The sequence below is a fragment of the Chelmon rostratus genome, chromosome 17, assembly GCF_017976325.1.
Source record: "Chelmon rostratus isolate fCheRos1 chromosome 17, fCheRos1.pri, whole genome shotgun sequence".
Classification (NCBI taxonomy): domain Eukaryota; kingdom Metazoa; phylum Chordata; class Actinopteri; order Chaetodontiformes; family Chaetodontidae; genus Chelmon; species Chelmon rostratus.
Window position 1 is genome coordinate 17,450,804 of NC_055674.1, and position 279,207 is coordinate 17,730,010.

Consider the following 279,207-nt stretch of genomic DNA (forward strand, 5'->3'; position numbering starts at 1 on the left):
CTCCAACTGGTGCATCGACTGTCACTTGACAGTTGTTCATTAACGTATGGAGGACAGGTAGACCGGCCCACACCAAGGTGGGAGATTATTGATCTCAGGCTCTCACTAGAGGAACAACTGGCGAGAAGCCTGCGTTTCTTGTCTTCAGTCCACATTGCTTTTGTAATTACTAAAAGTGGTTGAGTGTAAAGTTTGTTTCTTCTCTCAGCTGGATGCTGGACATTGAATCTGAGACTTCTGTTTTTGGACTGTTGTCAGTGGAGAGGATCTGTTCAGGTGGATGCACGTAAAAACTCGCCGTCAGCTGCCTGTTAGATATCTGAACAGATTTGTATAATGTTTTGACATGTAGAAGCTGTGAAAAAGACACGCAATCTCAAGGATCAAGATGTACAGCTTGCACGGTTTACTTTACCTGGGAGCGCTGGTAATGGCGGTGGTTGCCAACAAGATGCTGGACGACTGTTTGTCAGCGAACCACGAATACACCATGAATGTCGTGCTGCTGGAGGACAACACTTATGAGTGGAGTCGGCCGTTTGTGCAGGCGGCCGTGGAACAAGCCATTGAAGAGGACAGACTGGAGAACATTAACCACGGTATGGACTGGTAGTCCTTAAATAAGGCTTTACAGATTATAATTCTTTATAATCTACAATTATATGTTTCTCCACAGCAACAGTTTAAAAATGGCAAAAAAGATGATACTAACTTAAAGTAACAGCAAAAACTGACAAAGGAGAACTGAAGAATCAGCTCCATATGGCTGGACATCAGCATAGGCAGTTCAAATTGCTGGAAGTCAATAGCATTAAAACAGAGAACTACAAAGTCAACATGCTTGGTATGAATGTGTGAACTAGTTGCTGCATGCTGTTGAGCAAGAGTTAAGATTTCATTTGAAAGTCAAGACTGATTGACCATTGAAATTTCTCCATTGTGAGATCAATAAAGTCTAATCTAGTCTAAATATTTCAGGACAAGGGCTGACATGATATCTGATTCTGGTACCAGTACCTTTTTTGGTCCAAAACTGAGAAATGTAACTAATTTTTCTACAAAATCCTTTTTTCATATAACTAAAGAAACCAAAAGTCTTACATGTTAAATGTCAAATGTCCTAACACAAGCAGCCGTGGAAGAAGTCACACTCAGCTAAATGAAATGGTCTAAAACCGGAAACATTTTCATTTTAATCAGGAACTTAGGAAGTCTTAAGGCTCTGACCAGACTTTCAAAGCCAGCAGGAGTACTTAACAGTTTTTGATGCTCAGTATTATGGACACATGGTGTTTGGCACCCAAAGGTAAGGTTTGGTTTGAGACTCAGCCCTACAGGAGCAACCTGTCTGCTTGAAATTAGCTTTATATACAATTAATCAGCAACAGCAATTAACATAATGCGACTGAATATTGTTTTGTTTTAATGCAATGAGTAAATAATGTTTACTGACAACTTATTTCATGTGATTTCCGGCAAAAAAAGCAATATTGGGATGCTCTATCCACTCATAGTGAATACAGCATTATTGACCCTTTGTATGGTTATGTTTAGGCACTTAGTTAATGTCCGGGAAAGATCATGGTCAGTTTTAACACACAAAACATCAGCAGCCATCACAATCTTCCCCTGACCTCAACCAGAGTGTCTTTATTGCCTAAACCTGACCACAGCCTGGACATAAATCCTGGATTCTGGTGTCACAGTTCTGCACTTTGTACACTATTCACCCACCCCGGCCTCCACCGTGCCACTCCAGCGTGTGTTTCATTCAGTCACACAGATGTTGAACATAATCCTGGCAGCGATTATGTTTGTCAGCACAACGTAATTCTGAATGCAAATTAGTCGTATATAAGGGTAATTTCTAGCAGCCTGGGTTGGGTTATTTATGCTGTGTAGTGGCTGCTCTTGTCTCAGATGAAGCAAAGAAGCATGTTCGATACACTTAAACGAATCTAATGTCTAACTGATTCTGATCCAACTGCAACATGCAACATGTAAATAGGACAGGTTGTAGTGCTGTATGTACAGTATGTTTTATCACCTCTATAACCCCTCTTATCTTGAGGTCTTGGGGGTCCGGACCTACAGGTGGGAACTGCTGGCATGAAAGGCTTTAAATAATTTTTGCTGTTGCTGTAAATGTACATGTGGGAGAAATCAAAGGCCACATTCAAACAAGTGGGCAATAAATCAGTCTAATCTCATTTTAACAGCCCATGCAAGAAGATTAATGAGTTCATTTTTAATATTAACAACTCTTATCTTCTTTCCGTGACCCAAGATTTAAACTTCACATTGACGGCCAACTTCAACGGGTTCAACACCACCTTGTACAACCGACAGGGCTGTGGGAGCAGCACCTGTGAGGGAGTGGCAATCCTCAAGAAGCTGCATGTGAGTGTGGGCAAAAGCTCAGATGTCTAAAGTGTATGAAGTGTTTCTTTCAGTGCATGAGTTGAGGTCAAATTGATAAAGGGCGCTGTGGTAAAACGTTTTAGGGGAGGAAACACCAAGAGGGTTAAAGATGTCTCTAACACCACTTACGTATCTAAACTTTCTCACATGAGAGCGAGAAACCAAAACCTGAATTTCCTTTTCTGTGTTTGTCTCTTATCTTTGAGATACAAGGGACTGAACTCTTCTGTGTTCACACCGGATGCTGTGGCTCCGTGTACAGTAACAACAAGTTCCCTTTTTGTAGTTTGATCGTTTATTATCCCTAGATTATCCCTCAGCTGGCACAGTCATATGTCTATTGCTCCAGGACAGGATGGCTGTCATGACCCGCTTACATGTAAAATTACAAATGAGGCATTTAGTGAAACTATTTCCAGGACAGTTACAAAGGCTCATAAGAAGGGAAATGTCGAATGTCTAAAACACCAACAGCAAAGGTTGTTTTTTATTTTTTTTGTCAGCACCTCACTGTCAATGATCAGTCACTTCTCTGCAGACTCACCACTTTGCACCAGCAATCTCACCATTGCAGGGGTTGCCATTGTAGTTGTGACACTTGTGCAGACGGGGAAAATAAGGAAGCACCCAAATGCAGACTACAAAGTCAGAGTAGGTGCAGTTCAAAGTATTTATTATCAAAAAGGCAATAACAAAAGGCTTACAGGAATGGTGACACAGGCAAAGTGCAAATCCAAAGAAAAGCTGAAACAGGCAAAGAAATCCAAAAACAAGAAAGGTCCAAGGAAAAACCAAAGCAATAATCCAGAAACACTGGGCAATATCCGGCAATACTTGGAAATGGAGGGAAACATTGGAAAATGCCAGGATATGCTGGGAAACACCAGGAAACATGTGTCACAGAATGAGGGAAAACACTGTCTTTAAATACACCGTGGAGGGAGGACAAATTAGGGGCAAGTGAAACAAATCAACAATAACTAAGGTGGGAAAACACAGGAAGTAAACCACAAGATGACACATGAGGAAAACTTTCAAAATAAAACAGGAAATAACAACACTAACATCCAAAACATGGCAGCAGTGGTCGATGCCAGTCGCTAATATTCTTGTCTTGCCTTGATAGGACAAAGTCCTATATTGCTCATCCTTTCTCCACCACAGCTGCAGGTTCAAGTTTAAAAGGGACTGATGAGGGAAATGTAGGAAATCACGAAACCAAATAGAACTAGCTGAGAGGTTAAGGGAAAGGTTAACTGCATCAGTCAATCATGAAATACTGCAGTATAATACTAGATACTAGAGTATAATACTATAAAAACACGTTTTTCCTCTGTTTCCTGTGTAAGTATGGTCTATCTGAGCATTGACAGTGACGCTGCTGTGGTATCTTTCTGCAGAACATTGGTGAAGTTGGGTGCGTCATGCTGGGGCCTTCCTGCACTTTCGCCACCTTCCAGTTAGTGGAGTGAGTATGACTCTGTTTTTATTTAATCATATACCATTAAACAAAGGACTGATTTTTCACTTTTCACCCGCTCAGTGAAGAAATTGGCCTGAGCCTGAGCATTCCTGTCATCTCTGCCGGGAGCTTCGGCCTCTCCTGTGACTACAAGCCCAAACTGACCCGAATTCTGCCCCCGGCGCGCAAGGTCTCAGACTTGCTCATCCACTTCATAAAGGAAAGCTTGCCATTTAAATATCCTTGGAAGCAGGTCTACGTCTACAAGAAGTCCAGCAACGCAACCGAGGACTGCTTCTGGTGAGGCTGCAGTTCACCCGAGTGACCTCTGTGTTGCCTCATTCAGCGCTGCTGTGTGTGCCACTTCTTTTGTTTTACCTCCTTTGTTTTGCCACAGGTACATCAATGCTTTAGAAGCAGCTTCTGCCAACTTTGCCACAAGCATTAACAGAGAGATGCTGCGCACGGAGGATGAGCTGACCAATGCTCTGAAGGCTAATAACAGATACAGCAACAGTGGGTATTTTGTTTGAGTTGCATCTCAGGGCACTAAGCATTTGTTTCTGGGCTGTCATTCGCCTGACAAGGTCTATGTTGACCTGAAAAATCAAATTTAATCTTACCTGATATCTACACAAGAGCTAAACCAACGAATCAGAACAGTCACGTGCATGGAGCGAACATGCAAAAGATGGAGAAAGATGAACTTATCCCAAAATTTCTCCAAACACCTGCAAAAATGAGCACACTAACACCAAAAACTAAAACTGAAGTGGTAAACATGTGTGTTAAATGTGCAGTACAGCTCAAACATGTCCCTTCCTATCGGAATGAATCTGATGCATTCATTTCAGTTTTCATCATGTGTGGGAAACCGGAAGACATTGCTTCAATCAAGAGTAAGGTGGGCCAGATTCATGAGGACATCTTGTTCATTCTGCTCGATATTTACAAGTAAGCCTGCGCACGGTTGTAATATTCTGACCATTAAGCCTTTTCAAGCGTAAAGCAAGAATCCAGGGATGTGACCTCTTGAATGTGTTCAAGAAAGGTAATGACACCCTTTACCTTCCTCCAGCCCTGACTATTATGTCAACACAACATCCAGTTATGATATGGAGGACGTCCTGGTGATCACTCTGCCACAGAGGAACTACACCTATGGATCAAACTCCACATACAACGAGACGGTGGGCGGCAACGTAAACACCCAAACAATAGAACAGCTCTCGCTTAACTGCTTGACTCGTTTTTTCTGACTTTCTGTCGAATGTGCAGATAAACGACTACGTGGCTGGGTATCATGACGGGGCTCTGCTGTTCGGCAAAGTGCTCAGAGAGAGGATGCTCAAGCAGCGGAGCAAGGGATACTATGATGTGCCTCTGAGTGACACCCCCTTCGGAAACGTCTCCTTTTACGGTGTGTATGATCAGGCAGCATTGCAGTGCAAAACAGACTTAATAAACACTATCCCAACCCATACGTCATCAGGTGTTACAGGTGAGGCAGGGGTGAGGGTGTAGTGATGGATCAGGCAGCCAGAACAAAGGACATTTTATACTTTAGCACAGTGATGTTACAGTTCATGTTTGTGTGCTGACAAAGCCACAGGTCACAGCCACAACATTTACAGATGGTGTGCTCAGATGTACACTGAGCTTTGCTGGTCTGTGTTGGTGAAAACTGATTACTACTGATCATTCTCAAAGCATAATACGCGATAATGTTTATCTCCTCCAAGGAAGAACTGGTCCCAGTCCAGTTCAGCATGATGCGAAAGTCACATCACAGTGAACATTCAGTCGCCTTTGTTTTATGGTGGGTTTGATTGTTGCCTGGTAATGCGGTCGTGCAATACTGTAAAATTTTTATGGTGCTCGTGGTCAGATTAGTCCCTGAACCGATTCGATCAGCAACTTCATAACTCACTAATTGTTTAAGTTATCTTTCAAGCAAAAATGCCAAAAATTTCAATGAAATGTGAGGATTTGCTGCTTTTTCTTTGTCTTACACAACCAAAAACTGAGCATCTTTGGGGTTTGGACTGTTTGTCAGGCATAAAAACAAGCTATTTTAACAACTAGTTGAAGCCCAGAGCAAAGACGTTATGTTTGCAGCTTTTCTGACAAAGAACATTTTGAAGCCCATCAATTTTAAATGCAGTTGCATTGCAATTATTCCGTTCCCAGGTAACTGAAAGCGCTCTCTTTGTTGTGTGTGTGCTTTCTTCAAGCAGGTATGGGAGGACACTATGTGCTCGATAAGTACGGGGACAGAGATGTTAACTTCTCCATCATTTACACATCAGTTGTCACCGGCAAGGTGAGACGGCCGTCTGTTCCGCGGTCAGCCGGGTCAACGTGCACACTTCTTCTTACGCTTTGCCTCTCTGTCTCTCTCCAGTACGAAACCCTGGTGGTGTTCGACACGTCACGGAATCAAACCATTAAGATAAACAGCAACCCCGCCCTGCCCTGGTATAATGGCCAGCTGCCTTCTGCTGTGCCAAAAAACTTAAATGGTAATACACACAAGCACACAGATGGTGTAGAGGTAGGGATGTGGTGCTCCACTGTAGCCTGGATGCTGTTAACACCATGCAGGACAGTTCCTCTCTAGTCTAAATATAGTGTCAATTCATGTCCTCTATTCCAAGGAGGGCTTTTAAAGGCTTTTTTATCAATGCAGCTGTGTGTGTGTGTGCCTGTGTGTGTGTTTCCAGGCCTAAACATCCAGAACGTGGTCATGATCGTTCTGAGCGTCAGCGTCATCGTGGTGACAGCCATCGCTCTCATCTTCTACAGGTAAACAGGTTGACAGCTGCGTCACATGGGCTGTGTTTGGCACGGGTGAAGCTGATTTTGAGATGAGGCAGCACCCGACCAACGGTTGATGAGTGCCAAATTGTCAAAAATTAATTGAAGCTCAGGGAAAAGGCGACAAGAATCAGCTCTTCCTGCGTGTTCACATGTGCTCAGCGTGTCGTATAAAGCTGTAACGTAATTGGACGCACTCTGAAAGCAAGAGTCAAATATCCCTTGTGCTCATTATGTATTTGCTGTGTGTGTGTGTGTGAATCATGTTAGGCAGAACAGGAAAGAGCGTCTTCTGCATAAGAAGTGGTCTCATATTGACCAACATCTGATTGGTCCTCTGGACGAGAAGGCGGTCTCTCTGAAGGTAAGTGGCGTCACGGATCACCTGCGTCCTTCATGTTATATCAGGGGCCAGCAGCCCTTTCATTAACAAGTGTCATTTTACCTGTATGTTTGACACGCGTGATTCATTTTCAGTCGGTGCATTAATAGTTGCATCAGTCTTTAATCCATCCATCAAACCAGACCTGTGTACTCCTTCATGCAGTCTCCGCCTGTGAATGATTTCCCACGTGATAGCTGCCCTCTGTGGCTTGATTTCTGGAGGAACACAAGTGGTTTGCGAGTGTTATTATGAGATCGCACGAGATCCACCACAGTGATTGATTGATTCATCTTGTTAGGTTAGGGGGCTGACAGAGACGCAGCTACATGCAAAAAGACTATATGAGATAAGCTGAGCATGATACGATAGATGTGACTGCTTTCAGTCCGATGACATAAAAACATGGAATAAGAATCAGTCTAGTGTTATAAGTGTCTGTGTGTGCGTGTGTGTGTGTCTAACAGATTGACGACGACAAGAGGAAGGACAGCACATACTTCAGTCACCGAGGCCGCTACGATAAGAAGGTATACCGACATTCCACCTCCCAAAAATCAATATTTAGTCATGAAGAGAGCAGAAAGGAAGAGACGATCACGTCTGACTGTGTCTTGTCTCTCCAGCCTGTGATCTTGAAAGAGCTGAAGCATGTGGACGGAGACTTCAGCGAGGACCAGAGGATTGAGCTCAACACTGTAAGACTCCTCTGTGTTGTGCCTCAGAGCTGATTTAACCTCTTTCTGTCTCAAGTGGACAGTGTCTAGCCTGCTGTGCTACATTCAAATCACCCCGCCTGTCCCGTGTTTGTAGTGCTTTCCTGTTTCTTGCCTGAGGAAGCAGAACGTGGAGCTGCCTCCACCTTTCTCTCCTCCTCGAGCTCCACACTCAGTTTTCTTTCATGTTAAATTTGACCTTTCCCCACATCACTTTCAGTTTAGAGTTATTTCTGTTATTTTTGGCTTTGTGAGCACATGAAGAAATGCTTCCTCCTGCCTATGCATTAGATTTTGTGCGCTGCATCATCTTCAAAACATCCATGTCTGGTGTTATTATAATTTGTTATTTTTGATGCAAGACAAGTGTATCATCCAAACCTTTTTAACCCCCCCGTCCCTCTCCACCCTCCCTTCAACCTCTTCATCGCCTCCTTCATGTTCCAGCTGCTGAGTATCGACTACTACAACCTGACCAAGTTCTACGGCACGGTGAAGTTTGAGTACGGAGTGTTCGGGGTGTTCGAGCTCTGTCAGAGGGGCTCGCTCAGGGTAAGAGCAGACCACCACTTTGTCTTCAGGTCCTGCTGCGGCCATGTTTCCTCGTCTATCAGCACATTTTATCACACTGGATCACGCGTTTCTAGCAGACTTTGGAAGATAAATGCACAACTCTGTCAGGGAGGTTACAGGCAGGTTTTTGTTTGTCAGCACAGTAGATCTGAAGAACACACTGACAGATTTCAGTTAATGAGAAAGTCAGACAGTCGGTTAAATAATAAATGATTTTCTGTGCAAATCCACAAATTTTCACAACTGACAACAAACACGTTTTTTTAAAAAGTTGTTTGTTTCCACTTTAACACAGTGAGTTCTCTCTTTCTTATTTTCTTTGCTATATTTTATTATTTAACCACTGCACTGACTTGAATTAGCTACCAGGAACATGCATCCCAAGACTCTTTTTTTTTTTTTAAATCATTATGCAGATCTGCATGCAGGAAACAAACAAACAAAGAAAATAAATCAAATTCCCTTTTTTTCTTACAAAAAAAAACTAATTTAGAGAACTTTGTAGCCTTAGCAGAGGTATAAGAGCTTTATGAATGATTTCTCGTCATCATACATTTTATGTCATTTTGTAGCCTGGATGATTAAAATGCATCTATTGAATCCTTGCTTTTAATCACAGTAATTGTTATTTTTGCCATACTTTTATTATTTTGTTCAATTTCTACCTTTTTCTCTGTAAACTACACTGTAAAAGGTGCTGCACTACATTCAACTTCAAAATTAAATGACAAAAATTAAATGGTGATGGCTGATAGAAGAAAGTTAAACGTCACGTGCACACACTCCTGGTGGTCGAATGTTGGTCTCACTTCATGACTACAGAACACACAAACATGTTGTTTACGACAGCTCAGTGGCCTCCTTTCTCCGCCGCACACAATGACTTTACTGTTCATTTGATAAGTCGTTCGTGGACACACAGTTTAAAGAGCACTAATAGTGTGTGCATAAATGCACGTAATCACACACACACACACACACACACACACACACACGCACACAAACACACACACACACACACTCAACAAATCCATTAACCAGGTGCAGCAAGTAAGCAGAGTAATAAAAGTGATAAAACAGGAACTTCTTTATCTGATTTTTTCCAGTACATTCTGAATGACAGGATCTCGTACCCAGACGAAACCTTCATGGACATGGAGTTTAAGATATCAGTCATGTATGACATAGCAAAGGTATTGTTTTGTTTTTGTCAGCATGTCACTTCATGCACTTTATTGTTTGTTTCACATAATTTCCTGGATTTGTTTTCATTCAGTGAGATTTATTTAAATTCACCAGTATTTTCCTCATGGTTAAGGCTGGTTCATTGTGTTCTATACATTTTAATATGATAATGAGTTGTCCAAGAGTATTTTCCTCACAGCTCACAACTGTCCCCCTGCTTTATACACAGGGCATGTCGTACCTCCACTCCAGTAACATCGAGGTCCATGGTCGCCTGAAGTCCACCAACTGCGTGGTTGACAACCGCATGGTGGTCAAGATCACTGACTTTGGCTGCCACACCATCCTGAGGCCCGGCCGAGGTGAGACTGAGTTTTTCAGCTGGTTATTGATCTGAGCATGGAGAATACCAGCGACTCAGCTTCTGCTCTCCTCTCCCCTCAGACGTGTGGACGGCGCCGGAGCATCTTCGCAAAGACGGGGTGTCTCAGAAAGGCGATGTCTACAGCTACGCCATCATTGCTCACGAGATCATGATGAGGCGGGCCCCTTTCTATACAAAGCTATGCTCTAATAATATAGGTAATTAAACAGCGGTAAATAACAAAACAAGCTAAACTCTTTACTGAGGAGGGGCTTTTTGTGTGAATAATGCATTCCTTTAGAAACATCTGAGCGATTACTTTGGATGTTTGAGGGCAAAAATCTGTGTCAGCACAAGACAATTTACAGTAACATGATGTTGATACAGAGCACTGCTGACCACACAGCGCCCACACACTCAGTGATCATCCTCAGCTCCAGGTCTGGCTGACCTTCATTATCTTATTGTCTTCCAATCCCTCAGAGAAGATCCACAGAGTGCAGTTTCCCATCAGGATGAACTACTTCAGACCTGACCTCCACTTTGACTGCACATCAGAGAAGGAGGTCGAGGTAAGAGAGACACCAAACGCCAAAAAGTTTATGAAGCTGCTTCGACTTATGAGGGATAAATAAAGAAAGCCATACTCCCTATCTTTCTCTCTCTCTCTCTCCCTGTGTGTGTGTGTGTGTGTGTGTGTATGCAGCTGCACATGCTGATAAAAAACTGCTGGGATGAAGACCCAGAACGGAGGCCAGATTTTAAGAAAATAGAGTTAACTCTGGGTAAGATCTTCAGGTACGTCAATAACACACATTCATTCATTTAGACTTTTAATCCTTTTATTTATACACTACATGGCCAAACATGCACAAAGAACGCAAGGGGGCACTGCAGTCAAACAGGAAAGAGCCTTCTCCTTCCTGTGAGCACAAAGTTACAAGCACACTGTCATCTAAAATACATAAATAAATGTATTTAATTCCATCAATTGGAAAGTCAACAGTGAAAAACACAGGTGTCCACATACTTTTGGCCACGTGGTGTATAATCCTGTTCATTGCTATGAGATTATTCCTGCTGCACTATTCTCTGACATGTTGATTAATTCATTAAATGGCAGAAATATGTTGATAGTAATGCTGTGTATGTTTGCTTTGACACAGTAACCTGCACAACCAAGCCAGTGAGACGTACATGGACAACCTGATCCGCCGCCTGCAGATGTACTCCAAGACTCTGGAGAACCTGGTGGAGGAGCGAACCTCTTTGTACAAAGCTGAGAGGGACAGAGCTGATCGCCTCAACTTTATGCTCCTGCCTGAGTAGGTTTACGCAATACACAATACAATATATCACAGAGGGGACATATTTCAAAGCTGCGCTCATCATTTCTGTCTTATAAAGCATCAGGTGGCTGAGCGCGATGTGAAAAGGGTCGCTCACACTGACAAGCGAAGAGAATTATCACCCGACCCTGCAGCATTTTAGTCTGTTTGGGTATTGTTTTTGCTTTATGGCCATGCTTTCCTCAGCACAATTATCCAGTTAACATAGTGGAGCATCAATCAGCTCAATAACCAGATAAGGAGAGTGAATTTTCTTCAATTTATCAGGTCGCTTGAAACACATGAGGGCTGGTGCTGCTCCATATATGCTGGATGTGTAAAGAGGCAACTGTTTGCTAAAATGTTTGTCATAAAAAAAACAGGTGAAAATATCCTAACTTGTATTTATTTATGTATTTCTGCTTTTTCTGTTTATTTTCTCTATTGTCTCTTATCACATTTTACAAATACTTGAAAGAAGTTTTTAAGCAAAATCATACAGCATGCCTTTATGTATTCTATGATTAAAAAACATTGACTTCCATTAATTTCCTTGGTCTTTCCCACAATGTAGAGGCATTGGGTGCCTGACCTACAGCTCAAGGCCTGTCTTCACTGTTCATTCCATATTCCCATAGAACAATCTTCACAGCCGGTGGCTAACACCAGTATTCTCCACTCTCCCTGCGTCTCCTCAGGCCAGTGGTGCGTTCGCTGAAGGAGACGGGCGGAGTGGAACCAGAGCTGTTTGAGGAGGTGACCATCTATTTCAGCGACATTGTGGGATTCACCACCCTCTGCCACTACAGCACCCCCATGGAGGTGGTGGACATGCTCAACAACATCTACAAGAACTTTGACAGCATCCTTGACCACCATGATGTCTACAAGGTACTTCAGTGTGCAGGTCTGAGTTCAGGCTTGAGTCCTTTATAATCTGCTGTTCAAGCAGTCAAAGTGGTGGAAGCTAAGCTCTCAGGCAGGATGTTACTGCTGTTTTTCTGGGTTTATGTCTTGCTGTGTTGAAGACCTATATTGTGAGCTAGATCTTAGATTCGGTTTTAACAGGAAGTGTTGATCTAAAACTGGGAAGCAGAGACTGGTATACATGGTCCATTGTTTTATTAATGCATCCACTGTCTCTCAGGTGGAGACAATCGGAGATGCGTACATGGTTGCATCAGGTTTGCCCAAACGCAATGGCGACAGGCACGCAGTGGACATCGCCCACATGGCCCTAAACATGCTGGCTTTTGTGGGGACGTTTGAGTTGCTGCACCTGCCCGGCATCCCTCTGTGGATCCGCATTGGCGTGCATTCAGGTAACAGGAACTCATAATATCTGATTTAATGCAATAATGATGATTAATGCAATTAATGCAATCCTTGTTCTCGCATGTAAACAAAATGCAGCATAAGTATATTGTGATGTAACAGTAACGCATTATTTTTCGTGACATGTAAATGCTAACATATTTCAAAAGAAGCATCCATATGAGTGTCAAGGGAACATAATATGTATCCATGGAAGTAGCACATTTACTTATAAATAAACTGAAATAAGGTAGATTATTTAAATATAAATGAGAACAGACAGACATGGAGCAATACAGCACTTTGAGCTACATTTCTTGCATGACAGATAAAGTTTATCCAAGTGAAGGGAGTGTGTCAAAAGTAACAGCTATGTATATGAAAGTAATAAAAAAAACTGTAAGAGGCAATAACACCATTATTATAAAGGTTTTGTGCAGAACACGAGAAACAGATAATGAAATGTGCGAGAAGTGAGGAGGTAAAGAAGTGAAGTCGCCACCGAGAGATACACGGAGGAGTGAAATTCTGTCACATTTGGAACAGAAAAAAACAGGCATGAATGCTTGTGTGTGTGCGTTTGTGTGCAGGACCGTGTGCAGCAGGAGTGGTGGGGAACAAGATGCCTCGCTACTGTCTTTTCGGAGACACAGTCAACACTGCGTCACGCATGGAGTCCACGGGCCTGCGTAAGAGACGACACACACACACACACACACTCTTGAACACAGTCGCAGTGTTGATGGTGAGGTGCAGCTTCTGAACTTGTGCCGTGTTTCCCTCTCATGATTCTGTCTCATGTCGTCTTTCCAGCTCTGAGGATTCACGTCAGCCAGTCCACCATCAACATCCTGCAGAGGACGGACTGCGAGTTTGAGTACGAACAAAGAGGAGAGACCTACCTGAAGGTTAGCTGGGTTTGCTTTGGCTTTTTATGTGCTCTATTATTCAGGTATTTACAATGGATGCAAGCTGTCCAGATAGAGGTTACTGCAATCATTTCCTGTGTGTGTGTGTGTGTGTGTGTGTGTGTGTGTGTGTGTGCAGGGTAAAGGCAAAGAGATGACATACTGGTTAACAGGAGTGACTGGGGGAAAATACAACCTGCCAACGCCACCAACAGCGTGAGTAAAACTCTTCTCCAATGTGACCACTGACACTTTCTGATAAGCTGGACTCTCATTTCCCTCCAGCCTGCCACTGATGTAAACACAATGCGTCAGAATCCGATACAATCCTCGTGTCACTGTCTCAGGGAGAACTTCCAGCGGCTCCAGCAGGACCTGGCCGAGATGATCGTGTCCAGTCAGGAGAAGCGTGGACACAGGAGGGGGAGCTCCATAAAGACCCTGTGCACCAAAGTCCATCGGAGGGAGACCAACAGCAGCCTGCAGGGGGACAGCCAGCCAGAGTACTTCCACCTGGCTGTCACAGACAACCCCGACACCTCCCTGTGATCACATGGGACCTTTCCGTACGATATCGGCCCAGAAGTGGACGCTGTAGAAGTGCGTCATGGCGTGCGTCTGTCTGAATCAGCACTGCTAAGTTTCTGTGGACAGCTGTGCTCAGTCGGGGGGTTGGAGTGACAGCTGAGCAGCAGTGGAACAAGCATGCATGTTAAAAATGAGACTGGGGGTCTCAGTTCTCTTCTTGCTCTAATTTTCCGTTAAAAGAAAAGGCATCACTCAAGATGCCTGCTGAGTTTTGTTGTGGTGGGACTGATGCCTTTTCACACATTTTTTAGAGAACATCATTGTAGTTGTGTTGCTGTCTGTCACTGATACTGAATACTGCCACCTGGGGGCGCCAAAGTGAGACATTTTGCAATGCCACAAATAGTGGCTAGAAATTGTACCTGGAAATGGTTTCAGTGGATCTTCTTTTACAACATTTAAAAACAAATAGCATGACACATGCCTTTTTTCAGTTTGTATCACACGTGGCAACATTTGCTCCTGTGCTGTGTACAATAACTCGCTCATCAACACCAGCCTTACATGGAGTTTAGTGTGAGGGTCCTCCTTTCAGATCTATGTAGCGACCACATGGTCATTTCTCTCCGAAAAGAATCCAAATAATGAGGCATGAAATTTTCCGTTTATGTTCACATGTTGCCTGCAGGAAACCCATTGATTGAAATGTTGACAAAATCATCTACCATGTAAATAGCCTTTTCCACCGCAAAGACAGACTATATACTGATCTGGAAATATTTCTTTTACAGCACAACAATGCTACCTTTTTTGGAACATCACGCATATTTCTGTAGAGATTTTAGTTTTGTGTTTTATTAAATGATGTTTGAAATATGGAATAAGGCTCAGAGCAGTTCTTCGTTTTGCCTTCCAAAAACGCATTGCAGTGAAGTACACTAAAATATACACAGTCTTACAGGCCATTATTGGACACCAATTTACATCATTACACTTGTCTTTTTCCAGGCAGTGCGGCGAAATGAAGCAGCTGTAGAAAATTCAGTTATTTATAAAACATACAAACATGATAGAAAAGAAACATATCCAAAACTTGGATTACAAAGTGGGGGAAAACCCAACACGCCACACACACATGCGCGCACACACATATGCACACACACACATGCACGCACACACAAGACTACATAGTTTTAGTAGTAACTAAAGCTGTGCCACCCAGCTCTGTGGCAGGAAGTGGGATCCTGTGTTCCCTCATTGTGCTGCATGCGGGCATGCTGCCCCCCTCCATCCCAGCGTGCTTCATGGGGTCCCCATAAGCGGTGAAGCCCTCCTCCCACTGTGAGCCGTTTTGGTCCCCCAGGTGCAGGTGAGAACAGGGTGAAGGGGCCCCTGCCGCTCTCTGCAACACGTCTGCATGACTGTTTGTCAGCGAAGGCAGCGAGTGGGTCGCAGCAGGCGGCTCTGTTTTCTGAAGAGGTTCCTGTTGCGGCTCTGCGTCCTCTGCAACACAAACAGCTGTAACATGAGTTCATCTGAATATTTAAATGTACCTGAATATTCAAATTGAAATAAACATAGTGTGTGATAGGAAGGATCTTAAGACTGAACAGAAGCGCTGCTCCTTTTGTTGCCTCAGGGCAACAACCTGCAGTAGAAGGTTTTTATTGTATTCATACATCTATAGAACACTATTTCCTGTCATATATTGAAATATATAAATGTGCATATGTCATATGTTGTTTATATGTCCGTGCATATAGTTTCAGTGTGTTTCTAGGTGGAATGCCATATTGTTTTTACATATACAACGCAGAATCCAAAAAAGTGCAATCATTTGCAAATGCATTGTGTTTACTGACATCAGCTTTCCACAGCGTTCCTGAGCCCATGCAGTAACATCCTCTATACAATCATGTGTCTCACAAAGTGTTGGACCTCGCCCCGTCTGACTGATCTTTTAAACATGACAAGACAAGCGTCAGGCAGCAGCAGCGTGTTTCACAACAGCTAAGCGAGCAAAGCTGAATACCTTCGGCCTGCTGATCTAGTGTGTCACATTCCTGATTGGCCCGTGGATAAAGGTCTATTGACGGACAATTCAATCAGCGAGGACAACAGCGTGCTGTTGATGAAGTGAGTCTAGCTTCTCCTCAGTCCTGAGGGCTTTTTGTTTTTATTCAACGAGTGTCAAGACAGCAGGAGCCGCACTCCAGAAGAATAAAATGATCATGTTGGCATGTTTAGCGTATAAAGCATTTAAAGGAGTTGCTTTATATAAAGGCAGGCTGGTCACTGACTCTCAGGGTTTTATTAAATTCAAGAGTTTTCATCAGCATGTTTCACAAAGTAAGAACCCACAGACACCAGCAGGCTTGATCGATGCGAGATGTAACTCCTGTCCGCCAGGCTGCACCTCTTTCACGAAGCTGTTAGTGCCTCGCTGCTTGCCTTTTTTGTCAGTTTATGTGTTTTCAAGGTCAGGTGAGGGCCTAATTTGTCCTGCCCAACCAACGGATGTGTGCTGACACCAGAATAGCTGGTAAGAGAGCGGGGCTGACCCATGGGACGCCTGAGAAGAAGAGAACAGAAACTGTGGAGTTTCTACTGTGATGAACGTCACACTTCATCACCTGCCTGCCTGCAACCCCACTTCCTCCACACTGCTCTCACATGCCCCCTCTGCATGGCGGGTCCCCTGCTTATAGTAGGAGATATGGCCGACCACTGGATGAGCAAGAACTACGTGCTGTCCTGAGGTTGAATACGGCAGAGAAGGGAGATTATATCCAACACATGGAGGATCCATTATTATGTCTCAAATGATTATCTCTGGGGCTTAAATGATGTATTTTGTCACCTGGCACATGCTAGTGTCTGATATGACCTTCTGCAGTACACATGACTGTAATATGACTATATTCTATTTCAGCAGCTGTTTCTATAAGGAGAGTTAAACCACTTTCAGTGTTTAAATGTTGATACTGACAGAATGAAGTGTTTTTTACTGTACATGGCACTCAAACTCTCTCTCAAAGACAAACTCTTTCCAGGATGCTGAGGATGCTGGGATATGTCAGCCTTTATGTGAAGATGTGATTCATACACAATAAAACTGAACATATTCAAATAATCTCATATGTATCATCCGGTGTCGGTTGTCCTCACCTGAGGTGCTGCTGGGGCTGCTCTGCCGTCTGTATATGACAAACCAGAGAGCCAGAGTCAAGACGGACCCCAGCGTGGCCAGCACCACAAAGATCCACAGAGCCGGACTGAGCGCCATCGCTGTGCTGGCCTGGGCAGTGCGGGCCGTGGATCTCAGCCGGACCACATCAGCCAGGGGTGGCTCTGAGGGGAACAGACAACACAGAAACAGTTTGTGAGCACATTATTAGTACTGATTGGTTCTCAAAGGAGCAGGGCTGCAGTCAGGACCATGTCAGTCACATCTGAGTCAATTAGCGATTGTTAAATAATACCTAAAAGTCATTAAAGAGGTGTTAATGTGGGTTCTCAGGGCCGCCCCCTTCAGCAGACAACTAAAAAAATTTAGTTTTTTTTGACTAATCAGTGCACAGATTATAAAGATTTCCTCCAGACATGTTTCAAGATGTATATGAGACTAATAATATGTTTCTGGTATTGGATTTTGTACTCCTCCTCCCTCATTTAAAACACCAGACTCTACGAATATCTAACTATTTTTCATTTTCAAAGTTTAACTGTTTGACACAAGTTGTCTCCTACTCCACTGTAAAGTCCATCCTCAGTGTTTGAGCACTGGACGCTTCAGGTTTCCACATCTCACTTGTGGAAGTTGAATACTGGACCGGGACTGGCTTCCAAACTAATTGTGATGTCACAAATCGTGCTGGTAGGCCCGCCTCTGTAACACTGGATTTTAAGTGAGCACAGAGAAACTTTCCACTTTCAGCAGATGAATGCGAAAACAGGCTTCTAGTGTCAAACTCTGCACGTACATCAGTCTGCACGGTGAAGCACGAACATTCGACTGAAGCAACAAGAATAAAAAACACACTTTTCACTAGAGAGGGATGTTAAAGTCCATTAGTAGCTGTACACAGGTGGGATCACCTGAGTGCTTTGCATTACAGAGGGGGAAGTGAATACAGGCGAGTCAGATGGAACGCATCTCCGAGGTTTTTAGAGAGAAGCATTTCAATCAACATTATAGTGTCAGAAAGAGACGTCAGGTCAGAGCAAGTCCGAAGCAAGACTAATTCGAAGAGGTTTGAGGTGAAAGCCGAGCAATCCTGTTCAGGGGCAGATCAAAAAAAGAAAAAAGAAGCAGTCACTGAAACTCACCTGTTGGTGGAGCAGCTTCAGGTCTGGTTTCCGTACTGTTGGAGACGCAGACGTTCAGGAGGATGTCCCACTGCATGCCAGCAGGACAGTCCCTCTTGGCCATGGCTGAAGCAGGGCGAGCAATGCGGAGACCTGCTGCTGCGTTACCCTCCCCTACACTTGCGTTTGTGACACAAACAGAGAACTGCGAGACGCAGAGGAGGGATGTGACGGGAGGATTTATGAAATGAATGCAGAGTGCCTAACAGACGTTTCAGTTCCTCCATTTCATAGGAAAGGGTGAATCACTACATGTGTCCCCAGGGGCAGAGAGAGAGCGAGAGAGAGAGAGAGCTTACTGTCTTTCTGTTTCAATAACAAAGAGGTGTTAACCTTCAAGTTCCTCAGTCGGGGTTGAATATTGTTTGAGTGGTCATTCATGGTCATTTTCCTGTTTCTCCACATGGTTAACTGATAGATCCCCATCATGTCTGTGGATCAGATTTCACTCCAGCTCCATCTTTCATTCACTAATGAGACCACAGGCATCTAATGCATCACGCCTCCCTCCTTCATGTAATGAAAGTTTAAAGTGGTGCTTTAATATTAATACTAATATTGCACAACAAGCACGGTAACACAGATCAAAGATCAGCTGGCACCATCTATACCATGAGTCACCAAGACAAGAATGAACTCAGGACGGCAATGGTACAACTGTTAAAACTTTAATAAACAGATAACACATGAGAAGGCGGCGTGATGCAGAAAAGCAGCGCTACGCATCACATTACATAAGAAACGGAGGCTTATACACAAATACAAACCTGAGAGATTCTTACTCTGCACAGTTTGAGGAATAGATGCACAGCAGAGCACAGCACCAGAGATCAACAGCCCTGAGTGCGACATGGCACTGATTCATTTACCACTGAGACGGTAGTGTTTACATATATGAAGACATTAAAGCATTTAAATACAGGATTAAAGACGGCTGATTTAGTGCATTGATTCTGCATTTTATAAAATCAGAGTGTTCCAGGCACAAATGGCTGCGGGTACAAAAAAACAAAAAACAAAAACACGTCCAATTTCTACTGTATTCCAATCCAACATACCCTGAGACGTATAGGTGTTAAAATGCAGATTTAAAATCTGATTGGCAGTTTGACAATGTGCGTTTTATCAGGTGGAAGAAAAGACTTTAAGAAGAAAGCATGTCGGTGGGACGCGACTGCAAACTTTCAGCAGCAGTGAAGATAAAACTCATCCTGATTGTACCTTTGACTCTCATCATTCATGAAGCTTCGGTCTGAAGGCGTCTCCCTCCGTCTCACTCACGCAAACACACGAACGCCTCACGGCTCGAAGAGAAGGGGCTTCATCTTGACGAAGGTGAAGTTGTAGAACTGCGGCAGACCCTGGTGGCTGACGCTGCTGAATTTATCCCAAACGAACGGCGGGAGTCCGTCCTGTGTCGTCGGCCCGTTCACCGCCTCCGCACGGAAGTCCCCAGCCATGAGGAAATCTGTCACCTGGACGAAGAACAACACAGGACCCGCAGGAACTCTGAGCTCAGCCAAAAAGCATTTGATTTTACAAAACCCAAGTGACCTCTGGTACTGCCGTGAGAGATCAGCGTGGTGGTACCTTGGTGTCATAGCAACCTGATGGTGACGCCCTCTCCGCCCTCAGGTCGCCACGGCAGCAGATGGACTTGCAGGGGTCATCCTTGGAGTATGGATCCGTCTTGTAGTCTGAAAACAAGCAAACAGAGTAGGTCAATCAGCCAATAAATATGTCGCTGTTCTCATCATTGGGACATTAAATGCAGATCAGATGCCACTTTCATCATGGGGGGAAAAAAAAACTATAAATCTTATGTGAAAAAATAAGAAATTCAGATTCCAGAGGATTCGGAGAACCAGCTGAATGTGGGTCATATTCTGTAAACTAATAAAATGAGACAGAGCCACATACCATTGGACCTCATGATGTGCTTCAATGAGTCCAGGTCCTTGACTGCAGCCTGGTCACGGCGGAAGATCTTGGCTCTGGGACAGAGATCATAGGAGAAGTCCTCCCCGTACTCCTCCCACATTTGCCCGTAACCACTCAGCATGTAGATCTTCTGGTGGAAGGGAACGTTGTAGGACGGCCAGTAACCTGGAGCCAGCGAGGAAAATGAACTCTCCAAGCGTCCAAATGAAAGAAATACCGCAGAAGACAGAAGAAAAGGATCTGTTGTTACCTCTGCGCAGAGCCTGTGTCTGATCGGAGTACTCCACCAGCCCGGGGATCTGCTCCACCACAGTCAGAGCGCCGTTTTCGACGCTGTGGCCCAGCTTCACCTTGCTCCTGTCCAACACCATGTACTGGTTGTTGTATGTACCTGTAAGAGTTGAGGGTGGGTGAAGAAGAGCGGTGCAAAAGCAACAAAGCCTGTAAAAGGATGTGAGTTCACCATTTTGTGCGCTGAAAAGCTTCTTCGCCGTCACTCTGCTGCTTACAACGGAGCTTTTGTCTATTTTCCAGAATTGTTTGGTGATTTAAACATGATTACAGTAAAAGGATAAAAATCAACACAGCAGCGCCTTTTTTTGTTCCAGGTATGCTAGTAGCTGCTAATGTGGCCTCGAGCTGCACGAGGCTGCAGAGGTGTCGCGAGCTCACCAGCCCAACCGGCGACGACTCAAGTGACATCACTTGAGGCAAGTAATGAGACGTCATGGAGCTCACCATGCAACTTTTTGAGCATATGCTGCAGTACTCCCCAAGAGCCATAAACACACTTTGATCTGCAAAATCAGTTGAATTCCCCTTTAAGTATCAGGTCAATGCAACTTTATTTATATATCTATTTTGTATTTTTTTAAATAAATGTATTCTAATGGCTTCCTGGTAAGGTAAGGTAACATGAATGCATGAACGATCTAATACACTGGTATGCTCTGGAGAAAGCTTGGCAGTACAGACCCATTTAGTACTTCAACATTCAGATTTATTGATTTTCTTTAAATAAAATGGTCTTTAGTGAACAATTATTGGCCCTTTGGTTTATGTTGCACCTGTATGTCTCTTAATGTTTCTGCTGTCTTATAAAGTAATTTGTGACTGTGCTCAGTGCCATACAAATACATAATCGCTCACCAGAGTTGTACTTGGAGAAGGTTTTGGCCCACTCCTCTCCTGTATGTGCCAAACTGTGAGCCAGCCTGACCCTCTGCCACGCCAGCAGGCTGCTGGGGGTCATGCTGTCAAAAAGAGAGGAGTTGAAGACGTTGTTGGTGGTCTGGGTCATCATCAGACCACTGCCCAAGAGGTAGAAGTCGTCCAGAGACACCAGGAAACCTGGGGAGAAAGGCAAGCTGACGCTCAAAGTCTTCACAAATGCAGAGCATCATGTGGAAGATGTGTCCAGGAAAGACGACGTTCAACTGGAAACACTGGAGTAATTTCAGATTTCTCCTCGTTACCTCTGAGGAATTCCGGGCTACATACGTACCAGGGTAGCTGCTGAAGGACAGTTTCCCGGTGGCCGTGTGGGGCTCGGCGACACGGAAATCCCAATGCTTGTAGATCCGCATTGTGGCGGCGTACGTGTACCAGCTGGAGTGGGCAAACAGCAGGTTCTCAAAGCCAGGCAGCATCTGAGGGGGAGGACAGAAAACAAAGGCAGCTCGTCATCTTTAAGCTCTTTCGCTCTATCTCAATTACAGGGATGTGTGAATAAAATGGTAAAAAACTATGTCGGTTTTTCTCACAGATCTGAAACAAACATAAAGGTAAACATGTTCCTGCTGTCAGTGGGGCTAAATATATTCTTACGTTGGATAACAGAGCGATCCGCTGACAGCGCGTCTCATGCTGAGGCCTATTTCTTACTGCACGCACCAACACAAGTGTGTGTGGGAGCTCTTTGTTTATGTAGCAAATGAAATTACATACACCGCTGCATCTCTGGGAACACTAAGGCCTTTTTCCTGGTGTGGGTGTTAAAAATGGTCACAGGGGAGGAATGCCCACATCTACTGACTAAATTCTTCACTGATGCAAACAGAGAGCTTTAAAACGAGGATGGGAAGCTCTGCATCCTTTAAAGGCAGGACGAAGAGTAGTGTTTTCTCCTTTTTTGAACGTGTATCAGGCTTTACACCAGGACTGGAACATGTTGTGACCCCTGACCTTGATGAGTGCAGAGCAGTGCCCCATCCCTGGAAGCTTGAAGTCTCTGAGCCGAGGGCTGGAGTCGGGGACCAAGGCTGGGATCAGATCCAGCAGGTCTCCCACTGCATTCAGGAACTGGACGTCAAACAGGGACAGCGGCTAAGGGAAGGACACCAGATAAACAGCTGTTGGTCAGTTGTAGTAGTGTTGCTTCCACTTCTCTCTCATAAAGCACTGAAATTTGGACATTTAATAGCACATCTGCACTATGCAAGCTGCAGGTTTAATTTTATATCGCAACAATAATCTTATATCAACTTTAACCTGGTGCTAAAAGCAAAAAAACAATTATATATAGAGTAGATCCAATTTACAGCGGGTAAACTGGTAATATTTGCAGTTTTATTGATGATAACATATTAAACTATGTATCTGCTTTTGACCTTCAAGGCATACAAAATGCAAACAATCCAGTGGCCCTTTAAATTTCAGACCAACAATATGTGATATATGATCACAAGTTCGGTTTACATCAGCTGTTCCTCATTTTAAATAAGAACTTGGCAGAGCCGTATTTAAAGCAGTGCACCAGTCAGAGGAGCGAACATTAATGGTCTTTAAGTATACATATAGACTGATTTTCATCAGTTTTGGTTGTTTCTTCTCTATTATTTCCATTGATTTATACGTTTTATGCATGTTTTTTCATTGTTTGAGGTCATTTTTCCTCTACTGTAGTATTTTGCTGTGTACACATGGCTTCTCTGCATGCAACAGACAGTAGATGCTCTCATTAGGCTGTATGAACAGGAGCGAAAATGCTGGGCCATCATACCTTTTTCCCTTTTTTCTTGGCCCAGTCTGCGACTCCTGCTTGCAGCCCGTCCATCTGGGCCACGATGAAGCCTGTGTGTTTCCACAGAGGATCAGAGCTCTTGTTCAGTTTCACCTGCTCTCTGGTCCACGAGTCCTGCTTCCTGCAAGTGCAAGAGTGAATTTTCTGATCACTGTTGCCATCATTTTAAGAATTTCAGCTCATGACCAAGAGCTCTGGAGACACGTAGCCTCACAGATAATAAACAGATGTAAACTGAGGAATCATGCATGGAAAGAAATATGGTCCCTATGGACCAGTCAAAACCTTTCTAGAGTTCTCAATCTGAAATTCTAACTTCAACAGTTATAATGTCTATGTTCTGCTTTAACTGATGATTTTTACAGTCTAGTCAGGAGTGAACTGCATTAAGCTGAATGCCATTACAGAGAACGAGCTGAACTGAACAACTCTGACAGAGGATATGAAAGATGATGACGTGAAGTGAGACTCGGATTGTGCACTGCATGCGACTGTGGTGCTGCCGCTGTGGTTTTTCATTCTGAAAAGGAGAAGAGAGCCGACTCACGCCATGAAACTCTGAACGGGGCCAAGGATCTTTGGGTCGTGGATCAGCTGCGGAAACATGTTGGTGTAGTGGTCCATCATCTGCCTGCGGAGGGAGAGCACGTACGAATACTAAATAAATGGAATTCAAATAAGAAAAACTTTTTAGTGCATCATGAGGGAGGCTGGTGTTACAGATTGCTCAGGTGTTACAGAAGGTGTCAAAGTGTCTCCTTGAGCTTCTCATCCCACTGATCAGACTCTGCGAAGCATTGCTGAGCTCACTGATCAGCGTAATGACTAATCAATCACCACTTTGATTAGTGGTATATGTTTGAATCAGATGTTTGTGTGGCTTGAACAGACCTCTTTGTGGAACGGTAAGGATGCCTATAGGAATGGCGAGCGTGGCGGCACATTCGTGACACTTACTGGGCAGTGAGGAAGCCTTCGAGGTAGCCGGCCAGGAAGAAAGTGATCTCATCAGTTTCAGGGGTTTGTCCGTACCCGGCACGGATCTCTAGGACGCTCCACCCGGTACTGGACAGGGTGTCGTTCAGGTACCCGTATGCATCTCCGTTCGTCTCCAGCACCCCCTCCTTCAGCAGGACGGTCTTGTGTTGGGGGTCCCAGTACAATGTGGCTGCTGTCATCTCTGAGAAGATACCATTGCAGTAAGAGGACATGAACGTAACAAAATGGCTATACAAGACCTGCTGCACAGCCAACAGTTAAGTAGGTGGATGGCTGTTAAAGACAATAAAGTTAGGGCTATGTCCTATGTTTTTCATATTGATATTTGCATATACTGATTAAATGACAGTATATTGGTGCATCTATACAATGCATTGCATTTTTAATGTTTTTTTTTTCGCGTGAGTGACAGATGACATCTACCTAGGGGTCACAAGACTATATCCCATTTACTAAAAACTGTATTTCTTATCTTTTATTCATGCAAACGTTTCTATAAACGCTTATGTTACTATGACTTGACGAATTTAAGATAAGACTGAAAGTTAAAACCAAATGGTTTTAGAAGTAGGAGCCCTCACGAGTTTATGTTTAGGTAAACTTAACACGCTCGACTCAAACTGTCCTCTCCCACACACCTTAAATCACAGCAGCTGACGCAGAGTGTGAGTAAAAAGCATACAGAACAGCATGCACGTTTACAGCCAAACACTATTTGTTTAAATACTGAGAAGTAAATCCATTAGATCATTATACAACCACTCGTGATTCACATGAAGTCGACCTACTTACTATCAGCAGAGGCGAAGGTCGTAGCCACAACAAACAAGAGAAAGACATACATATTCTTCACTGAATGCATGACTGTGGAAATGCAGTTTAAAGCTAATGTGAAGAGCAGAAAAGAGACACGGATCAGACGGCGGTGGCTGTGGCGAAGAAGAAATCAGTTGTCATGTGGCGGAGGGAAAGTCCGGGGAAATCTAAGTGTCAAAGGAACGGATTGGCTTCTTCCTGATTGGCTGCGGACCGAAGGAAAGGGGAACAACACGAAGTACAATCACCCGATGGAGGGAACAGTGCCGAATTTAGCGTATGATTGTAGCAGCTTATCTTTGTTTATTTTTTCGTAACAATAGGGAACAAAAATCTTTCACCCCAGATGGGACTCGAACCCACAATCCCTGGCTTAGGAGGCCAGTGCCTTATCCATTAGGCCACTGGGGCTGCGCAACATCCCTACGTCATCACGTAGAATTTTATAGCTGAATAGTTATTCTCTCACATCACGTTATTCTAGTTTCTAAATGTTGCTTATTGTGGTTGCACAATTGCATGTTACCGATGGACCGATATGTCCTTCTAGTATAGACCAAACACTTCATTTCCATTTTGTGGTAATTTTTTAATATCATAGTCAATATAATAATCATTGAAATAATCATTTTAGCCAGTACACTGAAGGTGTCTATGAACTGAAGAAAAAACAACATACAGTAAGTCCTTCTGGTTCATTACATTCCAGTTCTGCAGAAAAACAAAATACACGAAAAAATGTTTTTCAGTCTATTCACTGACTGCTGGACAGCGTGGTCTGATGTGATGCTGCCCCCAAGTGAATGTTCCTACAGTAAATCATGTCATCCCCTAAGACAATAAATATATTTTCTATAATATAGTATCAATCTGGCTCAATAAAACTTATATATTTATATACATATATATTTAGACAAAAAGAATAAATAAAGTAGGAATGACAATACAACCAGAGTTTTTACAAGCTTTCCCTTTGTACATACCTATTAACATGCATTTTTCTAACTGTTTCCACACAGTGGTAAAGCTCTGTGAGGCTGTGTGTGTCCATTAGCTTCCTCATCCTCCACACAAACACTGCCAGACTGCTGGGGTGAAAAAACATGCTGCTGAGGGGAAGCGAGCAATGCAGGCCACTGTGACAAGAAAATAACACCTTTTAACCTGAAGCACACATGCGCAGGTGAAACAGATTAAATCGATCTTAAAAAACAGAACAAGATTTTGTGTATCAAATGCGAGCCCTCCCTCGTGGGACAACTAACTAAGAAAAAGAAAAAGAAACAAGGAATGAAAGGAGTGTAATAGCTACATGAGGGTGTCTGTCATCATCTTCAACAACACTAGAGCTGCAATGATGAGTTGATCAATAGGTTCGGAAGAAAATTAATAGTCATTTTGATAACTGATTTGCTGGTTCAAGCTTCTTAAATGTAAAGATTTGCTGCTTTCCTTTGTCATTTATGATAGAAAACAAAGAGTCTTTGGGTTTTGGCCTGTTTTTGGTCAGCTGATCACTTTGGGGTCTGGGAAATTGATGATTAATGAGCATTTTTCGATTAATCGTGAACATAATCAGTAGATTAATTGATAAGGAAAATGATCGTCAACTGCAGGCCAAAAAAACACCTTCACGCAGTCCACATTTATCCATCAAATAACATTTTAAGTAGCTAAATAAATGCCTGTCCAAAACATGACAAGTTCGTAGCACAGAAAAAAGTACATATCAACTCAATCAGAATACACACACTGACACACAGCCATTAAACTTCATTAAGAGCTAAGAAGGCACACCATGTATGCATATAATCCCCACTCTGCCACATTAAAACCCATCCACAACATTCAGATCAAAATAAAGGTGACTTCTGTTAGTTGTGTCTCTCTCCACCATTAAGCAATGACCTTAATTGTGGAGGAGAGAAACATCAAAGCTGGCAGTCAACATTTTTTTACAGTAAAATAATAACAAAGCTGCTGATTTTAGAGAATCCCGGCAAGGAAACGCCACCGAAACACCAACATACAGCATCAATTTTCAGTAGTTTTTCCACTTTTGTGACATTAGTGTCATCCACACACGCACACACTCTCATTCGTCATCGATCAGTTTCTCAGCGCCGTTCTCTGCTTGTATGCCTGCGCTGCTTCCTCCTTCCTCTCCTCCTCTTCCCTCCTCCTCGTCCTCCTCATCTCCAGCATAGGAGGAGAGCGACTGGCTGCTGTAGTTGATCATGGTGCGGGAGAGGTCCACTTCGATGGGGAAGACGTCGGCCTCCTTCAGGACGGCGTAGCACTCGTCATAGTAATGCGACATGCCCGAGACGAAGCGCTGCAGCTGGAACACGATGTCCTGGACTGCAGGTGAACAAGACAAGAGGGAAAATAATTGATTTTTGCATGACTTTATTTCTGCTCCATATCTTTACACTGTTTGTTTGCGCACTTTTGCTCACTCAATCCTGAGAATGCACGATTCAATTCTAAGCATTATGGCCTCTCAAGTCATGTATTAATATGAAATATCACACGAGGATTATCTTGGCCAAACCTGGGTTAGCATATTATTACGATAATCACTGATACAAAGTGAAAATCACACTGTTAAAATATACTTTGCATGAAAAAAAAAACATCGAAGCATGTCTTTAGTTTTGAAACATTTCTCATTAAAACAGTGGACACTCGGTTGATCTCTCTTCTGTGTCTCAAGTGTGGCATTTTTACTGTCCCAGCCCTTCATCTCTCGCATCCTGATTTAACCACCAGATGACGATGTGAGCCTGATTTCAACCTGATTTCCTCTGCATTTAGACCTGTGAGCTACAGTCTACTTGGACACAGAGAAACTGATCAGATATACGCAAAGGCAGCATATCACCAGTGCCAGTTTACACAGAGTGAGCACATGGGGAAGAAAACAGCTGAAAAAGAAAGAAGAAGAACAGACCATGTTTCTGATCGAGCAGCTCTATCTTCTCCAGAACGTCCTTCCTCATTTTGGCGAAGCGGGCTCGAGCCTCCTGCCGGCAGCGCAGCACCAGGCGGTACTCATAGTTACCGGTGCTGACACGATACAGGGGCTCGCCCATGGCCTGCAGGAGGATGCGTATTATTCACTGCTTCACATCATACCAGTACAAGAAGAATGCGACACTGTTTGCAACCTGTAAATGTTGTTTTTTCCTTATAATAGAGTTCAAGTGACAACTCACAATACTGCTGTACTCTTCATCATCCATTTCCTTCACCTTCAGGCAGTACGACTGAAAGACACAAGGAATTCATGTTGCTTTCCTGCTGACCCAAAGTGAACATATTGCAACAGGCTAACAGGCTAACAGGTGATGGCACTGTGCAGTACATAGCACTAAAAAACAAGCACAGCGTGCTGCCTCCTCACCAGATACTCAAACTTTACATCCAGGTACTTGCGGATGGTGAGCTTCGTGTCTGGAATGGCTTTGTGAAGGTAGGTGTTCAGATCGTGGAGCATCTGCACAACGAAGATATGATGTTTGACATGAAGTCAGACACAGCGGCCGTGTCATGAGGTCCACACATGACAGACACACAACATAAACAAGTGTGTGTTCTGTACTTCCATTAATGATGTTTGATTAAATATAACTAAACCAAAAAAGCAAAGTCTTTCAAGTCGACTATGGTAACAATTAAAAACTATTTTTCTGTACTCACAGGTTTGATGGTCTTCAGCAGCTGAATGCCATATTTCTCAATGTTGCGGTGAGCATCAGCAAACTTCACAAAAGCCTCGCTGGCGGCAGCTTGGGGCTCTCGTACCCCGATGACAGAAAACACATCCCCAAACGCTGAAAGGGCACATTTTCCGACACCAGTGAGTTATATCAGACACTGACGCTGAGATCAGTTGAGATCTATGATGACTATCTAGTTCAGCAAACAAATTAGTAAGCCTTTAATCTAAGATCTGATTTTGATGAAAGGAGCTCACCTCTGTGAGTTTGAGAGAGCTCAAAGAAAGCTCGCAGCAGCCTCTTTGTGTGCTCCATCAGTCCTACAAGCAAACAGAGGAGTGATGAGACACTGAAGAGAGCAAACAAGGGAGCATTCACATGGCCTCACTAATCAAAACATCAGATCGCCAGTCACCTCATTTCAGTGATTACCGCTTCACCAAACACAGCTGGTGGTGATTGTCAGTTATCAAACTAAACTCCAACGCTTTCGTGTAAGTTTACTGAAGGCTGCTTTTGTAAATGGACCATCATTTACCTTTGTAGAGCTCTGCCGTTTTCTCCAGCTCTTCCAGTCTTTTGACGAGTCCATCTGCAAAGTGAAATGAATCCACATGAGCAGAGCTCCATATCTACCTTAAAATCAACTCAGATAATCATAATAATAATCTCACCGTTGCAGAGAATAGCTCTGCTGAGTCCGAGAGCATCTGCTGTGCCGGAGCTCATATTCTCTACCAGCCGATGTTTGACTTTTTTCAGCACTGAAACACACAGGACATGTGTTTAAATGGACACCGCAGACAACTGGCCTAACATTATAATACATATAGAGTAACATATAGAGAGAGAGTTTATCTCACATATAGAGTGAGATAAACAAACAATGAATCAGGACTAATAGTGAGTGTGTGTCGAGCGGAGGATATACCTATATCCAGAGACTTCCCCTGTTTCGGGTCTGCCTGCAGTTTGTTGTAGTGGATTGTTGCTTCTCCCTGAGAAAACACGAAGAGACACAAACACACAACAAAAAAATCATGTATATACTTAAAAGAAGACAAATTCTAGAAAGGCACTCTGCCTTTCATTTATTTAACTGTATAAAACTCTAAAATTAACAACTAAATTACAAAGCATTATCCTAGTCCATGTGGTAGAATTAATAGTGTGTTAACTTTTCCCGCTTCATGCATGCAGTATTTGCAGAGAATGAACAAGTCAATGTAATCCCTTAAATCCCACGGAGAACCCTGTCTTTCATCCATCATACAGGAAGTCATGGAATTTTTGGTGTGAACAATGGACGCCAAAAACAACACGGCCACTCTTCATCGGTGACGTTATGCCACATGCGACGGGCTATTGTCCTGACCTGTTTAGCAGAGCTGAGCAAGCCAGCAAAGTCCCTCTTCTCCACAGTCTGGTGGCGGGTTCGCATGCATAACTATTAAACTGTTGGACTATTCACTGATCAACCTGCAGCCACAGCCGGACACTAATATGTGAGTACGTGTTATTTCCTTTTGCATGTTTCTATCCACGTCCATATGTGGTTCATTTCTTTTAAATTCTTTACAGACAGTGGGAGTGTAGTTTAGTTTATGTAATTTTCAACTGTCAGACCGATAGGACACCAACAAGAGAGGGACAGATTTGAGGACAAAACAAACCCACCAGCCACAAAGCAAAACAACCTTCATTTGGCAGGTGGCTGGGTTTAATATTCTATCTTAGTCATTAACTGCTTAAATCACTGACAGAGAAGACTGCACAGCAGTGGTTCAAATCCAGACTGTGTATCCACAGAATGTAGAGGAGGTAAATAATTAGCCATTTGAACCTGGTGTTGTTCACGACTGTGAATTAATTCCTGGCATTTGTGTACCTGGACAGCTTGAATCATCTTGGCCACTTCCACTTTAGTCTTCCCCTTGACTGGTTTCCCATTCACGCCTGTGATTTCATCGCCTGCTGCCAGTGTCCCATCCAGAGCGGCTGGGGTGTTATCAAAGACCTGAGAGACAACAGAAACCACATTAAAAAGGTACCCCTCTGACTTGATCAAATGCTGCACCGCTACTGTATCACGTTGATGCTTAACAAAGGCATTAAATATATGTTCTGCTCTTACATTACGTACTTGGTGGAAATGTTCTGTGACAGATTCATAAACAGAGTTTGTACTAACCTGGACAATGTAGAGACAAGGACAGTACTGTGCCCCACCACCAATGCTGATCCCAATAAGGTTATTAGTGTCTTTCTTCAGACACACAGTACCAGGTACTGTTGGTATCCCCCTGTCGAGCAGAAACAAGATACACTGAGATTTTTGCCATTTGTTGATCCTGATTTTGGACAGCTTTAAGAAGTATAGCATTATAATACAAAGTCCTTGTTTTACTACAAAACAGATAACTGAATGGTGCAGATCATAAAAAGAAAAACTGTAACTCACAGTTTGTCCTCCTCCAATTCATAGTCCATGTCTGCGAACATCGCAGGACGGTGTCACTCCTGTCCCTGGAAAACCTGCGAGCGATCATAACAAAATATCATATCATGAAGACGGAAATATCAAGAGTTTTCAGGATATTTCAGCAGCCCTTGAGGTCTGATGAAATAAAAAGTGATTTAGAGTGAGCTAAGTCTTTCATTTGAGAAATGCTGTATCTATCAGTGTGAATGGTGATCAAAATAAAGCAGGACAAAACTGAGGAGGCTTGCAGCTCCGCTCGCCTCATCCCAGTCATTTCAGAGCTCTGCAGGCAGCCAGAGGACGCTAGCTGCTGCAGCAAACAGCTGGTAACTTGCGGTGCATGCTAACTACCCGATGTCGGTCAGTTAAATACGTTTATGTGTGACAGTTAAACTAAATACATCCACCTGTGAGGCAAAAACAACTAATGTTAATTGTTTTGTAGTGACGGAAGCCAACAGCAAGAAAATTGCTTGCTAATTCTTGCTTATTAGCTAGCTGCTAACTTAGCTACTGTAGGCTAATTGGCAGGTGGAATAGGAAATTTCGCTTGATAAGAACCGTTAATACGCCGTAAACGATTTACCTTTATTAGAATATTCACCAGTTTCTCATAGAAATGTCCCTCGATGTGCATAAAAAGCAAAATATCTTTTAAAACCGCTTCGTTTGGTAGATATTGTCTTTATTTCTGGATCCAGTGACAGCAGTTCTGTTTACATTATTTTGTCATTTCCGGTAACATAGCGGAAGTTGTTAGACTAGTATCATCATGTTTGTTTTCTAGCGGGCACAGATAGAAACACCTCAGCGTGATAACTTCAGCCATTTATACCGACAAAATGTATTGATGCCCACTTCGTTATCAACCAACACAAAGCTTGCCTTCTTAAGAAGTTGCCAACGTACTTATAATCAAGTGTTTTTACTGCCCCCGGTGCTCAAAGTGAGTCATGCCGTCAATGCTAGCAAACTATAGGACTATTGATACTAGCGTAGTAAGTAACTTAAGCATTGGTAACGAGACTACTGAAAAACAACTCACGTCTGGCATCAGCTGCCTCTCGCCATTGACGCTGACTTGATGGATTTAATGTGATGCAGTTCTAGACTGTAACCACTGGAGGGCAGCCGAGCCGACTTGGCTTTTCCGCACTGTAACAGCTGATACCTTATAGCTGAATGAAATAATGAAAACAAGTAAGAGTTACACCAGATTGTACGCTAACCTGTATGAGAGCATGATGCCTGAATGGCAGAAGCTGGCGTATTGGGGACACTGTTGGAGAAGATTAATTAAAGTTATAGCTATTGGCAATTTTTATTTGATATTTTTCCCCTTTGCCATAACAGTAGGTTGTACAAAAACGCTATAGGAGGTTCCTCCTTGAGTTTCCTGTCAGATGGTCACTGAAAATGACATGGAGCTGTGGTGGTCAGGGCAGCATAAAGAGGCGAGAGAGTGGCATCAGCAGACAGCTTAAAATAACTAGTATCAACACTAATCATGTATATATTGTATTTTAAAGGTCAAACATGTCTATCTTCTTCAACTCATTATTCACGTGCTTTTGCTCCAGTGTCATCAATAATGACTTGCAGACCCTCCTCAATGTACCCAATCTAAAAATATTTAACTAGCTCCTGGCAGAGTAGGTTGTTTAAATACTTCACTGCGCCGCAGTCACAGCCATCATCAAGGAGGTAATTAATCTTATATGGCAAACTGAGTTGAACAGCAGTGATTAAACAGTGCAGGGCCTCTGCACTGAGTAGGCTGGCTGATTAACATGATGATAAAGGAGCCACATGGTAACTGTTTAAAGTCCTGTCGCTGAACTTTTTGTGCTTTACACCATAAATCAGGAGAAACACCACAGTCTGGTTGTCTTCCAGGACAGGGGGCTGTGCCTGTGTGCCGAGACCACCATCCTACACCTTCCATTTGCTGCAGGACTGTCCAGTCAAAATGAGCATGGTGAGTTAAACTGCTTTGCTTCTTTGCTGCACAGGAATAGATCGTGGATTTGCAATTTGCTGAATAAAAATACCTGGCAGATATAAATATCTGATGGCTCACAAGCCTGCTGCCATCATGGCGGACAGTAACCTTAATTTTCTCATGAAATTCTTTGAAACCCTGAACTGCACAACTGCGTTTCTCAGCAACTTGAGCTGAAGAATGTGAGTCTGAGGGCTGGAGATCAGCTGAAAGTAAAGGGGACAGTTCTGCATGATGCTGACAGGTAAGAGAACCAAACACATTGTATTTATTTCAGATTAGCCTCTGAACTGAATAGAATAATAAAGTGCTATCTGTGCAGATGTACTCTGGTGAATTGAAAAACAAATAAAATTGACTTATATATACTATATAAATAGCCTGGTGGTTATATGTGTTCTAAGCTCTGCAAACATCTCGTTATTAAGACTACTGTGCTGTAACTGTATGATCTCTGATCCACTCAGGTTCCAGATCGACCTCGGCTCCGATGCGGACGACCTGGCACTGCACTTTAACCCTCGCTTCCATGACGACGCTGACGGAGCTGTTCTCGTTTGCAACTCAAAGAGCGCTGGTTGTTGGGGAGATGAGAAGCGGGACATACACAACCCCCTGCAGAGGGGCACAGATGTCAAGGTGAGAGAGCTTCACTTAAGGAAGTCAAGATGTGTGTATTTTGTGGAAGGAAAAAAAAATCTGGAAGGTTTAGCTAGGATTTTTTTTTTTTTTTTTTGGATGGATCTAAAAGATTTTCTCCTAAAAATGAAAATATTTGATCTTTTCTGTCCTAGATTGTGTTGAAGCTGACTGGAGACATGTTTGAAGTGGAGCTTCCGGATGGACAGGAAGTCCAGTTTCCCAACCGTGACAGCATGGATGTCATCAGCTACATCAAGATCGCAGGGGACTTCAAACTGACCTCCCTCAAGATCTGCTAAGAGACGCAGCTGCTGTAACACGCACATGCTGTGTTTGGTTAAAGCCGAGACTTGGTCAGTTATTGTGAGAAATATTAAGCATGAAGAGATGTAGATCTTCAGTACTTTGGAAATGTATCTTTATTGAAAAATGTCCCGTTGTCCACAAGGATATAAAATGTTTCAATCTAAATGATCCGGTTTTGTTGTCTTTGATTGGTTGTTGTTGAAGAAATACTTCCCAGCATCAGTGACACTGACTCTATTGAGATTGCTCCTGTAAGCTGGCACTGCACTGCATCAAATGTATCTCTACCATCTGTAATCAGATTACTGCTGCCGTCATTTGATGTTTTTGCTGAGGTCTGAAAACAGTAGCAGCAGGTGTAAGTGGGAGCGAGGACTGGCACATTGCAGGAGTGGCATGAGAAGCCAGTGTTTGAACCAAAATTCAATGACAAGCCTGGCAAGTGTAAATCCACTGTGGTTCTGGTTTATTTTAAAGAAGAAGTGAAGATACAGAAGGCACAGCAAGATTCTGCACAAAAACAACAAAACTGATTGTTTGAAATGAGATAAACACCCGAACACTTCAAATACCTCAGAAACATGTGTTTCAGTCATCTTTGACATGCTCTTTAATATGTTCAATAGTGTAGAGACTTACAACATACAGACAGGCGACACATACATGACTTTCAGAGGGGAGAGCGTGCGAGGAGCGCCTCCACTGCAGATACTCAGCACCGCCTGTCCAGAGACCACCATGTGATGACAGTGGAGTAAAACCCAGAACAAGAGGTAGCTTCCAGCAGCAACCCCTGACCGCATCTCCACCTTTAAAAGCTCCTCTGACCTCAGCAAATTGGTGTTGCTTTGGAAAACAGTGACCCTAATGTAACGAAAACTTCAGCGTTAGTGTCACTTTCACAAGTTTCATAGGATTTATCCACAAGTGCTGCTTTGCATTATTTTGCAGTGGTCTGCACAACCTAAAAAAAGAATATTCAAAGCCAGTGTTTGGTTTGTCCCTTCTGGGCTACTGTAGAAACATGGCGGACTCTGTGGAGTCCCTCTGAAGATATAAAGAGCTCCTTCTAAGGTAACGAAAACACAACAGTTCTTATTTTTATTATATTCCATTTCTTATATTCACCGAAATCTTACAGGCTGGGCCTTTCAGTGTTAGTTTGAATAAAGCAGATTTTACTTGCCTGTAGTTCAGATTCATTGACTGTGTACATTTACACAGTACATTTGTTGCCCAGGATCATGATGACTTCATTTAAAAGACTAGAGATCCACGTTACAGGCACGTGACCTGCATCGCCATCCATCAGCTCCATCGGGTGTCCTGACACCATCAGTTCCGCAGCCAGCTCTGGGTATCTGGACCAGTCGGTCTGCCGCCACTTTGGCTGTTTCTGCAGAGATGCATGAGCTTCATAGATCTTATATTTGAGATCAGACCCCCTCCCACCTGCTCTGAACTAACCTGATATGACTGGAATGAAGAGCCGAGAATATCTTCGTGCACATTACTTCTGAATCAGAGATGATAAAAGTGAAAGTGAAAGAGCTTTAGAGGTCACATTATGGACGCACATATTGCTGTGCTGACGCTGAACACCGAACACCTGTTGCTTGTGCAGAAACAGCTGCTGTATTTGTTATTACTTACAAGATACTAAGTATCTAGGAGATCCACTTATATTTAACACATATAAAAATAGGTGCAGATGAGGACAGATGCATTGATGCAGTCTCAAGCTTTCAGTTTTGATTTCCAGCCTCAAGCTTTTGGTTTTAATTTAAACTGCTCCTGATGATAGTTTTGAATCCAAACCAAAAGCTTTAGACGACAACAAGCACAAGCACCGAGTGGTGTTGTTAGACTGATCATTCTGGGCTTTTAAGCCTCGCCCAGAATATTTTATATGTTCAAAAACTGACATTTGATGTTTGTATGTAGAATTCCTTTGGGTTTATCAAACATGTGCATGGAGATCATGTGCATCTCTAAATTGGGTGAAGTGCAGTGAGCATTTTACATATATGGCCCAGAGGCTGTAACTTCATTGAATCTCCAGATAGGCAACAGGTAATTGGCAGCAGGATTGGTCAGGATCCAGTAGGCTGAGTGTGCAGTTTATTTTTGTGCAAACTGTGATGGACCCCCTCCTGATGCAGGCTACATTTTTCTCTATGAGCTCTGTTCAACTGACACATTAAAGCCGTCACTGATAGTAAAACCTGCAATACGAAGCAGTGCTAACAATAAGAAGAACTCTGAGATCTATAAGATTTTAACGATGTATTTGTGTTTCCAACAATGAACCCAGAAAGCAAAGAAAAAACAAAAGTAGAAATTTCATGAAATGACACGTATAGTGTAAATCAGGCCTTTATTATACCAGGCGTATAATTTTAGAAAAAAAAAAATACTGATAAAAGCTTGATAAACAATTCTACATATTAGAGGTGCAGCCGTCACTTAGCCATCAGAGGAATATCAGCTGTCATTGTACAACTATCTTAGTTTTGATAACACCATCATTCCCGATCACAGTTAATTTACTTACAATGTCGAGAGGTTTTATTACAGTTGTTATACAACAGCGTTCCTCAAGTGTCGGGTTCAGCTCGACCTCAGACTTTTTAACCTGAACATCTTTATTTACTAAAATACATTTTGCTGTTGAGTGTTGGTGATGTTGTGAGTGATTATGTTCTGTGTGAAAAAAAAATAGAAAAATCAAAGTCCATTCAAAAGTAATTGTTCTCCAGGATGTTCAGTCAACTGTTACGGGTATAATTAATGCAGGTGGGACATACTGACATACACATGACTCAGTAAAGTCGTTATTAATAGTTCGTCTTGACATGAATCCATTGGGTGGTGTCCCACTCATTCTGTGACTTATGTCTTTAGAATACTTTAAATAATCTGTATGAAACCAGGGCAGGGGAAGGATCAAGATCCGCATCACTGTCCATCCTGTAGAGGCTGACAGACCAGGATCAACGTTCAGCCTCTCTGACTTGAAATGAATGCAGAACTCAGCTCATTTTAAGCTTTCTATGATTTTGCTGGATCAATGAAGTTTCTGCTCTCTTTCATGGAGTTTCAACATCTAGACTTTGATCTCTTCCTCCTCTTCAGAAAAGGCATTTGGTGCTTTGCGGCTGTGGGAAAGAGCAGGAGAGGTGGTGTCGTTGAGCATCCTCCTTCCCTTTGTGAAGGACCCTCCACCGTAATGGCGAGCCAGCACGTCAGCTGCCCTCTGGAACCTCTCTGCCTCCATTGCAGGCTCCGCTCTCTGAGGGGACCCAGCGCACACATCTGGCGTCCTCAGGGACCTTCTCTCCCCTTCTTGCACTGTGCAGTTAGAGCTACAAGAGCGCCCCCTGCTGTTCACCTTCCTGCTGAGTGACCCACTACCTGCCGAAGAGTTGGGTGAAGTCACCGCCGGGCTCTGCACAGGCGTCTCTGTCAGAGAGCTGTCGTCTTCTTCTTCCTTTTCCTCGCCTTCCACTTCCTCACATGCTGTCTGGCTGTGATTGGACATCTGAAGGCAGGTGGGGTTGTCAATCAAGCTCAGTACCTCAGTCATCAGGGAGGGGCCAAGGTCTACAGTGAACGAAGTGAGGGAGTCTGAGCGTGTCAGTGTGATGCCACCGCTGTCCGGTAGAGACCCCTTTCGGTCTCCATCTTGAAACTGTCTGTCAAGGCGAGAGAGGCGGGGCAGAGTGACAAATCCAGACTGCAGACCTGCAAACACACAGAAAACACACCAGAGTTTTTACTACATTTTCAGCTTGAAATCACCTTGGAAAGTGCAAACCTCTGACAACACTGACCAGGAAATCCAACCTAAAACAGAATTGTCCCATTTTTAGTGACTTTTTCTTTTCTTTTTTTCTTTTTTGTACAAGCACAATCACATTTAACTAAGCTGGCAATCAGATAATGAAAGACTGTAAAGGCTCACAGGTTTTAGCAGATAATATGGGTCTGAAGAATGATTAGTTACAGTGCTGTAATTCTAGCACCACAGGGTGGCAGTATGTAACAACCCAGTGATCCACTGCTGAAACTTCCCTGCAGGGACAAACTTGAGTTTTCTGTCTCCTGCACGGCCTTAATGCTACAAGCTGTCAGACAGAAATCAGGAGGACATGTAAGATTGGTATGATGCCACTGAAAGGAGAGTGCAACAGAGATATGAACGGAGGCCACAAGTCGAAACATGCTGCACTGATAATTATACCACAAGTGTTGCTGACGTTTTTACCCCCTCACACTTTTTCTGGTGTCTGTGTAGAGTACCTCCGAAACTGGTGAAGCTGCGCCAGAAGTCCAGTAAAGAGTGAGTGATGTTCAGCTGATGATGGTTTGTTAATTTGTGAAGAATAAAAAAGAAGTTTACTTTCAAATGAGCTGTGTTTTTTTCTTTCTATAATTAAAACCCAGTTGGTATCTACAGCACACCCAGTTTTGGAAAAGTAGCGTTGGTTTGTCACTGTTGGTGGACCCAATTTGTAACAAACCCGTATAAAGAACTACTGAGACAATATGAAACCATGGATGGAAATGATGACATGAGTGACTATGTGGGAAACCCACTCATGACAAATCCCATCGTGCTTCACTTCACTGAATCTCTATGCCAGCTCCACGTCACTCCGTTTGGCCAAATTCCTGACGGATCGGGTAAGGAATCTGGAGACGGAAAGGGGGTTTCCAGTGCGCGCTCCGCACGCTGCTGCCTGATAAGCTCTGATTGGTTAGCAGGTATACTGAATGGTGTATTTATGCCGTGCATTCATGCAGTGACACATGCAGGCACAGATGACAGGAAATGCCCACTAAGTATCTTCCTTTCTCCCAAACCAGCTGTGTGTTTGTGTTTCGAGACCTAAGTGTGTGCAGGTGTTGCCTAGGCGACACCAGATGACTCAGAAGAAGCCCGCTTGTTTGCTGGTCGTCTTGGAGGAATGCGGGAACGATGTTGAAAGGGAGAGGGCCACCTCACTGTCTCTGTTTGTGTGTTCACTGACATTTAGAGTGCTGTTTGCGCCAAGCGTCAGCTCAGCAGCCCTTCATGCTGTTTGGGCTGCTGGAGAGCGAACAGAGAAAACTGTAATGATATAGTACACCACCGGTTTGGGCTTTCCTCCCTAATTCATGATGACTAATGCAGTGCTGCTCTGCCACTCGTCCTCAGCCCATAACTAGGTCATTGATCACTCTGTCTGGGTTGCAGGACCTTTTAGGAGCTTCTTCCTTATCATTTGGCGTATTGCAAAACATACATGCATGTTACATCAGACACAAAACTCTGAGTGATGTTCTGAGCCTCAAACTAATGAACATGATCTTACCAAATCTCAACTGTTTTTCTTAGTATTTATGTGAATGATTTCATATTAACACCCAAAAACTGGTTGTTTGAATTGTTTTGCTGAAGTTTGCATGTTTTCCTAAATGCAGTCTCTGTTGATTTTTATCAATAAAGTAAAAACTGTACATACTCTATATAAAGCCCATCCCTGACTGGGAGTGATTATCTCACCATATATATACATCTCACCGTATGTGCAGAGGGAGTCGTCTGTTGAGCTGATGGAGCTGGGGAACAGCACCCTCTGTAGGCACCCGTTGGGGGAGTCCATGTTCAGCTGGGGCAGGGAGATGGCGTTCTTGATGATGGGCGAGACATCTGGCGGTGGTGACGACAGGTCACGAGAGCCCCCTCGCGGCCGTGGCACAGAGTTTTTCCGAACGTGCCGAAAGGTGCGTGTGAAGAACCCTGTTGTCTTGGAGCTGTTTGCCGAGTCTGGGCTCCCTGGCTCCCTGGCGCCCCCGTAGTTGCTAAGGAAGGAAGTGTCACCGAACACGTCCCCGCCACGGCCAACGTGCATAGTGTGCCTGAAGTCGCCCAGCGGCGGGCTGATCATGTCCACGGAGAGCTCGCTCTTGAAACGACGTTTCCCCTGAGAGCCAGAAACAAGGCCCTTGATCCCTGGCAGCTTTCCCAGACTCATGGTGACAGGAAAGTTGTCTGATTTCCCTTTAATTCGAAAGCGAGGGCCTGAGCTCCGATAACATGTCAGTCAAGTTTAAATTCCAGTTTAGGGTCCACTGTAAAACCAGAGAGAAAACAGAATTAAAATGCCGGGACAGTGAGGACAGATAACACAAATCTGTGGTTGTTCAGTCGGCAGAGAATGTGTGTATAATCCATTCTCCACACGGCCGGAGCCAACTATTCATCCACTGTCTGCCCACAGTTTCCCCTTGGATCTGCACTGAAAGATGCCAGTATGGATGCAAAGTCAGTCAAGTCCCTAGTCTATGTCTCGCTCTGTTCTGTCCCCCTCTCATGCACAGCTAGTACTGCACGTCTGTCCAAAATGACCAAAACACTCTGCTCAATCTCCTGCACAACGGCGGCTTTCAGTCACGGCTAAATAACAGAGAAGACGAATTACGAGGTCATACTTCATTTCCTCCGGTTGCCGCAGCTTATGTGGTCGGAGATTTGGGGGCCGGCTGGGTCCTGATTCAGATCTGGTTCAGAGAATGACAGTTCAGAAACACAAAAGTCCAGCCGCAACTGCAAATACGTTCAGACGTGATTCCAGGCAAAAAAACCCCAAAAACTGCTGGTTTGTGAGGCAAAAGTGTTCACTTAACTTCATATCTTTTTAGACGTGCAGAGCCTTGTTGTCAATCTCAACTTCAGTTTTGCTTGCAACGCTAAGAGGATCACCCCACCAGGAAGCCTAAAAGCGACGTATTTCTCATTTGCCTTTTCCCCCACGCCTTGTAAAAGAAGCTCTAAAGTAGCAGATTTAAAGCCAGAGTGAGACTGGACGGTGTATGGCACACTCCATGACATTTAAAAATAAGTCTGTTTAGGAAACGTAATAGGATTGAGTCACTTTATAGGCACATTTCCACCGGACTGCGGCACCCCTTCTCTCTGTTTAGCCTACAAGGATTAGTACCTGAGTTTATGTCTGGGGTGTTGCTCAGTTCTCTGTGGTTTTTAACCCTACTTTAGCCTCCCACCCACACTGCATGCACTGTCCTCAAGCAGTGATGATCATCCATTCATTTACTGATTAGTGATCATGAGCTACATTTCTCCTGCCTTCTCCTTTTATCTTCAGAAACCTTCAGTAAATTTATGCTACCCTGCGCTTTTAAAGGCAAACGACTGAATGTCAAAGCAGCATTGTCCGACGGTGTCTCCACTCTGTTGCTTACTGGCAGTGAGTCCTTTTTGCCTGCGTGTCTCATCCGATAAGCTGTTCTGCACTCGTCTTCCTCAAACTCCAAGCAGAGAGAGCTGGGGGGGGGGGGGGGGGGTGTCCACTGCCATGCACCGTCTCCAACTAAAGAGGTTTATCCATGTGAGGCACCACACCGTCCATGGGACATCCTGTCACCAGGCCTGTTGCCCCGCTTCTTTGTCCTCCGTCCCCTGGTCCCTCTGCACACAAGACGCCAGACCTCTGAGATGTTAACAGAGCAAAGGGAGAAGGAGGGCAATGCTTTCTTGAAAAGAGCAATAAAGGAAGGTGCCGTAATCCAGCGAGTATTTCGTCTGCATCATCCTGGAAGAAAGATAAGGCTCCTCCAGGATTGTCCATGCACTGGATTAGCTGCTAATCCCCCCTGTCTTCCCTCCCTCTCTGACTCCCTCACTTGCTCTCTGCCTTCTTCAATCCACTTAGTCCTCCGATGGTTTCCGGGTAGGGGGGCTTCTGCGTTTTCATTCAGTTCGCCTGAGGCCAGCTAAGAGAGCAGACAGGGAGAAAAAGGGGGGAGAAGTGAGTTACACACCAGGCCGAAGACTAAAGCAGGAGCAGTCAGGCGCACATAAACGCGTCAGGCAACTAAAAGTATGGACTGACTGATGCTGGGAGGGTTTTAGTCTCTGTGTTGTTGAGGAGTCAGCAGGTTCTCAGGAATCTGCTCTGGTCCAGGACTTGACAAATAAAACCTGAGTACACTTCCAAGAGACTTTCTGACTCATATGATTAACATTCATTTCACTTTCCATTATTCTCTCCTGAGTCAACAGCACTTTGCTGTAATTTAGCACGATTAGTCGATCTGCAGTAAATCACCAACTCATGTCATAATCAATTGATCATTTCAGTTATTCATCAAGCTCAAATACCAAACATGCTTCTGGCCTCTCCAGTGTGAGGATTTGCTGCTTTTCTCTAGTTTTCATCATCACCTGAAACGCCTTGAGAAACTGTGCTTGACATTTTTGGCATTTTATAGATTGGTACTGGAACTGGTAAAATAACTAAGTAATGTATCAATCAATTAATTAATTAATGTGATATTTATGTTAGAGGGAGTCCATTTAACTGACTGAGAAATGAGGAACAATTTAATGAGATGTCAGACATAAACAAGAGCTCCTGTCTGCATGTTCAACCACACTGAGCTGCAGAGATGCGAGGATTACCAAGCAGATTTAAACGCAACATTGATGCCATAAATCGTCTTCTCCAGAGATAAACGTTTGTCCTACAACTTCCTGTGTATCTGTTCTTCCTGGATACACTCTGACACCTTCTTCCTGTCTGCTGAAGGAACGGCTCGAGGGCAAGGGGAATACTGATAAGCTCCAAACACGTGACCTCGCCGAACCGCACCCACTGCTGGATTAATGTCACAGGAGTCACCGGCTGGGGCCGCTGCCAGGCCAATCTCTACCTGGGATGTAGCTGCTCGGGCAAGGTGATGGTGCCTCCCTCCCTAAATCTTTAACTAATCCCAGTTTTTTAGCAGGACAAATGTTCGGCGGTGCCGTTCACACACAGCGAGAGAGCAAGATTTGATGAAAGCATGGGTGAGACAGAAGGAGTAATCAATTTAGGAGAGTGTCCGTGCAGAGGAGGAGGGGGGGTAGGATGGATTTTAGCTGTTGCCTGACCATTTCTGATCCCACAGATCAGAAACATTTAGCTTAAGGAAGTGATTAGGGCCTGTGGGGCACGAGAAGGTGAGAGGCAGATAAACATTAGCATCTGTCTGTCATTTCGGTGCTGCGTTTCAGTCATCCGATGCCAAATTTAACATGTCCTCTCCTGCTTTAACAGCTGCCAATTTCTCTTACTTAACACCGGCCTTTTATATGGTTTTCCTCTTCCCACATTGCTTTGTGAGCAGCAAACGCAGCTCAACTCTCTCTTCATGTACAATAAAGTGTGAGACCGCAGAAATTTACTTTGGGAACTATGTTTAGGAAAATTACCTCATTAGAAACACACAGAGAGACGTTTAGATCCACCAAGCATGCATTTATCCGTAAATTGTACCTGCGGATATCCATAAACAAGCTTGTTTTGCGTGAGCTGCCTGACTGATTGCAGAGACAGACGGGGGGACAGCGTGCAATGGGGAGAGCAGACCGGATGCCATCTATTATGGCCATCAAATAAAGGATCTGAGGACGCTGATGGGAAACACATTTTTACCTCCTGTCTTTACGTGTTTTTTTCTTTGCCCCCCAGACTTCTATTTTAGCCCTTTCTTCCATAAATCTTGCCGTTTTTTATCTGTGTTTTTCCCTCTCTGACAAACACACACGCTGCCAAACATGCTTCCCTTTTCCGCCACTCTGCCTGCTGCGATCAGATTTACAGTGCTAGTCAAACATCTGGTACCACAGAGCCGCAAATTGCAGAAAAGTGCTCTGATGACATGTGATGGACCGTTCAATCACAGCGGCTCAGAAAGAGATCCGTCTGTGCGCTCATGCAGCACAAAGACTTGCACACACACGCACACACAGGGCTGTGTCGCAGTGGGTCAGCTCTGAGGCCGCTTCCTCCGCTGGACCGGAGGGCCGTGGTCCTTTTACAGAGCAGCACCAGCAAACTGCGGTTGAGGTCAGAACACCCTGAAAATTACGTAGAACTCCAAAATACAACATGCACTCAGTTTACTGGGCTCCACTGCTGCTACGTGGCAAAACACTCCAAGGCCTGCCAGGTCCTTATGGTGAGGGTGTCTGGATGTGTCTCTGAATGTGAGGATTTATGAGTGTGATGATATCTTACTGGGATGTATGACATCTGAGTGCGATTACACGGGTGCATGACGTTGTCTGATGGTATCAGACTCTGAACACAGATATATGTGACTTGTAAACCAACTTCCTGTTCACTCCTTCTCACATTTCCCTTGATGCAGCACAGAGTCAATAAAATAACTCATAAGAGGAGATCAGAATTCACTCAACATTAGATCTCCGCGGCTATAGTTCAATGACCTCTTTTGCAGCGAAAAAAGACTATAAAGAAAGCACGACAAAACAACAGGAGGCTAAGCAACCAAATCGATCTTTATGGCCAGGTTAAAGTCCCGCCATCACTCACTGCTTTCAAGAATTCTTTTTTTTATGTGTAGGACAACAGTACACAGGGGAAATGAGGCCAAGCAAACACATCTCATTCCATTTCAATAGTCATGCCGAACAAAGAGCTCAAGGAAACGTTGCCTCTCCAAACTTCCACGTAGCAAACATAAACAGAAAGGCACAATTAAAGCGGCCGTTTGAAGGAACTCGCGGTCTCTCAATCAAAAGTCTTGTTTGAAAAGCCTGTGCGATGCGTGGCAGGGTAAACTCAGCGACCGCGGCCTCCAGTGCTCACTCTATCAACCTAGATTGTCATGACTTTTCATTTGGTTCTTTTTCAAATCATAATGTCATGATCTTCACCTCTTGAAAACCTCATTTTTTAAGCTGCCTTCATGGAGCAGCATTGTAATCACTGAGAACATCTCCACATTTGAAATCACCACTAAACCCATTATTGTGCACGTATGTGGTTCAGTGTTTTCCTTGATGTTCTTCAGGCTAGACGCTCTGCAGCAGTGTCCCACGCTGACCTGCCCTGCTGCAGAGCGTCCTTTTGAAGATCACTTCAGAAGGCCAGATGTTTGGATGGTTGAAGGACCGTCTCTGTAACCATGACGCCACCTCCCTGACAGGCTGCCAACCCGCTGGTCTGAGATCTGGCACGACTCTAGAACAGTTGTTCTGTGGTTCCACTGGAAAAGCAGAGTGACCAATTGATTTTGATTGCCAATGCTGTCTGTTCATGAAGATCCAGGCTGATTTTTGAGACTCTTCCTCTTATCTTCCTCTTCCTCTTCTGTATTTTTACTGAATAATAATGCAGTCTTTTGACTGATGCAGTCTGGACCCACATTATCTGGCCTCTTTGCAGCTCTGATAGTTGGCTCAAACTTGTGTTATTTAAAGCTGAAGTTTTCTCACACCTAAATAACACTGATTAGAACTGTGATCAAGTCCTTCCATGAGTTAAACGCCAAACAGAAACATGAAGTAAACATTTCACCCTTTTTTGGGTGCAGACTATGTATCGGCAGATTAATAAAACTATAAAGACACAGTGTGTGACAATAACGCATCTGTCAGACGCACGTGCGCATATAGATGAGAGGTGAAGCGTAACTTTGCGCGTGTGGCTGCTCTTTTCTTTTACGCACAGAGACACACTCACGTAATGTTACAGGACTAAAGTTTGACTGTGTATTAACTTGCTCAATGCTGTTGATTTAATGTGACCATTAACTTCACTATTCCCACGTTACGCAACAAACGTCAAACAGCCCGCTTTTCAGAATAATCTTACCTTGGAATAACGTCAGAGCGCAGTCCCTTCGCAAAGACACAACTTCGCCAGCTCTTGTGTGTGTCATCCTCTGCGGTCTGCGCCGTGTGTTTCCGCTTGGACGTGAACTTTGAGTCGGTGCAGCGCAGCGGTGCAGCGCCTCTGTGCTGCTGCTGACAAGTGGACTGCAAGGAGATGGAGAGGGAGAGGAGAGGGAGGAGGAGCAGGAGGAGAAGGAGCCGGAGGTGGGTGGACTCCAGAAGCGGCAATGATGATTAATATTTGATGGACTGAAGCCCTAACCCTAATCCAGTAATTTCACAGAAATTAACCGGCTGCTTAGAAATTAATATCACATGACGGGAGTGGAAAGACAGGAGAGGCTGAATTGACCGAGGGATGAGATAAAAGAGAAAAGGGAGCAGGGTGGCCACAGGAGAGGAGGCTGAGGACCCTGTGGAAAAGGGAGGTGAGCCAAGAGAAAGAGATGAGAGGGAAGGTGGGATAGGCCTTGAGAACAGACATGAGAAATGGGGGGGTCAGCTTCTCTGTGAATCTGTGAGGGCGAGCAGCTCCTGTTGACAACAGCTGAAAAGCATCAGAAGCTGTGTGATGAGCAGCGAATGCGAGGGCGAGGAAGAGAAAACCAGACGACAGTGAGGGAGATAAAAAAGGGAGAGAGGGCAGCGACGGGAAATCCGACAGCATAAACTGTCACGTCGAAAATGTTGTTCTCTTGTGTGAAATTGTGTTTTAAACATTATTATACATTTCAGTCATGGTAGGAGTGTGAGGTATAACACAGGGGCAGAGAGCCAACATGGATAAAAGAGGACAAACAGGCCAAAACATGAAGCGCATGGAAGGAGAAGAGAGAAGGAGCTGGAGAGGAAGGAGCTCTGGTCAAACAGGATGAGAAGTCTCTGAGACAGAAAGAGTTTTTCTTCACGGGAAATGACTTTCTCACAAAGCAGAGAGGCCGCCAGAAGCTTTAACTCCTTTCTCACTGCCGTCACCAAATAGATTCGTCCAGTGAAAACACATTTAAAGAAGTCAGGTATGAATCAGTGTAAAGCTGAGTCCGGTTCGCCCAGAGCATCACTCTTCGCGGTGGGTGTCCGTCGCTCTGGATGTGTTCTTTGGGTTTTGTGAAACTGGCTCCTGCTCTGGAAGACGGGTCCAGGTTAGACTCCCATTCTTATAAAACCCAGATGTGCATTTAGAGAACATTGTTCAGGAAGTGGGACTGTTCATTTGATGTGACGGGGGGGGGGGGGGGGGGTTCGGGGTTATGAGGTTGATATATGGAGGGCTGGGTTAAGGGGTACATGAAAGAAGACGACCCCTGTGTCTTTGTTTGGATTGCGCTGCTGTTTCCGTGGATTCTGAGCAGCCAGGAAGCCGAGTCCTGGCCCAGAGACAATAGAGCATTGTAACGTCAGTCCTCAGTGCTTTCTAGGCTGCAATGAAAAAAAAGGCCTGAAAACACAGACACACACTGAAGCACTTAGTTCTGACAGTCACTGAACAGTGACTTCACCTTTTTTTTAGAAACTTGGTCTAAATTTAGGAGTCAGAGTCAGACAGAGCGTGGCATATCAACGGCCCTGCAGTGGTTTTCACTTGTTGACTAGATCTCAGTGAAGACATCACCAAAGTCTATCTACTGAGTATGAAATGCTCACCCTCTGTATCATAGCAAAGCATCCACAGAAACATCTCAAATCTCAATTCCTGCAGCATCATCTCAGCTTTTCATGCTGATTTCCAAAATGTTCACTAAATGTAATATAATTTATAATAATAAAGGCATCTGGGGAACTTATATAATAACATATTATGTGCATGATAATGGATTTATTGGGTGGGCTCACATTGACATGTTTGATATAATTGCAATGGAACACCACATGGTTAACTTGAATATGTCACGGCCTTGAAAATAATACCATTGTTATATAACAAGCTGAAAATGGAAAAATCCCACTCTCAAAATATGGAACATGTCCCAAAACACTCATATGTTTAAATACACTCAATTTATTGCAATGCACTATTATACTATTATTGGTGATTTTCTGTACTTTCTGAATACTTTTTCCAACAGTTTGGTTTTTTTGCCAATATTATAATTAAAATGTAAGTTTTGTTGTTATTAATATTGTCAAAACCAGACTTTACTTTACCAAACACATCTTAAAGTCAGACAGCTGCTCTTTTGTGGGGGGGCATCCCACTACATCACAGGGATCCTGCTACTTAGGCCTCATTACATGACTTACCAGAAAGGATTTTGGAATCAAGCTGCACGGTGGCTCGGTGGTTAGCAGCGTCGCCTCACAGCTAGCGAACCCCGGATCTTTCTGTGTGGAGTTTGCATGTTCTCCCTGTGCAGCGTGGGTTTTCACCGGGTTCTCCGGCTTCCTCCCACAGCAAAAACATGCTGAGGTTAATTGATGACTCTAAATTGTCCATAGGTGTGAATGAGTGGTGTGCATGGTTGTCTGTCTCTATGTGTAGCCCTGTGGTAGGCTGGCGACCTGCCCAAGGTGTCCCCTGCCTTCACCCGAGATGGGATAGGCTCCAGCCCCCCCATGACCCTGCAAAGGATTCAGCGGTGTATAGATAATGGATGGATTTTGGAGTCCTTTCTTTATTTTGATCTATTACCGTCAATAGTAACAGGTTCTGCCATTAGATCTATAATAAATAGTAAATTGCAATAATCTGAGAAGAAGATATCAGTCCTTGTCTAATTATGAAGAATTTTGTGTTGTGACTGCAGCTGTGACAGACTTTGCTTTAAGGGTCACAAGCCAAAAAAAACGTGGAGGACCGTTATGCTGAGGCTCAGTTGTGTACTGTGATGAAGTCGTCTACTCGTGTCGTTCAGGGACATGGCAGCATCTCACACAGCGATCGTGTTTGACCGCAGAGAGCAGCTAAGAGCCAGGAGGATCCTCAGCAAGGGTTAATCCCTCGTCCCTGCATGTCTGCCAGGCGGGGAGACGGACGATGATGTCTGGGAGAGCTGGTGAGCATTGAAACCAGCCATTGTGCTTCCAGACATGCTGCATTAACGGTTAGGGCATGCACACAGATGGAAGCAGAGACCAAAAGTTGTCGAGGGATATATTAGGAGACTAAACGGCTTCCTGTGATCTTAATGAATAACTTGAAATTCCTGCAACACAAAATGCTATTGTTAATATCTGTGTCTGTTGGACGACCCTGAAAATGTTCCATTTGTGAGATTACAGGCAAACATTGTTGTTGAGAGCTTGAAATAGAACTCAAGCGTCTTACCACACTGCCACTCTCGCACTTTATTGTTATCGTTCCCCAGAGGAATGTTCTCTTCCCGGTGTTTGTGTTGTTGATGTCAGTTCAAGAGGGAATCCACAAAGTCGGGGAAAGAGGGTGAGGCGACGCCTGGACGTCATCTCCACGTTGGTCTGTTCAGACATCATACAAATGGGCAAAAAGAAGCAGGGACATTACATTCACTTTCAATACAATATAATACAGCACATGGGCTGAAATGCAAGCTTAAATATACACACATAAATACTCAGAAGCCAGAAGTGTCGTGACTGCTCTATTACTATAACCCTGTTCCTGCTCTGAGGCAGCTTTTAGCATGTGGTTAGCAATAGCTGCATTTTTAAAACTGTTTGTGTATCTGGAAATTGATGTGCAGTGGTTGGTAAAAGTTGTCTATGTCTGCAGTTCAAATGTGTGGTGGAGCTCAAATTTAGACAGCCACGCAACACCCTGTAATTCAACCGTTAGCTCAAACCTCACGGCTCTGGAAGGAGAGTGACAGGAAGGGGAGCAGGCCGGGCCGTCCGTTTTCACTGGCACCACCGAGTCATGCGCGTGTGCACGCCTGGCTGCCAGTATGTCGGAAAAGACGCGGCACACAGCATAAGGAGCTGCTCAGCGGGCTGTTTGTTCGTCATTCTCTGGGTGTTGTGAGGAACAGGGGTGCTTACGGGCAACTGTGGAACCCAAACTGAGCCTACTGCCGTAGGTTCTCCTACACGCTTGGAAGGGGAGGGTGAGGCGAAGGGTATTCAGTTGGTTGCTATCTGCAACCTCATCACTAGATGCCACTAAATCCTACTCACTGGTCCTTTGATTATAATATGGCGGGTTACAATAAAGCTATTACAATACAAGCACTTTGTGAAGGCAGCTGACAGTCTTCCAGACATCCCAGTCTCCATAAACATATGCACCAATGCATCCTCGTGCTTGTTGTGCAGGCAAATTTGACCAAACTGACAAAGACATTCCCACACAATGTCGTTTCAGGCAGTTTTAAGTCTTTTTTTTTTTTCATTTCAGTAAACTAAGACAAAGATTTCATATAGATTGATTTAAAAACTTAAACATGTAAACTGATGTTCAGTTGCTCCTTGGTTGGGACCAGATTGTGACTGACTTGTCTCAGCCCTCAAAGTTTGTCCGGATGAGGTCCCGTGAGGTCTGATTTGTCGGCCACATTGTCTCCATATGAGGTTTTTGTCTGTGAAAACAAAAACTTTTCCTCCGCACAGCGGGTCATGAGCTCGATCAGATTTTTCAAGTTCATTCACTGGTAAATAAATGCTCATAAAAATGGCCTCCGGGTTAGATTTTCTCACATTTTTTTGGCCCACTTGTTGTTTTTCCGAGCTTCTTGTTTGCTTCGATAAGAATTCCTTCCTTCGCTTTGACCCTCTGGTGTTATTGATGTTGATTCCATGTCAAACAGGAAATTGCATAGTATTACTCTGGGATGTTTACAGGATCTCATTAAGCTACACTGGTGCTGCCATATAGGACATAGTTGCAGAGCTGAGAATGAGAGGACATATTAACTGCATAGACCCGTAGAGATATATCAGTGGAGTGGAGACAAGAAACATGTATGTTTCATGGTGTCACATTTAAAATCTCAATTTTGTCATGAGGCATCAAAGGTATCTTAAGTACCACCATCCTGATCAATAGTGAAAGCTACTGTCACAGCATCCTGCCTACAAAGGAAGCATAAGTCACATGTCAAGATTTAAATCTGTCTCAGTTACTCATGCCTCCATCCCTCTCTTTCTCTGCCTCTGTTTTCCAAAAAAAGCCAGAAAAGACACATTCTTCACGGACACAAAGGGGCGATTCTGTGCAGCCACCAGGCTTGAGTCATAGATGGAGCCATGGGGGGTCAGCTGCTGGGTGAAGAGCCGGGCCTGTTGTGTTCCGGGCAGGATCAGAGTGGGACACACATAGAAGTGAAAGCCACAGACGCTGGAGCTGTTTGAGCGTTGTTGAGTAGCTACACATGAAGCTCTGTTTACATCAATTCAGATGTCTGATTTAATCCTGAACCAAAAATCTTTGCATGTGGGGAAACCTGCAGTACTTTTCTCCAGCACTCTGTCGGCGTGTTAGCACACACATAGTGACGGCTGTCAGCCCACCCAGCTCCCATGGCTTTGAAGGCAGCTGCTGGACCCAAACCGTCCTCCGCTTCAACACAAATTATTCGGCTGCATCTCCGTGGTCATGGTGGTCAAGTGGGTTGACTATCTTCTCTCCTTTTTGTCTTGTCTTTTCAAAAAGACGCTGAAACAACTCATGCTCAACTACAATGTGCGGTGCACTTGAGGAATTCTGCACAGTCTATTTCTGTGTGACTGAACTGCCACGATATCACACATTCCAGCATGAGCAGACTGTGGGGTCCAGTGCTGCTGTCAATGGCCCCTCTGTGCCGCCGTCACCTCAGAAACAACAGGAATGCTCATCCGCCGCGGCCCTCCCTCCTCAGACCGAGGCCTGCGCAGGCCGCTGGAGGACAGATCAGCCTTCTGGTGGAAAGGGGCAGAGGCTGCCGAACAGCGAGGCAAAGGCAAGGAGAAAAAACGAATGGAAGAAAGAGCAGAGAGAATAAAAGGGTGGGCAAGAGGGAGTGACGCAAGAATGACAGATTGAGAGGAGGTGTGACTGTGTGAGTCATAACCAGAGAGAGGCAAACAATGACGATATGACACCAGATAAAAACATATGGAGGAAATAGAGTTATTTATATGACCTACTTCTCTCAGCTCCTAGCCTTTATTTCTCTAATCGTGCATACCTGTACTGATGCAGATTCTATCCCACCTACCTTTACTGTAAAGCACACTTAAGATCAATTACCAGATGGTAACACAAACCACACTGCTCAACATAGTGTGATGCAAAGTCTTTATTTATTTCTGCACAAGCAATTACTTTATTCAGAGGACGTTTATAGAGAGAGCACCCTCAGCTAACGTCGCTTCCTGTAGTGTGTACGAGTGCATGACACGCAGTAACATCCCACATTATCTCTAAGCAACAGCGCTGAGACCCCAAGCAGGAGGCCTGTTTGTTCAGGGGAGGCCCAGAGACGCAGGGCAGCCTGACATTTCCTGTCCACATGCCAAGAAAAAGACACATTCTTCTGCCAGGGACCCCATATTTCCTGTCTGCCTTCACACTGTAACTGAAGGACACATCCCACCTCACGCCGTCCACCCGATCCCGTCCCACGCTCAAGAGTTCCCCAGATGCCTTTATGTATAATCTCTTTGGTTTTGTCATACACGTCTAAAATGTATGTACAAACTCACATTTTCTTCCCATTTAATGCTAAGAAGTCTTTCTCCTGCTGTTGCCATCAGAATAATTTGCATACACTTTTAGGCCACTTGCCTCTACTTGTTTTGACCTTTCCATCACTTCCTGGTTTTATTTCCGAGCAAAACCTGTTATTAAACACAGACGAGTTGTCTGATGGTACCCTGCATACACATTAGGAGTTTAATACTCCATTCGTTCATTTCGCTGCAGTCGATCCGTGGGTGGTGCCCGAGGCGGCGCAGCCGTCGGATCAAACAAACAAACAGACAAACGAAGAGTGAGGATGAAACTCCAGATCAGCCCGGCTCGTCCTGCTTGTGCCGGTGACTAACCTGCAGTCTGCCGGGGCACAACGTCCTGACACATAAAGCTGTCGCTCCTGCGTTTTTACAAGGTGAGGAGCTATTTGTGCTCCTCGTGGCAGCGAGGCACCTGGGAAGTGACTCACAAAGTTAATGAGTCATATTCTTTGACAAATTTCCGTGACAAGCCTTGATGACAAAGCTTCTAATTAACTGAAACAGTCGTGTAGGATCTGGAGGGTCTCCTTAATTTCTCCTCACCTCTGAGAATATACAGTAACATTAACAGTTACTGCTATAGTGTTGGGACAGCTGTGTGAGAGCACAATCACTGGTTGAAAGCGCCATCTAGCGCTTAAGGGCTCAGCTGTGCGGACATTACACAGGGGTCTCTCCAGATCAGCAGAGACGGGGTTGTCGGAGGACATCCGCTGTGATGAGCTGGTAGATAAGACTTTTTTTTTTGTCTTCATTCCCCTCCGCTGCCGATTGGCTGGTTGTGGCTGACCGAGGGTGGAGGATCAGAGGGGCCAAAGGTGTGCGCTCCAGTCAGGTGGCGCCCACACACTGATCTGTCAGCGCGCAGTTTCGCTCCGGACTGGAGCTGAAGGGGATGTAGAGCGGCTGGTCGCCACATCTTCAGAGCGGATTCAAGCAAGTACAAGACATGAGTGGTAAGTCAGCGAGACTCGAGTACTACAAGACATGAGTAAAGCTGCTCCTTTACAGGCAGCGAGGCTGTGCCGTGCCCTGTTAGTGGTTTGTTATCACTGATAAAGTTCTCAGGTTCCGCTTTGTGTCATCGCAGTGAAGTAGACTACTGTCTCTGAAGTATCAAAACAGCAGTTTTAATTCTCATATTTTACACAATAATCCACTTCAGTATATACAGTCTTCGGACATGTGTAGATCTGTACTGCTGAGTCCACTGATGTGCGTGTTTTCTAGATGTGGAGCATTCACTGGCAGTCTGTGAAATGTGATGCTTTGGCTGAATGAAGCTTTAGTGGATCAAGTTGCATTCAGGTTTTCGTTTTTTTTTTTTTATCAGTAATCAGTTGATTTCACACTTTTTCCAGAACAAAACCATGAACCATGAATTGAAGCTCCTGGTAATTACTAACAGTATTTTTTTGTGTGTGTGTGTGTGTAGTCAGATCAAATGCAAAAGCTCGTCTCATATTTATAACTTTCATTCTGTGGAGTTAGACACTTTCCAAACTTCGACACAAAAAATCTCAACAAGATCTGATCGTAAGAAAAAGAACAGAAAGAAGAAAGCAAACGAATGAAATCCCTGTACATCTTGTCGGAATATGTTATCAGCATGTTATCTTTTATAATAATTCTTTAAGCAATCTTCATTTTGCAGTAAAGATTTTTGACAGTTTTCACTGGAGCTTAATTCTAATCGGGCGCTGTCAATCATTTTCAAAGAAAAGGTGATAGTAGCTTCAGGATAGTATTCTAACTTCTTTTTTTATTACCTTGTGTGTACAGAGGAGGAGTTAAGTGGTAATCACATGAGAACAATGTCTCAAGACTGTTTATTGGTAATGAGAGAGATTCCAGGGCCTGCCTCGACCTGCCTGTTAGCACAGATAGCTCCGATCAGCTGCAGAGAGCAGCTCTCCTCATGAGCAGATGACAAAGTCCCTTCACACGTTACCAGAGCCGAGAATGAGAGTCTTTCTTAGGCTGATCAGCGTGAGAGATGAGAAAGAAAGTGGTGGCCTGGAACTCTCTGTGATTATAACGGACTCACTACATTTGTTAAAGCAACAGAAATTAGAGGTGGGGGTTTTGCCTGTTCATCCACACAGCTTTGAGGGGCCTGTGTTGTTATAGTGTGCCATGTTCACTGGATTTGGGACACCAAACTAAAAGCTTCCCTCTCTTGCAATTAACCATTCTGTTATTATGACTACTGCATGTAGACAACCCAGAAAACAGCTTAGAGTTAGTGCAAGTATGTATTTAGCTGGTTTTAAGCAAACTCCTGTACTCACTTTCTCTCTCCTCCGCGGTGTGGAGTGAATGGGGCTGAGAAAGCTTTTGTCCGCAGTCCCCTGGTGTGTTTTTAGGTGTGCGGTGTGAGTCATGCCAGTGTTTTCATTCCAGCGCTCTGAGACACTGACCCACAAAGTGTCCTCCCCACTGCAGTTTATGGCCCTCGTAACAGCAGCCCCACGGCTCGACAGGCACTAAACAGTGTATAAAACCGCTGCTGCTGTTAACTCACTCACTAGCTCTCACTGTGTATGAAATATAAGTTCACTGATGCAAACATTTGTCATCTTACGTAAGATTTAGCAGCATATCTGCTGTCTGTGAATGCAAATGGCTTCAGGGTAAATGTTCATGTGTCAGACTTTGCCAGATATCGTAGGGAGTAAATCCCCCTCAGTGTTCCCCAGAAGATTTCCAGTAATCTCATCAGTCATCCCATAACTATGCCAGCAGATAAATCCACTAATCCTTTTAATGCATCCTCAAGAATGACTTCTATTCAGTCAGCGTTGTGGGCCAACAAGATTTTTAATTAAGGCTGAAATTAAAGGGATTTTAAAAGTTCACAAAGGCATTTCATGTGTTTGCTTCTGCTGCCTTGTCCCCTTATCAGACTGTGATTGTTCAGAAATCATAGTTGTAGCACACTGTGAGAGTTGCACACAGACACAGATAAGCGCAGTCAGACAAAAACAAACTGTGGAATTCTCCATGGGGAAAATTATTTTGTCTAGGGCTGGACGTTAGATATATCTGTCAATCTGGCACTCAGCTTTGAAGCGTGACAAAGTTCCTGGGGTCAAGATTAAAAAAAAAAACAACACACTCTCGAACTTTCTGTCTTCTCGTCTCTGTTTGAGGACTCAAACCTGAGCTGCCTGTAACTCTTCGGCCTCTTGCAGGTGTCACCGTTTGGGCGGAGGAGGGGGGCATATCCCAGGAGGAGGTGCGATCTTCTCCCTCGTGGTCAGAGGAGCGCTGTGAGGAGCTTTGGGATCGCGTGGAGGGCGTGCGGCACAAGCTCACCCGCATCCTCAACCCGGCCAAACTCACCCCGTATCTGCGCCAGTGCAAGGTCATCGACGAGCAGGATGAAGACGAGGTGCTCAACTCCACTCAGTACCCGCTGCGCATCAGCAAGGCCGGTGAGACCTGGAGCATCCCACATGCAAACATCTATGCATCGCCATAGTGACATCAGCCATCCAGCTAATCTCAGCACCTCCACAGGTTCAATCATGTTTAGGTGACATAAAAGACCAAATATTGCTTCAGATCATGAAGCAGCTAATGAAAATGATTAAGAGATTAATATTTAAAACTTGCTCATGATAGATAATCCACCACAGATGAGGCAAAGATATTATGTGGCATGAGATGAAAGGGACAGGATGGTTATTGTATTGTGGCGTTCTTACCGATATGGCTGCAGGTGCAGCGGCTCTGGAACACGTGAATCGCACTAGAAATCATAGAAAAAAAAGACATTCCTCATAACTTCAGAACATGACTGAGAATTATTACCTCTTCCTCTGTATCAAAGCAATCCAGTGATAGCTGTCTCTATCCGTGGGTGGGTCGCAATCAGGAGCTGCTAATAGCAAACAGCATGGGTTAAAATACAGGGAGACGACATGCAAGTATGAGTAGTGTGGATCTTTTGTAAAAACCCCCAAAGAAGAAAAAGATTATGTGTGAATGACTGCGCAGCAGGTTGTCAGAGACGAACAGGTGGGCAAAGACAAATGCTGCAGTGAGAGAAACAGGCAGGAACTAAGCAGAGAGTAAGATGAAAGACGGCGCTGAAAGTAAAGGGGAGTGTGAGGCAGACACACAGAGAAGATGAAGGGGCGATGTTGCAAGGATGAAGACAAACACCTGAGCACCCAGGTCGTATCGTAGTTGCTTCATTGCCAGGGAGTTAGCTCATCCCACAGGCAGTCATTCATCATGGTCAGGGTGGAAATTACTGCAGGGGTAAATGACACTCACATCAAAGAGGAAGCAGTTCTACTGCTGGGCTAAACTGCCGGGGGTAGTGATTAATTCTTTTGTTTTTCCCTTTCGTCGAACAGGCCGTCTGCTGGACATTCTGCGCGGTCAGGGCCAGCGAGGTCTTCAAGCCTTCATGGAATCGCTGGAGTTCTACCACCCAGAGCAGTACACGCAGCTGACTGGAGAGCAGCCCACGCAGCGGTGCTCCCTCATACTTGGTAAGCTGGGATTTTGCATGTCGAGGATTGCAGAAGTGCGGGCTCGCCACATGTCACACAGCTCAGTCACACCTTTCAGATCCTTAATCAACCAAAATCCTTACACGACTTATTCCAAGCCCTTCTACAAACTGGTGACCCGCTGTAAGGACAGTCACACTGCTTTTGATATGCTCTTGAGCAAATAACCCCAATTTCTTTAGAGCTTTAGATTTTTCTTGTTCATATATGCAAAGAGAAGACAGAGGGAAAAGAGAGGGAAATATCTTACTTTGATATATCTTAATTTTCATGGACAATGAAAAGACGCTTTAATTCATCGGAAATAGACACAGTATTGAAATATTCCAGTGAATGCATGTAATGATTAGAAAGGCTAACCAGAACTGTGATTGGCTGGAGGTGATGTGAAAAGGTTCTTTAGTGGCGTGTAGGAAACAAGAGTTAAAGCATTTGATCTTTTGAAAGAAGTTTATGTCTGAATGTTCGATGGCCGACAAACAGACCCAAGATGCAAGCACTCACAAGTGTTCAGTGTATCTAGTAGATAAGTACTCTCTGCAGAGCTCAGCACACAATTCTTTATAATGATGCTGCAGAGTACATGAAGGAATGAAAGGCATGATAAAGAAGCCGAATATAATGAAAGGCTTCGGACATTTGACACTAATGGTCTCTAAAACCAAGATCAGAGAGGCAGTATGGGAACTTGAGAGGAAAGCTAGTAACAAATGCTGGTTCCCTTTCCTTTCACAAAGTATTCACCAGTATATGCAGTGCATGCACGTTTACTCTATACTTGAACCAAAAGCCCCCATGATCCGTAACCTCCACCTTTCTTTACTCCCCAGATGAGGAGGGTCCGGAGGGTTTGACCCAGTTTCTGCTCCTGGAGGTGCGTAAGCTGAGGGAGCAGCTGCGAAACAGCCGCGTGTGCGAGCGCCGCCTGTCTCAGCGCTGCCGCATGGCGGAGGAGGAGCGCAGCCGCGCTGAACGCAAAGCTCAGGAGTTACGTCATGACAGGGTGCAGCTGGAGAGGTACCAGTACACATACTGATATTAGAGGGAAACCCAGTTACTTTGGGTTTTTATAGAAGGATCACCAGCTGCTTTTTGACATTTTACATCTTCAGTCATTCACTTTATTTGGGCAAAGCTCTCCGACAATTAAGAGTTTCCATTTGAGATTGGAAACCTGCTGTGTGAATCACCTGATTCATGATAATAATTTTGTCTTGAAGCCTCAGTGAGTGAATTAAAGCGACAGTGAATCCGTGACCGCGTAACTTTTTAATGCAGGTCACAGAAAACATACTGTTTACCTTGTGTTGCACAAAAATGAGTCAATGAGGAAAAAATGATCTGTGATGTCAAGGCTGCGACAGGACTGGGAGTCGGCCAGCCGAGAGCTGGGTAAGATGAAGGACAGGCACCTGGAGCAGGCTGTGAAGTACTCCAGGGCCCTGGAGGAACAAGGCAAGGCCTCCACCCGCGAGAGAGAGCTACTGAGGCAGGTAGGTCGCATGGGAACAGCGTAGGAAAAAACAGAAACTCTTACCATGTAAATTCCACCACTTTTTACCTTTGGAGGGTTAAAGTGAAGTATGTTTTTTCTTCTCGTCTTTCACTGAGAGAATGAGTCATTCCCTTCTACCACCGCATTCCTCAGCTCACTCTGACTGGAAAAGCAGCTGTATCCAGGCTGCAGAAATGGTCAAATTGCTAATAATAGTGATCTTCCTGTCACAAGCCCCCCAGCTTTTTCCCCTGTTGCCAGCTTTAAGCTTCTGTTTTAGGTGCTCCACGGGGGCCACACATTTCTATTTAACACAAGGGTCTGTTTGCAAGAAAAAACATGAATGTTTTTCTGTGACAGATTGATAAGGCAGCAAATAACACTGCCCCAGGCAGCGCAGGTGAAACTGCGTTAGCTGGCACGCAGCTGCAACGTAAGAACTGAAGTGAGCAGTTCCAACCAGCTATGAAGATGTTATCAGCCTCACTTCTATTTAGTCGGGGCACTGTCACGACCTGTCGACCATACCTCTGTGGTGCAAACCGCTTGGCTATGAATACCTGAAAATATCTGTGGTTAATTCTTCCCTGAAAGATGGTGATGTCATCAAACCAATGCATTATTTCTACTGTGGTCTTGTAACCTTATGTGCAGTGTGCCTGCTAATATAGGTATGTAGGAGAAGTTGAAGTTGTTGATGTTGTTGAAGACTTGAAGTTGTGCATAATGAACACTGAAGTTTACTTTTTATTTACCCGAGCTACTTCCTACTGGAGGGCACCACGTATCCTCCATAACAGACCTGCACTGGCAAGTTCTCAGTAGTTATAGTGCAAAAGGCTTGTGTGTCTTTTATTTTACAAATTTTTATTTGTGTCATTAATATTGATAAACAGCCTGCTAGTGTGGTTAAGCGTGAGACATGCCTGGTGTAGAAAAGTAAAAGGCTGCATGTCTTCATGGCTGCTTTGCTTCTTCTCCATACAGATAGAGGAGCTAAGGTCCAGGCTGACAGAAGCAGAGAAACACGATGCTCCAGGGACTCATACGCCAGCAAAAAGAAACAGTTTGCTCTCTAATGGAGTAAACGGCTCTCCACCTGCTTTACCAGAAGAGCCGCTGCAGCCTCCTGAGGTTCAGAAAGCTGAGAATAAAGGAACTCATATGAGGGACTCAGTTCCTGCCAATGGAGTCATAGTATGTTTTTAAATCTACTATCTTAATCACCTGAAAGCTCCTCTATAACTGTCTCTTTTTGAGTCTGAATCAACTGCAGTGCTTTTTCCTTATGGTCCTCAAGCCAAATATTTTGTAGCCTTTTTCTGGTGATGTCTCTAAAGGTGCAGTGTTTAATGTCCTAAAAATGTCCTCTCTGTTGTTTACCTGAGGCTCTGATGGATATCCTGCAGCAGGACCGCAGGGAGTCTGCAGAGCAGAGGCAGGAGCTCTGTGATATCATTACCAGACTACAGGGGGAGCTACAGAGCGCTGAGGAGCACAGGGACAAGGTGAACACTTGTCACAAATGATTTTTAAGGTTAGATTATCAGTTGTTGAAAAGTTTGATTGGCTGTCAAAGGAAGAGGTTGTCATAGTAAACGATGTTTGCAGCTGGAGTCGCAGAGCGAGCAGCTGCAGCTGAAGGTGAGAACTCTCCAGCTGGACTGGGACACTGAGCAGAAGAGGAGCTTGTCCTATTTCAACCAGATCATGGAGCTGGAAAAGGAGAGAGACCAGGTGAGTATGAGTGGAGTGTCAACGTGGACTCATGGCCCACGTTGTCTTGCAGTTGAGCCTGCAGGTGTGTAGCCTGGTGCAGATTCAGTTTCCCCACATAGTAGCATCCCTGACTATTCTGAACAGTTTTTGCACCGTGCAAACTTCTTATTTCATCTTTTCACCAGGCTCTGCACAGTCGAGACAGCCTGCAGCTGGAGTACACCGACTGTCTGCTGGATAAGAACCGCCTGCGTAAACGCATTGCGGAGCTGCAGGCCAACCTGGAGCAGCAGCAGAGGGATCTGGAGAGAGAGAGGGAGAGGAGTCGGGATCAGGTGAAGCAGAGCAGCCCCTGCCTGCACTGTGTGAGTTAACGCTCCAGCACTGTGAGTTATGAGCGCAGCCTTATCCTGCTGCAACCTCAGAACATTTTACACACAGACCGTTCCCTGTGTCTGCCCCCCAGTCCCACCTGTCCCTGTGCAGCGAGGACCAGTGCTACGGCCCCTGCTGTTCCCTCGGCCTGGACTTGAGACCCCGTCTGCTGCTGCGAAAGGTCGGAGCTGGTATTCAACTATTATATAATAACAGTAGAATCACCTTCGCCGTAGCCATGAATTACATCAGAACCAATTGAAGGAATGTGGTGCTGTTGTCAATCAGAGGACTTGTAGCTACTGTTTATGTAGTGTAACCTCTTCTTTGTGTAAAGGATCATTTCCACGGCTCTCAACTGTTCTGGAGACTGCAACAACATGTTTTCTCCCATTGTTATTGCACTATGTGAGGAATGGAGCTTTTGGACTGCAGAGTGCATTTCTTCAGCTGCACTAAGACCTTGTTATTGTCTATAGTATGAGACACTGTAGTAGATACTTACACAACTCTCAGCGTGTTAGCACCTGCACAACACCTCTCACTAGCTATGAGTTCACATCATGTTTACTTGTTTGTCTGTGCCACAGGCGCCCTCTAGAGGCCAAGCCAATGAAAACTCAGAGGCAGACAGACAGACAGAGGGTAAGTTGTGTGCCCTGACGCCTGGATGGCAATTCTCAAGTTTTGTGCAGGAAAGCGCCTGATTTATTTTATATAGATGCTTGATTTATAAAAAAAAATCTTTTTGCTTTTTCACAGATTCTTGTTGCAATTCTGAGGAGAATCTCCTTTTGTCAGTGAGTATCACGGCTCTGCTCACGATCCAGCAAAAAAGAGAGAAAGAATGAACGAGTGAGAATCGCCATGTTTTTACTTACCTCTCTACCCTCAGACAGAAGACAATGAAAAGGAAATAAATCGGCTCTCCACGTTCCCCTTTCCTCCATGTATGAACTCCATCAACCGGCGGTTCAACACAGAGTGAGTTCATCAGCTCCATGCACCTCCAGCCCTGCCGATACATACTTTCAGCCTGTTCTAACTGACTCCCTTTGATTAACATTCATTTTTTTTGTGCTCTGAGAAGGTTTGACTTGGAGTCCTGGGGCAGTGATGAGAATGATAACATCACAGGTAAATGTGATTCTGTCATGTTTTGCATGAACCACCTTCAGGTGCTTACTACCTTCCATTAGTTATCAGTCATGCAGAAGAAAATGAATGAAGCAATTGTGTGTGATTCTATAATTGTTTTAATTTGGTATCAAAGTCTAGCTCTGGGTTGGCTTTCTTTGCGTGCAGTAGCACATTGTCAGCTTACATTATGAGGCTCTGTGATGTCCTCAGGTGAGCAGAGTGAAACGTCTTTGTGGGATTCCTGTAACTCCCTGCACTCTCATCTCTTCCCCCCTGACCTGGTCAACCTGCCTGCAGTCTCCTCACACCAACCCAACCCCAGCGCTCCCAGGTACAACCTCATGATTTTTGCCACCTGTCACTCGTTTTTGCCTCATGTGCATGCCCCACCATCCTCATCTGCTGCTGCCCATCTTTGCCGTCTCTCAGGATACCCCCCAGCTCTCCATCTTCAAGCCCCCCCGTCTCACCGAAGCACAGAAGATCCAGTCTAGCTGATGACATTGTGATAGTTGGAGGAAATCGAACGGGGATCTTTGTCAGCCATGTGAGAGCCGGTTCCTCAGCTGAACAATGTGGGCTGAAGGAGGGCAGTGAGCTGCTGGAGGTGTGTGTGTCTGTATGGTGAATTAATCATATGTGTGAGAGTTGTTTGTGTGTATATGCGAAGACATGCTTCAATTAGAGAATGTGTGCTACAGGTAATGCTTATGTATGCATTTTTTAACAAATGCACATTGCAGTTAATGTAAGAGAGAGGGAAAAGAAGAGAAGAATGCAAGGCTGGTGTAACATGCTGTTTTCTCTTCATGCTGTCCAGCTGGAGCGGGTTCTGTTTGGTGGGGGCAGTGTGCTGCTGAGCCAGTGCACTGCTGAGGTAGCCCACTTTTCTCTGCAGTGGTGGACCGAGCCTTCAACGCTCAAACACCAGAGCAACCCAGAGGGTGAGTCCGTATTCTCAGAGATCTGACAGAAATGTCCATTCATATCTCAGAAAGACAGAGGGACTAAGCCGCCTCTTCTTCTGTTTCCTGTCCTCAGGGTACTCCAAGCTGTGCTCCCAGCTCTCTGCACCTAATTTTATGGGTGCTGACTCCTTCTATGTGCGCGTCAATCTCAACATGGAGCCTCTCGGTGACCCGCCGTCTCTGGGTGTGTCCTGTGACGACATCATACACGTCACAGACACAAAGTACAATGGAAAGTACCACTGGCGCTGTTCGCTGGTGGACCCGCACACAGCCAAGCCCCTGCAGGCAGGAACCATGCCCAACTACAACAGGCACGACAATTAAATCTTCATTTAATGCTATATTATTTGATTTCAATTTAGGCCAACGAGAATGTTTTTTTATACTCGTTCTGCAAGACAGATGTTAGCCTAGTTTGAATTACAGTATGAAGTATGTTAAAAGTGAGCCCAAGCATTTTAATTATGTAGAATTAGAGTGTCCATAACCTGGATTGTACCATTTTCAATCTCAGGGCACAACAGTTGTTGCTTGTAAGGCTACGTAAGATGGCCCTGGAGCAAAAGGACTTCAAGAAGAAGGTGGTAAGACTGCTCATATTGAAATGATGTGAACATCAAGCTCAATTTCAGTCACTGTGCTGAACCAAACTATCAAAGACCTGCTAACCACAGTTGACACAACTATTAGATGTGTATTTTTCTCAATTGTCCTGTAGTTCTTGAAGAAAGCATCTGGACGCGTGCGACTGGTCAAGGCAGTGGACCCCGGCTGCCGTGGGATCGGTTCCACACAGCAGGTCCTTTACACACTCAGCAAACGTAAGCCACAGTGTTCCCCGAATGCAACACCAAATCTGCATGATGAATCTGTTTTCTGTGTGCGTATGTGTGCACTTTGCTTTGATGCGCATGTACCCTCATGCGTGCCTGTCCCCTCAGGTCACGAGGAGCACTTGATCCCGTACAGCGTAGTGCAGCCGGTGCACGTTCACACCAAGCGGCCGGTCATCTTCTCCCCCTCTCTTCTCTCTCGTGGTCTCATAGAGAGGCTCCTGCAACCAGCAGAGTCTGGTTTGAAGTTCAACACCTGCCCACCAGGTATGTGCACAGCAAACACACTCAATCACCCCTGATGCCCCAAACAAAGGTGAACAAAAAGGTGGTTCCTTATTTGACCCTCAAATGATACACCCCCGTCTCCTCTTCCCTCTGTTTCCTGTTTGCAGAGCCTATCCAGGCTTCAGAGAGACGAGACAAGAGAGTGTTCTTATTGGACTCCTGCAGTCCAGAGCAGGCTCTGGGCATACGGCTGCAGTCAATACAGGATATCATCAGCCAGGTATTGAAAAAAAACACACAACTGTTGACTGTGTTTCCCAAAAAGATAATCTTATTGTTTTTCTCCTGTCAAACAAACACATGGCCACACCTTCTTTTTCCTGTTTATTTTATGGAAGAAGAACACGTTTGTGGTAATAAGAATGAATGTAGGTTGTCACACATTATCCAAATCTCACTCCCGGTCTCTGTCTCAGGACAAGCACTGCCTGCTGGAGCTGGGGCTGCACAGTGTTGAGGGCTTATTAAGACAGGAGATTTACCCCATCGTCATCCATATCCGCCCTAAAAACAAGAAGCACAAGAAGCTGAGGTGTGTGCACATCCATTTGCTTTGCATGAACAGTAAATTCAGGGCTATAGTGGTACACTTCAGATCATAGCCCTAAGCTGGTACTTCAGTCAGGCTTGTCCAGGTTCACAGGTTTTGAAAGAAACCAACATGTTTCCCTCTAACTTGCTACATGTGACCCTCCAACACTTGAAACAGGAAGTTTTTTCCACGGTGTGGAGAGGACAGCATAATGGAGGAGGTATGCCAGGCCGAAGAGCTGCAGCTGGAGACACTGCCCCTGCTCTACTACACCCTGGAGCCCAGCGCCTGGAGCTGCACTGATGAGCTGCTGGCAGCCATATGCAATGCCATCCACAGCCAGCAGAGGGCGGTAGCATGGGTGGAACTGGATAGGCTTCAGTAGAGGAGAGAAACTGTGTAGAAAGTGTATGTTTACTTCATTTTCCTGTCTTTGAATAAAGAATTTGGCAGCTGCCAGCAGGCACCAAACAACAGCCAGGTTTCTATAAAGGATTATCAATTGTTAGATCATCAGTTTTTTCTTCAGATTCAGCCTATGTATGTACAGATGAACAGGAATATTATAATTCTCACCTATATAGCCATGCTGGACTGGCAATAACAGGAGAGTAGTGGGAAAAAAATTCAAACTAAAACAGATTTGACCCAGCAAAGACGATACATGTCAGCACAGACATTACTTCACTTACAGTTTTATTATATAACTGATCACACAAGGTACCCATTTTTAGGACATTTGTGTCACCAGGCATTCAGTCATGAAGTGAGTGGAAAGTTAAGCTGTGAGGACATAGTTGAGCTGTGAGGGTATAGCTGAAGGGGATGTTGTAAGCAGGGATGTAGTGGAGAGTACAAATCTGCATTTTGTATTTACAATAAAGACAGTGTCCTTCTTTTTGGGCTGACATAATCTTGAAGATGTAAACTAATTATACAGGTCACACTTAGTATCAAACTGGTGTAACTGCAGTCATATCCACACAGAATTGTTTAAATTCATGACTAGTTTTTAGCTGGGCTGTGTATGACTGAAAGTCAGCAAGGGCTGCATTTGTACAATATACTGCAACAGAGGCTGTAGATCACTGTGACCAAATGATTTTGTTTTTGAACTGCCAAATCTTTGTTTTTCGTTTTGTAACCAGTTTAAGAAATAAATTAATCATAAAAACACGATTGTGTCACACTTGTGTGCTCAAATAAACTGAAATATAACAACAGCAGACATTTAGACATCAGTACAGTAGCTAGATTGATTGAGGAAACTACTAACAATCTGAAGAAGTAATGGAAAAAAAAACAACTAATTTTACATTTACTTGATAAACACATGCACTCAACTCTAGACTATGTAAATACTTTAAAACATACCATACATATATTCCTGTCAAAAGCGACAAAAATGCTGTGTTTCTCTGGCTACCACAGGAAGAAGAAGATTGATCATCCCGATCAATCAAACTTTGTAATAAATTAATAAAATATATGTTGTAAAACTCTTTAAAAAGCTATTTTTTTGGAACATCAAGAAACTGTCTGTTGGCTACCTGTCACTAAAGTTGCAAAAACATCACAGCATTCCTCAAAAATCGAAATTAGTAGAGTGTGCACAATTATTCAGCACCATTAATATAAACGAAAACATGTGAAAATGCTAATTGTGTTCAAGATGTAGCTTTAAAATTGCAGCTTAGAAATGTAACCGATTTACAATAAGGGCTCTTAAAACCCTGCGCAGGTAATCTCACTTTAATCACAGATTTTTGACCCATTTGTTTACTTATTTATACCCCGCGTGTATGACGTCATGTTTCCAGTGATAAGACGCCCTCTGGTGGACGGTGGCGGTATGCGCCCTGCTCCTCCTCCCCTCTCTGATCAACAACCAGCTTGGTGATATCATATGCTGGCTAAACCTCTACACAGAAGCAAAATGGCCGATCGTAAACTAAACGATCATACAGCGTCTGACAGTCATCAAGGGGTTATGCATGTTTTGTTTACAGCTTGAGAACTACAGTCGCTCAAAAAGGATACTCGCCTTTCCTCAGTTTTTCTACGATTAACATTTCGCCTCTCGGTGATGTCATTTCTTATTCAATTTAGCCTTGGAAGCCTCGAAGAACTAGCTCGCTAGGCTAGCTACCTTGCTAGCCTGCTAGCGGTAGGTCTGCAAGAATTTTTGCACCGAAGCACTTTATGTCCTGTGTGATTCCCGAGGTGAGTATTCAACATTAAGGTTATACTCAATGGTAGCTTTCATTATGTATGTGCTGATAGATAACAGTAGTTATGTCCGCCTTTACGCAGCCAGCAATTTTGTGGTTTCAGTTTTAAAACATACGCGTTGCAATGCTGAAGAAACGTCACTGAAGTTCGTCGTTTAATTTGGCCCTGTCGCCCGTTAGTACCGATCACCCAGCTTGCTAGCTGCCAGTTCACTGACTTGTTCGTAACATTAGTGTTTTTGAGCCAACTGCAAAGTTACGAATTTCAATAGTATATAGTGTAAACGAAATGCGCCGTGTTTAAAAATAAGGCGCACGTCGTCGGCTAACATTACGTGCCTGTTGTTTGCAGTCAACTGCGCAGAGGTTAGATTGGTCGCGCGGAGCGTCAGAGGCACCTTGCTCTGGGACTGCCGACCGTCGCGAGCCCCCGGCTCCTCAGGTCACCGCACAGTGCTCACCAGCCGCTTTAAACTCGACTAGCGTTAGCTAGTTGGTCACCCGAGTGAAGCTCTTCTGGTGGTCCCTCGTAGCTGCACAGCTATCCTTTACTGGCCTGTTATTTACATGAAATCCAGCTTGTTTCCCCCTAATGCAACTGTAAACATCTGCCTTTGAGGGGTTCTCATTTATTACATCAACTGATTATTAAAGATAATGTCCGTTGGTGCAGTTATATAGGGTACAGCGAAGGGTTGAAACCATAAGTTGTCCAGTTAGCTTACATTAGCGCTGTGTTACATGGTGCTAATTATGTGCAGCTTAGCTAACAGAAACACTGGGCCGAGTCGTATTTACAGCTCCTTGGTATTTGAGATCCCTTTACTCTTCCGCATACATTTCTCAGCCCCCTGAAGTATATTTTGCCTTCCGCAAGAACAGGCTCATGTGACTTGGTTTTACGTTTTGTAGTCTGCATATCTCATAGGTTTAACGTTACTTTGGGCAGGGTGGGAGGCAGGTGAGAGGTCAGTGAGAGCCTTCATGACACTAAACAGATTAACTCACATTAAAGCTAGTATTCCGTGGCTCGTGCTGCTATTAATGTCTGTACTGCAATGCAAAACAATCTGACATGTTTTAGAGTTTGAAGTCGTTTGTTTGTTTGACTGCTGCCTGTTTTGTCATTTGGTTGGAATTGCAATCGTTTGCTGGTTAATGAATTATGCAGTGAGAAGCTAGGCTACCATGGGCTGTTGTCAAGCTGTCTGTCCATGGTTAACGTTACAGTCCTTACAACACTGACTGTATAGGAGAGTACTTGGCAGTAATCTGATGAGATACATATTAATTTTGGGTCATAGGGTATATCTGTGTATAAAAAGGGCATTCTTGTGTGAGCCTTAAATTACTTTCAGTGTGGTTTGAGGTGTAACATTAATAATTGAATGTGTACATTTCTCTCCACAGACAGGAGAATCAGGAAAGGGAGCAGTAGTTCATGGAAGACAAGAAAAAGAAGAAAGAAGATAAAAAGAAAAGGGAAACCTCTCAGAAGGTAAACAGCATCACCAAAAATCCACTTTGCAGAGAACATGTGTGATATTCCCACTTCCATATCATTACCACTTATGGCCAGGATTGTTTTCGTTGAATTGGAGCTGATGCATCTCAAAAACTTAACCAAGGTTTTACATCTTAGAGCTTTTGCCGTGTTTGGATATTGCAAAATGAATATCCAACGTCATATTCAAATTTTTAATATGTTTCTCAATTGCAATAGCAATACTAAAGCCTGGTAAGATTACTTTTTTAGGTCCACATCCATGTATGTAGATACTGATGTCAAAACAAAATATTTTCTTTCTTTCTTTTCTATTAAGTTGCCACCAGCAATTTCTCTTCAGCTGTGTATCTGACTCACTTATTCTTTCAATTTTAGGTGCCAGAACAGAAAATCAAAGGTATGGGGTTTTTTTTTACTTTTGTTTGTGTCATCATCACACTTTTCTTCCTTTGTCACTTACTATTCCATATGATAATGTCAGTGGTATGATGTCTATGTCTCACTGTAAGTAAGTTTTAATCATCAGTAGCCTGTTCTTATAATAACTTTAATATATTGTGATGACAGAAGAAATTATTGCATAGGGTTATGCACATGTATATTCAAACTCTAGACACTTTATAAACTTTACTAACATTTCTTAAACGCTTAGCTAAAGAGAAGGTTAACCTGCCTGCAGCTGAGTAACACATCCACGCTATCTTTCCTGTTTTTGTTGTACTTCTACCAGCGATTCACACCCTTCATTTTTTTGTTTATTTCAGTGCCAGAATCAGCAAAGCCCTCCTGTTCCCAGCCGCTCACCACCCCAGGCTCAGTGTCCCCCAGCCCTGGCCCTGTTGCCCCCTCATCCCCCAGTCCTGGTGCAGCTGGGGTTTCTGCGCAAGTTCCTCCTGGTGGCGGGAACAATGCAAAGCAGCGAACTGCTGTGGCCAACGGACAGCCCTCCTCCTCCCCCTCTGGAAGCCAGACCTCCCAGCAGCAGCGATACATGTCCAGAGAGGTTCCACCAAGATTTCGCTGCCAGCAGGACCATAAAGTGCTTCTGAAGAGGGGCCAGCCACCGCTATCCTCCATGCTGCTGGGAGGAGGAGGGGAAGGGGCTGCAGGAGGGGTTGGTGGAGGCAGTGGCTGGGTAGCCACCCCATCTCTCTCCTCACAGGGAGCAGATAACCCCAATGCAAACACAGCTGGAGGCACAGGTGGGTTGATGTCTCTGAACAAAAACGATAAACTAATTTGATATGTAGTCCACTGAGTACCACATGGCACCAAAAGTAGTGATCTTCTTTCTTAAAGTAGCTCTTCAGGGATGCTACTATCCATTTTGCAATTTATCCATTAGCCATTAAAATGATTTTACAACAGCATACAACCCATCAGTTGACAGTATGATATATAAATATCACTATAATTGTAGTTGTACATGACAGCAATGATATGTGTTCACTGTAGTGATGAGTAATGTCTACTAGTGGGGCCACCAGTTGTATAAGTCATTAGTATTGCTAATGCTTAAATTGTCAGTTAAGTGAATGGTCTCAATTTTGTCCATGTAGATTCCAACCTTGGTTCATCCTCCGCTTCACCCACCAACTCCTCATCCTCATTATGTGTCGCTGCTCTGTCGTCGTCGTCGTCGTCGTCTTCTACTACTACTACTTCAACTTATGCAAATTCCACATGGGGGGCAGGCTCTGGCAGCCCGTCCTCTTCTCAGGGCTGCGGGAAGGTGATTGTGGATGGGACTGACCTGGGGGACTGGCCTAGCATCCTAGGCGGGGCCAAATTGAGTTCTAATGGGGCTGGAGGAGGGATGCAGGAGCAAGACTGCCCCAGTAACAACAACAACAGTAGTGCCTCATGGAGTGAGAGAAACATCCAGCAGAAGGGAGGAGCGGTAGGAGGAGGAGCAGGGAACATGGACAATCCTTCCTCACCTCGTTCTTCTCCTCTTTCCTCCTCTTCCTCGCTTAATGAATGTGTTCAGTCAAGTGGTGGTGTGTGGGGCTCTTCCACCTCCTCTCAGGTGGAGGCAGGGCTAGGATCAGCAGCATTTTACAATTCCAAAGTCTCCCATCTTCTTCCTGGGCCTCAGGAGAGCCCTGTGGGTGGCAGCAGTAGTGTCCCTGGTGCCAATTTCAACCCTAATGTGAACCCCTCTGCCTGGCCTGCCCTCGTGCAGGGTGGGACATCATCTTCGACAAGCGATGTCCTTCCACTACATTCGTCCATTACTTCAGCTTCTTCGTTCTCTGCCAGCACCACCCTCGTCACCACTCACTCTCTTTCATCTGTGAATCAAACTGGTCTCCATCAGCAGCACACTGAGACAGCTGTGGGAGCCAGGAGTGGAGAACAGCAGCAGCACTTAGGAAGTTTAGGGTCGGAGTTGGGTTCAGGAGGGGGAGCACGAGGAGAAGGACCAAATCAAGAAGATGGTGATGAGAGGGACTGTGGGGTTGCTAGTGTTGAAGGAGAAGGGAGTGGTAATCTTTCTGGCTCTTCCTCGTCTTCCTCTGCGGCCTCATCTTCTTGGAGATCCATGCCTCCTGTGGCCTCTGACCTCAGTGCAGGTGCCTCACAGGCAGATGGATGGGGTGGAGGTGGGACTGTAGCTCAGGGGCAGGAAGGGAATGTGTGGGGCTTTGGTAGCCAGGGTGACAAGGCAGGGTGGGGCCGGGGAAATGATGGTGGCTCAAATACCCCAGTGGTATCTCAGGGAGCGTGGGAAGGAGGCAGTTCAGAAGCAGAGTGGGGTGGCACAGTGGGAGGTGCAAGTTCGAGTAACTTAGCAATAGGAGGTGGAAGAGGAGGAGATGGGAGCAGCAACAGCAGCAGTAGTGGAGGCAGTGTAGGTATTGGTGGCAGTGTTTTACAGGACTCTGCCTCACCAAAGTTTTCAACTATGACAAAAGCTTGGGACAATCAGAAAGGGATGGAAAGTGGGGACAGTGCAGTTGGGGAGTGGGGCGGCCAGGGTGGAGGCACTGGAGGTGGAGAACCCTCATCCTCTAGCGGAGGAGGGTCCATTGCTGGAAGTGGTGGAGGAGGCAGTGATAGCGGACAAACGCAGGAGGGAGCCTCGTCTGCAAGCCACAATTCCCTCAAGACCTCCAATGCTGAAGTGGCCTTACTCAGCATGCTCAATCGATCAGACCTGGACCCCAGGGTTCTGTCTAACACAGGCTGGGGACAGACCCAGATACGACAGAATGTGGCCTGGGACCTGGACACCACAAGAGGAGTAGGAAATAGAAATGAAAGAAGCACTTCATCTTCCGCTGCATTCTCATCAGCAACCATGAACACTACCACTAGTCGCAGTCCTGGGTACCTGTCTAACACCAGTTCAATAAATAATGATCTATCTGCTGGCAGTCACACAACCGGCCTGAACTCCGGCACTGCTACAGCGAGGGATGGCTGGGATGGTGGTGCTACACAGTCCACCAGTGTTGCCCACATGCCTGGTGGTACTATAAGGAAGCCAGGAACACCAGAAGAGGATATGGAGGGCAACCAGGGGAAGGCAGCTGGAGGCTGGGGGGATCGCCCACCTGAAAAGCAGGTCAAAGGATGGGGCACTGAAGAACAGCAGTGGGGGGATCGCAGAGGTAGAGGAGGGAACTGGAGAGACTTTGGAGAACAGGGTAGCGCGTGGGCAGATGGTTCAGAGGATAAACAAGGCAGGGCAGGAGGATGGAAGGGGACCGGAAGAGGGGAGGCAGGTGGTTGGGGAGGACAGTGTGGAGGGGGAGGAGACTGGGGACAGAGAGACTCCTTACCAGGAGGTGGGAGTGGCGATGGGCGAAGCAGAGGTGGAAGCAACTCTGATGACGGATCTTCCTGGCTTAATTTGGACGAAGGGGGATCCCAGCGAGGAGGATGGGGGGCAGACGTGGGTGGTGGCAAGTCCCACCAGGACTGGGGGACTGCTAAGCCCCTCACAGCAGCAGCACAGATACCAAACAGCCAAGTGGCACCAATGAAAACCCCAAATCAACAGCAACACCAATCACAGGGCCAGCAGTCACAGGGAGGTCCCATGCAAGGAGGGTGGAACAGCCGGTCCAATGTTGGAGGTGGAGGTCCACCATCCAAGAATCAGAACCAAAGTTTAGGCTGGACCTCTGGCCCGATTCCCCAAATCTCTGGGGTTGGGGGTGACTCCCTGGAGCCCAGTGGCTGGGAAGAACCTTCCCCTCAGTCCATCAGTCGCAAAATGGAAATCGATGATGGCACTTCAGCCTGGGGAGACCCAACCTGCTACAAGAGCAAGAATGTGAATTTGTGGGACAAAAACAGTGCTACGTCCGACCAAAGCCCCGGTCAGCAGGCCCCACTACCCATGCAGCAACAACCACCTAGAAGGCAGCAGGGGATACAGCACAGCAGGGACACAAACCCTGCCAACGCTGCAGTTGGTAAGAATAAGGTGTACCATTTATTAAAAAAAAAAATATATATATATATATATATATATATATATGCAATCCACAACCAGAGTAGATTAAGCATTAGCATTTGAAGTGTTCTTAAAGTATTGCAAAATGTTTTTACATACCAGTAGTTTCTATATGTAGTTTCTATATTGCAATCAAGGATTTTTTGATGTCCTTGATTCTAAATATCAGGGAGAGCTGCACCTGAGAACCACCATATTTACTGATGTCATCCTCACTAACACAACTCACTGACCCTTGCAATCAGAGTTATACGTTTAACTTCTCTTTGGCATGGTCTAAGGTTAGTGTTTAATTTTTTCTCCAGGTCCAGGAATGTGGGGAGGAGGAGGTGCACAATCTGTGGATAATGGTACTGCTGCTTGGGGCCAGACGTCAGATGCAGCGACAGGTTGGGGTGATCCAGATGAACCCAGCAAAGCTTCTGGCTGGGGGAACCCTTCACCCAACCCTGGTAAATCTGGTAAGAATAGAAAAATGTTTGTAATTCAAAATATTACAATATTTGAGTTCTGAGTTGTTGATGATTATTCTCAAATCAAACAACATCACACATCTTTCAATTTGAAAGGGTTTCAGCATTTTCAAACAGAGGAATTCTCTGCCAGCATTATCATAACCATCTGCTTTGATTTTTCTGCAGGCACCAAGTCAATGGAAAGCTGGGGTGGGAAGGGAGAGGGCTCGGTTGCAGCCTCCCGTCACCCCAGCTGGGATGAGGAAGATGATGGTGGTGGAGGGGTCTGGAACAGCACTGGCTCCCAGGGAAGCAGCTCTTCCTTCAACTCTGGAGGCTGGGGTCAGACTCATGGAGGAAAGAGAGGCAACATCAAGGTAGGAAAAATTTGGTTCTAGGACACACAAACAATTTACATGGCCTCTCTTGGTTCATTGTATTAAGTCAAAACAATTTTCATTCTGTTTTGTAACTTCCCCAATATTGACACTTATCTGCACTTTTTGTATTCCCTTTTTTGACCGAGAATAATGTTTGAATTTCTTTCCTAAAGAGTGGGGGAGGGGACAGCTGGATGAACCCAGTATCCCGCCAGTTTTCAAACATGGGACTTCTGGTAAGATGTCAATTCCTTAGAATATAATCGTGAATTTCTAGCTACTGAAAAAAGCAGTCGTCATTTGTTTTATGTAACATTTTACTTTAATATCTTAAGTGTTTTTTCCGAAAGATATTTATTCAAAGCTTGTGTTACCCATATTGATAATGGTATTATGATGGATGGTTATCTGTTACTGTCCCATGAACAAGTGTTAGGTCACTAATTTACTTTATTGTTTCGTAGGGTGATGACCCAAGTGTTGACAAAAAGATGGAAGGAGACAAGAGAGGAATAACTGACTATAATGGAGAGATGCGGAGAGGAGGAAGAGGAGGTGGTTACCGCATGTCTAGTTCCAAAGACATGGGTCCTGTTGACATGGGGCCCTATGGTGAAAAGGTATGAGTCTGTTTATAGTGCTAACTAGTATTAAATCACTTCATATACCTTCCTTTTTCAAAACACGTATCCTTTTGTATTATTTTAACTTCTACATACCAATAAATGCCACAGGGTTATTTCATTCAAGTTTGAGTTGTGCTTAATTGAGGACTGTGTGAAGTTACTTTGAGAAAACTTCACCGCAAATATATTCCTATTGTTGTATGCTTTCTATTGTACTCCAGATGGGTGGCCATGGAGTGTTTGTTGGCAGTGGTGGAGGGATGCCTCCACCTCGAGGGATGCACCAGCCTGGCATGCATCCAATGAACCCCTCCCAAGGGTTACGTGCTCAAGTGCCTCATCAGTTCCTGTCTGCTCAGGTCTGTTGTTTTCTGTCGTTGCCGTTGAGTCCTGCCAACATTCATTTCACACAAACAAAAGTGTTGTTTGTGTGCCTTTCAGTACTGACAGAATATTGCTCATAATACTGACGCTGCATGTCATAAGGAGTTGGGGGTAAAGTGATGTGCAGTAAACCCATAGTAATATGTTATTCCTGTTAGTACACACAAACAAATAGTTGATTGCCTTGTGGTCTGGAAGTAAATAGTAGCAGTGGCTGTGGCTTTTAGGTAGCCTTTAGGAGGTGATTAACACAAGTGTAAACATGAAGTAATCAACCTATTTTTTTTAATTTCCTGTTCACTGTATATTAACTGTTTATTTAATGGTTTTCTTCTTCTATATTGTTTAATTGTTGTCTAATTCATCTGGCCTTAGACAGTAATGCAGCACCACACACGTTGCATCTTGAAGCCTCTTCACTTTGCGAGATTCCATTTTATAAGAAGCGGCTGCTCAAAATAGCATTCTTCCCAGTCAGTAGTTTCCATCTTGCGCACCTGTCACTAAGACTAGATGGTGTGCAAGGACTTTTTTAAAACTGAATTTCAATTTGTTCAGTCATTAATAAATTTGGAATGAGTGGAGCTCGATGAGCACGCTGTTCCTGTTGTCTCATATTAAAGTGTCTGTATCAACAGCCATACATAAAGAAATTCCTGTGACATGCAGGTGCCGGGTCCTATGCTGAAGCAGATGCCCTCTCCTGGTGGCAGTGTGGGTGGAGTGGTTGGAGGAGTAGGAGGTGTCGGTGGCGTTGGAAGTGTCGGAGGGGTCGGTGGTGTCGGTGGTGTTGGTGGAGGAGTGTTCCCTCCACAGATTTCCCCACAGCAGCTAGCAATGCTCAGCAACATTTACCCCCACATGCAGCAGTTCCATCTGGTACATGACTAACTGTTAGAATGATTGACGGAGTGATTCATCACATTGAAATAATTACTTCATTGTTGTCTGTCTGTCTGCCTTTGTGTAACCCTGTATTGGAATATCTTGAAATACGTGGTGAATTGTAATAAACCCATCCCTAATAACATACTCGCAGTGTCTGTATGTGAGCACTAGCCTATGTATTCTTTGCTTACCTCCATGTCTGACCATTTCTTTCCCTAACCCACAGGCTTGTCAGCTCCTGCTACAGCAGCAGCAGCAACAGCAGCAACAGCTTCTGCAGAACCAGAGGAAGTTCCCTCAGCCTCAGCCTCTCAGGCAGCAGCCAGACCCACAGCAGGTGAGTATGGTCATGTTCTGTACCATACCATGGTATGGTACAGAACAATGTCATCAGGGCTACAGCCATTACTATTGTGTTTCTTCTCTCTGCTGTAAAAACACTGTCTCGATCACACTACAGACAGTACTAAATGAGAAGTGGTCAGAACTGTTGTTTTTTTACTTGGATTAATAAATTGAGAATTAGTTCAGAATGACACACAGAGATATGAAGACCTTACATAGTCTATGATCCAATTATTAATTAAATCACTCCACTAATGTGACTGCTGTGTACCCCTCAATCATGTAAACTAGAGCCTGTAAAATGCTAAATGTTGGTAAATAAGGTGTTAATGTTTCTGACCACTCATTGTACTTAGCAGTTATTCTGATACATTTGTTTTCTTGAATCTTGACCCTCTCAGCTGGCTAGGATTATGGCTATTCTGCAGCAGCAGAGACAACATCAGCAGACTGGAGTTGGAGGAGCAGCAGCAGGAGGAGGGAGCTCCAAACTTTCCCCCTCTCACCTGGGAGGAGGCCTATCCAAACAGGCCATGGTAGACCCCCTTTCACACCCTGGAATGGGGGGGCCCTTATCAGACCTTCATGCCAAATCACAAGGGATGTACTCTGGTGAGTCCAACAGGTAGAAGGTTTTTGGGTTAGATGTGATGCAGTCATGAGTGGGTAACTATAAATAAAACTATTCTGAAGTTAGAAGTTTGATGTTTACTTTTAGCAGTGTTTGTTAGGCTGCCAAAATAGCACTGTAGAATGCTATCTTAGGCTACATAGAGTCAGCAAATCAACAGAGACATTTAGGATCAAGTGTGCACTATGGTAATAGCACACGACCCTGTCCATCTGCAATAATAGAGTCTCAGCATCCTGCCGCTAATCTCTCTGTTTGTTCAGGTGAACCATCCAGTTACTGAATACCTATCTAATTTGTGTTAACGCAGACACATTACCGTTGTAGTCATTGTTGCTATAACAACGGCCCTCCATTTTAAACAGCCTCTAGCCTTTGGTACTTAGTACAATCCCAGTGATACTGAACACAAACTCTGGGGAAAAAATACAGTTGCCAGTTCAGCTAAAGGCTACATTGAACTGAATGTTAGTAAAATGTCCATGCCCATGAGTGTTTCTGTTTTTCTGCTTGTCAGGGCTTGCCCCTGGTGGAAACCTGTCAGGACTGGAGCTCAGTCCCATGATGGGAGGGATGAAGGACACAGGAGGACAGCAGTCCCGCTTCAAATGGATGATGGAGGGACACTCCCCAGCTCCATCTCCCCCTGAAACAGCCCTTCACAAGAATGGTAGGATAACAGGTGGTTTGTAACCTGATTTTTGCAAAGGTAAAATTTACACTTTGGGAAAGCTTGGCTCCCCGGCTGTTGTCAGTCTGGTCTTTACTGCGTTGGTAATTACTGTCTTTCACAGTGTATCTGAATAAACCACTGCGAATCAAAGGGATTTGAGACTTACTCATGTCAGTCTGTTTGACCTTATTTCTCTTCTGTGTGCAATTCCCAAGGCCCTTTACCCAGTGCTATAAAAGTGAGAGGAGGATCCCCTTACTCCCAGTATGAAATGCTCGGTGGTGATAGTCTGGGGATTCCCCCTCAAGGCTCTGCAGACAACTGGCACCGGACCCCTGGGAGTAAAATGGGGAATAAACCTGCTACATCCAGCTGGCCTCCAGGTGAGTGTGTCTTTCTCTGCTACATCTTACCAAAGCCTGTCTCTAATTAGGATTAAAGACGGAGTACACAGGGGAGGACAGTCGACAGGTGTCAACCTGTCCAGTGTGTGTGCACACACACTGACTCAATACTTCTGTATCTCAGAAGCTGTGGTGCTGTTTTCATTCATGTACCTTACCCAAAGCAAAGAAAACAAAATACTTACTTTCATTTGTTTCCTATTTTATAGCCATCCATAATGTACAAATGTTATGTTAAAGATTATAGGAGTCTTAGTCAAATTGTCCCTTAATAAATGACAACAACAAACACAGCCACAACCACAGAATTTGGTTACATTCTTTTGGTGTTTGATTTTACAAATATCGATGATATAGCATATGTTTTCGATCAGTAAGATTTCTGTTTTTAATGACAGAGTTCCAGCCTGGTGTGCCCTGGAAGGGAATCCAGAGTAGTGGAGACCCAGAGTCTGACCCCTACATGACCCCTGGTAGTGTTCTTGGCTCCCCAGGACCCCCGAGCCTCAACGACTCTGACCACCAGTTACTGCGAGACAACATAGGTATCTGAATGTGTTAATGTTTTGATAAGTATAGTTTCCAATAGCACTGACTTTTAAATGTTACTTACAAATCTTAAAAATCATGAGATTTGTGGTCATAGTTACTTACTTAGTGGCATTACTCACTTTTTCTCAGCAAGAGCATGAAGCTGAAAGTCTGAATAAAAGCATTTTATTAGCAAATATTAACCTCTATGGATTAGATATTACTATCTAAAGTAATGTTAAGCTTAAGGCTGTTAATAAGGTGAATACAGCTCTTTCCCATAAGGATTAGGGCTGAGCAATAAACCTATTCACTATTAACTGTTTTCACTGTAAAGTGATGGAAATATTATATGGTGAATAATGATACGCATTTCTGTTGTCTGAATTATTACTCCAGTAACACTTAGATTAGTCACTTAGATTTCAGTCAGACAACTTGCACTGCCAACAGAAAAACTGCGTTTCCAGTTTGGCTTCTCCAATATGATGAGCTAATATAATTCAATTAAAATTCCACACATGCAAAAAGTAAGGCATGCAGTGGATGCTAGTGCAACCAGTTTTTATGTTGTTTTTTTTTTTAGCAACATGTTCCAGTGGCATTTATTGACAGAAATTCAAAGAGCAAAGGTTTGACAAACTGTATTCCTCACAGGCTCTATGTGCTGTCCTGCTGCAGTACAGTTGCCTTGTCTTGTTTACAACAGGATGTGTGGCTTTCAGATAACCTTTTAATGTTTTGCAGGGCCAAACCCCACCCTTAACACCTCGCTGCCTTCACCTGGTGCCTGGCCCTACAGTGCCTCAGACAGTCCCCTCAGCAATGCGCACAGCACAGGTAAATGTTTTGATTTCTTTGATTTTCATATATTCTTCATTTTATTTTTGCATTTTGACCTCTAAATATCTTTTATCTTATTAGCTAAGTTGTTACTTGGCTTTTCAGTTGTGTTTTCACTCTACTTTACTGGTAGATGCCAAAGGAGCTGGCTATACTGCGTCCCAACTCCTATTTCTGTGGTCTGTTTGCCAAAGCTCAGTTTCCCCCTCTTTCTCCCACCTCCCCATTTCCTCTTCAGGAAAGTACTCGGAGTACAAGCCCAGTTGGCCCCCAGAGCCCATCGGACAAAACAAGTTGTGGAAGACCAATCGCAACAGCTCACAACTGCCACGCCCCCCGCCTGGCTTAACCAATCAGAAGCAGGCCTCGCCCTCCCCATGGGGGAGTGGAGGCCCGCGTTTGGCCCGGAGCTGGGGAGGGGGCGGGATTAATCAAGAGTCAAGATTTGGGCCAGGTATTCTTTACAGGGAAAACATTTAAATAATTACTGAACTACTTGTAACTCATGACAGCTGTATACTGTGGAGAAGATCTTGACAATGATATGATGACTCTGGTCTTACAACGTTATCATAAAACCTAGCATTAAAGTTGTCTCATATTTGCCATCAACTATGACATCTCCTGCTAATAAATTTTTCCTCCTCTTCTCCTCTGTTTTGCTCTTCTCTTTTTCTTTTTTCTTTATAGGCTCAGCTTGGAGTGATGGCGTTGCCTCTAGAGGCAGCTGCTGGTTGCTGCTGAGCAACCTGACCCCTCAGGTAAGGACTGAGAAAAAGAGGGAGGGGGAGATTGAGAGTAGTGGAAACTCTGAGAAGTAAATTACAAAGTAACTGTACAATTTTCATGCAGTTTTTAGCAAAAGTGACAACTTAAAAATTAACCATCTCAATAGCAGTAATCCTGTTGTCTGTACACTGAGATAGTGCAGAAGGTTGTGGAAAAGATCAGAAGAATGTTGTGCAAGCAATGTTGAATTCAAATTTTCTTACAACCCTTCATCACGGCAGAATTATGGCTGTTCAGTAAAACAGATGCCCAAACAGATTGGTCAGGGTTTGGATTTAAAAGCATTAAATCTCTGTGCTCATTCATCTATATTCCCCTTCAGTCTGTCTTATGCAAATTAGACTGAATGATGCATGACCCAGCTGTAATTGGATTGTGAAGTTGGATGAGCCATTTAATCAATTAGGGTTTGCACAAATGACACTTGCATGACACTGCTCTGGGAGAAGCATGGAATTTAAAATGTTGAATTATAAGACTAGACAAAGTTTTTGTTTTAGTAATACAGAATTTTTTTTTAAAACAATAATGCACTTGGTTGTACAGCTTGTATGTCTTACTGTAAGTGACAGAATTACAGAACAATAAATCCACAGTGTACAGTCTCACTACATTACTTATTAATATGCACATGGTTCTTCTTACACATAACCATTGTTGCATAACTTCATAGATTTCTTGACCTTTCTCTGGCCTTATAATTGATGGCTCAGGATTGCAGACAATTACCGTACCACTGTCACCTCACACACACAAACAATCTTTTATACTTTACCTTTATACTTCTTTCCCTGTAGATTGATGGCTCCACGCTGAGGACTATCTGCATGCAGCATGGCCCCCTGCTGACCTTCCACCTCGGCCTGACGCAGGGCAGTGCTCTGATTCGCTACAGCAGCCGGCAGGAAGCAGCCAAGGCCCAGGGAGCACTGCACATGTAGGTTAACCTGTAACCTCACTAATGCTCATACTTTATGCTTAACACTGAACATGCCCCTGTTGATCTAAAGAGCCTTGTCTTGTAACTCCCTCTCAGGTGTGTTCTGGGCAACACCACAATCCTGGCGGAGTTTGTGAGTGAGGAAGAAGTCGCTCGCTATTTTGCACATTCCCAGGCCGGAGGGGCAGAGGGGGCCAGCTCAGGTGGGGCAGCAGCTGGTGGGACGCAGGGTTCATCTGGAACGGGCACAGCTGTGGCCAGCAGTGGCGGTAGCTCCCCGGGCAATGAACGGGCACCAGCGGGCACAACTTCAGGTGGAAATGGAAATGGTGGTGGAGGAGGGGAAAGTGGAGCAGCGGTTGTAGGTAGCGTGAGGTCCTCTGGCTCTGCCTGGCAGAGTCTCGATGGTACAGGCAGTTCTTCAGAAACCTCTTCAGCCCAAGGACCTGGGCTGGGAATATTTTCCCAATGGAGCACCAATGGGGCAGGGGAAGGCGGAGGTGTTGGCGGAGTAGAGTCTGGGAGGTCTGGCCTCTGGGGTGGCATGACTGCGGGGTACCCCAGCAGCAGCCTGTGGGGGGCACCACAAATGGAGGAAAGGCACCAAATGGACAGCCCTGCTGCATTGTTGCCTGGCGATCTGCTGGGTGGAGGAGCTGATTCTATCTGATGAGCCCCCTCTATTTGTATGTGTAGGTTTGGACACACTGATACAACATACACTGGGATACATATGTACTTACTATAGCACACACACACACACACATACACACAAACACATTTACATTGTATGCATATTAATGTAATACACATATATACACCTGCATACATATACATGGTATGCATATTAATGTGCACACACAAAGCAGAAATGTGAGACATGCTTACACACATTCTCGTGGCCAGACTTAAGCTATTATATAAACAAATGCAGGGACTGTTAGATGTGTATACAGCCTTTTTCCACAGATGAAGATTTCAACTGCTTAGACTTGAAACCTGAAAAAGAATGAAAAGTCAGTTGGTCTGAAAGACTTGACTGGATTGCAATGTGCTTAGTAAATAGGGGACTTTTCAACAGATTTACATACACATGCACTCACCAAATACAGACAAGCCTTCAGACAGATGGGCACTGTAAACAGCATTACCTTCATCGTATAAGAGAACTTAAAACTACTACATGATGTGAGGTTAAAGTGCAGTTTGTATTCATGTCCCCATAAAAACGGAGACCGAATACACATGCAAACAGCTCTGATTGAAAACAGAACTGTATCTACTGTGTATGTTAAGTTAGTTTTTTCTGTTTGTTTGTATGTATGGTTTTAATTTTTTGAACAGTGAAAATATTGAAAAATGTCATTGTTCTGTTTTCAAAATGCTGACCTCCTACTGTTGTATCTCACGCACTCTTTCTCTGTTATTCTCTCTTGAACATGTTTGTTACTGTTGCAGTGATAAATGTTAAATTGCTGGCAGTTTGAGGCTATGTTGCATTTCTCCATGTGTCAATACTGTGTGCAGTATCATACACACTATACGGACATGAGTATGAGTGAGACTGAGACCAAGTAAATTAAACCACCACAGTTGTGTGTGTGTGTGTGTGTGAGAGAGAGAGAGAGAGAATGTGAAGATTGTGTGTGTGTGTGTGTGTGCGTGCGCATGTTACTGCCTGTCATAATGTGGGCAAGGCTGCTTACTATACAGAAGGTCTATACAAAAATGAGTGCATTTGGTATACTGCTGACTGTGTGTTAAATATCGGCACTAATGCTTTTTTTTCTCATTTGAAGTTTTTTTCTTTCTGTTTTTTTTTTTAAGCAGACTTGTCTTTTTTATTGTCCGACCTGCAATAATAAAAAAAGAACATTTTAATGACACAAAGAGCTGAAGGCATATGCGTTGAGAAAATGGACATGCCAAATCTTATCAAACTGTGTGGAGCGGGAGGGAGGGGTGGGACGGGTTGTTTACAGATGCAGAGTAAGAGTTGCCGTACGTTTTTAATGTTCTGTTGTTGTGCATTCGTTTTAAATTAAGACAGGCTTTAACACTCCTGTTCAGTGTTTTCGTTATGAGATTTTACAAAGGAAAAATTTATTTAAACAAATGAGAACAAGATTAATAAAGATGAAAGTATTGGCTTCTAATCGTGTCCTTGTCATTTTTGTCATTTTGTATTTGTGATGGTCTCTGGATGTTGGTTAAAAGTTTTTTGTGTTGAGTATCTTGTATGTTAAACCAGTCCAAGTCTTAAACTGTCCTGTATGCTGTAATGCATATGTGATCAGTAAGCACTGCATCGTATGGTGACAGTGAAAAATCCAGCTTTGTGCATGCTACAGTGATGAGTACCACAAAGAAATTACATAAAGGGAAAGGCCTATGAGCTGTTCATAGACAGAGCCACGGAAAAACAAGCCAGGGTGTCCATCTGTCACCCTCTCATTACCATCCACAAACCAATCCTATTTAACACCCACGTCATCCTACTGTAAGCCACTGCTTACTGTATGAAATTATTTACCCTCTCTGATGCAGTTATGGATTTTCATTGTGCTAAGTGTTGCCCACAAGAACATTATCATAGACTACAGTTTTCCCTGTAGATTTAAGGCCGGATTTACAGGATATCCTAACATTTTGTGACAGGGCCATTTTCAAATGTGTGCTGATAATCAGGCTGAGCCCAGTGTACATAACTGCAATTTGTAGGATAGCAGAAACTCACAGACGTGACTTGCCTCAAATTTCATGTGTATTTATATACAGGGACTGAGATTTAATGCTTGCCAGGGTATCATATGGGAGATGCATGGTACTGTACCAACTGATAGAGAAATGTAATTGAAATCACATTATTAATATAATAACATAATTATTGTTGTTGTTTACTGATATTATAATATGATTTATGTGTTGATTAACACAACCAATACGACCGGATTCACTTTGCGAACAGTACTGTGACTCAAAATGAGTAATAAAGAAACGGGATAATTAATGAATGGTCAAATTGAGCAGTTTGCTGTGACGTTTTCCTTTAATGACTGTGCCCTGACATCGAGGGAATGACATCATCGACGCTGTGAACGGGCGCGTTGTTAAGTAACGAGAGGGGGAGACAGACTCGAGTGGAGAACGGCCGCTCGTGCTGCTGGAGATTCTTAGGGACTATCAACAGGGAGTGCAACCGACGACGGATCTAAGAGCTGGGGGAATGAGAGCCGCCAGAATCCGCTCCCATCCGTCTCTGCCCAGGCTCCTGTCCGACTGACAACCATCGGATCAGAACCTCCACTGACCCAGCTCTCGGACGAACCCAATATCAGGTGAGTGGTGGGTCGCGGAACCGGAGAAACCAAGGGGGAAAAGGAGCCTGATTCGGCCGAATCAGAGTCTAGTATTCACGGCTTACAAGAGAGGGGGAGGGGGCGAGTAGTAGGGATGGCTATCTACACAGGCTAGTCCAGCACATAAATGGGTGCGGTTGTAAGTATGATCCAAAATGCGACGAAGTGCGATATAAAGCTAAATTTCCAGCTCCTTTTAATTTCGACAATAACCGTGTTGCAGTACGTATTACGGTTCCGTTAACGTATTTCTACTAACGTTAGCTTACTCTTAGCAGCTAACAGTTAAACGTAAATGCCATCGGATGATATTTTACTCAAAGCGTCAATCGTTAATGATAGAAACGGGTGTTTAAAAACACCATGGCCGTTGGTGGGTGTTTTGAAATGAAATATTAGTTAGTTATAGCAAAGGTTTTTGCCCTTGTATCGTAAATCACAACTGACTTGCTTCTAATCAAATACCAACAAGGACAGTGCACCGTATCTTGACATAGGCAATTACCGTTAAAAAATAAACTCCTTAGCTGTAAATATATTAGATTTTGCAAGTTGGAGTTATATTAACGCTCGCATTTAGTGTTGAGTGTGTAACACAGGATCTGACTGTGGAGTGACAGCTGTCTGAGTCCGAGAGGCGTAGCTTAGCTGTGTTTTTCATGTGACTGAAATCTCTGGCTCTGGGACTCTGACACTTGTTTCCTCTCGTAAACAGGACTAGTTTGTCTCTGTATAGTAGGACGCGTCCTACACGAATGGATCTCACTGACTTCATATAAAGAAATACACAGATATTTTATGATTTGGACTCAGGTGATTCCCATGGTGCGTAGGTGGTTGAACCACAGTCTGCCACCTCCTCAGGACATCCTGCAACCACAACTGCCACTAAGACTCCCCCTAAGCGACATATGCACTGTGGAATCTGAACCAATCCACTGTCCTGTAGACCAGTACTACCAGTTCATGGTGCTTTTTCAGGTCCTGTGTGATTGGTTAATTCCTCTTGCTGCGCATCACATGGGCCATCTTTAAGACATCAAATAATGCGTTCTTCACTTTGTGGCTATGTTTTCACTCTACACATCTTTGCAATGCCAAGTTCTCCCTTGCTAAGCACTTAAGAATGAACATATGAGCGCATACACAAATGAAAGCTATATAGAAACTATGCAATTTCCCAACTAATCAGTGGCACTTACTGTGTAGCCTTGTGATTACTGTTGCTCCCTAAATCGGGGCAGGCTGTCCTCTCATCAGCTGGAGTTGGCAAGAAGGTCTAGGAGCGCTACATATCATACAGTATGTTGGTCAGTTGACACTTTGACTTGAAAATGAGGACTGTGCGATGCAAGTAGTTAGAAGTATGAATCCTTTAACAAGGCTCAGATCGTCCAAGATGATAGTATGCAAGCCATCATCATTGTAAAAGTGGGTTTGGAACAGAGCTGGTGTCAGCAGCTCTCTTTTTAATCCAAGTCCTTACAATCAAGCAATGCAACTTCTGGGATAATTTATGTTGTGATAAAGGAGTCTCTGGATGGAAGCAGACTGAATGCAGAGGACTAGTCCTGCAGAATTGATGACTGTTCTGCTTGAGTTGTCATGCCCACAAAACTGAGGTTATCTGATAATGCTTTGTTTTGCTATTTGTTTGAGTTGTCGCACTATTTAATATTTTCTGTAGGGGGTGTGGATAGAGGCAGGAATCAGTAAATATGCTGTGCTGTATTTCATCTATTAGCAATTTATGTATTTCTTTTCCTCCCTTCTCTGCTTTTGCTGATCTCACTTCAGCCACCTCCCCCTCCCAGTCCTAACCATGTATCTCTGGAGGCCAGACAGCTGTTTGCTGATCAGCTAAACATGTGGTCACTTCAGTGTCCACGTGTTTGGGTGTTGAACCTACAATTCAACAAGGGAATATAATGTTCCCTTGTTGAATTGTCAATGTCACATGACAGGAAGTGTTATGCAGCAGGGCTGCATTTGGGACGAGAGCACGCTGTTGGTGTTAAGAGCTTAGTCTTTTTTATGTTGTGTTCCCAAATTGGTGGCGAGGAAGCAAACAGCTTTGATAAATGATGGTCTGTGCTGATATGTCCTCTGCAGCACTTTCTGAAGTTCATTGCACAGAATTGTCTGAGAGCCTTGACACAGATAAAGCCAGCCAGCGCTCCGTGGCTGCTCATGCCTTCCTTCCCTTGGCAGTGTTAGTACAGAACAGTGGAGAGCTTAGTCTTGCTTTTGCAGTGGCTGCACAACGTTGCGTGGCAGAGAGAGCACTAAATAAATGATGATTCTGCTCCAGCATCACGTGCAGTTTAGCTCAAAAGATGCACTTCATTTCACTTCATGTGTGCCGAGACTTAGTACTCGTGCAGCAGTTGATTCTAGTTGTGGCAACTTGCATTTCAGTGAAGCCCTCATTCTGCTGTGTTTCTTTTCTCCTCCCTTCCCTGCTTTTGCTGATCTCACTTCAACCACCTCCCCCTCCCAATCCTAATCGTGTATCTCTGGAGGCCAGACAGCTGTTTGCTGATCAACTAGCCCTGCTCAGGCAACATTCTCACTCCAACACATGGTCACTTCAATGTGCCTGGGACTGACAGATCATAATGTGAACAGCTGACTGACTCGAGAGTACCCTCCCTCATTCTACCACTCAGGAAGTCAAGGAAATAGTCCTGTCATATTCAGTTGAGTTGTGCAGTCATTCATCCTATAATGTTCCAGAGATAGTGGTGAGAGAAGAGAGGGTCAGCACAGATGAGCTAGTATGGAGTCATGTGTCCTTTGCTTTCTTGTAATCATCTCTGTTTGTCTGTTGGTGGCAGTGACGACTTGCAACCATGGAGTTGAGAGTGGGGAACAAATACCGGCTCGGGCGAAAGATAGGGAGTGGTTCATTTGGCGACATTTACCTTGGTAAGTAAATGCACGTATTTTTTTTTTTAACGTCTTGCATAAGTTTCCATGTGTCTCCTCTGTTAAGGTTCTTTCCACATTGGTTTCTAGACAGTCTCCCTTTTCATACTGTACCATTAATTTCACCCCTTATCTGGGCACAGAGTCTGATTTTCCTTCATATTTTTTCGTCATTGGCCTAGTATGGGTGCAGTTGTTATGGCTCTTACAGCCATTTTGTATTTTTGTGTATCTCCTCAGGTGCAAACATTGCCACTGGGGAGGAGGTAGCCATCAAGCTGGAATGTGTGAAGACCAAACACCCACAGTTGCACATTGAAAGCAAGTTCTACAAGATGATGCAAGGAGGAGGTAAGGAGTGAATGTCGCTTTGACAAGCTTTACAAGATTTTTCTTGCATTCATCACCAATTTTTTTGTTCCTGGCAATTTATAGATGTGAATACGCCAATAAGACACTGGAAGAATGTACAGTGAATTCTTTTCACAATAAAAGTTTTACTGAATGAAAGTCATCTTTTCAAATGGCTGTGATCTGGATCCATCTTAGTTGAACTTACATTGATAAGTAAAGGCATTTTAAAGAAACCGATTATCTTGTGTAAGATTTGCTAGGTTAAAAAATGATTTGTATTTGATGCAAAATTTGTTATATGGCAAATAGTATGAATTTATATATGTTACATTTTTAACAGGTTGAACAAATGTTGTGGTGACTGTGTATGTGTGTATTGTAGTGGGTATTCCATCAATAAAGTGGTGTGGTGCAGAGGGAGACTACAACGTGATGGTAATGGAGCTGCTCGGTCCCAGTCTGGAGGACCTTTTCAACTTTTGCTCCCGGAAGTTCAGCCTAAAGACTGTCCTGCTTTTGGCAGACCAGATGGTATGACACAAAACCTTATCTTAAAAGCAGAATGAGTAGAATTTGTCAGTTGCTGTTCGTAAACACACAATCCAAATTTGGCCCCTCCTACCTGGCTCATAAGGAGAGAGCAGCGGTGCTTGAGTGAGCTTATAAATGAATGAAGAGGGGGAGCGACGCTTGGAAGAACAAAGCCAGGAATCAAAGAAATTGCGTTTTCTGATTTCTGTTTCTGTTTAACAGCTGTTATGGTGTAAAGCACAAAGAAACACGCCTGCACCTCCGCACACACCTCCCTGATTTTGTGTGAGTGCAGCCAAAGCATCCCCACTACCCAAAGGTTGATGCCCAGGAACATACTGAACACAACAAAATAAGAAAATGCAGGCAGACGGCATGGTTCCTGCAGATACGAACACCACCACACACTTTTTAAGAAAAACCCCACTCATCCTGCCCTTAAGGCAGGGGAGTTAGAATTTAGATGGTTTCACTGTCCCACTGTTTGTTAAGGTCCTACTATGTAAAACGGTTCCGTTTGCAAGTAGATTACAGAGACCGACTAGATCATGTGCATGACCTACTTGACTTTTATGTGTTGGTGCACGCTCTATGTATAAACAATGCACATGATTCCCCTGGGGTTTATTTTGTTTTGTTTTTAAGATTCTAGATGTTTTAGTGTCCTACTCTTGTATATCTAGTGTACTTTGTAGTTCGGGCCTCTTCTTAGACTGTGCTGGCCTAGATATTTCATTTAATACATAGCTCTCTCAAGCACTACTCATCTCACCTTTTGTTTGAACTGCAGCCAAGTTGCTGTGTCAGTCCTCTATGTGGATGTTTGACTCTCCGCTTATAGCCAGGGGTCGTCACCTTCCGTTGTCCTGTCTCATATATCCTGTTGTCCTTGCCTGTCCTTCTTTTGGCCTTAGCTTGTGCAGGGTATGGATGCATTGAGCACACCTACTACTGTTCAGTGGCAGAAATGTTATTCGAAAACAACACAATGTTACACATGTAGAATGAGGTGTTGATGAACTCATGTCACCGTGACACTTCCTAATGTATCCTGTCTGTGTAGTTAAGTAGTTTATGTTTTGTTCTACAGAACCTGACAATTTTGTTACTGTTTGTCTTCTGCATCTTCTTTAGATTAGTCGCATTGAGTACATCCACTCCAAGAATTTCATCCATCGGGATGTCAAGCCTGACAACTTCCTAATGGGGCTTGGCAAGAAGGGTAATCTGGTGTACATCATTGACTTTGGCCTGGCCAAAAAGTACCGTGATGCCCGCACACACCAGCACATCCCTTACAGGGAGAACAAGAACCTGACTGGCACAGCGCGCTACGCATCCATCAACACACATCTTGGAATTGGTAAGGCACACTTGGAGCATATACACAAACTTGATTTTCATACCAGATTAGTTACTTGCTATTCACAACATTGAATTAGATCCTCATAAAACAATACTGCTGTTGGTTCTTGGCCTCTTGGCCCTGTTATTCACACGCATGTTATCAGGCAATTCTGTTGCAGTCTCACATGACAATGATTTCTAGTTATTACTGCCAAGGCAAAGGTGTTAAAGTGCCAAAGCGTGGATAACCCTGACCACAGCAGACTGAACTTTAGCAAGATGCAATATGTTCAGTCTAGTCCAGGGCTTGTTTTATGAACAGGTCCATCTTGCCTCTTTTTATCCAGTGAAACTGAGTTGAACAAACAATGCCGCTTCACTACCTTAGTGTCTCACTTCATGATGTTGATAAATAGCATTACATCGTATTGATGTTAGCATGACCATGACGCTGTGGTCGTCGTTAAAAAAAAATTCTGCTCGAATTCACCCATGATCTACTTTGATAGCAGCTTCTGAACACCATGATGAATGTGTTTTATCAGAAATGTCTTTTGATGATATCCCCCTCTACGTGACATTCATCCCTAGCCTGTAAGTGTAGTGCACTGTTGAGTCACATCCCTTCTCACCTTGTTTTAGTGCCTGTGTCAAAACTTAATAATTCAAAACCTAATAATGCCCTGGTGCTTAACTTTCTTCAGCCAGGAAGCAATTAGTTCCTCATTGTCACCCCCATCCCATCCCCTCCCTACTGTTTTCGTTTTGGACTTGGCTCCTCTCTGCATCGTCTTCTTGTTTATACACACCCTATCAGATCATACAAGGGATATGAAGGCAGAGGACTCATGAGAGCGAGAGAGAGAGAAAAAGAAGGAAATGCCATCTGGGATGGCAAACAGCCCTGTTGTGGTGTCGTCATTTCAGTGCAATGCTCTCTAAGACATTCTGCAGAGCATTTTTGTATGACTAACCGTTTTAACACATTCCACATCTCATTGCGGTGTACTAGATGAACAGTTGCAGCCCAAACAAGTTATTTATCTGTGGTTTGATAATGACTTTTTGTTTAACAAACATTTAAGTGAGAATGATAGGGTGTCTTACCTTTTTTTAATAGTATTTGTGCCTAAAATCATTTGCTGAAGCATTTTTTGGAGTTGTAGTTTTAACTGTAAAAAGTATGCATTGAATGTGGAATTTAATTAACCAGTACTGGCAGTAAGTAACAGTAGGGGGATGCACATACGTTGCTTCCACTTTAAAAAGCACATATATACACAGGGCTCAGAAGTAGTGTCATTTGCTTTGAATAGACAAAGAACCACACTTTCAAGTGTTGCTTGATGAACGGGCTACACAAGTTTCTTGGTCAGAAGTGCCACATTAACATCTTATTTTGTCGGGTTGTCAAGTCGGAGGAAACCAGTCTAGGGGTTTGAAACTGCCCACACATCAATGGAAAAAAACAAAACACTCATGTTACCATTATTTTCCACACATAGCTGTGAGTAACCCACAGATCCTGAGCCTTTTACTTCCATCTTTGAGCTTTACAACTATAGTCTTGTCGAGTAAAATAGGTATTTGTCCAAGTTGTGATGTATTCCCATTCAGACATTCATTTATCCGACCTCTTTTTAAACCTGAAGTATCATTGCCCGCATTTATAAGTTAAAACTGACTAAATACACATAAAAATAATTAACTAGAAAACAAACAGTAACAGAACACAGTTAAAAACAATTAACATTCAAGAGCGGAATAGTTTGTAATCATGGTTTTAAATGGACTTATAAGTACAACTGCGTTAAGTTTTAATGTGTGATGTAAAATGCAGCTGTGATGCAGCACAAAAACTAGAAGCAGTTTTCTCAAATTCTGTGTGTTTGCACACAGGACTTTCATTAGCCAATCGTTTGAACGGGTCAAATAATGACTATAGGACCATTTTAATAAGAAAGTGATGAATGATGGTAAGTTGCCATTGACGAATAGAAACCGATGCCTGTCACGTCTTACTATTAGTAAGACTGTCTGAAGGGATGTCCTTTTTAATTTTGTGACTGCATGAGCGAACTTTTATTGGCCCATTAGTGACTGTTAATTGTTTAATTTACAGGTCACTATGAGCTGTGACTGGCCACAGGCGACTGAAGTTGTTTATTATTTCGAAACTGTTAAAGGGGCCTGGGCGAATTACCCTTTTTCATAGCACGACTGCAGACATCCCACAGTTTTCTCACTCTTGCATGCACTCTCACTATTTTCTGTCCACAGAGCAGTCCAGACGTGATGACCTGGAGTCTCTTGGCTATGTCCTCATGTACTTCAACCTGGGCTCCCTTCCCTGGCAGGGCCTCAAGGCCGCTACCAAGAGACAGAAATATGAACGAATCAGTGAGAAGAAAATGTCCACACCCATTGAGGTTCTTTGCAAAGGATACCCTTGTAAGTAACATGTCTTTGGTGTCTCTCTGTATTTGGCAGCAATTTACCTGCAGCTGTGAAATTATCTGCAGCTGCAGAATGGGGTTTTTCTCAGTATGGAATTGAACACAAACAATGCAAATGTTATTGAGGTATCTCCTCATTACTGTCTCCCTTTTTAATTCTCCTACAGCTGAGTTCTCCACATACCTGAATTTCTGCCGTTCTCTCCGTTTTGATGACAAGCCAGACTACTCTTACCTGCGACAGCTCTTCAGGAATCTTTTCCACCGTCAGGGTTTCTCCTATGATTATGTCTTTGATTGGAACATGCTCAAATTTGTAAGTTTAAAAGCATAAAGTCTTTCCAACTGTATTATTGATGTTTGTTTTGGTGCCTAGCTGCCACTTAGATCTCATATCACAGTGCTCAAAAATATCACTTTTGAACAGCTTACAATATATAACAGCTCATTTAGAGCTACTGTTAATGGAAAGGCTGTAATGTGGCTGATCTCAACTATCAGGGTGCCAGCCGGACAGCCGAGGATGGGGATCGGGAGAGGAGGACAGGAGAAGAGAGGGATGAGCGGATTGGAGGAGCCCCCAGGGGGTCTGCATCACGGGGCCTCCCCCCAGGTCCAAACCCTGGAGCTGCCAACAGAGTGAGGAATGGGCCAGAGCAGGCCATCTCTAACCCTGCCTCACGGGTCCAGCAGTCTGGTGAGTGTACTGTTAAATTGCTTAAGTCTCAAACCCCTGTTTGTCTTTTAATAACAGAATCATCCTATGCTGACACTGCAAATGTTTTTCTTGATAATCCGCATCAAATCTAGTTCTCAATTTTATATATAATTTCAGGTAACACGTCACCTCGTGCAATTTCTCGTGCAGAGAGGGAAAGGAAGGTGAGCATGCGGCTCCACCGTGGGGCTCCTGCCAACGTGTCGTCCTCGGACCTCACAGCCCGTCATGACCAATCCAGAATTTCCACATCACAGGTGAGTGTATAGGACATGACTCTGGTTCTGTGTGTGGGTGTGTGTCTATGTGTGTCTGTGTGTTTGTCCCCCTCTGAGTCTTAATTCTATTTCTTTTGCAGGTCAGCGTGCCATTTGAGCACATGGGGAAATAGAATTCTTCGTATGCACATGGAATTGACAGGTGAGATCTAATTTTTTTTCCTACATGCCGAATGCAGAAATACACCCCTCACCAATGCATTGCCCTCTCTAACGACCATCACTCTATTTGTTGTTGCAGGGCTGCAAAGTAAATTAATCGCTCCGGATTATTTCCCTTTTATTTTTACCTTGTCTTATAAAAAGATGATTGCCAATGGACACATGGATCTTTGGAAAAGGACAGTAAATCTGTAATGGATCCAGGGAAGCACATGACAGTATCCAACGTGCACTCTTTCATGAACTTGCTGAACTGTGGACCACCACCACAATAGAAAAAGCAAACGAATAACAGTCCTGTACCATTGTTACTCCCATGATTGCTCATACCTGCTCTACTCCTCAAAACATTCCCTCAGTACCTTCTGTCTGGCAAATGTGAAGAACTGTTGGCATCAAAGAAGAAAAAAGGTATCAGGGACACACGCATGTTTCTCGTCAAAGGTCAACTTTGTGACTGATATAGGCTTCGTAAAGATTTATCTTTTTCAGTTTTAACACCACAAAAACAACTTTTGAGTGAATGTCGCCTCTTTTATCTTTCATAAAGACATAAATTGGAGCTTGCTATGAGTTTCCTTGCTTTGCTTTTTTGAGAGAAATAACAGCTGAAAGATGAAGAAGTGGGGAGATGTAGGTGAGAGGATAGTGGGGAAAAAAGAAAGGTAACTTTGAAAAGGATAAGTAAGTGATGTTTTAGCTGTTGTAGAGTAAAGTTTCTGGTGAAGTAGCAATTGGTGCTTGCTTGCCCACCCTTCATTCATGTCGTGATAATTTACTCTCCCTCAAAACTCGGCCACCAAAACCTCCATCAGCCCTTATTTTGCCTGTTTTTGACTTGCGTGTTTTCTTTGGTTTTAATGGGAGGGGGTAAGGTGAAGAATGAGCATAGATATTGCAAAGACACACTCCCAAGTCTTGAGGGAAAGCTCCTCAGGAAATTCTCAGTGTATTCGACCAGAGACAATAGCTGCCCGTTTTGGCTAACAAATAGTGGCTGCAATTTTTATGATAGTTCTTAATGTTACCTTTTTTATTCTTTTGTTATTGGCGGTCATAGGGCAGTGGGCAAGCTCTGTTAGGGATGACTCTTCAGGGGGTGGGGACATCCATTTTTTTTTTTTTTTAATGTTTACTTCACTGTAAATATTTTTTTTATTTTGATGTAAAGCCAAAATGTGGTTATTTGTTTTAAGGTGTAAAGTAGAAAAATGCATACTAATGACATAAATTGGGGCTGGGTTCAGAATTTTAGGTATTTAAAGAACTAAATTGTGGGGTTGGCTACTGTTACTCTGCCAGCTGGGTCATCCAACATTATGTGTGTATGAGTGGGTGCGTGTGTGAGAGCATGAGATGCAGTGACTCCCTACTAAGAATACAACATTCATTTTGTATGCTGATTGCTTTTATCTCTATTCTCTATTTATGTTAAAACTATTTTTTATTTGTCTGAAGTAACTTTCTGTTCTTTTGTGTTATTTCTGTTTTATTTCATCTTCCTTTTAACTTATTAGAAGTAGCTTGTTTGTTCAGGGTCTTTTGGTTGTCCCTTTGTTCTTCTGTTCTTATCCCTTAAACTTTGTCCTCCTCATGTCATATATAGGGCTTTCGATGTTCCTTCTGCAGAAATTATACACTAATAGTTTGATGTCACCTTTTGGATTTTAACCTCCAGCAATTTTGATGATGTCATTCAAAAGAAAACAAATGATGCAATTGCAGGGATGTGTAAATAGCAGTGCACTGTGTGTGTAATTACGTTTGTACAAGCCACCATGACCCAGTGGTATTGTAACTGTTGGGTTGGAAATGGTATAAAATAGGTTGAGGTGATGGGGATTTCACTTTATGTATTGTGTACTGATATCTTGTACAGTTCTTTAACACACTTTATTTACAACAGTATTTGTGTATATTTTATGAAGTAATAAAATGAATAACGTTGCTCACAACCTTTCTTGCTCATCTTTCTTTTACTGCTGCGTGTAGACGTTTTCAGCTGGTCTGTTTGAATTTAATTGAGTTTTTTTTGGGCACAACAGTGCTGTGCAGCCTCTCCTTTACAAAGTTACATCATGTTCAATGGCAAGGACCTGGAGACGTGAAGAGCGTGGGTGCGCATGCGCCGAGAGCGGAGTTTCTGCTGGCAGCTGCTGTTAGTACGGTGAATTGCCGATGATGATGTGGATGAAATAACGGTGTCCAGTTCATTAGCTTTGGATAGGAAATGGCAAGATAAAAACAGTCGTTTTTCGCAGACATAATTTTGGAAGTGAGTGTGTCGCTTTTTAAAGTCGTGTTATATTTCTCTGCTTTGTTTTGACTTTCGGAAGAGAAGCAACAGCAAGCTAGCGGCAGGCTAGGAAGGCTGGCTAACGTTAGCTAGCAGCGCTCGGCGCAGTAAACGCTCAGCTGCCGACACTTGCCTTTATTAAAAAAGAGGAAATTTTCCGTTTTTCAGACAATGATGCTGCGATAAGATAACCCGGCTGGCTGTCGTCTGAATGTTAACGCTTGGCCAGTTAACTTTTTGTACTCCAAAAGGTTTGCAGCCGACTTGAGACGATGAGCTAAATTGATGCTTTGATTCAGACCAGCGCAGATCAAACAACTGCAGAGAAGGTAAGTAAAGCAGCAGGATGGAGTCATGAGCACAGAACAGCAGCTACCGTGTTCTCACCATAGTGTGTTTTTCCTTAACTCTCAGACGGGCTCAGTACATATATATGGGAAATATTGCCTGGATTTTAATCAAATAGTCACTATTTCTTTAAAATGCCTCACGGCTATATGCACACTGCTCTGAAGGCTGAAACCTGCTTCCTCGTTCTTTGTGGGGATTGTTTTAGTTGTGGTCACTGCAAAGTGGCCCTATCGGTCTTCGTGGCTCTGAGTGAACACAGACTCAATGACCGGATGCTTTACAGTGTGTTTCAGGCAGCTCCCCCAGCCTCAGGACTTATGATGGCCTGTCACAAAGACTGCTGATTCGATCGAGGTCAAAGTACAATGCATGTTTTGAAACCTAACCACGGGTGCAGTCAGCAGGATTGATGAGTTGCCTCTCTCCCTTGTCTGTGGTCCACTGGGAAGCATCGAGCTTTGTTGTTGTAAGTGCAAGCGAGTGCTTGTATGTACTGAACACAGAACTCACCCTATATTCCCCTATATTCATTTTTCTGACATGATATTTAGATATTATTATTGATTTTTAATATGTCAACCTGTTTTGACTGATTTACATGCATCCAATCGTGGTTGACAAATAAATGATTAGAATTAGTTTTCAGACTAGTAGGCTTATTGTTGACAATATGGCAAACAACAGATGCCATGATTAACTGGATAGACCTTCCCCGGATATCAGCGTATAGTACATAACATCTGTTTGGACGAAAAACACTCAAAAGTAAGTTTTAGATAAGCTACTTGAAGTTAATCACATTTAAATGCTTTGTTATTACGCAAGTCAAACTGGAACTGTGCTTTATCAGAAATTGTTGCACGAGAAGTTGACTAAGTAATTGCTTTGTAACAAATAAGATAAAAATACACCAATTTGAAAATGTCTGCCTGAAGAAACACAGTAAATTCATATTCTGGTTATGTCTGTCTGGTATTTCTTCTTCTGTGTGTGTGGTACACTGATGTGTTCGTAGTTACTGCATTGCCACAAGCTGATTGAGGCTTTGGCAAGCAGCATGAGTCATCCATGAACACATTGAGCACCAGCCTATATTTAGATGGTGCGCAGGGGGGTTTGAAAGTCATTGTGAAATTAGTTTTCACTGTGAATGATTAGATTACCGCCTTCCTGGAATCCACACCAAGACACTGACGTAGTTGGAGAGATGACAGTACTTGGAGATGTGCAATGATTTGATCATGAGGGTGGTGGCACATGGAGCATCTTTATGGATGCTTTGGATGTTGCTGGCTCTGGTTTTGGAACCTCTTGTTTTCATTCGTCCAAGTCGGTGGTTTATGTGATACAAACCACTTCTCTTATTTTCACTCTCTGTACATTACTGTTGAATTTTGTGTTATGGGGATTTTCCAATGGATGTGATGGTTGATTCCCAGTCTGCTGACATAGTACAAATGCTGTGTAAACATTGGGGTTGATATAAACCAAACAGACAATTCAGCCTGTTTTTGAACTGTGCCATGCTTGTTTTTTTTGTCAATAAATTGAGAATTTGAGAAAAACACAAATATGATACTTAAAGCCACTTAACAATGGAAGAAAGTATATCCAACTCAGTATCGCCCATCTTTTCCAGCTACAACTCCGGTGATATAATGGCTACCCTTTCATTGCATCATATACCCTCCTATGATTTGTGAAGTGGAATAGAAACTGTTAGCAACATCTTTATCCATTTTAAAGAGCATGCTTTTGGATGAGATTAAACTGTAATTTTACTTATTTCAGTTTTTTGTCTTATTGCAGCATCAGCAACGTACGTGAGGCCTCCCCCCTCAGTCTGTTCATCTTGAACTTAGGTGTTAATTTGTGGAAAGGTGTGCCGTTATTACTCTGAAGGTATATGTTTGTGCTTAACGCTGTTTCGAGGTACAATACACCTCGTTTTGCACTCAGCAAGGCGGAGAGAAAAAGAAGGGGAGAATCTGGGTCAGCAGCCCTCAGCTCATTGCTGTCACACTGATTCGCTGTGTTTGATAGATCCAGCGCCCCCTCCTCAGTGTGTTGGCGTGTGTAGTTTTTATACTCCTTGTCCTCTCCTCACCCACATACCTTATCAATCCCTCCGTTTTGATCTCGCTTCATCTATCAACCCAATCTCTTTTGCACTGTAGATCTGTGCAATGTCCTACTTTGCTCTGTAACACTCTCTGTGTTCTCGTTTTAACATCAGCAGATGTTGGCTTGAGATTTAGGTTTCAGACTGTGCAGGCCTTTTAACGATGCACAAGCACAGTGTTTCATTCAGGCTTTATAACCTGGAACATGAAGTTGTGCAGCTGAGTGTTGTTCACCATACTTTTTTCAAATGTATGGGCTATTGCCAAGGGAGCATCTTCATTGATTAAGTTTCCTCTACACTCTTTTTTCATGCAGATGAGTCAGCACTGGCAGCGAGACATAACACTGTCAGAAAGGTTGGGGAATGACTCTCCTGTCGGTTTTGCCCCTGGGCCCCCAGCCACTGTGGCCCCACGAGGATCCAACTCCTCCTGGATACCAGAAGCCCCACTGGTCACAGTTGAGGAGCCAATTTTCCTCATGACCTCCACTGCCCAAACTATATCGGGTTTTTTTGTGTGGACAGCTCTTCTGATTACATGCCACCAGGTAAGGAGAGCCTGACGTTTGGATGTTGCAGATGACTCCAAGATTTCATTTTCTGTCTACACAACTAGTTATTTTGTCCAGCAACAGCTATGTGTAGTGTCAAAGTGTCAGTGAGTAAAGTACTATATATCATCTATGAGGATGTTAGAATGATGCATTCATGAGTTTATAAGATCAAAAGTTCAAGAGTTTGAAAATTTTTGCAGGAGTCATGTGCAGTCTGACACTGTCTTACTGAAATGAGTGAGGAGGTTATGTTTCATTTACACTACACTATTATCAGTGTGAATGAGGCCTATCTGCTAACTCATTGTATGTCACTCTGGATAAGTGCAGCAACTTGAAACAAAGTGTAAATAAGTGGTTGCATCTGTTTTCATTGCCTTTGCCCACAGCCTTTGGATAAAGGGCTAAGATGGAGTGATGGAATAAAACCTAAAACTTGCTCATGATCTTCCAAATGTACGCACTGTGCTCCCCTTTTTTCTGAAATACTCACGTGCCATTGAGCACAACCAGCTCCTTTTCAGCAAAAGCAAAACAGTAGACACATTCACATGCAGGAACATTTTTCCAAGACCCTCTGTTATTCTAAGGCTCTGTATGTGCATGTTCACACACCGAACACCTGCGTGCACTTAACCACACAACCTGTTGCACACCGGGTAAACACACGAGCACTTCCACCAGGGTATTTATGTTTCAAACACATTTAGGGTTGTGTGGATGTAGTGAAATACAAAACCTGGATTGGCTGTGCTGTCTTTATGGTTTACCTCCAGAGTAAGCAAGACCTGTTACCTAAGATCTGCCCAAGTCATCCTTCTAAAATAGCTGCAAGCATTAAGCATTAAGCACAATAAAAGAGAGACATAGAAAGATCAAAAAGTCAATTAAAAGGGATACATTAGATAAAATCAGCTATATATATATACAGTATATGTACATTATATGCAAGAGTATTAGAATTCTGTTGCCACGAGAGCACTACTCAACTCACTTTTGGTCCAGGTAATTTTCTGGATTTCGTTTTCCACTGCAGATAGTACCCCATTAGTGTAGGTGGGATTGATTTCTAGCTGTGTACCTCAAGGCACAGGTTAATGATTTGTCCTCCATTGTTTGCTGCTGCTCTTCAAATACAGGCTTAAAGAAGAGCCCTCTGTCACTCTGGCAACAGGTGCTCCTGGCTTGACTATGGTATCAAAGAGCAGTGGATGGGTTTGAGAGTGTCTGTATGTGTATGTGTGTGTGTATGTGTGTGTGTGTGTGTGCATGCAGAGGGGAGGAGGAGGGTCACCTAGCAACAAGCCCGGTGAGTGGAATGCACTGTCTCGCTTGGCATGTTGTCACCCACGGTTTGTCATTTTACCGAAGGTGTGTGTCTGTTTACAGGCCAGGAAATGTGATAGGTGGGACATTGTGTAAGCGGAAAGGAGACAGATGGAGCAGACAGAGGTGCTGGTGACAAAGGCCCACCCTGTTCTTCTCGCTGTCTGCTGCTCTCAATAGGAGTGACAAAAGCCCAGTATCAGTTACCCAAAACAACCCCATGTGTCAGTGCATGCACACAACACACACCTTTCAAACACACAGTACTTCAATATACAACTTGGGCAGATGTATACTGGCTGGACAGACAGACATGATAAGAACACACATGCAGGTTTCATGAGGCAGCAAGTAGGCAGCCAACCTATTTACCCACCGCATTCTGAGCTGTAGTTTCACAAGCAGGAGACCTCAGATCTCATTTTTCCTCATCCACATATCCATTTTCTAGGGGTTAGAGGAACAGGTGAGTTGGAGTCATCACATTAACAAGCCCTCTCTCTCTCTCTCTTTTTTTTTTTTTTTTTAGATCTACATGCACCTACGTTACTACAGTTCTCCAAATGAACAGAGGCACATAGTTAGGATCCTCTTCATAGTCCCCATCTATGCCTTCGACTCCTGGCTCAGCCTTCTTTTCTTCACCAATGAGGAGTATTATGTGTACTTTGACACAGTCCGCGACTGCTATGAAGGTGAGTGGATGAAGGAACACAGTGGAGTCTAGTGGTACACTAACATTTCTGCATTTGGCGTGCAAGCAGCAGGCCAATATTCACCACAGTGGTGGGAGTGACTGTTTTGTGTTTCGATGTGTCTTTTGACTCCCAGTAGAAATAAGGGTGTGAGAATTTATGTCTTGTGATCCCTCAGTGGCAGATGGCCTTTGCCGCGTCTTCATTTACAAAGGTTGCCATCTTTGTTCTCATGTCTCTGTGGCCTCTTTGGATTGCAGGGAAGGGGAAAGATGTTTCCTAGCAACTGTATGAAAATGAGCAAATTCTTGTGAAGACTTTTAAGAGGCTTCTCACTTACGAGCAGAAAAATCATATGCTTGTTCTTTATCGTACAAGCCAGTAATGCATCTACTGCATATAATTTTAATGCTGAATTTTAGAATAGAACAAACAAGCCTGTATGTTAATGAGAATTTCCTTATTGTATTTCATCATCACGTGCCTGAACATGCTTGTATTGCTGAAACTTAGTTTGATCGACATAATGCAAAGATAACAAATATTAGTTGGTTCTGTGGTGGTTGGCAAACAAGCTTAGAGGTGCATTACTGCCACCAACTGTTGCTGTAAAGTCACATGAGAACGTGGTAAGCAGTCCTGCTGCCCAAATCATGTTCCCTAGCAAGACAGCTGCATTGACAATATCACATGAAAATCCAGTCCTGATGAGCTACATAATCTGCCCTGAATATACAGTGTAGCAGAGACACTGGGAGAATAACTCCTGCTGTGGAAATGTTATTACCAAATCTCAACTGTGGGACACATTTCTACTGTTGCAATACTGTCATATTGCCCAACCCAACCTTTGATTCAGAACTTGTGATGGTCATTTATTACTAAAAAAAATGGTGCACATGTTGTTATGCAAAAAAGCTAGCACTGTGCTGACTGGTCTGGCAGGGGTTGTCAGTGTGCTACGATCACAGGCTTGCTTTTAACTCACGTTGAAAAGGTAAAGAGAGGTGGGGCTGTAGGGAGCAAGTATCTGTGGACTACCCTTAAATTAGCCTGAGAACACCTGCTGCTCACTCAGGGACACCAATTGCTGGGATCAGTATGTACTGCAGTCAGGTTTATTTAAATTACATGCCACTTCTCAGCAAAATGCCCAATTAATTGGTGTTCTCAGAATAGCCAATACATTATTGACAAGCACACAGGATACAATGTAACTGTCCTGTGTGCTTTTTTTGGGACTCCCTGTTTGACCTGATCTGCACCATCATGACAGATGTGTCAGTGAATTACAGCACAGCAGTGGTCTGAAGACATGAACCTAAGGTATATTTTCCAGTCAGACACCTCAACAGGTGACTTTGCTTATTAGCTGTGTGGAAGTTTGTTTTCTGTTGCCTAACTGTAACCATAGCGTGGGTGGGTAGTTCATTTGAAGCCATCCATATACAAAAACAAACCCCCCCAAAAAAACAAAATGTAAAAACAACCAGTGAAGCTGGTCACACTGATTAGGTTGATTACATATCAGATCCGACCAGTGGATAGAAGAGAGAAGGATTAGAGACACACCTGGTGTAGCCTTGCATTTAGGCCCATGATGCTGTGGAAGAATACTGCTAATAAAGATCAAAATAGCGCTCTAACATGTGATGTTTTGTTTTAGTTATCTAACACATTACATGAGTGACTATCATAGCCCAAAGGTGTGTTTCATTTGTGTAAGATCTGCTATTTCTCCAAACCAGTGATTCTCAAACTTTGAATGAAAGAAGCTGCCTGTACCTCACAACTTTCATCAGTCATTAACAGTGAGAGCGAAGCAACTCATAACAAGGGATCCAAGATGAATTTCAGTGAAATGAAAGCCAGCGTGATAGGATCTGTGTGAGCATTTGTGTGGCAGAGTGACATGACCATGAGCTTTCCTCACTGTTTGCTTTCTTCAGCATTTCCACAGGTGTCCTGTTATCACACTGATCCACCTCTGCTCCCAGCACTAGAGAACTGTACCATACAATTATGCTTAGGCTCACACACAACATTACCCAGTCAATGCTAAGCCTGCTGATGAGGATGACTCACCTTTCCTCCTTCAAATGGCAAGCTCAGCAGTTCTGACACAAGATCAGCAGGACATAACTGTAATTATGACAGTTTCGCCAAGCGTTGACAACACTGTATCACTGCTGCAGTAGCTGCCATCCATCAGTATGTTTTTGGAGGCTGTTAGAAATAACTAAATCCACTCAGTAACATTGACATGATATGTTTTGTCAGATCCTAAGTATAAATGCAGGTAGGTTGGGGCTTTCTGCCCAGTTACCTCTGACCCATTCTGAATTGGCTTCAGATTTTCACCTGCTGACAGTTGCTATTGAGCCCAGATTGGTTTATCCCTGATATGATGTGTTATTTTTCTGTATCTGGACTTTCATGACAAATTAACCAGTTTTTTTATCTACTGCATCAAGCACTTACTCCAGTTACAAAATGTAAATTGTTGATGACTGTTTAATGGAGTGTGGCAGTGATTACACTGACACTAATTGTCACCCTGACAACCCAGTGAAGTTTTGTTTGACTTTTGTGTGACATTCTGCAGCCTTTGTCATCTACAACTTCCTGAGTCTGTGTTATGAGTATCTGGGTGGAGAGAGCGCCATCATGGCTGAGATCAGAGGGAAACCTATCGAGTAAGTCTTGTTTGCTCTTATCTTTCTTCTGTCCTTTTTTTCCCCCCGTTCTCTTTATTTCCGGTATAAACAGTTACTGAAGTCATTTCATGTTAAAATAGCTGCCATACTTACAGCAGTTTGACCTGTATGAACCTGCACTTCACTTTAGGTCAAGCTGTGTGTATGGGACCTGTTGTCTGTGGGGAAAGACGTACTCCATTGGCTTCCTCAGGTTTTGCAAACAGGTACCTTAATGTGTGTTTAATCATGTATATTACAAATTTGATATGTTATCTGTTATTTATTTCCATACAACATGAAAGTCTACTTGCAGAGAATCTAAGCTTGTTTGAATTACTGTCCCAGCACAGTAACTGTCATGTCTTTTTAATGTGCTTGTCATTGAAAATTGCTCGTTGTCGGAAGCTTCATACTGAGTTTAGACATTTAGATAAATGGAATGGAAGTGAAACAAACTGGTGGAGCGTTGCTGCTTTAATTGACCTGTATTTTTCCTGACATAATTTTTCCAACCATTGCTTACTTCCCCTCCTCTCACTCTCTCTCTTTCACCCTTTCCTCCTCAGGCAACTCTCCAGTTCTGTGTGGTGAAACCCCTGATGGCAGTGATCACTGTCATTCTTCAGGCCTTTGGCAAATACAGAGACGGAGACTTTAAGTACGTTTCCACAACAACAGCTCGCCCACTGTCATTCACAGCACGGACATCTCTCTGAGAACTGATTTCTTGTGTTCTGACTTGCTGTGTTGTGTCACACCTCTGCAGACCTAGACTGACTTCAGCCAAAGCTCTTTTCAGAACATAATGACTGAGAAGCATTGGCTGAACATACCGTCTGAATGCTCATGTCACAACCATTGTCAAGAGATAGAAATTCAAGTCTCTAGTTATCTCTGCTGTGCAGTTCTTAGGTCATTGCTATAAAATCCTTAATGAGGGTTGGTATAAATAAACATCAAGCGGACTGCTCTACAGTCCAAATCTCCATCTTTTAATGAACTTAAAACCTAATGTGCATATTTGCATACAAGGAAGCTCTGCAGCTTGCAAACATGAACTTCAAACTGATTATACATCAGCTTCTCCTCTTCAATGTTTTTAATTTAAATGGTTCCACTTTCTTTTTTCCTCACTTAGGTATCTTCTGTGTGTGTTGTAACTAAAGCACATTCTTATTTCTATGCCTCTCTCCTCCAGTGTGGCTAGTGGCTACTTGTATGTGACCATTATCTACAACATCTCCGTCAGTCTGTCGCTCTACGCTCTCTTCCTCTTCTACTTTGCCACACGTGAACTGCTTGTCCCGTACAACCCCGTGCTCAAGTTCTTCATGGTCAAATCCGTCATCTTTCTCTCCTTCTGGCAAGGTATGAGGCCGCCGTAATCTGTAGGTGTGTTTTTATACGAATATAGTGTACTTTTGAAGTGAATTCCCAATAGGTTGGCAAAGGAAAATGGAAACTCGTAATTGTTTCCATCTCATTGTGGAACTTGTGGAACTGTTCTAGTGTTTGCAACAGTATTGCATGTTGTAATTAAAAGACAGCTTTGTTCTATTTATGAACTCATTAGTTTCCTCTGGATGGTGTTTTGCTGCTGCCATTTTAGTCCTCTTATTTTTTGGGTTTTGCTGTGAAGTGGTGTGAATTCTGCGATGCTGCATTGCACTGCCAGAAATAAAATAGTTGAAAGCAGGTCCTGTAAACCTCATCACTTACTGAGTTCAAGTTCACATCAGCTTCCATCACCCTTTGTGGATCACGTTTGTTGACATGCCAACCTTTTCACTTTTTTCCACAAACAGGTGTTCAGTTTCTGGGTCCGCAGTCAGTATGCAGATAAAACTCGCTTTGTGCCTGTTTTCTATTTCTGATTTCTGCTTTCTCACTCTGCCTCTCTTTGTACAATTCAGGAATGCTGCTGGCCATTCTGGAGAAGTGCGGAGCCATCCCTCAGATCAGCTCGGCTGACTTCTCTGTGGGCGAGGGAACTGTTGCTGCTGGTTACCAAAACTTCATCATCTGCATTGAGATGTTCTTTGCTGCTGTTGCTTTGCGCCATGCCTTTACTTATAAGGTTTACATGGACAAAAGACTGGACTCGTATGGTAAGAGAAGTGTGTGTTTCTGTGTGTGTGTGTGTGTGTGTGTATATGTGTGTGCATGTGTTTGCAGGCATTAAGAGGCTGGTGTAATTCTGCTGGGTTTGATGATGATGATCCTGCATGTTGTAGTGTGTATTATCACCTGTCTGTTCTGACAGTCTTGAAGTGGGCCTTGATACAGACTGATTTCTGCAGTCGTACAGAGCTGATCTGACCTCTTTGTGTCCCAGCCTTTTTATTATACTGATTTCTATCTTTGACACTCTCTTTCTCTTCTCTTCTGCTTTGTTTTTCTGTTACTACTACTTCTTCTTCTTCTCCTCTTGACTATGCTGCACTGAAAGGCTCATTTCCTATCTATGGACAGTACGGTAGGTCTGCTGTTAGCTATATTTTGTTTTACGTTTCAACAGTTCTTCATTGCAGTGCTTTTTGTTTGCATTTTTGTATTTGGGTGTGGTTAAATGTCCATTATTTAAACATTGTGTTCAGTTCAGTATGAATATACATTTAAAATCATGAGTCTACATGTTGTCTAGTTCATTTTACGGTCAGTGAACATTTTGTCTTTTAATTTCTTCTGGCACAGTTTTGTTTCGTCTGTGGTCCTACCGAGGCTTAGTGGTGTCCTTTGGCTTTCTCTCTCCCAGCAGAAGACAGATTTATTTATTCCACCCTGCTGACTGAATTTTGCAAAATTCAGTTTTCTTTGCAAAATTTCAAGGACTTATTTGGAAAATGAACCTGACAGTTGGATGGAAAGATTTTGTATTTTTCTCACTCTGTCACTTTCATGTCTCCCTTCCATCCATCCTGCTCTGTGTCCCTTTAATAATATTACAACCTTCCTATCCCACTTCTAGGTCGCTGTGCCCCAATGAAGAGCATCTCCAGCAGCCTGAAGGAGACGATGAATCCAGGGGACATGGTCCAGGATGCCATCCATAACTTCTCCCCAGCTTATCAGCAGTACACTCAGCAGTCCACACTGGAGCGAAGTGGCGGGCCACCCCTCTCCCGCAGTCACAGTAACGTCAGCACCCGTGGGGACAACGAAAAGACCCTGCTGCTCAGCTCTGACGATGAGTTCTGAGACTAACTCACTTTACTCCTGAAGCCCATATTGAGTTTTTTTTTAGCCATGTGAGACAAATCAGATCTTTTGTTGCTACCTTAACATGGAAGATCAGATTCTGTTTTTTTCTTTTTTTCAAGCCAGACGTGGTTGACAGACTAGGAAGGGATTGAGTGTTTTTTACAAGGAACCAGAAGGAAACAAGGGAGCATGACGAGGATGGAAAAGTTGTTACAAATATAGTTGGGGAGAAGATAAATCGAGATGTTAAGACATTTGGTTTACTAAATGGTCAGGTTGTCATTTGTGTTGATGTCATAGAGGCCATTACTGACAGAAAGACCACATCTATATTCATCCACTGAATATGGATTGGTACAAATAACCGTGCCTGCATATAGCATCCTTATGCTGCACTTTAAACACCATAGCAAAAAAGATAAGACAGATATGAGATATATGCTAGAGCACACAAGTGCCATCTTCACCTGAAACACACAGCCTCCTTCATCTTTTAGTTTTCATATTGATTCTCAATCCATACTCCTTCTCACTGCTCTGCCAACTCTGCCTCGTATCGAAACATTGCCAAATAGAAGGAGCAGTACCTTGAGCTCCAGTTGAGAGACACTGTCTTAAGATTTAGAATTGATTTATAGCCAAGCAAAACTAAAGAGCCATTGAATTGCCAGGCTTCATTTTAATATATAAGAATTTAATCACAGATATTTTTTTTTTATGTAAATGTTGTATGACCTTGAAGGTATAACTTGTTTAAAGAGTAGTTTGTTTGAAAATTGTTGTTCCTGAAATGTTCTAAATATTCTGTGTTTTCATTTTGTCGTGGGTCCATATGAACAAGTGACTCAAAAGATTAATGGTTACACTCCAGCTGTTGGCCTGCCTTGGGCTCCACGCACAACATTGTTTGTGCAGTGCTGAGGGAACAGCTGTAGGAGAGATTTTAGTGTGTGCAGAGAGACTGACGGAAGGACAACACCCACACAGATTACAGATTACTGAAGAAGCAACACTTCCCTGCAGAGCCAGCCCAGCTGTGATGTGCTGCTGTGGATTGTAATCCCATAATTAAGGGCATTACATGTAGCACAGAACAGGCCTGCCTCTGCTGGTATTATTTTTAATGGCCTCACTAATATAGCAGGGTGGTAAGGATGTTTGTCATTATAGACAGATAAGGCCGTCCAAAGATGTGTCAGTGCAAACGAGACTTTAAATCTGATGAATCACATCTGGAAAAGGAATATATGGGCATTAAAAGCTGGTTATGCAAGATGAGAGAACGTGCAGTCAGTAAATATCATCAATGTCATCCTCTGCGTCTTATGACCCCCCGATAACAGAAGCTGTGTTTGAGTTAACTGTTAATACGTTGTCAACTGATTGCTAGTATGCGTTTTAGCAGAGGTCGGTATAGAAGTTGCTTGTGGTCGTGAGCGTAAATGTTTGATGGTGGAGCACAGCAGTGTAAAGGCTCAGTGGATCCTTTTGACAGGTGACATTAGGCCCAGTGCTGCCTCTGAATGTGTGATCACTGTTCTCCTGTTATGTTGCTTGCAGAGTCCAAACAGATTTTAAACATTGACTCAAGCCTATTGACTGCAGGTTCATGAACAGTGCGGTCCTTGTGAGTAATGAATGTATTCAGGATGAAGGAAACAGCCAAATTGATGTGCATCCTCAAAAGAGCACAATCAGCTTCCTAATGAGAAAATTGTATTCAGTTAGCAGAATAATGAACGTGTTTGTTGAATTGATGAAGAGTTGGAGCTATGAGTGCTAACACGTATCCCTGCCAACCACATTCTACACACGCACCACTTTTGCATCCGTGATTTACTGAACCTGTAGCGCTTCAGTTAAAGGCAGCGATCAGTGAAATTGTTCCATTAATGTAACATTAACTTAGTGATATTGAAAAAGTGAAATTCACTGCCTAATACTCTGCCCCATTGTGACAGCATATCAAACTGAAGCATCTTGGTTCAAAACACTATCAAATGTTTTTTTTTTTTAATGGAAAGCTGAATATATTTAACGAGGAAATATACCAGAGAGGAAAGAATGTTGTAAATAGAGTTAAACTAGGCACTGCGAAACATTCATCATGATGATCACTGTAATGGCATTGCTTGGTATAGTGCTTTAGTTTGATATTTTAATTTTCATATATTCTCCAGTTTTATTTCTGTTGTATACTTTTTAATTTGTATATTGGTAATATTATCTCATGTTTTGATGCTATATTGGTTTTTATTGGTGTTGACAAGGAAATAAAAGACAAATTCAGATGAGACAAATTCTGCAGGTTTCTTGTTCAAGTCAGCTTGCAGACGCTATCACAACATGTCAAATGTTTAGACTTGTATCATGAGTCTACTTTTATGTGTATTTCATAAAAAGCTATATAAATAGCTAGGAGTGTCTCGAGAAATAGAAACCTGTCGCCAGCTGTGGTGGAAAGTAACTTAACTGCATTTACTCAAGTACTACACCTATATTTACAGTTCCAGCAAGCAGTTTCTTTGGAAACTTATTATTTGTCGGTATGATATGATGCACATTAAAATGTCAAACTAGCCAACAGTGTATTGAATAGGAAAGATGAGCTCAACCTCCACCAGCTACAACATTAAAATGCTGCTCATACATTAGTAGATCCATTATTGTAATAATCTAATGATATATAATGGACCATTTACCTGCAGTGTACTTTTTGAACTCTAAGTACATTTTACTTGTAATGGAGTATTTTTACAATGTAATATTGACACAATCAACTGAACTCCTCCACACAATCCAATAGAAGGCTGCAGTATTAACCTTTGTCAAAGCCATTTCACATTTTTATTGTGAGTGTGTTGGGGGTGTTAACTGAAGATTAGAAGTTCCTCTCATTGTCAGTGATAAAGACAGAATTTATTTTAGGTGAATATTCGTAGTTTTTTTTTTTAAATCTCGAAGTAGCAAATACAATTTAGAATATGTTAGAAAGTCTGTAAAGCTGTTTTTTTAACAAGTGGTCCAGCTACAATCTCGTGTAGCCATCCGTTCTCGTACTCAGATATAATGTCAAGATTTAATTTAGTGAACGTTAATAGTTTTTATTGTTAAAAGGAATTGGAAAGGTCTGTGGGGAAATACCAGAGACGCTCCTTTTCGTCCCAGTGGAAGGGGCGTGTACCTATGTTTGATTGACAGCAGCTGGGTGGCTGCCTAAGTATCTACTAGACTGTTTGGAAACAAAGTAAACGAACTTTTTCTGTAACGTTAGCTTAAATACTGCAGGCGGACTGCGTGTTGTTCGTGGTATTGAAGATTAAGGACCACAATACTGGTTTAAAATTACATTTGCGTGTATGTTTATTAGCTCAGCTAATTAGCTGAGTAGCAAACGGTGTTATAATCCCTGGTGAGAGCTCGCTTAGTCGCTCGTTCAACATGCGAAGGTGTAGGACAAGACTTGAACAGCTGATAATGAGGAGACATTAGCAGGAAAGTTAATGTAGGTTGTTGTTGTTGTTGAAAGTCTGTGGCTTCTGTTGTAATGTTTGTTACTGCTTATGCAATATTTAGTTATGTTGTACTCCAGTACAAACTGGGAGGTGCCATCACGAAACCAAAAAAATGTAAAATATGAATTGAGAGGAGAGATTGAGGTTGTCAATCATACTGTGGGCGGGGCTTCCCAAACTGCAGCCAGTCACAGCAGCTTCCGCTCGCCGGTGATCTCTATGCTAACAAAAACATAGCATTATAGCTTGCTGCTCCATGTTACTGTGTCCATTGAACTTAAGTTTAAATTCCTCATACAAAATTTGATATATGACTTTTCAACAAGCTTACAAGAAAGTCACAGTTTCTTAATGCAGTCAGCGTTTCCAGTTAACGTTAACATTTGGCTGAAATAGAGTGTGCGTCGGATATAACGGCTAGCTAGCTAAGGTGGTTTCCAAGCAAGGCCTGAGACGTTATCGATAAGCGAAAGCCAGGTAAGCCGTCGGAGTGGAGGCTTCACTGGTCTAAAGACAGCATTAAATTAACCGCTTTAACCCTCATAGAGGAGCGTGTGTGCTCAAAATGAGAGGCTCGTATGGAGACAGGGATCGAGACCGTGGCCGTGACAGAGGGTAAGTAGCAACGTCAACAGTCAGTTATCATGCGAGCTGATGTTTGTGTAGATGTCATTGTAATAGACGTTGATGCATAATACATATACAATAATAACATGTCAGCTCAGAAAACTGCGGTATACCAGGCTACACAATGTGTCTCTCGTCATTTTGTAGCAGCCCTCGTTTCGGGTCCAGCAGAGGCGGCCCACCGCCGGGTAGAAAGTTTGGGAACCCCGGGGACCGTTTACGAAAAAAGAGATGGGACCTGGATGAGCTTCCCAAATTTGAGAAGAACTTTTATAATGAACATCTGGAAGTGCAGCGAATGAGCCAGGTACTCCTTAAGTATCGCAGTTTGATCGTGTTCCTGTCGGTGTACTAAAAAGTACTGTGCTTAGGTATTTACTCTGTATTACTCTGACACGCTGTTGTCTTTCTTTGCTTTCAGTATGAGGTTGAGGAGTATCGCAGGAAGAAAGAAATCACTGTTCGAGGTTCAGGATGCCCTAAGCCCATCATCAACTTCCATCAGGCGCAGTATCCCCGTAAGCAAAACTACAGCAACTACAGCTACTAAACTACATCTGTTGTTGCAGAAATAACCTAAATATTTGTTTCTGCCCCTCCATCTAGAATATGTAATGGATGTACTGATGCAGCAGAACTTCAAGGAGCCCACAGCCATTCAGGCACAAGGTTTCCCTTTGGCCCTCAGCGGAAGAGACATGGTGGGCATCGCTCAGACTGGCTCTGGGAAGACCTTATCGGTGAGACACACATCTTCCTCTACCCCTGTATCTGCAAAGATGAATACATAACATACTGGTGTATTACTGTTACACAGCAGCATAATCCACTCACCTTTCACTCCTTTGTCTTTCTTCAGTATCTCCTGCCTGCCATTGTGCACATCAATCATCAGCCCTACTTGGAGCGTGGAGATGGACCCATTGTACGTGAAGAGAAAAAGGAATACACTAATCACTGAGTAGTCTGCTTTAGGATATTAGAGTGTACAAGAATGATATTAAAAGCCACCTTAACCCAACACGAAGTGTCTAATACACTAAACGGTGGTGTGCTATGGCATTGTATGTGTGCTCCGCAGTGCTTGGTTCTGGCCCCCACAAGAGAGCTGGCGCAGCAGGTCCAGCAGGTGGCTTACGACTATGGAAAGTCATCCCGCATCAAGAGCACTTGCGTGTATGGGGGTGCTCCCAAGGGACCTCAGATCCGAGATCTGGAGAGAGGTGAAGGCTATTTACTGTTTAGACTAACGCTGTTTTGTGTCACATTATTAACTAATTGTTGTTTTTCTTTAATTGTCCAAGTCATCTTAACAATTGTTTGGCATCGATCCACATTGGATTAGTCTAATTGATCTTATGTGAGTTGACTCAATTATGTAACGCATTGAAACATGCTCTTTTTGTCTCCTAGGTGTTGAGATCTGCATTGCTACTCCAGGTCGTCTCATTGACTTCCTTGAGGCTGGAAAGACCAACCTGCGACGCTGCACATACTTAGTTTTGGATGAAGCAGACCGCATGCTGGACATGGGTTTTGAACCACAGATTCGCAAGATTGTGGATCAGATCAGAGTAAAGCTAATACATTTATATTTGTTTTTGGAGAAGGTACATTTTAATAGAATATTAGTGTCAGAAATTCCTGCTTTGATAGCTCATTTTTAGTATCTGTTATTGCTAGCTTTGGTTTATTTGGTGTCTCCTTGGCCAGCCCGACAGACAGACTCTGATGTGGAGTGCCACCTGGCCAAAAGAGGTTCGACAGCTGGCAGAGGACTTTCTGAAAGACTATGTCCAAATCAACGTTGGAGCGCTGGAACTCAGCGCCAATCACAACATCCTTCAGATTGTTGATGTCTGTATGGAGAGTGAGAAGGACCACAAGTAAGAGGCTTGTCAAATAGCAGCCCTTTCTTTTCCTGCATTGGTTGATCTGTCAACTCTTTCTGTTAATTTTTTTGTATTCTTTTCTTTCCTCAGGTTGATCCAGCTGATGGAGGAGATTATGGCTGAGAAAGAGAACAAGACCATCATTTTCGTGGAGACCAAGAAACGATGTGACGATCTCACACGCAGGATGAGACGTGATGGGTGAGTGCACGCAGCTGGTGTGAAGGCAAGATTAGCTTATCCCAGCAAGAGTGGTGGATCATTTAAAAAAGTCAAAAGTAGTGGTATTTACTGGTTGAATAGATATGTCATATTTATGTGACAGGTTGCTTGCCTCTCTTTTAGGTGGCCAGCGATGTGTATTCATGGCGACAAGAGCCAGCCAGAGCGAGACTGGGTGTTATCAGGTACAAACACACTCGACGTCTGAACGCCAGTGTCGCCTTTTCTTCTATGTTGTCTCTGAGGAGGTGGAGTCCAGCTCCTCATCGTCCATTCTTTGTCTCGCGTTGCAGAGTTCCGCAGCGGGAAAGCTCCCATCCTCATTGCAACTGACGTGGCCTCGCGTGGTTTGGGTATGTCCTGTGTGCTCAAGCGCAAAGCAAATCATTTCCTCAGTATAACCACACACACACACAAGATGTTTGACCGTTTGATATGTAGAATAACAACACTCTTCACTGCATGTTTATTTATAGTAGATTTCTGATCAAAAGTCAACCGCAAACACATACAGATTTGTTTTTCTTTCAAAAAGTGTGTCATGCTTCTCAGATAAAATATGTATCTAAGAAGTATATCATATTTGAAACGGGGTTTCCTGTGAAGATTTAAGCCACTTTGCTCTATTTAATAACATACAAAAACACTGAACATAGGAATGATGTTGAATAAAGTTGTGAAGATGTAAGGGGTGAGGCTAGTTGAGCAGCCCCTTACAGGATGGCAATCAACCTTTAACCTAATTCTATGTTCATTTGTTTTCTTTTCATTTTGTTTTTGTTTGTTGTTTCCAAGTCTCTCCTCCGACAACTAGAAGCACACAGGCCCTCGGGAGCCTGCAGCCGGACCTAGGCATGACAAATCGAAAGCTGACTTGGGGAGAGAGACGGCCTGATTAATCAGTCCCACACAGCCATCTCCACTGAAAACCTAGAACAGAGCCCACAAACAAAACTCTCCCCCCTTCCAGGACACTGGCTGCCTGGGCGACGGGGTGGGGAGACGAGCGCGGGGTGCTGCTGGGCTTCCAAATTTGATCGTAGGGTCGGGGGCGGCTGTCAGGTTAGAGGGCGAAGAGGGGGGTATGGAGGAGGGTGGGCTCCCCTCGGCCATGCCATCATCACAGTGACGCACCACACCATTTGCTGATTAAATTAACTCAGAGACTCAGTGACTTTTTAACAAAGTGTTCAATATCTGTGTATTTATTCTTATGGTATATGGATTAAGAAAACCTTCCAGCACAGTCCTTGAGGAGATACATTTCCCGTCCCAGTAACAAACTTTTGGAGGGAATTTTTTTTCTTCCTTTACCTCAATTGGTCCTGCAGATAATACACTTTGATAGATGATACTGAAGTTTTGTGAAGCTGAGATACAGTGGTGCGTTACAAGAAGAAAGACAAAGAGACAACTGCCAGGAAGTGAGGGTGGAAAGCAGCCAAAGCCGGGCATGGACGGCTATGCTGGAGGCTCCCCTCTGAACTGCCCCCTGATGCCAGCCCCTGACACCCCCCACCACTGGCTGTGCCGGCCGGCCTCTCCCTCTGCGGACGTCATGTCTGGTCCTGGCTGGCAGGAGTCCTGGCCTGGAGGAGCCACCTCTCTATAATCGATTTCCCTCCCTTTCTGTCCTCTCTCTCACTCAGTTTCTCTGCCTCTGTCACGCGTCACATCTCTTTTTCCTGCTCTGACTTTTTCCTCACTCTTTTGCTCATTTCTTAAATGCTTTCTTCTTATTCTCATTCATCTCTTTTCTCTCTCTCCCCCTTTAACCGCCTGTCTTGGTCTCCTATTACGTTCTTGTTGTTTTCTTTAAACCATTTCTGACCCCTGTCCTCTTTGTCCCTTTGCCCCCAACCCCCAAATCTACTGTGTGTCTTGCTTTCAACGTCCCTTTGTTTTTAACACTTTGACCCCAGTCCAGTCTGTAAGTAACTCACCAGCTCTTGATGACTTGCTAGATCTCTCCATATGGACTAGCATAAACTGTCGGGAGTCATATTCCCTGGCAGAGGCCCTTCCCAGACCCCTCATACAAAAAACATCCACACGTCTTCTCCTTAGTGTCTGTTTCTTGTTACTGAACTTGAAAAGCTGGGCTCGTTGACATCACTGCCATTGGAAGTGACTTGGGAGGCATTTGGAACAACCACACCAATCAAAGACCATCAAAGCCCTTAAGAAAATCTGCCACCTCCACTGCTCTACATCATGATAGGAAGTTACTTGTCACTGCCACCAGCTAAGGTAAGAGGTGGCAGCGTAACATGTTTTTACAAGGTCTTAAGATCTTTAAAGTTGACATTAAAGAATCCAGTGAAGGCCTCTCCACCCACCACTTTGGGCTAGAACCAGCGTAAACCCAGCAGTAACGTCTCCAGGTCGAAAAAGGCTGGATGGCGTGAAGAGGCACAGATAAGACTAGAGTAGGACCGCATCCCAGCATAGTCCAGCTGGAGCTCTGGCCCAGGCACTTTCCAGCTTTGGGAGTGTTGTGGAGGAGTGGCGAGGTGGGAGATGGGACTGCTTTTGTCCTGTGCACTCTCCTCCTACCCCTGCAGACCTCCCAGGACTGTTGGTAGGACCAGGTACTGGATGGGTAGGGGGACAGAGAGGTAACTTTGTAAGGCATCACTAAATCTCTGATACAGGGTAAGTACTGTACCTCAACCCCCCCCCCCCCCCCCTTTCTCCATTTTCTCCTCCACCAGCCTTCATAATTTTGCTTCCAAAACAACTTGTTTTTCCTCTAATCAGCAGTGTTTTCTGAGCCCTTTGTCAACTGTAATGAGAAACAGACCTCTGATTTGTTTTGAACAGATTTTTATTCTCAAAGAAATGAGCTTGATCTTGTTTGATTCTTATATTTGAACCATTATCAGCCATTTCTACTGCTGAATCTGTCTTTATACCTCCATGCTGGCGACAGCCTTCGTCGGAGGCAGAATGTTTTCGGGTTGTCCGTCTGTCCATCCCATTCTCATGACCGGGATGTCTCAGGAACGCTTTGAGGGAATTTCTTTCAATTTGACACAAACGTTCACTTGAAATCAAGGCTGAACTGATTAGATTTGGTGGTGACAGGTCAGTGTTGCAGAACACATTTAGGCCATAACTAAAAAAAATCATATGCTATGTCCAATATTATATCCAAAAGGTCAAAGGTCAGCTTCACTGTGACATCATAATGTTCTGCAAAAACGCTAAACGCGTTCAGTGACGCTAATGTTGTGTGTCCACCTTGAACGTATTATAGTTTGTAGCTTCTTTGCAGCAGCATCCATATTTGAAGCATTGTAGTTCACCGCAGGCTGATTGGTTCTGCTGATATTGAGCTTCAGGTGATTGTTGTAGCACCATGTGATGAAGCTCTCGATCAGTCCTCTGGACTCTGGAAAAAATTGTCTCTAAGTGGAAGTTATTCACTGGAATCATACGTCACTATAGTGATAACTTTCACTTTGCCAATTAATACACTTTAGACCTTTCACTAGATCCTTTAAAAGTCTTCAGTACATATTTTATTAGAGTCTGGACAGGCATGAATGTAAACTACAGCTTTACTGGTAGGTGGTTTTTCCTAAAAGAAATTATTTGATTCTTATGCTTAAACCATCAACAATCCCTTTTTCCTGCTCAATCTATCTTTTACACAAGGATCACCTGCTAGGTTTAATTTACCTCTTAATTTCCCTTAATATTGTCTAAATTATCCAGCAAACCACTAACTTTTTTCATCACTTATTGCAGTTCTGTAGCTTCAGCTGCACCTAACTTATTTGCATGTGTGCAATAACTTCATTACTATAGCAGATTTTGAGCCGTGTTTTGTAATTAGCATGGTAAGTAAATTCATTTTGTAATTGTGTCCAAATAGCTGATAAGTTAACAGGTAAGTGATGCATTCAGAGGATTGTGGGTATCTTGCAGGTATTGTCTGTCTGAATGTTTTCAGTTCCAGAAGCACAAAACTTAAAATTCATGAATGGAGTAGACTGATTCATTTCTCTCCTGGTGTTAGTTTTGTTCTGACTTCTGTTTTTGTCTTTTCCGTCCCTGTAACTGATCCCACCACACCGTCCCGTCTCAACCCCGCTACTGCTGCATATGTCAAGATGTGGAGGATGTCAAGTTTGTCATCAATTATGACTATCCCAACTCATCGGAGGACTACATCCATCGCATCGGCCGCACGGCCCGCAGCACCAACAAGGGCACTGCCTACACATTCTTCACTCCGGGGAACCTCCGCCAGGCTCGTGAGCTGATCCGGGTGCTGGAGGAGGCCCGGCAGGCCATCAACCCCAAACTACTGCAGCTGGTTGACACTGGACGTGGAGGAGGCGGAGGAGGTGAGGGACACTTCCTGCTGGATTGTATTGTGGTTAAATAATATAAGAGGAATCAGCTTTGACTTGGTTAAAAGATTATCTGTTTTAGGAAATTCTAGTATTTGTCTGTCCTAATGTCCCAAGTATGAGAATATTGTAACAGCCTAACCAATCATGAAATACACTTGATTATGTTTGAGGCATAAACAAATAGTTGCTACTTTGATAGCAATGTGCCCTCCTATTCTCCACCTTTCTCCTTTTATTTCCAGGTGGCCGTCCCCGTTTCCGTGGCAGCTCCAATTCTAACAATCCCAACCTGATGTACCAGGATGAGTGTGACAGGCGAATGCGTTCTGTGGGTGGGGGCGGCAGTACCAAGGACAGCCGCGGCAGCAGCAGCTATAGCCGCGGAGGAAGCAACCGGGACGGGGAGCGCTCCTCCTCGTCGTCCTCCTCTTACAGAGATCGCAGCAGCAGGGACGGAGGACGCAACTACGGCTCCAGCTCCAACTCATACGACCAGTACCAGAACAACAACAACAGCAGCAGCAGCAGCGGTCAGTACAGCAGCTCCAGGGCCAGCTCTGGCTCAGGGGGCGGTGGAGCAGGGCAGGCCCCACCTACTTCATCGGGCCCCCAGCCTCTAATGGCCCAGCAGTTCAACCCTCCTCAGCCTATGATGGGCCTGATGGGGCACTCACCGTTTCAGTTTGCTGCTCCATCAGGCAGAAAGTAACAGGGTCTGTGCATCAGTCACACAAAGCACATCTCACACTGCATCCATTCTCAAAGTGAGTGAGAAATCTTGATTTTTGCAAGGGTTTAGTCCCTGGTAGTCGACCACTGGGACAATAGCGTATGCCAGCTGTGAGCTTGTTTGGGTTGCGGCACATCTGTGCAGTGCTTGTAGAATTTCTTCAACATCAAGGCATTTCGACTGGTTCCCAGCTCATTGAAGTGGTCAGCTCTTTGTTTTTGACATTTTCTTTAAAGTCAAATTGATCAGCATTAACTTTAGTTTGACAGAAACTTGTCCAGAAAAGAATCATTTTGTACAAACGTGTTTTTGTATTGTGATCCTCTGAGCTGCCACGGAGGGTCTATAGAGTATCTGCTTTTCCTTTTAGGTGTGTCAAAGGTAGGTGCTGAAGTTAATTCTTGTATATATGTTTCTGTTTTAGGTTCAGTATCTTTGTGTTTGAAACTTTGTAAGCCACAAAATAAATTTGAATTGATTAAAATTAGTGTTAAAAGTCTTTCTGTAAAGCTTTTTTTTTTTTCTTTAGAACATTTTCTCTGAAAATTCATCTTGATTTCTTTACATGGATGCTGATTTAGGCCTTATAGAGGCAACTCTTCAGGGGTTTTGTGTAGCCATGCTAGCAATTAAAGTCATGCATGAACTTTTCTTTCACGTTTGAGTTTGTTACAAATCTGAGATCCATCGTAGATCACCGTATTTAATCAGCAGTGATGATTTAAGTTTTCCTAGCAAATAGTATGTCCCTTTTTACAGTTTGTTTAATAAAGCTCTTCAGTGTATCACTGTGAACTGTCTCAATCATTGATAGTGACCTTGTGGAGTTTTCATGTGCTGGGAGTAGAAATTCACTTATCTATAACACAAATGAACATGTCTTCAGGTCACCAAGAAAAAAAAAAAAACTTTATTACCCATTAGGAATATTTTACCAGTGTTATGCTCCTGCACATTGCACAAGTCAAATGTACATGACAGAACTGCCATCGTCAGTATTTACAAAGCAGTTGTATCAGAGATTAGTGCAGTGGAATGTGATTGAGAGCCTGTGGGGAGGAGGAAGTGCTCAGCATGGCTAACATGCATTGCAGGCTGCAGAAACAAGTTGAACATGTTCGAGACAGACACTGTGCTCAGAGCACCTGGGTGCAGCTCCGTTTGCATGTGCTCAAGTTTTTGATATTCAGTTTTACCCAATAAATGCTGAAATATTTAAAACGAGATAAAGGAAAGTGAAAATGTAACTTATATTCTACTGAAAATACCTTGAATATATTAAGAATTTCAGGTTATAATGAAGCTGATCAGTGTCTCAGACAAACTGCAGACCCAACATGACTTGTGTGCAACAGATGAGAAAAACAAATCCATCAAAACACTAGAAGTTAAATGTTAGAACTGCAAAATAGGCACATATGGCAGTACACAACTCTGATATTACAGTAAATGTTCTTTACACAAGATGGGGGGAAAAACATTCTCTGCAAATCAAAATATGGACTCAGTCTTTGCAAAAGAAATTCTGCAATATTCACTCATCACAAACTAGACACCACAAAAAGTTGATTAAGTACAGCTTTGTTTTGCAAACTAAGATGAACTGCATCTATGTAATGCTTATGTTCTTTCTCTATTGGTGTGCTGGATTTTGCAAGCATTGTGTCCCATGTTGGCCGAGCATGCAGGCGTGAAGGTAAACGCAACTGATAATGGATTCAAACTGACTTTGTGCCCTATGTGGGTTGGAGGAAACGCAAAATGAAAAATCAAGCATACCAAATGAGCAAATATGTACACATTTGATGATACTTTTCTTCCTTTGTAGCTTTGTCTGTTAAAAACAGGTGACAAGACTGCAACAACTTTGGGGAAGCAGTTGCAGGTTTGTTTGAAAGCAGCCACATACAGCAGACTAGACCTAAACACACATGACTTGTTTTTAGCAAAGCATACGCACATTACACTGACTGAGCATGAGCGTAATCCAAAGAAAACAATCAATACCGATCAAAGAAAGTACAAGGTGAATGCAAAAGGAAAACAGGCTTATGCAGAGTGTCGAGTTGGTTTAGGAGGGAAGCCGAGTCTGAAAGCAGAGAGTCTGTCGTGTTGTGGTTGTTTTTAAATGCTATAGGTTCCCCCATGTCTCCGGAGGAGGGAACTGTTCTAGACCGCCGCTCTCACTGTGCTCCTGCTCTCCCATGGTGAAGGTTAATGTGTACTGCAGCTGTACTTTCTCCTGAGGAACACACACACAGGATGGGAGAGGTGGAATGACAGACAGTTAAACATCCAGAGAGCCTTGGGTGAATGGACAGCCTCTGTACTAATCTCATTTAACACTTTTCTAACATGCACCTCAGTGTCAAATCTAACTGAAGCTTGAAATAATGTCGCAGCCTGCGAAGGAAGGCAGTAAAGTGACAAAGTCTGCAGCATAGTATGTTCTTCCAGGGATTATTTCCTTTCCATTTCTTGCTGTGAACGCCAGATGAGTGTCACGTAATACTGCTATTAAGGCACTTATGTAGCAGTGAATGTCAAATAACATGCAAGTAAGACTTAGTGGTTACAGTCCTGCTTGAGCAGTTTGAGTCAAGTGGAGGTTTAGACGCAAAAGGCGAATGATTTCGCTTATTGTCTAGTCAGTTCAAAATCTCAGTTTACCTTGTTTGGGTTAGCCAGCAGCAGGATCTGTGTGACAGCAGCGGGAGGAAGGATGGGGTTGAAAGCTGGGAGCTCTGTTCCTGACGGGGGCTGCAGCTTCACTGCCATAGACTACAGTTAAAAAAGGAGAACAAACGACAATCTCTCTTTACTGAGTCAGTAAATCGGTTGCAGTGATGTCTATGCAGGATGAGCCTTGCTCGTATGTACAGCTCTTATTGAGACTGATCTAATGGGAGACGACGGCCTTGAACTTTCTCACTGCTGACCTTCGGAGCCGTGGTCTGGAAGTTGATGTTGGTGACGGGGACGGGAGCGGACGACAGCATGGAGATGATCACCACCAGCACATCAGGGCGAGACGGAGGCGAGTCGCGGGCAAAGTGAAAGAGAACCCGCAGACTGTGTCCATCAAACACAGTCACAGGTAACAGACTACCTGGAGAGGGAAAGGACAGAAAGATGGAGAGTGAGGGCAAATCATCAATCTGTGCTTCCAGGTGGGCAGACGCATAAAGCCATCGTCTTCTCTTACTGGGCTTAATGGATTCTAGCGGTACAAAAACATCAGTCAGGTCGACTTCTGTAGGAGGAGTCTCGGCGTGAGTTGGGGACATGTCTAGCAATGTCGCTCCAAGGCCGGGCTGAGAGTTTAGAGGTGCAGGAGGCTCAGCGGAGAAGGCTGGGATGGGGTTTGGGGCAACGTTGGACCCCGACTTGCTCTGAAGATCTCTCAGCGTTGGTTTGCACTGCTGCTTGTCCCTAAAAGCAGAAAAATGAACAAACAAGCATGTCACACTAAAACTTAGAAAAATATGAGGGCTATCTTGAGACAGTGCTGTGAACAGTATTATTTAAATACCATTTGACCTGCAGGCCCTCTGGAGGCAGGGACTGCTGCAGCAGCGTCTTTCCCAGCAGGTCCAGCTCGTCCAGAGCTGAGTTCCCGGGGGTGGAGCCAGACGAGAGGGCCTGAGAGTGGGAGGGTGGGTCCGGACTCAGGAGGAGGCTGGGTGCTGCTGGGATGTCTGCGTCTATGCTGTCAGAGGACTGGAAGTAGACAGTGAGAGAGTGTGAGAAATACAGTGGTACAGATGTCTCACTGAAAGTACTGGAGCAGTATTAGGAGTAATGATGTCCATTAACATCAATTTCAAAAAGACGCTGTGTGTATGTCACAGGACCGTCACAGTAGAAATACATGAATCCACCCTCCGCTCACCTGGAAGGAGTCCCAGGCCGTGGAGTCCTCAGGCTGTGAGGGAGGGTTGGAGGTGTGTGTTCCTTCACTTAAACCTACGGGATGCACAGAGTGTTCAGAGTGTTTTCGCAAGTTTTCTTTCCCTGCATTTTAAACGTGGGCTGCCCTTCAGCTCCTGGATAACCCTGCACAATCCCAAAGAATATCCACCCTTACCGAGTGACATGAGCTCGTCGTCGAGGAGACTGATGCCCATCTCTTGCGAGGGGGCGTTGAGGCTGTCTGTCGGGGTGGGAAACTCTGGGAAGGACGGAGGCGACTGGGGTGACGTGTCCAATCCAGACAGATCTAATAGCGCCGTCCCTCCTCCTGAGAGAAATGGACCAGTTCATTTCAAACTGACAAAAACAAAAACCAGCAACTCCGGAATGGAGAAATGTTTCTGCAACCAACCACGTTCCTAAAACCAAACACTCTGTCATTTCTGTGCTCATTGCCTCATTGCCTCACCCACCTGTCGGTTTCTGTGTGTTCACTGTGTTGTTGCCGTTTACTATCTCCCCCTTCACCTGCTGTTTGTACAGGTTGATGACGTGAGTCAGGCTGTCGTTGGCCTGCAGGATCTCCGCTGTGGAAAGACATGAGAAAATGCTCCTTATTGATTTCACTGTTGATCAGTCAGAACTGATGTCTCTCCTGCTGGGCAGCAGGGTGGACTGGAGCTTAGAAAGTTTAGAAATTGGTGGATCAGAGAACAAAAGACTGTGTCAGAAGGCATCTTTGCAGCTGAAGTGAAGGCACAAAGCTGAAAAGTATTTGAAATTTGGTGTGATGACCAGAACAAAGTAAACTTTCTCCAATAAGACAGCTTTGATTATCAAGTCTAGTTGATCATCTGTATTTATGTCCAAGTATTATACTTTTTCAGTGTAGCAAATGGCTCCAGAAAAGTGAAACAATTCTTCTTGAATAGTGGGTCTTTTGCTCTTCCTGATGAGGATTAACAGAGATTAAAAACATTTCTGCAGCAAATAAACAAGGAGAGATCAGTCCCTTTTTAATCGATATGTGATATTTAGTGGCAGATGAATAAAACTAGCTCTCACCCAGAGCCTCATCGTTGTCCTCTGTATCACTTGCCAGTCTGAACAGTGTAGGTCTCATTTTCTCACAGCGCTGGTAGAGGTCCTGACCACACAAAACACAGCATAAATACCTGACACCCACTTACTGTCTGGTTTACCACTATTTTTAAGCTGTGTATGCACTGAACACTCATTCTTCTGATTAAAAGTTCCTCTCTTCCAGCTCACCTGTATGAGTTCAGCGTTGCTCTGATTGCTGGCGGTGCTGTCGTAGTCCTGCAGAAGCTGAGTCAGCAGAGTGACGCTCTCCTTCACCTCCTGAATGGCGTTCACCCGCTTAGACACTTTCTCTGCTCGCTTCTGATCCTACAACGAAGCACAGGCAAAACGACAGGGTGTGACCACAAACACGTGCACATGCATGAAATGATCATGCAGGAAGCAAGCGGCAGGAGCACAACAACACAGCCAAATGCAAGGATGCGTAACAGCAAGGTCAGCGAGAGGCCATTGGAGAAGTCTGGGTTTCAGAGCAAAGAGCAGCTCTGGTAAACCCTGAAATCAGGACAAATTTACTATGAATTCCAGCTGAATCACTCTGCCAGTGACACACAAAACCCCCCAGGCAACCAAGCCATTTCCTCGTTCAGTTAATGTTCCTGTCGTGAGGGCAGCACTCTTGTATTTTCCTCCTCTTCTTAAAATCACACACACAAGACTATGGTGCTGTTAATGTATAACAGAAAAGTGTGATTTAGGGAAAGAGAAGGAAAGAGGTTTACCTCTTGGACCATTTCCTTGATGAGTTTGTTGGCAGCTTTAAGGTCTTCAGGGTGCGAGCTGTTCAACAGGCGAGACAACATCTGCCAAAGTGGACCGAGTTCACAAAGGAGACAATGAGTGAACAGGGTTCATAAAGAGAGACAAGCACAATCATGCTGCATGCACAACTGGCTCAGGTCACATTTATTCTCATGTTGGAAAGCATCTTTTCAAATAACTGATTCTTTTAACAGACAAGTCCTTACTTTTGACTTCTCCTCATCCTCAAAAATGGCATTCTTGGGTCTGGGTGGAGGAAGGTTCAGCAGTTTGTCAGGTGGCAGCTCTGGGTCTTGTTTAATAATACCTGATTTACAAACACAGAGTGTGAACAAGAACAGGAGTTAAATGCATCCGATCACTACTTATCACTGTAGTTAGGTGTTCAGCCCTTACTACAGTTGGGCAGTATGACACATGTCTGACAGGGATGAATGTGTCTGGACCCGATTCTACGGACAGTGTTCGGAGGTAATATGAGAAAACGGCTTTAGCATCTTTGCTATATATTTGGGGTGCTCAGCGTGATGCAGCAGTTCAGCTGCCTCACAAGGTCACATGATTTGGGTATCAGGACTGCTTACGATAGACTCATGTGACCTGAGCGCAACAGTTGGTGATAATACACCTGTGTTGCATCTCTGTTGTTCTCATTTGAAACCTTAAAGCCTCCAGTTTGAAAGAAAGTTGTTTTACTGTCTTTTGTTTATAACTCAAGTGGTGTCTCCTGTGAGGCACCTGTTTTTGTTTGAATGGAAGTTCCAAATAGAAGTACAGGAAAGGGATATATATCGTTAATGTGATATAAAATTACCTACACCGTGAAAGAAGACTTTGGCCAGATCACCCACCCCTAGCCCTTACTACTTTTAATCTCAAACATGGATTTGGACTGCAACCTTTAGTACCTTCTGAGTACTTCATAAATTATTATGTCCTTAATGTGATGGTGGATTAGCCTCTTACCTTGTTTCTTCAGCATCTGATAGGCATCTGAGATCTTGGCCTCATCAGGCAACCCCAAAGTCCAGCTATAGATCAACTCCAAAACCTTCTTTTTTACTGGCTCTGGTGACCGTGAGCCCAGATACTGAGTAGGGGGGAGATTGAGCACAATAACCAGGTTATTTACACACAACAGACATGTTACAAAAACAAGCCTGCCTGAAAAACAAATGTGTACAGAGAGAGACACTCTGAAAGTTTCACCTTTGGAGAAACTACTTTGATGAGTTCATTGAGAAAACGGAACTTTCCCACTTCACTGTGAAACCTTTTCCCGCAGTTTTTCATACACGTCTCCAGAACCTAGAAAAGAAATACAACACCAAAAACAAACAGCATCTGAAAACAGCGACACCATGCTGTAAAAGGTAAACCACATGTTCAGACAAACAGTCACGGTTGATGTAGGCTTGAGTACTGTTCCTATTCCTCAGTGTCAGTTACCCACAGAATTGTCTATGGGTTTTTGGAAGCCCATAGACAATTCTGGATGAAATTGACAATGTAAGTTTACAGCAGTAAACGAAAATAGTAACGAATATATCCTGTACAATTAGTGGGGTAAAAAAAAAAAAGTCTTGAGATCAGTACTGAGGCAGCTAACAACAGATCCTGGTTCAGATGTGGACTCACCAGCAGGGCCTGCATGGCCTCCCACTCCTGTGGAGACTGGATCTTGTGGGCCAGGAGCCTGGTGGCCAGCTGAGGTCTGGAAAACAAAGTCAAAACAATCCTGAACCGTCCAGAGCGCTGCAGCAGTCGAGGGCAAGTGGGCAAATGCAAGCGTGGTAAAGTGTGCTGCAAGTACTTATTTATCATTTCCTCTATTACTGTAATCATATTGTGTGATTTTTTAAAAACGTTCTGAGCATTTTCATGTTAAATGAGCACTAGTGTCAGTTACTAAAACAAATTAACCCAATAATGACATCTAAAATAACTGGCAATGGTCAGGTCTGCCAGGTCTGTATAATTTGAATTCCATTTGAATTCACAGGTGATTTCATTCATTTTTCAGATCGACCGGGAAAACAGCCCCTCTTTGTTAGAAAAGGTGACCACCACCACAGCTGGGGTCTATGGGACTTCTAAACTTGGATCTGCATCAACCCAACCATAATTAAGGTATGAAGCACAAAACACAGTCTTCTCACCCCTCCAAATCATTGTTGAGCTGGTCACAGAAGGCGTGGATGCTGCTCCAGTCCGTGTCTCTGTTGAGTGGGTTTGTGGCTCTGTCTGAAATGTTAGCAAAGGGGATGTCAAACTACAGTGGTGACAGATGGGACTTCAACTTCACTGTATTATATCCATACTGCTGTTCTGTTATTAACATTTCTAAAAGATTACTAATCTTTCTGAAGTGATGTAATGTTTTCATTTGTGTAACTAACAGGGAACACATGGTCGATAGTTGTGTCTACATTCGGCTACCACTTTATTAGGTATACCAATCTGAAACCAATGCAGTCTTTTTGTATCAATGAGGGAAACACAACGACACAACCACCTCCATGAACAATCCAACAGAACCAAACGCTACAGCCTCCGAAATAACCACAAAGTACAAAAGTGTTTAAAAATGAATGAGGCAGCAGGATTCATACCCAAAATATCTTTGAAAATGTTGAAGTTTTTAACATAAACAACTTTGGCTAAACACTCCAGAAAGCCCAAAGGCCACCCAGGTGCCTCCATGATTAAAATTCATGAAGTCCCAGCCACCGAGCAGAGAAATACACAGGGCAGGCGCTAACTGAGTGGCACGTTAGCTAGCTTGCTGTCGGCAGTCGCACTGTGTCACTGTCTCGTCTAGAACTTTCTCACGGGGCCACAGCATTGCCAACATCATAATCCAAACTCTAGGACTAAAAATGGTGGGAGGGGGTGGGGGGCCGTGATCCTGTCGCCCACCGACGTTTCCTAGTCGAGCTATCGTACCGCACAGCTAACGCTGTGTTGTGTGTTGACAGCTGGCAAGCACAGCAGCCCCGGAGCTAGGTTAGCATCCTAGATGCGACGGCAGGGTCTGAAAGTCCCCTCTGCTCGGACACGCTCTGCTGTGGTGAGCTGTCATCTCATCGACAACAGCTCACTGACAATAATCTGTGAGTGCCCGGGTCTCCGAGCGGCACTGGCTCGGTACAATAAGTTTGAAATACTCACTGATACGAGACTCCAAACTCTCCGCATCGGGCGGCGCAGCCATCACTGCGAGATTTATGTGCTGTGTGGGTCTCGCGAGGGACGCACACGGACACGTAGAGGCAGGACAGACTCAGAACTAGAGTGGATAGAAAGTACAAATTCTGAACATAATGAATTTTAAAGATTTTTGTAGAATAACATCACTTATATTTTATAGTATGCAAACTCTATCTTATTTTTTTGTCTCAAATGTTTTAAATATGTATATATTATTTACTATTTAAAAAGTCTCACTGGTGTACAATAAATTATACTGATAATAATAAAACATTGGTATCTTACTAACTAATGTCTTCAGCGCCGTTTCTGATTAATCCCATTTATTTTGCGAGTTTAATATACCAAGTCAACATCAGTGACCATGAAAACATCACTATATATTTTTATCCACAAATTAGAGATTATAAAGTGTAAACGTGAATAGGAATAACCATTCTAGCACACCAATTTCTATCATCAGAGAGCTGCATCAAGCGGGAAAACAGAACTTTACCGGAAATTTTAATCCTTCCAAATTAAAGCAGACCGCCTAATTATTGTGGCCACCAACATATATCTCTGAAGAAAAATAGAAACAAAGCACTCTGTCACAGTTTATGACTTTTTATCACTAAAGGGTTGCATTGTCGCTCTTCTATTATTCTTTGTTGCATGACTCAAAAGGTTTAAGCTGCTATAGTTTATTTAACTTGTTTGACCGGAAGTGCTTCCTTTACTGACAACTAACCAAAACCTTCCTGAAATATAAATTGGACGTGGCGTCCAGTTGTTATGAAGTTCATATTGTAGCCTCAGACTGAGTATGCTCATATGGAAAATAGTGGTTTTTTTTTTTTTTTTTTTTTTACAACAGGACATCTGTTAATTGATCACAAATGGCAAAAACTGTAATGAAGGATTGAGTAGAGCTAAATCATTATTTTAATCAAGCTTTGATGCTTTAACAAGTTTTGCTAAAAAAAAAAACAACATTCATTATGTTTGACTGTGATGCAGTGCAGAGAAAAGGTCTGCCAAGTCTACATCCGAGAAATAAACTTGTAACCAGAAACCTTTCCTAATTATAGAGGAGCACTGGCTCTGTGTCTCCCTCCAGCGGCAGCTATTGTGCATTTCACTGAATGTGGAGCACAATAAGGTGGACAACGGCAAGTAACGGGATTTGATTTTAATTTACACCCCTTCCATCAAATCGACCATGAGTCGTCGGGACACTGCAGACGTTTGGACGAGAGTTCAGTTTATTCAGAAGCTCGTCGGTGGTTTGTGGTGAAGGGTGGTGCTGTGCAGCCGTGAGTGAGGGAAACCGTCTGAGAGTTCAGTTGTGGCTGGAAACACTGAAGCAATGTTATGTCGCTTTGCATGCGCGGACACATTCGTTTTTACTTGACAAAGCATCATAACAGGGGAAAAAAACTTCCTTCCTGCTGCTCCAACTCTATGCACAAGTTTGGCCGCATGTTTTCTGCGAAAAAAAAGAAAAAAGAAAGGTAGCAACGGTTGCATCGTTTCCTGTTTCCTCTGCAGTGCCAAACCTGGCCAGCTTTATTTGATCTCCTCGGAGTCATAAAGTGCCATGTTCGCCGGCCCACATGTCAAATCTCACACAAGAAATGCGAGAAATGGCATCACCGACGGCTTTGCGGGAGTGGTGCCGCGTCACGTGCGCTTATTACCCCAATGTGGAAATAAAGAACATGTCAACCTCATTCAGAGACGGACTTGCTTTCTGTGCCATCATCCACAAGCACCGGCCGGACCTGATGTGAGTATGCCAGTAGTTTCTTAGAGATGTGCTGGCTGTGCAAAGTCATGCTCAGCCAGATGGACAAGGACAGTGAGCTGCATCATTTATAAACTGGCTATGGACTAATGTGCAGGTGCATGAATAGGCCATTTAGGACATTATTAACGCACTGTTCTGTCTGTTCCTGGGGTCCAGTGCTCAGATTTAATTGTTTTCTTGACTGGGGCCTCTCCAGACTGACTAACGTGCTGTGTAATCTGGAGCAGAGCAGGACCTGCACACTGTGTCTAGGACTAATCTGCTCTCCTTTGCTTAATCTCTCTCTGCTTCTCTGCTTAACCTTTTCTTGTCCAGTTTAATGGGATTAGTCTGTTTGTTTTTACCTCTCACACATCAAAACTGCATTTTGTTGTGCGATGCTTTATGTGTGCGGAGTGTCTGGTTAACCACCATTCACTTACTGGCAACAGTTTTCTTTTTGTGATTTTCCTCTGTTTATTGTCACCTAATCAATCTCTCCATTTTCCTCCCCTCGCTCCAGAGATTTCAGATCACTCTTCAAAGACAATGCTTATCAAAATAACGAACTGGTGAGTCACTTCCTCCTGTGCTTTCACCCAAGCCACAATGCAAGCATGTCTCTGTCAGCGCTGTGGTTGGCATTTGTTTACCATCACTAACACAAGAGACTGTGAAAAGAACACAACTCTCTTTTCTTCCTTTGCTCATTGTCTGTTTATCCTTTCTGTAGGCCTTTGCGATTGCAGAGACGAAGCTGGGCATCCCTGCGCTGCTGGACCCAAACGACATGGTTTCCAGCAAGGCGCCGGATTGTTTGAGCGTCATCACCTACGTTTCCCAGTATTACTACTTCTTCAACAGGAAGTCTTATGGTTTGTTCAGCAGACTCTTTAGAAGATGCTTTTTTGTAGTACCTTGCAGGAAATCAGCAAGCAGAGGCTTATTGTCTTGTTCAAAGGCACTTTATCAAGGTACATGATTATTAAAGGCAACTGACAGATTATTAGGATTATATCTGCGTTGTTTCACACCCCTCGAGGAATTAGCTTTAAGTGGCGCCTCTGTTTTTTCACCTGCGTTATTAGCAGTATTTTGGGTGCACTGCTATTGTTTACTCTTCACATCATGTGAAGGAAATCTTCAGACAGCCCACAGCCCTCCTCTACTCAAAGCAAAGCATCTCATTCTCATCTTAAAGTTCTCGCCTGTGCTGCATTTGCATGTCTTCTCTTGACTTTGCAGCAGGTCTTGCCAGTTTGAGGTCATCACGTGTCGCTGTCTTAAACAACCCCGCAAAGACTAAAACTCCTGATGGTCTGAAACGCCATAAGGTAACTGCATGCAGTCGACGCACATGCACTCCCAAGGTGAACACGGCGGTTTTCTCGTGCTCTGCGCTGCTGGGTTAACAGGCTCAGTCGCCGGTTCCTCTTCTCTTTTCAGAGCTCGGCCGATCTCGAAACCAGCAGAGAAGATCGTGTCTCTAACACACGGCCACGAACGGTGTGTTATCTGTGTTTTAAGCCTGTCCACCTCATACAGAGACGTTTGATTGGCGGAAAGGTCTACCATCGCAGCTGTTTCAGGTAAAAGCCTTCTTCAGGAGGTAACAGCAGCTGATTTTTTTTGTCTCTATTAGCGTCCAGATCCAGATTTTTAACCAGACTGCGGTTTGATCTGGTTGAGACGGACTGCTGTTCGCGCATAAGAATGTGTTTCAAATGTGTTTCAAGTGACCGCTCTGATTGTATTTGACGTCCATGCTCACATATGATTACGTGATTCGAGCGGCAGGAGTCTGTGTCTGAGCTTGGCCAAAGAGAAGAGAATGTTAATATGTGTTAAGGATGTTTCTACAGCGACACTTTTCATGTTCGTCTTTCAGGTGCACAGTGTGCCACAGCACACTTTTACCAGGGTCTTACACACAGGGAAGAGATGCCTGCTCCTTGATCTGCACTCACCACACAACAGACAGTAAAAGTCCAGACCTCAATCAGCAAACTGGATCTGCTGAGAATCGGCCCAAATGTAAGTTTCAAGCAGGTTATTTTTCTCTAGCTGGATTGGCTATCACCAGCGTCCCTCATTACACTAAGAAAACAGAGCCACAGGACAGACTGGTTTGTAAAACAGCAGAGACGGAGAGTAAGGAACAGCAGGAGAGGAACAGAGAGGTGAGAGCCGGAGAAAACAGAGACTGCATTGCTCCTCATCTCCCCTCGCCCAGCGTTAAAGACAGGACTGCAGAAGGAGCTGGAAGAGTTGGACCTGCAGCCTCTCTGGCAGACAGCAAGATACAGCAGGAAGCAACAAAGACTCAAGAGCCGTCCGAACTCGCTTCAGCTTGTGCACGGGTGACAGAAGGAAGTGGTCGCCCGGTTCCAGCGCCCAGGCGAACCTTAGTCCCTGTTCCTGCACCCAGGACCAAAACTTCCCAGACAATGAACAACTCCCCTGCAGCAGGTAAATGGACGTTATATCTCACTGTTACTCATTTATATCTCTGTACTTTCATGACTGATTGGGGAAAAAAAGTGTTCTACTCTCTCTTTCTCTGCACAGGCAGTCCATCCAACCAAAATAAATGTTCACTGGGTTCACCTCACATGTAAGTGTGCAGAACGAGCCGGTTCTCTGCTTACCTTTGGCACATACCTCCAGCTCTCGCCTGTATTTCTCTTGCATATGTCGCTTCAAACATCTTTCTTTTACTCATTTTACCTCTGCGTCTCACAGCTACACTTAAATGAAATATGACAGTTGATCTTGATAAAATGTGAAAAGATGTTAGCAAAATGGTGACATCATACGTCCGACACATAAGCTGTGCAGCAACACCCGACATGCAATACACTATAATAGAGGATCATAACACATTGCTACTAAAGCACCATACATGCCCTAGCCATGCAAAGCTAACCGGCCAGCGATGCGAAGGACGTGGGATGAGTTAGCAGCATGTTTTATAGATTAAAAGCAATGGGTTAGATTAAAAGCAATGGGTTTTACAGATAAAAAGTGTTCATGTCTGACTTTTCAAAAGAAATGCTTTGAGAGTTTGTGTGAAGGAGTGGCAGGTGACAGCTGGTAGGGTGTTTCATGATCGATAAGCTCAAACAGAAAAGCATGATTGGCTGAAGGAGCAGGACACAGTCCCATTATGATAATAAATAAATAGTGACTGAAGTTCTCCCTCTCTTGTGCAATCATCTCCCAAAGCATGTCTTGTCTTTCTGCCCCATAGCACCAACCCAACCAGTGGTAGCCCTAAAGTGAAAACAAACCACCCATGGCTGACCATCATCCATCCTGGACCCTGGACACAACTGCCTCCCGCTCCAGCTCCAGTACCCACTCCTCGATCCAAAGCTCTCTCTAAGCTGCAGAAGTCGCGCTACAGACCCAAAGAGCCTGCTCCCAATCCATTTGGAGAACATCTGGATGAGGACACTAAACCTGAGCCTGCAGACCAAACTCAGGCCTCCGAGGAAGCTCTCTGCTCAGGGAACAGCGACAATCTGAGCGGAGTTACTAACCCAGTGGTTGCTTCAAGTGAACCAGCTGGAGATGATAGTCAAACTGGTATATCAGATCCGCATGAAACTGGAAACGCGGGAGGTTCACTGTCGGATATGACTGCAGCAGGACCACATGCCACCTCAGGTGAAGCACAGAGTCACGCTTTACCCAGGAGCCTCTCTGTGCCAGCCATCACATCCACCCACTGTCTGTCGCCTGTTGACACGACAGAGACAAGCCAATGTGATCAGGTCACATTGTGTCAAAGTAAGGTACGAATAAAGATAATAGTCAACTTTTGATAATGAAATCTAATATGATGTTTTCCTCTGCAGTCACAGACTCATAACCACAATACCTGACTTCTCTGAAGAGGATGTTTTTATGGGATGGTAATGCTATGTAAACATACCACATCAGGCTAGGCAGGTTTGCCATTAGTGTCTGCTATTATTCTAACTAACTTAAGGTGTAAGGTGCCTTACAATTTTCTTGCCATTTTTAGATGGCCTGCAAAGAGAACCCTTTTGACCGAAAAGCTGCGATGCCCAAATCAAAGACTTTTCAGGCCCTTCCATCTCAACGGGGCCCTGCCCCCGGACACGGCTTCCCGCTCATCAAGAGGAAGGTATGACTGGATTTCTCACTCAAAAGGCGATTAAAAACAAAGAAATTAACTCACTGATGTTTATAGTTCTAAATGCATATTCACACATTTGCCTAAAAAGCAAAAATCTTAATGACTTTTAGGTTTGCCTCCATGTTATCATCTTGATAGAAGGATTAGATGCATTATTAAGTTGAGTTTTAAACACAGTAATCATTTGCAATTCCAGGCACAACTTCATACATGCATGTTGCTTGGCAGGTGCAGACAGACCAGAATGTTTCTGCAGAAAACCTGCAGGTGGAGTTGAGAGAACTGGATAAACATCTGGAGGCTCTGGAGCAAAGAGGAGTCGAGCTGGAGAGGAATCTGAGAGACTGCAAGAATGGTTCACCAAATCCTTCCTGCTGGTTATAGATAGAATGACTCACAGGCACACAATCACTGTTTCTGTGATCGCAGGGTGCACGAATATAGATGTTTATCTTTTTTATTATTTCAGATACAGAGGAGGAACAAATGCTGATGGAGTGGTTTTCTCTCATCCAAGAGAGGCACGATCTGGTACGCAGAGATACAGAGCTGGTTTATCTGTAAGTAGATCAGACCGGGACAGTGATTTTGCTTTGGTAATGATTTGTATGTGCCATCATTTTTCATTTCCACTGTAGTTTACTCTGCATCCGAAACGTTTTTTGAGTGGGAGGTTTCTAAAATTTTACAGACATGCTTGGTTGTGTCTCTCCTCAGGACAAAGCAGCAGAAGTTAGAGGAGAGTCAGGCAGATGTGGAGTACGAGCTCAGATGTCTCCTTAATAAACCAGGTCAGCATGTTACTGTGTGCATCACTTTTTTCACATGTCTGACAATAATAACAATTTCTAGTTTCACCCCTAATTATACCACGTTTCTGATGTGTGTATAAAGCTTTACAATTAAAATCACACACAGGTTTGAGTTTTTGCACAAGAGAATAGCAAATAAGAAATCCAAACTTCGCTGGGTGCAGTTTCCTGACTGTGGTGACGCAGTGCAAAGCAGCAATTTGCGGTGCTTCGTTTTGTTAATTGTGGCACGACGTTGTCTTCACATTCAGAGAGCGACTGGAGTCAGGAGGATCGAAGTCAAGAGCGGAAGCTGATGGACGAGCTGGTCGCCATCATCGAGCAGAGGAACCAGATCGTCAGCAGCTTGGATCAGGACAGGCAGAGGTGCACAGGAACATGAAACAAGACGCGGTGCTTTCACATTCATTGTTCTTTTTGTTTTTGAAACATATTAATGCAGCTGTGTTTTACTGATTAGGGAAAGAGAAGAAGATACTCTTATTGAAGTCATGATGAAGAACACAGGTGAGAAAATGACTTTTTAGTTGCCGGCCCTTTTTCACACATTTGTGTCTTCTCCTGTCGATGTCTCACTCTCCTCTCTGCTTATGAAGAAGGCAGCGCAAATTTAGCTTCGGAGCCTCTGGCACACTTGAATGCTCTGTAAAACACTCACTTGAAAATGGTGACCCATGTTTTACTGCACATAACTGTGATATCTCTCCTCAGAATTCCAGAAGGAAGGACTAAAAGAGCTAAAGAAGTCAAAAGGAAAGTTCAAGGCCACCAAAGTGTTTAAGATGCTGCACCATAAAGCTGAGAGCACCAAAAACTCAGTGGACAAAAAGAGCTGAACTGCAACTGCAGAAACTCTCATAGACAGCAAACTCATTTATATTTTCAGGTGATAAAGATGATGAAAGTGTTGTGGAAAAGTGAAAGAAGATCATAACATGGAATCGTTTATTACTGAAGAGCAGCTCAATGGCAAAGACAAAATGAATCATTTTGTCAATGCAATTGATTCAGTGTTGTTAATACTTTTTCTCTGTGTTTCAGTACCTGCTTTATCTTCTGTATGTAATCAGTATTTATGTCTTAATTTTATTGCGCACTTGTATTAGTTAAGATATCAAATAAATATTTATTTGGCAAAGTTTTATGTCTTGTCTATGGAGAAGAATTGTATGCTTTATGATTAACTGTTTTTGAAATGCTAGTTAAATGATATGCATCATCTGCTGTTCAACATAAACTAAAAGTGTTAAATACATCAGCTACTGTGAAAAAATTATGGCTGTGTTGTTAAAAAATATTTTAAAGTTATGGAGAAATTACCTACACACACCTGATGATTAAAAAAAAAGAATCAGCACATGAAACAAACTATTTTGCTCAACTTAAATGAAGGAGAGTAAGATTCTTGCATTCATTCACTCAACATTAAACTAACAAGTGAAAGTTGGGCTGTACCACTGTCTTTTTATTTTACTACGTTGGACCAAAGAATGGTGGTTTTAATTTTCTATACAACTTGTCCATTACAAGCGGAACGAAAAACAAACGGTTTTCATCAGCACCCGGAATATTTCCCAACGCACCAAGCCACCGGAAGTGGGAAGTTTTGGACGTTCATGTGGGCTCGTATTGACAACAAAAAGTGTTTCTGAAAATTCACAAAACAAAGGACACATATACGAGCTTCAAAATAAAATATGTCCGACAACGAAGATAAGTAAGTACATACAGCTTTTAACATGTTACATTAAGTGACGTTATTTACTTTAACGTTGTCACAACGTGGGCTAACGTTAACGTTACAGCTAACTCGTTAGCTAACGTTTAGCCAGTTAGCCAGCAGAACTGTCCATTACACGTTTTGTTTGGTTATGTGATAACTGTATTTCAAATTTGAAGCTTCGACGACGGAGATTTTGATGATGCCGAGGAGGATGAGGGATTAGATGACCTGGAAAACGCTGAAGATGTAAGTTAACCGTATAAGTATTTGATAATTGGCTTTTCTAATTGGATGAAACATACATTTAGCTTGTGTGTAACTTATAAAGTCATCTTTATTAGTCTTATTTGTTTCCTTCGCCGCCGCTGCTCTGTGATCATGTAATTTGGTCCATGTTTGAGGAGTACAAACCTGTTTTTATTTTTTTTTTCTTGCTATCAGGAGGACCAGGAGAACGTGCAGATCCTGCCCGCAGGAGAGGGGCAGCAGGCAAACCAGAAGAGGATCACAACACCATACATGACGAAATACGAGAGGGCCAGGGTGCTTGGGACACGAGCTCTCCAGATTGCGTGAGTGTTTTCATATGTGTTGACCTACAAACTGTGTCCTGGGTTCATATCTGGCCTCTGACCTGTGACTCTTGTGTACACACTCTTGCCTGCTGTATTCACTCAGTGATGGCCATGTATCATGGAGGTGGAAGCGCTGCATTTGAGGACAGACACTCATTCCTCTGCTTGTATTTTGACCTACTAATCTTTGGAAATTTTAACAGCAGTCTGAATACACCTGAGTGAAATGATTTATTAATGCCTCATCCTGTTTGGTCATCATATTCATTCACTATTATGATTTGGCAAAGCCGTGTTATGTGGGTTGTCACAGTAGCTCACCTTGTCTGCTGTCTGCTGACTTGTCTCTAACAGGATGTGTGCTCCAGTCATGGTGGAGCTGGAGGGAGAAACAGACCCCTTGCAAATAGCGATGAAAGAACTTAAGTAAGTGATAATTGTGCGGCTTGAATGATCTGTAATGCTTTGCAAAATCATATCATGATTGCATCTTTAGTTTCTTTTTGTCATTATTTTAAGAGTAGGTCAATATTCTGTGATGTAGAGCTTCTCTGTACTTCCCAGTGTCTTACCTTGCATTTTGTTTATTTCCTGCGACAGGAGCAGAAAGATCCCCATCATCATCCGCAGGTACCTTCCTGATGGGAGTTATGAGGACTGGGGCTGTGATGAGCTCATCATAACCGATTAAACAGATTATCCAGTCTGTACTGACAAAATAATATGTGCTGGTTCACCCCCACCATCGCCTCAGGTCAGTCAGCTACACAAACCCAGAAGAGTCCTGTTTCGGATGCAGTTAAAACCAACCTTTTAATGCCTCAATTTGATCCACGAACATCCATCACGTCAGGTGACTCTGTGTGAGCTGGTGAAACATGAATGCATGAAATATAATGAACAGACGCTAGAAAACTCATCAAAATCAACAGAGTGTGTTGGTGGTTACATTCTCAGTCTCACTATGTCGTTGCGTTATCCACGAACATCCATCACGTCAGGTGATTCTGTGTGAGTCGGTGAAACATGAATACATGAAATATAATGATTAGATGCTAGAAAACTCATTAAAATCAACAGACTGTATTTGTGGTTACATTCTCAGTCTCACTATGTTCTTGCGTTAAAGAATCTAAAGTACTTTTTATTTTTAAAGCTGCATTAAAGCTTAGAGCCACAAGGGGGAAACATAACTTAAGTCAAACATTTTCTTTGTTTTACAAAATAATCCTGTATTGTAATGATTCCATGCTTGTTTTTGAAGGAGAGAGGTGATTTGTGTGAAAGAACTGTTTTATTGTTATTAATAAACTCTTTTGTATAAAAGACCACGATTCATTCATAACAATCATAATAAATGTGAAGCATTAGAGATGTAATGAATTTGAAAAGTTGTACTACGGGTCGATGTCCCTGTCACCACAATTTAACTGTAATTATATAATTATGCAATCAGACACCTACACCTGGGTCAGTGGGAAGTCTAGGTAAACTGAAGGAACTGCAAGAATGTTATTTAGATTCCCTGAACCTACAGTGTCATACTGCTAAATCATATTTCAGGCCTAGAAGTAAGTAGGCAGTTCTTCCATAGCAGACTTTCTACAACATGATGCAACAAACTGGTAAATACCAATTAGGTAAAGCTCACAATGTTGAGTATTGACTGTAAGAGAATTTGTTACAGCTTTAGTTTTAGGAGTACTGACTAAATAACTTGGCTCATGCAGATTTCAAAAGTTATTAGAATTAATAGCTTGCCACATGAAATAACTTCACAACTGATGATTGGGCATTTCAACTATAGACAGCTGAAACTGACAGATACAAATGCAGCTACACAACTAACTCCTTGTCATGTAGAATATCAGGTAGTAGTTTGTGCTTTTATTGTTGAGATTTCGCCCACATCCGTCACATCAAACACTGGATAATGATATCAGAAGCAAAGGGAGGACGTCCTAAAATCAATCCGCACTGCCTCAGAAGTGGTTACTTGTCGTTTCCCACCCTGTCTTCTCCCCTGACTTAAAGTTCAGGAGCTGTCATAAAGAGATAAAACAGGTTTACCCCTGCAGCTGATGCAGAGGTGTCATAACTGTCATGATGCTCTCTGTGCCCCCACCTCTTCCCCCCATGCTAACACATAGGCACAAAGCAGCCAAACAGTCAGTGTATTGTTTAGTGAAAATGGGTTGTTGCCTGGGCAGAAAGAGGGTCAGTGCGTGCTGGAAGATCGAGGGGCCTGAAAGTTTGTGAGAATGAGAGGATTGCCAGTTTTGTTGTGGATGAAGCTGTATGATGATACTCCAGCCTCTGGTAGATGGAGAGGTGGATTATATCTGTTCACTGTGTGTGTATATGCATCATATGTATATGATAAAGACACCCCACTTGATAAAACTGCGGCTGGTTAATGAAACAGCAAAGATACAAACTAATGAAGAAGCATATTTTCCCCTGTCCCCCGTCATCAGGGAGAAGCCAGTTTGTACTGGAATCCATATCTGTGTGTTGCCACAGTCATGTTATTCATTTCTGAAAAACTGCTTTCATCTGTGAGTCTTTTGACTGGAGGAGACAGCGCCTCAGGGCGACGCTGCACCCCTTTCACGGGGCGATGGTGCAGCCCATGTGACACTCAGCAGCACCAACCACAGCGAGGCCACCGTCAGGTCGTCCTCAATCCATCTGAGGATACGACCGATATCTTATGACTTCTTCTTCTGCTCATTACTTTATGCCTCATTATGTTTAGCTTGTTGTGTTGTGACCATTCGTCATTAACCCTTTGATCACGCGGCACCTGGACTAAAAAGTTTGTCATTCATTTGTTGATTGGATTATTGGATCAGAGGACAATGACTTATGTTGATTAAGATGGTGTCATGCTTTAACTCTTCAGATCTTCTTTGTTATTTTACAGACCCTCTCTCTAACAAGTCATGCTATTCTGCTTTACATGAGATCAGAACCATCTAATTGCATCTTTGATAAATACACACACACACACACACACACACACACACACACACACACACACACACACACACACACACAATCTCCTTCAGCAGAATTCATGTTTTGTGCTTTTGCATCCAAACTTTTGTCCCAGTTCCACAGACGTTTCATAATTATTTGGTCTCTCATTGAGGTGAATCAGAATCTATACTGCTTAACAGGATGAGATCAGCTGAGTGTTCTGCAATACTAGAGTTCGATTTTTATCAGACCTTGTATCAGTATGTCTGGGAGAAACAAACATAACCCTTTCACCCAACATACAATGCTCTTGCTCTACTCTTGCTCTGCACCTTTGGGTGGCAGGGTGAGTTGATGGCTTCATCGACTGGCAGCTGCACATGCCACTCCTACCTGTTCCTGGGTCTGCTTCTGCTTTGACAGTTTGGTGCTCAGAATCAGCTTAAACTGATAAATAAACCTACCTAGGTCTTCTCTCTGGTTAACTCTCTTTATGGTTGGAATGTTTCAATCCCATTACAGCTGCAACCTGAAATTTATTTATTTATTTATTTTTTCAGTGGATGGGGTGAGTGTGGGGGATGAGAGGAGGAGGGTGGGTAGCGGGGTGGCAGGTTCTATGTGCAGAGGGAGTATGAGAGTCCCTTTGTATCCCAGTGAAGCTACAGGCCAGGCAGTTATGGGTAAGGCTCCCTCATTGCCCTGTTTCCCTCCTCCCTGAGCTCCCTTTCAATGGCCCTCTTTGTCTTTCCAAAGTATCACACAGCCGATTAAAGAGAGGGAATTAGGAGTCCGGCTTAACCCGCAACACACAGAGAAACACACACACACGCACACGATAACAAACTTGAAATATACATAGAGGCATGCATAACCAATCGTACCCCCATCTGGGGCTGGATTTGTTCAAGCTGAAGAAAACTTTCAGTTGCAGTAATCAGCCATAAAGTACAGTACATGAATGTGGATCTGACGACACGTCTGCTACTGTTGTAACACATCCCCACAGTCTCACACACTGGCTGCGCCTGCAGTGCCCCATCGCTCATGTTCAGCTTACCTCTGCTAATGGTCGGTCGTAGATTGCTGCAGCCAGCTAAAGTGAATTATCCATTAGCTGAATGGGTTATGCTGGGAATGTGTGCAGTGATCGAGTCACTGGATGCCATGACGATGTGCTTTTGTTTTCAGGATGTCCGATTTTTTATTTTTATTTATTTTTTGCTTTTGTTTCTATTCTGCAGTTATTCTTCAGACTGAGATGTTTATGGATAGATGATTGTTTATTATTTGCATTATTTGATCCACTGCAAAATTGTTTCAAGAGGCGGACTTGTATTAAAGCAGAAATAATAGGGCTTTATTTTAAGTGAGAGTAAAAGATCATTAGTCATCATCACATGTTTAGGCTTTCAGCCTTGCTGTTAGGAGCTGTGTTGCTGTGTTGTGCTGGCAACAGTTATACAAGAATGGAAAATGTGAAATATGGCAGGAACAGTCAAAAGTTTTCTTCGTAATGGAGAGAAACCAATAACAGCGCACACAAACAAAGCAAATATAAATAAAAAATGGCAAATTCAAAGCAACATTACAGATATCTCACACATAGCAACAAGGACATAAAATAAAATCTGATGCTTATGCTGGAGGTAAATGGTTAAATAAAAATGGGCTTTAAGCTTCGATGGACCGAGAATCAAAACAAGCAGTACTGCATGCATATGGTTTGGACCTGTGTCCAGTCATGATAAAGAATATTTAAATGATATACATGAAAACAAAGCAAATAAATGTTTTTCACTTACCCAGTGGGAGAGTAACATAGTTAAAATACAGTTGTGTTGAGGAAATGAGGGACAGGAATGACAAACAGTTAACCATAAAGAGCAAAGAGATGAGGAAAAAGATAAGACAGATGAACAAAAAGTCAAAAACTCTGGAAAGAAACACGATTTAACATAAAATACAGGTCGTTGCTTCTGTCTCATGTCTGACTAGCAGTTAGGACAAGGTACATTTTAGACTTAACGTTAGGCTGTGTTCAAACTTTCCTTGCTCAATCTCTGGCAGCTGTTTCTCAGCATTGACATCTTCAACACTGAAAATATCCCAGAACTTCTCTTAAAAGCTACACAACTACAATCAAAAGATTCACATTGAATACTGTTCTATGTACACATTTCAATGACACATTAAGGAAAAGAAAAGGCAGTGGTGCAGACTTTCAGTGGAGATAATAATGGCAAAAAAAGCAAAGGACAGTATTAATAAAGTGAATTGTTTAAACATTGAAAAAGCTTCTATCATGGATTCTGTGACAAATTGCGACCACGGTCAATGAAAATCAACTGTCCAAAGTACAAATATGTCTTTTATCATGAATGTTCTTTCTGAATACATCAAATATGACTGAAAATCAACACACTCATCAGTGCCATTTTGAAAAAGGCAAAAGAAGCTTTTGAGACCAATACATTTTTAAGTAACTTTCAATAAGTCACATTGGAAAAGTGTCGACAGCTAAGAGACAGCTAATTAGTGACAAAACGTAAGGTAGTTCTGGGTGTCACATTGGGAGAAACATCTGTACAATCTGTTTCTTCTTTACAAGTTTTGGTCTCAAAACTTTGGTCATTTCACAAATATCTCAAATCTGTACGCATCAATATACACGTGTACATTTGTCATTTCAAGTACATTGTATAAACTATCCTGATAACAGCCAGTCAACACCACAACTGTTTCCTCATCATGGGTTTGTGGCGTTTGTCTTCCACACATGCTCAGTGTGTGTACAAAAGGCATTTTAAGTGAACACAGTGTAATAATTTGAATTAATTAGGCACAAATGCGCCTCAGAAGCCAACAGAATGTTATCAGTATTTGTCGTATTGATTTTCAAAAGCAATACAAAACTGACATCTGTGTGATAAAAGGTCAGTCTTGCCTGAGGAGTGAATGTGCCACAGCCAAGTCGTTTGGCACTCCATACTTCTGGTACAAAAAACACGTTTCATATAGAATGTATTTGGCTACCTCTCAGTCACACCCTTCTCAATATAGATAATGGTCTTGCTAATTCCAAATGTGTACCACGGTCCCTGCTACTCCTGACCCCTTGTGGCTTGTGGGAGAGGGGTGTAGGCTGCAGTGTGCCTCCTCTGATACACATGGAGTCACCAAACTGACAGGGACATGATCCTTTACCACTTATGAACACTGCTTTGCGGCTGTAAACGTAACCTGGTACTCTGCGGCGGTGGTGGGTGGGTGTTTTTCCTCTGTGCTACCAAAGTAATACATTCTCTCACTACTACACTGTGTGCTCCGAATAATCAACCGTGCCTCAAAAGCACCACGCTCCAAGCTCATCCTTGAGCTGTGACAGCATTTCTGCCTCTGGGCGAGAGCAGAACGGGGTGTCTCCCCTCCTGCCTCCCCAGCCGACTCCCCCAGTGCCTGCCCACTCCCCCCGGCCCAGACCACCTTCACCATCGCAACCACCAACAGTGCTGTTGTTGCTGCTGCTCCTTGGGTCTGACATGGGGGCTGAACCTGCACCAGTGCCCTCTGTTCTCGTTGTCTGTCATGGCCGCGACAGTGTTGTGTAGACGGGCTGTTCCCAGTGCGTGGGGCTGTGAGACTGCGGCACGTTCGCTGGGTCAGTGATGGCAGTGTACAGGGGCCTCTGGGAGGGCCCCATGTAAGAGAAGGCGGAGTACAACCCAGAGGCCTGGCTGGAGTGGGTGTAGTATGACCCTGAGGCCTGGTGGTCAGCGTACTCAGCAAACTGAGCCCTGGAGGCCAGTGAGGGGAAGGCAGAACCGTAGTGAGGAAGGCTGAGGGGCGTGTAGGTGACATGGGAACCGGCTGAGGTTGCCTCTGTGAAGTGACCCCCGGCACCTCCAGCCTCGCTCTTGATCTGGGCCTTGGAGGGATCCGAGCCCAGAGGGGAGCCATGATGTTGCTGCGGCTGCTGCTGCTGCTTGGAGAGCCAGGCTGCTGAGTGTCCACTGGCCGCTGCCAGAGCTGAGGAGATGCCGTAAGTGTATGGAGAGGCTGGAGAGGATGTTGCAGCTGCTACTGCCCCAGCACTCTGCCCGACCCCCGGGTGCCCATTGGGGGGAAGGTACTGGTCAAACTCATTGACATCAAAAGGTTCCATGTTGACCATCACCTCATGGCTCATCTCACCAATGTCCACATTACCAAAGTCAATGTGAGGTTTCCCAGATCCTGGAGCACCTGAGCTTCCCTCTGCTCCCATTGTACCACGGGAGCCCCCATTCCCAGCACCCTCCCGTTTCCCATCCCCTGCCTTACCAGACTGAGGCTCGGTCTTGGGAGTGGTGGGAGGTGTGGGAGGACTGTGACTCTGACCTGTGGAGACACAAGAAAAGATATAGTTACTGTAGTCTTCTTGGCAGATTGAGGCAATTATCTCTGTGTGCCACACTGTCCAGTTGTGTCCAGACTGATCTAACAGGGTCTGTGACGGTGGGGTAGTCGAAGGGAGCAGGCAGCCCACCTGCAGCATGAGGGTGATGCCCCTCTGCCAGAGGGGACTGAGCTGCCCCACTGTGGACCACTTCCAGGTGGAGGCCCTTGTAGTGGGATTGGCTGTGGCTGACCTCACCCTCCGAATGGACGTCTGCCTCACTTCCTGACCCGGAACCAGGCTTTCCGTTCTTGCGACGTCGCGGCTGATATTTGTAGTCGGGATAGTCCTTCTTGTGCTGCTTCCTCAGCCTCTCTGCCTCCTCGATAAAGGGTCGCTTGTCACTCTCATTTAGAAGCCTTGGACAAAAAGAAAAGATGTTGGTCGATATGTTTGTTTACCGAATGAGGAACAGAAGAAAATGTGAATAATAAAAAAAATGCACATTAAGATGATTTAATAAGGCTTAATTATCTGGAGGAAGTCAAGAATCTGGATTAATGTGCATAAAAGAATATCAGCACACAGTATATGGGTCACAGATATGCTTGCCAACAAACTCAACAAGTTTGTTCCATTTTCAGTGCATATATGCTTCATTCACTACATCTGCACAGCTGCATCTAATGTCATGCCTGTGAGGGGCTTTTGACTGCTGGACAGTAATGAAATAATACAGGCCAAAGATGCATCCTGTCTGCAAACACGAAACTGAGCTCCTTGTTACTACCGCTAGCAGGAATGGCATGAGAAACCCCTGACCTTCCTCAGCCTCTGTGCTCATCGTGTTTCTGGGCCAATTAACCAATCATGCCTGTGCCAAGGTCAAGTCTTCATCCAATTAATGTTCAGTCCCCACAAGGTAAATTAATTTAACCTTTCTGACCTTCTTGTCAACAAATAGTGAGTGTTCTGTGTGAGAAAATAGAAACTGGAGGGGCGGTCTGACAAAACTTTAAACTTAAGGAGCTGCAGAAGTTCTGTGATCAAGAGGCAGCGATGTTGACAACTGGCTATCTGACAGAGCAGGTTTTTAGGAGGCTAACCGCAAAAATTCACTTTACTGTGGCTGACCCGGAATTATTAGCAATCCCAAACCACAATTTACATACTGAGCACAAGCGAATGTACTGAGTAAGAGAAGCAGGGCAATGTAAAATATTAAATTAGAATTAAAATGACACGGAAAGTCTTGCATTACTTTTAGGTTTGTAGGTTGAAGGTTTGAATTTGAGCTGGCAGGTTGTGAAAATGCCCTCTGATTCCTTCAGGAATGGCTGCATGGCCAGAAATTAAAGAGTGTGTGAAATTAGTCTGGGTTCAGGAACATGTGACTGCGGCACACTCCCAGTAACTACACACAATTGCTTCTCAATGGGCGAGCTGTGCCTACAAGTGGACAGTGAGACAATGTGGCACAGTTCTGGGACAGCCATGTCAGGCATCACATTTGTCACAGTACACATTTACAGCAACTATATGTTTTGCAGAAGGCATAGTACCACACATCAGCTTATGTGAGGGAACGTTATCACAATTATGTCCTTGTTCATGAGGAAATAAATACTAACCTAAACAAAATGGTCTGAAAAAAGTTACATAGTTATTAAAACTATAAAGACTCAAGATAAAACGAAACAAGCAGAGGTGTCTGGAAGCGCACAGTAATTTACACTGTGCTTGAACATTTTGACATGTAATATCAATCTACAAGTGCACAAAATCCTACACCACCCTTATTTCTTAATGTCAGCATCTGCACTCGAAGTTTGCCTGAAGTAAAATCCGTGGAAGAGTGATGATTCGGAAAACAAAGGACAATGAAGAAGAAATTGTGGGGAATTTGAGCACATGATGCAAAAACATCAGCTGATTGGGTTAGAGTGATACTGTTTTGCAAGCCAGACCATAGAAAACTAAGTTAGATTTTTTAAAAAGGTTTTTGGAAACTGCTACCCAGTTTCCTTTATTCTTGAAATGTTCAGATCCATCCTAATCTGGAACCTTTTCCCCTGACCTCAACCCTAAAAATAAACTCTGGCCCTTCTCTTTTGCCGTGATGTTTGTGCAAATGTGTTTCTTGAAAGCTGAGCTTTTATTCAGTATGCTGCTTTGTTAAAATAAAGTCAAAGGGCAGTAGGTGGTTTTTCTGAATTTTTTGGTGTCTCCATGGCTGCCCCCTAAGTGCTCTGCAATTAGTCTGCACCCCTGCCTACACCCTTCGCAGCTGTAGGCCTACTGCGAGAGTGAGCACAATCAGAACATTAGGGGACTGTCAGCCCATGTAGTGGCCTCCTCACCTCCACAGCTTCCCCAGGGTCTTGCTGAGCTCCGCGTTGTGCAGGTGCGGGTGTTGGTCGGCCAGTTTCCTCCGCGCCGCCTGCGCCCACACCATGAAGGCGTTCATGGGCCTCTTCACGTGCGGCTTGTTCTTGCTGCCGGAGTTCACGCGCACCGGCATTGGCACGAGGGTCCAGTCGTAGCAGTTGAGCACCTGGCTCACCGCGTCACGGATTTCTGCGGGGAAGCGCTCGTCCTCGTCGTCGGATTTGACGGAGGAGCAGCCCGCCGTGGTGTCGTCCAGGCCCGCCAGCTGCGGCTGCTGCTGCCGGTGTAGAGGCGAGTCCCCCCCGCCAGCCGCACCGGAGGAATGACCCGGTGACAGGGAGCGACTGTCGTCCGACATCCCGGGACTGAGCTCCACCTCCGATAAGCTCTGCTCCTCTCTGGACATCTTCCTAAACACACAAGCCTCCAGGTGCGCAGGTGATATAAGGCCTGTTCCTAAAATGCTTAGCTCTACCTGTCGGGTCCTTGTTGCTGTGTGTCCCTACAGTGACGCACGGTTTGCAGGTGACTGCTGTCTAATCTCTGGCCACCTCTAAGTTATAATATAAACTGCCAGTCTGTCTCTACTCTGAGCCTCCGTTGCAAAACTCTGTGAGGGTTCCACATTAAAGTTCTTTCCATCCGCGTTGTTGGTATCATAGGCGGCTCAGCGCGCACCTTGGACCCCAGTTTACCTGCTAACGCACAACTGTCTGCGCCAAACTCACCCGGTCTCACTTCCCTCCTGACTTCCCCTTCACTCTCTCCTCCGTTTGTCCCACGATTGAAATCCAATAGCGAGGACCTGAAACAGCAGAGTGATGGGTCACTTCAACAAGCCACAGGTAGAGAGTCAGTCCCTGCTACATGAACGAAAGCTTCACCAACACCTGTGCGCCCACTGACTGCAGAGGAGGTGCTGTAATCTGGTTAGTTTGAGTCAAGATCTCACTATGAGAGAAATTTGTGCTTGTAACCTAATTTCTTTCTCTCCACAACAGGAATAAAATCTCAAATACTCAGCCTGATTGCCCCACCCAATTTCTCTCAATAAAATCGTCCTGTTGTGGGCCCTCTCCAGCCACGTCCCCATATTGCCTCCACCTTTCACCCCACAGTCAGCAGCATAAAAAGTGCCACAAGTGATTCCTTTAGGCTAAACGTCTTGAGTGTTGGAGACATTTTCATGGAGGGCAAACCTACATTCATATTCACTAAAATCTGAGAAACAAAAGTGATCTTAAACAGTGTCGCTGGTGCACCTGGGGTCTCTTCAGTATTTATTTAAATTATGGAGCTGGACTTTATCAGAAAGGGTCAGATTTGCCACAAACTCCTCAAGATTCAAAGTGAAATTCTTCGTGTCCTTAATCCTGAAAGTGGTTCTGCATAAAGTTGTGGCCCAGCGTCAGGCTAAACGAGAATAACTACATGTATCTATTTATGTATACATACATATAAGTATAAGGACCTCTGTTCAGCTCCTGTATAGCGCAGGGCCCCCACCCCCTCCCAAACAAGCTACTGTTAAAGGTTTTGCAGTTATTCCAAGCTCCCCTGAGAGAAGGTGTTGGAATGATATGAGGCCGCAGCAGCAGCACAGACCTTGGATTTATACTCCGCACTTCTTGGATAAACATGGCCAGGCGCTGGAAATATAAACCCCGTGTGCGTGCGTGTCAGTACGCGTGTGCGCATTGGACACAGTCTGTTTGTTGGACAGGACCAGGTCTACCGGCCGGAGCAAAATGTGTCCTTGTTTTGTCCACTAAATCAACACCCCTGCCTCGAACTTCACGTCCTAAATCAGCGAACTTCCTGTGAACCAGCGACCCACAGCCCGCTGGTTTGTGCTCTACCTCGGCATCATATTGCAGGATAATTAGTGACATTATGAAGAAGCTTGTCAAGAGGCGGAATATGCCCACTTAACTCTCAGCTTACCTCCCCTTTATATTTTATACTGAAGACGCGTACACTGAGCATGTTTAAGTGACGTCTGTGAAGACTATCAGTCCTCCAGGTCATGGTTATCCAAGCTTGGTTGTAGATAATTAAAAAATTATGTATTTAGTATATAAATACATTTATATATGTCTTTCTGATAAACTACAGGCATATTAACCTCTACTTAGACTGCTTATTTCTGGGTACTACCTCTGCTGGTCGTCCGCTGTTCTTTAGTAACCTACAGAAAGCTTTTTAACAAATCAGTAATGTTAAAAATGGTATTTGGCTCTGTTGGCTCATTGCAGTTAAATTACAGATTATATGTCTTGTAATAAAAGTGTAATAAAACCCATCTTTTAATTAACGCCAGAGTGGAATCGTATCCATTTCCAGCAGAGGGGCATGTTAAAGCTTCACCATCTGTCCGAGGCGCATTAATAATAGTATTCGCCTGCCACCTGGTCAGTCAGGCCACCTCGCAGGCGCGTCTCCAAAGCGTTCCCGCTGCAGAGGCGCGGTGCGTAAACACCGCGCGGAAGGCTCCGAGCGCCTCATTGCGCACGTGTCGCCTGTTTGCAGGATACACTCTTGCTACTCTAATAGAATAAAGGAAATAGCGATGACCGTGAATCACTTGACTGGATGCTGATCATTTCCTTTCGTCACTGAGTACATTCATTGCAAAGCATGTTATCTCTTAAGCAAATAGCGCCTCAAACTGGAAACAAACAAGCGTCAAGTAAGTCGTCTATCCACTGGGCATCAGCCGACAGTAGCAAATGCCATTTGATTTATTGTCTAATAATATAACCCATTATATATTAATTGTTTTCGACACAGGCCTCAAATCACGCTTCTTATTAATTTACATTGCTGAGCACATTTACTGTTCGGCTGTGTGAACTCATTATCGCAGCTTGACTTGGCAGTAAATTGGCCTTAATTTGCTTGTTTGAAAAAGTTTTTTTCCCCCTCGTTTGTTTTTACAATAGCTCGTATTTACAGTGTCATCTAGTCCACACAGCTCCAAAACAACAGTGAATATAGGACAAACCAGCGCAAGATGTATTTAAATTCTAGTTCACTTGAACTTTAATCTAACGATGAAAAATAAACTGCATTTTTCTTTTCTTAGTATGAAAAGGTCTGAGTCTCTTTTCAATTAGTCGGACAGAGACAGCTTGAATTTGAAATTCGGTGTCAAGAAAGTCCAAACAAATGCTGATTAACAAGTAAAAACCAGTTTAAAACTGGAGCACTTGCTGCACTGATACAATAACGGCCTGTCATTAAAAGATTCACCACGACGCTGATCATGTTCATGATCATCACCCTTGTTAAAAGCAGGCAGAAATTGTTCTTGTGCTGAAATAAATGTAGTTACTGCATCATTCTTACACATGCACCCGAAATGTCCCAATGTCACACTATTAAAGATTCAGAACGAAAAAAAAACATTTTAGATCCTGAAAGAGTCGTTAATAATCATAATAATCATGCAACGTTAACGATTATCAGAGCTAAGATCACATCTCTAAATCTGAGTCGGCCTTCTTCTGTCTGATTCCGACGAGAAGCAGTGATCAGATCGCAGAGTCAGAGCAGCCACCAGCAGCAGAGAGGAAAGAGTTGGAAATGCTGAGCGCCTTACTTCAGTAATGAGAAAAGGAGGTCGCCGGTTTAGCACGAGAATCCGTGAGTTCCCGAGTTTCCAAAGTGACGCTCGCTCCCCAGCCCCCTCGCTCGCGCTGCCCGAGTATGAATGCCTGCTCTGTGTGTCGGTACCGGGGCTTAAAGAGCTCCTTGTATGAGGCTGAGAGAAAAAAATAAAAAAGATACTGGGGGGGACAAGTCTTAAAGGAGCAGCAAAACTGCACAGACGCAGGCTCGGAGACCTCTGATTGGTCGAAGAAACTCTCTCTCTCTCTCTCTCTCTCTCTCTCTCTCTCATCAAAGTCATGACGTTTTAAAAAAATGCAGAGGAATAAATTTTGTTTCTCCCAAATGAGTTCAGGTTGAATGCAGTCAGATGCGAGCGTGCGTAAATTTTGCGCACGAAATTTTACGCAAAGAATTTTGAACATGAGAAGCAAACAGAAGATTTCCATTGTATACATCTTCTGACGCCTTTACATTCGAGATGTGTTGCTGGTTTATGACAGGCCACATGTTTTACTCCAACACCCGGTTAGACAGGCCTTGATTTGGTGCTAACAACAGAGATTCCGGTTAACAACATCTGCGACTTTTCAGAGACCAACGTTTCATTTAGTTGGTTCCTTGGTTCCCTCCAGCAACCAAGCGACAACAAGCAGGCCTATTAAAATTCAAGCCATGCAGGAATCCAAGACCTTAGTTCAAACTGGATTCTAAAATGAACTCTTTAAAATTAAGAGTGTGGAGCTTGCAATTCATCACGAGTGCGATATTTGACTGATCTGACGCAGTTTAATTTCATATTTGGGAACACGCTCGGAGGCAGCACGGCCCTCTGTCACTGACGGACCCACAGATTTAGCTCTATCACAGGCCCGATCTTTTCCTGAGAGGGGAAAAAGGGGAGAACTGCCCCACAAACAGATAAATGATCGTTTGTTTTAAATGAACGTCCGGAAAGGTCAGGGTTAATTAATTTGCATCAGGAATTGCAGACACTAAATCACATTGGGAGGTCGTTCTAGTATTTTAATAGGCAAAACTGTTCAGGTGGGAGCACAAATGTATGCGCTGCTGAAGGTGTGAATTAGTTTTTCACCACCACATCACAGGTGTAGACAACATTCAGAGGCCCTGCGTGGCGCGGACAGTGCACCTCTTCATGTTCATGTGTGACTTCTCTAATTGCATCAGCGCCTCTGACTGAGAGCCACAGAGCGCGCCTTTAAAACCAAGTGTTGGTCGAAACGCAGCGGAGACTGGAGGGGAGACGATGGGCCGCGCGGAGACAAACACGAGCGCTGTCCTTCTCAACAATGACCCCTTGTATCCCCGCCATGCGACACACTGGCACCCAATCCAAAAATCACCGCTTTTTTCAGTACCCATTAATGCTGACTGCGATAAGGGAATCCTAAGCATGAGAGCATCTCTCTGTCTGATTCTCTGCCCCTCTCATCCCCCCTCTGCCCTCCTTTCTTTGCGTCCTTTGTTTTATCTCAGGTGAATCCAAATCATGTGATCAAAACGAGCACCCCCTTCCCCTTACATGAAAAAAAGGAAAGAAAAAGTGGGGAACAAAAAGCAGTTCTGTGCATATGAAAAAAGAAAAGAAAAGGAGGAAAAAGCTTGTGTCTTGCCTTCTTCTGCCACTCTTTGTCCGCGTCTCAACAAACTGACATATAGAGAAAAATGGTCCAGGAGCGCGGGGACTCGGCCCGGGGAGCGGCGGTGGGACTGCGCGGCTCCCGGAGCTTTAAACCGGGGGCCTTCTGAGAGCCACTCCGAGGATCAGTGTCCCGCTGTGGAGCGGAGGATTTGCGGCCCAGCCTCTGTTTGACGTGAGTGTTGGTTTTAGTGTGTGTGTGTGTGTGTGTGTGCGCAAATGATGAAGGCGAGTTAACAGGCCCAACGAAGACGCGTTTTCTGCATGAAGTGATGACGATAGGTGAGAGCAAAAATGTCAATTCATGTCAGACGTTACTATGGCTACTACATGTCTGAGAGAAATATGCTGCGTTATGACACAAAAAGAAACTGGGTCGGGTGTGATGTTCCGGTCATAACTTTGATATATCTAACGCTGCGGGAAAACGCACCAGCGCGCGTTTTTTTTTTTTTTCACATGTTGTCCGGTCAACAGAGGACGTCATTTATTCTTGCTTCTTAAATTCCTAAAATGTTAGAAATGACGCTTTAATCCAGTCCGCAGACTCCGTTCACACAGAAAAATTAAATTAAGCGAAGAGATCAGTCACGTCGACAGGAAGAGTTTTATAACAAGGAAGAAAATACAGTCATTGTGAAAAACCTTCGCTTGCAGGTATGCTGCTCATTAGAAAAACTGCAGTTGTGCTTAAATAATTCTAGTTGCTTTATTTTTTTAAAACGAAAAAAACTTACATTGGACGCAACTTTCCAAATAGCAAAATATAAATTTCACAAAGCCTAAAAGAAATCGGCCTGAGTGAAAAGAGACGCGACATGGTGGATTTTTAAGAAAAAAATATCTATTCACTGTGTGTGTGTGCGTGTGTGTGTCTACTCCCCGTGAACAGTAATTAAAACCTTCAGATTATTGCCATGAATACACGTTGACGGTCTTAAGGTTAGTTTTAGTCTGAGTGCTGTTTTGTGATGTTTGGGTCATAACAGTAGTGGATCTTCTGCGATTGATTACCAAATGAATGATTTGGTTTCGCCCTCCGCAGCTGTTGAGTCTCACTCTGCACTCCAAAAACGAAAAGATTAATATACACACAAACTAATTGGTACAAACGCGTCCTGTTATGTGACGGAGATGATGCAGCTTGTTGTGAAGCAGGTTGTTTGGGTCGTTGGCGTCAAAGCAGACGCCCAGCACAGGCCACGCGGTCCTGTGACCCTTAATCCCGAGGGACCCCACCCCCATCAGCGCGGGGCCAGGCCAGAATCACCTGAGAGCTGTGCGCGCACACAGAAAATAAAATAAACACGTGGAACAAAACCTGAAATACAGACCTGTCTGTCTGAACGCAGGTACTGAACTGACTCTCTGCTGTTGGCTGATCTCTGGTGCCTCCTGATGTCACCCCATAAACAAGCAGTGAGCAATAAACAAACATACAACAAATGTACACAAATTCTAATAACAAAAATGGAACTGTAGGGCATGCTGGATTTAGAGGAAGTAATGCCAGAGGAATTACTAAAGTTCAGCCAGGTCAGAACATAAACTAGCTATGTACTTTATTTCCTATCATTTATTAACAATAACTGCAAGTTTAAAACAGCCCCTATTGTCACATGGTGCATGTTTCCTGTGAACTACATAATTGCTTTTTTAATGCATTGTATCTAGGGATGTGGCTCGTAGGATGTTTTAAGTTTAGGAAGAAAAAAAAATACTATCTGACTTTAAGTGTATTATATTGGGTGCTGTGGTTGGCACAGAGATGGGAGTCTCGGCCTTTCTGTTTTCTGTTTCGGACAAACACATTCCTGCTGACTCACAAGACGCTGAATCAGTTCAACTGACCTGGCAACAATGTCAACGTGGTGGTGTTCAAAGTCTGAGCGGAGATTTAAACAAAACCCTCAGCACATGTGTGCAGGATGGGCTGTCACATGTCCTGAGTCACTGTATCATCTCACCCCTCTCTTTATCTATTTGTCTCTCACTCGCTCTTCCTCCCCTCCTGCATGCACCTGTGCAGCACAGAGCAGGTGTGTCACTATTCCCCTGTTGAAGTGGATCAGTCAACCATGCAGAAGGATCCGGCGGGCTACTGTTATTGCACTTATTAAGTTATTACAAATGTAATCAAGTCTGTCTTAATTTTGTGATAAAAGTGGCATTCAGGCGTCTGGAATAATGCCAGCGTAAAATGAGAAATGAGATGTTGATGGATTCCCATTTATTTTCGTAGCACGCAGGGAGGACTGAGTTGACCATATAACAACACAACTGGAGCTGTTTGGGATTCACAATCTTGCTTGAGAAACCAGGTTCCTTGTTTTGTTTTTTTTGGAGCATCAGACCAGCCCTCTATTTTAAAAGTATCCTACTGTAATCCAAATGAAAGGCCGTCACAGAGCATCCATAATTTCCAGATTATATGATAGTGATTAAAATGTCAGAGCATCTTCAAACGGGTAATAAAAATAATTCAGCCCCCCACAAGACCTTCCTGATCTTTTCTCCCCATCCATCTTCCTTAATAAATTCATGCAGCTGTGTTACATTTAAATAGGTCCCCCTCTTAAATGTCTGAATCCTGCCTTTGTGCTCTTACCACCAAAGTTCCTATTCTTTTGTGTTCGTCTTGTCTTTCTCTGAGTTACTGGTTCGGGAGGAGTGTGTGTGTGTGTGTGTGTGTGTGTGTGTGTGTGTGTGTGTGTGTGTGTGTGTATGTGTGTGTGTGTGTGTGTGTGCGCGTGTGTGTGTGTGTGTGTGTGAGGGGTTGGCAAGGCTTTCACTGCAGCTGGGGAGTGAGGTGGGATGTTGTGTGAGTGAGTGAGTGTGCTATATGTGAGTATGTGAATGTATTTGCATGTGCTTCTGTGTGACCTTGTGAGATTGTGTGTGTGTGTGTGTGTGTTTGCATGTCTATATGCTTTATGCATTTACATTACAGAAGCATATGGTGGGTAAATATGTATGTGTAGCCTTTAAGAGGTGGACGGTGCTTCTACCGGTACCGATCTGGTGGGGATGAATGGGGGTAAGACTTTGTGTGTGTGTCTGTGTGTGTGTGTGTGTGTGTGTGCGCGCGTACACACGTATGTGTGTGTGTGTGTTTTGCTACCTTAATGAATAGCCCATTGTCCGTTCTGCTTCATATCTCTACTGGCGAGCCAAAGGAAAGAATCTAGTTACTTCAATTGTGTGAGGGGGAACATCTAAAGGAAATTGATATATGGGGGTTGAGGTGGGGTGTGTGGGGAAGGGCAGTGGTGTTGGAGGGGGGGTGGAGTTATTAGGGTAAGGGTCCCAGGTGAGACACACAGAGGGAGTTTAGTTACCCGTGGCTGATCTCTGCTGGCATTCTGTAATCATCCTTTTGCTTGTTTTTGTGAACTCGGCTCATATTTCCTGTTTTCACTCTCAGAAGGCAGCTGTATTGATAATTGATTGTTCCTCATGCTGTGTTAAGAGTCACAGTGTTTTGTAGGAAATGCATGTTCATGGTACTTCAGTAGGTTATTTTTAAAGATTAACATTTTATATGAATGAGAACTGTCTTGTAGACTTAAACTTCTCTTTTGGGAGAAATGATGACCTAGAAATCTTTCATGTAGTGTGTTCAGTCCTGCTAGTGGCATGGCTCTGTGGATGAGGGTCAGTCTGCCAGTCCTTCCAACTAAAGTATCCTAACAACAACTTTCTGCTAACACCACCAGCAGATGGACATTTTTGGCCTATGGTGAAAGATCTCAACAACTACTGGATGGATTGTGGAATTTTGTCCAAATACCAGTGATGCTCACAGGATCCTCAGACTCTGTGACTCTCCTCTCATGTTATCTCATTATATACAGATGGATTGGACACAAAATCTGGTACAGACATTCATGGTTTCCAGAGGATGATTCCTAATTACTTTGGTAATCCCCTGATTTTTTTTCCCTCTCGTGTCACCACGAGATTGAAATTTGTGGATTTGAGCAAAATGTCTCAACAACAACTGGATTGACTGCCATGAAATTCTGTACGCACATTTGTGCTCCACTCACGATGAATTGTTTGCACGTTGGAGATCTCCAGACTTTTCATCTAGCACCAACATCAGGTCACATTTTTAGTTTGTCCAACACTTTGGTTCATGCTTACATACCTGCATAACGTATGACGTTCCCAGCTATACTGTACAGCTATAGCTGTACTTTTGTTTAATGCTAATTAGCAAATGCGCTAACACACTAACCTAAGATGGTAAACATGGTAAACATTACACATGTGTAACATCAGCATGCTAGCATTGTCAATGTCAGCATATTAGGAGGCTGCAAGCATTTAGCTCAAACCACTGCTGTGCTTGCAAGTACAGCTGGTGTTACACCTAAAACACTGCAGCTTGATGATTACTGACAAATCAGATTCCTTGTTTGCAAAAAAGTAAGTTTATGAAAAATGCTTTAAATGACAGTAGTTGGCTGGGTGTTAATACTACACTGAGATACTTCAGCTACATGTGACCTTTGACCTTTGGCGCCATCAGTGCAGGTTTACACTGAAATAGACATGCACCTAACTGCAGGCAAAGATGCACTGAGCAGCCAATAACATACTGACAAGCATTAACCAAGCCTGGCCCTTAAATCTGTGGGGTTGCTGAGCCCTGCTGCAGCTGTGACGGCAACAAAGGCAAAAGGAAAAAAAGAGGACGATTCAGGAAGAACAAGAGAATCCTCAATGCTGCCTTGTGTCCCTCGCAACCGCCTCCCGTCTCCCTCTCGGACCAAAATCAGTCACATTATTCCTTTACGTCCGTCTCTCTTCATCGCCCGTACAGCTTGAATGTGTGTATAGTATGTGTGTGTTTTTTCGGCAGTAAATCCTCTCACACATCCCTACACATACAAGCAGATTTCATGGTGAGATTTGGAAACTCCCAAACAACCCATCTCTGTAGGACGAGGGGACATGCTTGAAAAATGATAATTGAGCGGAATGAGAGGCGAGGGACGTGGAGATTGAGTCATTTGCAGGAAAATGCAGAAAATGATGTTCAAGAATTCAGCTGGGAACAAGGGCGCCCTTTGTTAGGATGTTTCTACTGCATGTCTGGCTGGTTGCTGTTCGGGACATCATCACACAGCATGATGTGCCTCGCTAAAAATGTTCGATTTTAATGATTCTCTCCCAGACTGTTTGTCCCTCTGGACACAAAACAAAATCCTCATTAAATATCTAATTTAGCTTAACTTCCCAAGAGCTGAGCACAACAATATGCATTTCAGATACTTGAAAACAGTGGTGGAAAGAGCTCATTCACTAAAGTACTGTACTTCACATTTGTATCTCTCTTGAGAATTGACATCTTATATTACTTTATTACTGCTTATTTACTACATTTGAGAAGGAATCATTGCACCTTTAACTCTATTTACTTGACAATTGTTTGCTTTTGCTCTTAGGGAATTTTCAGACAAAACATATAATCAGCTTATAAAATATCATTCATTGTTGCAAATTAAAAATTGAGTTATAGTAATACAGTGGCCTAGTTTGCCTAATACCTAGTACTCATTCAACATAATCTAAGATTTTCTACACAAAACAAATGATCATCTTATAATAAAAAATGATGCATTCCCATTGGCTACCTGACAGCATGGAAAATTTAGATTAGAACCACTTTAATGGTGAAGAAAACTAAATGTGGCTTGCACGTTATAATGCATCAGTATCAATAATAACAAGTAGGAACAGTAGGAAATAACAAAACATTCTGAAAGGGCACATCATCCATGATAAGTACTTTTAATTTTTATACTGTATCACGGATAGCTAATATAAAATCTTGACTCTAGCTGTAATGGAGTGCATATATTGTCTGATATGACTAAGTTTTTGTTAATGTGAATACGTCTTCCACCACTGCTTCCAAATGCATGGGCTTGAATATTATATATTTATATATTATATATCCTATAAATGAATATCTACATATCTGTACATACCTTTTTTATGCTGCTATCCCAAATGTTGTCCTTTTCAACCAGAGAATAAACACACAGCTGATCAGCTTTACTTCAGTAAGAGTGAGATAATTGTATAAGACTGTTGCCATGCAGCACCTTCAGAGATCCAGTTCAACAGAAACTCCAGCCTTCAAAAGGATCATGAAGTTGAATTTACATCTCTCTGAATCAGCTTCAACAAAAACTGAACATTCTGACTTTCATGAAAGGAGGATTTATTGCATGAGTGTTGTGTTAGACTGCTGTAGTTCGAGGCTCGGTGTAATCAGCTGGCATTCACACTCTTTTCAGAATCACGACTTTGTAGATGAAAGAAGTTTCTCAGAAAAGTAAAAATAATTGCCTGCTTTGTCATTGTCATTCAGCCAAAGGTTTGATAATGATTCCTTTTTCTGCTTGCATCTTACTGTAGTGAGTGGTGGTAGTTTTGAAGAAGAAAAACAACTTCTATACTCGACAATGTTGCTACAGTAAGCACTGAGCACATTTGTCATGCTTTGCAACTCTGTCCAGTTTTAGTTTTTTGGAAAGTATTATTACCTTGTCTACATAATATTAAACTTAATAGTATCGATATAATCTTTGTTGTTTGAAGACTCTCTGACAAGTCATTCAAGTGAAGTAAAAAATTTATCTTGAGATCGTGTGGTTGGCAATTCATTGTTGAGTCGATTTTGCACTAAAGGAACTGAAGGAGGTCATTTTTTTCGCCCAGTTATATCATTGTGCAAATGAGGAGCTGCTTTGAGTTTATTAGTGGACAAACGTAGATGAGCTTCCCCTCATTTCCTGACAGACCACACACAACCCAAATTAAAAAAGGAGTCCTCAACAGCTTCATTGGTTTTTGTAAATATCAGCTTTTTCTGAATTTGATGCAGCAACATGTTTTAAACAAATTGGGACAGGAGCAACTAAAGACTGGGAAAGATGTGGAACGCTCCAGAAACACCTGTTTGGATCATTCCACAGGTAAACAGGTTGATTGGTAACAGGTGATAGTATCATGATTGGGTATGAAAGGAGCATCCTGGAAAGGCTCAGTCGATCACAAGCGAGGATGGAGCGAGGTTCACCACTTTGTGATCACATGATTGGTTGAAGGATTTTACTGCATGGGCTCAGGAACACTTTGTGAAAGTGTTGTTGGGTAACGGTTTGTTTGCAAATGATTGCATTCTGTTTTTATTCATGATTTACACAGAGTCTCATGTCTTTCTAGAATCAGGGTTGTAATAATTTCTTGTGTCAGTAAGAGTGAATGTTGGTCTTTTGAAATACAAAGCATTTGTAACATTATTTTCACACCAATAATGGATCATCAATTACTGAATGCTCAGTGGAAGTGTCGTGCCACTGTCACTGTGTAGTCCAGATGTGAGTGGATTGACCTGGGTTTTACTTCTTTGTGTTTAAAGGACAGAAGCTGTTTTGATGTGAGATGGAAAAACACTTTGGGAGAACAGGAAGAGGGGTGATGATTCTTAGGGGGAGATATGGAAAAGGACGAGGATGAAAAAGTCACTTTCCAATCATGAGTTTTTCTCGGAACATTGAATTAAGCAGCGTGAACGGGTGGGGGCCTCCAGGGTCTGGGGGCGGTTGGCCGCAAAGATGCCTGAATGAAAGAGTTTGTTGTTTGATGCTGGGAGGGGGAGATGAAAGGGGAGAGGGAGATGGTGAGCTTGTCGGGCATCAGTCCCCTCTCCCATCGCCTCCTCACCCTGCGGCCCTCCCTCGCTCTGCCCATGTGAGCTAGAGTTCAAATACAGGGCCCACAGCTGCTCACACACACACACACGCACACACACACACACACACACACACACACACACACACACACACACTCTCTCACACACACACACACACACACACACACACAGAACATACATGGATGAAGGCATGGGTGTCCACATGCACACAAACTTAACTAAAACATACAGGCAGATGCACAAACTACATACAGAAATGTGAATCTGTATACATGTGCCACCTACTCAACTGTTTACAGCCACACACACACACACACACACACACACACACACACACACACACACACACAGAGTTACACAAGCACACAGGCTGTCATGGCTGGTGCTAGCAGGATAACAGGGATACAAGGGATAGGACCCAAATGTAGACGCCTGAGGCAGAGCTAATCCAGTTCAGTGATTTTATCCACACAGTGAGGTACTGAGGCTTTGGGATGGTGAGGCGGGCAAGGGTCAAAACCAGAGAAGACAATCCAATCAGGCAAGCAAGATTTGAAAGTCTAATAAAGGTCCAAAACATAACAGGAAACTGGTATCAGGGACAACAGAAGAACAGGGTACAGATGGTAGAGAGCAAGCGATGAAGCAGCTTGACTTAACGACCAGATCAAGGAACAAAGGGAGTGAAGTGGTTTATATGGTGAGTTGCTGATGGTGAGGTGTGTAGTTGGGTGGGGCAGTCAGGCAATGGGAAATGAAGGGAAAGTCAGAAGATCTGTTGGACAGCTAGAGGATGGCAGGGTCGAACTGTGCCGCTTTGATTTGAGTTTCTGTTACCAGTTCAAACACATTGAGCTGGGCTGAGTTGCGCTCTAGATGGACCATGTCAGGACTTGGCTCAAAGCGCGCCTGTGCGCCAGTGATGTCAGATGTCATAATTTAGGAACGATTCAGAGACACGCTTAAATAGCCTCTGCTAGTGCTTCATTATTTCAATCCTCCTGTTGCCGTTTTTCAAGCAATAAGTGGTTGGTGTCAAGCAAAATCTGACGAGCATGAAAAACAATGATAATATGTTGCCGGCTAGCAGCAACCGTTGCGCAGTGCAATAGTAAACAGCTGCTGCTTTCAAACGCCATGGACTCAAGACAAATGTGTCATCAATGTCGTGCAATTGTTATAGTTACTAGTTACGTCTCTCTAAAGTAATTGAATTATTTTGCCAATTGCTATATATAACAATAATTAGTCACTCGGGAAAGTAACTCATGAATGCACACACAGCTGTATTATTTCAGTGTTGCTGTGTTGACCAGACTTTCAAATTTTATGTGTCATTATATCATTATCGCTCTAGCAGCAGGAGTTATTAATACTCCTGACCACCAGAGGGCAGCACCAGCTAGTGTTCTTGTATTGTTTCGGATGTGCTTGTTAGCCGAGCTTTGCTACAGTAGCTTAATGCATAATTATATTTCATGAACCCAAGTTTCTTTAGTTTATGGTAGAAACGATACAATCACGATGAAAATGTTGCCTGAACTGTCTTGGGCCACCATGAGGTCAGGTGTTGTCAGATCATAAACTGGAATTCTGTTTATCTGCTGTCCTCTGCAGGTGTCTGCTATATTCAGGTGAGACAAAAGTAACGACTAACAATCCCATTGAAATTTCAGTGATTGTAATTGGTAATTGGTTTGTAATTGGAGAGAGTAAGTTACATTCCCAGTTACCATCAAAAGTAGCAGAATCACAATAACGTGTTACTTTGCAGTGCATTTTTCCCAACGTTGGTCATCAGTTTAAGACACACCTTTAAGCTGGTAGCCCAGTTGTCATGGAGATGTAAAAACCCTGTAGACATGTTGAGTCAAACCGAGTCAAGCCGAGCCAGCACTTGTACGGAAAAGGGATCATGGCCTTGGGGAAGTGATCAGGGACTGGAGACAGGCGCTGAGGGGAACTGAGCAGCAACAATGAAAGATTCAAAAACTTTATTGGCCATTAAAGCTGTCAATAATGAAAAATCATCTCTGGCTCTAGGTGCAGAATTACAGAGTACCATATCTGTTTCTAAAGGTCAAGAATGAATAGCCACGCTCAGACATGTGTTAAATACATGATACATCTTGAGAATCAATATAAAGTGTACAAAGTCTTCAGGTTATTGACCTACAGCAGTTAAAAGAAAGTACTTGAAAAAAAGAGAAGTTATCTTGTGCAATGCCACCAAAAATACAGCCATTAAAATGAAAAAAAAAAAAAAACCTGATTAGACAAATTCATTGAGGCTAAGCTGGGAAAAGTTACCATGTGAACAAATGATTGCTTCAGTCAGGCGATCAGGAAACACAGCAGATATAGACACAGCAAATATAAACGTATACCAACATGAAAATGCTGAAGCCGAACTTGTGCACGGTGCAGAGAGGGTGCAGACATTCACACAGTTGAGGCCTCTGCGACACTGATTGTCAATCATGTCGGCTTGAGTGATAGAGTGACATTTTATATTTTCAGCCTCTGTAACCCTATTACTCGCGTTCAGTCTGGAGCATCCAGATCAGACATAACATCAGTGTAAGGCTTCAAGTTATCAGGCCCAGCACACAAAGCCACCCTTGTCGTGGTCAGCGAGAGACGTTTGTTGCTGCTCGGCGTCGTGTTCGATTGTATTTTCTCTCGATCAGTTGAGATAATTCTGTTTGCTCGCCGTCAAGTTATGCTGGAGCCTGTCGATCCGCTTGGTCGACAAACCCTGCATGGATGCTGACTTTGATGACTGTGAAACTTGTGAAAGGGTCAAAAATAAATAATTAAAATAAAGAATCAAGGTACTTGAATGGAGTCCAGCATTAATTTATCCACATGAAATAAAATAAAATGATTGTAACTTGTTTGATAGGTTTTTATTCTGCTGCATCCAACTCTTGAAAAGCAGGTTTCCAGCCTCATTCTGCTCCCTTCTAGGATGGCTTTGGCCAGAAATATTTTGGGAATCTGTAATAGTACACCCCTAATCCAGCAACAGGGAGACAGGTAGAAGCGAAGCACAGGCTCAAGATGGCTGAAGAGCTTGAAGGAGGAGTTTTTTCACAGATGAAAGAGGCGCATGTCTGAAATGAAGCTTTCCATAACTAAAAGTGAGGATAATGTCTAAATGCTGGAGTGAAAGCAAAACTAATCCAAGCGTAGCAGAACACGAATCAGCTGATTAATAAACAAAAGGGACCAAAGAAGACACTTGCGAGTGCACAGATTTAGGAATTGAGTCAGAAGTGAAGAAAATGGAAACAACAGGAAAGAGCTTAAAACGGGGTCATGCAGTAACGCAGGGATCAGTGGTGCCTTGGGGAAGGATGGAAAAGCAGTGACTGAGGAAGAGGAACTGGAGGGGTGTAAATCCCAGGAGTGATGGAGAGGACGAGAAGATGATGGACACACACTGGCACACACACACACACACACACACATCCCATAATTAGCATGCTAACAGGCATTTAAATGTCCCTCACAAAGGCTCACTGTTGAGCCTTGGTTTGCTCGCTTGAGACAATGCACAATAGGAGTCAGTGGGAGCCCCCAAATCACCCTAATAGCCGACGTGGCCCAGCATGGCTTCTCCTCTTTTACCATTCCACCGATCGCGCTCATTCACTCACTCAGTCACTGGCTAATGAAAAGCCGATGGCCTCGAGGCCCGAGGTTACTGAGCAGCTTGCCCCTTCCTCCTCATTTCCCTCTTTTCATCTTTCCCTCCACCGACAGAAATGCCTCTCCAGTTCTCCTGAGGTCCAGAGGTCCAGTGGGTGGGCTGTTTTTGCCGCCAGGGTCCTTGCGCATGGGAACGGCGAGACAGGCTGACGGAGATGGAGGATATATAATTAACGGACGATCAAGACAAGACAACCATGAGGGCTGAAAGGGCAAGTCTCTTATTAGCCTGACAAAGGCTGATTTTAACTTAATTAAAACCTGGACAGAAATGATTTAATTATGGGATGGGAACATGCAGTGAATGGAAAATGGAGATACTTTATAGGTATTGAAGTAAGGAAAGAACCCTTGAGCAAACGGCTATGAGTGCTTCCTGTCAGAATGCAGACGTGATACTCAAAACGTCAGAGATCAGGACATACAGCGAGCTGTTTCCTCCAGAGGTCAAACTCCTCAGTCTGGTCCTGAAAGCGCACTATAACCAGTGTGCTTTAAAGACACTTTATTGCATGGGCCACCATAGGTTCGCCATGTAATTACAACACCGGAGTGGCCAAGTTCCCTCATAGATCCTGTCAGTGTGTCTAATGCCAGTGGTGTCTTCAGTCTCTGAGAAAAACTTAGACCACAACACCTCAGTCCTGCAGATATGTCTAAAATCTCAACTGGCTGTTGTGGAAAAACACCAATCAGACAGATGCTGGTGGCTCTGTAACAAAAAACGTCTTTTTCAGTTGGTCACGTCTGAACACGAGTTAAAATCAATGATGGCCATTGATGGTTCAACCAATCATTAAAATGACATGTCATGATTTCAAATTTTAAAATCAGTGCATATAATAATCAGAAATGAGAACAACAATCCATGACAACACACAAACAAACAAACAGACAAATAAAACAAAGCAAAACATTTATAACATGAACTAGTACACAAATAATGACTAGCTGGTGTCGTTGAGCTTTCCGGTGAGGAAGCACACAGATACAGTTTTTTTAACATTCAGTGTTAGACAGGAAGTGTCACGACAGTGCGCCACTTTGTCCAAATAGTCTGTTAGTTCTGTTATAAAACAGAGTCGTCAGAGTACATTTGTAGCCAGCGTGTCATTAATTGTTGTGCTGCAACCTTTTCTAAGACTTTTGAGTCTATAATTTTGTAGCCAGGTTATCTGCACCTGACCTGAAAATGGGGCTAATCAGAGCTGTTTTCCAGTGATCAGGGAATCTTTCTGTTTTAGTTTAGTTTTGGTGAATGGTTCTGCAAGAGTAGACAAGTGTCTCTTCAAGAGTGCTGTGTCTAGATTAAAGACATCTTTAGCATGTGAATTAGACAGATTGCTCATGATTTTGTGTATTTTTGGTCATTTTGATATAGCAAGAGCTGTCTGGGTGTGTTGAAAATTTCTCGCAAGTTCATGTATAGAGTCAATACAAAAACATGAAAACCATTTGCATTCTCGGTAAAGCCTGTAGTTGTGGTATTCTCCGTGTTAAGCTCTATTTATTTCCAAGCGTATATTAGCGTTATATTTTATTTCCTTGGTAAAGTTATTCAGGGAGATTTTTAGGGCACTCCTTTGTCAACCAGGGCAGTTCATGGAAATCACCAAGGACATTTTTTTTTGATGATCCAGCTTCTTCAGCAGTGCATCAAAATCATTATAGAAGTTTCAGGCGATGGGAGGTGATGCATGACCAGCACATCAAAAGACATTGGGAATGAGACAGTGTCACGTGCAGCCAAACATTCCAGTTGTGATTCGGTTTCCATTTTACAGCTTCTAGCAGTTCTGTTACAATATTGTAGTTCAGCCGTGATTCAGGAAGAGCCAGGAAGTCCCGGTTTGAATGAATCAGGAGATTGTGTGTTTGATCACTTCTGGGCAACAGGCTATTAATACTTAGATGTCTTGTTTTAATGTCCAATCCCAAATAATTAGCTCATAATGTGTTCACATCTGGACACGCTGTCTCACTCTAGGTTCAGAAGTGATCATGAGGGTTTGATTTGAAGAGCTCACACTAAGTCATCTGAAAATGGACATTCTGTGTTATTTTAGGACTGCATTTCACAAGTTATTATTCTGCATAGACACTCTCCTTCATGACGTAGATGTGAAGACACAAAGGGGCTTTCAGTTGCACTTTGATCTTCATTCACACTTATCTGAGTGTTGGTCATCATTCAGGCCTGATCATTTCTAAATCTAGATCTGATAGATCTAGATATCTAGATCTAGATAGACAAAAAGGACACGTATTGTCCTTTTTGTCTATGAGACCGGACATTTATGGCTTCCTTTTTATGATAGGACTATTGAAAAGCTATACTGTGTCAGACAAACTCCTCGGCATTTGGACGTCATAAATCAGTCAGTTTAAAACTCTCATCAGGAGATCAAGAGCTGTCTGTCATACAGCACACCTTTGACAAATTTTTTGCCTTATTGCTTACAGCACCTGGTATTCCCAGGCAGTTTCCCATCCAAGTACTGACCAAGCCTGATCCTGCTATGCTTCCGAGATCGGGGGTGTTCAGGGTGGTCATGGCCGTGGCCTCCACCATCCCCTCCAAGATCACAACGATCTCAAAGTCATCTGTTTCCAGATCAGCTCGGCTTAAAGTGTACAGGGGGCTATCTTTATTCAAAGCTGTTAGTGCTGCGCATCTACTGTTTGTAGGTGTTGGAGTGACTCAAGAACAAATGTCTGACGATTGTCCAGCAGGGGGCGCTGGCTTCCACTGCATGAATAGTTTGCTACATTCACCTTGCAGGCCTTAGCAGCGCCCTCCAGGACCATAGAACAGGAAAAGCAACACCTCACCAGAACCAAATGCAACAGTTTCTAAAACCAAGCTTAATGTGTTTCCACGTGGTGAGTAGTCTAGACCTGTTCTTCTACTTCGGAATGATTATCTGATTGGCTAATTGGATCTAGGTGTAATGTTTTAAGCGGTACCTCATTAAAACCTTAATTTTAGACAACAAGCTTTACAACAGTGTGGTCGACTGAAAGCTGAAGTATTCAAAATTCCTCCCAGGGTGATTCAAATGCTTAGTTAATTTAGAAAGGTAATCATGAGCTTAGCAACCATTAGATCTATAATGCATTTCCTCTTTTGTTCATCTAAATTATTTGATGCACCTGGAAGATTTTAGAAATGCTGCTGTAAATCTAAAGACGAGCATCAGTCAAACTCACAGAAAGATAAACATATTCCTGTGTGCACCAATACCAACTGCTTTGATACAGAGAGAGGCTCTTTTCCATGACCACAGCATCGGCCACATGCAGTATTGTGTGCATGTGATGATGTCTTGAGCTCTCAGGCATCATTATGCTCTCTAGTGAGCTGCCACACCCACTGGAGCAAGTCGGCCCTTCCTCCTCACACCGCCAAACTCCAGAAAATTCCCATTGTTTTTTAGCTGCCCTACCAACAAACACACACACACTAGTGGAGCCCCCCCCCCCCCCAAAAAAAAAAAAACTAATTTGACTTTTATCTGTGGGATATTACTTGTCTTTCTATGGTCTTTACCTCAAAACATTCTTGAATTTAGACTTTCTGATCCACGTTAGAACTATTCTGCTGCTTCCACAGTACACCACTAGAGGGGACACATGGTTAGGTGTTTTCTGCCCAGACCTTCTACGATGGAAATGGCTGCAGAGGCATCTAGTGGCTCTGGAGCCTCTACACTTAAATCTGGGCATTTTATACATATTTTACCAAGATTAAGTTTCAAAAAGGAGAAATGATTTTAATTACATAAATATTTATTTGCAACAGAAAAGATATACAAGCATGAATAAAGTGCTTTGTACTTGAGATTTTCTCTCTTCGGATTATTTTAATTAGTTCAGTAGTTTTGCTTAGTGCATGTTTATCTCCAATCACGAGTTGGAAAACCTTTACATTTATACAAAGCAGGAAGCAAAGGAATCACAAAATGGCATTTACAGTGGATGCTTTCCTTGGTTCCCTGTCTGTGCTCATGTTGAACTATGAACGAGTTACACAATTCAAAACCAGCATTACAGAAAGACTCTTACACACTGCCAGTCCAAACCTTTTCAACACTGTCTTTTTTCACATTTATGGGTTGATCTTGAACAATTTAGCAGCATTTTCGGCCGCACAGACACTTCAAAAAGTATGTAAAATTTGAAATCCCGCTTTCAGGAGCTTTAGAAATAAAAATCAAAGTGTTTGGAGCATTCAAGACACTCAGAGCAAAGGGACCTTTGAACATCTGGAAACTGGCAAGAACTGTTAAAAATGGAACACACTGAAATTTATTTACAGTCCATGCAGTACAGTACAACTGTCTGTTACAATGGTCTGATTAGAGTTATCAAGGTTACATCTACACATACAATTATTCATAGCACATTTTTGAACACATTGCTTTAGAGTAAGCTCTAAAAGCAATATAATTTCCTTTTGGCTGCCAGTGTGTGTTTCCAGTAAAATGCTTATATATACTTAATAAGTTCCTGAATGTTTAGCAAGTTTGCAATGAAAACTGAGTTAATTGAAACGTTGAGCTGTAATGCTTTGGAATGCCTGTTGCTCAGATGCACGTGATCTCTACCGTCACTCTCTCTTTCCCGCTCACACAGCCGTATTGATGCAAAAGATGCAAAAACGCCTGCTTATGCAACACGACCAGTAGGAACAAATTTACAAATGAAACAAACAAAGAGTGAAATGAGTATTTCAATGACGAGAGTCGCAGTATCATCAGGAGCAGCAGGTATAATGACTCTAAATAAAGGTGACTTCACAATGTAAGTTCACATCCTAATTTTTGCTGTCAACATCATGGCTCAATGGTATTAAACATTTTTTGTATCAGGTTCCGAAATCTGAGAAAATTGCCACATTAAATCAAAAATCACTTAGATATTCTTTTTCTATGATAGTTTTTGAACACCACCTGCTTCTCCCAGCATGCTGAACCTGCTGTTTGCTGTCCCTGCAAAAAGCAGGTCAACAGTCTTTTTAAATGTCATGTCTTTTACTTGACTGTCCCAGTCCAGGGATCTATTGCACATGTCCAGACACTCCTCAGCCTCTATCCCTTTGTTTCCCGCTGTGCTGTAGGATGGCTTCACACCGCTCTACGTCTCAAAGATAATGAGTATGCTGCGTGCACCCCACTTCCCAAATCATAAATCAGAGGTGCTCTCTGTGGTTTAACTCCAGACCTTTGGCGAACAACAACAGCACAAACATGAGTTAAAGCTACTTCTCAGTATTGTTTCTGTTTTCACTGGCTGCAGCCTCCGCAAGAAACAAGACGTTCTGAAGTGATCCATAAAGTGAATAAAAGGTCTACTTTGCTTTATATTAATAACATCAATAGATTAATAATAGTTAGAAACTTTTTAGCTTCTACAATCTAATGAAAGTATTTGTTACTGCGAAGTTAAATATTCTGTTTTGTTTTCAATATAATTCCTTGAAACTCAACTGTGTTTTCAAGAGAAAAAACATGTTTTTAACATAAGATTTAAAATGTAGTGACGTCTTCCTAAATCACATTAAATCAAGATATTTGTCAAAAATATTTGTCTTACCGAATCTTGATCAAATTCAGAAAAAAAAGTCCTCCTGCTGCTACACTTAGTGATTGCACTTGGAATGGTCTTGTTGGTTCACTACACAGCAAAAGCAGTAGGTTCTCACTAATGTTCACTAAGACGCCAAAATAAAGGGGAGTTTTAGTGTTTTACAGGGAAAGGTTTAAGTAAATAAGCAGCCTCACATAAGTGCAAATAGCAGACTATGTAGGGAACGGTTGCTGGCATGATGACCATTGAAGTCTATGAACAACATGGAGATTATCAAGCAGAAGTCCACCACATGTAAACAGCACGTCTTAAAAACTGACCATGTAAGTCTTGACCTCAGTCCTCTTCAAAAAGGAAGAGAGTTACATCAAATCTGCTATTGCTTTCATGAAATCTCTTGTTTACATTCACAGAAAATTAATTCTAACTATGCAAAATGTACATACAGTCTAAAACATGACTCAAGTTTCTGGATATTTTTCTTCTATTGTGCTTTCCTTTGGTTTATGAATTCATAATGAAAGGGAGCCAAAAGCCCAAAAGTCAGCGCTTTGTCAGAGACTCTTTGTCCTCCTGCAGAATCAGTCTGGTTGATCGTTATGGCTCTTCAAGGAATGCAGCTCCATGTGCCAAAAGTTATTTAGGAAAACGGTTTCTTCCGTTGTTTCATTTCTAATCTCAATGAAAAGAAAACAAACAAACATGTGAATAGAAAACGACACTGGCAAGGCAAAGGGCGTTTACATTTCTGTACATGCAATCCAGAGCTGAACACGTGACAATCCGTTCTCCCCGCGCTCTTCAGATCTCTTGCTCGCTCTTATAGGTCACTGGATCAAGAGGGATGGCAGTCTGTAGGATGTCAAACTCCATCTGGTTATTGTCCATGTCCAGAACACACATGACGCTGTGGCTGCCTGATGTCATGGTCGCAGTGTCCTGGAACATGTTTTGGAAGTCTACAGAAACTGAAGTCCTCCTCTCCTCTGCTCTCTCCTTCCCTACAGTCTGAGAGGAGTCGAAGATGTCGTCCTCTTCCTCCCCACAACTCAATGCCACCTCGTTCTCATAACAGAAGGCGCTCAGCGAGCGGGGGATCAAGTCTTGCGTGGTTCTGCACGCAGAGGCGGGAGAAGCTGTCGAAGAGGCTCGGCTCGCGGCCTCGTCGAGCTCTTTCGCGCTGAGGTGGGGCGTTGACGGCACCTCGTAGGTCTTGTGGAAGCGAGCGTAGTCTACCTTGTAGCGGTCCCGGTCCTCGTAGATCACCGGCTCAAACCTGTGACCCCAGAAGATCTCTCTGGCAATGTAGGAGCTACGGAACTGGGTGGTCATGGCCGTGGCCTCCACCATCCCCTCCAAGATCACAACGATCTCAAAGTCATCTGTTTCCAGATCGGCTCGGCTTAAAGTGTACAACGGGCTATCTTTATCTATCTCGTGGACTATAACAAGTGGAGATACTAGAAACAGCCTGTCTGTGCCCTCATCATAGCCCACATTGAGGTCCATCTGCTCCAAGGGGATAAACTCGCCCTCAGCTGTGACGTATGAACGTATGAGCTGGGCGCGGACATGAGCCTCCACAATGTGGCTCTTCCGCAGGTTGCCCACCCTCCACATGAGGCACAGCTTGCCATCGCGCAGGGCGATGACAGCGTTTTTGGAGAAGACAAGGGTCTGGTTCCTCTTCTTTGGGCGTGCCATCTTGGCCATGATGGTGCCAATCATGAAAGAGTCAATGATGCAGCCCACAATGGACTGGATAACCACGGTTAACACGGCGACAGGGCACTCCTCGGTAACACAGCGCCATCCGTAACCGATGGTTGTCTGGGTCTCCATGGAGAACAGGAGCGCGCCAACGAAGCCCTGGACATGGAGTATGCAGGGCATCCTTTGTGTCTGCCCTCCAGCTGCGTGTCCAGAGGTGGGTCCATGCAGCCCCCCCACCGCCAGCACATCACCCTTCACCGTAAGGTGCTCCTCAAAGTCCCCATGTGCCAGGGAGACACTGTAAAAGATGATGCCAAAGAAAAGCCACGAGACCATGAAGCTGGTGCAGAATATAAGCAGCAGGTATCTCCAGCGGATGTCCACGCAGGTGGTGAAGATATCAGCCAGGTAGCGCTGCCTCTTCTCCTCCATGTTGGTGAATAAAACATTACATTGTCCATTTTTCTTTACGAACCGGCTCCGTACTTGGCTGGAGCCCCTTGTGAGAATCTTCCCGTTGTAGTTGTTCATCCCTCCTTGTCCCCTTGAGCCGGGCGCGGCAGCAGAGGCTCCTGAACTCCTCCTCCTGTCTTCTGTCTCTGTGTCGCAGGCCGAGTGCAGCTGGAAGTTGGGGGAACTGTGGCCGTTGTTGAGTCTTAAACTAGCGATCTTCTGGCGTTCCTCCTCCGGTAAAATGTCGGACACAATGCTGTACCTGGCGGGCCAACAGAGAAGAAAAGACTAGGATTCAACAATTAGTTCAAAGAGTTTGGTGACAGATTGACACAAAGATAACAGAATGAGATTTTAAATTTTAGTGCAAAGTTTAGAAATGAAAGTGCTTATGTGAAGTGTGGACTGGGTTAAGGCCGATTTATACATCTGCCAGCCCTGCTTTCCCTCTGATCACAGCTCCATAACACATACAAATTGATGATAAGATAAACAGATATTTGTATATTTCATTCTTCCGATCGCATGATCAATGCAGAGTATACGACAATCCCTCATTTTAAGGAAGAAATCTGTCTCAAACTTCCGTCTTTAGTTATATTATGGTCCAGATGCTGTTTCCAGGGCTCCCATCCCACAATTACTGAAATACTCATTAGGAAACCCTGAAATATTGATGAATAAACTAAGTGTGTGACAGACTGGTGTTGGAATACAAGAAACAAAGAGCAGGAAGATCTTATTGATAATCTTATTGATCCTTGCATACTTTCCAGTGCACCATTTGAAGCACACCCTCTCACAGATAGAGATAGAAGATAATACCTGACTCATAAGGAGCACAAGGGATGTGATAAGTAACAGCCAGACACACTGTTGAACGGGAAAACTCCCAAACACAAATAGTCTCCGGGTCAAATCTAAATTAATCTACTGGAAATGACCAAACTCCAGCAGTGGTGCATCAACCAGCCTAACCCGCCTCTCTCCTTTACATGCAGGATTACCAGCTGGGAAGGTGAGTTCAGTTTAGCCATGAGAGAAGGATCGCTGTCATCGCAGATTATGGGATTATATCTGAGCCAGTGTCAGTCAGGCGACCCATTTTGAGACGGACTGACATACACGTTAGTGATCATATGTAAATGAATGCAAACACTCTCTGCTAATCATTCATTAGCCCAGTGACAACACAGAGATCAGATGTTTGGGGGTGGAAATTAGCTCCTTTTAATGATAAATCAATTAGTTATTCAGTTTTTTTGGGGAAAGTTAAATCTTTATTGTGCCATGAAGGTTTGAAAACGCCACACCAAAAAAGACGACAGTAAGACAAGTGGGACAACCACACAGCAATTAAACAAACCAAAGGCCATGTCAGGAATGCAGTGGTATATAATTAAAATACTATGTTCATGTGACAGGCTTTTGATGTACATGCTGGTGGCCGTTGATATAATAAACAACCTTCAGTCTTCTTGTTCTAGTAGCAGGCGATGTGTTGCAGCTGCCTGAGGGGAAGAGCTCTTTGTGCTCGTCAGGACAGCGTAGGACGGCCTTGGCCTTTTTAAGGATCTGCTTGCTGTAAATATCTCTGAGCTGGGTCTGACTCACCCCGACTAGTTCACCAAATGAACGGGCCCGTCCCTGCAGCCCGTAAGCCCGCGGTAAGACTTCCGGACAAGCCGCAGAAGGAAATAAAACTGCCTCTGTGAAGCAGAGTCATCACAAGACTGCTGCGAGGCCCTTTGACACCCCCGTACACAATAAACAGATTAATAGATATAAGAAGATAGATGAAGACATTAAGGCCAAGATTTCCAAAGAACAGTCTGAACTGATGTTGAAAATGAAATGAGTGCAGTAACATTAAACAACAGATAGAGTCAGGGAGGGAAAATAGTGCTATGAATTGACACTTTTACACCCTTATTTCTCATGTCTTTGTTGTTTTGACTCAATCAGATGCTGCAGCAAGTTCAGTAATGCAAAATGATCTCGGTGGCAAAGGACGTAACACATGGATGCTGAAATTCAAGCGTAGACACTCAGGCATCATAAAGCTTAAGGACCACTTAATAAAATGCAGAATTAATTTCACTATTAAAAGTCCTGCTTCCAGATTGCACCCCTCACCTGTTGGACCTACTTGTTCCCATGGCACCAGTGATCACTGGTACGGGGCCTGGGCGGGAGGACAGACTCTGTCCTGCTCCCAAAGATCAGGTCTCCACCATGGAGGTGGTGTGTGGACCACTGCAGGAGAGACAGAGAGGTGGAGAATCAGCCCATGTCAGTCATTTAACATACAGCAAGTATATGCCCATAGCTTCTGAGGGGAGGTTTAACTCCAAAACACACAGACGACACACTTTAATGAATGCAAAACACGACCTTTCTTTGGCTTTTTAAAAAAAACCTGATCCACCGTTGTTTCCTCACATTTCACATTCGCTTCTGGTCTGGCTTTTGTGTTGTTGATTCTGCGAAATGTCTTGAGGAACAGTGACCCTGTCTGACCCTGCTCTGCACAATAGAGTTGTAATGTTGGATGTGGGTGTAAGTGGCGTAATTATAGGTCACGCTTACTTCGGTTACACAGTTAAGCAACGTGTTTTCTGTCAGCCTGTCTATTATGCTTCAGATTAAGCTTAGTGGTGTGCGCCCAGCACTCTCACACAAACTGTAAACAATACACTCTACTATGCCAGGTTTTATTGAAATGCTCATCTGGGGTTTTGCCCAGTGGCATAACTTGAGTTTTGATTCAACAGTCCAAACCTCAACATCCAAATTCTCCAAACGAAAGCTTCCAGGAAACAAGGACCTCTTTTTCTTTTACCTCCACTCTTGCTAATATGTTTTCTTTTGCTGGTGAAGGTGCTTGTAAATCTTGCAATAATTAAAACAAGCTTCAACATGCATTATTTTTGGTGTAACAGCAAGTTGGAGAATTGTTGAGCACTGACAGGCGTTGAAAGTACAGTTACATATCAATACATGTGATCAGCTTTAATCATGTTGTGAGTTGTTTGTTTCTTCATGTGAATGCCTTTGCTTTACATCTGCTTTTAGGAGCGTTTTTAGACTACGTCACTTGCAATCCTTAGCTAATAGTGATGTAATTGTTGTAACGGCAACTCAACCACATACAAAAATAAGCAATCCCACATTTTAGCTCAATTGTTGGCTGTCAGAAAGGTTTGCTGGATCTGATGGTCACAGATGGACTCATCAGCCACATCATCATGCTTTTATTTTCAAGGAAAACATTAAAACCAGATGTACATCAGGGTCTTTTTAGTTAAAAATTCGGGCTGGTATATTAAAAAAAGACACATCTGGCACCTCAGTAGACCTAAACACATAGAAAAAAACATATTCAAATATCATTACATCTCTGTTTGACTACAACGTCCCTCTGGCACAACGCACAAATCTGCTTTAACAAAGTACAAACAACAACTTTTCTCCAGGACAGTCCTGAGTCTTAAATGACATGAGCTCAGCTTTTTTTCTGATTACATAAAACTATCTGCCCAGAAATACTGAGAAAATCCTGTCACGTAATCTCTCCATCTTAATACCTGTGACACAAAGCAGAGAGTAAGTCCAAGCTGGAGTTTTTGTGGTGATGTAGCTCTTTGTGTTTTTTTTTTTTACATTGGTTTCTGTGTCAGTTTTATTTGCTTGATTGCTGCTGGTTTTCTGATGAATCCACTACCAGACGTCAGAGTCGCAGCTGACAGCTATAAAACTATTGTATTTCAGCTGGAAGTACTGGTCGTGCCTGCAGCACGTCCACATCTTTCTCATTCCACAGTCAAGTCAGCAATAATGAATCTGCATCTGCTTAGACTTTTAAACACATCTTGGTGAGAAACATTTCAGATGGTGGTTTAGGAAAAGATCGTGGTTTGGATTAAAATAGCTACGTCCTTAAAGCGATCAAAGACGCCTATCTTTCTATCACTTTCGTCCTTATTACTTAAAAAATCGAACATTTGTGTCCATGTACACAAATCTCATAGATTAAATTTCTCGACTATTTCACGCTGATACTGGGCTGGTTTATATCTAGCGAAACATTAGACAGACACCACAAACTGTTTTCAGAAATAAGTCTGTTATTGGCCAAAACAGTTACTGCTCTATGATGGCAAAAAGTCAGCAGGGCGAGTGTGGGTACATTAACTTCTGAATAATCTACAACTCTGCCCTTTGAAAAAATTATCAGGGGTAATCAGTCACTCTTTCACAACATCTGGGCTCCCATCCAGGATAGACTTTAACCCGTCTGATGAAAAAACTATACGAAACCGTCTGCAATGACAAAATCCACAACAGCTCTTTATTTTCATCAATCATACGTTACTGTAACATCTGAACCTTTTTCTGAGGTGGATTGTGTGTGTGTTATGGCATGTGTGTGTATATATGTCTGTGTTCTTTTTAAAATCACTTAAGCCTTTGTTGGAAAAAAAAGAAAAATGATAATGACACATAATAAAGAGCAGAGCATCTATACTGTGTATCGCTACTTCTCTGCAGCAACACTCACATAGACATATCTGTATTTATATGTGTGTGAACTGTACATAGGGAATATATTTTTATGTTTTGTCTGCTTCCATACAGGTGTGCTCGTCTTCCAACCAACAACACAGCTGTGAAATAAGTTGTTCCACCTCTGAGCCGCGTCTATAAAAGGAAGGTGAAACCAGCCAGCCATCCGTCATCAGCGGCGTCTCCCTTTTGGTGCAAAGATTTTTTATGAGCTCTAATGAAGCAGGAGGCCGGGAGAGGTAGAGCGCAGGTACTGATGTGTTACAACCGAGATGAGACACACGCAATACAAACCAGTTAGTGGTCAGCAGGTAAAACTGGGGACTTTCACTGAAGCCAGTTTCCATAGGAACACATCTCCTGTGGCATTTGGGGGACGGAGAGAAGTGGAGAGAGTCACCAGATGCACGGTGGTGCAGGGGGGGTAGTATACAGCATTAAGTGCTCTCATAACATGAGTCAGAGAGGGAGGGAGAGATGGGATGAGAGGAAGGGCACGAGGGCAGCAATACAACATCTACATGTGATTTTAAGTAGATTCTAAATAAGGTGTAAGAGGTGACGCTTAGTGGAGACTTTTCTGATCCATACTGCTGAGCGAGGGAGAGAGGAATCTGAAGACCTGGGTCAAAAAGCCTTTTCAAAAAGCTTTTATGTTTTACTTCATCCCACTTATTTTCCTAGTGATTCGCCCTCAGGACACTGAGAGCAAGAGGATTTGTAATAATTACAATATTACACATAATTACAGAAAAATACATAAGAAATGACAGATTTTTATTCCAGTTCTTATTTAGAAAATTAGAGAAGAAAGTATGTTGAGACTCGTACGTGTGTGGTAGAAATATTGATGCATACAGTATTCTGCATACATACATGACAAATGAATCAACAACAATCTCATATTTTAAATTCATCATTTACATGACTTATCAAAGCTTCTGAAATGTAAAGATTTGCTTCTTTTCTGTTTTTCCTTTCTTTTTTTATCAAGGTAAATTGAATCTTGTCTGATTTTAGTTTGTTTGGTCAGTTATTTTTCACTTTTTTTTTGACATTTTTGTAAACTAAACAATGTTTCTACTGATTGATTGAGTAATTGAGTAATATATCAAAACTAATTGCTTGTTGCAGCCGTGTTTCCGTGCATTCATTATATCTGTGCAGGACATGTGCAGTCTTTGCTGCCATATTGTATTTACATTAATATGCACACTTGTGTAAGATTTTGCAGTGTTGTGGAAGTCTTTTACTGAATCTCTGCATCAAAAGCTCCTCCCTGATCTCATAAATCACAGATTAATATTTATAATCTGTGAAATAAGGAATACAGTCAGAAAGTCGTTCTGGAACAAACGATTTTCTGGAGATTTCTGACTGTTAATCCCAAAAGAGGAACAGCGAGAAAGACAATGACGAGCAGGTTGGTTAGGGGGGAGAGAGATTAAGATGCACAAGTGTCCACTTCCCATAAAGCCTTTGGTAATCGCCGCTGATGAGACTATTACATCTGCCACAAAAAGATATTATACATCCAGTGTGACTACCAGAGCTTTATGCCCAGATATGGCATCTGGTGGGGCAATTACACAAAGTGGTCTGAGTCATGTTTCATTATGTGCTGGTCAAAGCTGGTCATTGAAAGGAGGAAATTAGCCTCACTGTCTATGAAAGGTTTCATCATCAGGAAATCATCAGCTGTATCCAAAGACCAATTATGTATCTTAAACATGTGTTTCTGCCAAAAACGATAATGAGAGTAAGTCTGATGATTGGCACTGGCATGAAAAGCACAGAATAATGTAGTTGCATAAGTCTATTAAGGGGAGCACGTATTTGCTAAACATTTGTGTTAAGGACCTGCTGAGTCCGTGTCACTGATGTGATTCATGCTGCAGGCCTTTGCGTTGGGATTCTGGGACTGTAGCTGACTGTTTTGGGTCAGTCATTCCACTGAGCGGGTTCACTTCACTTCCTTCTGTTTTCCCTTTGTAAAACCGTCTTGTTCTATGTGAAAACTAATCAATATGTTCTCCGGTTTCACCTCTGCTAGTCACGAGCCAACCCACAGAGAAGCAGTCAGCCAGTGCGAAGAATTATTCCCACGCTGCCATCACATCCCAGACAACCTCCGTGTTGGCTTCAGTTCAGAATGTTTTCCCGTACTGCCTTTTCCGTGTGTTAATCTTTGCAGGACGTATCATATCTGCCAGATCGATACAAATTGATCATTTTGTAACATGTCCGATTGTAAATGATCCACAAGCAGCTGTAGTGTAAGTACTTATTCATCTTAACTGATCTGATTAACAGACAAGATTAGGTCAGAGTGATGTGATCGATCAAAGATAGATCAATAATGTTCCCCTCAACAAGAAACTTAAGATCACTCCATCGGTATTGTGAGGCCTTTCCTTCCCTTTCTAAAGGCAGCAGAAGCAGAGATTTTCAAGGTGCACAAAAGCAGAAACTAACCCACCAAGTCGCCAGAAAGTTAAAAACGATGGAGAAACAGCATTAGTTTGAAGCTGTACCTTGACATGCTTCCAGGTGATATCTTAGAGCCTCACCAGTGCCACAGTGTGACTGTTCACCTGATCATACACGACACAGCAGTTTCCATGATGCCCGAGCTTTAGCCTCTCTGACGCAGTGCTTATTTCAGTGATAAGTGTGAAAGAGCGTTCTGTCTGGAGGTAAACCTTGAGCTGCTCTTAATGGCATCAGGAGGGCAAAGTTGTGAAATTAATGTTAAAGTTACTATCATGCACGTCTCCTGATACCTAAATGCTGTTTGCAAATTGAACATAAATTATACTCACCCTGCAGTTAGTCGCTGCTGTCTGTGTTTTGGTTGCAATTTGAATTCCTTCACTTCTCAAAATCCCACTATCACTGTCCAGGGCAAAGGTCCCACATCCTCAGAGTCATGTGATCTGCTGTCCCTTCTTTTATTTGTCCTCTCTATTATTAGTTCCTTCTTTTAGTTTCTTCTTCATCTCTTCTTCATTCTTTTATCCCTGTTGTTTCTCTCTTTTAATCCGTTATTGTCCTCCGCTGCCTCCTTCACTGACTGTAATCCTGGCTGTGCGCGCTCTCCTGTGCGTACTCATACACCCCGGGCTGAAAATGCTGTGTCAATCTCCCCTCTGCAGAGCAGGGCTTTGGAAGGGAGGGAGGGAGAGAGGGATGGATGGATGGAGCACGAGAGGAGAGAAATGGAGAAAAGAAAGGCAAAGAGACAAAAGGAGAGGAGATGAGCCTACTGGGGGGCTGCCACTCTTTTCTGTGCACTCTAAACATGTGTAGGTGTTGAATAGTGCCGTGCGAGCGAGCGAGCGAGCGAGAACTCGTTTGAGTCATGATTTCTAGGCTAACTCTTTTTGAGGAACAACAGGGACGACACTGCAACAGGTGGGAGATGTAGGGGGCTTGGAAGGAAAGTGGCTGAGTTGCCATCACAGTTCAAAACTGAGCCTCACCATGATGATCACAACAACGCTGGCCTGACACTGTAAATTGGCCTATAAACATAATGCCTTTGCATTCACTGCCTCACAGCTGTGTAAGGGATGGTTTCCAGCCCCTTATCGCTGGTGGTGCAGTGAGCTGACTGTCAGTGCATGTTAGTTGTTCAACACGGTCATAACTCCATAACCCTGCAGCTCTGTTAACACATACCACATCGGCTCAGAGCTAGACAAGGACAGAAAAAAGCTGCTTTAAATGTTTCAAGCGGCACGGCGGCAGTTTGCTTTGCCCTGCGTCATTCTGTGCTGAATTCCACTTTAACTTGAAGTGCTGTGATGCTGCAGGGGGCCCCCCTGTCACATATTGTGACGCCCCCATAAAGGATGCAAAGTGGGAAAGTCATTCTTTGGTTACACTTCAGTCAGCTGATGCGACCTGGGACTGAGTAGGACATCTGGATGGTGATCAGTGTTTGAAGATTTTGTTGCTTTTTTCAATCAAAACTGTAAAAAAAAAAAACATTTTGGACACTTTGCATATGAGTGGACACAAGGGTCTTGGATTACGCTGCGTGAGTATTCCATTACTCATGTTGTAGTATTGTATTTGGTTGGAGTATCTTTCAGCCAACCTCTTGGTTTCAGTGGCTGTTGAACAGTTTAGTGACAGTGGAGCGATGACAGGAAGTGAGGGGAGAGAGGGTGAGATGGGAGTGATGCACAACAAAGGTACCGGGCATACACAAGACGGACCCTTAACAAACAAAATGAATTTGCATAAGGAATATAGCTGCATATCTAAAACACAGTGGAGTTCAAAAATGAGAAACACATACCTCGAGACTGTACTTAGGTTACAGTACTGGAGTCAATGTTCTTTCCACCTCTTTCTTTATCAGTGCAGCTGCATCAGATTCACAATATCAGTTCAGTGTTGCTTTGAAACTTGTATGAATTTCTACTGTTGGTGCAACAATCAGAAGTTAGTTTAAAGTGTCTGAAAAACAGGACGAGTGCTGCAGCAGAGCCCTCAGAGCCACCTCAACAATCGCAGCATGGCTTTGTGTGCCCTCACAGCCTTTCTGCTGCCTAATCAAGATGGACACAGTCTCATTATGCTCAATAAAAGGAGGACCCCAGAGACATTTTCTGGTTTAATTTAGAATTCCCTCATCCAGAGTCCTCCCGACTATATGAAATATGAAGTGAGCAAAACAGTTTCTATGGAAACCGCCCCTCTCCCCTCCTGCCCTCACCCACAGCTCCCCTTTAGCCCCCTCATCACTCCCTCCCTCCCTCTTGCTCTCCTCCCATCCCTCTCCTTTCTAAATTATAGAGCAGGGGGGTACCTCTTTTCAAACTCTCTTCCTCTGAATAGGGATGTGGGTGTGCATCTGCCCATATGACAAGTCCACAGAGGAGGAACGAGGGGGCGGATGGAGACACAGCGTTGTAAGTAGTGGCAACAGTGAGGTAAACAGAAAACAGAAAGTTGAAGGACTCAGGGTAACACTACGGAGGAAATAACACAAGCAAAAATCTGTTTGAGCTCTGCTGTCGAGGATGACATGACAAGAGCTGCGTGTCGATTAACCATGACAAGGACTGTGTGAGCAGGAATACAAATGACTGATGCCTAATTTAGCACGATTTTAGCAACACGCAAAGAGAGAGGGAATAAAGCCAGAGTACCACTCAAGGACTGCAACCACACGTCAGGTCAGAGTGAAGAGATCCAAACATGAATGATGAGCACAGGAGGTTAGAACGGGTCAGCCAATCTAAGCAGTGGACCCAGAACAGAAATAGGGTGATGTTATTGGCCATTTATCTGAATGATATCTTGAATTATTAAACGCATAAAGTTAGATTAAGGCAGAAATGCTATGTTAGGAGTTTTCCTCTATCTTGACCCTGAGAACTGGTTTGGAAGAGACACTTTCTGGTTGTTTTTTTACTCCAAACCACAGCGTGCACACCAGAAAATGCTTCTTTGTAGCTGCAACCAACCCAAGATGGAGAAAAATCCACCCTGTTAGTCTGCTGCCCTTTGAATAAAAGCAGTTTTGTCATTGTTGCAGTACATTAATGAATTAGCATATTGTGTAAATCCAAACTATTCATACAAGGATGCTTAACAGCCTCAGATATGACTCAAAATTGTTATGAATATACACACAGACTTAGAAAATTGTGATGAAACACATGCTTTGAAAGGAAGCTCCAGGTGGTTAAATTGCACTCTGCATGACTACCGAAATGATTATACCTATTAATTACCCTAAGCCTCATTTTAAAGATAATCACAGCCTTTACCAGCTATAGTGTCAGTGCTCCCAGCTGAGGGGAGCCTTTGCCATCGAGTGTTGGTGGCTTATAACACAGTCAGACACTAAATGACTGGGCACCATTACAGCAAGGATGATGGGCTGTGTTTGATGGGAGAAAAGGAGGAGATCCAGGGTCACGGGCCGAGGGATCAGACAGTCAGTCCAGCATCTGAGGAGGAGGTGACCAGTGACTAGGCAGACAGACTCCTCAGGGCAGGCCGGACTGTGTGTATGTATAAATAGCTGCTAATCAGTCCTGGGTGTCAGATTAGTTCCCATAACCTTTTGTTCAGCACACACTCATTACGGTAGCCTACGTATGGGTCAGCTCTGTCCAGAGGATGTCCTCTACAGTACATTTGTCTGGAATAAATCACCCATGGGGGACTAATCAAGCTTTGCTGCATATTCTGTATATAATGTCTGTTTGTATTAGAGTTCAGATGATATGAACACTTCTGCTTGAGAATAACACTCAATTTGAACAACCCAGTGACAGAAAAAAGGACAAGGCTGTGTGGATGCTTCAGGGTGTATAAGGAAGCTGCGTACTCTTCGCTGGTGTGCGGTGCCCCCTCACTTCTCCGCAACGCCATCACAGATGCACTCCAAGTAGGCTGAAAGCATTTCCTCTGTAATCTCATGTGCCCTGTGCTGATTTTACTGCTTCGAGCATGAGGGAAGGATGCGGCGGAGAAGGATGCGTGCAATGCCCAAATTCGGCTGCAATTTGTGGATAAAGAGGGAGGATGAATGAGGGGGTGGAGGAGGTGGGATCTGACAGGAAGGGAGACACCGAGCGATGAGAAATGGAGGGCGAGTGGTTTTAGGTCTTGACAGTGATTCAGATAGCAGAATTAGGAGGGAAGGGAGGCAGGTGGAGCTGAAGTGTCAGAAGACGGTGAAGACGGAGAGGGTATAAGATTCTTTTCATACACTGGAGAAGACAAATGTTTAATCTAGATTAAAAGGTACTGATCATCATATAAAACCTCTGAGTTACCAACATACTGGCTTAGGAGATAAAATGCTGACCATGAACTGCAATGTCTGTAGTATGAATCTGGGGACTTTTGTTGCATCTCTATCGAGCTTGTTTCCTGTCATCTCTCTGCTATTGCCATCTGATAAAGGCATAAAATGCCACCCAAAATAAAATTAATAATAAATGGGACTACTTTTAGACCGACTAAATGAATGAATCAACGAGAAACACATTTATTTAATGACTTTCCTCCTGAAAAGGATGACGTTGTAGTTGCTTATTGTCTGCAGCATGTCGCCATCTGCTGTCCAATCAGAGCTTCTACTTCTTGCTGATGGCCCACAAACACAGCCGCTCTTCCCTTTTGCGTCAAGGCAGCCCGATAAATTCAATACAGGGGAAGTACGGGGTTTTTGCCTTCCAAATAAAGCAGCAACGTGTTTCAAAACAACTAATCGCCCGACAATATTCACCAAATGTTAGATACACGACTTACTTAATCATGAAACAAGTCAAGTTTATAAATCATCGCGGTTAATTCTCAAAAGACAACTGCGTGCCAGCTGAAGCATGTTATACTTTTAAAAGTTCGAACCGGAAACGGATCTATTCCTTTGGTGCAGGCAGGCCAGCTTGACGCGGGTTGCTGCTGACTGAGCTGTCAGCCACGTCACCTCCTCTGAAACAACTTTCCTCTCAGGCCGCTAGAGAAGAAGTTTATGAGTGGACTCAGCTGACATCTTATTTATGTATCTACACGCGTGTAGATAACGAGCAACCGAGCAGCCGGACAGACTCGGGGTCGCCTGCTCAGCTGTTAGCTCCTTCGTTAGCTTCTTAAACGCGTCTTTTCGTGTTCTTTTTGAGCTCGCGCGGCGCGTTCGCTTTTCGTGGCTGCGCAGCTCTGCCCTGTCCCCCGAGGACGCGCGAGGCCCGTCAGGAGTTTTTAGCACAGTTTTGTTTTCGGGACGAACGACAAACAACATGAATATCTTTCGTCTGGCGGGTGACGTGTCACACCTGGTGGCCATCATCATCCTGCTGCTGAAGATATGGAGGTCCAAATCCTGCGCTGGTAGGCTGACACCTTAATGCTCCTGAGCCTGGCACGAGCGTACAGCCTCTGTATGGCAGAAGGCATGCAGTAGTACAGTGTAGATAAACAAATACAGAGTGAGAGGGTTTGATTAGATAGCACTCAGGTGCATTTATGCAGGTATTTGCATTATGCTGAGTGGTTGTGTATGAGCGGGAGCGACGTGGCAATGTTACCAGAGCTATTTACTGCCAGCTCCACCTTTCATGCAGCAGACTGCATCTGTAAAGCAAGCTAAGTCTTCAGAACAGTTGTCTTCTTTTGCTGTCAAATCACAAAACTGTGGGACTCATAGCTGTTTCCTGTCATGCCTGTGAGCTGTTCCTGGATCAGAGAGTGGCCAGTGGCCTGCTGGGGTCAGTGAGTAATCTCATTTTGTGTTTTTATTCCTCTGCAGGTATCTCTGGGAAGTCCCAGGTGCTGTTTGCACTCGTCTTCACCACCAGATACCTTGACTTGTTCACGGTCTTCATCTCTGCTTACAACTCGGTCATGAAGGTGAGAATGTAGCTCTCACGCAGTTTTAAATTACAATGAAAACTCCAACCTGATCTCAAGTCCACAATTTGTCTCCAGATGTTGCCTGTACCAGCCCATACAGCTTAATCCAGGTTCACGCACATGTAGGCACTGTGGCAAAGCAGGCAGCAGACAGCTAACACCTGCAAAACAGCCGCAGACGGGTTGCACGTCTTACCACCAGTGATCACATGGACTTCCATGGCCAATAATCAATATTCAACTCTGTTCTCAGGTGGTGTTCCTGGCTCTCTCCTATGCTACCGTTTACCTGATCTACATGCGCTTTAGGAACACGTACGACTCGGAAAACGACACCTTCCGCGTGGAGTTCCTGCTGGTGCCAGTCATCGGGCTGTCCTTCCTGGAGAACTACGCTTTAACCCCAATGGAGGTAAATAAGCACTCAGATGGTGCTTTCAATACAATTTGCATCCAGGTGTAGAAAAGTTTAAAATCTCTTCTACCAGGGTGTCTCTCAGGGTGTGTAAACATGCAGCTTGAGGGATTTACGGTCAGTTTAAGTTGTTTTTATTAACGTTGCACATATAGGCCGCCATTCGTTTGCACTTTTAGCAGTTTAGCTAATGTGTCTCCCTCCCGATGACTCCATCAAGGTCCTGTGGACCTTCTCCATCTTCCTGGAGGCGGTGGCCATAATGCCGCAGCTCTTCATGATCACCAAGACCGGTGAGGCAGAGTCCATCACCACCCACTACCTGTTCTTCCTCGGCCTCTACCGAGCCCTCTACATAGCCAACTGGGTGTGGCGTTACCACACGGAGGGCTTCTTCGACCAGATCGCCGTGGTGTCCGGCGTCGTGCAGACCATTTTCTACTGCGATTTCTTCTACCTTTACGTCACAAGGGGTGAGTAGAGACTAATACAAGGAGAATGTCTTTTAAATGTCTTTGTCTTTTATAGCTTAAAATACCCGATCTAACATTTCCTATGGCTCAAGCTAGCTAAATGTAGAAAATGTGAATGTGGAAACCTTTCTGCACTTCTGCATTTGTGCTTAGTTTTACATCCTGCCGCTCCAGTTGAGGAGGATGTCCTCTTTGGCAGCAGTTAAAGCAAACTGTGACTGGTTGGGTTGCTGGGAACAGTGGTGTTAGCTCACCTGGTAAAGAGATGAGTGGGAGAATATGAGCTTTATGGCTTCACAAACAAGCTCATGTCTCATCACGCCTGCCTTGCTCTCTCTCTTCGTCCTGTTTACAGTGCTTCGAGGAAGAGGAAAGATAAGCCTGCCGATGCCTGTTTAAAGCAGACGCCTGTGCCGTTCAGCCACCCGCCGGTGCCTGCTGCAGTTCAGTTCGCCCTTCAACTGTATATGCATTTACAATGGGACTAATGGTCGGACATCATTCTGTAGACCAAAATGAGTGCACCTGTAGAAAATTATTTTCTGTCTGATTGGTACTTTGTGTGTGAGTCTGTAGGTGTATGTGCATTCATATTTCGGTGTGCTTGGTCTTTTTTTTTTTTTTTTTCTTCATAAGATGTAAATGTGACACTGGATTAGTGTCCCTGATGTGCACATGGAACTTAAATTCAGGCAAGTGAGTAACACTACGGAAACTGCGTATTTGTCTTTACCCTCACTCTTCGGTTCTGAGAGAGACTGTTAGGATGTCAGATCCACAAAAGTAAAAATGAGGTTTGGCTGTAGCCTTTATGCACGGCACTTAGAGGCAGCTTAGCTTCAGTTTCCACACCGAGACAGAGCCAGGGTGTCTTGTGTTCCAGCTGTAGCAGTGCCCACAGTGGCACGTCGACGGTTCCCACATTCCACCCCATCACCACCACATGTTCGACGGTCTGTCCTGATCATTTGCAGTTATGACAAATATTGTAGTGTTTGTTAATTTGTACTCTGTAATCTCCCACAAATGTTCTCCCCCTTTCTTTCTATTACACTCCCTGAATAGTATGATGTGCCATCACTATCTTTCCTTAAGTATGTTTTTTTATATTTCAATGTATTTCTTCATGGGAGAAAAAAGGGCTAAACATTTTGTCGTGTCTTAAATGAAGCCAAAGATGGAACAGATGTCTGCTGCAGTGTTTGAGTTAAACATTTCTGTCTCTTCTGAGTCACTTCCTCAACCACAGTGTCTTGTTGCATCTGGGATAAAAATGGGGAAATGACGTCAGTGTGTGTTGCATTTCAGTAAAAGAAAGACACAGTGTTTTTGACACTCACACATGTTTTAGGTGCAGTGAGCTGAGTTGTACACCATTTTTCTGACATGACATTTATTATAACGTGAAATCTCTCTGTGCAAGGCTGTGGCTGTGTTCTTTGTTCCCGATCCACGTGGACTGCCACACACCATGTTTACCTTGTAGGGACCACACACATACACACATGAATCCTGGTTGAACAGTATGGTCATTGGGTGCTGGTGCTGATATTAAACAAAGACTGGTAGCATTAGATGTGTGATGCACAGTGAAAAAACACTTTGTTGACTGGTACGTTTCTGAAAACACCTCCCTGGGTGCAGTCTGAGTCTGTATCCCTCAGTGCAGCAACGTCTTCCTGTGTTTATAGAGCACCTTACTCCCTTCTCTCACCGCTCCCTCCACCACTCTTGCAGCTGAACGGATGGAGAGCGGCGAGGCTGCCAGAGCTGCTGCCTTCTCCACCACCTTCACCTTCTTCACAGCTTTCCCTTTCCCCTTGTCCTTCCCCATGATCCCTGCCCCCTCTGCTGCGCCTCTCCCCATCGCAGTCACCAGCTCGGACCAGAAGAGCCTCTCCGCCCTTTTCCTGGCCTCCTCTTCCTCCCTCCTCCTCTCCTCCTCTTCCCTCCACCCCCTCTCTAACGCCAGTCCCTGCTCCTCCTTGCCTTCAGCCTCCTTCTGAAGGGACTCCACCTCGTGCCCTCTTTCTCCCAGAATCCTCTCTTGTGCCTTTCTGATGGCGCTCTCGGCCTCCTTGAACATCTCGTTGCTGTAGCAGCCGCCTCCGTTATCCACCACGTTCTTGTCTATCTTCTTCAGCAGCTGCACGACCTGTTCTGGGCACTCCGTCATCTTGTCATGCTCGCTGTTATCAAGGACGTGGTACCCCCCCTGGCAGCCGCTGACAAATTCTGACAGCTCATCGCTCTCTTCCAGGAAGTCCTCGATGCGTTTTCCCTGCAGCTGGTCTCCCCAGGTGAACAGCACCATGGTAAACCTGGTGGCCCCGGGCCCAAACGTGGCCTTGATCCACTCTAAGGCATCCCTCTCCTCCTGGGTGAACCTGCCGGGCTGCAGGGTCACCAAGAAGGCGTGGGGTCCTGGAGACGACATGACAACACACCGTCCCACCTCTACCATGACCTCCTCAGGTGACAGGTGCGTGTGGAAGAAACCTGGAGTGTCAATCACAGAAATACTCCGCCCGTCGACTGTCAGAGTCTTCCTCTGGCACTGTGTGGTGACGGAGCAGGGGGACACGTCGACCCAGAAGGCGGACCTGCCCAGGATGGTGTTTCCTGAGGAGCTTCTGCCTGTTCCCGTCCTCCCCAGCAGAACAATCCTCAAGGGTTCAGCCTCTGATGTGGGGGGTGATGCTTCACACACTATGGCAAAATTACAGTCCTAGTATATTATTATCATGTTAGAATTATTTGACAGACGTAGCATGTTTAAAGCAGATTTCCCCAAAATACTACACGATTTTCTGGAGAACATGTAAGATTTAAGACCGTATTAAGGGTGATTTATTCATTATAAAAAATATCATTATACAGGCCTATAATGATACTTTAATGACTATTATTCTATACGTGGACAGCAGAGTGATGTCACACACTGGCCTGATCAGTGAAAAGACATATCGACATACCTCCGTGTGACGCAGCGTTTTCAGATGACGACATCCTATCAGACGATAAAGCCCTGGCTTTGCTGGTGACCGTAAATGCGGCAGACGGGTGTCTTCATCAAACTGAGAAGCCCTCCCGCTGTTAACTGTCATTCCCTCCACACCAAACCGCAGAGAGCATCGGTGCATCTGCAGCTGCATCACAGGGTGGAGCAGGCAGGCGCTCCACACCGCGGCGCTGTTACACCCTGACAGCACAACCCCGACGTGATCATGAGGTGAAGACCACCAAACCGGAAGAGTGTTATTAAAACGGCAACATAATAATGCAGTGACCACCAGCACTGATGTTCACTTATGATAATCGCGTGAATGAAGTTGTGCATAGGTATTAATAACGATATTATAATTCCTCGCTGTGGCCACTGGAGGGCAGTGAACACCCAGACTAACTGTAACCACCACAGACTGTCCAGTGGTCGGGTCAGGTCCTCATATTTCTGGTGAAAACCACTGAGTTAAACAATTAAAAGACACAGGCGTGTTTCTAATATTATGTCCAATTTATTTAATATAATATATGTAAAATATGTCATTTATAAAGCAGCCTATTCAGTGGAAGTGCTTGACATGCTCATATACCTGACCACAGACGGTATGTAAAGATCCTCTGTTTTTATATGTAGTCTATGGTCTGGACAATGATGAACATAGCTCTCGAACATGGTTACCCATTGCAAGGTATGGTATGATATAGTATATACTTCCTGTGGGCGTGGTCGCCTCTCCACCCATCCACACTGGGCATTTTTAACAGCAATATATTACTGATGGACTGTTGCTTGTCCACTTGGGGCTTATAATTATGGACATGGCTGCTTTGAGTGACAGCGAGCCACTAGGTTTCAGTAATCAACCTTCATTCAGCCCACCTCAGCTCCACCCCTGCTCCACCTCTTTCTTAGGTGGAGTCACTCAGGAGTTTCTGGTGCACCGCTGCCTCGATTGGGTAGTTTATTTGTGTTCTTGTGTGACTTTGGTGTTTGAACGCATTGGTTAAACCCCTTTAAAACACAAGAACACAAGCAAACTAATCAGAGCAGTGGTAGATGACCACAATAACAGAATCAATTACCCAAGGATTTTTTGGGTAATTGATTCTGTTATTAGTGGTCCCTCCTCTTCCTCTCCTGTTCCTGACGCTGAGCTTTTTCTCACTCATTTTGTAAAGAAGGTGGAGGATGTCAGGTCCTAAATCTCTAACCTCTGGTTCTTTTCCAGACAGTTTTAATCATGTCATTGTTTAAGTAACTACAGTGGGGCTGGCCGGTGGGGAGTCCCAGGTATTTAACCTCTTGGGGGGTTGTAATCCAGGGGAACACACATCAGAAGCCATACTGGATGCAGAATAAGACACCACAGCACACTCCGTCACTGGGTCAGCATCTGGAACAGGCTTCAGACTTGGGTGTGGGGCTCATTTGGCCATGGCCTCCAAGAAGAGGTAAGAATACCTGATGACACGTGGCGACTCTGAACCCAGAGACGGTGACGGCTGACAGTTAGGATAGTGATGCCAACTAGGCTAGTCCATGCAGACGGCCTGCCCCTCTGTGCTGACTCTCTCTACAAACACACATTTTATGACCCTTTGATTTTGAGATAGACCCAAATAAAATAAGTGACAGGTTTTGAAGAATGATGTATTGATCCATTCAGTACTGTAGGCAGACTGTAGTTGGATGGACGGCATAGTTGCTTTAATTACTATCAAATAATCTTTAAATAAAGTAAACTTCCTCTAAATGTATTAGAGAGTTGTTAGCAATTCTGATCAAACAATGCTAATATAAAGTAAAGCTCCATATATTAATAGGAAAAAAAATCAAGCTTATAATTACTGCCAATTAATATTTATACAAGAAAGTGGAGTTTCTTTGTCAGAAAATGATGTTTCTGTAAACTGCTATCATGATTTAATTTTTGTACAGTAGAAAACCAACATTGAGCAGGCCTTTGCTGTAAATAGATTGAATAATCTCATAAAATAAAAAGCTGTCAAGATACTGTTATGAGCTTTAAAGGTCTGTAATGTGAATTTCTTTTTGTGTGTTTTGTGAAATCTGTACTTTGGATAATCTGGATAATCATATGAATTTACAAAAAAGGACTGCATAAAAACAAGTTTTTATTAAAGTAGATAGATAGATAGATAGATAGATAGATAGATAGATAGATAGATAGATAGATAGATAGATAGATAGATATACTTTATTATCCCAAGCTGGGAAATTGCAGTGCAGCAGCAGCATTACACACAGTGAAATAAGTGTATTTAATACTATAAAGAACAAACTATACTTAGAGAAGTATAAAAATAGCAAGCAGTAAAAAGATTATATGCATAATAATAAAAATAGCCAAATAGTGAACAGTAGTAAAAGTATTGCACAAAAAAGAATATCAAATGCAAAATGAAAATCATCATAAGAATATCAAAAGCAAATGACAGTGAAAATAAAGTGTGCCGTGACAGTAAGAACAAACTATATATAATAAAATATCGTAATAGCAAGCAGTAAAAAAATATATACATAATAATAAAATATCAAAAGCAAACAGTAGTGGTAAGAAGTATTGTATTATTATTATTATTATTATCTTCAGCTGTTATTGTACAGTGTAATGGCATGTGGCAGGAAAGATTTCCTGTATCTGTCCCTTCGACAGCGGAGCTGTAGCAGCCTGTGGGAGAAGGTGCTCCGCTGTCTGTCCACTGCGTGATGGAGAGGGTGCTGATCATTGTCCATGATGGATAACAGTTTATTCAGCGTCCTCCTCTCCACCACAGTCTCAAAAGACTCAAGTCTGAGTCCAAGTACAGAGCCAGCCTTCTTGATGATCTTATCAAGTCTGTTGGTGTCGTTGGCTCTGATGCTGCTGCGCCAACATACAACAGCAAAGAAGATGGCGCTGGCAACCACAGACTGGTAGAAGATCTCCAACATTTTGCTGCACACGTTGAAGGATCTCAGTTTCCTCAGGAAGTAGAGTCTGCTCATCCCCTTCTTGTACACAGTCTCTGTGTTGGATTTCCAGTCCAGTCTGATCCGTAGTGGCAGTGAAGGCGTCTTCTTCCTCCTGAAGTCGATCACCATCTCTCTGGTCTTGCTGATGTTCAGCCTCAGGTGGTTCTGTTCAGACCACTCAACAAAGTTGTCTATCAGTGTCCTGTACTCCCCCTCCTCTCCCTCTCTTATACACCCGACAACAGCTGAGTCATCAGAGAACTTCTGCAGGTGACATGACTCAGAGTTGTACTTAAAGTCAGTGGTGCATAAGGTGAAGAGGAAGGGAGAAAGCACAGTCCCCTGCTTAGCTCCTGTATCACTGACCACCACATCAGACAGCCCGCTGCCCAGACGGACAAACTGTGGCCGGCCTGTCAAGTAGTCAGTAATCCAGGAGATCACTGCGTCGTTAACACCCATCCCCCGCAGCTTCTCACCCAATAGCAGAGGTTGAATGGTGTTGAAGGCACTGGAGAAATCAAAGAATGTGATTCTTACAGTGCCTCCTCCACCATCAAGATGCGTATTGGCTCGTTGCAGCAGGTAAATGACAGCGTCCTCGACTCCTAAATGGGGCGGATAGGCAAACTGCAGAGGGTCAAGGAATGCCCTCACCTGTGGACTCAGCTGGGCCAGGACCAGTCTCTCCAGGACTTTCATCACATGGGATGTGAGGGCGACTGGTCTGTAGTCAGCTGGGTCAGATGGCCTCGGCTTCCACAGCCTCGGGACTTTCTCCTGACTCAGGCTCAGGTTGAACAGATGTTCCAGTACAGGAGACAGCTGGCTAGCACAGGTCTTCAGAATCCTGGGTGTGATGCCATCAGGGCCTGCTGCCTTTCGTTGATTGAGTCTTTCCAGCTGCCTCATTACCTGGCCTGAAGTCACTGTTGGGCGGTTAGTGCTGGTGTCCTCGGTGGGGGAAGGGGAGGAGGAGGAGAAGGAGGGGGGGCAGATGGAGAGGTGTTGTGCAGGAGAATGCAGGGGGGTGGTGCTAGCCATTTGGGACAGTGTGGGTGTGTGGGAGGCAGGGGGCGTCTGAGAGGTGGCAGGAGGTGAGCTAAACCTGTTAAAAAACTGGTTGAACTGGTTTGCTCTGTCCAGGCTCCCTGATGTCTGTCTGTCCTTCCCTTCCATCCCTGTGATGTGCTTCATTCCTGTCCACACATCTCTCACACTGTTCTGTTGGAGTCTGTTAGGTCATTTTAAGGTACTTCTGCAGTATCATTAGTTTTTGTGCAGATTTGTAAGAATTGTAAAAGTTTTTTTTTCTTTGTTTACTGTTTTTTGCTTTTATATTGATTTAAAGTTTTACAGTTAAAAGAAGTTGCCGTAAGTTTACATTGAGCAACAGGAGGTGTATTTTTTTATTATTATTATTATTTTTTTTTTTTAACATAGAATTTAATGAAATTTAACATTCAGGACAATTAAGCAATTGAATAATCCTGTCAAAAAATTATATTACACTAGCTTATTATACTAATTTACATATTAACCAATAACTATTAAATCAGACACAATCCTAAAACACAGCTCAAGATTTTATGAAGTAATCATAAATAGACAGATACACAAGGTAATGAGGCTGTACAAAAGCATAAAAACGACCTTGGAGGAACTGAGATGGAGGATAGCTGAGGGGCTGAAGGACTGAGAGTCATGATTGCCGGTTAGTTAGTCACATATACTGAGTTCAATTCATTTCAGTTCAGTTTTATTTATATAGCACCAAATAACGAGAGAGAGAGAGAGTATATGTACATAATACAACACTATGAATAAATAATAATGGCGGTATGTCTAACAGTAATAGCAGTCACAGTTGATGTCAGGCAGGGCCACGTCAGGAGCAATCATCCACAGTCCAGGTTCAGCCGGTATCCATGGAAATATTTCGTCTTTGTTGAAACTTTAGAGAAGTGTTTGTGTTATTTATCTTACCCTCATTGATATAAATGGCACTGCTAATATGGTTTCTTATAGAGTCCATGTCTGTTAGCAGTGTCAGCCACCTCCTGTGTGCTGTATATGTCTGTTGGCTGGTTTCAACATGCTGTTCGCTTTTCTTCATGCTGTTTGAATATTAATATGATGGCTTTCAAAACTGTTCCCTGATAATTTAACAAAATCAGATTTTTTTACATGAAGTATTGACTTAATTTTTAAATCTTTATTTAATTTTATTTATTTTTTTAGTTTGAGTGGGTGCAGCGGAGGGGGCCACTTAGGTGGATGCTTCTTGAAGCATCCAACCAGGTGGTAGAGCTGACCTCCTACACTTGAGGCAGATGGTGTGTGTGACACACAGGCATGGTCACGGGAGCCTGTGTGTGTGGCAGCTGCACCTGCACCATCTGCAGGTGACATGGCTCCATCTCACCTGTCTGAGTGCGTGGAGCCTCCATCACACATGCCCCGGTTGGTGTCTTTTCCTCTTTTTGCCCTGGAAACAAAAACAAACACACCTTCCATCTGGTGTCAGCTGATGGAGACTCTTTGCAGTGACTGTGTTTCATGAGCTCTAGTGTGTTGATGTGTGTAGTGGTGTGTGTAGTGATGTGTGAGCACGGTGTACTGACATTACCGCAGCTGGACCACTCCGGGTGGTGGTGGCCGTTTAGGAGTCATTCTCTCTCTAAATCTACTAATGATCATGCAGACATATTTGTTGACAAAAAACAGATGCCTGAAATCAAACAGCAGATAGAAATATATATAAATATAGATAAAAATAGATATTGATAAAAATAAAGAAGACTGCGATAAGATTATGACTCTGACTTATTGATGATGACCACTGTCGTAGATCATGAAAAACATCCATTTGGATCAAAACTGAGCAAAACTACTTTAAGCTGGAGGTGTTGGCTGGAGGAGCAGGGGCAGGAGGAGGGAAAACCTGTGGGAGCTCATGCAGCAGCTCTCCGTTCCTACACAGACAAAGAGAGACAGATAAACTCATTCGACAGCTGAGAGAGTGTGTGTGAGGATGCAAACAGAAGCTCAGCGGCTAAGCTCACTCGTGTGTGTCTTTGCATGTATGTATGTGTTGCTTACAGGTGTCCAACACAGCGCAGGCTCTGGATGAACCCATCAGGGAGCCTCACCACTGGTGCAGCGTTATTCTGGAGACACAAGCACACACAGAACAGGTGAGTAGATGAGCTACACTGGTGTCATCTGTCCACCAGGTGTCAGGATTTCCCCTCCCTATAAATTCTAATAACTGTTTGAATGAGCTGCTGTGGAGTCCAATCACAGGCGGAGAATCTGCCACGCAGGTAAACAACCATAACATGTCTGAATGTTTCTGCTGAGGGTCACAGATCACAGATCACAGGTCACAGGTGTGTTTCCATGTGAAGGTCAGCTGACCACGGTGCCAAAAGCTGAACAAGTTATTCATGCAATCGAGTCCTGACTCCATTCAGACTGAGCTCAAACTGTGAATGAAAAATTAGCTGAGCTGTTGGTGAAGTAACATCCACCTGCAACATCCAACTGTGGTGTTTTGGGCCTCTAAGCTTTTGTACAAATAATCACTAACTATTCCAAACTTTGCTGGTGGAGGATGGATGTTGACGTTATTGCTGAATAATAAATCAGTTTTTTGTTGAAACACTTGTATCAGAGCTGTTTCACATGCAGTCAACTCACTTAGAGAAGAGAACTTATGATGTTTCACTGATCTAATAATCCTGCAATTTGTTTTAACTTTAAGGTGACTTGAGCTTAGCCTGACACCTGAAACCCTGACACACACACACACAAACACGCACACACACACACACATAAACATACAATCTTATCTTAACAATTGTATATCTGAACAAATAATACAGCCATGCTTCAACAGCACACAGCTTCACCTTCTAGCTAACGAGTTCTAAAATGTGACATTTTGAGTTTTGAGATTTGAACTGCTTTTAAAATTTTCCATTTTAAGATGTCAGAAAACTGAGCAATGAAAAGAAAAAATGACTTAAAAGATCAATCAATCAAAATTAAATTAAATTAAATGTCGCCAGGAGGGCTTCACCAGTTTCATCAAAGACACCACATAGTAACCAGACGAGTTACCTTTCTACCCTTTCTACAGCTCACACTACAGATATTTGTAATATTTCTGGTGCACGTTCCGATAAATGCGCTCCGTATTCACAGCTGTTTTTTTTGCAGGAACATAGGCCACATTTCCTTGTTCCGTGCGAGAACAGACAAACAGATGACTCACCAGTGTTTACAGAGGATTTGGCTTTGTGACATGTGTTTTTATTAAAAACCCATCGCCATTTGTCCTCAAAAAGTGACATTAGAAAATAAACGGTAAAAACTGCCATCATGAAGTGAAAGCAGACCTTTGAAGAGGAGATTTTGAAATAAAATGTTTTGAAATACGAGGAAGTCCTGAAAATAAGACGAATGCAATAACATCTTACTGAGATGAGTTTTTAAAATGATTTCCAAATGATTTTTTCATTTGTGTATTTTATACACAACGTAACAGCAGATCAGGTGAGGAAAGGGCTCAGGAGGATGAAGGCGAGGAAGGCTACTGGCCCTGATGGCATCAGCTCCAGACTGCTGAGAGACTGTGCAGATCAGCTCTGTGGGGTCGTTCTGCACATCTTCAACATGAGCCTCAGCCTGGAGAGAGTTCCTGCCCTGTGGAAAACCTCCTGCGTGGTTCTAATGCTTAAGACTGTGCATCCCAGGGAGCCCAACCACTTCAGGCCAGTAGCCTTGACTTCCTACCTGATGAAGACCTGGAGAGGATTATTCTCAACCATCTCCATCACCTGGTGAACAGTGAGCTGGACCCCTTACAGTTTGCATATCGACCAGGCATTCTTGTGGGAGACGCCATCATCTACCTGCTCTATCGCTCTCTTTCCCACCTGCAGAACACTGGGAGCACAGTGAGGATCATGTTTTTTGACTCCTCCAGTGCTTTCAACACGATCCAGTCATCACTGCTGAGGGAGAAGCTGGAGGGAGCCAAAGTAGACTGTCACCTGGCTGCATGGACTATCGACTACCTCACCAACAGACCGCAGTATGTGAGGCTTCGCGACTGTGTGTCTGATGTGGTAGTTTGGTAGATGGTGATAGACTTCCACAGGAAGGCGCCACAGATCACACTGGTGAACATCCAGGGTTTGGACATTGAGACCGTGGGGCAGTTCAAGTACCTGGGTGTGCACCTCAACAATAAACTGGGCTGGTCCACCAACACTGATGCCCTAAACAGGAAGGGCCAAACTCGTCTCCACCTGCTGAAAAGACTGATGTCCTTTGGAGGACACTGTTAAAAACATTTTATGAGTCTGTGGTTGCATCTGCAATCTTTTATGCAGTGGTCTGCTGGGGCTGTGGAAGCTCTGAGAGGGACAGAGACTGTACAAACTGGTCAGGAGAGCTGGCTGCAGCTCCTTCAGCGACAGACTGCTGCATCCACTCTGCAAGAAGGAACGCTACCGCAGGTCCTTCGTACCAGCTGCTGATGGAGTGTTCGACTCCAGCGTTGCTTAATGCAGCACTGGGTCCATATTCAGACTGTTTCTCAACTAATGTGTGATTCATGTTTACTTCAGCCTACTATCACATACGCAAAATATGTTGTGCAATATTACTTTTTCATTCTCCTTAAGTACTCAACCTATGCACACCTTTTTCGACTGTGACACATATATTCATAACTGTGCAACAGAGTAAATGCTGGAAACTTATCCGTATCCACCATGTGCAATTTCTGCTGAAACTGTGAAAATCTCCTCAAATCTTTGGCAATATATATATGTATATATTAATTTTATGTTTTTTATGGTTCTTGTATAAAATGTACATGTATAATCAATTTATTTTGTATTTTGTATTTTTCTCTTCTACTGTTATTCCTACTGCTATTGCTTGCTCGAATTTCCCCGGCTGGGGATGATTAAATCTTGTCTTATCTTATTTTATATATTGTATTCATGTGGCCATTTATTTCAAGGTTAATTGTTTGGATACTATTGAATACTCTGGAGCTCCATCACAATAATCCCAACAGCAGAAATTGAGAAATAAAAACATATTTATTGGAATCTTTACAGAATAAGTAAGACTGGTGCATCCAACAAATCATCACAGATACAGACTATTTACTACAATGATAGCAATAGATAATGAAACATACACATTTGATTAAAATGACAGTGAAGCCTGAATAGACTCTTCTTCTCAACATCCTCTGACAACAAATAAGAAGATAAAGGTGCTTCGTGAGTACTTCACAGTCCTTCCATAAACCAGGTACAGTGTAAAAAGTGCAGTAACGACAGCAGCAAATAAATACATGATTCTCTTTTTTAAGCTTTTCCCTGTTGACCTCTAACATGCTTCTATTGCATCTGGATCAGCTTTGTGGCATCAGAATGTGAAAGGCCAAAGCTCTCTGTTATAACTCAGTTCATTGTTTAACATGAGGCTTAATGATGGCGAACAGCGGTTATGCCTGACAGGTTTTACCGGGGCTGTTCCCAGATGCCCATCTGAGTCATCCAGCTCTGACTCTTCCCCTCTCCCTCCTCTTCATCACTGGATGGTGTCACATCCTCCTCCTCTGAGCTGCTCTTTCCTGTGCTGTCCCCCCTCATGCGAGGTATCTCACCTTCCTCGCTCCTGGTGTGGCAGAGTATGCAGACCCTCTGTTTCCTAGTGGGGTGAATGTGGTCTATCACTGCTCGCTGTTTGGAGCACGAGTTGCAGACCAAGAAGCCACACTTTCGGCAGTGGTGTCGCCGATTGGTCTGAGAGAACTTGTTGAAGCAGCGCATGCACCTGAAGGCGGCCTGGTCCGGAATCCAGGTCACAGCAAAGGCGGAACCAGGTTGGAGGCGGCCTCCCTGCAGCAGGCTCGACCTACAGTCTTCGATGTGCTCAATCCAGGCCCGCTTCTCCTCTAATGAAGCGGCGGACACGAAGAAGGACTTGCGAGGTGTACGGATCAGCCATTGGTTCCTCAACTCCACACCGTCCTCCATGTCCTCCAGCTGGATGTCCTCTGAAACAACAATGGAAGGTGGATTGTGAATAAGTTTGTGCACCACAAACCAGTGATTCAATTGTTCACAACTTCCCATTTCTGCACAACAACACTACAGGCAGAAACTAGAGTTTGGGCAGTTCTATCCATTATTGCAGGTCATGGTGAGCTCAGCTCAGATGCTCTGATTTGTGGTATTCAGCAACATAAATCATTTGGTTTATAGGAGTGTTTGAGAAATTTGCCTAAAGAACTGCAGCTGCAATGGAGGTGAATGGTATTTTTTGTGATGTTAAAAGCAGTACAAAAAATGCATTCTGCAAACTCAAATATGACTGCTGAGCTAATCTATGGCTGAACTATTTGTTCAAATGACATTAGTTTCAGTCCTCTGTCCAGGTCCCTTATCTTTAGTGCTGGATTAGTGGAAATAAGCAATAATAATCAATCATCTAAAACATGCAAAGTTGTGCAAAGGCAACCAGAAAGCATGAAAGAATGCATTTGTCATATTATCATAGAGTTTGAAGTGATACAAGCGATCAGCATCTTTCTCTCCAGCCGCAGGAGAGGCAGCTGAGCTGCTCACCTAGACGGATGATCTTCTGTTTTTTGTACCAGCGGCCGTACAGCAGGATGCTGCCGTACACCAGCACGTCGTTAAAGAGGAAGAAAACCTTCGGCTGCGGCTTCCGACGGCCCTGCTTCAGCAGCCGGCCCTGGCCCATCAGGACCCGACCCTGTTTGCATAGCGGCCTTCCCGCTGCACCGAATGAGATCTCCACCGCCCGGATGCGCTCGCAGTTCTCCTTGTCAAACGTCATCTTGTTCATCGTGGCGATCTTGATACCTGTGCAGCGTTGGGATCGCGAATGAGCAAGGTGTCTGCTGCAGCGGCGCTATTTAAGGCATCTTCAGCTGGTGACTCAGGGGACTTTCACTGACAAACACGTTACGCGAGGAAATTTACCTGCGCTGAGAGGGAGTGGTGGCCTGTCAGCGCAGACAAACGCGTTTCCTCTGCCAATTCTGAGCAAAAAATAACATGACACCAGAGGTGAAGAGTAACCACTGAGGCACTCAGTGAGGTGCTTTACTGGAGAATTGACATGTTGCACCGCTTTATACTTCAAAAACTACATCTCAGAGGAAAAAATATTGCACTTTTTGTACTTCTCTACTTTTATTTAGCAGATACAATTGCTAGTTTAATTATTAAAAAAGGAATTTACATGCAAAGCATAAGATTAAACACCCAACAGCATATAAAGTGACTAAAATGACCTACACCTCTATCAACTGCAGCATTAAAAAATGACTTTCGTTTTAATGCATCAATAATAATAATCTGATAATAGAATAATATAACACTAACGGATACTTCTGCATGATGAGTACTCTCTCTGAGTACTCTTGTTGCTAATGCTTTTATATAAGTAACATTAAACATTAAAAGAAGTCGTGCTTTTAATGGAGTGCAGTCTTCTGGTGTTTCTGCATGGCACAGTCTGCAGCCATACTCTCAGCTATGTGCGCTGGCAGACATTGACATTTTTGTGACAGCGGTTGAGCAGCTCAGCTTGAATAATAAGCACTTCTTTCAAGCAGCAAACAGCCACAAACTATGTAAGCCATCCAGATCCAGGCTACAACAACAGCCACCAACGCTTCTCGTCAGCGGTGATGCTGTTGTGCATGGCACAGTGCAATGGAAACTCCAAAGGAAATACAAGGGGAACCACCGCGGTCTAAGCTAGGTAAGGAATCTTTTCTTAGCCTAGGAAGGCTCGAAACAGGAGCAACCAGCTACACTGGTTCTGTTCAAAAGTACCAAAATTCACCAACCAGCCTCTCTTAAGTTCATATATAATGTAAAAACATGCAAAGAGATGCTTACAGCCCATCATTTCTTCCTATTATTATTATATTGTTTCTTTCTTCTTTCTTCTTATTCATATGTCATAAGTTCATGTTTACACACACACACACGTTATGTTTTTTTTTGTCTTATTAGTTTATGTTCTTATGGCCCTGTTCCACGAGTCTTATCTCTCGTTCCTTCTCTGTTATCTCTGTCAAGTCACCGTGTTCTGTGTTGTCCTGCTATATGGGACAACAGAGGTGTTTCATCCGTGACAGAGTGCACGATAGACTTGTCTGACTAGATTGTCCAGCAGTGTAAACATCAAGGCCAAGATAAGCCTTACTGTGTGAAAACACGCAGTTCGTAACAGGCAGGAAAATCAACGTCTGGGTCCTCTGAAAATGTCGTGCAGAGGTTTGTTGTTGGGCTGCATTAAGGCCTTTCAGGACCAGATCCTTTTGTGTTCGCGTTATATTTCTGAGTCAGCCTTAAGCTCTTACTGAAGTTTGAAAAACATGGAAATTAAAGGTGTATGTGATCAACAAACAAAAGTTTGGCCCTGAATCGTTGCATCTCTTTTATCTCGAAAGGTGAAAAGCTCCTACAGTAAGTTGCGCAGTTGAAAACGGCCGTTCTTCCTCTTCCTCGAGTTTCAAATATATTCAGGAAGACCGTAGATTGCGTGAGCCGTGGGATTTGGGTTAAGTGGAAAGTGAGCCGCATTTTGTACAAACTATGATGCTACTGATGATCATCCAGTGCTGGTGTGTTCAGGTTGCTAGCTTTGTCTCAAAAGCCAGAAGAAGGTTAGATGGATTATTTCATTTGCGTTTATTGTTCTGGATTCCCCCAGGACTAGTTTAAGTAAATGTTTTTGTCAGTGATTCATGGATTGTGTTCAAGGCCTGAACATTTGAGTGTGGTTTTCTGTATGTTTGGACTCTTATTTCATCTTATTGAAGCACCTCCACTCGATCAGATGTGTGCTGGTAGCCTTGAACTCTTGACACCTTGCAGCAGTAGGACACACACAGTCTCTGTCTTTTAATAGACGTCTTCTTTAAATACAAATATTTTCAGGCTTCATACACGACACCCTGTATTAAAACTGCATCATTTAGTAACCGAGCCATCATCCGTGTCACCTGTACTGTGTTTCGAGGGTCTCAGGACAGAGGGTGTGCAAGACTTTAAAGCCCCTTGAGGCAAATTATGGGCTGTAAATAAAACTGGTTTGATTGGTTTGGCATCTTTCCTTTAACACCATGTGGCACCATCTTGTGGTTAAATGAAAACAAATCAAAGCGGCTAAAAGAACAGCAATAAAAAGATAATCCTGGATCAAACAGATCAAAGTTAAACTTAGTTTGGAAGAAAGCATCTCATGTGATGATAGTGTGTTGTGTTATGCTCTGAAACGCTAATTGTCTCTTTGTCTTCATCTCATATTGTTCATTAAGACAAATTAACATTTTAGTGTGTAAATGATCCCACCGGTTGCAGAAGTGATACGTCCCTTCACAGTAAAGGCCTGTGCTGAAAGGGGATGTCTGAGTTCTTTAGTGCAGGTTGTGTTTTTGCATTGAGCACACGAATAACAAAAAGACTTCAGGATTCGGACTTTGGAGAAGAAAATTGATCCTTATAATCCACTGATTTTATCTCAAAATCTTTATCAGAGGAGCAACATCTATTGCATGTGGATTGGATCTGCATTAAAGGAATGATTGTGTCTTGCAAGCCCGTAGTCGTATGCATGACACTGTGATAACATTTTTTTACTCCTGGGGGACTCTTCGCATCACTAGATGTCACAACAGGGACATCTAGTGGCCACAGTTTGTCAGCGCAGAGTAAATACTCATTTATCCAGAATCCCAGATGAGGCTTTAAAGAGTGCAAACACACAGAAAAGTTTTATTTATTTTATTTCCTTTCATCACACTATTCTACAGGCTAAGATAAATTATAGAATTACAGAGACATGCATCTGCTTCCTCTTTTAATTACTGCAGCAACTGTTAGATGCGGGCGCACATTTGGAAACTTTTTTTTTTGGCTTAAATGCAAAGAAAATAGTGGAGCTTAAATGTGATAATTATAATAGTAAAAAAGACAGCTGCTATAAGCAATCAGCTGTAGTGATTTGGTGTCTAGTAGGCGATTGGTCCGTAGTAGGCGGTGTAGGCGGCGATGATTCCGTGCGTGTCCATCATGTCCTCACAGGCCAGGTTGGCCTCACACACCTCTCTCAGGCTGAGTGGAGAGAGAGATGATCACAGAGAGGCAACACACACACACGCGCGATTGGATCTGATATGTGAGCGTGCATGCCCACTGCTTCTTACAGGTGATGTGAAAGCAAAGGAGGTGTGAAATACCTCTCCAGCTGTGTGAGGGACAGCTCTCCGGCAGCTCTCTTCTGTCTCACCACGGTGGAGGCCTGATCCCTCTCCACAAACAAACCTGCACGTCATCAACACAAGTTTGTCTCATTGCATAATCACACACCAGTCAATCCACCACAAGCAGATGCATGTGGAAGATTGAACTTGCAGACTGCAACAGAGCAGAAATAAAGAGCTCAACTGTGAGTCCGGCTGCTGGCAGTAAAATACAGACCAATATAGAATTTATGCTATTTTGCAGAAAAATCTTTATTGCCTTTATTATTAGTCTATTGTTTAATTTAAATTAATAGTTTGTATTAATTTTTCTTTTGCAGCACCTGAAAACTCCCACAAGATTCCCACAATTTGGATAGAACACTTCATCTTAAGGTCAAACTGACTCAATTACGTTAGATATTAATATAACATTGGTGATACAGTCAAGAAACATGAAATGACCTTCCTGTGCAGGGTTGTCACTGGCAGGCTGGGAGCCAGCGGAGGCATCTGTCAAACAAGAGGGAAAAAATATGAATAATAATCTGTGTTTGTTTTTAAATGTAAATCCAGGAAGAGTCAAGATACTATGAAATAATCCTTTATTGATCCCACAGAGGGGGAGCTTTCAGCGTTAAACCCCTAGGGGACAACGCAACAGCAAGAAGCATCCATGCAAAAGCCAGCAAAAAATAATGAATAAAATACAAGAGATAATAATAAGCAAACAAATACAACAGTTGAATTCACATTATTTACATACTGATATGACACAGTTTAGTATATATTGAAATTCCGCATGAGTGAATCTGTCAGTGTCAGTGTGTGTGGTCCACCAGGAACAGTGTTAATTGTAAAGTCTGACAACAGCAGCGAGGAAGGACCTGTGCTATTCGTCTTTCACACCGTGGGTGAAGCAGCCTGTCACCGAGCTGCTTCACCCACAAAGAGCCGTCCAGCAAACGCCCTGATTCTTTTTAGTGCAACCCTCTGGATTTTATTTATAACTCAGTGAAAAATCAATCATTTTGCACATCTAGTTGAAGCAGCTTTTAAGTTTTGTTTGCAGAGCAACATATACCGGCAGTAGTTTGAATTAAGAGCTCTTCCAACACCTACCTGAAGTCAGACAGATGGCTGCCAGAGAGCAGAGAACCAGGATGGCCAGAGTCTTCATCTTTCAGCTTCTTTCTTCTTCTTCTGCAGTTTCAGGCAACAAGTAGGAGCGGAGACTTCAACAGCTCTGTCTGGCCTCCCCTTCTCTTACACATATATACATAGATGCACATTGGCTTTAGCTGCGGCCCTCGCTATGACATGGGTATTTGATTGGTTCAGGAATCATGTATCACACACCCACACAGATGCAGGGACACACACTTCCACGAAAATCCCATACACGCATGCCGATTTTATATATATGTTTGCATCAATGGACAGTGATTGTGGACTCTGCTTGCAAAAGATGGATGATGTGAAAACAAATGTGGGCGACTCACAGCCTCAAACATCAACCACTGGATGTTTGTTTCAATGAAAAATATTTTACACCTTGTGTTGGTCATTATAGCTGCTGCTGAGGAACCAGATTGCCGTTATGAATCTTTGTTTGCTCAATTTTTTCTTGTACATCTTGAGGTTTTTTTTTGTGTAAAGATGAAAGAAAAGTAGTAAAGTAGTAAGAAATGCAGTTTGTGTGTTTAAACACACACACACACACACACACACACACAAAGAAATAGTATGATTGGATGTAGCTGAAGACTACTTGTCAGGCAGATTTTGTGATAATAATAAACTTTTTTTAATGAAATCTTAGGAACGCAATGAGAGCTGGCAACCTGGCCAGGTCGCAGTTTTACAGCACCCCCACACTAATACATGTAGGTCATGCAGTGCGTGCCTCAGAGGAAACTGTGAAAGGCAAAGTGAAACAGAGAAACCACCGTCCCACATTATTTGACATGATTTTAATCCGAGGGCTCTCTCTTTTATTGCAAACCGCAGTGATTTCCTACATAAAGGAAGCAACATTTAGAAACAGACCATGTGTCTGAAGATTTGTAGAAGGGTAATTTGAAATGTGGGAAGATATTTTTACCAAAAGAAGTGGGTGGTTCGCGTCGGAACACCACATATGGTTCATTTTAATTAAAAAAACAGCTTGCCATTACAGGGGCGTTTTTTAAATCTTTAAAACATCTGATTCTTTTGTATTTTATTAGTTTATTAGTAAGGGACCAATCCTGGTAATGCTGGGACTGAATTACAGTACCTGATGCACTGTCGCTGCTATATACAGCATATTATTACATATGAAACCGTCTCCTGCTCTCTGTGCTGCTTTTTTTTTTTTGACAGAATAGATTCTGGACTGGTCCTGACGGTATTACATGGGGTGTAATTTCACTGTCTGGGTCAAAGCTGGTTGCTTGTCCCATTTCAGGGTCAGACTTCAAGGACTCAACCTCAGGTCGACTTAAATTGTGCACATTTGCGGCCTTGCGGCTGCATAGGGTTGCAGCCATCCAGCATGTCTTTTTCTGACTGTGTCATGCTGACATCTTCTGCGTGCTGACCCGTCTTTGTTTGTGTGACTGCCTGCAGCAGCGATGGCACTGATGCACAGATCGCATCGCTCAGATTCCTCCTGAGGATACAAGGAAACCAGGTCTTGACTGCATATTGAAATCAGCAGTGCTTGTGTGCTTTCAGTAACATGTATCCATGTTTAACCCCTCAACAGGCCGATTGGGACAATAACTAAATACATTTACTCCCCGTGCAGAGTTGAGGCACTTTCATGCTACTTTAAGAGGTACGTAAATATTGTACTGTATTTTTATTGTGCTACATTTCTTTGACAAATATAGTTGCTACAACCCTAATTCCAAAAAAGGGGTGCTGCGTGAAGTGCAACTAAAAACAGAAAGCAATCTTTCGTAAACAAACTGTGTTTACCGACAAACTGTTCCCGAGCCTGTTCCCAGAATGAACCTGTTTACCTGTGGAATGTTCCAAACAGGTGCTTTTTTTTAGCATCCCAAAACAATCCCAGTCTTTTGTTGCTCCTGTCTTGTTTACTTGTTATAAGCAGATCTTTACAAAAATCAATGTGTGACACTTGTGTGTGTAGGTCAAGAGGCGGAGCAGAAGTAGTTCAATGAATTTATTCATACACAAATTCAAAAGTACAAAAGGTTTACACAAGTATGAAGCAAGCAAAGGTCAAATCCAGAGAAGGCAGCCCAAAACAGGCAAGCAAATCCAGCTGGGAGCAGGGAAGAATTAAAAAAAAAAAAAACAGGCAAAAAGAGTCAGAGATCTCAGTGGATGGCCCGGAGGCTGGAGACCAGGAGAACCAGAGACCTCAGGTGGACACTACAAGGGCTGGAGAGCTGGTGAGCTGTGGTGGAGAGGCAGACAGATGGAGTCCCTGGGGAGGGTGGCCAGGAGGCAGGACAGTGCTGGATGCTCCTGAGGCAGATGGAGCTGCTCTGTCAGGGACTGAGCAGACAGTCAGCGTCACTCTGGAGAACAGCTCAGAACATGTGCACATGAAGGCAGTGGAGGCCGGACTTCCCAGAGTCCTGGGCAGGAGATGGCAACAAAGACGCAAACTCTCTTGAGAAACACCCCTGGGATTCCCGGTTGATTAGGCAAAACATTGAATATATCGCCTTTATACTGTATAGGCCAACTTCAGGGTTATAATAACTTTGCATATCAAGATTTTACCTTTATTTTAAAATGGCTCATACAATAAAACATCTTGAAAGATTAAACCAGCGGTTCTGAATCTTTGCAGCTTGTGAGTGTGTAGTTTTGGGCGCCTCATCGTGTTGCAGATGTGTCACTAAACCTCTCAGATGCTTTCATTCAGATAACTGAGACTCCAAAAAGTTAAAGGATCCTATATTTGACAAACAAAAGCAAACAAGAGTACAGAATTGTACAGCTGAAAGCTTTTTTCTTCTTTCCAACATCATTAATCATCTACGAGCCCTCAGATTTATTTTGTGAGCCTTTGGAGGGGCCTGTCCTGTCACGATCTGCTTCTCGGCTCCCCTCGGCCCCTGCTCACCTCCCCCGGGCCCTGTACTACCCTTTTGCCCCACAGGACGCCTTCCTCCAGCTCATCACCTGGCTGCCCCACCCGTCCACAGACCTATTCCCGCTTCTCCTCAGCCCTGCAGTCACCTGAGCTTCCCCACTCATCTCTCCGCCTGCATCTCATTCTCCACTCACCCCTCATTACATACATTCATTCCTTTGCTCCGTGCCAGATCGTCACGCTGTGTTGCCGTATGCGTCACGTCTTAGCTCCCTGTTTCTGCCTGCCTCACCTGCATATTTGACTTTTTTCCTGTTCATTGGACTCCTGCCTGCTCCTTACTGGATGTGTTTGCTTGTGTTGGACAGCTCTCTCCTTTTGACTCTTGCCTGCCTCACCTTCCCATGAAACTTTTTAACTTCATTTTTGGTGTAAGTAAATCACTGAACTGCATCCAGCTCTGCCTCATTTATCTGCATGTGGGTCCTTCCAGTGTACTCCTGTTGCCCTGCAGTGACACGTCTCCTAGATTAGGAACCACTGGACTAAAAGGAGAGGCAGCAACTGTAACTGTAATTATTATTAGCAGAAAGTACTGAAAGTATGAAAAGTAAAAGTACTCATTATGCATAGTAGTTGTAGTATGCAATAGTCCCTGCCAGTGTTTTACTATAATATCTGATGTTTTGGGATTAATATTAATGCTGCATTAATGTGTATGTTGCATTTTATGGCTTTAAATGTTTTAAGGTTGGGCTAATTGTAGGTAATTTATGTATGCATGCATCAAATTTTAGAAGATCATCATATGTTTGTAGTGTTTGCTCTCCTGTGAAAACCACAAATCTCCAAAACATCAACTTTTGATGAGCTCAGAAAAACAGCCCTGTTTTCAGCTTTGTGACGATGCATTTTCCAGCTAATTTAACAATTTAGCTTAAGAAGTAAGAGAATTTCCTTAACCCATAAAAAAAAACATTTAATCCTTTAGTATCAAAAACATGGGTATGAAAAACTGTTACCTTAAAAGCAGCTAGTAAGCGTTGTGGTGGAGCGGAAGTATAAAGTTGCATGAGATGGAAATACTCCAGTGAAGTGTGAGTAACTGAAACTTGTACAACAATACAGTGCTTGAGTAAACGTGTAGTTACTTTCCACCACTGGCTAATGATATGTAATGCAGAAAAGGGGAAACCTGAAACACTGCTTATGCATTGATGCATCAGTGTGCCAATCAAATAATGTCACAACAAGATTACAACTGGATGCTCTTCTTGAATTTTCTAGAGCAAAAACCTTTGTGTAAATCTCCTTGAACAAATGAGGATGAGATATTTGTTAGCTTGTGTCTCCAACACTATTTTTGGTCTAGCCTTTAAAACACAAGTAGCTATGAAACCAGTGCTGGCGCTGAGTACCACATGTTCTCTCACACACCCATGTGGCAAACAAACGACATAAACAGGATTAAGAAAAAACCCAATAAAGGGAATTTTATTTTTCAAATTAAAAGCAATGGAAATAATCACTGACAGCAGTGCTGGCCTGGATAAATAGATGGATAATGTAATGGTTAGTGGAAAGGGAGCAAAACACTTCATTCAAGCACATCATGTGAAGCTCATAAATGCTGCAAAGGAGTGATAATAGTGGATAAAATTTATCCTGAGATTATACAAGAGATGGGCCATGAATTTCTACACGTGTATAATGATGGGTTGCCATAGCATCTGAGCCACGCTGGAGGTCTCAGTGTTTAGAAAACCAGTTTTATTCAAGGATTCGCTTCACGTCCAGAAGAGGCCACAAAAACAGTAACATAAATTATATAAAAGTCAAGATATGTGGAATGAAGGAACGCGCATTCATTTCCAGACGATAATGACGATTCTGCCTTTGACAGACAGACGCTCTGAGTTCAGTGTCGACGGGTCCCGGCTGGTCTCTGAGGTTGACTTCGGGAGCCAAAGTATCTCTGGTAGGCCTGCTGAAAGCCGTGGTGGTAGGCGTAGAAGCGGCAGGGAGAGTAGTCTTCACAGGTCTCTGCACGCCTCTCCGCTGGAGACTTCACCGTCCTGGACAAGAGGGAGGGGAGGGAGGGTGGATGGGGGGGCAGATATACAAAGACAGACAGAGGTAGTTAGAGGGGACGACAGGGAAGAGACGTGTAATCACAAACAGGCAGCCAGTGGCTTTTGTCTTTTGTTGCATTTCGTCTTAAATTATTGCATTTGAGCAGTTACCCTCAGCTTCAGGCTCTGTGTGTTTGTGTCACTGTACGTTTCGAGCATATGTGGATAATTAATAGTCCAGCTTCTTAATTGGCTACTTTCATGTGTGTGCATTTTCTTGTCAGTTTCTGCGGATACGTGGTTTTACTTATGTACAAGCTGAAGGAATGTGCTCTGTATGCATGTCTGCGGCGCGTCTCTACCTCATGAAGTTGTAATGGTTGAGGCCATTCCCTCTGGGTGGGCTGTATACGTTGCCCCTCTGTGGCGTGATGAATGAGTTGGCTCGGTTTGGAGGCACAAACAAATCTGGAACCACAGAACTTTACTAGACACAAATCTTTATTCTAATCAGGTCGGGCAAGCCCATCATGCATCTGATCTGAGCCATGTGAACTAAAGGGTGGGGGTACGTTAGTGAAGGGTAAAATGAGGGTTAAATACATGATACTGTAGGACTGAAGCTGTGGCATGTACGTTAGAACTGCATGCATGTTTTTCCATGAATGAGACAACATTTAATCACCTTCAACGGATTCTGTGCTTTCATGAGACTCTACGGGAAAAACATGGAATCGGGTTAATCATAAATGATGAGTCAGTGTGTACATTGGATATTTTGCGTGTTGGAATTGGATAATGATGCTGGAAAAGTGATGATGTCGGCGAGGATCTGTACCATAGCAGACGCAGAGAGAAACCGCAGCGCAGACTGCCAGAAACTGAAGAAGGCTCCTCATCTTAGGGCTGGCTTATCTGCCTGTCTGCTGGGAAAGAGGAGAGAGGCGTTTCAGTGAGACCTGTCAGTACCCGAGTAAGAGTTAAGACAGGAAAAGAAGGAGCGAAACGAGGCAGGGAGGCTGGCTCGGAGTTTGAAACTGCGGGTAAACAGGGAAGAACCACAAGCAGCCGTGCTGCTGGAAGCGTGGTTTCGTGCATAGGCTGTCCTGCAGATATGCATCTGTACATACTGGCAAGTTGCTGCTCAATTTATGCACGGGACAAACACAAAGCAAAGTTTGTGTTTATTTATACACACACACACACAAACACACACACAAACACACATATAGATATATGTATATAGTTTGTGGGAATCAACCATAAAAGAATAGCTGTGTAACTGCCAACTAATAGAGTACAAATAGACTCGAGGTTATAGGGAGAAATGTGGAAATTATAAAGAGGCAGATATGTGGCTGTGCACACACACACACACACACACACACACACACACACATACACACACAAATATTGCACATGTAGGCATATACACACATGCCCTCAATCACATGCAAAAGTGACGGACAGTAAGATGTGTGACACCTGTACAAACAGCAATACCAGATGTCTGTAACACCCCGACACACACACACACACACACACTGTATGCACATGCCTGCACTGCAGAAAGCCTTTCATCCCCTTCATCTGTTTGTGGGATTTGGACGAGATTCTGTTTCAGCAGCCCTCCTCTTCACCGTCAATAGCAGCTTTCATTATACATGCTCACACTCACATACACACACACACCGCTCACTGGCACACGCTCACACACTCGCACACACACATACAGCACTCGTAACATCAGCCCCTCAGGCATATCTTGGCTTCAGTCGAACCCAGACTTGGGCAGAGAAACAGCAAGCCTCGGGCCCGCAGTTCAAAAAGAGACCTCCAAAGACTGGCAAGGACATCTAGACGTGTGTGTGTGTGCGCGCGCGTCAGGTGCTGTCAACAGGGTCTACAGAGTTTTATGCCTGTCTGAGTCTTAGCAGGGGTCCTGATGGGTTCATATTCACTGCAGGAGGAATGCGCCCACCTCGCTGGAAAAAGCCACAGGAATGATGCTCGAGCCGGCGTGAGGCTGCACTTTAAGTCCTCTTCACACAAACAGACGAGTCCTGTCGGCCTACTGCGCTGTGAGGACTGCTTGTTACTGCATTACACTAAAAAATGGCAAAAATGCATCCCTAGGACATCAGATAATACATAAAATTTGGCTTGTTTAAAAGTTGTGCGCTACGTCCCTCTCCACCTATTATTACTCTGAAGAGATTACTTGCTTAATGTACTTACCGTAAAAGATAATTATGCAGCGAGAAGTCTTGGAAATATGTCTCTGTGTGTATTTTCTCCCGAGGAACATTTCCTAATTCCTCACAGCGAGGCTTTTATACTCACCTCTCCTTCCCCCCACCCCTTGATTTTTACCCACCGACTCCCTCCCCCTCACCTCCCCTCAGCCCTCGCCCTCCCCTCCTCCCTTCTCCTACTATCAGCCCTCTTTTCCACCATTTAATCAGACCGGGGGCATTAGCTCACTCTCTCCCCCCAGGTCCCACGCCTTCACCGACAAACACAGTAGGTGACAGAGAAGGCGAGGAGGAGGAGGAGAGAAAAACAAGCAGGGGGTGAAGCGGGGAGGCAGAGAGGGGGGGTGAAGGTGAGGCTGGCACAGGGACCTCGAACCTGCTTTATAGCAGGTACGTGATAATATTCACTGTTGTTTGCCAGCATGGCAGCTTGACATGAAACGAGCATCCTCCATACACACACAGTCCACTTTCTGGTCCTCTTATGTCTCTGAAAAACACACACAGCAGTACTCGGGTCAGGATTTTGTTGTTTCAGAGAGCAGACTGCACCCTTTAATGGGAGATTTGGGAGGACTGTCCCTTTAACTTTTCATGAATGGAAGCTGTGATCTCATATAAGCCATGAACTTTGTGTTTCTGAGTATAAAACAGCATGTCAGCCCACCGTGTGACGCCTGCTATTCTAGCAACATAACACAGATATTTGTTTTCTGGCATTTATTAAGAACACACATGTTTGGGAACATTTCCGAGGGGCAACTTTTTCCTATCTCAAAACAAAGTACAGGCTTTGTGCGCCCGGCAAGTCTGGTACACTCACATCACAGTAAAAGCAGCCGTCGTACAGAACAACGTCCCCATGGTGTATATCTGAGAGTTATGTAACACCACATCACGCTTGGCTCAGCCCGAACACTCTGTGAATAGCTGTGCGAAAGCAGACCCTCACCATCGGTAAATAAACCAGAATAGGAGGACAGGCTGTGTCAGGACTCAGCAGGACTCAGACAGACAGATAAACATTAAGGCAGACATAAAGGTGGAGATAAACTCCGCTGACAGATAACAGAGGAGGGGAATTCAGGATCCGGGCAGATGGAGTCAGATGGAGTCAGAGAGTGAGGGAAAGCACATGTTGCTGCTGCGGTCTTGGATGTTTTTGGCACTGGAGCCGCAGACATATTCAGTGATGTGGTCATATTAGGCTGTTCACTCTGGAACCACCAAGCAGCGGTTTGGTTCTCCAATGCAGATATTAGACGTCTAATGTCCACAGGCAGATACCGACACAAAGGCGGGGAAGACAGACGAACGAGTGGGGCTGTTTCCCCTCTGCGTTTTACTGATGTTTTCTCTGGTCGTGGGGATTTGTGACTTCAGTTAAGTCGTTTGAATCTAAAGTTAGGATTGGCTGGCAGGAGGGGAGGCCAAGAGAGGGTGACTGAGAAAAGATGGAGAGGGTGATTGCATGGAAAGAAACTGTCAAATGCTTGATTTTTTTCACCCTTCTCGTCCCTGTGTCCTCTCTGTTCATGTCCTTTCTCTGCCCATCTTTAAAGTCAAATTTCTTCTGTTCTCCTCGTGTGCTTCCCCGTCTCTTTATCTCCAATCTACTTCAGTACTTTTCCCTTTCCTCACTCCTTCTTGTGCACGTAATGTGCTGCTCTGACCAGCCTTCCCATGTCTGTGCGGTGTAACAAAATATCCAGCCCTTGAGAAATGTCATGAATGCACACAGAGGGCCAGAACCATGTTTTTGCAAGCAGCGGAGTGTGCCAGAGGCCCAGATAAATGATAAATGAAAAGCAGAGGGAAGCGAAAAACAGGATGTCATACACCCGGCGGAGCTGAGCGTGATGGTTGTGACTAACAGAGCGCACCTGCATAGTACATCTGAGCTCTTGCAGAGAAATGCTGATAGCAGATAGGATGATAACAGGACGTGTCTGTGGAAGAAGCGCAGGATGTGGGTGGAGGACGGAGGACGTAACGCAGCAGTGAAGGAAAGTGCGTGGATTTCGTAATGAGGGCATGGCCACAAATGTGTAAACTAGCCAAATACTGTCTGCAGAAACACATGCTCTAACCTGTCTGAGCAGGCTTGTATTTCCTGCAGCGGTCGAGCAGGTGTACCTCAGGCCGCTCTGTGGCTCTGTGGCTCAGAGCGGACAGAACACAGACGAGCACTGATCCAACAACAGCTCCCAAAACAAGCTGAGCCCTTAACTGGCACGTCCAGACATTTTCTGCTATTTTTATGTCTTATTTTCTCAGCGGTCATCGCTCTGATTCACTTGTATAAAAATTATACTTGAAGATGGCAGACACATTACGGAGGGAGTGACTCAGATAGAAAACATCACGTGATGTACGCTGCGTCCCTGCCGCCCCGTCTGTGGGATGAAGGGAGATCCGGCCGGGCTGGATGGAGGACAGACGTTACTCAGGACTGTCCTGCTTTTTTCAGCCTCTGATGGTCCCGCTGTCCCGCGCCTGTGAATTCTGCCATATGAACGCCAACCAAAACTTGTAGATTTATGGCTGTTACATAACACTGGCAACCTGCAGGACACGTGCATCTCCAACTCTGTTATTTTGACAATCTGTGTGATTTCACATGCACAGAAACATTTCAGTCGGCTGGAAGGAAAGGCAGTGGAGGATTTCTTTTCTCCCATCAGTTCTAATTTCCCTCTGGTTTCCCTCCCTGGCCTCATCACCTAATAACAAAATCCAGGGCGCACAGACAGCGTAGGCGTGTGGTGAACAAGGACCGGGCACCACTTCAGGCCCAGCCTCACCTCTCATCACCACCCCACCAACCCTCAACCTCATGCGCCTGCATGCCGACACAAGAAACATGGAGGACAAAATGGGTTATTAATAAAGCATTTCCATTCGGCATTCACTTGAACTTTGTTTTGTGCAGTTGGCATCACTGTAGCACTGATGCATCGTGCTTCTGTGAGGAACACAAGACGTCAGGGGGAGGAAGTAAATGCATAAAAACGTATGCTAACCTGGGGTGATGTATAGGATTGCAGAGTTTTGTAAAAATTCAAGCAAAGGGTCAGAGATTTCAAAGAAGAGCTACACTTCTCCTGCTTGTGGTTATAGTTATTTTAGGAAATATGCTTTTGTGCTTTCTTAGATGAGAGGATCGATACCACTCTCATGTTCAGGTAAATATGAAGCTGGAGCCTGCAGCTGTTAGGGACTGTGCAAAAACTGCCTTATGTAAAAGCAAGACTCTCCCTGCTGGTAGGTGGATTTTAAATTCCTTTCTATATGTGCAACTTGCCCAGCAGTCCAAAAAACAGCTATATTTTAGTTATGTAATTCCTGATGTTACATGAAATCTATTTTAATTGCCAATTCCTCTGGCTGAGTCAAGTGAATTTCACATCTCCAACCACAAGTCACTCACAATGTTTATACACTCTCCTCATCCAGAGCAGCCTATGCTGCCCTCCAAGCTGTGTTCAACTCGTTGTTCCAAGTGTAATCGTGTTTAAATAACGCCTCAGATCCCCAACAGCTAAGCTTCAAACTGTCAAACTGATTTGTGGCGGGGAAAAGAGACAGCCGGCCGAACGCCGTCGAAGACAAACACAACGTTGTGTCTCACCTCCTTCCCTCCATCTCCTGTAATCTCTCCCTCCTGCAGCCAACCTGTTATTACAGAGAGATCACATAAACAGGCCTACATATAATTCCAATTAGGGAATAGTTTGCCTCAGTGCTCGAGAGCGGCATCAGGTCGAGTCCTGTATAATTTGGGGTTTAATCTTCAGTTCACAAGGCTGTTGTATATTCGTCTGTAGCCCACACAGATGACGCAGAAATAAACTTTCACACGTGCTCTTCTGTGTTCTCCGTCTTCGTATAATCCTGCAGAGACCAGGATTTGGTTGGTGTGTGAGGACGGATGTGATTAGCTTTGGTATGCGAGCTGTTAAATTTTAAACACATATGCATTCTTAAATAGGTCTTCAATGTGTCGATGATTGGGTCAACTCAGGAGAAGCTGCACATTTTTGTGTGTGTGTGTGAGAGTTAGTGTGTGGGTGTGTGCACGTGAGTGTGCGTGTAGGCTCCGTGTTTCTCTTGCTGCACAGCTCAGTATAATCTGCTTCTATTTCTCATAAGAGCTCCATCCAACTTTCTCGTTTAATGTGTGATTTACTTTGGTGCCCCGCTGCTCTTCTGCGGTGCCAACTATAACAAACTGACCTGCAGGGCAATGCGCCCAGCACCCACCTACTCCAGTCAGGAATCTCTCTCTCACACACACACACACACACACACACACACACACACACATAAGTGCACTGCATCAGACAGCATTCACAGACAGCACAAACAAGCGAATACAGGCAGCGGCTCCGCTTATGAAAGGCAGACGATATGAAAGTGCAGAGATTGCTCTCTCAATCTGCTGCAGAGGAATTTCCTCGACTAAGATCCCCACACTGATTGTTATGCAGGACCACAAACACAGTAACTGCAACAATCTGCTCATCTATAAACAAGAGCCAGCTATGCGCCTTCGCCCTTTTCCTCTCCCTCTACCTGCCTTTTTAGCAGAATCTCTCGCTCATTTTTCCTTTCCATCTTTCTTATCGCGCCCCTCCATTTCTCTGTTTTTTTAAACTAAACTGCGCCACTCTCCACTGTTGGTCTGCATCCTTTCCTCTTGGCTTTGTATTCCTGCTAATTATACAAAGCCCAGAGTCTTGGACTCAATATCGGCTCTTTTTGGGATGCTAAACTTAAACTTTACGGCTGGACTTCAACCTATGTGCACCCAGACAAAGTATGTAAATGGGTATATATGGCTGGAAACTGCATGGATATGTATAGGCTATATTATATATGGCTATTCTGGAGCTTCGGTTTTAAGGTCAGGTCACACCAGCATTTCCAATGGTGAAATGTTGCGGCACATTCTGTTCATTCCACTGGAATCGCCTCCATTAGTGGATTCGCTGGCAGTTTTTCCTGTCAAGTTCCTGCAAATCAACACCTTTGACCAATAGCAAGCTTTATTGTCATCATTATTTTCCTCTATAATAACGGGGCTGCCACAGCGTCGGTGCTTCTAGCTGTCAGGGGTTTGATGTCTTGGTGGTGCCAAGGAGGTGAACTGGCACCTCTCCAGCTAGCAGTCCACACTCTGAACTGCCCAGAGAGTAGCCGCCGAGACTCTAGAATATTTCATAAAGATGTGCTGATAAATTTTTATGGTGTCACTCTCTGGTGTGACCAGTATTAAAGGCTGCTGTAGTATCTGTCCTAAACCATTTCAAATGTTGATCTTTTTTCATTATATTGTCAGTCTACTTGGTGCTTTTCCCTTCTGTTACTTAAATTTCAGCTTGTCATCCACATTTGATTGCCTGTTCTATCTCCCCCTCGCCCTCCTTCTCTCTCAATATTGCTGTGACAATAAAACATCTAATCTGAACATGTGCTGCCCTCTTTCTGCTCTTTTGTCCATCCTTCTCCTACCCTAGCTCTATATCTTTTCTCTCCTTTTGTGGTTGTCAAAAGCGGTCAGTGTAATCACATGCATGCAGCCACTAAAACAACTGGCCAAGCAGTGAACCAACACATCGTCTGCAGTCGAGCGGCGACACGCAGGCAGCCAGCGGCGCAGAGTGACAGGGAGCCATGGGGCCCGGCCAGCTGCACCCGACAACCCCTTCAGCCGCTTTCAGACCCACGTTCTCTCAGCTGTCGTTTTATTTTAGGGGAGGATGCATCCCAATCAGAGGAGCTGCATCCCTGAATGATCTTTGCAGGACATGCAGTGACACATTTCCAGAATCGTGGGTGCTGGGTAATCAGTTTTATAGCAGTAAGAGATGAGCTGCAGGAACCAAACAAGATAGTTGCAGCAATTTGAAAAGGAAACTTCAAACCCAAACTTAGAAACATGAGTTGTTATGACTTAGAGTGTTCAGGTACAAAACATAGCACATAAGATGATAAGCTGGTAGGCCAAATCAAAGCAAATTTAATGTTTGTCTGCCTCCTTGTGGTCAAAATGGACTTAGTGGAGCTCAAACAAAGAGAGCAGATATTCCTGTTGAGCAGATGTGACAGCACCAGTCATAGACTGTGTACAGTGTATGTCATAAACCAAATCAGAGGTTTGCACAGTGGAATATAACATGTCATCATGTGTATCTCTGTGTATTGGTATATTATAACTAAAGCAATTGTGCAAAAGCTCAGGCCTTCACAGAACAGCCTCTCCACTGCAGCTAAAGCCCAGATAATATTATGTAGGGAACTGGAAGTCCACACACTAAGAACACCACCCACTAAACCGTACACTTTATTCATAGTTGACTCTGGTATGCACGAGGTGTGTGTGTGTGTGTGTGATGCTGAGCTGTGGTCACATTCACAGCAGAGTCAGACCTCGGGAAATCTGACCTCTTTCACCTTTTCTGCCACAGTGACTGACTGGAAACAGCGGCAGCACAGGTTTTCACCTGTGGATGGCTTTATCCCGCTGAGAGGCCCGGCTGTGCTGCGTGATCCTCAGCTGCCCCCTGCAGGTGTAAAAGGGGCATTACCAGCGGTAATAACCCTCCTCATGCAAGATGGATGTGTCAACATAGACCACAGAGACTGAAATATGCCTAAAATGTTCAAAACAAACAATAAATAGAATATATTTAGAAGATATCCAAATCAGTGAGTTGAAAGTTTATGAGGGCCACCCCTTCATTTTCATTTTTTGGCTTCTCTGTTTATCTCTTTCTCTCGCTTGTGGTCCAGCATCTGTTGCCAGTACTGCAATTCTTCACTTAAAGCTTTATTTCCTGCACCCCGTCCTATCTCCTCTCCTGCCAAAGCAAATGAAATGCCAGACATTCCTCTTGAAGCTAGATAGACAACGCTTGAGCATTAGACGTCTCAGTTTTTGGTTTCTGATGATGGGTTGTAGTCATGCAAGTGTTACATGGATTCTCTTTAGAGACCAGTCCTCAGAGTCTTTCCACGTCTACGGACTTTTATGCTATTAAGCTCAATGAGAGGCTCACTGTTAGTCCGTCTCTCTGGAGCTTTCCTGACCTCCCCCTGACTGCCTGAGAGCTGCCAGCTAAGACTAGTAATGAGATATTAGCCCTGACAGTGGTAGCTGGGGAGGGGTGCAACGTGCTATTCCCTAATCTCCTCTCCTCTTTTCTCTCTTCTTTCCAAGCACCAACTGAAGGTTTACTGTAGCGTCTCTTCTTTATTCCCCTTCCTCTTTCCTCCTCTTCCATGTTGTTCTGCTGTTCCTCCCAGCTTCTTTCTCCCTGGTCTTCTCTCACATCACCATTTCTCTCTCTGCTGTTGTGTGTCTGTGGGTGAGTGTGAGTGGGTGAGGGACTAAAGCGAAGCTTCCACCTTGGCTCCACATGCCTACAGCTGGGATTTGGGTGCAGAGGAGGATGTCTAAGTTCACTGTGCTGTATAGGAAACAAAGTATGCATGGCAGAGCTGCATTCGAGCCATCTGACAAACTGTGCAAACATACAACTAAATGTCCCCGTGGAGACAGTGATCTTGAACTCTTGTTGCCGCTTAAAAAAAAAAAAAGGACATAGCACAGGATGGATGGGCTGATGTAAAAGGTTTTGGCATTTAAACATTTCTTAATATCAGGTTTTTGGGGCTGCATTTCTCAGTTTGATAAGCCAAGAGGACTCTGTTGGGAATTAGCCGGAGCAGATTTGATAAAGCCTTTATTGTAACCGTGGATGGATTATGAGACAGTCGGCCCCTGGGCACAGATATGATTAAGGGAACCATGTTACAAAGGAGCAAGACTGAAATAAACACAAAAACTGACTAAGTTTGTGGCCTGTTTGTAAGGTAGCTGTTTCTGGATGAATGCCTCTGTGGCCATTGTGAATTTCTTCATGGTCATTTCTATGCAATTGTTTTTTGCAGAGAAAAGACCATGAAGAAAATTGTTAAGAAATTTACTTATTTAGTGCCTCTTTGTGTTCATTCTGATTCTCTGTGATTGTCCTGGGTCACTCTGCATCTCGGCTTCTGCTGCTGGTTGAGAAGAGGCAGGATGTTCAGACTTGCACGTTGCCTGACCCCTGCCCAAAACTTCCTGCCACCACAGATCCACACTGACACTCCTCTGCACAGATATCATAGTAAATACTACAGCATGCTATACCAAATATTCAAGGAAACCATTAAAGAAAGACCCATTGAGACCCACGCGAACCAGTTCCAAGTGCTTTCCAAGGTCACAGGATTTGTTTTCTAATTCAAAATGCTCGGCGTGGTGTTGATTATATTATCTCACAGCTCACAGCTCTCAACATATAGGCTCTGTAAGGTATATTGCACTGCTTGCTGGGGTTTAATGACCGCCTAAAAGCGGCAATCACTGCATCACATTGTTACAGACTTTGTTAAGTGTTAATGAGCACATTACTACGCTGTGTGCTGAAGATGGGATGCTTAGCTAGCCAAGGGCGTATCCTGCCTGGCATGCAAGGGACTGAATAATGATGCTGAACAGATTGGGAATTTATGGGCTACGACTGAAGACAAACAAATAAATAAGCGTTAATCTTGTTCATTAGCAGTAGATCAAGTTATGCAGCAAAAACAGGCACCGTAAGTGATCCGAATGTGTGTGTGTGTGTTGTGTATTTCTGTGTGAGAGAGAAAAAGGGGGTGGAGAGAAATATGTGTGTTTTTCAGTTTTGAACACAATACTTTTTCCATAAACAGACATTCCCATTAAAAGCTCTCAGGATGTGTGCAGCAGACAAATAAGCAGGACCTTTATGGTTACTGCTAAACATATATAGCACTGAACAGCCAGTAAGGAAACAGACCCAGAACATCAGCTTACTCCTTCATGTTTTCTTAGGTTTCTCTTTCACACAGTAAATATGGGCTTGTTAAAAATGTAAAAAAAAAAAAAAAAAAAAAACAGCAATAAATAAGCTTTTCCCTTTGCCTGCATCATTGCCTTTCATTCCAGTCCAGAAATGAATGCAGCATTTATCAGGTCTGCAGGCGGAGGGAGAGCACAGGAAACATGTGCACAATGTCAAATTAAAGGGGCTGAGATGCAGGGAGCTGCACGAACGCTCGAGTCACACTGCGCGTGATATAAGACCGAAACATGAGCGGGTGACACTGCAGAACACAAAATCACATCACATCGAGTCAAAGGACTAATTCCCCCTCAGTGGGACTGCGTTTTATCTTTCCAGCGCTCAAAGTCTCTACGGGATGCTTCGGAGCACTTGCCACGCTGAATAACCTTTTACTTCCTCATTTCTCCGCCATTCAGCCCTCTTCCTTTAATCTTTTATCGCTCTTTTCTGCATTATCCATCCTCTGGTTTGCCCTCCTGCTCCCACCTTTGGCTGCCTTGCACTTCTTTCTCGCAGCGCAGGACTGATTTCCAGGCAGCGCTGCTCTCCTGCTTGAGATGCGTGTGACATGCAGGCAATGGGGGAATCTAATTACACTCGTTCTTGTGACGTGTTGCACATGCCAACACAGAGGGACACACATTAATCCCTGAACATGCTCCTCCTGCTTCTTCCTCAGTAGGACGTGTGTGCGTTGTCATGAAAGCATGCCGTGTGTGCCTTCCCTTGCTTGTGTGTATGTGAGCTTGATAAAATCATGCAGCCTGTGTGTGTTAGGCGTGCTTGTGTGTGTGTATTTCTGTCCCTTTGCCTCAGCATCACCAGCTTCTACTAATTGCTGTTAATGCTGTTTCCACTGCTTTCGAGCTCGTGTGTGCATCGTCCACCTCCGCTATCTCGTCCTGTGTCATGACAACGTCAGGCCCTCTGATTTGGTGATATCCAATTAGTCTCTCCCTCGGAGGAGAAAACGCTCACCGCTCCAATCTAATAAGTGTCCTCCCTTAATGCCAGTGGAAGCCTTAAAGCCCAGATTACGGCTCCAGCTCCCTCTTTCAGCCTCACTCAATCCACTCGGCCCTCTCCTTTCAAATCCACTGTACCTCACTTTCACTGTTCCTGTCTCCTGTGCTCTCTGTCTTCCTAAACCTTCCTCTCTTGCTCTACGCCCACTCTGAGCAGTTGGCTCGACTACTATCACTACGTGGGCATCCCAAAGTGTGGAGGGTTTTTGCTTTTCAGGAGGCTGAAAAAAATCAAACGTTTCCCTCTTCAGGTCAATTTTATTCCGAGTCCGTGTGATTATCTCGCTTATTTCTGAACAAATCTCGGCCCTTTTTGATTCCCACACCTCATGGATGATATGCACGTATATAGGAATAAATATAAATGGTTTTTTTTGCTGCAGCTAAGATACAGTCCGCTATGCACTTGAGGAGCAAATCAATTCAAATGCAAGCAAATTTCATTCATTTGTTATGGGGTTGAAGTCATGCAAAAATGCATGATATATGTATGGGATGCATAAGAAATCTGTCCAAGCCTCAAACTACCTTCCTCTCTACTCTGCGTAATAATTCAAGGAAGGCTGGAGGGTCAGCCTCTTACTGTCCTCTCTGCTGCTCCATCTTTCTGGCACTTTCTGTGCTCATCCCCTCAGCCGGTGTGATTGTCTCCTCAGTGAGACTCCTCACTCGTGTCGAGCCCTCCTCAAACTCGTGTTTTCGCTCCTGCGGTTTGTGTGTGTGAAATCTGATGTGGCCAACAGATCTGCAGCGAGGTGTATTTCTATGCCTGTTGTTCAGCAGCAGCTTCGGATCTGAACTGGACGGGTTGAATCTGCTGTCTGGCAAAGACTTAGATGAGAAGACTGATACCAGTCTTATATGCAAGAATGCTATAATAAGCTATTCCTTTAAGACCAGGTGCTCGTTAGTAAATGTCAGCATTTTAACATGCTAGACTAAGATGGTGAACATGGTGAAAACATTATTAAATTTTAATGCAACAATATACAACCAGTGAGGCACAGCTTTTCCCATTCAGAAAATAACAGTAAAATCAATTTCTCATTTTGTCCTTGCTTTCGTTTCTGATTCACAACATCAACACTACAGGTCAGGTTTCAACAAATAGCATTGCTGCGCAGCACGAATCTCAATGTGCATTCTCCTGCTTTATATTCTGCCTTTGCTATGGCTGCAGGATAGCTAAGTTGCCCACTGCCTCCTTCCTTTCCTTTTGCACAATGTTTTCATTCCTGCCTCATATGATATATGGCACATTAATAATTGCACACCCACATACTTGCTGCTGCACATGTAGCTCACAGCTCACCTCAGTGTGTGAGGCGAGAAATAACAGGATTTTCTGGCTATGACTCCTCTGTGAAAAGTTCTGCGTTTATGCACTGTAATTGCATTTTTTTTTTTTTGAGACTTGCTGAGAAGTTTCAGGGGAAATCGGGGATAGTTTGGCAAAGTGCCAGCCAGATAATGGCTGTAGCTACAAGGCATGGGCTCACATGAGGGTCAAAAGGGACTGATTCTTATTCCCCAAGTGGACATACGAGGGCAAGAAATTCTAAATTACAGGTTTCAGCATGTTGATATATGAGGCATCTGTGTCTTGATACGACACCTCTGAACTGAAATCATGCTGAAACCCTTCGCTGTCGAAAAGGGTCTGACTGACACACTGTATTGCTCTCTGTATATTTACAGATAGTGGAATTTACAACCCAGATTCCAAAAACGTTGCTGTGTAAAACTAATAATTGGGGTTGCATTTTGTTTATTTGGCTGATCAAGAAATCTTAGTGACTGTTAGTTTAGGCTGCAAGTTAAACCTTATAAATGCCTCATGCATGATTTTCACCCGACAGACACTCATGGACAAATATGTTAAAAGAGATGATACAAAGGAAGGGATAAAAATAGGATTTTCCAAAAGAATTGGTGCTCTGTGACGGGAGAAAACAATAATTAAACAGTTCCAGATAATGTTTTGAGAAATGCCTCATGACGACAAAGGACGTAAGCCTATGAAATGAGATTCAGGTCAATCTGCCCTTCAGAGAATTCTTCCTGGTGTCCAATTAGTCCACTGGCTTCTCAAAGTCTTACATAACACTGACACACAAAGGAAAATTCCCAGCATCCCTGGAAAGATACCAAAGACAGAAATAGATTTTTGCAATAGCAATGACAAGGACAAATCGACCATTTATTTCTGCAGTAAAAAGGTGCCAATGTTTACTAGAAAGAACAGAGAGAAAAATATTCTCATAGGCTAACTCTTCTTCCCTGAAAATGCCCTGCAATGATGAATACAGATGGTGACGATGACCATTTTAACCATTTTGCCAGACAGGCAGGTCAAAAAAGGTTACGCATCACCGAAAACAACTGACCTCAGTTGATATGCTAACAAGTTGTCAGTATATGATGATTTACAAGAACATAAACAACATGTTATTTAAATGCTTATTCAACAGCAGGGCGATACTAAGAAATTGAAATTTGCTTTTAAATGGAAATATTTCATTCGTGAACAAATCCTCTTAATCAAACAGAATGAAAATGAATATATTTACTACAGGCAAATCCATATATGAAAGAAATTTGCCAGTTGCCATGAAAGTAAAAGATTTAGGCTAAAACTGAAGGGATTTTGCACTTCAAAGCTTAAAGAAGCGTAGCAGATAGGAAATGGAAATGTATAATGTGCATGCATGAATGAGAAAAATCATTAGTTGTATTCGAAGTGAATTTCTGCGAGGCCTTCCATGGAATTTCAATCAGGAGAGAGGCCTGTGAATGCTGACTGAACTGGAAATAAAACGACTAATGTCAATAAAGAGCAGGCCAGTTAAGATTTTAATTTCTCATTTTAATACAACAACAACTTCTCAGATTAACCGTTCATACAAATAATCAGAGGCAGCCAGATGTCACCTCCCATCTCATAGCTTTGCTTAAAGGTCTCTGCACGGTATTCTGAACTTCTGGAGTCACAGTGTCTCGTGTGAAACAGGAATCAGCTGCAACTGCATCAAATACAAATTCATTTTTGGGTGAAAATGAAAAACTCTGTTACAGCTTAGCAAGCATGGAGCAACATTTTGCTGGAAGACACAAGATAACAGATCGACATGATCCATGTGACTTCATGTATTTCATGCAGTTTGCACTTGTGCTGATTCGCTCCTGAAGTGCGTCACTTAGCTCAATGCTCACCCAGGGGTAATTGTGGTAAGTAGCTCAACTAATTTGAAAAAAAAAAAGAAATTGAAAGTGTTTTAAAAATTAGCATGCTAGCACAGAAGTTGAAACAGCTACCTAAAGTAATGGATAAATGGATGGAAAAAGTTAGCCAAGAGTAATGGACAAACTATTACTATACTATATACAACTATTATAAAAAATATTAGCATTAGCATTCCCATTAGCAAAGTAATGGAAAAATGGCTGAAACTGTATTGTGAAGAAATGGATAAATCGTTGAAATATTACCTTAAAGTAACACAAAAAATGGCTGAAATGATAGGTAAAAGTAATGGATAAATGCTGGAAATAGTTAGCTAAAGATAATGGATAAAGCAGTTGAAATAGTTATCTTAAAGTAATGTAGAAATGGTGAAAATAGTTCTTTAAAGGCAATGAATAAAGCAGTTGAAACAGCTAAAAGTAATGGAGAAATGGATGAAATGATAGCTAAAAGTAACAGAAAAATGGTTGAAATGTTACCTTAAAGTAATGGATAAATGGTTGAAATGTTAGCTAAACATACTGTATAAATGTTTGTAATGTTTGCTAAACATAATGTATAAATGGTTGAAATGTTAGCTTAAAATAATGGATAAATCGATGAAATGTTAGCTAAACATAATGTATAAATGGTTGAAATGTTAGCTAAACGTACTGTATAAATGGTTGTAATGGTAGCTGAACATAATGTATAAATGGTTGTAATGGTAGCTGAACATAATGTATAAATGGTTGTAATGGTAGCTTAAAATAATGGATAAATCAATGAAATGTTAGCTGAACATAATGTAGAAATGGTTGAAATGTTAGCTGAACATAATATATAAATGGTTGAAATGTTAGCTGAACATAATGTATAAATGGTTGAAATGTTAGCTAAAGTTAATGGACGAATCAGTTGGAAAACTAGCTTCTGCCTAGCATTATGAAAGCAAACCCGACCAACACAAAGTAAACTGTGGCAAGAATTGTATGAAATTTTCAACTCAGTTCAATTGAACACATTTGGGACACAACCGATGGTACTGATGGAGGGCTATTGTAGTTCATGTGGTGGGGCTGCGGGGGTGTATCTGCAATAAAAAAAAAGGGTGCAAAGTGTAAAGTGCTCCAGTCAAACGTCAGTATTACCATCAGTGTCTAGCAAGCGTTCAAATGGGATTAGGAAGTGTCTCGTGTTTAAAGTAGGCTGTATGTGATCTGCTGTGCATTGCTCTCTGAACATGCTCTACAACTGTCAACATTAATACTGGTCCACCACCACCACCTGACCTCATATTCACCAGTGAACCAGACAGTGTGAGCTCTATGACCCTGTTCACACGGGGCAGACATGTTCAGACATGGTGGTTCATGCACAAAACTGTGCTACATTATGCACAGATAATTTAAACTGATATTTCAACACTCACCCCTTGACGGCTTCAAAGGTGGCTGTTAAAACTTTTGTGGTCAAAAACGGTTCCATTGGCAAAAGCAGAACATCCATTAAAACCTCTTGGTTCGCTCCTCCAGCACCATGCGCTTCTCTGCTGCACCATGTTCATATGTTCTAACAATCTGTGGCCATACACACTTCTCCTGTGTCATGCTCCGTCTCAAAGCTCTGATGGAAGCTGTGTGAACTTTTGCGTTTTTACTGTGAGATATGAGGGTTTGGAACGTACATTCTCTTTCCACCCATCATTCAGCGGAGTCATCTTTATTAAGAGCATTTCCTCTGTCCTACAGTGACCACAAGCACAGACCACACCAAAGACGGGTCATTATTTCGCCATACAAAGCTGCTGAAAACACAGCTTATATTTCACCATTAGTGGATTCAGTGAGGAGTGAAGCGGCACGAGAAGCCAACTGGACACGTTGAACTGTTTGGGGCCTAATATCCTAATTCTATCTTTAAAAAAAAATTGTTTGTCCTAATGGTCACATGTTCCTATTTTTGGGGACATGGCATTTGGAATTTAAACATATAAATTTGTCTTGGACATAAAGCACGGGTTCATCATCTGAGTCCAAAGTGGCACAGAGGTTCAACCCTGTCTAGACCCTTTCTGATTTCAAAGAGAAAACACAAACGTGAGTTCATGTGCCAAGAATAGTCACTCGTGGTCCCTTTGAGCTTTCTGCAGAGCGAGAGGCAAAACCCCAAACTCCATACATCCCGTAGATCATATGAACTGTATGCCTCTGCTGTTTATGGCGGCCCTCAAGCCAAAAAAGCCTGGATGTAAAAAGAATATGGTTTCCTCTGAACACACACACACACACACACACACACACACACACACACACACACACACACACACACACAGGAATTCATGAGCTTCATGAAAGAACACATTTGTCAGGTGCGTCATACTAACCTGATGTTTACGAACTTTAAATTCTGCCTGTGACGTTTAACATGTAATACACACACACGTATACAGCACGCCATATTGCCGCCCCTGTGTTATTTTTCAGCGCTGAGTCCCTTCGTTAATCTAATTTGCAGCCTAAGTATTAGCGTGTGGTACGCAGACAGAGGAGGGGGGGCTCAAAGACTGACATATTGACCCACAATCTAGAGATGTCAACACTGCACAGACATGCTGTACAGTTCAGTTCAGTTCATTGTTATTACCTTGAACTGAGGATGGTGTTTTGCTAATCACCTGCCGGCATAAAGAGACCACAGGCGAACAAGCTTAGGTGAGTTACCTGTACCCACACCGTCAGCCGACCTGACTGACCTGGCACAATTTCATCTGCATTAAAATGAGGAGTGTCAACATTTTCAGTGCACTGCCCAGCGTCAGCAGATCTGTGCTGTGATGATCCTGGGGGCACAGACCTGGTGCTCACCATGGTTCCCTGCCTATACATAGACTATTACAGCTTACATCTATGGTCTGCTTTGTTTTGAGGACAGCTCCTTCCTATATCCAGCCTACATACTGTCAAAGAGGCTTTAGCCATTGTCCTGTCCTCCTTTACGGCCAGGCGTCCATGTTGCCCTACCAGGCTGCCCTCAAAACTTCAGCCGATCAATGCGCAGCATATGATCGACCCAAATTCCAAACCAGTGTATGAAATAGAAAATAATGGAGGTGCTTTGCAAAATAAATGTAGGTATTCATTGTAAAAGGATAATACACTCATCTTTGAAAACTACCTTTCCTTCATCATTATTCTGAAAACCCAGATAACTCTAATCTCCTCTTAATGAGCCTTGCTTCCACTTTCACTTGAATTAATGAGCTGGAGAGAATATATGACTGTAAAAGCTACAGGCCGGGTAGATGTTTAATAACTGTGATTAATAATTACAGCCATTAAAGATGTAGTTGTACTTGTGAGGGTTTTGCCATCACCCTGTGGGGGCATTTCGGGGAGATGATCGCTCAACAAGTTGCTAATTTTGTTACAGATTTTTCGCCATGTTAGCGGCATGGCTCTGCGGTCCAGACTGAGATATCTCACCATGTACTGGATGGAAGTAATTGGATTCATCTCCTGGATTGAATGGCATGAAAATCGGTACACACACTCATCGTCCCCCTCGGGATGAATCGTATTCACTTTGGTGTTTCGTCTTTGGTGCTGGACTTTTCACACAGTGCCATGATTAGGTCATTGAATTCAACGCTAACTAGCAAATGTTAGCATACTAACACGCTAACAAGGTGGACACGGTAAACATCGTACCTGCTAAACATCAACGTGAGAGCATGGCCATTGTGAGCATGTTAGCATTAGCATTTAGCTTAAAGCACAGCATTGCCTAAGCATGGCTGGAGGCAGGCATGCCTGTTCATCTTTGTTTTCATCTCTTAGCATCGTTTGTCTCTCTTGAAATTGTCTTAGATATATCTACATAAGGTAAGGAAAAGAAATGCATGAATGAATGGAGGAAATGAAGAGCAAAATGAAATAAACTAATCTGATGAGAGGTGAGTGGAGCCTGGGGTTTGCATGCTTTTCCTGTGTCTGTGTGAGCTCGTATTAAAGCCTGTAAATGTTTCTCCGATTTCAAAAGATGGAATTTAGACAAGAATGACTGCTTACGCAACTTTCCTTCAGCACTCTGTGGTTGTGTCATGGCTTTTTCTCAGTATCTGTCCCGCTTCCAAACCGGCTAATCCAGGATCCTCCCTTCACTTCTACATTTTCCGCACACGCAGGCCAAGTCGATTTTACTCCGGAGTCGATGTAGAATTCTGATCTTTTCCTCACGCAGGACACCGGTCGAATGATGATGATGTTAGCAGGTGCAGATCAGGCCAGGCGCATATTAATGCTGCCCTAAATCCTAAACTCTTGTCGCTTCATTGCTTTTGTTTTTTATATATTGACAATAAAATGAAAAAAATGGTCTATGAAGATTTTCAGTCTGAGGAAGATGTAAGAAACAAGGTCAAAACCTGCAATCTGTTCATTTTGAAGGTGTTTCCTCCCACAATGAAATGCAAAACAGGACCAAACCAGTTGTTTGATTTTGCACTCTTAGATCTGTGACTAGTATTTATCAGTTTAATTACTGCAGCACAGGCCCTCCCACATCGGAGTGAGGGAGCCAAACCCACGCTGTGACGCTCAGACACAAATAGACATGTAATTAATTCTAATTTGGAAGGAATACTTGGGAACTGGGGTGTACTTAAAGCTGAAAGTGAAAAAGATGACAAACCTTTGATGCCGTTTGACTTGTCACGTGTAGTTGATGGTGCAACAAGCTCATCTGTGCTTTTTGGTATAACATTGAGAACATTTGAACATCTAGAGATGTCCAGCAGCTCGGCTCTTTGGCTCAGAGTCAAAGCCTGATTAAAGCAGTGGTTTATCAAAACTTTCTAGGAATTAAGATCTCAAAATGTCTCACAATCCAAACACGCAACTGCTATTATAGGAAGAGGAAGCTACTCTACTACTACTCAAAGTCGCAAGAAACTCTACGTTTTCATATAAAAAATGTCACGTTGTTTCTCAAAGGATACTTGAGATATTGTTGAAACAGTAATATCCTGCACTGACAAATAAGAGTTTTCTTATTGTTTACTGGTGGCCAAACGGGACCAAGGGTGAACAACATCCCACATGTGAACCCAGCATCTCACATGGACCTGAAACGAGACCAGCAGGTCGTCTCCTCTAAAGCTAAATGCAGGCGTGCTGAGGTTTAGAGGGATAAGCCCGATCAAATCCTTCCAGGTTGATCTTTGACACCGTCTACCCAGTAAGCTGCAGCAGGTACGGGAGGCCAGCGGCGGGCGGGGTGATGGGAACAAGGACACTCGGGAGTCAGGGAGGGGAGGAGGGGGGACAAGGTGCGGGCTTGGTGGAGAAGTTTGGCTGACCTTTTCCGGTGACCATGTGACTGGAAAGAGGAGGATGTGGGGATTAGAGATGATGATATAAAAGCACAATGCAGGCGACGCACTTCACAAACTCAAGGAGAAGACAGAAGCAGATCTGAGGAGAGATCGGCGGTGGTCTTTGAGGCATCTGTAGCAACAGGTGAGAACAAAATCTGCTTTGACTTGTCTTACTAATGACATCATTCAAATTTACATTGATGATGTTTCCACGGGGTTAAATTGGCACCAGTGACTACTTGTGCACTGGTTATAGATAAAATGAGTCATGTCTGCACTAAACAAAGAGAGCTAGACTTTGATAATGATGATGATGATGGCTTTAATGCAGCTATGTGTTAATGCTTCGTTAGCTAAGACTGATACAAGGAACAGCTTGAATGACAACAGCAGGCAGCAGGTTTGAACAGCAGTGAAAACTTTTTCTACTTAACCCGTGCTAGGCAGGTGCTTGATGTTGCCATTTCGATGGCTAAAAAGTGGATAGCAAAATAACAAACTGTAGGATGAAATGAAGATGTAGTCAAGATCAGAACAGTTCGCAAAAACAACAGTCGTGAATAGGAACTTAGAGGAGAGAACAGGTGTGCGCAAAGAGGATTTGACCATCGCAGCGACAGATGGCGAACAACACGTTGGGCAGCGTCTCCGCAGCTCAGCTTCACAGGTCCCCGCACATGAGAGCAGAGGGGCAAAACCTGTCCAGTCTAGATCTGATGCTGCTGACAACGGGCCAAACCAGGGTGTTTTCCACCCTCGTCAAACTGCCTTAACAGGATTACCAGTGTCAGCAGTCAGAGGAAGCTAGATCTCAGGAAGGATACTGCTAAAGATCAGGTTTGAGATGGGGATCGATAGCAGAAAAAAACAACACCATGAGATTTGTTTTCATACTTACAGGTTGCATGTGCAGCAGCACTAGGTTAGCAAGAAGCCTGTGTTAATACAAGTCGTATAACATAGAAGTTTACTGATGATGTGACTGTAATAGATCATTTATTACTTGAAAGATGATATCTAACCTACCAAACATCACCTAATGTAAAAGTTCAAGGTCCCATTGCACATGGCATCCCTGTTCAAGAAGGGCAATTAGTCCACAGCAGATCAGAGTGGGATTAGAGCTAATCTGTCTGTTTAACATAATCTGCATAATCTCCACTGACTGGCATTGGGAGCTGGAAGGAAACAGGATTAACGGAGGGCAGCAGAGAGAGAGAAGAGGGAGGGGGGAGCTGAGGACCGAAGACAAGAAGGCAAAGAAAATACATGTGACGTGACACTTTTCCAAAAATGTCTTCTGTCTTTCAGTCACCCTCAGTTGAAATGAACGCCAGCCCCCCTGCAGGAAGCGCCCTGGCCCCTGGCGGAGCCACTGGCCCCACCACACCCAAGAAGGGACCACCCAAGTTCAAGCAGAGGCAGACCCGCACATTCAAGAGCAAGGCCCCCAAGCCAGGCCAGAAGGGGTAAAAGGCCATTTGCGTTATATTTCCATATATGTGCATTAAATGCTAACAGTCAAATCAGGTCGTGTACAAGAACCTGGACCACTCACCTCTCTGGTTTCTCTTCTCCAGCTTTGGCGACGATATCCCCGGCATGGAGGGTCTTGGCACAGACATCACAGTGGTGTGCCCATGGGAAGCCTTTGGCGACATGGAGCTCAGCGACTTGGCCAAATACGGCATCATTTAAACCTGCTGCCTCCTGCCTTCCTTGCCTGCCTGTACCTCTCCTAAATCTAATCCTCTCCGCCCTGCCTTCTCTCCACCTCGGCTTGGCACGCCATGATAAGGCTGCCGGCAAACCCCCTAATGCCCTCTCGTCTATCTACCTCATGCTCCACTCCACTCAGCGGATGGGAAGCATAAGAATGTTCTTATTTTTATATTATTATTATTATATGATACTGTGTATACACTATATATATTTGAAATGAGAAGACGAGAAAAAGACCTCCACATACCTTACTCCCTTTCCCTTCATCCATCTACAGTAGTCTTCTCCTGACTTCTCCTCCCTCCTCATTTGGACTTCCCTCTCTCTCCCCCCTGCCACTCCTAACCCCCGGCAATGGACGCAAGCAAAACACTAGTTAACACTAGCTTGTATTTGCTTCTAGCTGTCTATAAAAATGTAAATATTTTGTTCTCAGAGTTGAACCTTTTTACCTTGTCTTCCATCCTACCTTTTGTACTCCCCCCCTCTTTTATTTTGCATTGTATTTTCTATTCCTTGTGCACATGGTTACTGTAAACACCAAGGGATGCAAGGAGAGCGTGTAATATGCTGTGGCGGTGACAACGACAATGCACTTTCACACGATCATGGAGGATGAACTCCCTTTTATCCCATCTCTCTCTCTCCTTGCTGCTGTCTGAACCCACGCCCCTCCTTAGAGAAAACAATGGCGTATATGTTTTGCGTTGCGAGCACAATACCACAGAAAATGTACTGTGATCTGGTATGTCCTGATAGCCGCAGTAAAATGTGTTTATTTTGAGTACTCGTGTTGTTCGCCTCTTTCTTTTCTGGAACACTTAATTAATAAAAGCAACATCACAGCTAAAAGCATGCCAAACAAAGGGAAGCAATCAGGATTTGAAATCACTGATAAAGACCTTGGATGAGGGACAACACGACATCATTTTCCAGCAGTCTTCAAGCTCAAATTGATGACATCGCCGTCTGTGTCTTAACCACGAAGCTGTCTGAGTGCATCTAATAGTAATTAAAGCTCATTTTAAGGCTTCCTGAAATCAACACACTCCCACAAGGCTTTTAGTTGGAAATGGAAAACAAATCATGGTGTTCGCCTTTGCAAATGTCACATAACAAGTCTTTTTTCTCATCTCACGAGGAAAGCAAATCCCACTAGACATGAGATCCAGCCCAAACTGTGCATTAAAGTCAGTCACTTACTATATCCAAACTGTTAAGCCTTATGATGTTATATTTCTCTGCTGAAAATAGATTTTACTCTAGACATTATATGGAATATTGTAATCCTCTTCTACTGATGAACGCCCCTGAATAGCAAGAGTCTACAGCCATGCTAGCAGCATGCTAGCATGCTGTGTGAAGCTGCATTTAGAAACAATGGTGCATCAGCATGCTAACATGCTGCCAAAGACAATGCTAACATGCGGATGTAAAGCAGGTGTTATACATGCTAAACATTAGAATGCTTTCATTGTCATTTCACATGGTCACCATCTTTGTTTAACATGTTAGCATGCTAACATTTGCTAATTAGCAATAAACACACATTGTACAGCTGATGGGAATGTCATTAGCTTTGCAGGTCATGAAGCGAAGTAATGGGTAAACAGCATTGTGATGGTGGTGGTGCTACATGAAAGGTATGGACGTCTGTAACATCTCGTAGTGTTCGAGACGAAAGCTGCAAACGTCGTGGCTGAAACGATGAGAGGCAGGAAGGAGAGAAATGGGTTGGAAAAATTACGATTAAAGGTTCACCACAGAAACACGTCTGCTGCCAGCGTCCTTCAACACAGCCCGTCGCCAACTTTTCCCAGACACTTGGGTTGCCGTGGTTTCTCTTTCCAAATAATGATCTGCTATCAGTGCGTGACTGATTGTCTGTACACAAAGCGTTCCCTTTCTTTCCATTTCAGCCCAACCTCATGACAGTGACAAAGACCGGAGACGCTGTGATTGCTCTGGGATACTTAAAATGAATGACGTCATGCTCGAATTCCTCTGGTATTAACTGACACATCTGGGAGGCTTTAGGCCTCACAGATTCAGCAGACAGACATCAGTGTTGTTGCATAATATACACTCAAACATGTGCACGCAGTTCGCTCCTGCAACAAACAAGCCTGATGATTGAGAAGGTAAACCTCTGTCCTCCTGTGTTTCACACTGGAGTGAATTTAGAGTTAAATAACGAGTGACTTAAGACTCACCTGAACACACCCTTTAAGCACGGCACTTGTACAGACATGAGTTGCGGTGTTACGCACGGGCTTGTAAAAGACAACAGTTGACAGCACTCGGTATTCTTGACGCAACACCCCTGCAGCCAACTCCACGATTCCAAATGTTGTTGCTGTGATTTACTGGTAACTAAGGAGACGGCCGGTCCTGTTCTGTGTCCCGGTAAGACTGGGATGAGTCAGTTGGACTCTCACCATAACTCCCTTGCAACAGTGTGCCCCCCCCCCCCCACACTTTCTGAGTATGTCTTTCACATGACAGGATACCTCACATTTGTTCCAGGCTCTCCCAATAAGGCACATGTTAAGTTGCAACTGGATGCAAATTCTTATGGGAAATGGAAATTCATAAATAGGGAGGGGTGAACTCTCCCTCCCTGTGTGTGTGTGTGTGTGTGTGTGTGTGTGTGTGGATCATCACCTCCAGGTGTGTGAGCCCCACCTATTGTTTGAGGGAGGGACACATAGAAAGAGAGACAGGAGGGGTCTGAGAGGAAGGTATGAGTAGGGTGCTTTCTTTGCTCTTGCCAGACTTTTTGATACAAAGTGAAAACAATCCTCTCTGCCAGCGACTTCAGACCTCAGCGACTCCATCGCCGCCCACTCTTCCTCACCTTGCGCTCCTCCTGTTACCTTGGGCCGGTAGAGATATGGACACATCTTCAGGTGCATGGACTTTGCGCTAGGCGGCCGCCGAAGTTCCAAATATCCAAATCTTTATTGCAACGCTTCCAGCCAGGCTTCAAATCCAGACTTCTGGAGGGGGGTTCAGAGGTGGAGGTGTGGGAAGCGTTTGGACTCGCAGCCCAAAGGATAAACGGTAAGATCCTCTGTTTTTATAAAGGTTTGGTCCGGCTGGAGTCGGCCTCTTACTGTGAGATGATGATGACAACTTTTCAAGACAAGGTCACGAAACATGCACAGCTATTTTCTTCCTAACACTCAATAACATCTCTGGGATTTATGTGCACTCAAGTTTTGCCCGCCATGCCCTTACATTAATGTAGAAATAATCAATATTTTCCCCGACTGCATGATCTCCTGATTGATTAGACAAATGTAGGCCAGCGTCGGGGCAAAGTTGAGAGCCAGGCTCATATTTATCAGGCGATAAGCCTCCTAAAGGTCATATTTGAATCTCTGACGGCGAAACAAAGGCTGCGCTATGGGCTGGAGGAAGTGACAAGCAGGTATCAGGAGTGAGTATCTCTCACTGTCTCTCCCTCACCTCCAGTCTGTGTTGCATATAGACCCTAAATCCATGCGTGTACCTGTGTGGCTACATTTCAAGTCTGTTACTCTGTCCCAGCCTCACCTTCATGTTGCAGTTGTTTTTTCCTCCACTCTCAGCTCTGGCTAACACACTCCCCGGCCTTGTTCTGGCATGTTAATGCACTCCCTCCTCCTGCTCTCTTCACTCTCGCTGTCAAACCGCTCTCTCTTTCTTTTCCACGCTGTGACCTCTGCCTTATCCTGTCTCTCATTTCACGCCGCTTGTTCTGCTCTCTGCCTCTCGATACGCCGTCAACGCATTCAGGGAAACTCGTTGGTGGTGTTGCTGTCAAACATACGTGTTATGTATTTTGTGTGTTTTGTTTCAGAAGAAAAGAGCTTCTATATCAAAGGACACTTAAAAGGAAGGACTATATCCCAATGTGGAGAACACCAATGAATATGGCCGTTTTATCTGGCAAGTCCCTTTTCCCGCTCCTCCTCCTCCTCCTCTTCTATGGCCCTCTCTGCTGTCTATGCCAGTCAACCAACAGCAGCTCAACCAACACCCCAGCCACTTCCTCTCCTTCCTCAAATGATACTTTCCTGTCGGGCGTGCCGGGCTGTGGTAAAGGACTGCACCCCATCTATAGGTACCTGTGTGATCGGCGGGCAGCTTGGGGTATTGTCGTGGAGACCCTGGCCTCTTCAGGCTTCCTGTTCAGCACAGGTCTCCTGTTAGGCCTCCTGCTCTGGTCCCTGTGGATCTGCGTTTCCTCAAAGCAACAACGCAGCAGCATCGGAGGCACGGTGGCCTGCATGTCCCTGTTCCTGTTGGCCACAGCCGGAATCTTCGCCACCACCTTCTCCTTCGTCATCCGCCTCACCCCTCAGACCTGCCCCACCAGGCTCTTCCTCTTCAGCGTGCTCTTCTCCCTGGCGTTCTCCTGCCTGCTGGCTCGCTGCCTCGCTCTGCTGGGCTTTGCAGCTGCACGGGGCTGGGGGGAACCCGCCCTGGCCCTGGGGCTCTTTGCTGTGCAGGTCATCATCTCAATCCAGTGGCTGATCCTCGTGCTGGTCCGGGACAAGAACCCTTGCGAGTACAGCCAGGAGGAATTTGTCATGATGCAGATCTACGTGCTGTGCCTCCTGGCGATCAGCTTGATCCTCTCGCTACACTTCCTGTGCCGCTCATGCTTCACATACAGCTACAACTACACTGGGGCCAGCTACCTGCAGGGGAGGCTGCAGGCCACACTGCTCTGCCTCACACTGCTGCTCTCCGCCTGCATCTGGGTGGTGTGGATCACTATGCTCATCAGGGGAAACCCCGAGTTGGGCCGCCGGCCGCGATGGGATGACCCGGTGCTTAGCATCGCCTTGGTGGCAAATGGCTGGGTGTTACTGATGGGGCACGGGTTGTCCCAGGTCGCCTTCCTCTGCAGGGGGGAGGCCAAGTCCAAGGATATCCCTCTGAGCTTTGCAGGCTGGACCAGCCCCAGTGCTGATATCCCAGGACTGAACAGCCCGAAGGAGGGGAAAGAAAACGGAAGCTTTGAGACTGATGGTGACAACAAGAGAGGTGAGAAGCTGTCCTCATTAGCCAAACTGAGTGCTAATTGAAAGGCTGTTAATTATGCTTAGGGGAGAAGGCAGGCAATGACAAGAGCTGCAACTAACGATTATTTTCAATATTAATTCATCTGCTGATTATTTCCTTGCTTAATCTACTATTTTGGTCCATAAAACAGATGAGAACCACAATTTCTCAGCCAAAGGGGACATATTCACATTGCTTGTTTGGTTCAATGCTGCATTTACTGTCATACAGGACTAAGAAAACCAGAACCAGTAAATACTTACATTTAAGCAGTCAAAACCAATGAGTTTTTCTCACTTTGTCTTAAAAATGACTTAAAGGAGTAATCAGTTATCAAAAAGGTCTTCTGTTGCTTGTGTAGTTGATTCATCGAACAATTTATTCAGCCCTACAACAAAGGTAACATCTACTGGAAGAACTTTTTAAAGTCATATTAGTTGTGAATACTGCCACAAAGACAGCTCTATAAAGTTCATACCAGCTGGCTGCATTAGTCAGTTATGAAAGTGGACTGGGAATCAGCACTTTGACATGTGTGCAAACCAAGTTCATGTATGAACTAAAAAAAGGATCAAATCATGCACGCCACGCTGGTAAAAAGTCTAGCAAAAAAAGTCTTAAAGCAACAAACCGACTCATTTAGACAGAAATATCTATCTAAAGGTTGCTAACGTGTGCTAACGGTAGCCAGGTATTAAACTGAGCTCTGGTACAGTAAAGGGAAACGTCTTACTTCTACTTGACCAAGTCCTGCTTTAAAGGATTTTTTTGTCCACCTCCTGTACAAATAACAGATCAAAGTCTGGCCAGCGATTACAGAATCACTGGATGATATTCTCTTTGCTGGAGCTGGTGTCTAACACCACAGAATGAATCCCACAGTCAGTCAGCTCAGCTCAGCTCTCACTGTGGGCCAGCATGATGAACAGTGTATGATAATTAGCGATAATTAGCTAACTGTATTGCGTGTCTCCCTTCAGGCAGGAGGACTGAACCATCGCTACGATCACCCTACGAGTCTGGATTCTCCATGACAGTGAGTAATAAACCATTAGGATTAACAATCTGATTCCACATGCTGCAATTAGGCAGCGTGACCTTTCACTATTGGATGCAATTATGGCTAAGTCACACTGTAAGGTTAATGAAAGCGCAGTTTATCATGGGTAATAACTGCACTGACATGATGAATGTGTGATTATATGTTTCTGTGTGTGTTTCAGGAAATTGATCCTGACAAAGATTACACCATCCCTCGCCCTCAGACGACCAACTACAGGGAACCTTATGATGAATATTACGGACATGATTAAAATCACACTCATAATGGTCCTTGCGCGCTCACACACACTGCACATAAACTGACATATACCAAAACCAAAGACGAGGGTGAACTCATGCACTAATCTGTTCTTAAAGCACTTGGCACAAAAATATGTTCTTCTATGTTTCATTTTCTGACGTTCGTTTGCTGTTGAAAGAAATGTTATTTCAAATCTGCCATAAGGATGTGAAATCCTCAAAAAGAAGAAAGAGGGCTCAGCAGTGACTCATCAGCTTGAGTTTCATCATCAAGGCTGGATGGGTTCAAATAAGTCCAGCTTTCTTCTTGCGGGAAATCCACATCACAAAAGCTGAGTGCAAGTGAGTCTGGTGTGTGTGTGTGTGTGTGTGAGTCTAAGATGGTATATAATAGCCCTGAGGTGATAGAAGAGGCGTGAAACTGCCACTCTGAAGGTGCCAAACTGCTGAGCAGAGGCATCTGTGAATGGTAGAGAGGAGGGATGAAAGCAGGGGGAGTGAAGAGGAGATCAGATGAGACAAGACAGGAGACCTGTCAGCACTACGGGAGGCTTGTGCCATCACTGATTAACGTCTTCATATTCAAAGTTGCGTTACAGTTGCTGGGTTCTGCCGGTGCTGCTGCACCAAAAGCAAGGGATGTGGTCTGTGTATGCAGAGAGATACGAGGTGAACAAGCGATGCATATTCGGATCATTTCCAGCACATATTTGTGATGTGTTATCAATAAAATCTACAACAGCCCAGATTTGTTTGTCATATTCTCAAAGCCCAACCTTTACATCTCCCACTCACAATCTGCACAGATGGCACACCAAAGGCCAATTACTCTCTCAACCAGATTCAGAGCCACATCTCCAGGCACCTGCTGCAAACTAGTAGCTGAACCACACAGGGCGCATTACTGTAATATAACCACCAGGGGGCAGTGTCAGGGCGCTGTAACTGATCCTGGTCTGCTCAGGGAGGATGATGCAAAACCAGTCAGAAGTGCCCACCACACTCAAGAAAAGAGGAGTGTTTTAGCATTAGTAGCAGTATAATACCATGTAATGTATGATATCACAGTTGAAACTATATGATTTACACACAGAGATACGTAACATTGTTTAAGTCCAACAATAGTAATCAGTATTTTCTGATAGATTCAGTTTGTGGTGGCCTGCAGTGACTCTGCCATCCACAAAGGTCAATTCCTCACTTCAACAGATGCAATCTTCACACATCCCCCTCTTATCAGACGGCCTTCAATCTATTCTTCCAATTAGCTCGACTTCAATTACTCAGCGAGAGCATGCCATCAAATTGGCAATTGGCCTCTTGTGCATTAGAGCAATTATCAGGGATATGAGGTTTCCCGCCACATCCAACCCATTTACGGCCATTAACTCCAGATGCAATTAAAGATTGTTCCAGATTGTTCCCCCTTGGCAGCGATGAGAAAGTTGGAGGTGGCGGAGGAGCTTATCGCGCAGTGGATTCGGTCAATGCAACCCAGCCGAGCGGTATTAATCGTGTGCAGTTGTTGCCTCCATCGTTCATCACGCTGGCTTATTGAGGAGGAAACGTTTCCATACAGTCTCAGAAGTGATTCTTAGCTAGCCTGCAGTCAAAAGGTTGCGAGTGTTAGTTATTCAATCAAAAAGTTTCCTTTTATCTCCTCTTGGTGCAGGGTTTTGTGCTGTTTAAGGCTCTCTCCAGACTGGATAACCTCATTCCAGCCGATCACTGGAAAGAACATGATAAGCTTTTGACAATCAGGGGAAGGAAATATTAGAATGGCTAGCAGCTCCAATATCAAGAAGCATATCTGGGAGCGTGCTCTATCACCTCCTGATAATCTGTACGTGCGAGGGCTTTGCTGCACAATGTTAAACCTGAGAAATAAGCATGAGGCACAGGCAATAAGTATTCAAAGACCAGTATAAAAACCAAACAGTTTATTTATTATATACATTCAATAATAATGAAGAGAATAAACAGAAGGCAGACACAAAGATGGCAAAATAAAACATTGTGAGAAAATACATGTCACTTATTGGAAAAAAATCACTTGGATAAATGAGCTTTTAAGAGCATGTGACATAAAAAAAATCTACATGCAATTCAAACTCATTTATTAAATCCCTGTACAAAAAAAAAATAATAATAAAACAGAACAAAAACAAATCCTCCCACTGGGTTGCCTGGAGCACAGTGCAGGGAGTCGGGGTCAGTGGTTGAGGCTGACGTTTGCTCCTGTGTCATTCCAGCACACCTCTGCAGCGACTCTGCGGCCGCCCCAGCAAGATTTACTCCGATCGTAAGAGACGGGGACGAGCAAAAGCCAACCCACAGGAGCCACCGCGGCTGCACCACAGCCGCTGCTCGAGAGCGATAACAACGCCTCAGCGCCAGCTCCTGCCTAGTGGATGAGCGTCTCATGTGGGCAGGTTCATAATAATACTCTGTGCCGGCCTTGAAGCAGGCAACTGCTGCCAGATCACCAGCCTCACAGAACTTATGGCCGAATTATTTTTTCTCCGGTTTTATTTTCATTATAAAATCAAACCACAGGGGTCCAGACATACCAAATTAAACTTTACGCATCTGATATGACTGGTGATTACCACGAGGACCACAGAGGCACAGAGCAAAGATAACCCAGATTACTGAAGCGGACCCGACTCGGCTTCCATAAAGCGACTGCGGGCCGCCTTCTTCTCCCCTCCCCAGCCTGACACTCTCTGCTGGACCTTTCCCGAGACTCCTCGTCACTCCTGCCACCTCGCATCACATAACGGCCCGACTCCTCTCCTCCTGCCATGTAAACACCCCCCTCCTCCTCCTCCCTAATCTTCCTCCTCCAGCACTATGATTTGAATTCATGCACAAATGAAAAGATTCTGACTGACACCCTTCCTCTCGCACAAAAGCATGCATAGCAACACTTCTGATAATACTTGTAAGGAATAATAAGACAAAAAAAAAAGGGAAAAAAAGAGGTAATGCGCGTCAAAAATACTCATTGGACCTACTGCACACAGTTTTCACAATCATACAACACATTATCCCTCCTTGCTTTGTCCGCTCCACCCTGAGCGCACTGTCGCCCCTGAAAAACGTGTAAAAAAAAAGAAAGAAAGAAAGACAGCAGGGGACGTTGTTATCCTGTCAGCTAATGATGAATGGCTCAGCGTCTCACCTTCACCGCCACAGTTTCCCTGCACTAACCACCCACACTTTGTTTCATTGTTCAAAAAAGGCGCCCGCTGCTGGGACGCGGGGCTCTCTCGACATTGTGTGGACGTTTCCTTTTTTTTACTTCGCCTGTGATTTGGCACCACTGGCAAATGCGATTTAAAATATCCTCCCTGTCTTTCTGCATATCCCTCATGACTCCATCTGTTCTGATTTCCCGTGTCTGCAGCAAACACCTCTGCTTCTACAGCATGTCTGTTTGTTAACTGGGGGGGGGCAGTAAATTACCGTGTGGACTGAATTTGATTGAACAGGGTTGTTTTGTTTGCTGCAACCTTTTAAATGTGCGCCGTCTTTTTGCAGACGCTGCTTCTATGACATTTCCCAGGGTGCTGTTTCGACACTGCACTGAAAAATACAGCTTCAACCCACCAGATTAAAAAAAATAAAATACACGTAACAAAGTAAAGGCAAAAAAAAGAGAAACACAAAAATAAGAAATACATCAGGACCAAAAATGTGCTTTCTTCAGAAAATCTTTGGAACCAAAAAGGCAAATAATAGCAATAACAACACGGTGAGAGTATATGGAGAAGTGATACATACAGGACAGAGACTTGGTCTATAAACTGTCTGTCATATTATGATGCCTTCAGACAGACTGGTGAGGAGAACTTTAAAACTATTCCATCTGAACAATCCCAGAGAACATGATGGAGGATTTAAAATGACAAAATGAAGCCTACGGACAGTGTATGCGGTGTCCTGTCACATTAAAAACGATGAATATAAATAGAAAACGCATCAATTCTCATTACTTCAAGACTCCATTACATGACTGCAGTCTCTTTGTTTCACTGTGTTCTAATCTGGGCTGTTCTGTTGGGATCTACTGTTCTGCTGAGCTGAGATCAGACACCGTTTCCACGCCCAGAGCTCGAGCGCAGAGCGGCCCTGCCTGAAGCCTGCAGGCATTAATATCTCAATTGGCCAGGAGGGATTCCCATTTGGCTGACTGGCAGATGATTAGCTTCCCATGTGGGCGTTCCCGCTTCAAATCAGCTTTTTTTTTTTTTTTTTTTGCCACAACTGGTTCGTTAGTGTTGGATGGCTGCTTCGTCCATCTGACCCCTTCCTTCGCTGCATCGCCGCTACAGCTGGAATGTCTGATGGTTTAGGAGATAGAAAGAAGTGAAGCGAGTCCTTTTTTGGGAGAAAGCGCTAAGAGCGGGTCGAGGGTGAGCCTTAGAGGGGAGGTGCACTGAATTCTCAAAGTGGACATGCGTACAGGGTCCGTTCGTAGCTGAGGATCCTGTCTTAGTGTTGCAGTTACAGTAATAAAAGGAATATGTGCAGACCAGCAGTAAGGACAAGTGAATGGCTCTGTCCCTGAAAATACTGGACAGTTTCAACGCGTCCACATTATATGAAATGACATTTCTATGCAGCTTCTCATCAATGGCGGCTAAACAAAAAAAGACGAAGGAAAAACTGAGGTAATGCAGAAAAAAACGTCACTTGTTTTTTTTATTCCTTGTCATTTTCACACTTTTTTTTTTACTCTTTTTTTTAAACATTAGTTTTGATTTCTTGCGTTTCCTTTTACACTTAAGGGAAGCATGTAAAATGTTGAAAAATGACAAAAAAAGAAAAAGAGAGATCCCATGCTGTGTTTATAGGTTGTAGTAACCGGGACAACAGTGGTTTCTGTCAGTCAGATGCTCCCAAGTTCCCTCCGGCTGAATGCTCAGTGTTTTACAAAATAAGAGTAATTCCTACATCTTCTGCGTTGAGCAGTCCGAGTGTGATTCATGTTTTTATTATTATACCACGATGCTAAACCAAAGGGACGACTCTGCTGTAATGTAGTGTTTAAAAACATTAGTACCTTTCGTTTGTTTAGTTATGCTGTGCTGCGGCATCATTCTGTGCAGGCCAACGCTAAAGGAAAATGCAGAGGAAAACGTGTACTCGGCGCGTGTCTACAGGTCTGATAAGGTCTTATAGGGCAGTGGACATACTGTAAGTTCAGAGACGTTTAGGACAAAAAGGTTTGTAGTGTGCAGGATCACACAGGAACAGCTGTCTCTCTCCTTCCAGGTCCCATAGTGTTTCTAAAAACCGGTCAAAATTGTGCCCCCGTAGTTCAAAGCAGCAGGCTCCAGCTTTTTATGTGGGAGACACTCGTGGCAGTTTGTCACTGTTTCCGTGTCAGCATCAAACAGAAGAGTACGGAAACAGAGTTCGAGTTGATGATGTGGCAAAGTGACCTCTCTCGCCACAACAACAAAAAGAAAAAAAAAAAAGAAGGAAGGAAAGAAAAAGACATGAGTTGTCACTATAGTCCGCCTGCAGAAAAATGGAGGGGAGCTGCTGCCAAACAAAGAGCTCGGAAAAGGGTTTTTGGAGCGATGTGAAATTCCTTGTGGTGTGATTTGTGGTTTTAGTAAGGAGCAAACCTACTGTATCCCGCCCGGTATAAACTGGCCTGAAAGAGACAGAGAGGACAACACAGTCAGAGTGGAAAAAATGAAAGAAATACAGCTCGATACTATCGCTGTGAGTTCCTCTATAAAACGTCTACATGTAGTTATTCTACAGATCCAAAAATTGTACATTTATTGACCCCAGACTGCAAATGTGTACATGCATTTATTCATGAATTCATTTTTTTGGTGCAATGTCGCAGAGGACACACAAAAAAAGTCCTACAGTGGATCCAAAGAAGAGCTCACCATGAGCTGACCCCTTTGCATCTACTTTGTATTCAATTTTCCTCTCAGTAAAGATGCTACTGCGCATCTTCACACTTCCCTCTTTTTAAAAATACAACTAATTGATGTTCCACACTGGTTGTTTTGCAGCGTTTGAGTCGGTTCTCTCACCATGGCTCCCACTCCGTAAGCAGCAGCAGCTGGAGCTAAAGCGTGGTAGGGGTCTGTAGTGTACACCCGGCCGTAACTAGCAATGCAAACACAACATAGACAAGAAGTTTGAGCTAGAAGAAAAAAAAGGACAAAATTATCAAAGGTGTCCTGTGGACTTTCTGACTAGTATTAGTGGTCCTGTTAACAAAGGCAGTGAAGACAGAGAGGAAGACTGCTAGCAAGCAAACAAGGATGTAAAGTACATACAAGTCCACACTAAGCTAACTTCAGCGCTCTGTCCGGACTGGAACAGCATTTTCTCACCCCAAAAACAGTTCTTCCCGAAACGGCTTCCAGAGCGTGTAACTCTGAAAACACTGGCTCGGTGTTTCGGTGCGTCCGAGAAGACTGAGCACTTGCAAAAGGTCGACGTGAGCTGCCCAGTGAGGGTCGCAGGCTGTGTGGCAGTAACGCCGAGAAGGACTTTCTGTCTCCTCACACATTCGTTTATTTGCAGCGCTGTTGTTGTTGTCACAATTGTTTTGTGGTTTCTTACATACAACTGGCGCGAAATGTTGCTCCAGAAGGAACATTTACAGAAGAGGCTGTTCTCAATGAATTATCAGATTTGATGTGGTTTCTATATTCCATTCATTAAGAATGTGTAATCACTTAATCACGTTAACTTGGCTCCCTGACCAGGTTGTCTTTACCCTCCATCTAATCTTCTCGTACAAGATTACATTATCATGGTTAAAGACTTGCTGGCTTTCACTATTATCTTATGCATCCATTAGTGCTGTGTTATAAATGTCCTATATGAATTCATCCTGTGGCCTTGGACTCCTCTACAGATTCTCCTCAGCCGGCTGCCTCGACCTCAGACATGACGGCACATCTTTACAGTCTGCTTCACAGCACTCCTGTTGTACACTGAGGTGTGTGTGTCTGTCTGTTAATGTGTGCCCTGGGTTTATCTCACCTGTCGCTGTAGGCGGCAGCTGCGGCGGTTGCTCCGGTTACAGCCGCGGGCTGGGCGTAGCGATAGGCAGCGGCAGCGGCAGCAGCAGGGTAGCCTCCCTAAAGACACACACACACACACACAAAACAGGACTAACTCACATGTCTCTGTGGAAGGAGATACCTGGACTAAGGTGTGTAAATGACTGGGTGGGGGGAGGGGGGCATATAGAGATGGAATATACTGGCATTTAATTCTAAGAACCTTACAAAATCTACCTTGTTTGGTAATTTCTGACTAAATTCTGCAGCTATCACACTAAGAGGATGGTATATTTTTACTACATGTATTATTTGATACACAATTCAAGGTAAAACTGAAAAATATAACGTATTTTAATTTCAGAAATACTTTTCATTTCCTTGTATTCAGAAAAAAAAACTTTTCCTAATATTTAAATAACATTTCCTTGCATATACCGTACGTAAGCCCAAACCTGTCAATCCTACATAAACATTCACAAGTGAAATACAGAGTAAGTGTCAGTATATTGCATTTCTGTATGGGGAAAGGAGGAGGTGGTGTGGTGCTGGATGTGGGACAAGAGTGCTTTATCAGTGAGACAGAGAGGAAATTGGACTGTCGAGGTTGAGTTAGATTGTATTATTACCACTGTAGGAGAGGGGGAGGTAACAAACAGTGGGGGACAAATTGTTCACACAGTTGAGGCCATATAGAAACCTCCCTGTCTCATCAGGACAGAAGACGTAATGAAACAACAGTTAGAGGACACAAGGTTACGAGTCAGAAGCTCTAATGGAGACGTGTATGGAAAAACAGCATTATTATTATTTGTGTTCTTTCACATTGATTTAGGAGACAGAAAAAAAAGAGGGGAAGACGGAGGGGGGGGGGGGTCGCACACACAGACACACCCACGCAGGCCTACACTGACTTAACATCATCTCCTCGCACTGACACTGCATGCATGACCCAAATTAAAAGTTCAACACAACACCACTGCATTTGGACCTGATCAGAGCAGAGCACAGCAAAGCACAACAGAAACACCCGCTGGCATTCCCTGAGACGCCTGCAGGACACGGAGCAGAGGCGGATGGGGTGGGAAAACGGGGGGGGTTATAGGGGAGAGAGAGCAAGGCCTTCTGGGTGAGTGGAGGGAAAGGAGTAGTAATACAGCACATCTGCATGCAGCAGCTGATCAGCACATGCTTCGATAATCATCCTGGGAGGGGTCAGGGTGGTTAATTCAGGAAGAGACCATGTTCTCCATTTCAACTTCAAGGAGTATCTCACATCCCAGGCTAACATTGACTGGAGCCTTGCTACAGAAAAGGCAGCCTCCAATGCTGCAGGAAACCTACAGTTTAGCGTAAACCATCATGGTTGCATCCAATTTGCAAATATATTTCACAAATATGTTCGTGAGATGTAGGTGTTTTGTCTTTTTTGCCGACAAGAGAACAAATAAGGATGGGAGCCATTTTTTCTCCAGAACTTGGCGAGCAGACAAAAGAGACCAGGCCCTCTTTTGAACAAACTGGTAGGAAAAAATATACACTCAGTACAATTTAGTAGTTTAGTAAACAAACAAACAAACAAAGCCCTTCCCCACAATCGGAAAAAGTGCACATTTCAGTGAGTTAGTAGAAAAATAACTAAAAATTCAAAGCAGTGGTGACTTTTGGTTTTAAACAACTAAAAAGAAAACATGTTCCAGATCAGATCGGAAGATGATTCGTAAGATCAGAGGAGGTAGTACAGTAAAACAATGCACACTGTGGGTTTGGTGTTGAGTTGACCCTACCTGAGGCAATCTGGGACTAAGGACTGAGTCCTGAAACACTAGTCTATAGAGAGAACAGAAACAACCGTTGTCAACCTGGATACACACACGCACGCACAAACACACACACGCGCTTGTTCATACACGCAAACACTCGTACACTGACGCACGCTACCGCACCCACCCACAGAGCAGCCCTTATAGTGGTGTCATTAAGATTTTTATTTGATTTTTACATCAATGCGACCTATTTTGACCCAAGCTGCGTTCAAATTGTACACTAAGGGATATCTGTGTCATGGCACAAGAGAATCCCGAGGCAAAAAACAGCTTTTATCATGGAGGACACTGTGTTCATTTGTCACAAGTGCTGCGTTGTGCTTCTAATCGGCTCTTCATTCTGGACTCATTCACCTTTATGCAGGCAGCTCTGTGCAGCGCATGACTGGACGCAACATGCAGAATCACCCCCAGAGGAGAAAGAGCAGGAGAAAGCTGTGAGGGGAGGGACAGGGAGGGTGTGTTGGGTGGGAAATTTATTTACTTACATATAAGTCTGCAGCTCCGTAAAACCCATCCTGATACACCACACTGAGAGAAGAAGAAGAAGAGGAACGAGGGAGCGAGACGGAGAGAGAGAGGGGGAGAAGAGCAGGAGGGTGTAGTGGAGGGGGGGTGCGGACAGAGTGGTGCACAGTCCCAAAACCAGAGTGGATGAATGTCACAACACAGCAAAATATAAAAGAGGCAGGAGGAAGAGATGGAAAGAAACAGAGAGAGAGAGAGAGGAAGAGGGAGAGTGAGAGAGAGAGAGAGAGAGAAAGTTATTTCACACCCATGCAACATGCAGAGAAAATACAACTTCCATTTAAGCTCCACAACTGAAACCAAAAACATTAAACAATAGCCTCTTGGGGCTAATAGATAAAGGTAATTGAACTGAAATGAGACCATAAACTGCTATTGTTCCCCAGCTACAAGAAAAGCAGGGCAGTAAAGGTTACTTTGAACTGATCATTTAATGCGGACAGGTGTAGCTTTTTCGGTGGAGCAGATATGGAGAGGGTATTTCCTGCAGCCCCCGGTTTCATCTTGTTTAGCTTCATTTGAACGTCATCACAGTAAGCAGCCGCGGGGCCATTAACCAATCAATCCTGCTTTGATCTCAATATCCTAGCAGTCACAACCCCATTAGTCAATCATCACAGCACAGCAACGACATGCACAGTAACACATTCTGAAGGGACATAAAACACATCACAGTAAACGTGAATAATTTGTAGCAAATCTGTGCGCAGGGTGACTGCTTCTGCATAATGGCTGCACGCGTGTGTGCGGGTGTTTATTCAAATCTGCTGATGGTGGGAGCTGTGTGTTTATTCAAATGAACCTTCAATGGTGCAATCCCATCAGCGCGTCATACTCGGCTGAATAGCTTGTGAACGAACTGACAATGTGCCAGTTGGACTGCTGGAGAGAGCGAAGTGTGAATAATGTTTGGGCACGGGGACTGTATGAGCACAGCTGTGTCAAACAGAGACCTGCTCAAACAGAATTTGGAAAATCTGTGAGGTGTTCCTCAATAGATTTGCTAGGCACTGGACAAAACGATTGATCTTGATCCTTTTTTTTTTGCATTTTTAAAATGTGTTATGTAAAACGCATACAGAAGATCTGGGACAGCTACAAAGCACGTGACGTCAACAGCTCCCGTTTTAAAGCGGCGTGTCGTTCTCACCCAGGGTAGGCAGGGATGGCAGGCTGAGGCACGGCAGCCCGCACCGCGCTGTAGACGGGCCGGCCCCGGCCCCTGAGGTGGGCGCCGCGAAACGCTGCTGCTGCTGTGGTGGCTGCCGCTGCTGCAGAGGGGTAGGGAAACCCTGGGACTGAAGGAGGAGGGAGAGGGTAAAGGGAGGAGGTGAAGAAAAGGGGGAGAAAAATGGAGAGAGAGCAGAGGATTTAGGGAGGAGAGATAACGATGTAGGCAGGAAAAGTGGGGGAAAAAAGGGCGGGGGGGGCAGGATAAATTAAGGAGGAAGGAAAGAGCAAAGAGAGAATAATCCAACTATAGCCTTGAGGACTTGATATTAATAAAAGTGTCAGTGAGGAGAAATGCTAGGCAAGCAGTGCATTAATATAAATTTAAGATTGGAATATGACTAAAATTTTAAGTAAACTGTAGAGACAGATGTGAGTGTGGGTAGGGGAGCTAGAGAGTGGCCTTACCTGCGTAGAGCTCTGGTCCGTACACGGCCCCCACCATGGGACTCAATTTCCACCCCGCTGATGGTCACACACAGAGGAAGGGGCAAGTCATTAATATGGGCGGTTTACATAGGATCCTCTACTGTATGCCTGCTGCACTTGAACACATTTTATACACACATTTCCCAGAAGCATTCGCCTTTCCTGTTGGCATTCATAGCTCACTAGTTACTTAAACAGCATTTTTTTTTCCAAGTAAAACAAAATAAAGCAACACAAAAGAAGAGACGAGACAATCGTGCAGCACCACAGAGGAGCATTTCTTTAAAAACTGAGCGTCTCTGTTGAGGCTGTCCAACAGAACGCTATCTTGTTTCCATAAGACAGATTTCTTCTGCAAGACCAACTCAAAGCTACACTGGAAGCTGTGAAAGCAGAAGAATAATGGAGCAAACGGCTCTGCTGCTGCCACGTTAATCAAAAGGATTACCATTCTGCTTTGTTTATATTCTACACAGCGTGCCAACTTTTTTTGTATTTTAACCCTCCATTTTAGCATTTATGAGCAGCATCTAAACGTTCAGTAGACGGTTTCTAGCATGCTAAAAAGTAGTTCTAAGCCACACAGTTGTAATAACACGAAAGCTTGTGAACTCGTGTCGAGTTGATCTGGTGAACGTGAGCTCAATTTTAAAGTCGGCTGACATCATGGCTGGTAGGTGGTAGCGAAAATAAGACCCAGATAAACTGCGTGGAATTAGTTTGCCGTTAGTCTTACATAACGTGGTCTGCAGCGAGTGTGTCTCACCCTGCCTACGTCTGCGCCCCCCTGTGTACCTGTGCCGTTCGGCTTATTAGGCGGGCCGCGGTACATTGTTAGTGTGTTGCTGTGGTCGTTACCATAAGGCAGTGTGCTGAGAGCCTCTCCGTTAGGGTAGGGGCTGACCATTTTCTTGTTAGTCATCACCCTGGCGGTGGCGTTATTCACCTGAGGACGGAGGAGCAGATGGTCAGAGATGCAGACACAACAACTCAATACAGGAAACTAAGGTACAACAAGGCTCAAACACAAGGCCGAGGCTGATACACTTTAGATGGGTTTGTTCAGTGTTTTTGACAATATTACGTTCAACGTGTTTGCTGTTATGTGCTGGTATTATGCTTGCCTCCATTTTTTTGTAATACTGGTGCATCTCTGACGCTGACAGTGTTATTATCTGTGTACACTCACTGCTACTGGGTCATTAAAACTGAATACTGCTATTTGGACCACACAATCGGACTGTTACATAACCCTGTATTTATTGTGAAAATGCACACTTTATGCGTAACAGCTGGTTTAAAGTGAGGCACCGGATGTCACAACGCCCCAACATCCTGTCGAGAGGATATTCTCTGGTAAAAAAAATTTGGTTTCTTTCTGTTGGTGTCATGTGTGAAATATGAGCTTTTTTAACACACCTAACTCTGCAAAATGAAAAAACGACACATGCAACCAAATCAGCTGGCTAAAGAGTAAAGTCACCGCTGTTATGCTTTACCACTGTGATCAATTTTATTCCTGCCATGGCTGCTAACTCTTTCAGTGGTTATGTTGGTGGACGTGCTTGTATATAAAAGCAGGTGAGGACTGTGAGGGGGATTTTTAGTCATCATGCAATTAAAAGAGTTGCCCCGATACAGATTTCACTGATTCACTGCGGGGAGATATAAGGGCTGCCATAGGTGACATTGGTTATGTTGTTGCCGTGACTGCACATAAACGAAACGGCAGCAGCACCGAACAAGACACTAAGCTCTATTTTTTGGCATGTGCAGGTGAAAGTACTGCGGATTTTTTTTGGGGGTGTGTGTGTGCGCATGTTCTGTGCATGCAGGCTGACATTTCAGACTAATGCTTAGGCTTTCAATCCAAGATGGCTGATAATCTCCTCTCTGAGCTTCAAAGGCTCACACTCCGGTCCCTTGATCTATCCTCATCTGCCTTTGATGGGCTTTAAGAGAAGGAGATTGTGGCTCTCCGTTATAACCCATACTGTCCAAGTGTGCTGCAGAAGCTCTGCATCTGACTGGTGTGGCGAGCTAAAGATTAATGACCTTTTGGCTCGATGAGGGAAGAGTGTGTGTGTGTGTGTGTCAGACAAAGACGGAGAGAGACGGAGAGACTGGGGAATGAGAGTGCTTGTGTGCACATACACGTTTGCAGTCCCATTTAGAAGACCATTAAGGCCGAGACTGCCACTCGCGCTGCCTCTCTCAGTGAGTCATGTTCTTTATCTGCCGAGCTTCATTCAAATGGAAATGAGGTTTACCTCATTTTTCCCTCATTGCAAATGACAAGGTCAGTGGCAAATGACTCAATTAGCCTAGCCTGGCTAGCTAAGTGACGCAACAGTCTGTGGGTGTCTAAGCAGATGCATTCTGAAATGTAAATCGAGTTAATGAATTAAATTAATGTCAACATATTTCTGTATCACAGGGACATTTAGCCTCAACTTGCAAGAAGTTTTATGTTGTGTGTGTGTGTGTGTGTGTGTGTGTGTGTGTGTGTGCGGGGAGAATATATACCTGTGTTTGTGTCATGTGCAATCAATGAAATTGGGTTGACAGGAAAACATGCAAATCAACAGAATATGGGAGGCAAATCTCAAAGTGTTAACGATTAATAAAACATTCAGCCTGTCTCGTCCCACTTTTGCCCTCCCTGAACAATAAACCCGGACAAAATGAAGTCACATTTCCATATGAAACCAAACTTGTGGGGTTTACATACCTAAAAAGAAAAAGAAAAAAAAAGTAATACAAGGGAGAGAAAGAGGGGGTGCAAAAACATTTGTTTGACAAAATTAATAATCATATAACACAGAAATTACACGCAGCCAAATATGGGCGCATCACATGACCAAGAGTGAGTAACAAACCAAAAAAAGTAAAAAATTCAGCCAATCAGCAAGCGTCGGATGCAGCATAGAGACCAATCAAAACAATCGCAGCACTCCCACATCGAACACATACGAGACAAAGATGGGACAGATACGTTAAGAGGAAGGGATGCAGGTGAGAAGTAAAGAGACAGAGCCAGTCCATATACAAAAACAGGAGAACGTAAAGATGGAGTGAAGAGAAAGAGGAAAAAAAAGGAGAAAGTTTCCATGAGCAACACAAAAATAAATTATAAAACTAAGAACAATTACTGTTGAAAACAAAACATATATCCCAAGGTGCATCATTCAAATAAAGCAATTAGATTTGGTGACCATTCTCCTGAAAATCTCATTATATGTGGTGGGTTGAGAAACAGAGCACCAAAAGGATGGAGGGAACAGAGAGAGAGAGAAAGAGAGAGGGAGAGCTGAGAGAGAGAGAGAGAAAGAGAGATGGAGGAAGAGAGAGAGAGAGCAATCCTCATTCCCAAAAAAGGAGAGAAATAAAATAAACATGAGACACTAGGCCAGGCATTAGAACTGTGTGTCACAAACTAAGACCAGTACACTACGACTACTACTACAACTACAACTACTGGTACACAGACAATCCACTACAAGAAAACCAAACCAAAAGAGAAAAAACAAAACGGCAACATAATAGAGACCCAAACAACAGTAAGGTAAACCCCATATCTGTTCAGAAATGCATATGGTTACACAACACCGGCTGATTTGATAAGTGACCACATCCGGAGCAACTAGGTTTCTAAACAGGTTTTTTATTTTTGCATAAATTAGCAAAAAGATCCCAAATGAAATGGATCCAGTTTAATTTTAAGTGGTACAGCAGAAGAAGACAGTGCCAGGCTGCAATACGGCGAGTCAGGCTGCTGGCTCGCCACACGTTAAACATTTCTACATGTGTTCAAAGCCTGGACGAACTCCTCACCTCAATCTGTCTTAACACTACGGTACAACCCCCATTCCAAAGAAGTCGAGACACTGTGTAAAACTTAATAAAACAGAATGTGATCATTTGCTAATCCTTTGCATATACTTAAGAGTACAAAGACAATACATTTAATGTTTGACCTCATTGATTTTTTTGTAAATATCTGCTTATTCTGAATTTGATGCAGCAACATGTTTCAAACAAGTTGGGACAGGAGCAACTAAAGACTGGGAAAGATGTGGAACGCTCCAAAAACACCTGTTTGGATCATTCCACAGGTAAACAGGTTGACTGGTAACAGGTGATAGTATCATGATTGGGTATGAAAGGAGCATCCTGGAAAGGCTCAGTCGTTCACAAACGAGGATGGAGCGAGGGTCACCACTTTGTGATCACATGATTGGATAAAGGATGTTCCCGATGGGCCCAGGAACACTTCGTACTGTTTCAAATGACTGTATTCTGTTTTTATTTGCGTTTTACAAAGCGTCCCAACCTTTCTGGAATCAGGGTTCTAAAAGCAGGCAAGTCAATAAAACAAAGAAATTCAAAACCAGAGCAGCATTATTTGCTCTGCAGACTGGGGAGGGAGGGAGGGGGGCGGTCTGCATTCACTCAAAGCAATCATAGGCAGCAACAGGGAGCAAAGCTTCATATCATTTCTGTTCATTTTTTTTGTTTTATTAATCAAGACAATGAATACTATATACACTGTGTCCAATGGAGAATTAATCACATGGGTTGTGGACAGCCGTGTCATTGCATAGAGGAAGGTGATTACATTCGGTCATTCCCAGTGAGGTGTTAATGATGGTGGGGGGCGGGCGTGTGGAGAAAAATATTACTGTTAAAAGATCCAATCTGTTAAAGAAGACTGTGTGTGTGTGTGTGTGTGTGTGTGTGAGTGTGTTCCTGTGATATTGTGTTGTGCCCTGTAACATTACATAACAGAAACAGCTCTCTAGGGCATTACACTGCATGGGTCTGTCACTAATATGGTAACTGAACATACTACTGTATCAAATGCCCATTTCAGGGGTGGGGTGGGAAGGGGATCAGTTCAGTGATAGATGTTTGTACACAACTTACCGTTGCCGTAGAAACAGCGAGTGGTTACCGTGGAGACTGACAACAACACACAGAAGTCGTCAGGGAAACAGAAAAAATATAATAAATAAAGGAACAAATAATCCTAGTAACAAAAAAACCTAAATGCTCCCCCCCTGCTTTCCCCATGTGAAAAAAAAATCTGACAGCATCAGTGTTACAGCTCAGAGTATGAGAGAAAGAGGAAAGAGGAAGAAGAGGGTAAGAGGACGCGAGCTCTTGATGCTTAACGGAGCTCTGAGCATCGTTACAACAATCAGAAGGTATTCGGTGCTCTAGAGGACAAGATGGTAAAGGAGAATGGAGATATGGGACACCTACCCAGCCTTAACCCCCAAGAGCTAGCATACTGAATGAACAGCGGAGGACTGAAATGCAGCAAATTGGAACACTTCCAGGGGAAAGTCAGAAGAGCAGATACAAACGCACACTACCCTCCTTCATAAGAGCGGGACAGTAAAGGTTGGTTAAATGCCGTCTGGGCCTATTACAGTCAAAGGGACAAGTGGAGGTATTTTGGTTAGATTGTGCAAGTAATGACTCATTCCTGTGTGCTAAAGTTAGGCCACAAGAGAAGAGCGTGTGTTTGGAAATTGGTCGTGGGCACAGTGGCTAAAATTTCCTGTTTCACCAGTCACCATAAAAAAATAAACGTACTGAAGGTTGTATGATGGCAAAACAATACAAGTAAGACAGAAATCTGAGAGCACAATGGAGACAATAAATGGAAACAAAGTAAGGCAGACAGAGATGATGTGAAAAAGGAGGATAAATGTTAGAAAAACAGCTATAGGTTACTTTCAAATGAAATACAAACAAGAGACTGGCAACAAGAGAATGAAGGGGTGAGAAAGAGAGAGGGGGGGGGGGCCAACACACAGAGAGACCGGGGGTTGGAAAGAGGAAAGTGCAAACTCTCTTTCCCCTTTTCTTTCAACCTTTTCTACGTTTTCACTCATGTACAAGCCAAACACACATGGATACTCGCACATTTCATTCGTTAATCTCCTCTGAGGCAAGTCATGCAGGAACAGAAAGTTCAGATAACAAAACAGGATTGGTCAAATCCAAAGCTGGGGAGGGAGTAGGGGGTGGAGGGTTGTTCCATCTATGAAACTGGGACACAAGGAGCTGGCAAGCCTTCACCTCAGGCCATCACCCGTCCAGCAACTCACAATCAAGTTCTTACCAATTCGACCTCGTGCAGTAGAAATAATGCTACCGGGTAGACTCATGCAAAAAGGTTCATAATGTTTATGGAAATGATTGATTTCAGGTCCAGGCCAAAGTGAGCTGGAGGCCAACTGTGTCCCACTGAGGAGTGTGCACGGTGGCAGCACTGGCTGGTGAGAGTGCATGGTCAGGCATGCAGAACCACAGGCACAACTTCTCATCCTTTTCACACATCCATGCAGTGATGATGACACTTCTCACTCAACAGCTTCCCCCTCCCTCCACTGCATGCAGAGCTGCACCCCTTGTCACACACACACGCGCGCACACAGACACACACACACACCTCAGCTATTCTGCGCCGCTGCATTCAAATGTCTGACTAAAACTCTGCGCCGCGGAGGAGCCGTCACTTCCCCGAACACTCCAGCCTCACGGATCGAGCATGCAGCCTTGGAGCAGGAGTTAGTGAATGGGAGTCTGCAGGGTTTAGCATGGTCTCTGTGCGTTCGTGTGTGCACTGTCTACAACCACTGACGTGTACAAATCACTGCACTTTTGCTGTTGCTATATATCCCTCCAACAATGTAATTCACACTGCGGATAAATCTACAGCAGGCAGAGCAGACAGCTGCTAAGAGGGTTGACATATGTATAACAAGGGAAAGCAGCAAGCTCTTTTGTACAATACTGCTTGGTGCTGATTAAATAAAAAAAATGAATCCTGCAGTCTCTTTATTTTGTCTTGCATTCCCAGAGACAAAATAATGAAGGTATTACTGTTTTTTTATATAATCGCCAGCATACATCTCAACCTTCAAACTGTCACCTTTGGGGAAATCGGTCAAGAATTACTGAAGGGGTGTTTCCTGGACATAACAATATTGTTCTCTGTGGCTACGAGCTGATCAGAGCTGTTGGTCACACACAGCTGGACTGGATCATCAGTGAGACGCTTAGTTGGCACAACTGTGTAATAATAATAATTACCTGGGTTAAGGTTTGTGGCTGCACAAATGAGACCATGCAAGGACCCTAATGCACTTGCCATGCCGCCAGTAATTGCAGAATAAGAATTAAATATGTGACTACACATATGTGACTAAATGGTTAGGGGAGGTTTTCTATCATTAGAAAGATGGTATGAGTGAGGATGGACTGATTAACCCTTGATGTTGGAGCATACGCACAGAGACAGCCATGAGGGGGTGGAGATGCACTGAGGTGTGTATGTTTTGGAGTGCATAAGATACACACTGTCACACCTATATATAGGCCTGTAGGACTCTATATATAGAATGAATGGTGATGAGATGGGATCACAGAGAAGCAGGTACAGACAAAGTGAATTGTAGTTGGGCCACTTACATGGATACATTGGAAGCACACAGGAAATTGACTTCTTCAAAGCGCAGAGTTTTATTCCAGACAAAGACAAGTACAGTTTAACTTTAAGCACAACAATTCTCTTTCTATTTCATATGGACTACATGCATGCACACTGTGGGCAGCTAAGCTATGAGAACAACTAATAACCAACTCCCATTTGCATGCACCGAGAACAGGAAATGTCAGCACTCCAGTTAAGTACATCACATCTTTATAAATCATTCAATCAAAACTTACTCTGAAAACTAAGCTATTCAGCCTTTTTTGGGGCAGGACGATGACGCACCCAGGTGCGATTGAACACGTAAGTCAACGGTCCCATCACCAAAACTAATTCAACAAATAGCCATACAGAATAAGCATGCAAGAAAAAACATCAAGCTGTCTGCAGTAGTGCCTCAGTTAGGCTACATTAATTCCATAGGAAAATACCAACCATGCACACGTAGGCTGCATCGACTTAACTCATGCTAGTGGATAGCAGTGAACTGCAGGGTCACACACAGTAATAGTTCAGAATAGATGTATAACCATAGTATACAGTAGGCCTATATTTCAGAGTTTCTGAATTATCATAGAAATATATGATTACTAAAGTTATTTTTCCGCCACCTTCATCTCTGAAAACATAGTTCAACAAACTCTGAAATGATATGACCAATTAAAGCAAGAGTAACACAGCAACATCTGCAAGAAAGGAGAACTGCCAGATAGCATTGCCTCAAATAGAAATGTCCGGCCCTTTCTCCTCGGTTGAAAGAATGTATAAACACAAATCCACGGTTTGTCCTGCGCCAGCCTTTTGTCTCTTCAAGCCCATGCACCATAAACAGGCAGAAAGAGACACACTCCACGCACTTCCCGTTGCTGGCCCACCATGCAGCTGATACATGATTCGCTACAGCCCAACACCACTACAAGTACAACGGAGTACATGCAAAGTGACAACTGAAAACAAAGACAAACTGCTCGCTGATTAATACTGATATCATGCAAAATTTGAGAAGAAAAACAGATAATCAGGTTAAGGCAATGCCAGGGACAACACAGTTTGCTGACTGAACACAAGGGGTAAGACTGATGCAGGGTAAATTGACTCCATCAGTATCCGTTCAGCTTGCTGATTGACTGAAGGTGGAGGTGTGTGGAGGGAGTATGTTGTACCAGTGGATGCAGGTGGCTCTCTTTCATTCCCGACCACACTGCAGCAGAACTGAGAGTATAGAACTGAAAAAGGGTCCAGCTAGCCTCATCCATCATGCAGGAGCGGACTCGCACACTACCCCACACACACACACACACACACACACATTTAAAGTAAATCACCACAGTAAGCCCATGCAGAAATCCTGGCTTACGGTGGAGCGGGTCAAGAGATCCAATATGGACAACTGGTTGATCAAAACCCCCAATAAAATAAGCAAGAAAAACGGCTTTCAAAAACTCAGCACATGCTTCAGTTGAAAAACAAAAAATGAATTAAATCAAAGTAAACAACCTGAACGCACATAGACTTCACATACATAGAAACACAAGTGCACAGATCTTTGGCAAGAATCCAGACTTCCATAAAGTGAACATGCGTCAGTGTTGCTGTGATTCCCAGCATGCTGCTGTTGCACCAGGAGCCATGAGCTTGTCACAACCACTTAGCCGCAGCACCGGGAGAGGGGAACACAGAAGGATTTCTAACTCTAGGGAGGAAAATAAGAGCATCTGACAGCAATCTGCCATGCATCATCCTTTCACTGCGTTCCTCTCGTGCCCTCCGGTGCCGACTACACAAACATCATTCCAATTGTTGCGGGAAAAGTTGTAACATCAGTGTGGCTACAAGTTGCGCATCAGTGGGGAAAAAACAAACAAACCAAAAAAAAAAAAGGTGAAGAGGCAACAGCTCAATGTGAAAAATAAAATGCTGCAGAGAAGTACCCAGCATGCCTTATGTAGTGTTCTTGCACCCCCAATCATCCCCACCACAAAAACAGAAAAACAACAAATGAAAGGAGGAAAGAAGTCCTAGAAATGAAAAACACATTGCAGAAGACCAGGGAGTGGGATACCAGTGGGCTGCATCAGAGCATAACACTAAAGGGAGGATGGGAGCTAGCTAGCAGTCAGTGATCAAGCAGAATTACGATGGGAGTACAGAGAGAATACAGAAGAGAAGAAGGGGAAAGGGGGGTGGGGGGAATTACCTCAATCTTACGACCTTCCACCAATGTGCCGTGAAGCTTTTCCCTGGCTTTCTCTGCGTCTGCGCTGGTCTCAAATGTCACAAAGCCAAAACCCTGTGGTACACGGCAGAGGTTAAAGAGGTTTGGCGGCGAGCGAGGCACACGTCACAAGGGATTGAGCAGAGGGAGAGAGGAGAAGCCTTCGACCTCTGAGTGCACTCTGACATTGTTTAATAGATAATTGGAGTTTTATAATAATGGCTTCCCATGTGGCGTGCTGATACGTCACAAAGTGTCACATTTACAGAGAAATACAATGCAAAGTGTGAATTACTGTCAACAGTGAGGAAGAATTGCAGTGTGCATTCACAGAAACGAATGTCTCCTGTGCACTTACCTTTGAACCCCTCTCATTGAAAATAATCTCTACATCCAGAATCTTTCCAAATTGCTGCAAATAAATTTGAGGGAAGAAATTAGCAAACACATATAAGCAAAGAAAGCAATAAATTACATCTTTTAGTTGACTCAGGATCTTTGGCTTGGTTAGAACTCGGTCTTTCAGTGACAACATTACTGAAAAGTCAGCAAGTCAGACACTAGGTGTCACTATTGTACAAAAGACAACATCCTACATTTCAGTGTGCTTCTTTCTGTCCCATCGCCTTGAACTCTGCTCTGTCCCCTTTTTTCCCTCTCACTTCGTCACTCATGCTAGCACACTGACACACATAGCAGACAAATGCCCCCTCAAGCATCAAGAGAACACTCATGAGTGTCTTTCCTTTGTGTTGGTTTGACTCTTTTGTCAGGCTCTAAACCCCACCCCTAGTGAACCGGACCCACCGCAGAGGACCCGGGTTGTCTAGACTGATTTATTGATCCCATTACAAATGAGGCAAACAGCATTCCCAGCTTCTCACCCCAAACATCTGCCTGAGGTCAGGGTCCCGGAAGCGGAAGGGGATGTTTGAGACGTGGAGGCGTTTGGGGGTCCCTTTGGCCTCTGTGGGGTCTCCCACGGAGCCTCCTGCTCCTGTGCCTCCTGTACCACACTGTACACCCGCCTCCCCCTGGGACGTCTCCTCTGTCTTTCCCTGTGGAGAGAGAGAAAAGAAGAAGGGATGAGGAAGGTGAGAGAGGGGGAGGCAAAGCTAATGAAATGGCTTATGATAATCACTTTAGCAAGTTAAAGCTCTGCTACCCATCTTCTTTAAAATTTTGGCAGAGCATATGAGTAGACGATGCAGAAAGCCATTTGTATAGAGGTCTTGATCTCATCATGAAATTAAAATTTTAATCTAAACTGCATCTTAAATGAAATATAATTGTTATATTTATGATTAAAAACAAGTCTGCAGCCATCCTTCCAGCTCTGGCGGTTGCCCTCAACAGAGGTGAGTTGAGCCAAACGCTAACATCAGAATGTAGGTAGGTATTATGTTTACAATGCTATCCATCTAAGCTTTGCTTGTTACCATGCTAACATTTACCAATTAGCAGTTACACAAAGTTCAGACGAGGCTGATGGAAGAGTCATTACTGTTGTAGGTAATTTTAAAAAAAGTACTGGACAAAATTTCATGGCAATGCATGAAATTATGTCCAGTACCAAAGTACTTGTGATATTTCACTACATATAAAGAAAATTCACCTGATTCTCGTACTACAGGAAAATCAGAGAATCACCGAATCCATTAAGATCTATCTTTAAGTAAAAAAAGGCAACCTAATGGTGGAACTAGATGATGATCACTAAAGTCATTAGGATTCATTCCCTGGGGACCACAGACATTAGTACAAATGCTCAAAGCTATCCATCCAATAGATGGTGAGGTATTTCAGTCTGAACCAACATGGTGGACGACTGACCGGTTTCTGCCTGCTTTCAGTAGTGCAGCACTACAACAGCAAATGTTAATGAACGTGAATGGAAATGACTCTATATCCCAAACATCTGACGGATCAGTAAACAACTACTCAAGGCTTTATCAACACAGGGTGCTTACGTTGTTGTTGGCGGTGGCGGTAGTGGCGGTGGCTCCGTTAGCACCGACCCCTACCTCTGCTGTACCTTGGCCCCCAGCACCAAACATGGCCCCAGGGCCAAACTCTGTCCCCGGTAGCCCGTTTTGAGGAGGGGGTGGAGGGGGGAATGCTGAAAAGGGTGGGGCCACCAATCCCTCCTGTCCTCCTGTCGAATCCTGAGAGCCCTGCAGCAGCGGGGAAGGAAGGAAGGGAGAGGAGAGAGCAGAATATGTAATCAGTAAGCCTTTAACCAAAGGCTGTAGCTTCCTGATGAAGGTAGAATGAAGGGGTTAAAATCCTGCCGATTAAATTTCACTCTCTCTCTCTCCCTCACCACTCCCCCATTCCCTCCCTGCTATCCTCTCCCCCTCCCCTCTACCTCCATATCTCTGACAGGCATGTGTTTTCAGTCAGCCAACCATGAAATATTTACTGCAAACACATCTATTATTAAGAGTCAGAAAATTCGATACACGGTTTGAGATACACACGTTTATGGGATGGATGGACACGTGGAGCGATAAGCACTAACTCTGATAACCGTGACATGTTTGCAGTCTACGTTGTGCTGCACTGTGTGAATACTTGTTCCTGTAGTTTTGGATTTGTTTTGCAGCCATCTATAATTCAGAGTAACTGTGTATCAGCCGTTGCCTCCGCTTCTTTTTTTTTTATTCTGCTCTGTTACAACTGTATCAGCAGGAGGATCATCTACAGATGCTTTATAGCTGCGCTGCTGCTCCAGCACACACACCTTATCTTGCGCGTGTGTATGGTGACTCTGCATTATTGCTTGCTTCAATCATTTCTCACACTCAAGGACATCTTGCACCAAGTTTCATAAAGTCCTTTTAGAGCAGAGAAGGAGAGTAAAAGAAGGAGAGACACCGTGGATGAACGGGGTCAGGGCTGCTCCTTCCACACCAGGACAGGCAGCATGGCACACAGCATCCAACGCCATTAACCACGGGTCTGGTCTCTGCCATGGGCTGGCTGACGTCAAGAGACACTCAGTCTCCAGACAGCCTTTTTAATTAGACAGAGTAACTAAGATGCCGCAAAGCAAACAGGCTCTCTCCCTCTCTCTTCCTCTAATCCTATAGCCTGACTGCTCGCTGTTCTTCTGCAGTGTCGACCGCATTGGCTGTAAAAAAGCCAGCTGAGTCTAAAAGGCCCATCTGCAAGACAGACAGCTTCTGGGGTCTGGGCCCAACAGATACAGAAGGCATCAGAGGAGGCGGCATGATCCAAAAACAGGATGGAAAAATCTGGGAAACTCATCCGCTGCCACTCTCATTGTGGTAAGGCTGCATGTATGTCCGGAAAGAATGTGTGAAAGCTGATTGTGTTTTGAATCGGCTACGAGGTTTCTGTCACCTAGTGATAAAAAAGGAACCATCAAAAACCTGCTCAAAAGGAGACGATAAGCCGTTTGAACTCATCGGCTAGGCCTTAGCCAACCCGGGCTAGAATATATCAAAGCCTAAGTGTACTTGTTAGGGCATGCAAGCTCATAAACATGCAGTAGCCTGTATTTAGCCACTAAAGGGTGTGTCCTATTGGCATATCCCTGCCCAGGGCTGACACACAAACATGCTGGGCAGAGGGAAAGAAGAGAGAGCAGAAGAGTTAGAGAAAAGAGTGACTGCAGAACGAGAAGGTTAGATCTTATGATTGGACAGAGGAAAAATACTAATCATGTTTTAACAGCAGTGCTCATCTACATTTTAAGCCTCACTGACTGTGGGAGTCGAGGAGAGCAGCTCAGTAACTGGGCCTCCCTGAACTGACATATTTCATTAACAGGGATGCCATACCACAAACACTGATGATCTAGTGTTTTTCAGAAGACTGCTTCAGGGCATCAGTGGAGCAGCTCGCTGTTTATAAAAGCTTCTGTATAGTCTACGCACGGTTTCCTAGCTGAATAAAGCACTGCAGAGCCTGAACCTACTGGACTTGATGTCATTACACAACGCTCCCACATGATTAGTCATGTGAAGAAAATAGCATCTTAAGGTGTTATAATACGTAGTCTTCTACTGCAGAGGTTTAAAGATGTGAGAATTTAGCTCACCAAGCATGCACGATTAATGAATTGATGAACTAATAAACAGAGAGGCGAATGAAAGTGGTCGGTTGGGAACAGTACAGCCTTAAGACTACGAAGGCATTCCTGACCAGCTGACTAAGAAGCAGCACTGCCCTACATGGCAGCATCATATAGTCAAAAGGAAAGGGGGGAGAGAGGAAAAAGGAAATAATGGAAAAAGAAGGGGGGGGGGGGTTGAGAGGAGGGGGAATGGGATTATGGGAAATAATGACAGGCTCTATTAGAGTGATGTCTAGTCTTAACTCAAACTGAATTTTCACATTGTGAGATAAGATACAGAACTGGCTAAATGTGTGATACATTTAAAGAAGCTGGGCTTCGTATTAAAATGGACATGAACAGTGAAATGGAGTGGATCAAGTGTCAACTGAGAAGCTTTTTAATCAATGATCTGATATTACGAATAGAAAAGGACCATCTGGAGTCGGACCTATTCATCCACACTGTTTTCACTCCAGCTCATGCACACACACACACACACACACACACACACACACACAGACACACAACAGTTGTGTTACCTGAGACACCATATGTTTTTCCCTACACGGAGAGGATGAGGGGGGAGGAGAGGCCTTTTCACAGCAAACCTTTCAAGCGTGCATCTGTGTCTGTCTGCTGACTTTAGCCTCTCTCTTTAGCCACAGACGCAGTGGTGACGCCACTGAAACTCATCGATCATGCAAATTCACAACACTTTGTCTACTGGAACTATCTAGTATCTGTAAAGTGGCCTGACTGAAGATAGAAATACTCCTCTCAGCTTCTTCTCCCTCTGCAGTCCGTCTCTTTTCTTCTCCTGTGGTTAGAGAAGTATGCCTGCGTTCACCCCCCCACTCTTCGTCCTTGCCTGCCACGCTTGATGAAAGCCAGAGGGAGATTCCCCCCCCCCCTTTTAAAACCACCGGCACTCGCCCCTCAAGTCACTCAAACTTTCTACTGCGCTGTGATGTCTATCAAAACGTAGGCTACGCCCCATGTCCTTATACGGCCGCCTCTGTGGAGAAGCTCCCGCCTCTCCTTCCTGACTGTGGGCCAATCAGATTACGCAAATACTGGCTCCAAAAGGGACATGGATTGAAAATACTTAAAAGAAACAAAAATGTTTAATAAAAATAAAAAAAAAATCACCCACAAGCATCACTTTCAACGCTGTCATCATTTTTCTGGCTTTGCCGGACAGCTGCCAATAAAAGCACCACAGGGCAGGCAGAGGAGGAAGACACTCAAAGACTGTCCCCCTTGAGAGGTTCTGTGGGGGCTTTGTGTCCCAAGACTGTCATGATGGTGCATAAAATAACAAGGATATTATTAGAACTGCAATAATTAGCTGATTAACTGATTAACAGAAATATAATCCCCAACTACTACTACTTTGACAATCAATCATTTTTTAAGCAGAACCACCAAACGTTTGTTGGCTCCAGCTTTTAAGGTGTAGGGATTTGATGCTTTTCTTTGTCATAAACGATGAAACTGGATGTACTGTTAGTTGGACAGAAATAGACATTTGAAGAAGACCTTACTTTTTCCTGAGATTTGGACATTATTTGAGAAAATAACCAGCATATTGTTAAATAATTAGTTAAAGCCTAAGATTTAGGAGATGAAGACAATTTATCGGGGATAAAAATGATTACAACATTCATTTAAATAACACTAAAAAAATTCAATAGTAAGTCTAAATCAAAACCCAAAATAAAACACATAACATAAATTAGGGCTGCAACCAACAACTATTTTCATGACGGACTGATCTACCAATTAATTTCTTGGTTCATCAATTAATCTTTTAGTGAATAAAATATTCAAAAATTGTGAAAAATGCTGATCACAGTTTCCCTGAGCCTAAAGTGACATCTTCAAATAGCTTCTTTTTGTCCAACCAACAGTCCAAAAGACTGACTCTTCATTTACACAACATAAATCACAAACAAAAGCAGCAAATTTACATTTAAGAATCTGGAACGAGTAAATGTTTGACATTTTTACTTGAAAATGGCTGAAACTATTAGTCAATTATCAAAACGGTTGGTAATTAATTTCCTTTTGATCTATCTATTGTTGCAGCTTTAACAGATAAACAATTAAAATAGACTAAAATCAAATCTTGTTTCCTTCTTCATTTGGCTCCATTCAGTCATTTACTGACACAGTATATTTCAGTGAAGCTGTACCAGGATAGAGGAACAGCTCTTAGAGAAGTTTTAGTGCAGCTACATACTCCAGACTTGGTGCAGACAAATCTCAGCTTAAACACGATTAAGTGTTTACAATATTTCTACTGAATGGTGAAAAGCAAACTCAGTCCAAACACACTTAACCTCCCTCCAGACTTCATCCAGAGGCACGATGCTTCCTGTGTCAGGGGCATGAGTGTCTCTGTAGCAGCAATGCGCTCATATCTTCCAAATCCCATTTAATACAAGTTTTTAAAAAAAGTCCGACTTGATTTTTGTGTCCCTATTGCTCATATCCAATCACTGCTTGACATTTACACTTAACATTTCCCTGACCTTTAATCCAGACTGATTTAGAGAGGATGCAGTAGCAGAATGAGCTTTTCACCCTATACAACCAAGAATCCATAAAACCAACACTAGAGACAACAAAGACCAATGGAAATATGCAAATTGGGCCCGGCCAGGATTTGAATGTTTTAACATGCTTGCTGCACTGCCAGTTCCAAATGTTTTATTCCATCCACAGGATGTTGTTTAGCACAATCTTGCATTCTGAGCAGATGCAGCAAGATGGGTATGCTGTCGTCACGACTTTAGCAGAAGTTGTTTAAATTTAAAAACCCAACGGCACCAACTTATTGCTGCAGTGCGAGCTAGGGAACAGAGGTACAATGTTACACTGTTTGTCATGCAGGAGTAGGTACCCTAGGAGATACTGCATACATTTAGGGCTCTACTGCACCACATCCGTGCATTGCATCGCTTGCGATGTGCCTGTATGTGTGTATGTATGTGTGCTTTGGAGTGAGGTAACATGCAGAGCGTTTTCACACCTCGACCCGCTGCATACAGCCTCCGGCAGCGGCAGTTAGAGCAGCAATAGTGTTGGACAATATCATCACGGGTGTATGGGCAGAGGGAGAACCCTGGGGTGGAGTAATGTCACACAGTGCATTAGACCAATAATACTGAGGGCTCTGCACTTTGCTTTAGTGCTTAATCTGTGTTAACAGGTGACAATGTGTTACTGTTTGTGTTCTCTTCAGAAGGGAAGTCAGTATTATTTGCCGCTTTCTAATGTGAGAGTAGCTGCACACAAAATACCCATAATCCCACAGGATAACTATCAGGAATAAAGTTAAATATGCCATTGGTTAAACTGTGTGCTGTTTTACCATGGCATGGCACTTAAAGTACCAGTTAAATTGTTATGAGAGTGCAGCAACACAATTCTGTCCATGTCTCATATGCGTGCAGCGTCACTCCCACTTACAGACGAACGCAGAGCTCTGGGGGGAACAGACTTGGGTGTGAGGATTCCTTACAGGCCTGTTGTCGTACGCTGGCTAACCAAGCAGTCTTGTGGAGATAATATGGCAAGTGGAACTGTTAGGCGGCCTAAATACTCAGATGTCACTCACTGCCTTGCAAGCCGCTCAGCGTAACAGCAGCTTGGCTTAACACCCTTCCTCAAGGGCTCAACACTGAGCAGAGGGGTTAGAGGAACGATGCAAGATATCCGGACATCTACAAATATAAGCAGACGTGGGAATAAAGCGCAGCGAATGTGCGCACATATTTTCAGACAGCCAGTTATGCTGACATATTTTTTGTTGAACTGTGAAAAAACAGACATGAAAATAGGCAGGCTCAATGCTTCAACGCCATCCTGCTGCAGCGACGACGCCCCCTCTGCAATCTAACAGGCGCCTTTTCAGAATCGGCACATCAGCGAAATCATTATGGAGCCATGTTCATTTGTCACTGGGAATACATCAAGGTAGAAATTCAAGTAGGTCTGGGTGACGTGGCCAAAAATAAACACTTGTTATCGAATCTTATGGACAATTCACAATTGTAAGCAATGGTTTTTCATGCAAGATGCAGGAAACCTCCTCAACTTAAAAGGTTGTCATTGTTATACATATTCAAACTGTATAGGATAGTCGGTCGCAGATGCTTCAACTAAGTAGCGCACAGACGTCCACTCTAATAATCAGTTTCAGCACAGACAGAGCAGAAAAGTCTGCTGGCTCATTCACCTACTCCTGCTCTTTGTGTCTGATGACGTCAGCCTGACATCTGCAGACAGCTGGTTGCTAGCATCAGTGTCCTGGCATGTATGGACAGAGTGAAAGACGTAGAATCCACACTCCGATCGGTCGACCCTCATGGCTTCACCTCTGGTTACCAGAGAAGGATGCCTCACTAGCAAAAAGAGGATCAGTGTGCGGAGCATTTTTTCTGTCTATCCCTCATGTAGATGCAACCATCAGATACACTTTGAGGTAGCCACCTGGAATCAGGAGACACGTGAAAATTAAATTTAACTGTGCACATCTGCTGCAGTTTACGGGACTGTCGAGACTCAAGACAGCTAATGCAGCTAGCTTTAACTGCATTACGTTTCGACAAAAAAAAAAAGCTTTTGTGAGCGTTATAATTACTCAATTTTCATGATTTCATCGAAAAAGATGAAAAGGCTGCGTCCATTTCTGGTCATTGTAAACAGGCAGGAGCGTCGCCTGAATACCCGATGTGTTCAAGCTGTATATGGAGGCTGTCCTGCAGAAGATCCATTTGATTAAAACTAGTGCAATGTTGGGTTACATCCAACTCAGTTACATTCATTAAATTCTGAATATTTTTGAATAAGTAAAACACAGAATTCAGGAAAATCAAAATGGAATCTGGAGACAAACTTCACAGGGCCCTAACGCTATACACATCTTGCAAGAATCTGATAAATCAATCAGCCCTGAATCCATGGTAGGTTTAGGTGAGTTGCCCCTGACAAGACACTGTCCAGCATGCACTTAACTCAGCTTTGATGGTGCCATCAAGCAAATTAAACCGAGGATTTAACAGTAACTCTTGTCCACAGTGTATACTGCAGTATAGAGACGTGTCACCCAAAATAGAGAGTAGTTCCATAAATTTTACAGAGGACAGTGTGACTGGTGGCGTGTCACCTTTAAAGTGCATTCCCACATGGAACTAACCCCCGCACTTCCTCCCCACCCTGCTCTTACACCCTTCTGGTTACTACCGCCATCCTCCATTTGGTGTCATTCCCTTTGAAGAAGAATAATGTGTTTAGCTTACAGCTGCTCTAGCCTGAGGGGGGGGGGGGGCAGAGGAGGTAGAACGAGAGAGAGAGAGGAAAAAGAGAAGAAACACATCAACAGTGACATGCACCTCTACTTCACATGTTCCACATGTCTACACCTCTTTAAGAAATATACAGATTAGGCTTTGTTGTTATTTTGTGATTTAGCTGTGATGTCGTTGGAGTGGCGTGTCATGTGTTAACGCTGATGACCAGGGAACAACCAATGAGAGGGAGCCCTGCGATCAGGTGAAATGCAGGTAGTGGGTATGTGTGCCTGTGTGGTTGTGTCACCAAAACACAGGGTTGTTGCTGTCTATTCATTAATATGGACTAAGTGTGCCTGTGTGCCATAAGCGAGTGGGGGTTGTAGAAGTAGCAACAACTGGCTGTGTGTGTGTGTGTGTGCGTGTGTGACTGTGTGTGAGTGTGTGTGTGCAGAAACAACTGTGCCTTGGCACCTGTCTCCCTCAATCCAGGGACAGATGAAGTTTGAACTGCATGGACAGCTTGGATGACAACGTTGAATCGCTTGACAGAATCTCAGCCTCCGCCCTCTGTGTGCACATGACGTGACATGACACACACACACACACGAACGTATACATGAAATATAACATGACACTGTGTGCAGTCAGCATGGCGAGAGCATGCAGCACCCGGTATACATGCATGTCAACACGGGCGGCTGTGCAGCGGTTGCTACCTCGTGTCTGCACGTACTTCCCTGCCACCTCCCCCAATCCCTTCACCCCCCCCTTAAGGCCAAATGGAACCCAAGACCAGAGAGCGGGACATGCTAGAACAGAGCGAGAAAACGGCTCTCATCCTCAGGCTGTCTTTCTGCTAAAGTAGCACAGACACGCCCACCATATGCTAAGAGAAGCCTAGCACACATCCACTGTATAAACATTATAGGATACGGTGACAAAAGTGCTGCCACTCAGCCATGCTTGTGCAAGCCTACAATTCGACCAATGCCTCGCCATGTACCGTCTCCACTCCAGCAACACAAGGACAAAACGTTGCATAATCACAGTGGTAAGAAGCCGCTGGCATGATTTCTTCCAAAACAATTAAAGACAGTTGAGCGCAAAGAGTTAAAAAAGTGAAAGGAGCAGAGCTGCAGGGACGAGCCCTGCTGTTAGTTTGATGCCCTGCCAACTATCTGACAAAGGCCTCACCTGGGCCAAGACACAGCAAAACAAAACAGGCCATGCCATGAACAGAACACCAATTACAGATTCAACCGGCCAAACCAATGAAAATAAATGATTAATAATCGCTCTCACTTTTCTAGTTCTGATCTTGCGGTTCTCAATATATGCACAGAGTTGTTTACACAAAGAAGCTCTGCTTAAGCGGTGAACTTACCGGCAGAATTGCAGGGTAGTACAGCCCCATCATTGTCTGATCTAGAGGAACAACTGCTGCTGACCAGCTCTCCACTTTCCCGTTCCTTCTCCTCTCCCCTTCCCTCTGTGTCTCTGTTTCTCCTCCTGTTCCTCCTCTCCTCTGTCGGTGCTCTAAGACCATGAGCCGACGATGGCTTCAGTCCACGTCTGTCTCACACATTCAAATTCTCCCTCGTTCACTCCCTCTTCCTCCACCTTCCCTTCGCCGGTGTCCCTTCTTCCACTTCTCCAGCACGCAAGCCTCGTCTGCCTGTCACTCTCTGCCTCTCTTCTCCTCGTCTCTGCGGCCCCGCTGCTCTGATCCCCCTCGGGCCTTTCTGTCTCTCTCCTCCTGACAGCCTGAGTCTCTTCTCGCCTCCTTTCTCTCTCTTCTCTTTGCTCTGCGTCTGTCATTCACACACTCGCGTTACACGTCCTGCTGCTCCCCCTGCTTCCTCTTGTTCCCGCCCCTCTTTTAAAACTTTCCCTCCCTCTCAGCCTCAGTCCCTCCTATCCATCAAAACATCCATCCTTCCATGTAGCCATCTAACCCTGTGTCTAGATGGGAGTCAGAAAGCTGTTGGTGCTGTCTCCTCGAACCCCCAGGAGAGAGAAAAGGAACAGGAAGGAAGAAGATGCTGTCTTCTATCCACGCACTGGCTGCCTGAGAGTACAGAACACGAATGCGACCCCCACTGCATTGCAGCGTTTTTTTGATGATTTATTTATTGCGTGGCAGCCTGTCAGCTCCAAAAAGCAGCGGTAGGTAGGCCAGTCGGTAGACAGCTAGGTAGCTAGCTGCGTGGGTAGGCTCCTAGATCACCATCTCTGTGCTGCAGCTCCCTTCATCACACAGATGGAAGTCTCACAAAACTGAGGGAGCGCCAGCCCCGATTCCAGTATCTAAACCTCAACCTGAACATGAATCTGTATTACGCTGCATTGCGCCTTTTCCTTCTGGCTCAGGCTCAGTTCCCTCACCACTGTATTGTTAGGAGGCGCTTAATTTGCAGAGATGAGAGTGCAGTTCCTTGCACCGCATTTTCATATGGGAGGGACTGAACTCTGCGGAAAAAAAGCCCTGATGCCAAGCTTTCAGACATCTGCTGAGTCTGGCTAGAACTGGGTCCGGAGGGATGGAGGGATGGAGGGAGGGCAAGATAAGTGACTGGAGGTAGCGGGGGGAAAAGGGGCAAAAGAAGGGAGCTCGGCTGGAATGGGTGGCAGAGACAGAAGAGTAGTGGGTGCGAGCGAGAGATAAAGGGATAGAGAGATAAATGGATAAAGGGCCGGGCGAAAAAAAAAAGCCAGGGATGACAGGATTAGGGCTGTAAGTGAGGAGGATGAGAGGATGAATAGGGGATGATCTGAGGATTAAGCGCACAGACTGAACACAGCGATAAACACACACGCAGTCTCACACAAACACATGCACATAATGTACACAAAGATGTGCCATGACCATATTCATGCTGCTGCACCTTAGCCGGCGGACATGCTCAAACAAAAAGGCTATATCCATCCCATGCTCATCAGGTAATTCAAACAAAGGCCTTCTACTTCAAACAATAGCATCTAACGATAATCAATAGCTCAGGCTTAACTCTTCTATAGGAGTAAGCCTGAACATTTTGGCTGCTATGGCTAAATCATAGAAACACGCTTGAGTGTGTAGCCCCTAGGACTTGTTTGTATGCATGTTTGCGTGTGTGTTGTTAACCCTGATCATTTCTGTGACCTAAACAGCAGGAGACTGACAGGCCCCACGGGTCAGAACGACCATGCATGCACATACATACATACACACACACACACACAGACACACACACACATTTACCCCTCGCAGTGTGCAGCAGCAGGGACCCACAGGAACCCTTCACCGTTTAACACACTCATATTGACACAAGCAGGCCTATAGGCAGTTCAAACATGCATACATAACATCAGAGAGGAGCATTACCAAGACAAATGTACTGCAGCAACGGAAAAGCCAATCTGGCTAAGCTAGGCTCGGCTAGCTCCATTTGCATGATAACCAGCAGCTAGCGTGCTGGAGACTCCCAATATGTGTGCTCAAGGGTAGAATACATTAGCAGGGACGAGTTTTAAATCATTTATAAAACAAATGCGGCAGTGTGCGTTGGCTCTCAATCCAGCAGATGACAAGGGAAGCTCAGACGTACTGCAGATCACAAGCAGTCTCTACCCAGGTGTTTGTCTTACTAGCACATGAACCCAGGCAGGTGAGGGCTAAGACTGGAATATAAGTCAGTGCAGCTACCGATTGTATGAATTGGTGCCCTGCAGGCTAGCCATCTTAAATAACTTGCTTCCATTTCTGTTTCACCTCTGCTCCACTTTTCTGTCTCATCCTCCCATTCCTTCTTTGCCTGCCAATCTCTTCTTTTTTGTTGTCGGGCAGAAATAACTGAATACTGGACGCAAGGGATGAGAAATCTGCATAAAATTGACGAACAGAGCGCCAAATCCTTACAGCGTCGTCCTCTTTAAGTCTCCCTCGTACACTCTCGGAGAGCGGTGTTCCCAAGATGGCAATAGGAAGGGTAGAGCAGGAATTGGAGTGTCAAACAGAGTAGAGGAGAGGAAAAAAAAGAATACATGAGAGGGGATGAGGCCTCGGAGAATCTCCCATGTTGTGATGCGGGCAGGGAGGTCGAACAGGCTCACAGACCAACACTCCCCTCCTGTGGCACTGCCAGAGAGCTGCACATCCGGAACACGGGCTGGAGATGCACGAGCGCACGCAAACACAGACGAAGGTGCACACGCACATCTCAGATGCAGAGGCCTTTCTCTCAAATGGGGATGGCGCGTGCATGTGCATATACACACACACACACACACACGCACATGAATACTGAGCTGGTTTAAGCTGCTCATTGTGTTCTGCTGCTTGGAGGTAGATAAGAAAATAGTCAGCTACCCTGCCGCTACGCTGCACACATAAGGCACTCATTACTGAGAGAAATATGCATGGAGAGACACTCAGAATGAGAAAGAGACCGAGAGAGGCCTAAAAAGAGAGAAAGTGCGAGGGGATAGGAACGGTTTTGTGAAACAGTGCTGCACATCGAGCGTGCAGAGCTCAGCTTAAATAAGGTGATGGCATAATTTCTCTCTACGTTCTGAGGGTCAAGCTTTTGAAAGAGAAGCTCAATCACTAGCAGCTCCCCTTTCATCAATTCTTCTAACAGCCATCGTTTATATACTACCATAGGCTGCAGCCGAAGAAAAATGGAAGAGCCCCTGCAGAACTTCATAATTGTCTCGATAATGATGCCGTAGTGCAACAGACCCTATCCTGCTATAGGACTGGATGGACGACAGCACTACATTCCCTGTGGCCAAACAGAATAAAGAGTTGGCTTCTAAAATGATGCAGATTATACTGTATGCAAAAAATGTCACACTTTTGTTCCACATTTTAGTGGAGACAGACTATAAAGACTGCAGCTACCCTATAAGAAGTGCCACGCTGTTTCATTTTTGCTTCTATTTCCTTCTTTTTTTTTAACATCCCATGAGACAGAAACTGCATGAGAACCAAAACTCATATCTCAAGCGAGTCAAGGATTCTGCATTACATTATTTTTTTAATTTATTGTGCCAGAGGTTTGCAAGCAGTAACTAATCTCTTACCTGACTGTGAGTTGGGTATCCATGGAAACCTGGGTTTAAAGGCTCATTGTTCTGCAAGAGACAACAGGAAAGAGGGAAGAGAGCAGTGTAAGTGGTTGGGCTTTTGAAAAATTGAGTGGATGCAGCATGACAGTCCGAAACTTTTGCATTGCGGGTGAAATGCACTCCCAGACGCAAACCTCCACTTGGCTTGTTTTCAAACTAAGCAGAGACAAAAAGAGAACAAACGAGAGGTTGGTACAACTGGAATTTTTTTCAACGTCCTTTACTATTGTCAAAACCTGCTTATATAATCAAGTCATACAACTCACTACTAAACCTTAAAATTAAACCCAAACATCTACAGCGTGCTTTTGTTTCTCGTTGCCCACAGGAGAACAAAGTTCAAACGACTGCAGAAGACACTTCCCTGAAGGGAGAAAACTGACTGAATTAAGTCAACAGTTAACAGTTTGTCATGACTGGTGAACCATCACTGCCGAGTTTTCATATCCAGCCGTACTAACCAATCAAAATCCACTAGCAGAGGCTGAGCCCCCCATCCCTCATCGACCCTGCCCCAGAAACCAGTGTTGTGGTTAATTGCTCAGTAATTACTTTTAATTAGATTATTTCTGTCTCTCTTCCTCTCTTTTGTGTGCGACTATTATTTTCTCCTCCAGTGTCATTTTGCCCCACCAAGGGCAGCCATTGTTTGCTGCAGAGCTAGGTGAGGCGGAGGGGGCAAAAGAAGAGAGAAAGGCAAAGAGGGAGAGACAGGAGGAGGACTGGAACAATGGGGAAAGTTAACCAAACGATGATATTGTGACAGCAGTTAGAGAGATGACACCGGCACAGTCTAGCCTGCTGGCATGCCTCGCAGAGAAAACATGACTGCCTAGTGAGACTCATGCCGAGGCATGAGTCTCACTAGGCGAGAAGGGGAGGGGGGGGGGAGGTCTGAGGGGGTAGAGGAAAGAAAGAAACATGTGAGTGTGCGTATATGTATGCGCTGGGGGATGGGGTGTAAGTCTTTAGAACTGCTGATGTTTTCGTTACATTTAATCTGCAGGACCAAGGAGCAGACAAAATGTCTCAGATCCATGTGCTGCCCCTTGGCCTGAATGCACCCCTCCATTCAGCAAACAGCTTGAGTGTGGGCCGTGCAATGCCACAGCGACGAGAAGGGCAGATTTGGCTTCTGAGGAGTGTCAACAGAGAGTTAACCTCCTGGCCCCGACCTCGAGCTGCCTCCTGTGGGAATCACTTCCTGATGCCGTTCATCTAACCAATCAAGGGCAAGTGTCTGAGACGAGAGGCCACGGTGACGGCAGATTGACACACTGTCTAAACACACAGACAAACAAAGCTATCAAAGCTGATCCCGAAGAGCTGTGGCTCGGGAGGTAAAGTGGATCGTCCACTAATCAAAGGTCAGCGGTTCGATCCCCGGCTCCTCCGGTCAGCATGTCCAAGTGTCCTGGCATGTGTAGTTAAGCACATTGAGTGGTCAGTAGACTAGAACAGTGCCATATTAATGCAGTCCATTTACTATTTACCATTATGCAGTAGATCGCTTTGCAACACTGGGACTTAAGACCAAAAACAGATGTGGTGATGATTGAATGAAGGGAAGAAATGTCTAGACGGAGCTGGATAGCGGGAAACCGAGGAGGAATAAGAGTACGTGGTTGCGCCACATGTTAAGAATAGGTAAGAATGAGAAAGAAACATTTTTCTTTTGATGCCGCGGGCAGCAAACTGACTCTGTGCATGTGTGTTTGTATCCAGACTCGGGGCCCGTCCTCCCTTTCCCCTGTCTGAAACAGCCCTTTCTTTGTCTCCACTCTGCACTTCCTGTTTCATCTGGAACCAATTTCCCCCTCGTGCCTCGTCCCCAGGGGGAACACTCTCCTTGGTGCGCCGCATTTCCAGCGGAATGGACAGGCTTATATTCAGCCAAATACTGACTGTGTAAAAGGCCGCCGGTGCTCACCACAGCACATATAGAAATGCAGTAATAAGGGGGCTGTTCAGAGCAGAATCTCAAGTCTACAAAGCCTCAGGCAATGTGAATGAGAATGAGAAAACTCTTTATATTTTAAATAAAAAGAGATGCATGTTGGGAGTTACCAACACTGCTCTGCATTTCAAATAGGACTGAGCTGACGTTCTGGTTTCAGTGCACCAAACGCTGGAGCGAACATTGTATTTGATGACTGTTTGGGCTGTATTCGTTCAGTGGTGGTGGGCCACCAAAGCAGCTGAGGTAATGTGATAAAGCAGCAATGTTACAACAAAACACATACAATTACAGGTGATTAAATGCTAAGAATTAGTGTCTTTAATCACATCTGCAGTCAAGTAAGGATGAAGGCGCTGCACTCAGCTACAAAAACTGGGAGAAAAACTGGAACGGCAGTGAAATCTAAACCAAAATTATACCCAACCATCGTATTATAGACTCACTGTTGGCTCAACAGTGGACAGAGTGGAAAGAGAAGGGAGAGGAGGAGTTTACAGAGAAGAACAGGAGGAGGGAGAGAGTTTAGCAACATCTGGAATCAATCTGTCTGCAAGGGGGGAGGGAGGGAGTGTGGTGGATGGAGGGGGGGGGCAGAGGAGAAAGAAAGGAAAGAAAAGAAAAGAAAAGAAAAAACAGAGCGAGATGAAAATAAGGGCAGGGACAGACACACACAGGAGGAGGAGGAATGTGGGGAATAAGACGGCCAGAGCCAAGAAAGGGGAGAGAAATATAAAGCAATGAAACTTGCGTGAAATGGAGACAATGAGTCATAAGTGAAGAATGCCATGTGATTTATATTTTCTTAAGGGGTGGGGGAAGGGATTGGGGGTCTGAATTCGATACCTAGTTTTCAGAGACTCTTGTTTACCCACACTCACGCTAAGGCACGCACGCTCACAGACACACACTCTTTATGGCATATGCCATTGCTTTTAGTATATTACATGTCTGAGTGTCTTGAAAAGTAAGCATACGGCAGCAGGCACATTTATGCCTGCCGTACTTTTTTTTTCTTTTGAATAAGTGAAAAAAGAACACGGCATGCTGCACTAAGCCTGTCCAGGTTGAAAGCGGGGCTTTCGCACTGCACTTCTGCAAGTTTCCATTAAGTTAATTCCATATAGTTTGTGAGCGAGGAGGAGCCTTTGAAGGCGCCGGCTGGCTGACTGTGAGGGTTTCAGACTCCACTGGCAGGGATCAGCAAAAGCACAGAAAAGCAGTCACACACATTAACACTCACTCTCTCTCTGTGTCCCCCTCTCTGACTCCGCGGAGGGCAAAACTAAAGGGCGTCTCTCTTGTTTATTTTCTCTCTCTCTCTCTCCGACTTGCTATTTTAGGAGAAGGAAAGAAGTTGGGGAGTTGCTGGAGCAAACGGGTAGGAGCAGGGGAAGAAAAAGGAGCAGCCGTGGTGAAGGAAGGCAAAATGACATGAGGTCAACAGATGGTGAGAGGGGAGGGAGACGGGGGGAGGAGGGGAGCAGGGTAATTAAGGGGGCTGCTGCAGGCATCCAGTGAGCCCTAACAGAACAGCCTGAGGAGGTGGACTGCTCCGGTGTTTGGCTTTATTATGGTTTCAATCATATCACCAAATGTAAGAAAAATCCCACCTGCTACCACCAACGCACCCAAAAGCCTAAAATCCTGAAACTTTTTGACAAAAACATGGCAAAAACTACAGAGAAGGTCCCGCCTTTCACCTCAACAGAGGCTGTGATCTACGAGCCAGAATCAACAACAGTCAAATTACTTTTAACAGCCTCACAAACATGACGGGATCTGAGAAGTGGAAAACCAATCATTCATCAAGTGTTGTCTGCGAGAGGTTCTTGGCTATCTTTGGCCCAGTATAATCAGCAACCTCAAAACTCACTGAAGTCAACAAATCACGGCCGAGTGGGAAAGACTACAGATGAACGAGGCGCACTCGGAGCCGCCGTAAAACACACAAGAAGTGAAGGGGGAAGGCAGTAGCAGAACAGACCGAAGGGCACGGGACAGAACGTGATGGATGTGATTTGTCAACGTGAGCTGCTCCAAAAGGCATATCGAAGCCAAATGACGAGGTTGAAAATGACAACGGACACAGTCGATATGAACACAAAGGACGCAAAGACAACCAAGAGGAAGGGTTGAAAGCCAAGAACTGCAGTGTTTCCCCCAAAGACTGAAGGCCTTTTTTTGAGAATAGCACCTTTTTCACACCAAAATGTGCCCACAGAATGGGACAGCTACAGCCATCCATTTTTCTTTCCTTTATGTACTTTCTAAACAAGTAATAGTCTTTGACGCCTCTGATACGAACTGGACAAAGCTCATTTTTTCCAATCCGAAAAACAAAACATGTGACTAGAGGGCATTTGCTGGGTGTATTTATTTATGACTGTTTCTTCCGACTGCAAGGCCCGCTAATGACAACAGATGGCTGGGAGTTCAGAAATACGCAGGTGCTGATGTGTAGGCCTACATGCAGTGCGGTTTCTTGGAGTAATGAATGGAATACATGCACAACACTGCCATGACACATTCATCATGTTGTGGTAGCATTACAACCGTCAAAGGGCCAAATCCTCTGCTGACTCAACCATCAACCAGCACATCAGGATGAAGTTCAACCCAGCCTCCAAAAAACTTGGGACGCTGTGCAAAACATACATAAAAACAGAATGCAATGATGCAATGCAAAACCTTTTCAATCTACATTCAATTGAATAAATAAGGTACAAACACAAGATAGTCAGTCTGTTGTCGTATTTTGCGCTTCAAAATGTACCACTCACATTCAATGGGGGACAGGTCTGGACTCCAGGCAGCGAGTCTAGTACCTGCACTCTTTTACTAAGAAGCCACGCTGCTGGAATAAGCAGGGATGTCCCTAAAAAAAGACGACTGTATGGCAGCTGCTCCAAAAACCTGCATGTACCTGTCAGCATTAATGTTGCCTTCATGGATGTGCCAGTTACTCATACCATGGGCACTAACACAACCCCATACATTCACAGATACTGGCTTTTGAACTTTGCACTGAAAACAATCTGAATGGTCCTTATCCTCTTAAGCCCACAGAACACGATCTCCATGATTTCCAAAACAATCTGAAATGCGCTCATCGACAATAGTTTTCCAAAGTGTCCCCATGGCTGTGTGGTAATATCCTGGTGGGTGGGCGGTACGGCCCTAAAATAAAATCAGGATATTTCAGGATATTTCTGATTCAGTGATGCTACGCTGAGCCGGTACTGCCATTATCACAATATGAATTTTTGTTTCATGTTAAAAATTAAGCTGATATTATCATTAATGGTGGGATATTGCACACCCCCTAATCCTTTATACAATCGTGTTAGTTTTTAATGCAGTGCTGCCTGAGGAATTGATCTATTGATCTGTTTCATGTATATTTTACTCAGCGTCCCAACTTTTTTGGAATCACTTTTTAAAGATGCCTTCAGTTTATTTTATGAATCATACATACAGATTTTTTTCCCCTTACGTACTTATTAAGCAAAAATTTAAAAAACATTATCACTGCAAATACGTGTTGCAGATTTCACTGCAACATAACTCCTTAGCGCTTGTACTCAGCACCTGCTAATTAATTTGCCCGTTTCAGACACCGCAGCAGATACCGTTAATCACATGCCCTTTGTTGAGCAAACATCTTTTACTGTGGCTAAAAATCTAAAAGAAATCTGTGATGTGAAACTTCCATGGCAGTAATTAATCATTCAGTAAAATTATGGCAACATGTTTAATCCATTTTATTTCATTATGTTATTGTACTTAAGGATGTTCTTTCATTTAAAAGGTGAGAAGCTGTCTGTCCTTTTGTGCCCCATAAGCTACACCAATATGGTGCACAGGCTGCTTCATCGTTTTCTGTCAGATCTAATTATTTCAGTTTGTTTTAGCAAAGCTTGTAGTGCACCACGGGCATGAATTATATTACAAAGCATTACACAACCCCTAATTGATCCAGGTAGGTATCACAACAATTTTCAGTACTCCTGTCACTGTGGCAGCTGTGACAACACTGCGACAGTGCATCATAGATGACCCCATGTAAGGGAAACACTGAATTGACATTTCACTCTGTGTAGCTGGAGACGGGAGCACATATGACAGTTTGGGGGCAGCCTGGGGGAGGAGGAGGCATATCGGGTGGGGGAGTGCTGACATGATGACCATAAAGGGAACGTTAACATGCAAGTGTCACGTTAAGGAGATGAAACTGGTGGGCCTTCCACGAATATAACGAGAGAAAGAACGAGCGAGAGGTCTATTGTATTTCCTTCTTTTTATGAATGGTGTTTTTCCTTTTCTTTCTTCAGTCTGATTATTCCTTTGTGCTTTGGCAATAGGCTTCTGCACTTGTGCCAATAAAGCATGGTGAATTGGACACACACTCATACAGAGAGCGAGAGAGAGAGAGAGAGAGAGAGAGAGAGAGAGAGAGAGAGAGAGAGAGACAGAGAGACAGAGAGACAGAGAGAGAGAATATGAGTTGAGTAACTTTGTCTGGGGAAGTCTTAGCTTATCGCTGCCGGTTCAAAAGTCAAGGGTGACTCCGCCGCTGCGCTGCAGCTCAAAGTTTAACAGCAATCATTAAACAGCAGCGGAGAGCAGAATGTGAGACTAGCTAGGCTTGTGCACGACCCTCTGTAACAAATACGAACACATATCAGTACAGGCTGAACACAACCGGACCAACACCCTCTGCCTCTCTGTAAACTGCTCCCTTTCTGTGGACATTTCTTCTTTTCTGTGAATAATTCACGCTGCTGACTTCTGAAGGACACTTCAGTCTGTTCAGCTACAGTTACACATAGACTCTCTGGCTACGTGCAGGTTACTATTGTGGCTATGCAACAATTACAACAACTGCCATCATGAGCAAAGGCAGCAATAGCATTTTATCTTTCTATCTCACAGTCAAGCATTAGGGACACAAAGCAATGACTACTTCAAATTGTAAATAACCTATTCATTATTTTGTAAGTCTGCAATGTCCAACTCTATATAATGTTGAAAATAATGACAAATACACATCAAAAACACCAAATTGATGTCACATCTCATCTCACATTGAGGTTTGTATTGAGCACATTTGCACATTTCTAGAGCTCTATCCAGACAATGTTTGATACGTTTCCTTAATAAATGAGTTTAGCAATGAACAATAACAGCATAAAATATTTACATTTTGAGTGCAATTTACTTTCAGGAGTTTAGAAAAATCCAAACAGACCTCCAAAGAATGCTTTAACACCCATTTTTAAGGCAAGCGGTCAGGAGCTGACTGTTTGCAGCTATATATTGTCATCAGCAACCGATATGACAGACTCAATTTGTCATTGGGCTCCTGGGCAGACAAAAAAGTTCACACAAGCGCACTTATTCTACAGAAACAAGCAACACTCCATGTGATGAGTACTGCTTGTGGTGAACATGGTAATAACCTATCTCAGTGATCTGCCCATTCATATGAACCTGACGCCCTCCCTTTGCTCTGACCCGTTAAAGCGATCAGTCTGGTTAATGCCCTCTCCTAAATGAGCTTTGATCTCGTTAGCGCGACACAAAGCCTCTTTACTGCCAACGATAGGACAAATCGGCTCTCCGAAACAGAGAGAGAAAGCGAGAGACAGGCCGACCAAGAGCCAGGAACCGTACTCCCACTGCATCCGAGTGGACCACAGCAACTGCCTCGAGGGGACACGTCAATACTACCAACAGAGAGAGCGGAGACAAATAAAAGGCAGAAGAGGGACGATACATGACGAAGATGAGGAGGAAAGCAAATGCGAGAGGAAAACAAGAGACGAGACAGATGTGGAGCTGGGAGACATAAAAAGTGATGGATGTTGCATAGATTTAAGTGACGGGAGGTAGGTAGAGAGATGGGGGAGGGGGCAGCAGGGAGAAAGAGGGTGGAGGGAGGGGGTGGGGTGGTTCACCTCACTGGTACACTGAAAGCCTGTGAACCAGGAGTCAATTAGCAATCTGGAAATATGCTTGGGGGAGACAGGAGCGGGGGAAATCAGAGGACAGCTAGAGGGGAGCAGGGGAAACAGCAGAGGGGGGGGGGGGTTTGAAAGGGGTCTGCAGAGCGGGGGGAGGAGAGCAGGAGCAACAAAAGGGAGAAGAGGCTGCACTCTCATTTATTATTACAGTCCTGATTTACAGTCAGCCTGGAAGGTCAGCGATCCACTCCCTCCAGCTCTCAATGGGAATGCTATAATAATTGTTAGGTGC

General features: G+C 43.9%; 24 protein-coding genes and 1 non-coding gene across 38 annotated transcripts in view; 12 read left to right on the forward strand and 13 right to left on the reverse strand.

The window, feature by feature from the left end:
- Positions 1-388: 388 nt before the first annotated feature.
- Positions 389-14,019, forward strand: gucy2ca (guanylate cyclase 2Ca). Its single transcript, XM_041957075.1, has 27 exons — positions 389-599; positions 2,288-2,400; positions 3,822-3,889; positions 3,965-4,183; positions 4,281-4,399; positions 4,738-4,837; positions 4,962-5,073; positions 5,162-5,303; positions 6,121-6,206; positions 6,288-6,405; positions 6,607-6,688; positions 6,971-7,064; positions 7,550-7,612; positions 7,709-7,780; positions 8,246-8,350; positions 9,478-9,564; positions 9,786-9,918; positions 10,001-10,138; positions 10,404-10,492; positions 10,627-10,718; positions 11,087-11,245; positions 11,947-12,139; positions 12,396-12,570; positions 13,153-13,251; positions 13,376-13,470; positions 13,610-13,686; positions 13,818-14,019. Exons 1-27 carry the CDS (start codon positions 389-391, stop codon positions 14,017-14,019), a joined length of 3,243 nt encoding a protein of 1,080 aa, XP_041813009.1.
- Positions 14,020-14,856: 837 nt separating this feature from the next.
- On the reverse strand, positions 14,857-18,669 carry LOC121621391. The gene is made up of 3 exons (XM_041957835.1): positions 18,328-18,669; positions 17,167-17,349; positions 14,857-15,501 (listed from the first exon to the last, which is right to left on the reverse strand). The coding sequence occupies exons 1-3, from the start codon at positions 18,428-18,430 to the stop codon at positions 15,182-15,184; spliced, it is 606 nt and encodes a 201-aa protein (XP_041813769.1). The 5' UTR covers positions 18,431-18,669; the 3' UTR covers positions 14,857-15,181.
- Positions 18,670-19,018: 349 nt separating this feature from the next.
- On the reverse strand, positions 19,019-25,298 carry plbd1a (phospholipase B domain containing 1a). The gene is made up of 11 exons (XM_041957455.1): positions 25,121-25,298; positions 24,287-24,509; positions 23,877-23,960; positions 23,309-23,450; positions 22,492-22,632; positions 21,812-21,956; positions 21,457-21,657; positions 20,558-20,698; positions 20,287-20,472; positions 19,957-20,063; positions 19,019-19,841 (listed from the first exon to the last, which is right to left on the reverse strand). Exons 1-11 carry the CDS (start codon positions 25,188-25,190, stop codon positions 19,665-19,667), a joined length of 1,617 nt encoding a protein of 538 aa, XP_041813389.1. The 5' UTR covers positions 25,191-25,298; the 3' UTR covers positions 19,019-19,664.
- A 184-nt stretch (positions 25,299-25,482) lies between these two features.
- trnar-ccu lies at positions 25,483-25,555 on the reverse strand. The gene has a single exon. It is a non-coding gene; the product is annotated as a tRNA-Arg (tRNA).
- A 164-nt stretch (positions 25,556-25,719) lies between these two features.
- pick1 (protein interacting with prkca 1) lies at positions 25,720-32,070 on the reverse strand. Its single transcript, XM_041957062.1, has 13 exons — positions 31,935-32,070; positions 31,328-31,401; positions 31,058-31,169; positions 30,755-30,883; positions 29,798-29,864; positions 29,541-29,630; positions 29,405-29,458; positions 29,124-29,186; positions 28,847-28,980; positions 28,551-28,643; positions 28,363-28,413; positions 28,098-28,242; positions 25,720-27,505 (listed from the first exon to the last, which is right to left on the reverse strand). Exons 2-13 carry the CDS (start codon positions 31,366-31,368, stop codon positions 27,240-27,242), a joined length of 1,245 nt encoding a protein of 414 aa, XP_041812996.1. The 5' UTR covers positions 31,369-31,401; positions 31,935-32,070; the 3' UTR covers positions 25,720-27,239.
- On the forward strand, positions 31,647-34,291 carry LOC121620835 (galectin-2-like). The gene is made up of 5 exons (XM_041957063.1): positions 31,647-31,708; positions 33,245-33,326; positions 33,515-33,594; positions 33,818-33,989; positions 34,145-34,291. Exons 1-5 carry the CDS (start codon positions 31,689-31,691, stop codon positions 34,289-34,291), a joined length of 501 nt encoding a protein of 166 aa, XP_041812997.1. The 5' UTR covers positions 31,647-31,688.
- A 2,388-nt stretch (positions 34,292-36,679) lies between these two features.
- On the reverse strand, positions 36,680-46,103 carry cdc42ep1b (CDC42 effector protein (Rho GTPase binding) 1b). 4 transcript variants are annotated; one of them, XM_041957684.1, is made up of 5 exons: positions 45,968-46,103; positions 41,988-42,077; positions 41,547-41,772; positions 39,865-40,415; positions 36,680-38,042 (listed from the first exon to the last, which is right to left on the reverse strand). In XM_041957684.1, exons 4-5 carry the CDS (start codon positions 40,316-40,318, stop codon positions 37,405-37,407), a joined length of 1,092 nt encoding a protein of 363 aa, XP_041813618.1. In that variant the 5' UTR covers positions 40,319-40,415; positions 41,547-41,772; positions 41,988-42,077; positions 45,968-46,103; the 3' UTR covers positions 36,680-37,404. The 4 variants fall into 4 exon arrangements, with proteins under 4 accessions (XP_041813618.1, XP_041813619.1, XP_041813617.1 ...); XM_041957685.1 differs by having other exon boundaries at positions 41,547-41,794; XM_041957683.1 differs by having other exon boundaries at positions 41,547-42,077.
- A 7,318-nt stretch (positions 46,104-53,421) lies between these two features.
- zmp:0000000896 (caspase recruitment domain-containing protein 10) lies at positions 53,422-65,688 on the forward strand. 2 transcript variants are annotated; one of them, XM_041957087.1, is made up of 24 exons: positions 53,422-53,570; positions 55,809-56,051; positions 56,982-57,119; positions 57,971-58,157; positions 58,495-58,633; positions 59,623-59,832; positions 60,024-60,143; positions 60,247-60,372; positions 60,540-60,719; positions 60,821-60,910; positions 61,320-61,374; positions 61,492-61,529; positions 61,625-61,713; positions 61,820-61,866; positions 62,080-62,200; positions 62,299-62,476; positions 62,690-62,813; positions 62,911-63,151; positions 63,355-63,424; positions 63,559-63,661; positions 63,782-63,940; positions 64,069-64,181; positions 64,378-64,493; positions 64,671-65,688. In XM_041957087.1, the coding sequence occupies exons 1-24, from the start codon at positions 53,564-53,566 to the stop codon at positions 64,876-64,878; spliced, it is 3,102 nt and encodes a 1,033-aa protein (XP_041813021.1). In that variant the 5' UTR covers positions 53,422-53,563; the 3' UTR covers positions 64,879-65,688. The 2 variants fall into 2 exon arrangements, with proteins under 2 accessions (XP_041813021.1, XP_041813022.1); XM_041957088.1 differs by having other exon boundaries at positions 63,355-63,421.
- A 749-nt stretch (positions 65,689-66,437) lies between these two features.
- On the forward strand, positions 66,438-82,738 carry LOC121620655 (trinucleotide repeat-containing gene 6B protein-like). The gene is made up of 21 exons (XM_041956797.1): positions 66,438-66,716; positions 68,135-68,222; positions 68,607-68,628; positions 68,996-69,433; positions 69,791-72,658; positions 73,005-73,160; positions 73,341-73,531; positions 73,708-73,770; positions 73,999-74,154; positions 74,382-74,519; positions 75,214-75,423; positions 75,659-75,769; positions 76,179-76,389; positions 76,926-77,078; positions 77,297-77,464; positions 77,884-78,030; positions 78,764-78,856; positions 79,098-79,313; positions 79,550-79,620; positions 80,446-80,585; positions 80,685-82,738. The coding sequence occupies exons 2-21, from the start codon at positions 68,166-68,168 to the stop codon at positions 81,256-81,258; spliced, it is 6,183 nt and encodes a 2,060-aa protein (XP_041812731.1). The 5' UTR covers positions 66,438-66,716; positions 68,135-68,165; the 3' UTR covers positions 81,259-82,738.
- A 987-nt stretch (positions 82,739-83,725) lies between these two features.
- Positions 83,726-94,668, forward strand: LOC121620271 (casein kinase I). Its single transcript, XM_041956258.1, has 11 exons — positions 83,726-83,926; positions 86,785-86,875; positions 87,116-87,226; positions 87,612-87,760; positions 88,895-89,123; positions 91,388-91,558; positions 91,731-91,879; positions 92,065-92,260; positions 92,399-92,538; positions 92,640-92,701; positions 92,801-94,668. The coding sequence occupies exons 2-10, from the start codon at positions 86,800-86,802 to the stop codon at positions 92,670-92,672; spliced, it is 1,254 nt and encodes a 417-aa protein (XP_041812192.1). The 5' UTR covers positions 83,726-83,926; positions 86,785-86,799; the 3' UTR covers positions 92,673-92,701; positions 92,801-94,668.
- Positions 94,669-94,865: 197 nt separating this feature from the next.
- On the forward strand, positions 94,866-108,256 carry LOC121620501 (transmembrane protein 184B-like). Of its 2 annotated transcripts, XM_041956555.1 has the most exons (10): positions 94,866-94,996; positions 95,269-95,346; positions 97,808-98,041; positions 99,903-100,068; positions 102,674-102,764; positions 102,916-102,991; positions 103,334-103,425; positions 103,966-104,135; positions 104,681-104,875; positions 105,736-108,256. In XM_041956555.1, exons 3-10 carry the CDS (start codon positions 97,808-97,810, stop codon positions 105,963-105,965), a joined length of 1,254 nt encoding a protein of 417 aa, XP_041812489.1. In that variant the 5' UTR covers positions 94,866-94,996; positions 95,269-95,346; the 3' UTR covers positions 105,966-108,256. The 2 variants fall into 2 exon arrangements, with proteins under 2 accessions (XP_041812489.1, XP_041812488.1); XM_041956554.1 differs by having other exon boundaries at positions 94,866-95,346.
- A 1,036-nt stretch (positions 108,257-109,292) lies between these two features.
- LOC121620319 (probable ATP-dependent RNA helicase DDX17) lies at positions 109,293-118,103 on the forward strand. Its single transcript, XM_041956331.1, has 13 exons — positions 109,293-110,098; positions 110,258-110,417; positions 110,532-110,628; positions 110,717-110,850; positions 110,970-111,035; positions 111,192-111,333; positions 111,524-111,684; positions 111,824-111,996; positions 112,093-112,203; positions 112,348-112,409; positions 112,518-112,577; positions 116,343-116,579; positions 116,831-118,103. The coding sequence occupies exons 1-13, from the start codon at positions 110,049-110,051 to the stop codon at positions 117,295-117,297; spliced, it is 1,920 nt and encodes a 639-aa protein (XP_041812265.1). The 5' UTR covers positions 109,293-110,048; the 3' UTR covers positions 117,298-118,103.
- A 105-nt stretch (positions 118,104-118,208) lies between these two features.
- On the reverse strand, positions 118,209-126,320 carry LOC121620464 (ADP-ribosylation factor-binding protein GGA1-like). The gene is made up of 17 exons (XM_041956505.1): positions 126,268-126,320; positions 125,256-125,340; positions 124,735-124,810; positions 124,306-124,404; positions 124,063-124,186; positions 123,303-123,403; positions 123,057-123,137; positions 122,503-122,640; positions 122,296-122,377; positions 121,704-121,817; positions 121,406-121,558; positions 121,211-121,284; positions 120,851-121,038; positions 120,524-120,750; positions 120,258-120,427; positions 119,989-120,099; positions 118,209-119,560 (listed from the first exon to the last, which is right to left on the reverse strand). Exons 1-17 carry the CDS (start codon positions 126,308-126,310, stop codon positions 119,450-119,452), a joined length of 1,977 nt encoding a protein of 658 aa, XP_041812439.1. The 5' UTR covers positions 126,311-126,320; the 3' UTR covers positions 118,209-119,449.
- Positions 126,321-127,460: 1,140 nt separating this feature from the next.
- LOC121620808 (MICAL-like protein 1) lies at positions 127,461-134,466 on the forward strand. 2 transcript variants are annotated; one of them, XM_041957024.1, is made up of 15 exons: positions 127,461-128,074; positions 128,598-128,646; positions 128,808-128,949; positions 129,320-129,408; positions 129,521-129,663; positions 129,963-130,543; positions 130,643-130,688; positions 131,325-131,871; positions 132,105-132,227; positions 132,468-132,594; positions 132,709-132,799; positions 132,957-133,030; positions 133,303-133,417; positions 133,512-133,558; positions 133,763-134,466. In XM_041957024.1, the coding sequence occupies exons 1-15, from the start codon at positions 127,902-127,904 to the stop codon at positions 133,885-133,887; spliced, it is 2,472 nt and encodes an 823-aa protein (XP_041812958.1). In that variant the 5' UTR covers positions 127,461-127,901; the 3' UTR covers positions 133,888-134,466. The 2 variants fall into 2 exon arrangements, with proteins under 2 accessions (XP_041812958.1, XP_041812959.1); XM_041957025.1 differs by having other exon boundaries at positions 129,323-129,408.
- A 165-nt stretch (positions 134,467-134,631) lies between these two features.
- On the forward strand, positions 134,632-136,671 carry polr2f (RNA polymerase II, I and III subunit F). Its single transcript, XM_041957422.1, has 5 exons — positions 134,632-134,768; positions 134,951-135,020; positions 135,216-135,346; positions 135,704-135,775; positions 135,950-136,671. The coding sequence occupies exons 1-5, from the start codon at positions 134,749-134,751 to the stop codon at positions 136,038-136,040; spliced, it is 384 nt and encodes a 127-aa protein (XP_041813356.1). The 5' UTR covers positions 134,632-134,748; the 3' UTR covers positions 136,041-136,671.
- A 5,191-nt stretch (positions 136,672-141,862) lies between these two features.
- Positions 141,863-148,796, reverse strand: sox10 (SRY-box transcription factor 10). Of its 2 annotated transcripts, none has more exons than XM_041957597.1 (4): positions 148,699-148,796; positions 145,070-145,902; positions 142,968-143,128; positions 141,863-142,711 (listed from the first exon to the last, which is right to left on the reverse strand). In XM_041957597.1, exons 2-4 carry the CDS (start codon positions 145,501-145,503, stop codon positions 141,918-141,920), a joined length of 1,389 nt encoding a protein of 462 aa, XP_041813531.1. In that variant the 5' UTR covers positions 145,504-145,902; positions 148,699-148,796; the 3' UTR covers positions 141,863-141,917. The 2 variants fall into 2 exon arrangements, with proteins under 2 accessions (XP_041813531.1, XP_041813530.1); XM_041957596.1 differs by having other exon boundaries at positions 142,860-143,128.
- A 16,852-nt stretch (positions 148,797-165,648) lies between these two features.
- On the reverse strand, positions 165,649-177,165 carry LOC121620352 (ATP-sensitive inward rectifier potassium channel 12-like). The gene is made up of 3 exons (XM_041956377.1): positions 176,959-177,165; positions 171,707-171,826; positions 165,649-169,832 (listed from the first exon to the last, which is right to left on the reverse strand). The coding sequence occupies exons 2-3, from the start codon at positions 171,727-171,729 to the stop codon at positions 168,206-168,208; spliced, it is 1,650 nt and encodes a 549-aa protein (XP_041812311.1). The 5' UTR covers positions 171,730-171,826; positions 176,959-177,165; the 3' UTR covers positions 165,649-168,205.
- A 4,421-nt stretch (positions 177,166-181,586) lies between these two features.
- kdelr3 (KDEL endoplasmic reticulum protein retention receptor 3) lies at positions 181,587-184,819 on the forward strand. The gene is made up of 5 exons (XM_041957099.1): positions 181,587-181,996; positions 182,415-182,515; positions 182,772-182,930; positions 183,154-183,406; positions 183,762-184,819. The coding sequence occupies exons 1-5, from the start codon at positions 181,906-181,908 to the stop codon at positions 183,803-183,805; spliced, it is 648 nt and encodes a 215-aa protein (XP_041813033.1). The 5' UTR covers positions 181,587-181,905; the 3' UTR covers positions 183,806-184,819.
- A 247-nt stretch (positions 184,820-185,066) lies between these two features.
- LOC121620443 (GTPase IMAP family member 7-like) lies at positions 185,067-186,415 on the reverse strand. Its single transcript, XM_041956481.1, has 2 exons — positions 186,382-186,415; positions 185,067-186,115 (listed from the first exon to the last, which is right to left on the reverse strand). The coding sequence occupies exons 1-2, from the start codon at positions 186,413-186,415 to the stop codon at positions 185,067-185,069; spliced, it is 1,083 nt and encodes a 360-aa protein (XP_041812415.1).
- A 9,077-nt stretch (positions 186,416-195,492) lies between these two features.
- Positions 195,493-197,376, reverse strand: plekhf1 (pleckstrin homology domain containing, family F (with FYVE domain) member 1). Its single transcript, XM_041957312.1, has 2 exons — positions 197,051-197,376; positions 195,493-196,479 (listed from the first exon to the last, which is right to left on the reverse strand). Exons 1-2 carry the CDS (start codon positions 197,292-197,294, stop codon positions 195,941-195,943), a joined length of 783 nt encoding a protein of 260 aa, XP_041813246.1. The 5' UTR covers positions 197,295-197,376; the 3' UTR covers positions 195,493-195,940.
- Positions 197,377-200,478: 3,102 nt separating this feature from the next.
- On the reverse strand, positions 200,479-201,889 carry LOC121621027 (bone gamma-carboxyglutamate (gla) protein). Its single transcript, XM_041957325.1, has 4 exons — positions 201,832-201,889; positions 201,175-201,222; positions 200,707-200,791; positions 200,479-200,581 (listed from the first exon to the last, which is right to left on the reverse strand). Exons 1-4 carry the CDS (start codon positions 201,887-201,889, stop codon positions 200,479-200,481), a joined length of 294 nt encoding a protein of 97 aa, XP_041813259.1.
- A 4,344-nt stretch (positions 201,890-206,233) lies between these two features.
- Positions 206,234-209,202, reverse strand: LOC121621023 (matrix Gla protein). Of its 3 annotated transcripts, XM_041957321.1 has the most exons (6): positions 209,077-209,191; positions 208,820-208,946; positions 207,677-207,761; positions 207,524-207,553; positions 207,201-207,306; positions 206,234-206,841 (listed from the first exon to the last, which is right to left on the reverse strand). In XM_041957321.1, the coding sequence occupies exons 3-6, from the start codon at positions 207,735-207,737 to the stop codon at positions 206,685-206,687; spliced, it is 354 nt and encodes a 117-aa protein (XP_041813255.1). In that variant the 5' UTR covers positions 207,738-207,761; positions 208,820-208,946; positions 209,077-209,191; the 3' UTR covers positions 206,234-206,684. The 3 variants fall into 3 exon arrangements, with proteins under 3 accessions (XP_041813255.1, XP_041813253.1, XP_041813254.1); XM_041957319.1 differs by lacking the exon at positions 208,820-208,946 and having other exon boundaries at positions 209,077-209,202; XM_041957320.1 differs by lacking the exon at positions 208,820-208,946 and having other exon boundaries at positions 207,677-207,764; positions 209,077-209,148.
- An 18,512-nt stretch (positions 209,203-227,714) lies between these two features.
- On the forward strand, positions 227,715-230,145 carry LOC121621026 (retinal cone rhodopsin-sensitive cGMP 3',5'-cyclic phosphodiesterase subunit gamma-like). Its single transcript, XM_041957324.1, has 3 exons — positions 227,715-227,778; positions 228,948-229,105; positions 229,217-230,145. Exons 2-3 carry the CDS (start codon positions 228,963-228,965, stop codon positions 229,332-229,334), a joined length of 261 nt encoding a protein of 86 aa, XP_041813258.1. The 5' UTR covers positions 227,715-227,778; positions 228,948-228,962; the 3' UTR covers positions 229,335-230,145.
- Positions 230,146-232,068: 1,923 nt separating this feature from the next.
- Positions 232,069-236,459, forward strand: LOC121621014 (retinoic acid-induced protein 3). 2 transcript variants are annotated; one of them, XM_041957307.1, is made up of 4 exons: positions 232,069-232,421; positions 233,203-234,395; positions 235,394-235,449; positions 235,637-236,459. In XM_041957307.1, exons 2-4 carry the CDS (start codon positions 233,255-233,257, stop codon positions 235,724-235,726), a joined length of 1,287 nt encoding a protein of 428 aa, XP_041813241.1. In that variant the 5' UTR covers positions 232,069-232,421; positions 233,203-233,254; the 3' UTR covers positions 235,727-236,459. The 2 variants fall into 2 exon arrangements, with proteins under 2 accessions (XP_041813241.1, XP_041813242.1); XM_041957308.1 differs by having other exon boundaries at positions 233,206-234,395.
- Positions 236,460-241,210: 4,751 nt separating this feature from the next.
- LOC121621012 (RNA binding protein fox-1 homolog 2-like) overlaps positions 241,211-279,207 on the reverse strand; it is a 40,792-nt gene continuing 2,795 nt past the window's right edge. Inside the window, exons 2-13 of one of the 4 annotated variants that reach the window (XM_041957304.1) lie at positions 270,948-270,998; positions 258,470-258,673; positions 257,384-257,557; positions 256,858-256,911; positions 256,482-256,574; positions 247,636-247,723; positions 246,757-246,813; positions 246,269-246,416; positions 244,552-244,594; positions 242,745-242,842; positions 241,781-241,856; positions 241,211-241,383 (exon numbers count right to left, since the gene is read on the reverse strand). In XM_041957304.1, coding sequence (XP_041813238.1) covers positions 241,339-241,383; positions 241,781-241,856; positions 242,745-242,842; positions 244,552-244,594; positions 246,269-246,416; positions 246,757-246,813; positions 247,636-247,723; positions 256,482-256,574; positions 256,858-256,911; positions 257,384-257,557; positions 258,470-258,673; positions 270,948-270,998 — 1,131 coding nt within the window. In that variant the 3' untranslated portion in view covers positions 241,211-241,338. Of the gene's footprint in view, positions 241,384-241,780; positions 241,857-242,744; positions 242,843-244,551; positions 244,595-245,078; positions 245,122-246,268; positions 246,417-246,756; positions 246,814-247,635; positions 247,724-256,481; positions 256,575-256,857; positions 256,912-257,383; positions 257,558-258,469; positions 258,674-267,267; positions 267,430-270,947; positions 270,999-279,207 lie in introns of those variants that run through there. The other 3 variants (XM_041957303.1, XM_041957306.1, XM_041957305.1) reach the window with 3 other exon arrangements.

Excerpts from the sequence above, each read along its gene's own strand:
- LOC121621026 (XM_041957324.1), top strand. The coding sequence starts at position 228,963 with ATGAACGCCAGCCCCCCTGCAGGAAGCGCCCTGGCCCCTGGCGGAGCC. Across the intron at positions 229,106-229,216 it reads CCCAAGCCAGGCCAGAAGGG|CTTTGGCGACGATATCCCCG; the intron begins GTAAAAGGCCAT and ends TCTCTTCTCCAG.
- LOC121620271 (XM_041956258.1), top strand. The coding sequence starts at position 86,800 with ATGGAGTTGAGAGTGGGGAACAAATACCGGCTCGGGCGAAAGATAGGG. Across the intron at positions 86,876-87,115 it reads ATTTGGCGACATTTACCTTG|GTGCAAACATTGCCACTGGG; the intron begins GTAAGTAAATGC and ends GTATCTCCTCAG. Across the intron at positions 92,261-92,398 it reads CTCACGGGTCCAGCAGTCTG|GTAACACGTCACCTCGTGCA; the intron begins GTGAGTGTACTG and ends ATATAATTTCAG.
- LOC121620655 (XM_041956797.1), top strand. The coding sequence starts at position 68,166 with ATGGAAGACAAGAAAAAGAAGAAAGAAGATAAAAAGAAAAGGGAAACC. Across the intron at positions 78,031-78,763 it reads GTTACTGCGAGACAACATAG|GGCCAAACCCCACCCTTAAC; the intron begins GTATCTGAATGT and ends AATGTTTTGCAG. Across the intron at positions 79,621-80,445 it reads TGAGCAACCTGACCCCTCAG|ATTGATGGCTCCACGCTGAG; the intron begins GTAAGGACTGAG and ends CTTTCCCTGTAG.
- LOC121620835 (XM_041957063.1), top strand. The coding sequence starts at position 31,689 with ATGCTAACTACCCGATGTCG. Across the intron at positions 33,595-33,817 it reads GTTCTGCATGATGCTGACAG|GTTCCAGATCGACCTCGGCT; the intron begins GTAAGAGAACCA and ends TGATCCACTCAG. Across the intron at positions 33,990-34,144 it reads AGAGGGGCACAGATGTCAAG|ATTGTGTTGAAGCTGACTGG; the intron begins GTGAGAGAGCTT and ends TTTCTGTCCTAG.
- polr2f (XM_041957422.1), top strand. The coding sequence starts at position 134,749 with ATGTCCGACAACGAAGATAA. Across the intron at positions 135,021-135,215 it reads ACCTGGAAAACGCTGAAGAT|GAGGACCAGGAGAACGTGCA; the intron begins GTAAGTTAACCG and ends TCTTGCTATCAG. Across the intron at positions 135,347-135,703 it reads ACACGAGCTCTCCAGATTGC|GATGTGTGCTCCAGTCATGG; the intron begins GTGAGTGTTTTC and ends TGTCTCTAACAG.
- LOC121620501 (XM_041956554.1), top strand. The coding sequence starts at position 97,808 with ATGAGTCAGCACTGGCAGCGAGACATAACACTGTCAGAAAGGTTGGGG. Across the intron at positions 98,042-99,902 it reads TTCTGATTACATGCCACCAG|ATCTACATGCACCTACGTTA; the intron begins GTAAGGAGAGCC and ends TTTTTTTTTTAG. Across the intron at positions 100,069-102,673 it reads AGTCCGCGACTGCTATGAAG|CCTTTGTCATCTACAACTTC; the intron begins GTGAGTGGATGA and ends GACATTCTGCAG.
- LOC121621027 (XM_041957325.1), bottom strand. The coding sequence starts at position 201,889 with ATGAAGACTCTGGCCATCCTGGTTCTCTGCTCTCTGGCAGCCATCTGT. Across the intron at positions 201,223-201,831 it reads AGCCATCTGTCTGACTTCAG|ATGCCTCCGCTGGCTCCCAG; the intron begins GTAGGTGTTGGA and ends CTTGTTTGACAG. Across the intron at positions 200,582-200,706 it reads TCCCTCACACAGCTGGAGAG|CCTGAGAGAGGTGTGTGAGG; the intron begins GTATTTCACACC and ends CTCTCCACTCAG.
- zmp:0000000896 (XM_041957087.1), top strand. Across the intron at positions 60,144-60,246 it reads CTGAGGAGCACAGGGACAAG|CTGGAGTCGCAGAGCGAGCA; the intron begins GTGAACACTTGT and ends CGATGTTTGCAG. Across the intron at positions 62,814-62,910 it reads ACACCAGAGCAACCCAGAGG|GGTACTCCAAGCTGTGCTCC; the intron begins GTGAGTCCGTAT and ends TCCTGTCCTCAG.
- LOC121621023 (XM_041957319.1), bottom strand. The coding sequence starts at position 207,737 with ATGAGGAGCCTTCTTCAGTTTCTGGCAGTCTGCGCTGCGGTTTCTCTC. Across the intron at positions 207,554-207,676 it reads TTCTCTCTGCGTCTGCTATG|AGTCTCATGAAAGCACAGAA; the intron begins GTACAGATCCTC and ends TTTTTCCCGTAG. Across the intron at positions 206,842-207,200 it reads AACCATTACAACTTCATGAG|GACGGTGAAGTCTCCAGCGG; the intron begins GTAGAGACGCGC and ends CCTCTTGTCCAG.
- cdc42ep1b (XM_041957684.1), bottom strand. The coding sequence starts at position 40,318 with ATGAGTCTGGGAAAGCTGCCAGGGATCAAGGGCCTTGTTTCTGGCTCT. Across the intron at positions 38,043-39,864 it reads CGACTCCCTCTGCACATACG|GTCTGCAGTCTGGATTTGTC; the intron begins GTGAGATGTATA and ends GTGTGTTTGCAG.
- LOC121620352 (XM_041956377.1), bottom strand. The coding sequence starts at position 171,729 with ATGGGAACAAGTAGGTCCAACAG. Across the intron at positions 169,833-171,706 it reads GGAACAAGTAGGTCCAACAG|GTACAGCATTGTGTCCGACA; the intron begins GTGAGGGGTGCA and ends TTGGCCCGCCAG.
- LOC121621014 (XM_041957307.1), top strand. The coding sequence starts at position 233,255 with ATGTGGAGAACACCAATGAATATGGCCGTTTTATCTGGCAAGTCCCTT. Across the intron at positions 234,396-235,393 it reads TGATGGTGACAACAAGAGAG|GCAGGAGGACTGAACCATCG; the intron begins GTGAGAAGCTGT and ends GTCTCCCTTCAG. Across the intron at positions 235,450-235,636 it reads AGTCTGGATTCTCCATGACA|GAAATTGATCCTGACAAAGA; the intron begins GTGAGTAATAAA and ends TGTGTGTTTCAG.
- gucy2ca (XM_041957075.1), top strand. The coding sequence starts at position 389 with ATGTACAGCTTGCACGGTTTACTTTACCTGGGAGCGCTGGTAATGGCG. Across the intron at positions 5,304-6,120 it reads CGGAAACGTCTCCTTTTACG|GTATGGGAGGACACTATGTG; the intron begins GTGTGTATGATC and ends TTCTTCAAGCAG. Across the intron at positions 11,246-11,946 it reads AACTTTATGCTCCTGCCTGA|GCCAGTGGTGCGTTCGCTGA; the intron begins GTAGGTTTACGC and ends GCGTCTCCTCAG.
- sox10 (XM_041957596.1), bottom strand. The coding sequence starts at position 145,503 with ATGTCCAGAGAGGAGCAGAGCTTATCGGAGGTGGAGCTCAGTCCCGGG. Across the intron at positions 143,129-145,069 it reads ACCCTGGGGAAGCTGTGGAG|GCTTCTAAATGAGAGTGACA; the intron begins GTGAGGAGGCCA and ends TTTTTGTCCAAG. Across the intron at positions 142,712-142,859 it reads GCATCACCCTCATGCTGCAG|GTCAGAGTCACAGTCCTCCC; the intron begins GTGGGCTGCCTG and ends GTGTCTCCACAG.
- LOC121620443 (XM_041956481.1), bottom strand. The coding sequence starts at position 186,415 with ATGTCGTCATCTGAAAACGCTGCGTCACACGGAG. Across the intron at positions 186,116-186,381 it reads AAACGCTGCGTCACACGGAG|TGTGTGAAGCATCACCCCCC; the intron begins GTATGTCGATAT and ends ATTTTGCCATAG.
- plekhf1 (XM_041957312.1), bottom strand. The coding sequence starts at position 197,294 with ATGAACAAGATGACGTTTGACAAGGAGAACTGCGAGCGCATCCGGGCG. Across the intron at positions 196,480-197,050 it reads ACAGAAGATCATCCGTCTAG|AGGACATCCAGCTGGAGGAC; the intron begins GTGAGCAGCTCA and ends TTGTTGTTTCAG.
- LOC121620464 (XM_041956505.1), bottom strand. The coding sequence starts at position 126,310 with ATGGCTGCGCCGCCCGATGCGGAGAGTTTGGAGTCTCGTATCA. Across the intron at positions 124,187-124,305 it reads TCAAAGTAGTTTCTCCAAAG|TATCTGGGCTCACGGTCACC; the intron begins GTGAAACTTTCA and ends CCCCCTACTCAG. Across the intron at positions 121,559-121,703 it reads GAACACACAGAAACCGACAG|GAGGAGGGACGGCGCTATTA; the intron begins GTGGGTGAGGCA and ends CATTTCTCTCAG.
- kdelr3 (XM_041957099.1), top strand. The coding sequence starts at position 181,906 with ATGAATATCTTTCGTCTGGCGGGTGACGTGTCACACCTGGTGGCCATC. Across the intron at positions 182,516-182,771 it reads CTTACAACTCGGTCATGAAG|GTGGTGTTCCTGGCTCTCTC; the intron begins GTGAGAATGTAG and ends CTCTGTTCTCAG. Across the intron at positions 183,407-183,761 it reads CTACCTTTACGTCACAAGGG|TGCTTCGAGGAAGAGGAAAG; the intron begins GTGAGTAGAGAC and ends TCCTGTTTACAG.
- LOC121621391 (XM_041957835.1), bottom strand. The coding sequence starts at position 18,430 with ATGGCCAAGAGGGACTGTCCTGCTGGCATGCAGTGGGACATCCTCCTG. Across the intron at positions 17,350-18,327 it reads TGAAGCTGCTCCACCAACAG|AGCCACCCCTGGCTGATGTG; the intron begins GTGAGTTTCAGT and ends TGTTCCCCTCAG. Across the intron at positions 15,502-17,166 it reads CAGCCCCAGCAGCACCTCAG|AGGACGCAGAGCCGCAACAG; the intron begins GTGAGGACAACC and ends TTTGTGTTGCAG.
- LOC121620319 (XM_041956331.1), top strand. The coding sequence starts at position 110,049 with ATGAGAGGCTCGTATGGAGACAGGGATCGAGACCGTGGCCGTGACAGA. Across the intron at positions 110,629-110,716 it reads CCATCAGGCGCAGTATCCCC|AATATGTAATGGATGTACTG; the intron begins GTAAGCAAAACT and ends CCCTCCATCTAG. Across the intron at positions 110,851-110,969 it reads GCTCTGGGAAGACCTTATCG|TATCTCCTGCCTGCCATTGT; the intron begins GTGAGACACACA and ends GTCTTTCTTCAG.
- plbd1a (XM_041957455.1), bottom strand. The coding sequence starts at position 25,190 with ATGCATTCAGTGAAGAATATGTATGTCTTTCTCTTGTTTGTTGTGGCT. Across the intron at positions 21,957-22,491 it reads ACTGCTCTGCACTCATCAAG|ATGCTGCCTGGCTTTGAGAA; the intron begins GTCAGGGGTCAC and ends CCTCCCCCTCAG. Across the intron at positions 20,473-20,557 it reads GACACAGGCTCTGCGCAGAG|GTTACTGGCCGTCCTACAAC; the intron begins GTAACAACAGAT and ends CGCTGGCTCCAG.
- LOC121620808 (XM_041957024.1), top strand. The coding sequence starts at position 127,902 with ATGTCAAATCTCACACAAGAAATGCGAGAAATGGCATCACCGACGGCT. Across the intron at positions 130,544-130,642 it reads GAACAACTCCCCTGCAGCAG|GCAGTCCATCCAACCAAAAT; the intron begins GTAAATGGACGT and ends TTCTCTGCACAG. Across the intron at positions 133,418-133,511 it reads TTGGATCAGGACAGGCAGAG|GGAAAGAGAAGAAGATACTC; the intron begins GTGCACAGGAAC and ends TTTACTGATTAG.
- pick1 (XM_041957062.1), bottom strand. The coding sequence starts at position 31,368 with ATGTTCGCAGACATGGACTATGAATTGGAGGAGGACAAACT. Across the intron at positions 28,644-28,846 it reads TGCTGAAGACCATCAAACCT|ATGCTCCACGATCTGAACAC; the intron begins GTGAGTACAGAA and ends TTCGTTGTGCAG. Across the intron at positions 28,414-28,550 it reads ATGTAAAGTTTGAGTATCTG|TCGTACTGCCTGAAGGTGAA; the intron begins GTGAGGAGGCAG and ends TGTGTCTTTCAG.